This window comes from Sorex araneus, chromosome 4 (genome assembly GCF_027595985.1).
Source record: "Sorex araneus isolate mSorAra2 chromosome 4, mSorAra2.pri, whole genome shotgun sequence".
In the NCBI taxonomy this organism is placed as follows: Eukaryota; Metazoa; Chordata; class Mammalia; order Eulipotyphla; family Soricidae; genus Sorex; species Sorex araneus.
In genome coordinates, this window is record NC_073305.1 from 42085433 (window position 1) to 42369093 (window position 283661).

The window sequence follows — 283661 nt, forward strand, 5'->3', positions numbered from 1 at the left end:
ACTCAGGCCAGATTAATTATTTCTAACCCTAGCAGGGTCCAAATCTAGTTATCACTATTTGGATCATGACAGCATTTGTCCATGACCAAGCTCTTAACTTATAGTTAAGCATTAGGCACTTTGGCCAGGCCCATCTCGATGCCAAAGTAGCACACAACTCACCGCTTGCCCTGGGTCCGTCCCGTCCCTCATCAGGACCCTGCTTTTGGGGGTGCTAGGAAGTAGGGGCAGCTGAGGCTTAGTCGAGAGAACAGATGCCCAGGAGGAAATTATCATGTGGAGTCAAATGACTCCTAGATTACAAAAACATAGCATTTCCTAAGTCTTCCTGTGTCATACAAAAATGACATGGCTCTGGATAAACTATGCAAAGGACTCAAGGAGAAGAGAAAAACAATATTTACAAGTCAACAGAACACTAAGAAAGAAGCTACAAATAAAGAGGAATGGGAGCACTGTAATGGGAGTAACCCAATAACCTAAACTACCTGAGGCTATGTTATCCTACACTATACCATGAGACATGATTTGGGAAGCCTTTAGTTGTAGCTCATATCTTATTCAGCATCAAAGGAATTATACTGGAGTGAAACCATATGAATGTGAACCATGGGAAAACATTTTGGTGTCAGTCTTATTCAGCATCAGAGGATCCACTTGGAGAGAAATATTATATATCTGACAAATGTGGGAATTCCTTCTGCAGCAATTCCCATCTCATTGAACATCAAAGAATTCACAATGGACCAAAAACCTTATGAATGTAATAGGTGTGGGAAGGCATTAAAACACCCATCTCATTCATCAGAGAATTCACACTGGTGACAAACCTTATTTATGCAATAAGTGTGGCTCTTTCACAAACACTCAAATCTTTCATAACAATAGAGAATCCATAATTGGGGAAAACCCTTTAAGTGTGATCACTGTGGGAAAACTTTCCACATTAAAGCAAGCCTCTCTCAGCACCTGAGAATTCATACTGGAGAGAAAAATCTATGAATGTAAGGAATGTAGCAAAACCTATTGTCAGAGCCTATCCCTTATAAAATACCAGTAAACTCGTTATGTAGAAAAATCTTATAAATGTAAGGAATGTGGCAAAGCTTTTACTCAGAGTACCCCTCTTACTACACACCATAGAATCCATACAGAACCTACAGAAGCAGTGACTGTGGTAATGCTTTCTTCAGAGCATTTGTCTTATTTGCCATACGAGTTCTTATTCTGGAGAGAAACCTGTCAGTGTAATGAAATGTGGGGTGGGCTTTACTCCTAGTGACTGCCTTACTTGGCATATGAGAATTCATACTGGAGAGAAGCCCTATTTAATTATAGAATTTGAAAAAGCCTACACTCAAAGCTCATCTCTTACTGAGCATTGTAGAACTCATTGAGAGGCTGTAAATGTAGTGAATGTGTAAAAACTTTACAAAGTGTGCACAACTTAGTGAGCATTATAGAATTCCTATTGAATAGAAGCTGTATAAATGTGGGAAATTCTTCAGGCGTATTTTTGTCCTTTCAGACTTGAAACTTCACAGTGGTGAATAAGCTTGCCATCTAGATTATGACAGTGTCTCAAGAAGTAGTAACTAGGGGCTGGAGCAATAGCACAGCGGGTAGGGTGTTTGCCTTGCATGCGGCTGACCCGGGTTTGATTCTCAGCATCCTATATTGTCCCCTGAGCACCGCCAGGAGTAATTCCTGAGTCCATGAGCCAGAAGTAACCCCTGTGCAATGCTGGGTGTGGCCCAAAAAGCAAAAAACAACAAAACAGTAGTGATTCGACATATGGTTGAGGAAAATTTCAGCTAGAGTTCCTGGAAGGATGATGGTAGTCCTGGTAATATTTCTTTGAAGGTTATTTGTCTGAATAGAGGCAGAGATTTAGAGAAAAGACAACCTGTATCAGGGTATCAAACTATGTATGTGAAAGAAAGTTTTTGTTCTTCAGATAAATTCTTGCTGCTTGCCAATCTTTTTTCCCCTTTTAACTTTCATATCTTAGCTTTCACTTGCTAGTACTTCTGTTTTTATTACTACATCCCAGGCCCGCCTTCACACTGGCCAGTAAACTTCCATGCTATTCCAAGTATGGACTTCCTTATGGAAGTAGTGGCAATTCTGGTAGTTGTCAATAGTCCCCAGGGTTCTGAGGCAGCTCTGACTTGCTACTGTGGTGAAAGCTGCCTGACCTATGGAAGTGATCTTATGAAGTGGCAGAAACAAGTGAAAAGCAATCGGACTTTATTTAACAGAGGTGATAAGAGCTGGGTTGATTTCCAGAGCTAAGCATCTTTTAGGATGGGGGAGAAATTTCTGATTTTTTTGAGCTGCCATGCGATTTGGAATTAAGAAGGAAATTTGTCTTATCACTTGCTGGCCAGAGAATACAGCAGGGAGACCATTTGCCTTCCATGCCACCAACCCAAGTTCGATCATTGGCACCCGATATGGTCCCTTGAGCATCACCAGGTGTGATTAATTTTTTTTTTTTGCTTTTTGGGTTACACCTGGCGATGCACAGGGGTTATTCCTGGCTCTGCACTCAGGAATTACTCTTATCAGTGCTCAGGGGACCATATGGGATGCTGGGATTTGAACCCGGGTTGGCCGCATGCAAGGCAAACGCCCTACCTGCTGTGCTATCACTCCAGCCCCAACCAGGTATGATTTTTTTTTTTTGCTTTTTGGGTCATACCCGGCGATGCACAGGGGTTACTTCTGGCTTTGCACTCAGGAATTACCCCTGGCGGTGCTCAGGGGACCATATGGGATGCTGGGATTCGAACCCGGGTTGGCCGCGTGCAAGGCAAATGCCCTACCCGCTATGCTATCGCTCCAGCCCCACAACCAGGTATGATTTTTGAGAACAGATCCAGAAGTAAGCTCTGAGAATTATTAGGTATGCCTCAAAAGCTAAGATGTATATTTTTTAAAACTTACTTTTCATAAAATGTAAGTTTTAGGTGTGAGTCATTATCAATAAAATTAATGCTAGTGTCAGTGATGCTAGCTGGGGAATAGGAGTTCTAATTCAGGAAAAGGAAGGCCAGTTTTTTATACAAGAGGAATACTGGTTTACATAGAAGACATAGTCTGCTTGGCTTCTGGTGATGATGTCTTAGAAGCATGAAACCATCAAGAGAAAAATACATGAAACTATTGAAGCACAGCTGTGTCTTCTAGAATGTCAATGAGATAAGCAGACATGGTACTCAGGATGTAGGGTGCTTGCCTTGCACATGGCTAACCTGGGTTCGATCTCTGGCACCCCAAATGCCCCCCAAGTCTGCCAGAATTTGTCCCTTAGTACTGCTGCATTTAGCCCCAAAACAACAAAAGGTAGTTGGACAGTGATGTTGGCCTGACAGATCAGTTGAGTTGGAAGTACGTTTCGAGCTCATGAGTTTCCTTGCCTCTTGAGATGATAAGCTCTAGAATGTATTTCTTATTCTCTGTGTGCTAAAAAGTTGAGAAGCACTGATGTATTGAATTCTAGGACTTAAGCAAGTATCTTGGTTCTTGAGCTTGCAGGTCAGGAAAACCTGGAAGTGCCTATACCTATTTCTTCATCACTGGAACCACCTGTGGGATGAGTTGTAGTTTCCTGGATGAGGACGCATGAGCTGCATTGTTATATACACTTTGTGTGAGAGATAGCACAAAAATGTGTGTGCCCAAACACCAGAGCAAAACTGTGTGTGTATGTCCAAGTGTCTAAGCCTATATAGCTGGTGCTCTACCACTGAGCCACATCCAGAAGTTTTAAGTAATTTAGAATCATTGATCTTATTGAGCACACATGATAACCTCAGGATCAAAGATTCCAAAGCAGGGTGATCTTTGGGATTCCTGAGAGCACAACTTTCTTTTTCCAGAAGATTGGTGCTGGGGATTAAACCCAGTTTCTATTATTGAGCTACCTCACTATGTCCAAAAGGCCAGTTTTCTAGCTGATGAAAATGTGTGCTAGGAAGGTTGAACCCAGGTTTGTGAAAGCCTTAAGAATCTTTAAAAAGAATCTTTAAGAGTACAATGATGTGGGAAAGTCTCTAGGAATATGCATGTGGCTGCTTGCAACCCCCAGTCTCCTTTCTATTCAGTCTCCACACAGAGGGAGGGACAAACTGGGATAAATTCTTGGACTTATTTTTTGGATGCCCATAACCCTCGCCTGAGCGTCTATGCTCTGGGAGAGGGAAAGAGCCACCAAGGGAAGCCATTCCTGCAACCTAGAAAGAATATTCAGCCGTCTAGGCACACACCAATGACGTTGAAGAATCCTGGATTCCCTAGCACTTGGTCCTCAGCCCTTGGAGCTGCACAGGCCATTGTCTTTAAGAGGGCAAAGTGTATGGCCAAGTGCTTAGACCCACCGTGGTTCTTCCAGCGCTCCCATGCCCTGCAACCTGTACCGCCTCAGTGACTCTTTCTTTGAGTTAGCAGGGATGTCTGAAGTGGAGGTTTGGGACTGGCCCAGCCTTTCAGCAGCGGGAAGGAAGATGATTATGAGAGCCCTGGGCTGTGAGTCAGGCAGATTAGGCTTGAACAAATCAGCCCAATTTTTTTTTTGCCATTTCAGGAAAGAAATGCTGTTTTTTGCTTTTTACCACTTAGTATCTCTTTTTTTTTTTTTTTTTGCTTTTTGGGTCACACCCAGCGATGCTCAGGGGTTACTCCTGGCTTTGCACTCAGGAATTGCTCCTGGCAGTGCTTGGGGGACCATATGGGATGCCGGGGATCGAACCCAGGTCGGCCGCGTGCAAGGCAAACGCCCTACCCGCTGTGCTATCGCTCCGGCCCCCAGTATCTCTTAATATTGTAGATATTGAATGAGTATAGTTGTGCATCTTGCCTTACTAGGTTTTTAAACTTTAACAACAACAAAAAGGTCTTGTATGAAAGCATATAGAAGTGATAGTAATTTATCAACAATTATATTTTATTTGAATGCTTAGCAGGTGGAAAGCATTTCTAATGACGTCCCCATATATTAACTCACTTAAACCACTACCTTGAAAAGTATATATATTTATTTTATACTTAAAGTGAAGAAGATTAAGTAATTTACCCACGATTATCTAGCTAGTAAAGAGTGGAACAGGGATTCAAAGCCAGAGTGATAATCCTAGAGTCAGGCTGTAGCTGTCTCCACATTTAGTGTATGAAGACAGACTGAAATGAGTACTGAGTAGAAAGTGCTAGGGTTGAGAGGTGTGTGAAATTCAGAATGTTAAAAAGGAGCACCCTGGAAACAAAAACTCCACAAGGGAGAATTGTGTTGGCTGATATTTGAGGTGGACTAGGATTACAGGATTTTTTGTTGTGCTGCAAAAAGCAGGGACTGAGACATTTATCAGGGGCTGGAGAGATAGCTCAGCAGGTAAGGCACTTGCTTTGCACAAGGCAAACCTGAATTTGATCCCCAGTATCCCATAAGGTCCCCTGAGCATCACTGGGTGTGGCCCCCAAAAACCAAAATAACTATAAAGTGTTAGATTATCTTCCTGTAATGGGAGATATCAAAATACAAACGAGTACAGACATACATCATAAAACCTATTTCTTCAGATCCCTTTCTCTTTCTTGGATTAATGTGAATTTTTTTCAAAGACAAACTGATCCTACATTGTGTTCTTGTTATTAGTTAATGCATCCATTCACTTTTGTCAGGGATTGAACCCAGAGTCTCATACATGCAAATTTGTGCTCGACCACTGAGTTCCATCACTGATCCTTGTATTTTCCTTTTTATTTTCTACTGGGTGTGTATGGGGGGAAGGCTTCGGAGTATTCTCCTTTTAAAAATACAAATACCAACACTGCTGAGAGGTCTGCAACTACTACTATTATTGCCCCCTTCTCGCAACAGAAACTGTGAGACTAAACCTGAGTGCAGTAGGGCCAGCACTGGACTGTCAAGGAATCAGGGGAAAGGAGTCATGTAACACCCAGATGGTCTGGTCTCATGAGGACCACAGCCTTCGCGCTGCTGAGCTCCCAGGGCCCTCACAGACATTGATCTGGCCACCTTCTTCCTCCATGGTAGTGTTCATTGGAAGGTAACTCGTGTGCCTTCTACTCCTTCTGGCACAGTGTTCTCAGCAGTCTCTGCCCGACACAGACCTGCTGTACACAGGGGAGTCACCTTCCCTGTCGTGGGCAACTCACCAATTGTGTCAGATACCAGCAGAGCCTTTCTCACATGGAAAAGTTCATGCTTGGTGGCCATAGATCTCTTCTGCATCCAGGTATGTCCACCTTTCAATGCCAAATACAATTTTTGTGCCAAAGGTGTATTTATAGGCTCCTGAAAACTTAGACTTAATGGGTTTCTGGAATAATTATGTTAATACAGAATCTTACTTTGTTACTTTAAGGACTTTTGCTATTTTTAAACGTATTTTATGATATGGACTTGTCATTTTGTTGTTTTGTTTGTGGGGGAGCAACTCCTAGCAGGATTGGGGGTGTGAGGGCACATAAGGTGCCAGGGATGGAATCTAAGTCATTGCATACAAGACAAGCATCCTACCAAATGTACTATCTCTCCAGCCCCTTAGGTTATTTTCTTAAAAATACAAATACTTCACATAATCACCGAAAACAATAAAAGTCTGGATTATAATTTCTTAATTATAAGAAATTAAGGTTTTGTGGGGTTTATTTTTGGGCCTCACTCAGCTGTCCTCAGGGCCTACTCCTGGTTCTGCACTCAGGGGTCACACCTGGAGGACTGGGTGTGCTGGGGAAACACTACGTAAAGTGCAAACCCTGGTCGTTTACAGCGAAAAGGTTGGGGGAATGAAACAGTTGTCACTGTGAAATATTCTATAGATAGAGCTGGCCATGAGGTTTGGCTTTCAAAGCAATGAAAAAAAAAATTGAGGAGAGGTTGGTATAGAACTATCTTTTAATGATTTTTTAAACTTTTTGTGGTAAGAACACTCAAGATTATTATTATTTTTTTTTGAGCCACATCAGCGGTGCTCAGGGCTGGAGTGTGGAGTATCCACACACACATGGAGTATCAAACTCAGGCTGCATGCAAGACAAGTCACCTACCGGATGCACTAGCTATAGGCCCTGAGATCTATTCTCTTCAGAAAACTAAGGGTAATGGTTTTTTTTTTTTCGGCTTTTTGGGTCACACCCAGCGATGCGTAGGGGTTACTCCTGGCTTTGCACTCAGGAATTACTCCTGGCAGTGCTTGGGGGACCATATGGGATGCCAGGGATTGAACCTGGGTCGGCTGCATGCAAGGCAAACGCCCTACCCACTGTGCTATCGCTCCGGCCCCCTCTAAGGGTAATGTTATTGTTGATTTAAAGTAATAATGTAAAACCAGATCTCGAGTATGTTCATCTTGTTTCGCTGAAGTTTTATGTCCAGTGATAACTCCCAATTTACACATCCCTAACTCTTTTTCAGCTTCTATTCTAGTCTTTGATTCTGAATCCATTTTAGATATCTCATATAAGTAACACCATTTTGTGACTTATTTCAGTTATCAAATTTAATCCATGTCACTGTATAGCTATGTTATCACATGTCATAAAAAAATTTCTTTAGGGCGGAAACACTAAGTTTTTGATTTAGCACAGAAGTCCTGAAAATCTGCATTTTAAAGTTCCCAGGTACTGGATCCACACCTGGGGAAAACACTGCTCAATTACAGTTCAATCTAGGTCACTCTGTCAATACTGGCACATCCCATCTCTAGGAACTAAAACCTTAAAATTTACAGTGATTTTGATGATGAAAGTGTAGTCATTTTTTAAATATTAAAACCATAAACATTAACACTTGTAACCACAGAATTTAAAATAAAAAAAAATTCTGTTGTCATAAGGTTTTTTATAATAACTAAAACATATTGATATAAGAATATATGAACAATAAAGGATAGGGAAAAACTTGACTTTTTAGAACACTTTTTAATGTGTTCTATAGAATACATTAAAAACAACATGAAGTGGGGCTGGAGTGATAGTACAGCGGGTAGGGCGTTTGTCTTGCACGCGGCTGACCTGGGTTCGATTCCCAGCATCCCATATGGTCCCTGAGCACCACCAGGAGTAATTCCTGAGTACATGAGCCAGGAGAAACCCCTGTGCATTGCCGGGTGTGACCCAAAAAGCCAAAAAAAAAAAAACAACATAAAGATGAAGAACAAGGAGAGGTAAGTGACTCTGTATTGGACACAGATTTGAAACAAAAATATGAAATTAAAAGTTAGCAAGGAAAATATAGAAAATGAATAAAAAGTTAATTCAAGAAATGGCACTAACATTTGAAAGTTTAGCCTCTTTGGTATATAAAGCAAAACAATTACGTTTTACTGTTAAACACCAGATTAAATTAGCAAGATGAAAAAAAAATGTAAAGGCTGGTGTCATTCCAAGGCTGGTACTGTTATCCGGGAAGAAGTGAAGGAGAGTCTTGTACCAAGTAAATGAATATGTGTGTGTGTGTGTGTGTGTGTGTGTGTGTGTGTGTGTGTGTGTGTGTGTGCGCACACAGCAGACTCTAGAAAGCATTTTGAATGTAGACTGATATCAAAGTTTAAAAAAATATTCAAATGTCTTTACCCAGTAATTCTGATTCCAACAATTCATTCTAAAGAAATAATCAGAACCATCTGGACTAGTGGTTGCCTTCTTTTGACCTAAACATAGCTCCACTATTCCTAGGTTTCAACTCTATGCTCTAGACAAGAGAAAAGCCGTGTTTGCTAAACTACCTGTTTTTGTATAGAAAAACCCAGTAGGTCCTTAATTTAGCAAAATTAAACCAATTACCTGATAGTTGCTCTGTTACACATTAAAATAGAGCCTCACTTCTATCTGGATCCTTCATATTGGATCCTTACTCATACAGGAGCCACTTGTCTCTTGTGGCAGTTCTGCTAATTAGGATGATACAGAGGGGGTCTGTTTAGTTACAAAATCTCTGCAGTTCTGAATTTTACTGACCCAGGAAAATGCCCACAACGTAATGTCAAATGAGAAGCAGGGCAGAAAACAAAAGCTCAGTTTTGTTAAAAAGATGTACAAATTTACTTACATAATTACACCAGGCAGTATCAAAATACAATGTTGGGGCTAGAGCTATAGTACAGGTAGGGCGCTTGTCCTGGCACCACATATGGTTCCCTGGGCCCCATCAGAGGCGATCCCTGAGTGGGGCAGAGCCAGAGCACTGCTGCATGTGGCCCCACCCAGAGAACAAAAAAATCAGTACTTAACATCAACGGTTTGTTACTGTTACTTCAGGTGTGGGGGGGTATTGTAGGTAACTTTTTTACTAATTTTTTCCTGTATTTTCTATAATGTCTTTTCTTTACAGTAAGAAGAAATGTTATTTTAAAAAAGTTCCCAATATATTCTAAAGATGATTTAAGTCCAAAACACTTAAAATTATTCATTTTCATCTTCATTGCCAAAAGAAAGGAGACTACTGTTTTTGACTTGTTTTTGTGAGTTCTTTTTCACAGAGTCCTGCTTATTGACTTCATCTTCGTTAGTCTTCTTCTTTTTTGAGCTTGCTGTTAAACCACAGTTCTTTCCATCTGAAGAACGCTTCGTTGGCTTTCGGTACATGATTCTCCCATCAGCTGAAGCTGGTTCTTCATCTGCAGGAAAAACAAGAGTTAAAGAACTTTCTTCTCATTATTTTGCCTTTATCAAAGTGTTCAATGGCAAGAAAATCTCATACTATAGCCAAGGATATCCTTGCATCAAGTCAGTTTGGCCTTCTCCAAAGACATGCAGTCACTGACTGCAGCATTAAGGAACTAATAACCCCAACTACTGTGTTTTGGGGTGGGGTGGGGGGTGGTGTGTGTGTGTGTGTGTGTGTGTGTGACATGCGGTTGACCCATTTTCAATTCCCCAACATCCCATATGGTTCCCCAAAGCACTGCCAGGAGTCATTCCTGAGTGCAGACTCAGGAGTAACCCCTGAGCATCAATGGGTGTGGCCCCCAAACAAAAAACAAAAAAGTTCACTTTTAATCTTCATAATAACCCAGTAAAGTTGGTACAATTATTGCCACCAGTTTTTGTAACAAAGGCCAAGAGGTAAAATGATTTGATCATGGTCCCATACCTGGTTAAATGTTAGAGCCCAAGTATCAATCTAGGACTAGTTTCTTCAAAGACAAAACAAAATGAATCCTTTTTTTTAATGGGGGGGGAGGGTTCAGGTGTGGTTTTGGGCCACACCCAGCAATGCTCAGGGGTTACTCCTGGCTATACACTCAGAAATTACTCTTGGTGGTGCACTGTGGACTATATGGGATGCCAGAGATTGAACCTGGGTCTGCTACATCCAAGGCAAGCTCCCTACCCACTGTACTATCTATCCAGCCCTAAATACCTGCATTGGCAGCCTTTATTTCTGCTTTAATTTTCATGACTTCTTCAGCTGACAAGTCTCCCTTTTTTAAAACCACCACTTGGGGTTGTTCATCTTCTTTGTCACTTTGATCACCATCTTCATCTGGGAGCTGAGGCTGGATTCTCTAGGGGAAAACACAATACAATATATTTGTTGACTTCAAATAAACATAACTACTGTCGCTGTGAGAAACTGTCATTATTAAAATGAGAAGGTGGGGGCTGGGCTGAAAGGTATACACACTAAACTGGCCAAGTCTATCCAATAACTGAACACAAGTAGGTAATTAGCAAGTACTTTGGGGGAACAACAGTACAGGGATAGGGCACTTGCCTTACACGTGACTGACCAGATTTAATCACTAGCACCTCATATGGTCTCCCAGGCCTGCCAGGAATAGGCCCTGAGTACTGCAGTACTTTTAACAAAGGATATAGGAAAGTGATCTGGTTAATTCCACTACCAACTAGAAAACAATCCCAGGACAGACATGAGGGCAGTTCAAAGCCACTTCTGAAATAACTCTCAAGGCAAATAAGATGATTCTACATATATAATGCTTCACATGAAACTTCTTTTAACAGATCACTAGGAATGATGATTTTACTGATAAATTTGCTAAGTATAGTTTCTCAAACACAACAACACAAGGTATCTCTGTATGGAAAAGTTTGACTGAATGTCGCGCGCCGCTTCGACCAGCGAAGAAACACACAACTCAGAGATCCTTCTGGCTGCGATTTATTCAGGAACTTTCTCATGCATTAGGGAAGAAACGGGAACGAGGGGGAAACGAGGAGGAGGAAAAAGGGACGCATGAGGGGGAACCGACTAGCTAGGTGACTTCCCTCCTTATCTACCTCTCCCTGCTTGTTTGCCCTCAAGTGTCTGTAGCTGATAAACTAGCCAAAACTTGTGAGCATGACAAGACATCCTGATTCCCCATCAGGTGTTGTTCACAAAGCACGGTGCAACCAACAAGAAACAGGTGTTCACGAAGCACGGTCCCATGGAGGCTCTCCACAACTGAATAAACCCAAATCATTGATTTTAACTGGAAACCCTCCTCACCAAAGGATATTACTTATTTCTACAGTATAATCTTCAAGGTGCTTAACTGTGCACATATACTCATGACTAGGTCCTAACCTCAAGCAGACTTTAAAATATAGGCCCCATATTCTCCTCAATGCTGTATTCATGTCCTTCTTCTCAAACTTCATTCTTTTGGCCATTACTGATTTTTAGTTCTGGGGAAGTCACTCAATTTCTTAATATCATGAACCAATTTTGGCTTTCTGTTGCCTAGAAAACAGTCCATATGGCTCCACCTCCATCAGTTCATCAGTCACCTCTACAGAAAGGCCACGACTCACTATTTCCCCATCTTCCCTAAGGATGTTCCTTCAGCTCTGCCTACTAATTTATCCATGCTCAAGATTAAGTGTATACTGTTGCTCTGTGGAGACTTGCCTGATGGTAAGCACGGTCATATAACTCATATACATGCCCACAGCTCATGTATCATTTGGTACCAGCCACTGTGCTACATGCTAAGAAAATACAGTATTATGAAATGAACTCAGTTCAATTTGGCAGTGAAGAGACACAACAGCATATAATTGCAATACAAAACAATGGATTTTTCAGATACAATATGGGAAAAGTGAAGAAAATAACAAAGACAACTATTTTGGATATGATATGGGAAAAACAAAGAAAAGAACAAAGCATTAACTTTCGGATGAGTGTTTTCAAAGGTCTTAAAATATGAGGTGGCCTGTTGAAGGCAGATATGAGGCAGGGCAAGAAGTGTCAAAGAATATGACGTCTCAGGGACCAGAGAGATTGTACAGTGCATATGGTATGTTGCATAGCAGCACTTAATGGTCTCCTGAGCACTGCTGGGTAGAACCCAAAAACGAAACAAAAGAATTCAACATTTTTGGGGGAGGTATGGTGCCACCTGTACAGGTCAACCTGTACCTGTGGGGTGAATGCATCAGCAGCCTAATGATGCCTTCAGGCTTCATGATACCCCCAAATTGCCACTGTGCCTCTGGCTGGACCCTAACAACTTGGGACCAAGTTTACCAAGAAATTAAATGGCCAAAAGTTAGGTGTTTGGGTACCACACCCACAAACCACCTACGACTCAGCTATACAAGCTCATTTATTGGCTTTACTTCAGAAACCCATGAATAAATATTGAAAGAGATCAAAAGCCACAATTAATCTGAGACCTGTGCACAGTTGAACAGACCAGAGTAAATCAGAGGAGGGTGGGTTGGCCTGGTGCTGGCCCAAACAGAGCCCCCGACAGATGCTTGCTTCCACAGTCCAAAATCACTGCCGTATCCCTGGCCTGAGTCCATGAATCCACTGTCTCAGGACAGACCTCATCAAGATATAATCTGCTAAAAATTTGGGTATGCACATTTTATGACTAAAATCTCCAGGCTTTCTCGGAGTTGGGATGGGCTACCTCCCTATACTTCCCAATAATCTTGGGTTTAATACCTACTTAGCAGATTGAGTAAATGCACAAAAAATCAATTGTTTCTTCTACTAAACCTTATGTGACTTGAGCCTTGGATCTTGTTTTTGGGCCACATCCTGCATTGCTCCCAGTGGGTGGGAGACTGGGGGATACTCTGTTGGGTTCTGAGCCCCGGGTCTGCTCAGCGCCTTGAGCTGTCTCTCCCGTCCAAGGTTTGGCCCAGGGTGCAGATGCCATCTCCCAAACACAACAGCCTTCTTATTGAGTGATCTCTCTCTCTTCCTGGGTGCTCTTGCACATACTCTTTCTCTCTCTAACATCTCCCAACTCGGGTCCTCGGACTGTTTGACCTAGTGGACTCCAGTGATCTGGAAAACTGCACGACGCGACCACCACGCTAGTAAACAACAGCGTCGAAGCGAAGAGACGAGAGGCAGGAAAGTGAATTAAGTATCTACCAAGGACCAGACGCTCCACCGGAGTCACCTCATTTTCCGGGACAATGGCAAAGAGCTTCACTGGCCCAGAGGCTGCAGCCGAGGCTGACCAGCCTGAGGTCCCAATGTTACCCCCAAGGGGGCGGCGAGCCGGCGCGCGGCGGGTCCTGTCCATCCACACCTGGGCTTCCGGTGCTGGCGGAAGCCGGGAAACGCGACGGGCCCAGGCTCACCTTGGTTTCTACGGTGGGTCCTTCCCTGTAGCCGACCCGCTCTTTGAAGCGGGCCAGGAAAGTCGGCTCGGCGGGCCGCACGTACGACACTTGGTTCCGCTTGCTCATGGCCGCTGCGGGCATCCAGAGGCTCGGGAGAGTCGCCTGCAGACGGCGCCGGGAGTGACGTCACGCCGCCCCGCCCCGCGCCGGGCAACATGGCGGCCCCCGTCCCGGCGTCAACGTTCCGCCGGGCGCCAAATTTAAATACGCGGCCATCTTGCTTGGGGCTGGAGCTCGGCGTCCGGCGCGATCGGGCGGGGGAGTGGAGGCTCGGCTGCGCTGGACCCGGAGTCAGGCTGCTGGGGCCGCCATGGCGCCGGGCTGCAAGAGTAAGTCAAGCGCCGCCGCCTCGTGAGGCCACGGGCTCCCCGCGAGTCGCAGGGGGCGTTCGGTTGCCCCGCGCCGCCCCTCACGGACCTGCCGATCGGGCCTTGTAGTGCGTGGGGGCGGGGGGCAGGGGAGTGGGGGGACGGGGCGGCCGGCGGGGAACACCCGGGGCTCTGGGTTTTAGGCGCTGGGGCTGCGCGGCGAACCCAGAGCCGGAGCCTCGGGCTGCAGCGCCGTCCGGCCCCTCTGCAGGAGCGCGCTCCGGGTGCGCGCGGCCACTGCGCCGCGTCCGCACGTTCTCCCGGGGCCGGGCGGCCTCCCCTCCTCCCCTCCTTCCTCCCTTCCTTTCTTCCTCCCTCCTTCCCTCCCTCCCTCCTTTTTTCCTTCCTTCCTTCCCTCCTTCCTATCCTCCTTCCCCCCGTCCCTTTCTCCTTCCCTTCTTTCCCCCCTCCTTCTTTTCCTCCCCCCTCCCTCCCCCCTTCCTTCCCGTGGTCTCGTGGCCCGCTCCCTCCGGGCACACCTTCGCGTTTTCCCCTGGGTGGCCCGGTCCTGGGTGGGCCACTCGCTCTCCGAGCCCCGCACTGTGCGCGCCGGCCGCCCCTTAGCCGGCGCCTTTGCCCTCCGCGACGGGCTTTCCGGGAATGATGAGCGGACCGAACCGTCCCGGGCTGGGGTGTCTGCTGTGCTCCGCGCACCGCCGCTCTGTGGGTCGGGCAGGTTTGGGGCTGAAGGCGAAGGAACTGGGATCCGGGCTGGGGTCAGAGCGTCTGTTTACATCGCCAGGCAGGCAGCCGCCCCCTTTGAAGCTCCTGTGGGCTGGGCTTCCTCCGAGCCGGGGTCGCTCCCAGGGTGGGGTTGGGCCATAGCCTGCGATGTTCGGGGGTTTCCTGGCTCTGCCTCTATGCTATGCGGCTCTGCGCTTTTTTCTCTCTCTCTCTCTTTCTTTCTTTCTTTCTTTCTTTCTTTCTTTCTTTCTTTCTTTCTTTCTTTCTTTCTTTCTTTCTTTCTTTCTTTCTTTCTTTCTTTCTTTCTTTCTTTCTTTCTTTCTTTCTTTCTCTTTCTTTCTTTCTCTCTTTCTCTCTCTTTCTTTTCTTTCTTTCTTTCTTTCTCTCTTTCTCTCTCTTTCTTTTCTTTCTTTCTTTCTCTCTTTCTTTCTCTCTCTTTCTCTCTCTTTCTTTCTTTCTTTCTTTCTTTCTTTCTTTCTTTCTTTCTTTCTTTCTTTCTTTCTTTCCTTTCTCTCTTTCTCTCTCTTTCTTTTCTTTCTTTCTTTCTCTCTTTCTCTCTCTTTCTTTTCTTTCTTTCTTTCTCTCTTTCTTTCTCTCTCTTTCTCTCTTTCTTTCTTTCTTTCTTTCTTTCTTTCTTTCTTTCTTTCTTTCTTTTTCTCTCTTTCTCTCTCTTTCTTTTCTTTCTTTCTTTCTTTCTCTCTTTCTCTCTCTTTCTTTTCTTTCTTTCTTTCTCTCTTTCTTTCTCTCTCTTTCTCTCTTTCTCTCTTCTTTCTTTCTTTCTTTCTTTCTTTCTTTCTTTCTTTCTTTCTTTCTTTCTTTCTTTCTTTCTTTCTTTCTTTCTTTCTTTCTTTCCTCTCTCTCTTTCTTTTCTTTCTTTCTTTCTTTCTCTCTTTCTCTCTCTTTCTTTTCTTTCTTTCTTTCTCTCTTTCTTTCTCTCTCTTTCTCTCTCTTTCTTTCTTTCTTTCTTTCTTTCTTTCTTTCTTTCTTTCTTTCTTTCTTTCTTTCTTTCTTTCTTTCTTTCTTTCTTTCTTTCTTTGTTTTCTTTCTTTCTTTCTTCTTTCCTTTTCTTTCCTGTGGTGGGTGAGGGTTGGGGTTGGGCCATAGCCTGCGATGTTCAGGGGTTTCCTGGCTCTGCCTCTATGCTATGCTGCTGTGCGCTTTTTCTCTTTCTTTCTTTCTTTCTTTCTTTCTTTCTTTCTTTCTTTCTTTCTTTCTTTCTTTCTTTCTTTCTTTCTTTCTTTCTTTCTTTCTTTTCTTTCTCTTTTTCTTTCCTTCTCTCTTTCTCTTTCCCTCTCTCCCTCTCTTTCTTTCTTTCTTTCTTTCTTTCTTTCTTTCTTTCTTTCTTTCTTTCTTTCTTTCTTTCTTTCTTTCTTTTTCTTTCCTTCTCTTTTTCTCTTTCCCTCTCTCCCTCTCTCTTTCTCTTTCTTTCTTTCTTTCTTTCTTTCTTTCTTTCTTTCTTTCTTTCTTTCTTTTTCTTTCCTTCTCTCTTTCTCTTTCCCTCCCTCTCTTTCTTTCTTTCTTTCTTTCTTTCTTTCTTTCTTTCTTTCTTTCTTTCTTTCTTTCTTTCTTTCTTTCTTTCTTTCTTTCTTTCTTTCTCTCTTTCTCTCTCTCTTTCTCTCTCTTTCTTTCTTTCTTTCTTTCTTTCTTTCTTTCTTTCTTTCTTTCTTTCTTTCTTTCTTTCTTTCTTTCTTTCTTTCTTTCTTTCTTTCTTTCTTTCTTTCTTTCTTCTTTTCTGTGGTGGGTGAGGGTTGGGGTTGGGCCACAGCCTGTGATGTCAGGGGCTTCCTGGCTCTGCCTCAGGAATGACTCCTCTCGTCTTGGGGGATTGTATAGGATGCCAGGAATTGAACCCTAGTTGGCCGCCAAGGCAAGAGCCTTACCATTGCTTTGGCCCCAAGAAAACTTGCTATGTAAGCCACAGTCTCACCTGAGCCCTCACAGCCAGGGAGGAAATCCTGCAGGAAGGAACAGAGGGCGGGGGACTGTTCTGTGTCCTTAGCTGATGGGTCCAACTCCTGGCACAGAGAGCAGGCTCCCAGGGGAGCACCAACTCCTGGTGCTGGGAGCAGGGAGTGATCTTGGTTCAGATGCAACCGACTTCTCTTCTGAAAATTCCTAGATTTCTGTTGAAGAGATCTTTCTTCTTGGCTGTTTGCCTATAGGAGCACCTAAAGTTGTTAAAATTTCACCAGTTTCAGTTCCTGGGGGTGGGTGGCAGCCTCCGGAGTCAAGACTTATGAGTCTGTCTTGCCGAAAGGTTGGAATGGTAACGCTGTCTTTATTTGAGATGGAGAAGCACATTTGCGGTGGAGATGGGATCAGAAATTGGGTTTTGGGTGCCTTCAAGTAGAAGCATTGCTTATTGGACATCTAATTTACAGAGGACAAGTAGGCAATTTTTAAGGGGCTAGGGCTCACTTAGGAGAATTCTAGAGGGCAAAGGTATCAATTTGGGTATCCTCAGTGCATAAAAAGTATTTAAAGCTTTGTATTAAATGCTTTGTAATTACAGAGTACTTAATTACAAAGCATTAGAGGGGACATCATCCCCATAGAGCATGTAAGGATGGAAGAGAGGGGCAGATCCAGGCGTGGATCATACAGTGCTCAACTGAGAAGACGAGAGGATTGTTGGGAAACTGAGGAGCTGGCCACATGGCATGGGGTTTATAGACTGCACTTTTTAGCACGTTAAATGACTTCTTGTCTTTCTCCCCCCCCCCCACCTCCAGCTGAATTACGCAGTGCTGCAAATTGCCAATTGAACCAAGCAAGGTAAGTAAATACCTGTTGGTGACATAATGGATCAGGATAGCAATATTTCTAAATTATTAGCCATCATTAGCAAGTGGTAATTGTATTAAAGCTTGGCTTTTCGCTACTTGGTAGTCTGTGGAGGGTGGGTGGGGGTATTGCATCATTCTCCCACATTCCCCAAGCACTATCATCTCCCATTTCTTATTAAAAGACAGAATCATTAACATAAGTCAGCCTTGGGATGATTTACTGCTAATTAAGAAGCAAGTCTTGGGGGCTGGAGCAATAGCACAGCGGGTAGGGCGTTTGCCTTGCACGTGGCCAAACTGAGTTCGATTCCCAGCATCCCATATGGTCCCCTGAGCACCGCCAGGGGTGATTCCTGAGTGCAGAACCAGGAGTAACCCTTGTGCACTGCCAGGTGTGACCCAAAAAGAAAAAAAAGAAAAGAAGTCATCTGTGATAATTCTCAAAGCAGGACTTAAAGCACTATCATCGAGTGCATTTCAGATGGCTCTTGTGAAACAAAGCAATAAAGGCTTTGTTTCACAAGAGCCATCTGAAATGCACTCGATGATAGTGCTTTAAGTCCTGCTTTGAGAATTATCACAGATGACTTCTTTATTTTTTTTTTCTTTTTGGGTCACACCTGGTGATTCACAGGGGTTACTCCTGGCTCTGCACTCAGGAATTACTCCTGGCGGTGCTCAGGGGACCATATGGACCATAATTTTTTTTTTCAGAGCAAGAAAGTTTTTATTGAAACTAGAAAGATGCGAAGGAAAAGAAAGAGAGAAGTATTTGTTCTATAGAGAACATAGGCTTCTCATGGGTGGAAATGAGCAAAGAAGCTTAGAGACAAGCAACAGAGATACGTGTTCAACAGAGACCAGGTTTGAAGAGCGAGCCCATGTCAAATTCATTCAAAGAGGGAAATGTTAGGGCTGGGGGTGTGGCTCAGAGTAGAGCACTTGTCTTGCAGGTGTGAGACCCCCTGGGTTTGATCGGCAGCATGACTCACACAAACAAAAACTGTAAAAGAGGTACATGTTAATGCGTAGATCTTGGGTTTTATTGAGGGAAACCTGAGTACGAAAAAAGACCTCTGAGGGCTGGAGAGACAGTACAGTGGTAAGGTTCTTGCCTTGCTTACAACAGACTGGGAGTTTCATCCCCTGCATCACATAGGGTACCCTGAGCACCACTACGGGTGATCTCTCAGTACAGAAATCAGAAGTAAGCCCTGAGCACTGCCAGATGGGGCCCTAAATCCTCAACACTCCCCCGCCATGCCCATCCCACCCTCCCTAAAGAGAAATATACAAGTTTTCTCTAGTGAACTTAATTGCATCTTTTTTATATATTTATCTATCTTTAGCAATGAAGGTGATGATGCCATCAAAGTTTTTGTACGGATTCGTCCACCCAAAGAGAGCTCTGGACTCGCTGATGGAGAGCAAAATTTATGCTTATCCGTGCTCTCATCTACGACTCTCCGGCTGCACTCTAACCCTGAGCCCAAGGTCTTCACCTTTGATCATGTTGCAGACATCGGCACTACTCAGGTATGATCATTTAGAAACTTGAACTTCCTACTTGAGACATGGAAGATTCTCTTGGGGGGGGGGGGTGGAAGGGTGGGGCCATACCTGGCGATGCTTGGATTACTCCTGGCTCTACACTCCAGGGATCGCTCCATCTGATGGTCTTGGTGGACCGTATGTGGTGCCGGGGATCGAACCCAGATTGGCCATGTGTAAGGCAAGTGCCCCTCCCTGCTATGCTGTTGCTCTGGCCCTGAATATTTCCTTTCTGATCTCTCATTTGAATTAGGAAGTTCAAACATTTCCCAAATACTTTAAATTTAGTTGTTAATATTTTTCTTCATCAAATTATCTAGCAGAATGACATAAGCCTGCTTTGTGTATTTTCTCTGTTTAGTGATAAAGGTTCTTGAAGGTCAGCTTTTCAGAGCCACTTCACTATTTGATAAGTACATCATTTGAATGACCTGGTCTAAGAACTGTGTTTTAGGGGCCGGAGCTTTAGAACAGGGAGCCCGTTTCCCTTGCATGCAGTTGACCCAGGCTCCATCCCCAGCATCTTATACGGTCAGAGTAATTCCTTAGCACTGCCGCCAGGTGTGGACCCTTCCCCACACCCCGTCCCCCTAAAAAAAGAAAAAAGAAATGTCTCTTAGTTTTGGCTGCTATAAAAAAATATCATAGACTTAAGCAACACTGATCTATTGTAAATGAGCTTGTAGATGGTTCATTTGGAGTCTTTGACAGTCCAAGATCAAGTCAGTAGGTTGGGTCCATGAGAGTATGTTTCCTGGCTTGTAAAAATCTATCTTCTTGCTGTGTCCTCACGTGGATAAGAGAGAAAGCAAGTTCTCTTACATTCCCCTGTTTGTAAGTGTACTGCTCCCACCTTGAGGCCTCCACACTCAGCACTTAATAACCTTGGCCATCTCCATCTTCAGATAACTTCACTTTGGGAATGAGTCTTTCAGCATGTGAATTTGGGGGGAGAATGGTCCCTTTATAGCAGAGAGATACATAACTCTGGTTTCAATAACTGCTCCTCTATTTAAGGACAGTTTAGTTAAGATCTAATACTAGCCAATAGGATTTGACTGTGAGTGGGGCTGGAGCGATAGCACAGTGGGTAGGGTGTTTGCCTTGCACTCGGCCAACCCAGGTTTGATTCCCCGCATCCCATATGGTGCACCGCCAGGAGTAATTCCTGAGTGCATGAGCCAGGAGTAACCCCTGTGCATCACTGGGTGTGACCCAAAAAAGCAAAAAAAAAAAAAAAAAAAAAATTGGCAGTGAGAAAATTTCCTTTATCCACATTGCCCGCAACAATAGCTCCTAGCCTCATGTGATTATTTAATAGTAAATCAAATTTAGAACTTAGTTTTCTCAAATGCATGAACTGTATGTAGCTGTTGAGCGCTGGAATTGTGGCTGAATACATGACGTAAGTTTTAGTTGTTTTTCTTGTTTTTGTTTGGGGACACACCAGACTGTGCAGGCTCACTCCTTGGTGGGCCTCAACATGGGTTGGACCCAGGCGTCTTACTGCTGCTATACTATCGCTTTGGCCCTTACAATTTTTTTTTGTTATATTGCAGAATGTGGCTTAGGAAAATATTTTTATTTTTTAAAATGTTAAATAACAGGTTTATTGCCAAGCATGTATTTTTTATTGTTACTCGGTAGAATAATTAAGGAATATTCGTTTTGTCTTTGTGACTAGTTAACATGTGTGGTGCTTTTCTAGGAGTCAGTCTTCTCAACTGTGGCCAAAGGCATTGTGGAGTCCTGCATGAGCGGTTACAATGGCACCATCTTCGCCTAGTAAGTTGCCTCTTCCCACAAGGGGTGCTTCTCTTTCTTTTCTGTGGCTGATGTAACAAATTAGATTTAGTGTTTTGAAGTGATATGCATTTATTATAGTTTTAAGTCAAGCGTGACACCGACTTCACTAAGCAGAAAATCGGCATCTGCAGATCCATGTTCCTCTCTGAAAACTCTAGGGAAGAATGTGTTTCCTTGGCTTTCCACGTTCTAGAGATCACCCAGACTTCTTGCCTTGTACCCCATCACCTCTCTGCAAACCAACAACACTTAGCTCTGATTCTTCTCCCCTAGTCACAACTCCTCTAATTGTTAGCAAGGACAGATACTCTGTTTTAAGGATTTACTCAGGGTTCCATTGTTTAGCCTGATGCCACACGACTGATTAAAGTGCAGATGGTTGAGTTCGATTTTGTGGACAATATCTGCTTCGTTATAAGGATTTGTCTCTTATTCCGGATTTATTCATTTTTATGTCGTGGACTTACATTTTATACTTTGGGCTATATAATCTAATACTGTATAATTAGTAATTTCTCTTCCTCAGATTGATCTGGTTTGATCATTGGGAGCTATTCAGCGTTGGTTTCTGTGTCCCTTTGACATGTTAAATCTTATAGTTTGAGCACTTACTTTATCATGCTACAAGGTGCTTTATTATTTATTTATTTATTTAGACTCACCTTGTATTTTCCCCATTTCAGATCTAGAATTAAATGTATTCCCAGTGAACTCTTACTCTTTTTATTGGAGAATGACATTTAGAAAGGAAGATTAGGGCACTGTATATGCTTGTTGCTTCTGAAGTGTTAATCACCTCTAGAGATTTCTCCACAGAAAGAACTAGGTAATAAAAACAATCATGTTCACAGCCATGGTTGTGTGTATGTGTGTAGGTATATATCCGCATTCAGTTATATAATTTTTATATTTATTCATTTGTATATAATGCTAAACATGAGTTCATAATAGGGTCTTTGAATATGATGGAGAGTTGGAATCCACACATTTCATTCTATCATTTTTGGTGGTAGTGGTGCTGGGGATCATACCAAGGGTCTCACATGGACCCTCGACCTGCTGCCCTCCCTTCTCTTGGTGTAACTCTCTTGCTGAGAGTGAGAAATCTGGTTCCTGCCTTCTGTCATTCACTGTTTATTTGTTCTACTTTATATAAAAGCATTTCAGAATTGAATTGTTAAACTGTATACCTCTGTGAAACCAATGTAGTATATAGTATTTTGTACATTTCTCTCTTTTTCCTGTCTTACAATTTTCTGTCAAAAGCTCATTTTCAAAAGTTGTATCAGATCCTTTTCTAAGTTCCCATACTCTTATGTCATGCTTTTTCTTTTCTTTTTTTTTCTTTTTTGTCGTGTGTGTGTGTGTGTGTGTGTGTGTGTGTGTGTGTGTGTGTGTGTGTGTGTGTGTGGTGGGGGTGGGGGCGCTGCTGTGTTCAGGTCTTACTCCTGACTCTTCTCAGGGATCATTCCTGGTAGTGCTCAGGGGACCATATAGGATGCCAGGGATCAAATACAGGTTGGCTGCTTGCAAGTACTTGATTTACTATCTCTCCAGCCCTCATGGGATCATATGTGGTCCTGGGAATCAAACCTGAGTCGGCTACATACAACGCACATGCCTTAACATGTACAGTTTCACCATCCCTTTTTTGTTTGGGGGTCACTCCTGGTAGTGCTCAGGGGACTGTATTAGGGTGCTGGGGTTTTAGTGGGTTGAGTATGTGCAAGCGTCCTACCCCCTCACTGTACTCCACTAGCCCTGTTTTTGAGTAATTTTTGAGGGGGAGCATGCAGTGCTATGTATTGAACCCAGAGTCTCCCACATACAGAAAATACACTGCAGCCCTTTGAGCCATCTCCCTGACAAACTGAGGGTTTCACACACAGGATATGGGTTCCATCGCTGAGCTTCATTCTTGGCTTTAATTTTTCTTTACTTTGGGCCACACCCAGAGGTTCTGCACTCATCTGCACTCAGGAATACTCTCGAGAGGTTTGGGGGACCATACAAGATGCCGGGGATTGAATGTGGGTTGGCTGTGTGAAAGGCAAGTGATTTACCCACTTTTCTCTCTCTCTCTAGCCCCTATTCTTGGCCCTGATTTTTTTTTAATAGCTTGAAAATATATTTCTTTAATATTTGTTTTAAGAGACAAAGTGAGTAAGATGTTAGAAAAGAATACAGAAAATACCAGCAAACCTTTTGGCATATGCTATTTATGTGATATATGTAGCATGTTTGGTGGTACTTTTTTTATTAGTGAATCACCGTAGGGTACAGTTACAAACTTATGAACTTTTGTGTTTGCATTATAGTCCTAACAACGATGGTTTACCCATTCCTCCACCAGTGCATATTCTCCCCCGCCAATGTTCCCAGCATCCCCTCCCACTACCCCTACCCCATCCCCAACCACCCCACTCTTTTTATTCTCTCCTTTTGGGTGTTGTGGTTTGCAGTAGAGGTATTGAGCAATTGGCCCTGATTTTTAAACAGAAAACAAGGCTTTAGTGCAGAAGTTTATATATTAGGTCATTCATGTTTACATTGGATAGTAGTTTTCTAAACTTATGTATAAAAACGAGATAAAACTTTTTTTTTTTTAAACAGTGGACAGACTGGTTCAGGAAAAACATTTACTATGATGGGTAAGTAAACGATTGCTGACCTAATATACCTTTTCTATAATGATAGCATGTGGTACTCTTTTGGGGAGGGCTTAATTACTGTGTAAGATGAGTGATATTTCCTAGCCCTCTGTGAGACTGTGAGTTCCCTTATTGGAAGGTCCCTATTTGCAGCCGTGTTCCCAGCTCAATGCTTAGCCCAAAGAAATTGTGCAGTAAAACAGTTTTGAGTTGAGCTAAATGAATTTTTATATATAATGTAAACTCTTAATGGCCACAACACAAACCAGAATTTCTTGTCAGTAGATACCCACCACCACCATCTTCTGAAGTCTTTAGTACCCTGCTTCTGTCATTGATTTCTGATCTACTCTCTGGAATGTTTGTTAACATTATCAGTTGAGAAGTCTGAGAGGTTATGTGATTAGCCTTTGGCCACACAGTCAGTGTCTACAGTTCAGCCTCAGAACAAATGTTGTAATGTGAGAAGTTAAATTAGTTGGTATTTGTGCTAATTTTGGTGCTGGGCAGATGGAAAGGTTTCAAGTTTATTTTATTTTATTGGCTTTTTGGGTTATACCCAGCGATGCACAGGGGTTACTTCTGGTGGTGCTCGGGGGACCATGAGTTGCTGGGGATCAAACCTGGGTCAGCCGCGTGCAAGGCAAACGCCTTACCCACTGTACTATCACTCCAGCCCATCAAGTTTGGTTTTTAACTTATAAAATAACTTTAAAAATTGGCTTATGGTGGCTGTTCTCATTTTCTTTAGTAGATTCTATTATGCGGTCTTTAAAGACAAAAACTAAATTCATTTGGGGCACAGAGAGGAAACTGATTTTACGGTGTGTTATCTTATTGCAGTATAAAGTAGTCTTGTATTAACATTTTGCAGTACTCCTGTAATAGTATAAAAATGAATTTATATGTAATTTTTTTATCATTTCTTTTAGGACCATCTGAGTCTGATAATTTTTCTCATAACCTGAGAGGGGTAATTCCACGAAGTTTTGAGTATTTATTTTCCTTGATTGGCCGTGAAAAAGAAAAGGTAAAACTTGAAGTAGCAATAAAATGTCTTAGGCAGATGGGCAGTAAAAGTGGTAGGGGCCGTGGTCCTCTAGCACTTTGGTGATGTATGAATATGTCGGGTTCTGTTCTCAGCATCCCGTATGATTCTTTGAGCCCCTAGGAGTGATTCCTGAGTGCAAAGCTGGGAGCACTCAGCACTGCCACTGTTTCCCTTCCCCGTCTTTCAAAAAAATGTCTGTTAAAGAGGAGTGGAAGAGAACCAGACAGTCAGTGGAGGGAGGTTCGCCCTGGTGGTGGGGTTGGTGGAGGAATGCTATATGCCCGAAACCCTATAATGAGCAGCTTTCTAGAAATAACAGTGCTTTAAACTAAAAAAGAAAATAAACATTAAAAGAGTTTTAAATGTTTTATGAAATAACCTATTTTTGAGTGGTTAACTTTTGATACACAGGTGCATAAGTGTTACTTAATAGTATGGATTGGTTAGTATATAAAAAGAAATCTTTGAAATCATAAGATAAAATTAAGCATTATTAGTTTTTAGTTTTTAATAAAAATTTTAAACCATGTCATGCTTGAACCCAGATTGTTGGTTTTTAAAAAAAGAAGACTGGAGAAAAATTTCAGCGGGTAGAGCGCTTGCCTTGCACTTGACAGACCTGGGATTGATCCCCAGTACTACATGTACTCAAGAATCAGTCCTGGCATGGCTCAGGGGTGATTATTTTTTTTTTTTTTTTGCTTTTTGGGTCACACCCGGCTATGCACAGGGGTTACTCCTGGTTCTACACTCAGGAATCACTCCTGGCGGTGCTCAGGGGACCATATGGGATGCTGGGATTCGAACCCGGGTTAGCCGCGTGCAAGTCAAACGCCCTACCTGCTGTGCTATCGCTCCAGCCCCTCAAGGGTGATTCTTAAGCGCAGAACCAGGAGTAAGTGCTGAGTATCACCGGATGTGGCCTAAAAACAAAGATTAAAATAAAAAAGAAGTATTGGGTCTGTAGTGGTAGTACAGCGAATAGGGCATTTGCCTTGCATGTGGTCGACCCAGCATTGATCACCATTATCCCATATGAACCCCTGTGCATTGCTGGGAGTGGCCCAAGAAAAGGAAAAGAAAACAGTGGTAAAGAAAATCTTAACTGAGGAAAAGAGTCACCAAATCCTATCACATGCCTGTGCCTGGGCTCTGAGTGATTGTGGGTGCTCCTAGATCCTCGGCATGTCCCATAGTTCCGGGCTTCTTACCTCCTTGGCTGCACCTGATTATAATTTTACTTCACCGTGGCGTGCCAGCCTTTCCTTCTTAGGGTCATTTTCCTTCTTAGGGTCACTTTCCTTCTTAGGGTCATTTTCAGACTTATGCTTCTGTAAAACCACTAGTGTTATTTGTATTATTGCATGTGCACCAAAAAAGCATGTAGTTTTGAGTGACTGTTTACTTTTTTTGGCAGAAACTCCCTCGGATTAATCAGCTAGGCATTCTGAACATGAGGCTGGAGAGATAGTTCAGGCTTAAAGTACTTACCTTTCATTCAGCCAGCCCTAGTTGGAGTCCTTGGCACTACGTATGGTCCCTTGACTGCTGCAGGAGGTCACTCTTTAGCGCAGAGCCAGGAAGAGCCTCTGAATAGTGCTGGGTGCGCGCCCCCCCCCCAAAAAAAAAGGCATAAAAATAATCACTTGGAGGAAAAAGACAAGCACAACATGGACCACAAGTAATTATATACTATACACTTTCTGTGGCTCAAACTCTTACAGAGAGCCTCTCAAAATCTTCAGTCTTTCAAAGCGGATAGCACTTTCTTCAAATATAGCTTTATGAGGGTTCCTAAACGGATAAGGCAGACAAAAATGGGATTGCTCATCTGAACTGCCCGATTTCTGTCTTCCTGTTTTGGCCCTGAATACCTCTGCAAACCATTGGTGGTCCTAGGATTAAACTGATACTGCTTTTTTTTGATGGTACCAACAAAGATCTTTATTGGTTGCAATGATCTGCAGTGAGGAGACACGACAGCTTTAGCTCTTGGGTCCAGGTAGCACCTGAAAAGCAGACTGATACTGTTTTAAATGTAATGTTATTGGGGCCAGAGAGTTAGTATAGCAGGTAAGGCATCTTGCCTTCCATGTGACCAAGCTGGGTTCAAAATCTGGCACCATATATGGCCCCAAAGTCCCTCCAGGAATGATCCAGGTAGCCAGGATTAAGACCTGGGCACTGTTGGATGGGGCTCATTTCCCTCCGACCTGCACTGGATGGGGCTCATTTCCCTCCGACCTGCACAACAAAAAGCTGTGTTACCAATTACATAGCTTCATTTTATTATTTATTTATTTATTTATTTATTTATTTTGCTTTTTGGGTCACATCTGGCGATGCAAAGGGTTTACTCCTGGCTCTGCACTCAGGAATCACTCCTGGCGGTGCTCAGGGGACCGACCATATGGGATGCTGGGAATAGAACCCGGGTCGGCCGCGTGCAAGGCAAACGCCCTACCCGCTGTGCTATTGCTCCAGCCCCTAGATAGCTTCATTTTAATATTTCTTTAGTTATCTTTAGGTTTTTAAACTTTCAGATGTTGCATATTGTGTAAAGGCTAACGTATGATGACATTTTCACCTTGTAGAACAAATCAGATATTAATTCTCATGAAAGATAATGAAGAATACATGAAAATCATTTATCTAAAGGAGACTTTTATTTTTGCAGGCTGGGGCTGGAAAGAGTTTCCTTTGCAAGTGTTCTTTTATTGAAATCTACAACGAGCAAATCTATGACCTCCTGGACTCTGCGTCAGCTGGACTGTACTTACGAGAACATATCAAGAAGGGAGTGTTTGTTGTTGGCGCAGTGGAGCAGGTGGTGACCTCAGCTGCCGAAGCCTATCAGGTGCTCTAGCTTGAGTTATCTGGTCTTTAGGCAACTAGCATAGCATCTGTGAAAAACATCTTAATAAAAGCAGTCATTGAGGTACTAAAAATATTCTGTAAAGGCATGATATGCTCTCTCCTTCCCCAGTTTTTCATTACTTATGAATTTACATATGAAAAAATGCCACATACATTTAAGTTGCTAATCAAAATATTGAAATGAACTTGCTGGAGTCCATTAGACAGTTATAAGACCCAGATATCACCAATATTACACTAATGAATGTACTTTTTTTTTTTTTTAATATGGAACGCTTCACGAATTTACGTATCATCCTTGCGCAGGGACCATGCTAATCTTCTCTGTATCGTTCCAATTTTAGTATATGTGCTGCCGAAGCGAGCACTGAATGTACTTCTTGCTCATATCCCTGGTTCCTGAACAGAAGCATGCTGGTTGTCATTACTACTTTTGAATTTTATGTATATTTTTAGCATGTTGGTTTTACTTGCTTTGGAATTTTATTTGTATCAATAGATAGTTTTAGCTTTCTATAATGAGGTTGTAAAACAGAATAATTTAGGAAAAGTATGTATGTTGTGATCTTTATCACTGTTGTGACCCTTTTCACTGCTATATAATATTCTGTTAGCTGAACATATGTGAAAATTTTTTCTCAGTTTATTCTTCCATCAAGAAGTCTCATTAAAAATTTTAGATTGTGACTATCACAATAGATTCACATATGAGCCTATGTATTTTTTTATACATACTTAAAAAATCAGTTTCGGGGACCAGAAGTTAGGGTACTTGTTTAGCACACAAGTAACTGGTTTTGATCTAAATGCTTCCCAGCTCCCCATTCCTTTGGTCCTCTGAGCTTGCTGGGAGTGATCCCGGAGTATAGATCCAGGAGTAAACCTTGATCACTGCCAGCTGTGGCCCCCAAACCAACAACAACAGACAATAGTTTTGGGATTTTGATTGAAAATGTATCACACTGATAAGCAGTGATTGACCTCTTAATAATATTGAGTCTATACAGAAAAGTTGTATCTATATCTATGTTTTTGTTTTGGTGTCACACGTGGCAGTGCTCAGAGCTTACTCCTGGCTCTCTGCTCAGCGTTTATTCATGATGGGGCTTAGAAGGCCATATGGAGTGCAAGGGATTGAACCCAGGTTGGTCACACGCAAGGCAAATACCTTACTCTCTGCTATTGCTCTAGCCCTGTCTTTGGTCAATGATTATCAACATAAGGTTGTTTTGTTTTGCTTTTGGTAAGTTTTTTTCCAGAAAACTTATTCTTTAATTCTTATTGTTAATTTGCTTGGTTTTACAGAAATGCAGTTGAACCGGAGATCCAGCTCAAAAAGGCTGGACTCATGTCTGCCATATGTAGCTCCCAGCTTCAATTCCAGGCACTGAATGGTCCCCCAAAATACCACTGGGCATGACTCTCAGTACCCCTGAGTCTGAGAATATCTTACATTGCCTGGGAGGCCAAATAAGAAATTCCATAGTGGGGCTGGAGCAATAGTACAGCGGGTAAGGCGTTTGCCTTGCACGCGCCCGACCTGGATTCGATTCCCAGCATCCCATATGGTCCTCTGAGCACCGCCAGGGGTAATTCCTGAGTGCAGAGCCAGAAGTAACCCCTGTGCATTGCCCTGTGTGACCCATAAAGCAAAAAAAAAAAAAAAAAAATTCCATAGCATTGTTAAAAACCATTGTTTAAGCACTGGAGATGTAGTGCAGTTGTAAAGTGCTTGCCTTACATGCATGAGATCTGGGTTTGCCCCCTAGTGCTGCTGGAAAAAAGATAGTGGCTAAAAATCGTTATTTAAAAAAAAATACATTTGATTTTTATAGTATAGTTTCCCTGTTCAGATTTTATTTTCCTTGGGGCCAGAGAATAGTACCCACAGTACTATTCTCTGGCCCGCACACAGCGACCAGGGTTTGATCCCCTGAGCCTGCCAGGAGTGAGCCCTGAGCACAGAGCCAAGAGTAAACCCTGAGCAGTCAGGTGTGTTCCCTCTCCTGTCAAAAATATTTTTATTTTTTTATTTTTCTTGGGGAGGAGCCCTGTGCAGCAGTGCTCCGGTGACCATGTGGTGGTGGGCTCCTGCATGCACATCATGAACCCTGCCCCGTGAGCCATCTCCCCAGCCTGTGTCTCCATTGGATCCTATACATATGGTGTCTTTGGTGCTCAAAAATGTAGTTCTTGGATGATTGGAATCACATGGGGCCTGTTGTAATGCAGAGTCTTAGATCCTGCATGGCACTCTCAGAATTATCTGAATTGTAAGATTCATGGGTCACTAGTATACTTGTCAAGGTTTGAGATGTTCTGTTCTATTGGGCGACACCCATGTTTCCAGGCTTCAAATTTAGGACTGAGTCTTTAGGTTCAAATGGTGCTGAAGAGCTTTTATACAACTAAAGAGCTGCAGATCGTTGAACTTCAAGGTAGTTTCCAGGTTTATTTTTTGTCTAATATATTATCTGGATAAAGAACAGTTCTGAGGGTTGTATGGTTAACCCAAGCAGACAGTGATAAAACCAGTTCTAGGTCCTGTGTTTCTGATTTTACATTTGTTCTCCTTTCATAATATGGGAAGGTCCATAAAAAGAAAGGGGAAAGAAAATGCGTATACAGTATTCATTCTCCCCGGTCTTGGACTACTTACAGATTCCCTTCTCATACTCTCGGCTACTGTGTACCACTTGAAAGTCATGGTGGTAAATGTTCCTGTTTCCTAGGTGCTGTCTGGAGGATGGAGAAACAGGCGCGTGGCCTCGACGTCCATGAATCGGGAGTCGTCTAGGTCTCACGCCGTCTTCACCATCATAGTGGAGTCCATGGAGAAGAGCAGTGACGTTGTGAACATCCGGACCTCTCTGCTCAATCTGGTGGATTTAGCAGGGTCCGAGAGGCAGAAAGATACTCATGCAGAGGGGATGAGGTTGAAGGTAAGAGCGACGTGATGCTCTTGTGCTCGGTGCATAAGGAATCTCATGAGGTGTCAGTGCCGACCTGAGTGCAGCAAGGGCCAGAGAGTGCTCAGATCGCCCCCAGGAGGGTCTGCTTTGTGCACTGAGGGGAGGATTTGAGCCTCCAAGGGCTCAGGCTCTACAGCTTGCGCTCTTAACTGTGGCTGACTTTGTGGACTTGTTGCCTCTCTGTACTTCCTCCACACGGACCCACATACTAAAATACGTTACCGACAGCAAAGGTCCACTCTAACTGTTGGAATAATGAAGTGCCACTGACTTCTAAACTTTTTTTCCCTTTTTCTTGTTTTTCATATTGGATTGCAATGTGTGGCAAATTGGAAAACGTTAGGAAATAGTAGAGGGTGTATTTTTGATGAAATGGTCATAATTTTTAAGTCGTATTGTTCCTTACTTGCCTTTTTGTTCAAATTGTTACCAAACTTAAATACCAAAAAGAATAGTGGTGTTGCTGAATTGTATTCTTTTTCCCCCCAACATTTTAGGAAGCAGGTAACATAAACAGATCACTGAGTTGCCTGGGTCAGGTGATCACAGCACTTGTTGATGTGGGTAATGGAAAGCAAAGACATATTTGCTACAGAGACTCCAAACTTACCTTCTTACTTAGGGTAAGTTGATTTCTTAGATTCCTGGGCTGTTATTTGGTTGTGCTTGCCATGCCATGATTGATAGTTGACAGTCTCGGCTCTGGAGACAGAAGATTTTATTTTCTTAAAATAGTTCTTTGCTTTCTCACCTGAAAATCTACCTTACATATCATTAAACAGGACTCCCTTGGAGGTAATGCCAAAACAGCCATAATTGCAAATGTTCATCCAGGATCCAGGTGTTTTGGGGAAACCCTGTCAACGCTTAACTTTGCTCAGAGAGCTAAGCTAATTAAAAATAAGGTAAAAATAAAGTAACACTTTATTAAGTAAAATATAAAAGTACTTGAGCTTACTAACCTATCTCACTTTTGTAATTGTCCTAATGCTTTTATTTATTTTTCTAAAAGCCTAAGTATAAATGAGATTTTAATTCCTTCTTTTCCAGTCTTCTGTATCACTAACGTAATTTGATACGTAGTCTTTTTTTTTTTTTTGGAAGTTTACATCGTTTATTTAGAAGTGAAAACGAGGAAGATTCACCCGAGACATCGGGTATTGCAGAGAATTACCGGGTACTTTAGGGGCAGGAAGCAGCTTTCCTGCTACCGCAGGCCTGGCTTTGACGGCAGGGGGTGTGGGTGACCAAGCAACTGGAATCGCAGGGCCGCGCGGATGGACGTCTCGCACGGAGTTGATATGTAGTCTTAATGGTTGTTATTTTTATAAGTGAAGTCAAAGTTTATTATTTTGTAATTGGATTGGAGAGAAGGTAACAGGTTATGGTGAGTTGATAGTGTAGGGGACAGGAATTTTCTAGGAAATAATCTGATAGTATTGACAAACAGTCTTTCAAGTTGCCTACACAGTTCCCATGATTCTCCTTTTTTTCTTTATATAAGAATTTTTCTTGACATTAGTGCTTTCCAGGGTCAGAAAACCTTTGGTTTGAAGGACCAGATGGTAAATATTTCAAGCTTCTGATATGGACTTTGCCTCACCCACTCAGTTCTGATTTTATAGTAAGAAAGCACCACAGAGAGATAGCTCAGTGAACTTCCTGCGTGCTTTGTGTGTAGAAGTGTGGGTTTGATCCGAGGCACTCTGTGACTCTCCAGGCACAGATCTGGAAATACTCTGAGCCCTGCCAACTGTGTCATCCCCACAGCCCTACTGGCTATGAAAGCATCAGTGTATTAACAGGCACGGCTCTACGGTGTGGCTTGATTTGTGACAGCAGGCCGAAGACTACATTGCCCAGGCTGTCAACTCACCAAGGAGTCCCCACTTGTTTTGGTGGGGTGTAAGTCCCTCTAATTCTAGATTGAGGAATCATAGTTCCATAAAGTGGCAAATTGATACTCATAAGTTTTTTCTTTTGGGTCACCCGTGGCAGTGCTAAAGAACTGTTCCCAGCTTGCTGTTCCAGGATTGCTCACGGCCATGGTGCCTGGGCGCTTACCCTGGCTTACTGCATGCAGAGCAGGTGCCCCAGCTCTTTGAGATACCTTCTTAGCCTAATTTCCTCTCTTGAAAGAGAAGAAGTTTCAAAGAAGAAATTGGTCATTCATTATCTAAGGGAAGCTCTTGATTCCCAGGTCATCGTATGGTAAGAATTAAAGAGTACATATTTCTTCTTGCGTAGACTGAGATCAGTATAGATCTAGTTACTCGCATTAATGGATTATGACCGTATAGTGTGGTTAATAATAGGAGGAAACAAACCTTAGAGCTTCCTGATCCTATTTCTTGGAACCTATTGTAGTCTTTGGAGAGTGGAAAGTTACAGGAATAATTAGAAGTATGGTATCACTGATGTAACAATAACATCAGGAAGTATAGGTTGGCCATAAGAATCAGAAGCTACTAGAAATGACTTATTAACACGCAAAAAATTTTTTGCAAGAAATAGGAGAACTCGGGAACTTATAGTATTTTTACTAATGGTAAGTTTGCCCCAGCCTACCAGTTGAAACAGGTGAAGTTCTCTTGTACTTTTTTAAAGGATACATTGTTCAGATCTTCCCCTGTGGAACACTGTTGGTGAGATAGAAGTACAGCTCTGGCTGAAGATAACATGGGAGGGGTGGGAGATGCATGCCTCTATCCTCTGCACCACATATGGTCCCTTGGGCACAGAGCCTGGAGTAAACCTCGAGTGCTGCCAAGGTGTAGCCCCAAAACAAAACATTAAAAGATAAAAACACAGAGACCTTGAGGCTGTCAGATGGTATTTTTCTCTTCTGTGGAGCATTGGGTATTTAGTAATGAGCTCCCTTTGACCTGGTTGGTATGCAGATTTTGGTGGTGGTTTGTATGATGTGTACTTTAATGGCTGATGAATATCCCCATGCCCTGAGGGTAAGCCATTTGACTGGGCTGTGATTCTTTAGCTCAGCTGAGAGGGGAGGGCAGTGTAGGACAGCAGCGGTTTTAGATAGAAAGTCCAGGGAAGGAGCTGCCTCCTCCCTCGAGACCCTGGGATCCTGGTGGCCTTCCTTGACTATTGGTGAGATAGGAATGCTCTAAGTCATAGAAATAAACGTAAACAAGGAATATATATCTCAAAAATGAATGCTTAAAGCAATTTTCTTGAACAGGCTGTGGTAAATGAAGACACCCAAGGCAACGTGAACCAGCTGCAGGCCGAAGTGAAGAGGCTCAAGGAGCAAGTGGTCCAGCTTATGTCAGGGCAGGGTGTGTCAGAGAGCCTTCAGACCAGGGGTACGTGGGACATCATGGCCTTGCTCCGAAGAAAGGTTCCTATGAGGGCTCTTCAGTGAAAAGGCTGCCTTTAAAATAACACTACTCCTTTTGCCCATGGAGAACATAGTACTTCTTAAAAAAATATTTTTATCTCATCACTGTGAACTGCAAAGTTAATTCATGATTGCATTTCAGAAACAGTACTTTGTAATTTGAAATAAGTACTTTAGATACTGAGTTTGTAATATATGGTGGGAAGGGGAGAGTAGAAATTATGGAGTAATTCATCCGTGAGTGCTGAAAAGAGGGGCTGGAGAGATAGTATAGCTGGTAGGGCCCAAGCCTTGCAGAGAGTTGACTGGTTTGATCCTTGGAACCCGGTATGGTCACCACCTTTCCCACCCTACCTTCACCCCAGCCTTCCAGAAGTGATCCCTGCGCAGTGTCAAAGTAAGCCCTAGACACTGCCAGGTGTGGCCCCTGACCCCCAAGGGGAAAAAAAGATAACTGATGAATTTGATTTAGAATTACATCTAAGATTACATGTCATATCTTTACATTAGTAAATCTTTACATTTGCTAAATAGGATAAGCCAGATTTATTTTTATTCAGAGATAAGTCAGAATATTCTAATAAGTAGAACAGGTTAATTTTAAATTGATGATCTGGCCTGATTCGCTTAGGTCAAGCTGCAGGGATAGTACAGCATGTAGGGCGCTTCCCTTGCATCTGACTGACACAGGTTTGACCCCCAGCATTCCATACGGTACCCCAAGCCTGCCAGGGGAGATCCCTGAGTGCAGAGCTGGGAGTAAGTAAGCTCTGAGAACCACCAGGTGTGGCAAAAAAAAAAGAAAAAAGAAAATGTAGAACAATGGCAAAAAAAAAAAAATAAAGCCTGTTATAAAATTTAAAACGTAAACTTTTTTTTTCTTCCCTTCACCTTTCTTTCTCCTGGATCAATTACAGATAAAGATGAGACAAATTACATGAAGTACTTCCAAGAGGCAATGCTATTCTTTAAGAAATCAGAGCAAGAAAAGAAGGTAGGAAACTGAGAGTTTCAAGATTTCTAGTCTGTCAGTCTGTGGTGCCTCCTGAGTGAAATCAGTGACGCCTGTATATATAAAATGGAGGTGGGAAAATCTGTTTTTGCCACTGAGATTAAATATGATATTAATGTATTGCTTATTGGGGTATTAAAAGTATTTTTTGAGTGTAAACAAGTTATTTCTTCAGACTCTTATAGAAAAAATTACCCAGTTAGAAGACCTGACCCTCAAAAAGGAAAAATTTATTCAGTCAAATAAAATGATTGTGAAATTCCGAGAGGACCAAATAATGCGCCTAGAGAAGCTTCACAAAGAATCCCGGGGGAGCTTTCTGCCTGAGGAGCAGGATTGCTTGCTGTCGGAGTTGAGGGATGAGATTCAGACCCTGAGAGAACAGGTGAGTACATGCCATTTGCAGGATTTCTTTTGTTTTGGTTGGTTTTAGTTTTGGGATTTTTTTTTTCTGTGGTGGGGGCGGGGGCGGTAATACACACCTGGCAATGCTTAGGGGGGTACTCCTGGCTCTGCACTCAGGAATCATCACTCCTGGTAGTGCTCAGGGGACCATATGGGATGCTGGAGATCATACCCAGGTCAGCTGCACGCAAGGCAAATGCCCACCTCTTTGTACTATCGCTCTAGCCCCATATTTCTGAAAATAAGTCAGTGACTTGTACTAGGTGTTCCCCTTGTCCTTCTCAGCATGCTGATCTGAGCATTGCCTTTGCATGAAGAATCTGCCTCAGTTTCCAGTGAGCCTGAGTGAGGATTGCAAGGGTGCAGACCCAGACACAGGTGACAGGAAGACACGCAGATTTTTCATCTGAGCACAATGGCAGTTGCTTTCATGGAGTTGGCAGCAGTCCACCACCAGGCGCGGGGAGCATGCGTGAAGTTTTCCAATGGCTTGTTAGGAGTTGTTCACTTGGAAGCTATTTGTCAGTATGTAAGTGTTATTCTTTTCTGTTGCAGGTAGAGCACCACCCCAGAGTTGCAAAATATGCAATGGAAAACCATTCCCTCAGGGAAGAGAATAGAAGGTTGAGGTTATTAGAGCATGTGAAAAGAGCTGAAGAAATAGATGCCCAAACCATTGCAATACTGGAGAAAGCTTTTTCTGAAATGTCTGACAAAGAGAAAAACGAAAAAAGTAAGAAATGATTGTTGTTTGTGTGTCACAGGGGTACAGGTCTGGTTTATATTTATTTAACTTTGCAAGAACAGTACTTTAGCATTTAGACCTGGCATGCTAATTTGTGGTATACATTATGTTATCTAAAAGGTATCTAAAATTTTTTCTGAAAAAGAGTTGATTGAGCTAACGGAGCAAGGAAATCCTATTCTGTTTCAATGTTGTCGATTCAGTCATTTTAATTCTTGGTACATAAGATTTTTCTGTTTCACTGTTGATGATAAATGCTTAAATAACCACAGTTTGCGTAGAGGTGAAATAATTTCAATCACCCAATTAAGGGTTGTAGAGTGTCAGTGAGATCATGATGGGATTCATGGTCCATCTGCCACAGTATGTGCCTGTTCCTATCACGATGCATGATCTGGTCCCTGTGTCATGGTTGCTTAGCCTGTGTGTGTTCTGTTAGCTGTATCTAACTCCTGTCAGTTTACTTCTGTGCTCCATGAAGTTTTCTTGTTTTTTTTTTTTTTTTTTTTTTTTTTGCTTTTTTTTGGGTCACACCTGGCGATGCACAGGGGTTACTCCTGGCTCTGCACTCAGGAATTACTCCTGGCGGTGCTCAGGGGACCACATGGGATGCTGGGAATTGAACCTGGGTCAGCCTGGGTCGGCCGCGTGCAAGGCATGCGCCCTACCCGCTGTGCTATTGCTCCAGCCCCCCATGAAGTTTTCTTAATACTGAATAGAACTTTAGTCCTGACTTTTTTTTTGGGGGGGTCACACCAAACAATGCTCAGGGGTTACTCCTGGCAGTGCTCGGGGGACTGATCAGATGGGATGCTGGGGGTTGAACTTGGGTCAGCCGCGTGCAAGGCAAACACCCTACCTGCTGTACTATCTTTCCAGCCCCATAGTCCTGACTTTTTGTTAATGCTCTATTATTTGTTACACAATCAGTCTCCTTTTGCTCTATGGACTGAAATTTCTGCAGCCTTTCTCAGCTGTTTCCCCCCCGCCTTTTAGGGTGAAATTAGGAAAACCTGAGTTGTTTTTGGTTTATATTGGAAAGGGAGGGGCATAGGAATCCAGAACCTCATATATTGAACATTTTATCACTGAACTGCATTCCAAGAAAAGGTGCTAATATTTTTATCCTATACTCATAAAGAAGCCTGTTTTTGTCTCTGATTTGGGGTCATTTTTAAAAGTTTGTGTTTTGGGGGCCATGTCAGGGGTGCTAGGGTAGTGGGGGGTGATCATGTGGTGCTAGGGATTGAACCTTAGGTTCCATCATGCTTCAAGGCATGTGCTTCAGCCCTTTGAGCTGCCTTCCCAAATTTCACTTTCCAGAACTTTCTATCTTTCTGTTATTACTTAATAAGAAAATAGTTCACAGTTTTGGGTTTTGGAGAGTCAAGATTTTTGATGCGAAGACCAGATTTCTGTACTAAAGTCTTTTCCAGTCTTTATTTGTAGAATGTTCTATTTTGTTGGCCTCAGTAGTACCTTGACTTAGCTTAATTGCAAAAGATACTTGCAGTCCTGGGGAAGTGGCTTAGAGGGACAGCATATTGCCTATGTGCATGAGGTCCTCAGTTTGAGCCTCAGCTTTCCACACTAGAAGAGAAAAGATGCCAAGGGAAATTTCTAGATCCCGCCATTTTATAAACACACCTTAGTTTTCCCATTAGATTTTTGGTCCTAACCCTTGGGCATGCAATCTCTAAACAACTTTTATATGTTACTTTCCCAGAGTAAAATTAAGTGGAACTCTCCTTAACATATTTAAGTTAAGAATCCCCCCAAATTGTTCTCTACCAAGTTCTTTAAATCTATTGCCTTTGTTAATTCTTCTTTTCTAAGTAATTCACCAATCATTTGGACCAGCAAGATGGCCCAGTAAGTTGAATGCATGCTTTGCATGCAGGAGGCCTGGGTTTGAGCCACAGACCTGCATGGTCTCCCTGAGCATTGCCCGGATTAGCCCCTGAGTACAGAGCTGGAGGGGCCCCTGAGCATCGCCTGGCTCATCCCAATCCCACCGCTTCAAAACTGTGTCTAAGTTAGCTGCTAGCACTAATACCCACAAAATGTAATTGTTGTTTTTTCTCCATTCAGCATCATGTGCATGATGCTTTAGTCGTTGCTCTTTCAGCGTTGCCTTAAATGTGCTCCATTCATCCTGTGACTTCTCAGCATCTCAAAATCAACCTCTATTCTCTTGACACACTGTCTGGCTTCTTGTTGCATTATAAAATACTCTTGGGTTTTAAATTTCACCTTCCAGTGCATTTCTTGTTCTTTCTCCTTGTGCTCCAAAGTGAAACCTGGCAGATAACGTTAAAAAACATATTCTATTATTTTTTTTGGGGGGGGGGCGGGGGGGTTGTGGTTGTTTAGTTTTGATGTGGGAGCACACCTGGTGGTGCTCAGGGCTTATTCCTGGCTCTATGCTCAGGAATGACCTGGTGGAGTTCAGGAGACCATAGGGGTATTAGGAATTGAACTCAGACCAGGTGCATGTAAGGCAAGTGCCCAGCCTGCAGTACTGTCTCTCTGGTCCCAGTGTTAAGGTTTTTAATGTGTAAACATTCTAGCACCACACCCTCCCAAATAGGTTCTGCTTTCCTCTGCTGTTGTCCCAGATTCCTCCCCGACCTCCTATTTACCCCCGATTCCCCTCTCCCCCATGGTAAGCTTCCTTCTGAAGGTCAATTTTTCAGTTTCTATTTTAGTTTTGTCTTTTAAAGATCAGTTTCTTTCCCTCTCAGGTCAGCAGGGATTCTCTCCTAAACCTCTGAAGGAATCAAGTTCATTAGCGAACACTGAGAAGTTAAAAGCACAGCTTTTGCAAACTCAGAAAGAGCTGAATAATTCAAATCAAGAATATGAAGAATTCAAAGAACTATCTAGGTAAACATATTCATGCTTACATATTTCTAATACATTTAACTGTTGATTTTAGTGTTTTAATAAAGACAATTGAATGTTTTAATATTAGCAATTTAGTAGTAATTAAATCTAATTGTTTATATTCTCATAGCAGGCAACAACAAAATGCTTCTGATTTTTTTCAATAACATTTAATTAACTGAATGTGGTTATTTTAAGCAATACACTTATAAAGGTCTCTATTGAATTTCTGAAGTAAATTCTTCATATGACCACTTTATCAATACTTAACATGAGTCATGAGTTCTCAAAAATTACCGGTTAATGTTCCTTTGGAAAAGAAAGATAAACCACATTTGTAGCTAAGATCAATTCTGTCCTTTGATATAAAGAAGTGACCTTGGGATTATATCCAAAAGTTATTTGGGAATGCGTGCAGGTCACAAGATCAGGCTTATAGTAGTAGATTGTACACTTTGCACATAAGAGGCCTGGTTTGATCTTGGGTATCATAAAATAAGAGCAGTAACTCATTTCCCATCACATTAGTTAGCCCACATGAATCGGAACCCAGCATTTACTAGTTAACTGCCTTGAATAGTTCTCAGTCTCTGAGTTGTATTTTACCCCACTAGAAAATGAGAATCTTTCAGGAGTATAATCAGAGTTCTCTGATTTTTATTTATTTTATTTTATTTGCTTTTTGGGTCACACCCAGCATTGCACAGCAGTTACTCCTGGCTCATGTACTCAGGAATTATTCCTGGTGATGCTCGGGGGACCATACGGGATGCTGGGAATCGAAGCCCAGTTGGCCGAGTGCAAGGCAAATGCCGCTGTGCTATCACTCCAGCCCTGGCTCTCTGATTTTCAAATAGTCACTGGAAAATAAGTTGTAAAGAACTCCAAGATGTATAACATTACTCATTACCTGAAATATTCAACTTTCTTGTCTCTAGGAAACGGCAGCTAGAATTAGAATCAGAACTTCAGTCTTTGCAGAAAGCCAACCTCAATCTCGAAAAGCTTTTGGAAGCAACGAAAGTCTGTAAGCGGCAGGAAGTTTCTCAGCTTAATAAAATTCATGCTGAAACAATCAAGGTAAGAACTTGAAGCGGTGTTTCAGCCTTCAGTGCGTACTGTCTCATTTTGTTAGGATTGGAGAGAAAACATAGACAGTTTCCCAGTACAGATAATCTCCCTTGCAGACCACTGCAGACCATTAGCCCCAGGTTGAGCCTGGTCATGAAGTTCTGATGTATACAACCCACAAAGACTGTGTGGTGTAAGAAAGTGTGTGTGTGGAGGGGAGAGATAAAAATGGAGCTAAAGTGCTTGCCTTGTTTGTGGCCAACTTGTATTTGGTCCCATCATTACATGCGGTTCCTGAGCACTCAAGGAGTGATCCTTGAGTACAGAGCCAGGAATAAGCCTTAAAGATAGCCAATTGTAGCCCAGGTCCCCATAAGTATAGAAGTAATGCATTTCAAGTTGAGCTGTGGGGAAACTCCAGAGTGAGTGACCAGGGCTGTGGGTGACTGCAGAATGGAGTGTGCTGTGCTCCCCAGGAGACTGGTTCTAGGGACCATTCCAAGCTGCCTAAGGTCAGAACTTAGCACAGCTGGCCATCTTCTGTAGACTGCTGGCTTTGTTCTGGCTCCCTTGAGGGTCCTGTCTTGTGTGGAGCCTGGGGTTGGCAACAGTAGATCTCATTTTAGGTTGTATCTTGGTTTTATAGCTTTGTGAAATTCCTTGCTACGGGACCCTTTTACCTACCGGCCTACTCTAAGCTGCCTTTTTATGCACTGGCTTCTGGTTGCACCAGGAGGCACAGTTGGCAGGAGGCATTAGAGCCAGGGAGGTAGTGCCCACAGCGGGGAGTGCTGCTACCCTCCTGCTCGGCCAACCTCGGTCTACCCAGAAGTGCTTCAGAGTTAGGACTGATAAAGTATGCCTGGAGTGCCCCTAGGTGTGGGCCCTAGAGTCCCACTAGCCCCCCAAGGCGGTCATGAGAGGTCGTGGGCCCTTGAGGCCCTTTAGATTGTGCAGCACAGGAACTGGTCCTGCCCATCCAGAATGACCTGGGAGCCGCGGCCCCATGCAGGGGTGAGGGATTGCTCTTTGCTGGGAAAGAAGAGTCAGTCCTGACCTTAATTATTAAGGGGAGAGAGAAAAGGTAAACTAGCCAAGGGCGACCGCAGGCTGCTTTAGAGGGTGGAGGGCCCCGTGGAATAAAAGAAGTCAAAGGAAGGGATGGCACACCAATGGATGCCAGCAGTTCCTCTCCACGTTGTAAAACTTAGCTTCCGCTGTGGGACCACTGTGCCTTATGGGGGTGGTTTCCACTGCAAGCTATCTATTGAGCAGATTTTTTTTTTGAAGTGGTAAGAACATTTCTTATGAGCTTAGGTTTCCATTCTGCTCAGGTCCCGAAGGTGGTGACATAGTCTGTCAGACTCCTGTAATTGATAGTTTCTGTCATCCCGTTGCTCATCGATTGGCTCGAGCAGGCACCAGTAATGTCTCCATTGTGAGACTTGTTACTGTTTTTGGCATATCGAATACGTCACAGATAGCTTGCCAGGCTTTGCCTTGTGGGCAGGATACTCTCGGTAGCTTGCCAGGCTCTCCGAGAGGGATGGAGGAATCGAACCCAGATCAGCCACGTGCAAGGCAAAAAAAAAACCTACCAGCTGTGCTATTGCTCCAGACCGACAGTTTCTAATTGGTGAAAAATAAGATCTTGTTAGGGGTTTGATTCTCATTATCCTTATTGCTAGTGAACTATTTTTCGTATGTTATTTGTTCATATATTCTTGTCTACAAAGAATAATTTAATTTTCTATTTACCTCTATCTTTTGACTTAACCTTTGATTTTTGTTTTGGGGCCACACCTGGTAATCCTCAGGAGATAACTCCTGGCTCAGCACTCAGGCATCAATCACTCCTGACAGTGCTCAGGTGACCTTACGGGGAACTGGGTATTGATTCCCAGGTGGGCCAGGTGCCAGGCAAACGCCTTATCTGTTGTACTTTCTCTAGCCCTGTAATTTATACTGGTTGTTCGTTTTTTTTCTTTTTTCTTTTTTTTTTTGGGATGGGTGGGCAGGGTTGAGCCACATCTGCCAATGTTCAGTTTACTCCTGGTTCTGCACTTAGGAATCACTCCTAGAGGGGCTCAGGAGACCATTCGGGGTGCTGGGGGTTGAACTCGGGCCAGTTGTGTGCAAGACAAGCGCCCTACCAACTGTACGGTTGTTTATAGTTTTAAAAGTTACAGATATGACTAATAAATTCTGTCATACTGCTTGTCTTACCCATTTGTATTTGATGCTTTTCCTTTATAGAAGTTTTAAGATTTTGAGCAGGCCAAGTTGATTGACATTTTTATCTTTGTGATTTTTTTATGTCCATTTGAAGGTCCAGAAATCTCAAGGTAATCAGTTTACTTTTCTTTTTGCTACTTTTGTAATTTTGTTGAGGTATTTAATGCATCTAATTTATTTTTTAATGAAATCACATGGAAATTTTTATCAAAACAATCCATGTTAAAAAAAATAATCCAGGGGCCAGACAGTGTAGCCAGTAGGGTACTTGTGTTGCATGTGGCTGATCCTGGTTTGATCCCCGACATCCCATTATGGTCCTCTGCGCCTGCCAGTAGTCACCCCTGGGTGTGACCCAAAATTAAACAAAAAAATTAATATATAAAAATGGATTTGTTAGCACAGTGGGTAGGGCGTTTGCCTTGCACGCGGCCGACCCGGGTTCGATCCCCGGCATCCCATATGGTCCCCCAAGCACTGCCAGGAGTAATTCCTGAGTGCAAAGCCAGGAGTAACCCCTGAGCATCGCTGGGTGTGACCCAAAAAGCAAAAAAAAAAAAATGGAATTGTTACATATAATGTAAAACTGTATGTGTGTGTGTGGTGGGGGAGGAGTCCAGAGGTCAGAGCCTCTCGCATGCAAGGCAGGTGCTCTACCACTGAGCCTTAACACTACCCTAGAATTTTCTTTATCATCTTTTCTGTTCACAAAATGGCATGATGCTATTTTGTTTTCTTGTGTATTAATGTTTTCTCTGCTCTTTTGTTATTGCAGACTATAACAACACCTACAAAGGCTTACTCGCTTCGGTCTCACCTGCCCCTTGAGTTAAGCCCTGGCTCCGTACACCCTGGTGATTCCAGCAGAGGAGAGAATGACATCATGAATGAACCTGTCCCGCCCGAGATGAACGAACAAGCTGTGGAGGCACTTTCCGAAGAACTGAGAGTGGTGCAGGTAGTGTTTCTTTAAGGAAAATCTTTGCGTGTTCATTTACAATTTTTTTGTTTGATCATCTTGGTCATGATTTGCTATTTTCAAGATTGTTTGGTATTAAAATTATATGTGTATGTAAAGGTTCCCTGACTTGGATTAGCTTTCTTGGATTGGCCATTGCAGTCTTTCAGCAGTCACCTTTATCTTAGAGGGCTTTGGCTTTCTTGAATTTCAGATGACCGGTTTGCTGCCAGCTTCATGTGCGAGAAGAATTGGTTTATCTGGCACAGTGTTGTGCTGCTAAGGAAAGTCAGGTCAGGGTGGGGAGAAGAGGCTGAAGTGCTGGAATGTGAGGCTAGTGCTAGTTTGATTCCCGGCATCATGCCCTGGGCACCTGCAGGGCTCACCCTGGTGGCTCCTGGGCACAGCTAGGCCTGTATAGTGCGGAAAGGCACAACAAATGGGGAATAAAATTAAAAGAAGTGAAAGAATTGAATTACCTGATTGAAATTAGACAGGTCTTGTTATTATGCCAGTAATATTAAAATTGTTTATTTTGGGGCAAGTGTTCCTTCCTTGCACAAACTTGATCCCCAACATCCCGTATAATCCCCTGAGTTTATTTGGAGTGATCCCTGAGCACCGCCAGAGTAAGCCCTGAGCACCACTGGGTATGGTATCCCTCTCCCATTTTTTTTAAATTTATCTTGATTTTAGTGAGTTAATAAATAATTTACCTCACTACTGTACATAAAATTTGACTATACAAAATCCTTTAAACTCTCCTTTTCCAGAGAATAGGAACCTTTCTGGGAAGTAAGTCCATGGAATTTGTAGAGCTTCTGAGCAGTTTCAGGATGGTTGTTGAATGTACCAGGAGTTAAAGTTTGACACTTTCTTTCCTTAAAATTTTCTACTTTGCTAGTCTACAAGTATAATATTAAAGCTGAGAAGTCGTAAAATAGTCTTTGACATTGGCTTCTGGTCTCACTCTCACCTGTGATACCTTTATTCATAGATTTTTTAATTTTCTTTTTATGTGCAGATGAAATAGGGTTTTGTAAAGAGTTCTAAAATAATTTTGACATGTTTTTGTGTTCCAGGAAAAAATGAGTACCCTTCAAGTCAAGTTGGATGAAGAAGAGCATAAAAACCTAAAGCTTCAGCAGCACATTGACAAACTGGAACATCATTCTTCACAAATGCAAGAGGTGAGTGAGCTCATGGACTCAGAAAAAGCAAGAACGTTTCCCTACCGTGAGAGAATCACAGGAAGAAATGATGTCCCAAAGCCTTCGTCAAGACTACTTCTGTTTCCTTCTTTCTTTGGGGATTGCTCTTATGATAATGAGAGACAGACAGACCTACCTCATCTGAGTACTGGCCCACTTAAAATTCACTGGCTCTGTTGCTGTTTGTTGAGAAGTGAGACTCTGGCCTGGTGCCTGCAGCGGCCCCTCTCCTTTCTTTAGCATGGTCTGGGGTCATTCAGTTTTCCTCTACTTGGCAAGATTTTGTTTTTAAATTAATTTTTCTGTTTTGGGGAGCAAGATAGTTTTTATTGGAACTTATTTAGGAAGGTGTGATTGGAGAGAAAAGCAGAAATATTTCTGTTCTCAAGAGAAAATACGGGTTTCTCCACAGTAGAAGGAAACAAGCAAAAGTACATAGAGACAAGCAAGTGAGATGCGTGTGTAAGAGATAACAAGGGTTGAGGAGTGAGCCACTACATTTTACTGTTTAAATTGCAAACAGAAACAAGTAATTAAGTGTGTTTCTCAGCATGCCAGCCTTCTTTTTCCAGTAAAAATGTTTCCTTCCCAAAGCTTTTCTCATCAGAAAGAACTGAGTGGACCAGGCAGCAGCAAGAACATCTCTCAAAATTGAATCTTCTTGAGAAGCAGCTTCAGGACACTCAAATCAAGAATGACTGTAAGTTGGAACAACTGAAACCCCGAAACCCTTGTCATCTTAGTGAGTTTGTCACCCGTTGTCTTATCCACATAGAATTCACGGTGCGCCATAGGTTTTGATTGGGTATTTTTAAAATTTCATTATTAGAGGTTCATCCTTTTAAGTTTGCTATCAGTGGCAATGGTGATATAAAGGAAGATTTTTTTCTCTTGGACTGGTCATAAACACAGACGCAAGTATGTTGAATGTGCTAATGCTACTTTGATAATGAAGTGTATGTGTTCATAGATGAGAGAGTATCATTTCTAATACTTCTCTTCTCCTTGAAAGTAGCACTGTAGCACTGTAGCACTGTCGTCCTGTTGTTCATCGATTTGCTCGAGCGGGCACCAGTAACATCTCCATTGTGAGACTTGTTACTGTTTTTGGTATATTGAATATGCCACGGGTAGCTTGCCAGGCTCTGCTGTGCGGGCAGGATACTCCTTGAAAGTTTGTGCAGTAATTTGTAAAGTGATAACAAAGCAAACTAAACAGAACAACCCAGCTGTTCCCTGGTTTTAATTTAAAAAGTTGCTGGGAACCAAAGCGTTGAGCCTAGTTCAGGGCTGCTTCCCTGTTCTGGTAATAAGACTTTGGGACATTAAGACAAGGTCTGGGAGAGATGATTGGATAGAAGGTATGTCTCTATTCATTTCCCTCCCAACCTACAAAAATGAAAAAAGATGTTACTGGGGAAGAGAGACAGTAGAATGGGAGAGGCACTTGCCCTGCATGTGTCTGAGCTCCGGATTCGATCCGTGGCACAGCATATGGTCCCTTTGGTACTGCCAAGAGTGATCACTGAGCATCGCCAGGTGTGGCTTCAAAAAATGAAACCAAAGAGAAAAGTTACTAATTTCTTATTCTAATTGGTGTTTGCACAGTTTCCACAGTGTCTAACTTGTAGGAGAGGCTGGGGAAGGTGCGTAAAGGACTGGGCTCATGTCTCTCTGCAGGGCGTGTTGGCTCCCTCTCTGGCACTGCCTTTTCCTCCAAGAGCACCACAAGGAGCAAGCCCACTTCCTATCCCCAAACAGACAAAGTTGTAATGATATCATATTCCTAAGGGATCATATCACAATTCTAAGGGATTTTTCAACATGAAATGTTAGGTCATTAAAAACAAACACTTTATTTTTGTGTTGTTTTGGGCCCACATCTTGGCAGTGCTCAAGGCTTACTCCTGGCTCTGGGGTCAGGGGTCACTTATGGTGGGGGCTCAGGGGATCAAACATGGGTGGCTGTGTGCGAGTGAAGTGCCCCACGTCCTGTACTCTCCGCAGCCCTTCTTTTCCCTCTTATATTGAGATTTTGATGCATTGTGATGAAGTATAGAAAAGCCCAGTAAGCTACAGTTCAGAAACATACAACATTTATTTGGTAGACATAAGCCAGAAACCCATGAGCAAGAGTTTCCGGTATGTGTTCCTCAATACCTGTTAGTCGTTTAACTTAAAATTATCTCATTAACTTTTTCTACCAATTATGTCAAAAAGACTTGTCAAAATGATTAACTCACTTTGTAGAATAATCTATTAAGACTTTATTTTTTATTTTTATTTTTATAGTTTTGGAAAGTGAGGTGCATGATCTGCGAGTTGTTCTTCATTCTGCAGACAAGGAGCTGTCTTCAACGAAACTGGAATACAGTGCATTCCGAGACAGTCAGGAGAAGGAGCTCAACAGCCTCTCTGAGAGACACATGCAGGCTCAGCTTCAACTAGATAATGTCAGGTAGAGCTGTTTTATGACGGTCTCAAGTTGACTGATTCGTTTTCAATCCAGAACTTCTTGAAGTACAAGCGTTAGAAACCCAATTGAGACAAGTTAAATTAACAGAAGGAAAGTTTATTGGCTCCCAACACCAGAAGCATCAAGGGCTAATTTTGGTTCCAAGGACAGACTGGATTGAGTCTCAGTGTTGTCAAGTGCACATCCTCTCCCTCTTCTTTCCCCTGCCCCCACCACTTTCTGCTCTATAGTTTTAGTTGGTATTATAAGATTATGTGTTATGCTGTGCTGTCTAAGTCTGTCAGTCTAACTTTAGCCACTGATTGATATCACCTGGAAATTTTCCCCTTCTACTCTTGCTTCGAGATAGATCCGTGTCTTACAACCTTCTTACACATGCTGTCACATCTCTTTTGGAGCCTCAGAGGCCAAGTGATTGAAGAAGAGTTCTTGGCTGAGCTCTGGTCGTTTGGGCATGGCCTTGTACGTCAGTGAAGGGACCAAGAGGATAAAAATGTAGAAAGTAGTAAAGAATACTTATGTGAATGAAATGATCTGCCTATGGTAGAGAGATTTTTCTCTCCTGTTGAGATCAATCTACACGTGTAATTTAATAAAATAAAACCGCTCTCTCAGGAAGGAAGAGCATGTGCTGAATGCTTAGATTGAGCTGTCACCAGTACTAACTAACTGGGGCCCGAGAGAAGAGCTCAACGAACTGGGCTCCTGCTCTGCATACAGGAGGCCTGAGTTTGAGCCCTCAAACCACCTGGTTCCCTGAGCACTGCTGGAAGTAGTTCCTGAGCACAGAACTGGGAGTTGCCCCCAAGCATTGCTGAGTGTGACCCCTAAACCACAAGACCAACAAAATAGTATGTAATTGCCAGTCCCTAACATGACAGTCTAGAACCCTCCCAGTGGGTCTCAGTGCTAATCTACTGCAGAGGATTAAGTACGTGATGGGCGAGAGAATGAGGAAGCTTATGGCACCAGACTGCTATGCCCACCCTGTCTTCCCACTGTCTTGTGGTCTAGGGCTGCCATGTTGAGCACCATGGACAGTTCCCAGTACCACTAGGAATTTAGTACTTCTCTCGGTTGGAAGTAGTCTACTGATGGGAACTACATTCAGATAAATTGAATAGTAGAACTACACTTAATGTTTGTAATTACCCTTGTAAAAATGTTTTCCTGATAAAGATTGGAAAATGAAAAGCTTCTTGAGAGCAAAGCCTGCCTGCAGGATTCCTATGAGAACTTACAAGAAGTAATGAAGTTTGAAATTGACCAACTGTCAAAAAACCTCCAAAACTGCAAAAAGGAAAATGAAAATCTAAAATCTGATCTGAATGTAAGTTAAGAAGGTTGCGGGGATTGGAATATAAATCAGTGCAGAATGGTTTCTTTGCAAGTGTGACACCCTGGGCTTGATTGCTGCCACCTCAGAAGATTGCTTATCAGTGGATTTGTCCCAGAAGTGTGACTGGCACTGGGAAGCAGGGCCAGTGGTGTCACTTTCTGTGTCAGTCACATAGAGTGTGTTTGTTTCTTGGCTATGTTGCTGTTAATAATCACTTGAAATTTAATGTGTTTTTTAGAATTTGATGGAACTTTTTGAGGCAGAAAAAGAACGCAATAACAAATTATTATTGCAATTTGAAGAAGATAAAGAAAACAATTCTAAGTGAGTACTAGTTATATTTTCTATTAACTGATTAATATCATTACTAGCTTATTGTGTTTTTTTTCCCTATTTCCTAAAGTTTTCTAATGCAGCCCAAATTGAGTATTAGATTATTTTGTGTAAATAGTTATGTAGTTTGGCTAAAACTGTGTGGGAGAGCATTTGCCTTACACACGGCCGACCCAGGTTTGATTCCTCTGTCCCTCGAGGAGAGCCTGGCAAGCTACCCGTGGCATATTCAATATGCCAAAAACAGTAACAAGTCTCGCAATGGAGACGTTACTGGTGCCCGTTCGAGCAAATCGATTAGCAATGGGATGACAGTGCTACAGTGCCATTATGTAGTGAATTAAATTTTTTTCCTATGGATTTTTTTCCCCCCTGTGGAATTTTTAAAATGAGTAACAATTATTGGTGCTCAACTTAAGGCTACCTATAAACAAATCACAGTATGTCTACTAAGATGCTTTATAATGATTTGTTGAAAGTATGGACTGATTTGTAGCTCTGTTGTTGATCTCTACTTATTTTCCCTTTGTCCCTTAATAGAAATGCCATTGTCCTTATTCCCTCTCTCTCCACATTTCTTTCCTTGGCCACCCCGTCCTCTTTTGGCTTTGACCAACAGGATGATTATTCAGAATCTGTTTATTCAGTGAACACATACAGAGTTTTTACTATGAGAGCACGTTTCCTCTCAGTCTTAGCAGTTATTACTACATGATCTAGTGAATGCACAAATCTCATTGGGAAGTGGATAGTGGACATTTAATCATCTATTCAAACATTTTGTGATAATCTACAAACCAGGCACTGTTTTGTAAATTATGCCATAACATTTGGAGGAAAGAGTGAACAAGAATCCCCCGTTTTGTCCTAGCATAAAGCTAGGTAATACACAAATTCTGTATGGCATTTGGCATGTGTTATGTTAGGGAGTCCTGAGTTCTCTGAAGAGAAACTTGTGCCACAAAATACTTTCTTAAAAAATTGTGAAGCAAGCAGGTTCAAATTTTCTGACAAGAACATAATACCTCACTTGCCAAATAAAGCCCAGTTGCATAGCCTTGAATCTCCTCTGTACAAATTGACTCAGTTCATTGAATAAACTCAGGAATGAAAATTCTTCTCTTCCAGAGAGATCTTAGAAGTTCTTGAGATCGTCCGTCAGGAGAAACAGAAAGAGATGACCAAGTGTGAGCAGCAGGTACTGAATGCTCTCTCTAAAACTGGGAGAGTCTCACAAGGTTTAGTTTAAAATTTTTTCCAGTGTTTGTAGGCTTAAAATTGATACTACAAAGGTGAACTTCTAATTGGGTATATTGTTTATCAGCTTCTGCTGTTCTAACGCTCAGATGTGTATAACCATAATTTATTGCTGGTCTCCTGTTAGGACCTCAAAGTCTGTCTTTTAACCCAGCCTGTCATTTATAAAGTATAGAAGTATACTTCTAGTGTATACTGTATAATTTGAAGATCAGATAGCAGTTGCTTCTTTAAAAATATGCATATGTGTTGTTTAATTTTGTAATTTAATTATTTTTTGAACATATTTTTCACAGACGGCTAAAGTACAGAAACTAGAAGAGAGTTTGCGAGCCTCAGAAAATGTAATCAGTTCTCTGGAGAAGTCTAGAGACGCTGACAAGGTAAGTGGAGGTGAAAGCTGCCTTTTCTCTCTAAATGCAGCTTCAGTGTTCCAGTCCCTGTTTCGGGGCAGTGGGTGGTTACCATTTCCATAGTGCGCTCAGCTGTTCATCTTCCATGGATGCTTGAGAATGCCTCTTTATTTTATCCCACCACACATTGGTCTGTCATTGTTTCCAGGACACACCCTGCCCTAATGGTTAGTGTGACCCTTTCTTACTGCCTGAGTCCCATGGTTCAAATTCTCAAGTCCCAGGGGTTGACTTTACTTAGAATACTGAAAATAATCTTTATGTGCAAGAATAAAATTAGGTATAAATTCCTCATGTCTAGTATTAGTAATAAGTTAAGCAAATGACTACAAGTACAGAATTATTAAAATATAAGTTGAGGAACAGGAGAGCTATTAATTGGGGAACCTTGCAAGAGGCTGACCTGGGTTTGATTCCATGGCACCCCACACTGTCCTCCAAGCCCCACCAGTAGTGATCTCTGAGCACGGAATCAAGAGTAATCTCTGAGCACTGCTTTGTGGTGCCTCTCTGCACTCCCTACTCCTAACAGTGATCCTTTTGGAAGCTAGAGAGCTAGCTCAAGAGGCTCGAGCACGTCCTTTGTATGTAGGAGGCCCAGTTTTAACCCCCAGCACTACGGTTCCTTGAACACAGACAGGAGTGGTTCACAGGCTCAAAAAAAACCAGCAAAAAGGTTTCCTCCCTGGGGCTGGAGCAATAGCACAGCGGGTAGGGTGTTTGCCTTGCACGCGGCCAACCCGAGTTCGATTCCCAGCATCCCATATGGTCCCCCAAGCACCACCAGGAGTAAATCCTGAGTGCAGAGCCAGGAGTAACCCCTGAGCATCGCCGGGTGTGACCCAAAAAGCAAAAAAAAAAAAGTTTCCTCCCATTCGCTTTCCATTTATTCCTCTTTTTGTTGTTACTCAGTGCCCAGGAGTCCCACGTTTGGTTTCATTGCTCACATTCAGCTGCTTGGGATACAACAGAGAGGTCTCTTCACATGTTTTTGTGTGGGGCAGTGATCAAACGCCATGTTTTTTGTGTGGGGCCGTGCCAGGGGTCTAACTTGCCCCCCACATGCCAGGCAGACACTTTATCCCTCAGCCGTAACCCCAAGCCCTGGCCTAAAAGTCACTGGGAGTAATCGCTTCCTTCACTCATCAGGAAGCTTTAGCTGACCTCATGAGCCAGATTCAGGAGCTGCGAGCATCCGCCTGTGAGAAAGCGGAAACGACAGATGCCCTGAAGCAAGAACTGAAGGACATTAATGTAAGTACTGCTTCCGACAAGATGAAACATTGGAGGGTGAAGTACATGTCACAGGCTCTGTCAGAAAAACGAGTCTGTGTTTAAAAGGTTTGGAAATACTAGTGCAAGCGCACCAGATTTCTGCATCTATGGGATTTTTTAGTCTTGCCTTGCCCGCCTTCTGGGTGCATCTCCAGAGGAAGCACTAGCTGCTGTGTTTCCAGATTTTACTCACTTGGGCCCAGTACTGGCTCCATCATGTGGGAGTGGTTGGTCCAAACTGAAGCCAAAACAGCAATTGCACCTGTGACAGCTAAGTTTATCTGGTGTTTCCTTCAATATTAAAAAAAAATTATTTAGGTTCCTTTAGAAATGACAATACAGGGGCTGAAGCAATAGCACAGTGGATAGGGCATTTGCCTTGCACTCGGCCGACCCGGGTTAGAATCCCAGCATCCCATATGGTCCCCCGAGCACCGCCAGGAGTGATTCCTGAGTGCATGAGCCAGGAGTAACCCCTGTGCATCGCCGGGTGTGACCCAAAAATAAAAAAAAAAAAACAACAAAAAAAAACAAATGATAATACAGAATTTTTCTTTCATTGGACATTTTAGTTTCCTAAAGTACTTGTTTCTCTTGCGTATAGCTAAACGATAATGCTTCTACCTTCCCTTGGGTCACAATGAAGGTTTCTGTCACTGCCCTTCATTCCTCAGCCTTGGAACTCGTGGCACCCCATAGGTATTCTGACGGGGGCTTTGTCACTGGTACCTGTGTGAGTTGCACACTCCCTCCCCCCTTCAGACTCACCATCATTTCAGTCTGTGAACAGTCATCAAGCCAAAACAGCTTTTGTTTCATGACTTGTTCTCTGCAGTGCAAATACAACTTGGCTTTGGCGGACAAAGAAGAGAGCAAAGAGTTGGTTAAGAAACAGGAAACAGAGATCCTGGAACTGAAAGAAACCCTAAGACTGAGAATATTCTCTGAGGATATAGAGGTAGATGTTAACATATCATGACTCTTGTTTCACTTTGTAAATTATCCCTGTGTCTAAGTATATATGGAAGTTATTACTAAAGAAATCAGAGCCCTTTTCCTGAGAGTAATTGGAAAATGATAAAAAGAAAATTTGAGCGTTTATGGATTTCATATATTTTTATTCTGTTCCTGCAGCATGCTAAGTTCCTTTGAAGGATCCTCTTTCCAAAAGGAGCTCAGTAGAAAGTGCATTGACTCAGATGCAGTCTTGGCAGTGTGGAATGGCTGGTTATCAAATATCTCAAGCTTGCTTCTTGTATGTAGGGGTTTTTTTGTCTTGTTTTGTTTGAGCAACATGCCCTCATGAATTTGGGCTTTGCAGAATAGGCCCTCCCAGAGATTAGTAGGTTTTAAGGTTTTTTTAATGGTTATAAATTTATCATTTTAAAATTTTAAAAATTAATCAGTACTGTTAAATGATGGAAGGAGCGTAAAGCTATATATAATATATATATATTTATATATTATGTATTCCCTTTTGTGAATTCTCTCTAGGTATTTTCAACAGACTAAATACTTTTATGTTGCTTTCTTTTTTTTTTAATTTTTAAATTTTTATTTTCATAAGATTGTTCACAGGCTGGAGCGATAGCACAGCGGGTAGGGCATTTGGGTTCGACCTGGGTTCTATTCCTCCGCTCCTCTCAGAGAGCCCGGCAAGCTACTGAGAGTATCTCGCCCACACGGCAGAGCCTGGCAAGCTACCCGTGGTGTATTCGATATGCCCAAAAAAAAAAAAAAAAAACAGTAACAAGAAGTTTCACAATGGAGACGTTACTGGTTCCCGCTCGAGCAAATCGATGAGCAATGGGATAACAGTGATACAGTAATGTTGCTCACCATTAATTGATTACATTCAATATTCCAGCACCAATCCCACTACCATTACACCTTCCCATCACCATTATTTTGAATTGTTTCACCACCATTCAATCCTGCCTACCACAGGCAGATGCTAGATAATATATTTTCTATTGCTTATTATGAATATCATGAGAGGTCATGCAGCCACTTTCGTGGCCATGCGCTCCTGGAAAATTCTAAAATTGTAAATGATTTGGATCTGGAGACATCTTTGTAGGGAGCTGATGCATTTTGTGATTTATCTGTGAATCTCTGGATCAAGGCCAGTGACGTTCTTAAGTCATGCCCTAAGGCAGTTCATGGGCATGACAGCCAAGACCCCAAGGGGGCGGGGAGACGGGAAATGTTGGTCCATCACTGCCTCCAGCAGCCTTTTTTCTTAGTGGTGACCCAATAGATTTCCTAATGGCAAATCTTTATTGAATTCAAATACTCTAAGACCTATACTTAGATTGGCATTTGGGAGTCAGAGAAAAATTGAAAATCTTTGCCTCAAATCACACCATGCAATTTAAGAAATAACTATTATGGTGATGTGAGAATACGAAAGTGTAGGAGGGAGATGATTGTCAGACCTGGGGGATTCCAAGCGCTTCTCTGAGGAGAGTACTTGAACAGAACTTGGCAGCTCGGGGTGTTCGTGGAGTATGCGGCCAGGGGCACAGTCGGGAGTGGCCAGTCTGGTGCCACTGTTGAGGTGGAGACACTGGTTTCTGTGTGTTGGGAAGGTTCTCGAGGATCAGCTGTCTCTTAGAAACCACACAGTGGTACAGTGTTACTGTCCTCCTCATAGTCTGGTCGAGGCAGGAGAGAAGATGAGCCTCAGGTTCTTCTTGTGGATGACAGAGCCGAGCAATGTGGCAGGCCCACATTTGACAGAGGTGATCTTTCATGTGCGGTCGAGTCAAAACTGCCTATGAGCCCAGTCAGGTATCACCCCCTAAAAAACTTTACTGCAATAAGAGCAATATTTAAAGATCATACCAGTGATAACTATTTCAACGAGCAGATACACAGAGAAGATCAAAGTACTTAAACCTCTACTGAAGTTTACATTCATTCTTTGGGGAGGTTCTTTGGAAACACAGCCTTCAGTCTTCCATTTAGGCTTCCCCTTTTAGAAATTTAGCCTGAAGAAATAATTTAGACTGGGAAGGCCGAGGGGAATAGCACAGGGCCGCAGATCCCTGCTGGACAAGACCAAGTGCCCAGCGGCCTCCCATGCTGAGCAGCTCCAACGTCTGCTGTCCTGGGTAGGAACAGCAGCCCGAAGTGTGAGTGCCACACAGGGTGCCACAACTGAAGAGCCAGTGGGCGCCATGACCAGCGCCTGTGAGCACTTTGTGAGCACATGTGGACACCACAGCCTCTGCTCATTGTGATAGTGACAGCAGCAACAGTGGGCGGGGGCGGAGTTAGGAAAGAATAGAGCTGAGAATTAAGTGCCCGTGGTAGGAAATTCCTCATCAGCCAACGTGCCAGGACATTTAATGATGGCTCAAGTTCCGGGACAGCTGTGCTGTGAAGTCGAGTTGCTGCTGAAGTAAAGATGAGGCTGATGTGCTAAGCCTGAGTGTGCAGTGCTGCACTGGGCTGTATCAAGTGATGGGTATTTAGACACTTGAGTGTATGTTTGCAGATGTGTGTGCACCTTTTAAATAGTCAAAGCAAATAGGTTGTGCTCTGATTTGGTAGATTATATATGCTGCAGACATAACGGGAATTGTGTGTACAGCCTACCAGAATTGAGTCCTTCGCAATTTTCCATTGGTTAGTCCCCCTGAAATTTGAATGCCTGATGACAGTGTATCATAGTCTGGTAGTTCACAGCTGACTGAGGCACTCATCAAAGGTAGAGACCTATGCATTGATTTCCTGAAGGAAAGACATATAAGCTTTTAGATTCTGGGAAAGGGGAGGGGAGAATGCAGTTAAACAGAATGGGCTACATAGACTATTTACTGTAATATTAATCTCTAAAAGTTTTTACCTAAAAATTAACTTTTCAGGTGGCTAGAGAGATAGTACATCAGCTAAGGCACTTGGCTTGCACGCAGCTGACCTGGGTTCTATCCCCAGCATCCCATATGGTCCCCTGAGCCTGCCAAGTGTGGCCCCAAAACAAAATAATATTCAGGGGGCTGGAACTGTACTACAGGGGTTAAAAAGTGCTTGCTTTGCACAAAGCTGAACTTGATTGGATCCTGGCTGGCACTGTGTATGGTCCCCTGAGCCCCACCAGGAATGATTCTTGAGTACCTCCAGGTTTGCTCCCCACTAAAAAAGTAAATTAGCTTTTGAAAATCATACCTAATATTTTTTGTGAATCTTTATTAGAGGACCCTAGTTAAATTGTTTTGTGGATCTTGTCACCTTTCAGAGGGATATGCTTTGTGAGGACCTGGCTCATGCCACTGAACAACTGAACCTGCTCACCGAGGCCTCCAAAAAGCACTCGGGGCTAATGCAGGCGGCTCAGGAGGAGCTGAGCAAGAAAGAAACTCTGATTCAGGAACTGCAGCAGGAGGTGAGGTGCACGGACGCGTGGTCAGGACTGGAGTCGGGAGGGGCAGGAGAAACTAGATATGTATAATTGTTAAGCATGTACTTTTTACCTCTGTCCTAAGGTAGATGATATGAAAGGCAACTCCAGTTTTTATAACTTACTACTTTAAAAATCGACACAGCGGGGCTGGAGCAATAGCACAGCGGGGAGGGCGTTTGCCTTGCATGCAGTCAACCCAGGTTCGATTCCCAGCATCCCATATGGTCCCCCCTGCACCACCAGGAGATTCCTGAGAGCATGAGCCAGGAGTAACCCCTGTGCATTGCCGGGTGTGACCTAAAAAGAAAAAAAAATTGACACAGTGCCCAGAGAGATAGTGCAGCGGGTAAGGCGCTTGCCTTGCACATGCCTGGCCCAGCTTTGATCCCCAGTACCCCATATGGACACAGAGCCAGGAGTAAGCCCTGAATATCTCTGGTGTGGCCCCGAAACCAAAATAAACAAACTTAAATTTGCCATGGTTGGGCCAGAGACAGAGCCCCAGATCGGAAAGCATGCTTTTCACACAGGAAAATCCCAAGTCCATCCCCAGGATACACTGCCAGGAGCGACTCCAGAGCACAGAGCAAGTAGCTTCTGAGTAGTGGGTGTGACCCCCAAATCCACAAAACAAAAATTGCACGGTTTTGTTTTAATATCTTGGTCCTTTTTAAGTTAATAGTCTGTTTCTGGAAAGTAAATATCTCATGGGAGCTTGCTTGTTCTGATTGAGTCATGTGCTGCATTTCCTTTTCTAACTTGCTTCCGTGTCTCTGTTCAATTTTCCCAGCTAAGCCAAAAAGACAAGGAAGTAGAACAGAAAAAGAATGAATATAACTCCAAAATGAGGCAACTAGAATATGTAATGGATTCTGCTGAGTATCCCCAGGTATTTTCCACTCTTTTAGGTAAAGCACATTTCAGAGAAATGGTTTTGTGAGTGACAAACATTTGAAAATTACTGAAGTCTACTGAAAAATGCTTTTCACGAATATCTTTTCTGCTTTTCACTTGATAAAAGATGTATCTACCATCCTCCGTTTGACTTGGTCAAGAATTAGAATAATAAGCTAAGTACCCTGAGTAATTTCTATGTGCTTAGCATAACTATTAAAAGTGAAATGTTTATGACATGACTTAATGGATATTTGGAGAAAATTTGATTTTTATTTTAGAGCCCTAAAACACCACCTCATTTTCAAGCACATTTGGCAAAACTGCTTGAAACACAAGAACAAGAGATAGAAGATGGAAGAGCTTCTATGATTTCATTGCAACACCTCGTAACAAAGCTAAATGAAGAGAGAGAAGTGAAAAATGCTGAAATCCTCAGAATAAAGGTAATTTTTCCATAAATAAAATGGGGCAGGCAGTGGGTGGGGCTTCCAGCAGTGGTGGGGGCCACGCCAGATGAGTGTGGGCCTGGCGGTGCAGCTGGACTGTTGGGCCATCCCAGCAATGCAGTGCTGAGGCCCACCAAGGCCAGGCCTGGCAGATGTTGGAGCCATGCAGGGCTGGGTCTCAAACCTGGGACCTGCGCCTGCGAAGTTTCTTGCCTCCCCTGGGAGCCACCTCCCTGGCCCTAGACTGAAATTTCTGAATAAGCAGTATTTTCATGTTTATTGAGAATACAGAATTGAAAAAGCACAAAATCCCATAGGTAAGGTGGGAAAAGCCTTCCCCTTGCTGCTGGTTTCAGTTCCCTCATTTGCTAGCCCGGAGTCCATGTCTGCCATGATCTCCAGAGCATTTCGGTGCATGTGGATCCAAGTCTATAAGCGTTTGCTCCCTGTACCATTTGTTTTTCACACACAGGAGTCAGGTCATGCAGGCAGGACCAGTTTCCACTTCATCAGCAGAGGGCTGAGCCCACCTCCTTGGCCTCACCTCACAGTGCTGCCCTGCAGTTCTAAAGCATGTTAGGCCATTGTACTTTTTAGTTTGTATTTCTCATGTTAGGCGTGGAAATCTTGGTTTTCTAAAAAAAATTTCTATGAATTCTTCACCCATTTTTCTATTTACTAAATGGATGACCTTTTTTTAAAAAGAAAAAAATTGATTAGTAGGCACTCTATATGTAAAAGACTTGATTTTATCTGTTAGTGAAAAATACTTCTCCAATGGCTAGAGAGACAGTATTGGGCGTCAGGCTCTTGCCTTACCTTGATTCGATCCCTGGCACTGCATCTGATCTCCTGAGCAGTGCAGACTGGCAGCCTGGTTGGGTGGAATGATCCTCCTTAACCTGTTTCCCACATGTGTGCATGCACGCGCGCGCGCGCACACACACACACACAAAACAAACCTTTCTCAAACCAAGGTCTTTGGGATGGGTGTAGTGGGAAGTTTTTGGATTAACCCATAGTGGCGGGAGGTGGGTGAAGTTGTCCCTGAGGAGTTGGGGGGGCAGGGGGCATGGCAGGGAGGATGTGGTGTCTCACAGAGGAGTGCAGTGAGCTTGTGTGGTCATTGTTGTGCAGTTTCTGTTCCAGAACATAATTATTCATCAAAGCACAGTGACACCAGGTATTGGGCCGCAGTGGGAAAGCCATGTGTGCCAGGGATTGAATTGGGGTTGGGTACCCTAATCCCCTTACCTTCCCGCCCCTGCTCTTGGCCTTTCAATTTAAGGCAGCTCCCAGTGTGCTGCTACCTTCGGAATGTGGCTGTTATCCAAACCAGCATAACTTAGGAGAAGTTGGGTCAGGTTAAAATAAATTAATAGTAGACAAGAAGATTGTTGTGGGGGCTGGGGGGAGCAGGGAGGACACTCATTGTGGACAAACATTTTTTTCTAGACGAATTTACCCTTGGTTTTCAAGTTCAGTTAAGTATTCTGAAGAATGAGCTGTAGTATATTGTTTTGTTTTTAGTTTTTTAATGAAAATATACTAAGAATCAAATTACCAAAGTGAGACTTTGTCATTTCCCATACAGAAGAAATTGTGCAATACTGAAAAGAGACTATTAATACACTGTGGATATAAAAATGAATTAAAATTTCCTCACACAGGCACAGATCAGGCCCTCACACAGGCCAAGACTTCACACAGGCAGGCCCTCACACAGCAAGACGTCCACTTCTCTTGGAGCCACACCTCTGGTCCCTGGGTCTATGTGCAGTGTAGTGTTCTGTGCCAGGGACAAATGAACACAGACATATTTGCTTCAGTCACCTTCCTGGACTAAATGTCATTTTCTGAAAGGATGTGATTTGCTGTATCACTAGGAACAGTTGTGTGAAATGGAAAACCTCCGCCTAGAAGCTGAACAGTTGAGAGAGAAGAACTGGCTTCTGCAGGGCCAGCTGGATGATATTGAAAAGAAAGAGGACAGCAGGTGAGGGTGAGCTGGACTCTCGGCTGCCTGGAGAGGGCGTCAGTGAGGGAGGTGGAATGGGGTGACAGTTTGTATGTCCTGTGTTTCCCACTTCCCCAGGAGACTCTTTCCATGGCTTGTGAGGCCAGTCTAATGCAGTCATTGGTTTCTCCAGAATGGGAGCTTTTACAGAATAGGAGAGATCTGGGGCTGGAGAGACAGTACAGTGGACAGGCCTTGCAGTAGGCCAGCCCAGGTTTTATCCCGGGCAATCCCGTATGGTCCCCTGCTCCCTTCCCCTGCACCCATTGGGGTGTGGCCCAGGTACAAAACACAAATGGAAAAGGGATGATTTTCTATAATCCTTGGACTCCTGGGCAGGGGGTTTCCAAAGGAACATTTGTCTCTGTGTGTGTTGGGTTCAGCGAGGGCAGTTTCCTAGTGGCAGGGACAAACACATCAGACTATCTCCTCTGTCTGACATTTAAAAGTCTGATGACTGTGGGCACATAGTTTTGAATGGTTAGTGTCTCAGTTTTCTCAGAATAAAGCAAGGGGAATGGTCTCTCCTGCAGGTGCTTTATAGACTGAACCTCCTTATAACGTGCTCCTGACAGCGAGTCAGTGGAGAGTCACTCCAAGGGCAGTTGTAAATGTAGTGGGTAGAATAGGTTGGTCTGTTTTCGGTTTTTCATTTGATTGGGGGCCACACCTGGCAGTGCTCAGGGCTTCTGTTTTCAGAGATCACTCCCCGTGAGGTTTGGGGGTTTAAGAGGAACCAGAGATCAAACCTGGGTTAGTTGCATGCAAGGCAAGTACCATATCTGCTCTTACTGTTGCTCCAGCCCCTGGAATACTGGGTCTTTTTTTTTTTTTTTAATGTGGTAGAAGAGTTTATTGGAAAGGAGAAGAGAAAGGGGAAAAAAACCTTTCCCTGTGGGGAGGAACTTGGTATAGGACTAAGTTGACAGGTGGGTCTGATTCACTTTCTGAATGAGGGGTCGGAGTTATGAATTCTGTAACATGCAGCTGCTCAGAGTGACTCCAAGGGTGTCAGTATTCGCTCGAGGCCTTCCTCAGTTCCGCTTGCCAGACCAGAGATGCTGCTGTTCTGCTGTTTCCAGGTCTTAGAGAACAGCCCTCCATTTCTGCCCTCCCCATCTCTGTCTGGAAGCATTCTGTGACACACAGTCCAGTGGCCTTCCGAGGGCGGTCATTTGTGACCTGCTAGTAGTCTGCTCCTCAGCACTTCTCCCGGGGTGGGAAGCAGACATGCTGGAGTAGCTCCACCGTCTGGCGATGCCACTTCCTTTTCTAGGTTGTTTCGGTGCGGGCAGCTCAAGTCAAGGTACAGCCTATCCAGACTTGTTAAAGAAAGGCATTTGACTGGGACTGTATTTTATCAAGAACTAGAGCATGGGATAGAATCTGCTACCAGCTCATTTATAGAACCATAAATATTTTTATACTCTGATGTTCCTCATGTGAGAAGCAATGCATGACCTTTTTCATGAAAGATTACATTAATGGAAAACTACAGTCCAGAGGTTAAGTGGAGCCCACGGCCTGTTTAGTAATAATAAAATTCTATTGGACCATTGTACATCCTTCAAATAACTGGGACGAAGACTGGTGAGCTTCCAGTAGTCTATTGTGCTTCTATTTCTGTTGGGTCTTGACAGAGTTTGTTCAGCTCTGAATTAGAACACAGAAAACATTTACCCCCTTATGAGTTTAAGTGTTTTTCCCATTGAGGTCTCATTACTGTTTTTGTTAGGTTGCCAGCTTCATTAAAGGAAAGAAACTGTTCTATTTTCCTTCAGGAATTGATCTTTCCTTACTGGTGAGAGAGATTTCCTCAAGAAGCGTATAATAGGGCTGGAGTGATAGCACAGCGGGTAGTGCGTTTGCCTTGCACTCGGCCAACCCGGGTTCGATTCCCAGCATCCCATGTGGTCCCCTGAGCATCGCCAGGTGTGACCCAAAAAGCAAAAAAAAGGGAAGTGTATAATAGGTTCTCTATGGGATGTAGGGGTTAGCTGCCCACATAAATTTTTGATCTATTATTCTGTGGTGCTGAGGATTGAACCCTGGACCTCATGTGTGCAGGGCAAGTGCTCTCGCTGAGCTACATCTGTGGCCCAGAAAGTTGGTTCATTTTCCTCACCTGGTCAGTATCACTTTAATCTAGTTCACATAAAACGGCCAGAGAAATAATGCAGGGTTAAGGCGCTTGCCTTACATGTGGCCAACCTCAATTTGATGTCCCCAGCACTGTATGGTCCCCTGAGCACTGCTAGGTGTCGCCCACCCCCAAATAAAACTAATTCACACGAGACTGATTTATTACCCAGAATATAATTTTCTTAGTTGTGGGACAGGTGAGGAGGACTCCCAGTTAGTGGCCAAGAGGAATAGGGACCAGTTCCAGTAATACTTGGCTGGGGTGCTTGTTCGTGACACAGTGACATATGGGCCCAGCTAATGGTGGTGCTCTGGGAGGCCTAGTGGAGCTAGAGATAAACTAGGGGTTTTTCTCATACCCAACATGAACTCCAGTCCCTGTGAGCTATCTCTCTGACATCCAGAATATAATTTTCTTTGTACAAAGGAATGTTTATTTTTCATGAAGAGATTTTTGTCTGTTGCTTGGGAACCATCCTTCCTGGTGTCACTTGAGAAGCTGCTCATCATTAGAAAATTACCAACTATGAAACTCCGGCAGGTGCAAGGGGTATTCAGGGACTCGGGGCCGGACCAGGCTGAGGGACCCTCCTATCTCCAGAGATGACCACTGTTATCTTCACACCAGACTTCTTCTTTTTTTTTTTTTTTTTGGCTTTTTGGGTCACACCCGGTGATGCACAGGAGTTACTCCTGGTTCTGCACTCAGGAAATACTCCTGGTGGTACTCAGAGGATTATATGGTATGCTGGGAATTGAACCTGGGTCAGCAGCGTGCAAGGCAAACGCCCTCCCCGCTGTGCTATTGCTGGCCCCTATACACCAGACTTGCTTTCCTTTCCAGAAGCCCAACTTTGCTCCCATTGATCTTAGCTGGCGTTGCTCTTAACACAGTTTCTACTTATTTTCAACCAATCCTTGTTTTAAGATTCTCCAGCTTTGCTCATCTCACTTTTGTATGGGAAGAATCCTGAATTCTGGACATTTTATTTATCTTTCTGTATCAATTCACATCAACTGTGCTGATTTGATGGAATGAGTTAGCTTTTTCTTTTCCACAACTTGGCATCGCTGTGTATACTAGGTATGATATTGATACTTGAACACAGTTGATAGTACTTCTCATCTTTCCTTCCTGATCTGCAGTGAACAGAATCATCCAGCTTATCATCAGCTGAAGAATGAACTAGAAGAAGTTATGAAAGAAAAACTTGCTAAAGTATGATGTTTTTAAGTATAACTTTATTCTTCATCCAAGTATGTAGATTATATTTAACATTTATGGCTATGTATTTTTAAAATTTTATTTGTTTTTTGCTTTTTGTGTCACACCCAATACTCGTGTTATTCCTGGCTGTGCACTCAGGAGTTACTTCTGTGGTGCTCAGGGGACCATATGGGATGCTTGGGATCGAACCCAGGTCGGCTGTGTGCAAGACAAACATCTTCCCCACTGTACTATCACTCTGACCCTGGCTATGTATTTTAGAAGTTATTTAGACATCTTTTTTCGGTATTTCCATTTGGCAAGCCACGTGTATTTTGACATAGTGGACAGTGACACTCATAACTGATAAACAGCTTATGCTCAGCATCTCCACACAAAACTGCCTATTTGGAAGCAAGTGTGAAATGACTTGAAGCCATTCACATTGACTTGGGGCTGGGGGGCTGAGGAGATGGGGTAGGGTACACCTGGGATTGTAGAAAGGATATTGGTTTAATTGATTTTATTACCATGAGGGCTGAAGCGATAGCACAGCGGGTAGGGCATTTGCCTTGCACGCGGCTGACCTGGTTTCGATTCTTCTGTCCCTCTCAGAGAGCCTGGCAACCTACTGAGAGTATCCTGCCCACTGGCAGACCCTGGCAAGCTACCCGTGGCATATTCGATATGCCAAAAACAGTAACAAGTCTCACAATGGAGACATTACTGGTGCCCACTCGAGCAAATCGATGAGTAATGGGACGACAGTGCTACCATGAGGAAGAATAGTTATTTTCAATCTTTTAAAAAAATCTTTTTAAACTAATATTTAAGAACTAAAATCAACCTTAATTTTTTTATTATTATTATAGGATAAGTTGATTGAAGAAATGCTGAAAGTGAAAGCAGAGTAAGTATCCTGTTTTGTAATTAAAGTTCTCGATGATCTTTATTTAATTCTCCTCTAAGGAAAGTTAAATCCACATGGTAAGCAACTTCTATAGTACTATGTGCATATAATACATGCTGACAAAATTATTTTCCTAAATACCATATTAAATTTGGGGGTTATTGCTTAAAGGGTTTTGTACTTAAAATGATGCTCAGGGTTACTCCTGGCTCTGCACTCAGGAATTACTCCCAGTGGTGCTCGGGCAACCATATGGTATGCTGGGGATCAAACTTGGGTCGGCCACATGCAAAGCAAACGCCCTCCTTGCTGTACTATAATGCTGGCCCCTTGGGCTCAACCTTGGGTCTCCTTATGCCTATACTTTTTGTTTGTTTGTTTTGGGGGCCACACTGGCAGTGCTCAGCGCTTATTCCTGGCTCTGTGCTCAAGGATCACCCCTGGCAGGGTTTGGGGGATTGTGTGTGATACCAGGGATTAAAGCCAGGTTGCCAGCACTACATGGTCCCCTGAACAGTGAGTTGGGAGTAACATCTGAGCATCACTGGGTGTGGCATAGAAACAAGAAGTTTGAGAATTTTGTCAAGATGGAAGTCTTAAATGAAGCAACTCAAATGGGCATTATTATTTGTTCTTTCTATTTTCCCATGCAGTCAGTAGCAGAAGATACTTTCAAATCACGATTCTGGTGGAAAATGTCTTGAGTACTGATTTATAATTATGTTAATGTGGATTTCCATAACGCCATGTATACTTTTTTAGCCTAGAAGAAGTCCAGCGTGCCCTTCTGAACAAAAATATGGACTGCTTTAGAATGAGTGAGGAAGTAGAACGAACCAGGAGTTTAGAATCTAAAACATTCCAGGAAAAGGAACAGCTGAGATCAAAGTTGGAAGAACTGTATGAAGAAAAGGAGAGAATTGTCCAGGTGCTTTTATGTGTTGTTTTTGTCCATGAGTTAACAGAACCAGACAGTTTAAGACTTTTGTGACTGGGTTTCTATGTATTGGAGACGTTCTAGCACACCTGGAGATGTGTGATCGTAAGGGCTTGAAGGTAGATTCTGTTTCTTGCGTTCTGTGCTCTTGGAAGACAGGAAATTACGTTACCGTAAGTGAAAACTAAAAGTTTTCTTATTCCCTGGGCTGATTTACCTGCAGGAGCTGGAAATGTCAAGGAAGCAGGTGGAATTTCTTGCTGAGGAAAATGGCAAGTTAGTTGGTCACCAAAACCTACAGCAGAAGATTCAGTATGTGGTACGGCTGAAGAAGGAAAATACCAGACTGACTGAGGTAAAGCAGGAGCATTAGTCTGAATAAATTCTTTCAGATTTTTTTTTTTTTGCTTTTTGGGTCACACCCAGTGATGCTCAGGGGTCACTCCTGGCTTTGCACTCAGGAACCACTCCTGGCGGTGCTTGGGGGACCATATGGGATGCCGGGGATCGAACCCAGTTCGGCCGCGTGCAAGGCAAACACCCTACCCACTGTGCTATCGCTCCGGCCCCTAAATTCTTTCAGGTTTTAAAATGATCCATTAAAATTTGATTTGATGAGAGCCTTGCTGTCATCAAGGAACTTAACTGGATTTTAAAAAATCCCAAATTTGAGGGGCCGGAGCGGTAGCACAGCGGGTAGGGCGTTTGCCTTGCACGCGGCCGACCCGGATTCTAATTCCAGCATCCCATATGGTCCCCTGAGCACCGCCAGGGGTAATTCCTGAGTGAAGAGCCAAGAGTAACCCCTGTGCATCGCCGGTTTGACCCAAAAACCAAAAAAAAAAAAAAAAAAAGTAAAAATCCCAAATTTGAGTCAGAGATACACGTCAAATTCTTGTTTAATGTTAAATAGTTTAGAAATTAAAAGCTGCTGTGACTTTGAAAGATAAGCTTAATGAATGCTACAAGTAACTCTTTGTCTCTTCCTGTAAGAATCAGACTTAATTTTTCTTTCTTTTCCTTTTTCTAAAAATCACTTATCAGGAGACAGAAAAGTTGCGTGCTGAAAATGTAATTTTAAAAGAAAAGAAAAGAAATGAGCCATAGGATCTTTATCAGCTACCTAGGTATCAGCCTGTTTGGAGAGTTTCTTTCCTTGTCAAAGGAACACTTTCTAACGCACTTACCAGCGCTGAACTGTGGGCGGTGATCCGGCTGCACAGAGGGGCCTCCTGGATGGATGTCCTGCACGCCTATACCTGCACTCCTGCCGTAGCCAGCAGTGTGTTGGATGGATGTCCTGCACGCCTATACCTGCACTCCTGCCGTAGCCAGCAGTGTGTTGGATGGATGTCCTGCACGCCTATATCTGCACTCCTGCCGTAGTCAGCAGTGTGTTGAGAGGCAGCTGCTCTATTTCAAGGCTGGAATCTGCTGTAAATTTGGGGAAAACGCTTTGCCTTTCGGATTAAAAGCCTCTATGTAGCTAAGGTTTAGAGTGGATGTTGGCCAGGAATTTTATCCTTAGATAGCATTGTGATCACCTTTGAGCCTTAGATTAAAAGCTCTAATTATGCTTCCTTCCAGAACTTGCAGTGAGGTTAACTAATTGATTGTGTAGCTTATAGGAAAATTATAGGAAAAGCAGACTTATTACTATAGCATGTTTTTGTGTTCCTACTTAGTGTTTCTACTTTGTGTTCATAAAAGTATTCTTTTTTTTTTTTTCTCTTCAAGTATGACTGAAGTTCTATCTTCCTATTTAAGTTTATTTTCTGATTAAAATAGAAAAAGGGGACAGGGTAAGGAGAAATAGAAATTACACTATTGATACAAAGACTTTAAATTCTAGTAGAAATTAAGACCCATACTAAAGGTCAACTCTGAAGGGACGCAGGATGTGGTCCTGCGTTCATTAGGTTGAAAACATGCAATGGTCCCTGAGCACAAAGCTGGGAGTCACCCTCGGAGACTCATCCGTTGTGGCAGAAGAGGAAAAAAATAATAATAAAATAAAGGTCAACTGATGGTTCAAAGCAAATAACGATGTGAGGTCTGATCAAAACAAACTAAGCAGAGTCTCGTTCACCTCAATAACGTGAGCAAACAACTCTCTAAAACTCGAGTCCAGAGTTGTCAGTAATGCTCCACTGGTCATGCAGGTAAGTGTAGAAATGAGCTCTTCACGCCCGGGGAACCTTGAAAGAAAGCTCCAGATCTGATGTGAAGAGCAGCTCCTGTTTCCAGATGGTGCCTGCAGCTCACAGCGGGTTTAGCACTGGAATCGAGTAGAGAACTTGGGAGACACAGGCACAGTCAGAGGCTGGTCGCTTGACTTTATCTCCACACCCTGGTACTTGCGTATTGGATTAGCTTTGTGCACCGGTGCTTTCCGTATCCTAGCCAGCTCTTCCTTCTCTTGCTCTTCCTCTTGTTGTCTGGCCTCCTCCAACTGCTGGGCTTTTTTGGCTTCGACTTCTGCCATTTTCTTCTCCAGTTCCTGCCATTCCTTAGCTCTCCTTTCAGTGGCCAGCTGAAATGGTTCCTGAACAGAAAGGTTTTTTCTCTCTTTCTTGGGAACAAAGGGCTCCTGGGAGGTGACGTTGTTTGGCCGAGCCTTGAAGCAAGTTGCTTCTTTCTGCTGTTTCTGTTCTTCTTCCAGCTGATGTTTCCAAGTCTGTGCCTTCAGAGCACCTCTTTTGTCCGTCTCCAGGGAGAAAGGCTTAATCTGGGTTGTGTTCTTCACCTTCTTCTCTGGTAGGTTAACAGTGTCAAAATGAGGTACAGGAAGTGCCTTGAACTTGGGCATCTCCTCCCCTTTTTGCAGTTCTTTAATTTTCTTCTCCTTCTGTAACTGACGTTCCTTGTCTCGAGAATCAAAAGAGAAAGGGCACATTTCCACAGTTCTTGCCTCTGTAATCTGGGGCTTAAAAGGCACCCCATAATGTGGCCCAGGTTGAGCTCTTCTTCTTCAACTTCTTTCATGGGCATTCGGATTCTGTTCTTCAATGCAAAGGCTGGTGACTTGGGAACTGTGATCGGAAGGACTTTCTTTTCAGGAACACCCACAACATCTTCCAAGATCTTGGACATGGTCTGGAATGAAACTCAAAATGTTCATCCTCTGATTTCTTCTTTGACTCTCGTTCCTGGATTCTTTTCTCAATTTCTAAATCAAAGCCAATAGGCTGGGTGGGTGGTTTCACAGGTGGTTTTTTAGGCAAGATGGGCCCACTTTCAAGAATCCTGGGATCAAGTTCTCGTGCTTTGAATTTATATTGTTGTAGTTTCTCAAGTTCCTCAGCCTCTTGATCCGCTGCACTTTTGTAGGTCACAGGCCGTGCACGATGCTTGGTTTGCAGTACGGGGGTCTGTGGGTCTCTGGAGATCTTCGCCACAGCAGGTTTAGAAGGCAACAGAACAAACCAAGAATCTATGTTTTCTGCATCTTCTTCATCATCCAAAGATGTAAAATTAATGAAGTCCGAGGGAGCATCATAGGAATAAGAGGTTTTTAGTTGCGACATTGTCTCCCACTGTCCCACAGAACAAGTTTTTGCCAGTTTTCGTTGTCACTCTTTCAAACAAGTCGACTTCGCCTCAGAACCCGGGCCCAAGGCGGCCGGGACGGCGCTGGGAGTCCGGAAGAGACGTCCAGCCGCTCGCAGGGACGTGGGGGAAGGCAGCTCCGCGCCCGCCGGGGCTCTGCGGCTCGGCCCGCAGCTCACCTCGCCTCTGACAACGAAGCGCCAGCCCGACCCCACTCCCCATAAAAGTATTCTTGTGAGCATTTTTTGTTTGTGAATATGATCATTTTTCTAAATGTAAACTTTTTTAAAAAAAACAATAAAGTGAATTACTTTGTTCATTCATCTGATTGTCATTTACATACTGATTAGCTACAGCAAGCCAGGAGCTGATCATCAGTGAACAAAGCAAACTAACCCTCTGCCCTCCAGGAACTTTGAGCTCTTCCTGCCTTTTCTGGTGAATGACATACCATAGCATGCATGTGCCACACATCACATTCCATCAGTCTTTCTGTGGGCATTGGAACTCAGCTCTTAAGTATTGGTGTGTAGCATATGGTGTGAAATATTTCCTATCCCCAAGTAGCCAGTGCAATCTTGTGTTTGGCTTCTTTTACTTAGCTCGTATCAGTTTGTCATTTTGTTGAATGATATTTCTTTAAAATGCAGAAATACTCAGTTACCATTGATCATTAGGAAAAAAAGTGACATGTGCTAATTATAGCTAGAAATGAAATCTTTGGTTGTTTGATAAGGATAAAAAAAATGACAATATAGCACAAGGGAACTTTCAACAGATGGATAGAAATATTTTATTTTTTGTTGTTTTTTTGGCCACACCTGGCTCAGGGGTTACTCCTGCCTCTGCACTGAGCAATACTCCTGGCGGTGCTCAGGAAACCATATGAGATCCTGTCAGCTGCGTGCAAGGCAAGCACCCTACCCTATGTATTATTTGTCTGGTCCCAAGTGGAAATGTTTTAAATCCAGTTTATGGTGATACTTATACAACTATAAATAGTAAAAAATAATTAAATTTTAATCGGGTTGATTTTATGACTTAAAAAATCAAAGAACATTTTGTTTTGTCTTTTGGGCAGTGTTCAGGACTTACTCCTGACTCTCTACACGCAGGGCACTCCTGGTGGGGATAGGGGACCATAAGTAGTGCCAGGAATCCAGCCTTACCCACAGGACAATCGCTCTGCCTAATGAAATCTATTTTCGTATTATATTTCCCCCAGTGAATTTTGTGGCAGCACTAACCAGATCTTCCCACGGAATCCGGAGGTGTCCAGCGCCCTCTTGTCAAGGCACTTCCCTACTGAAAGGTGCTTCTCAGGCTACTATTTTGGTCATTTTAAATTTTGGTGCGATGGGCGCAGGGCCTGGGAATCGGCATTTTTAACAAGTTCCGGGTGTGGGGGGAGGAACTAATGCCACCAGGCGGTAAGGACTGAAAGCCCTGGCCACGCATGGTTGACACCTGACAACAGCAACAATACCTTGTCGCTAACCTCAGCCCTTGCCCATGCCCCTTGGAGCTCCAGGGTGTCCAGCGCAAGCCTGACCCTGGAGGCTTGGCTCTTACAGCCCCGCCTTCGCCCCGCCCTGGCGGTGTCTGATTGGCCGCGTGGGTCACGTGCACGCAGTGTCACGTGAGGGTGCCATCCACTCGCGTTGCGCGCTCGGCTCGGGCCTTGGCGGCGGCGGCGTCCCGGGTCTGCGCTCTCAGTATGGCCGAGCCGGCTAGTGTCCCAGGCCGTGCGGTGGCCGCGCGCTGCTACCCCGAAGCTCACGCCGACTTCCCCGCACACCTGCAGGCCGGCGCGATGCGGCGCCGCTTCTGGGGCGTGTTCAACTGCATGTGCGCCGGCGCTTTCGGGGCCCTGGCCGCCGCCGCCGCCAAGCTGGCCTTCAGCCGCGAGGTGGAGCCCGGGGCGCGGCTGCGGCGGGAGGCCGGTGGGCCGGGAGGGCAAGGGGCGCTGCGGGCCTGCAGGAGAGGGGGGCTGGGGGTGCTCGCGTCGGCTCACACCCCCGCCGCCACTGTCAGCAGGGGCGGGAGAGCTTCCGTCCACCCCAAGTCACCTCATACCCTCATCCGCTGCTGGAGGCGGTAAGAGACTCCTGGGACTGAGGCCGCTTCTCTTGCCCGGGACCCCAAAGATGTGCTCTGATTGGGCTCTCGGGGGAGACGCAGACACCCTCCACACCAGCTCGTTTCTCGCCACGTGTCTCCAAGGCATTAAGGGGTGTGTTGACCGGCCTACCTTCTTGCCGGAAAACACGGAACTTCGGGAGACCCTGAAGACAAAGAGAGATAGTATAAAGTTTCCAACGTGCCCCTTGCCCTGGGAACATTTAGCTGTCTCCCCCCAGATCTGCTTAGGTGTACCTCTTTGTTGCTTCCATCCCGAGCCGTGGGTTCCCTTTGGCTTGCTGAAGTGGCTTTCTTGCATGCGCAATCTAGGGTGGAATCCTGATCGGACAGCCTGATTATTTAGGTGTAATTAAGTGTCCTTAGCCCAGTGCAGCGGAAGCTCCCACGCTGGAGGTTAATGTGTTGGGGATGTCAAATAATCCATGACAGACTGTGAGCCAGGAGATTTTCAAGTATGTGCAGTTGTGCACCAGGCTCGCAGAATTCCCCAGGCAGCTACTGGTGCAGTGATGCTCGTGTGTACGTCATTCGGCTGCTGGAAAACACCAGGATTAGGAGTTGGATGTTTAGATAGTTTCCTCCTCCCTCCACCCGTCACCACCTGCATGTGCTGCCCAGAGTTAGGCAGCCCTGTCTCAAGGGGATTTCTCTCCTTTTTTGTGGGGGGCCAAACCCGGTGGTGCTCATGGCTTCCTCCTGGCTTTGAGCTTAGGGGTCATGTGTGGAGGATCATAGGAGATGCCCAGGATTGATCCCGGGTGGGGCTTGTGCAGGACAAGCACCCTCCCTACGGCCACTGCACTGTCACGCCGACCCCTCAAGCAGATTTCTAACTGGAAACCAAATAAGGGTTTGTTGCATTTGTTTCATGTGGGAGACTTTAAAGATGCTCTCGTCGGCTGGAGCATAGTATAGCAAGAAGAGCCTCTGCCTTGCACGCAACAGACCTGGGTTCAATCCCCTGAGTGCCACCTGGAATGATCCCTGGTGGTTGAGCCAGTAGTAAACCTGAGCACCAGCAGGTGGGTCCCTCACCCTTCTGGGCCTGAGAGGTAGTACAGGGGTTAAGGTGCATGCTTTGCCTGTGGCAGATCCTGATTCTATTGCTGGCACCACATGGGAGGCCCCTGAACACCACTGTGGTGGACTGGTTAGTCTCTGATGTCGCAGAACCTCAGCAGTACCGCGTCTTCAGGTCCTTGTATTGAACTGCAGTCCCAATTGGCTGAGAATAGCAGGTAGAGCCCTGGGCCACCTGCGCACCATGTGGGAGTACCAACCCCTCTCACCATGCACCCCAAATCTCTTACATTTAGAAAAGGAGGCAAAGTGCATGTTCTCAGGCAGTGCCTGGGACCACCAGCAAATATTCTCAGATGGTGAGTTCCCAGGGCAGAGCCTTCCCTAGGTAGCAGCTGGTGCCACACTCCCTGCATTCCTGCCGTGGTAGCTCCCACCAGCAGTGCCACACCGTAGGCAAGTGTCTTAATGCTAGGGCTGCTGTATCTGTATAGTGAACCTAAGGAATAATCAAGAAATCTCCTAGAACACGGCGTAGGCCAGAGAGCGCTCAGCAGGCTGGAACGTACACACGCTGTGCATGCAGGAGGCTGGGTGTCCATCTCTGGCACTGCATGCTCTCCTGAGCACCCCTGGGATCAACCTCCAAACGCAGCTGGGTATGATCCTCCTTCCCTTTACCCCAGAAAAGAGAGCACCAAGCCTGAGTCAGAGCAAAAGCTCAAGAATGCCCAGCACAGCTGTTTGCTGCCTGGAAGGGGGCCAGGGCTGGGTCGGGCTCTCATGCCCCTGGAAGGCAGGGCTCTGCCCCACTGTACCTAAACCTTAGACCCAGGACAGATTTGCTCTGGTGGGACCCAAACACGACAGGGCTTCAACTACAGTGACTGGCTGGGGGTTTAACGTTCCATTTCTGGCCCTGCCCCCTGCCAGCCTGATGGCAGAGCCCGGCTTCCCTTCCTTCACTCCTGCTAGACTTGTTGTGCTGCCCGAAGAGCTTGGGCAGTCCTTTGCCAGGTGAAGCTGTGGGGTACCACTAGCCTGCAGCAGGGCCTCAGTGGGATTGGCAGAGGGATCGGGATGCTGTCAGCCAGGTGTGGCTGCAGTGACCTTTCTCCTGCAGGCGAGCCTGGCCTTCTCCGTCTTTGCCATCATCATGATGGGGGCCACCAACACGCTGATGTGGACGTTCTTTAACCGTGGTCTCACCTTCTCCATGTCTTCGGCCGTGGCATCTGTCACTGTGACCTTTTCCAACACCCTCAGCTCGGTGAGTGACCAGAGAGCCCAGTCCTAAGACTTGAGTTCGGGTGGGGCGGGAGCCTGAGCAAGATGAAGGCCAGGCTCTGACCCCTGCAGGCACAAACAAGGGAGGCCTTGTCATAGGGAGTGCGGAGGTCCGAGGATAGGACCCCTCCAGCTCACCGCCACTCTCTCCAAGGGGTGTCAGGACTCCAGATTAGAGAGGTGAGGGTCTTCCCTGAGGCAGCCTGAAGTCTCCAGGCCAGTCGGGGCGGGAGTAGTTGGTGGTGAACGGTGAATGCCAACCCCCGCTGCTTTGGGGTGAGGAAGGGATGCTCCTGTTTCTGGAGGTGAGACAGAGTGACGTGCCAAAGGTGGCAGCTGGGATTCACATCTGGGACTTCTGGTCTCCCTTGAGGGGGAGTCTGCGGCTGGGGGTGTGAGGGGGTGTGCACCCCCAACTTACAGCCTCTCTGTCCCACAGGCCTTCCTGGGCTACATGTTGTACGGAGAGTGCCAGAAGGTGCTGTGGTGGGGGGGCGTGTTCCTCATTCTCTGTGGACTCACCCTGATCCACCGGATTCTCCCACCCACCCCTGAGGACTCGACATACAAGAAGAAGTAGCAGCTGGCGGCTGGCGGGCCCGTTGGAGGGACCCCAGTGCTGACTCTGGCCAGGACAGGCTTCCTGGGGGTACTGCCTGCGGCTGTCAGCAGACGGAGATGCTATCAGCTCCTGGGAAAATAGCCCCAGGAATGGACCACACTGTCACCACCCTGTCACCAGCCAAGTCAGCCTCAGTGTCCTGCCAGAACCTCCCAGAGACACCTGGACAGTGCTCCTGGTCCTCCTGTTCCCAGGCTGCAGGGCGCTGGGAGTCTGTGGGGTCACGTTGCTTCGCCTGTGGTGCTGATCCTAATGGCTGGCAGAGGAGGTTTCCCAGGACGCGACGCGCTCGGTGCTGTGCTCCCCAGCCGCCTGCTCATGTGCTCCTCACGCACATGCATGCTCAGGCCAGAGCAGGAAAACTGGACGAGTAAAAGCCTTTTTTTTTTTTTGTTTTTTTTAAGTTAAAGCTACCGGGTGTGGAGTCTTAGTTCTTTCCTTTTGGGAGCAGAGCCTGGGGGGCTTCCCTCAGCTCTCCTGGGGGTAGGGGGAAGCAGAGGGTCACATCCAGGCCACCCTCCCGTCTGCCTCTCTGTCTTCTGCTCCTGGTGGCACAGTGGGCAGACAAGTGCTGCTCCATTGCCCTTGGCCTCCTGGCACCTCGTCAGTCTCTACACCCCCAGCCACATCGGAGTCAACCCCAGCAGCCTCATCTCCCAGTTCTGCTTCCCGCTTTTGCCTGGGGTTTCGGTGAAGCAATTAAACACAGTCTTCTAAGGTGAAATATTCCCTGAAGTCTGCTAACCGTGATGGGGTCAGAGGGATATACAGAGGGCAGGCGCTTGCCTTGCACGTGGCCGATCTGGGTTCGATCTCTGGCATTCCTTATGGTTTCCTGAGCCCACCAGAAGTGATCCCTGAGCTCAGAGCTAAGAGTCAGGGCTGGGAAACCGTGAGGGCCCTGGGATGGGCAGGAAGTCACGCTGAGGCTGTCATTTCTGTTTGAGGGCCACACCTGGCAGTGCTCAGAGCTCACTCCTGGCCCTGTGCTCAGGAATGTGCTGTTTCTTACCAGGCTTGAGTAGCTCATGGAAAACCTAGTGGGTTACTGTTTCCTCAGACAGAGCTAGTGTGCGCGCATGTCAACTCTCTAGGTTGGGAAGAGGCAGATTCAGAAGCATCAGGTCTGGGTGGAGGGAACAGGGAGAGCAGGAGCGGGCGCTGCCATGTCCCGATCCACAGCCCATTGGAAGGTGGGTCCAGCGGGACCTTCTGATTCTTCAGGGGAAGCCAGAGGAGCATGTGGTGGTCTTCAGCTCCTGGTGCTGACAAGGTTCACTCAAGTGACGCCCACCACTTAGAAACAATGCCCCTGCTGTCATGCCACTCACCATTGTCTCCCCAACTGGCTGTACCTCCCAACCCTCACCCGGTCTGCCTCCCTGGCCTGGGGCCCAGTTGTCCACATCTGTCAGGTCCCCCAGTGCATCTCAGGGCACCGCCACGCTCTCCAGTGTCAGGGTCCTGCCAGGGAGGCCGAGTTTAGACTGGGGGCTCCCAGCCCCCCACCCAGCTTACCTCCCCACAGCACTTTTGGGGTAGGCACATCTGTGCCTCCCTCCCCCACACACACCCAGTATGGTGCCATCTGGTGAAACCAGATCCAGAAAGTGCCCAAATTCATTTCTGATGGAGAGAGAACAGTCTTGAGGATTCTCATCTCCAAAGAGCCTCCGCCAAGGCTGCAGAGTCAACAGTTCTTACGTGGGGATTCGCTCTCGGCTGATGAAATGTCATTACCCCTTTGATCGAAGATGATTGGGTCTGACAGAGAGGAGAGGCCAGAGCCTGCTGAGTGAGGGAGAAGGCACTGGGGGCTGCCAGCCACGGCAATTGGACAGTCAGAACTGCCTCTTTCACAGTTAGGAACACCCATCCTAGGATGGACACACTGACACACCGACATGCACGCACTTGCATGCGAACGCACGTACACTCACATACACATGCGTACACACACATGCACACACAGTGCCTCCTAACTGGTCCTCAGTTAACACAAGCCATTCCAGGTCTGCCTTCCAGGAACTTGTCCAAATGATCAATATGCTTTCAATTACACCATTCCAGATGACTGTGTGGTCCCCCTGAGTCACTTCCTTTGCGTAGGTGGGGGGAATTGGGCCACACCCAGCTATGCTCAGGGCTTACTGTGGGCTCTGGACTCAGGAATCACCCCTGGAGATGCTCAGGGATCATATGAGGTGCAAATGCCCTACCCTCTATTTCACCCCCCCACCCCACCCCCGTTCCAGACTCATTTTTCTTTGATGGACACACCTGAAAGTGCTCCAGGTGACCATAAGGTGCTGGGGTGAACTTGGGCTTCCCTTGAAAGCCTGTGTTCCATCCTGTTGAGCTGCCTCTTGGCCCTTCGTCCCTGACCAAGCTTCAAGTATTTTGTGCTTACTCACATGGGCCCTTGGGAGCCAGCTACCCTCTCCCATGAGGGGTGGACCCACTCCACTGGGGACTATTTGGGAGGCCCAGCCCTGTCCCTCAGGCAGAGGCTAAGATGGTTCTGCTGGAGCTGCAATTGGAGACGGCCCAGAAAGGAGATTCAGTTGGTGAACCCCCCACACCAGAAATGGGAGAAGAGGGCTTTCCCGGGAAGTGCTGTAAAGAAAGCGCTGTTGTCTGAGGTCCAGTCAAGAACCATTTATTCAGAAAAAGAGGCCATAATTCTCTTGGCCCCTGAAGGCACCTGCTGGCTTGACATCAGGGCAGAGCTGAGACTGAGGCTGCCACTGGAGGTCACGAGGCCATCCATGTATGGCCTCCAGGGTCAGGTGGATGGTCACTACCCAGTGCCACACCCTAGTGGGGCCCAGTGTAGTCCCTCGTGGACTGGAGAGGTGTTGGTGTCTGGCCCGGGGCAGCATGGAGTGGCCCGAGGGGTTAGGACACTCCCACCAGCCGCACTAAGGACAGAACCGGCTTTAGGTTGTGTTGGGGCGGGGGACGCCTCTGCCTTCAGCCCTTCCACTGTGCAGACATTTCTCTGGGCCACGTGGCTTCATTCGCACCTGTGACATCAGACATGGTCAGGCCACGGGCACTGGGGACCCCCTTCCCTTACTCAAATGGCAGCTGTCTCAGGGTCTTCTGCTCCCTCCTGCATTGAGCCCCCACAGAGCCCCCAGGTTAGGGCACGGGAGAGGGGCACTGTGCCCAGAACTCCATCCCAGCATGGGGAACAGCAACTCCTGGGCAGACGGAGCCCTGGCCTTTCAGCTGACCAGCTCCTACCTGTTAATAAACGCCGGGTGCTGAGGACCAAGGCCCCGGGCCTCCCCCCGCCCAAATGTGGGCTGTGCTTTTCGGATGCTGTGGATGCTGGGGGGCTGCTGTCCATCTCTCCTGGGAGGGTCCGAGCCCTGTGCAGGGCTCCCATAGGGGTTTTGTGAATGTGGTGGTCCCTTGATCCCGGGGGACCAGGGGGCCACCAGGGGAGATAGGTCTCCTGACAATCATGGCCCTTCAGAGAAGGCCCAAGATGTGAGCGAGTCCTGTACCTCTACCCAGACCTCCTGCTTCCCCAAGTGTCCAGGCGGCCCTGCAAGCACTGAGCTTTCCCAGCGAACCAGAGACATGGACCCCTTGGGCAAACCAGGGACCTGGGCCCCTGGGAACAAGACCCCGATCATCCTGAAGGGACCTAAAACAGAGCTTGCACACCGGGCTGAGCCTTGGTGCTGAGCCCCAACTCCCAGGTAAACTGTGGGCCAGGAGCTGAAAGACGGGGCTGGGGACCTGTTCCTCCTCCCTGGAATGTGGACGCTCCTGCTGGACTCTGGCTGTTGCAGCCATTGGAACAGGGTTTGGGACTCTGAGATCCTCTGCTCAGGCCTCAGTCACAGCCCTAGATACCCCCAGCTTTAAGCTTGAAGAGGGTGACTGGGCCTAGGCTGCTCCTGGAGGGTGTGACTGTGCATGGATGTAAGTACGAGAGTGCATGTATGTACATGCACCTTCCTGATGCAGTCCCTGGGGCGTGTGTGTGTTTATGTGTGTGCGCATATGTGCACATATATATTATATATATATATGTATATATATTATCTTCCTTGTGCAAGCCCTGGTATGTGTGTGTGAGACTGTGTGTGCTTTCATGGTGCAGATTCTACTGTGTGTATGTATGGATGTAAGATTAAGAGTGTAAATGTGTGCATGCATCTTCCTGATGCAAACCCTGGGTATGCGTGCGTGCGTGCATGTGTATCTTTGTGGTACAAGTCCTGCTGTGTGTGTATATGTGTGAGAGTGCTTGTATGTACATGCACCTTCCTGATGTAGGCCCTAGGGTGTGTTTGTGTGTGCATGTAAGTGCATATCTTCCTAGTGCAGGCCCTGGTAAGTGTGTGACTTGTGAGTGCCTTAATGGTGCAGACCCTACTGTATGTGTCTGTGAGTGCGCACACGCAGGGGTGTGTGTGTGTGTGTGCTTGCAGGCCCTGGCCAACCTGGTCCTTTCTGAGGCAAGGAGCAGGATTTCCAGTGAGTTCTGCTCTGTGGGTTTCCAGACTCTCTCCTGGAGGGAGAGCTAAGCTCCATGGTGGAGGTGGGAGCGGTCAGAGTCGGAGCAGCAGAAGAGTCCCCAAGGCCCCATCAGGGCAGGGCAGCTCCACCACGTGTGGCTTGGGGAAGACCGAGAATGGAACGGGAGCAGAAGCTTTGTGCAAAAAGTCTCCTGGCCAACTGCGAGTTTGGGGGTGTCTGGGCCAGAGCTGGGGTTCTCTCTCAAGTCTGATCTGAACCAAATAGTCAGGGGGAGGTGAGGGGTGAGTGGGAGCCTCTCCTGGGGCACGCCAGATGCTCATTCTGCTTGCAGGGTGCTTGGTGTCTGCTGATGTCCCACCCCAGGTCCCTAAGGCCAGCCGGCCCTGTCCTTCCGGCAGGATGTCACAGTTTTGGGTCCCCAGCCTCCCAAGAGCAGACAGACACCCCAAAAAAGGCCAGTTCGGCTGAGGCTGTGCAGGTGGAGAAGGGGCCCGGTGGGGACAAGCCCCTGAGCTGGGAGACCCATCTGGTCTCTTCCAGAACTGCAGATGAGTCCCCTGTCTGGCTCTGTCGTCCCCGGTACCCCTGGTCCCGCCCAGCCTAGTATGTACGTGTGTAGTGGGGGAGGGGTGCCGAGGGAAGTGGCGGGTGAGGAACACGTCCTGGCTGGTGGTGGCGGTGGCGGCTCCGCGTCCCGCGTCAGTCTGAGGCCACCTCCACAGAGTCCTCCTTGGTGTCCCCTGTCTCCTCAGTGTCCTCCTCGGTGTCTGGCAGTGGGTGCACATGCCGCACCCAGTCCTGCTCCCGGACGGGCCTCGGCTCGCAGGGTCCGGAGAAGGGGTTGCACCAGTTGGGGGAAAAGTCCTCTCCGAAGGTCTCCTTGACCGTCTGCCAGCTGCCCGTGCGCACCCGGGGCTGATCCTTCCGCTGGAGACGCTCAATGCCCTGCACGGACAAGGAGAGGGTCAGCCGGCAGCTCCCACCTGCTTCTCCAGCCCTGGCATGGCAGAGCCCGAGGCTGGGGACTCAGGGGCTGGTGGGGAGCAGGGGGGCTGGGGTGGGGAGCGGCGTGCAGTGAAAGCAGCGATCCTGACGGGACACGTTTGTGTTCCCTCCTACCACCCAGCCCTCCGCCTGCAGCCTGCGGGTCCGGGGCTTGCCCGGCTTGCTCAGTAAGGCCAGATGCTGTGCAAGGGGCAGGCCGGTGAATGGCCCTGGGACCAGGAGAAACATCCCCCCTGGCCTCTGTGGGTGTGAGCTGGGTCACCATCTGGAGACCCTACAATGAGAAAAGCTCTGGGACCCCAGAGAGCTCAGAGGGCTGAGTCAGGCTCTGCAGGCAGGAGATGTGGGGGTGAGGATGGGACTCCCCCCGAGCACTAAGCTGGGAGTAACCCCTGAGCACTGCCAGGGAGTTCCCCCCTCCATCAGGTTCTACAGTGGGCTCGGTGAAAGTGGCAGGAGGGACAGCACAGGCAACACACGCCACGTGAGGGGAGGGAGCAGGTGTGCCCATGCAGCTGGGAGCAGGGCGGGCGCGTGCAGGGCACTCAGGGTGCAGAGGCGGATCATGCAGTGGACACACCCTGTGGCCTCTTGCGAGCTGTCCACTCACCTGCGACACCGTGGCCAGGCCTCGGAGAGGAGGTGCCAGGTCGGAGAAGAGCCCGCAGGAGAGAAAAGCCCAGCTGGGCCGGCTCTCAGGGCCCATCACACCCTCCAGATGGGCTCTGCCCCCCTGCCAGGGCCTCTGCCTTCTCTAGTGCTCCCAGGAGCTGCTGTGGACTGGCCAGGCATGGTGGCTGTACCTGCCCCAGACCCTGTGTGCTACAAGGCCCTCTCTGCTGGGCCCACTTCTAGCTCTGTTCTTTCTTATCTACACCAGCTCCTGGCATGACCGGTGGAACCCTTTCTAGCATCAAGGAAAATAATCAGAGGTACACACAGTTGACTATCTCCTTGGCTAGCATCGTTTCCTTAACCACATTTAAGCTGCAGGGCTCTCGCAAAAACTGTAGGTTAATGAACATGATCCCAGGGCCAGAGATCACACAGGGCTAAGGCACTTGTCCTACACGTGGCCGACCGCAGTTCGATCCCCGCCCGGCACTGCATAGTTCCTGGAGCACTGATGGGGATGGACCCCCAGGCATGGACATGGGAATAGCCCCCATGCGCTGCTGGTTGTGGCTTTTACTTCCCTCACCCCCCACCCCAAGTGAATATGATCTCAAAGTATCTTTCTCTCTTTTTTTTTGGGGGGGGGCGCATACGCAGTGCTGCTCAGAGCTTGCTCCTGGTGGTGTTTGGGGGACCATATAGGACACAAGGGATTGAACCTGGTTTGGCTGCGAGTAAGACAAACACCCACCCACTGTACTATGGCTTTGGCCCCTCAGAATATCTCCTACAATGAGTAAAACAATAATGTTACAATAGGCAAATGTCGAAGCCAGCATCTTAGCCAAATCAAAGTTCACATCATTAATAACGAATCATATTACTGATCAGACACCCTGGATACAGAAGACCAAGGCCAGCACCTCAGTTCAGGAGCGGACCTGCCCCCAACCTATAGCTCACTCAAACCAAGAAAACGTCAAATGGACCCCAAAGCCTATTCCATGGGGTATAGGGCCTATCCTCTCCGAAAGAGTCATTATCTGATGTAAATGTTTTGCAACGAGATAGCAGTGGCTGTACGATGTTAGGAACGAGTTGAAGAAAGCTGACTCATGCTTTAAGAGAGTTAATGTTTGGTTATGTGACTTTCACCTCAAATGAAAACCCAGCTTCAATTTCATTGCAGAACTAGAAAGAAGAAAGCCCCATTAGGGTCAGAGACGAAGACGCCGCGAGAAGCTGCTGAGTGGCATCCTGGAGCAGAAAGGGATGTTAGAATGAGAGGAGGATGCAAGGGAGTCACAGTGAACAGCATCGTCTCACTGCATTCCTAGGTCTTTGTATTTGCTTGATGGTCATGTCCAGTGTTTACACCAGGAAGACAGAAGGGCATTTGGAAGCTCTATTTTAACCACTTGATGTTGTTGTTTTATTTTTTGGCTACACTTTTTTTTTTAATTTTTGGTTTGTTTTTGAGCCATACCCAGCAATGCTCAGGGGTTACTCCTGGCTCTGTGCTCAGGAATTACTCCTGGTGGTGCTCAGGGAAGCATATAGGATGCTGGAGATTGAAGCCAGGCTGGCTACACGCAGGGCAAGTGCCCTCCCCACTGTGCTCTCTCTCCATCCCCTTTTTGGGCCACACTTAGCTGTGCTCAGGGCTCACTCCGAGCTTTATGCTCAGGGGTCACTCCTGGAGATACTCATGGGACAATATGCGGTGCCAGGGAATGAACCAGAGTCATCTGCATGCAAGGCAAATGCCTTAAGCCCTGGCTCTAGCTCTTTTTCTAAGCCTGACATTATTTCAAAATAAAACGCTACCAAAAAATTAATTAGAGACACAAAATTAGTGGTATTACCCCTTTAAACAATGAACAAGAAGCTGAAAAAAACCAGAAAACTTTAATGACGCCCGTCTAAATCACCCTCTAAAGCAGCCAACTGTACAAGTATTAAAGATGGTGAGTGCCATTAAATGTGGCATCAGAACATATCCATGTGGCATTCAGGAAGAAGCAAAGTCACACAGGACACCACCATGGAAGCTGGGTACCTTCACCCAATTTCCAGGCTTTCCCGAGGCAGTTGCTGTTTCCTTCCTAATCGGCACCAGACGAGGCTGTACCTGAAAACAGGCCTTGCTGACACCTGTCTCTGGGCGCCGCCTGCGGGTCAGGAGGGCAGCTTGCCATCTGAAGTGACCTGCTTTGGGGTGCCCTCATTTCTTCCTGGGTCATCATCTGTAGTCAGAGGTTTCCGTTTGCTTTGTCTTTGGGCCACAGGTGCTCAGGGCTGACTCCTCCTCTGCTCAGAGATTACTCCTGGCGGGCTTGGGGGAGTGTACGAGGCACCTGGGATGGAGCCCGCACTGGCTGCATGCCAGACAAGCGCCCTACCACTACACTAGCTCCAGCCCAGGAGGGGGTTTTAACCAGGTATCACAAGGTAAGTAAGATGGGCTGCATCCATATGGTCTGGGGCTCCCATAGCCACGAGCCTGGACCCGCACAGCAACCCCAAGAAGAGGGACGGCAGGTGGACCCCTCCGGATGGAAGGAAGGCAGAGGTGCCGAGGATCGTGCTAGTGGCCAACGCACATCTTCTGGAACCCAGACCCGAGCTAGTGTCGGCTTCTGCTTGCTGCATTGTTAGCCCCACTACACATCCCTACTCTGCCAGTGCTGGTCTCAAGGACAAAGATGGACCTGCCAGGAGGGGCCCGGAAGTGCAGGAAGAGGCCCCAGGGTTCCTAATTTTCATGCTGGTGACATGAGGCCAGGTGAACGCTCTGGGATCTACTTAACTGCCTCAACAAGCTTGTTAGCGAGCCCAGACAGCACCTGGCCTGCCCACCAGATGAAGTCCTTTGGGGGAGAAGTGGACAAATATCTCAGGAGTGTTGAATTTGAGTCTGGAAAGAAGAAACTGTTGCAGATGAACCGGGAGCACATGAAAAGCCTGACCTGAGGGAGGAAGCCAAGGGAGTGGTACTTTCCTGCTTAAATTTGGCCTAGATTTAAAGGTGTCCTGAAAGCCACATTTCCCGGCTGGAGATATGTTTAGAGGTGGCAGGAAGGCCCACCACTGAGGGACATGCACTTGTGATACTCGGAGGGAGGGAGAAGGGGGGGGGGAGAGAGAGAGACAGACAGACAGACAGACAGAGACAAAGGGGGGGGAGAGAGAGAGAGAGAGAGAGAGAGAGAGAGAGAGACTTGGCCGTTCTGGGCCTCCTGGGCCACTCATGAGCTGATTTGGAAACAGATTCCAACACCCTGGCATGACGGACAAGTAGCAGGATCCACCCTCCTGGAGGAGCTGGGGTGCACGCCTGTGTTTCAAGGTCTTGCAGAGATGGCAGTGAGTGAAGTGGGGCGCTCGCCCTGGGCCCCGGTTCAGGTCGACTAGATACCACAGCGCCCTGCAGTGGTCCTGCCGTATCTTTTAACTGCCAACATCACAGATAATTTTTTTGTTGTTGTTCTGGGGCCACACCCAGTGGTGCTCAGGGATCACTCAGGGCTCTGGACTTAGGAAATCACTGCTGGCGGCACTCAGGGGAACGGAGGGGATGCCGGGATAGAACCCAGGTTGGCTGCATGCAAGGCAAGTGCCTACCCACTGTAACATCACTGTCCCTAGCTAATACATATTCTTGCAACTAGACACATGGTGCAGAGGAGCCCGCCCGCATACAGATCTCCCTACGCCTCATGAGACAGTGCTGCTCTGACAATACGCAATGCGTTATTTTTTATTTTTAAAAAGCTGCTATTAAAAACACCATCACCCAGCATAAACATCCCGCAGCCTGCATAGACGTGGCTGGCCCGGGGTCTGCAAAGCGTGGTTCTCACACAGCTCACCCTGCCGCATGCCAGCTCGCATCCTGACACTGTGCTGGATGATGTTCACTGCTTCATTTGATCTCCATCGTTGAGAGGGTCATCTGGATATCGGAGAAGTAACTTCAGGGCCCGAGTGACACAGGAGGGAATCCGCACCAGACAGAAGCCAGGGGTCCCACGCCCCATGACCAGAAACCCTTGCTCAATCTCTGAAGTTCAGGGCTTCCTTGAGGCCCACGTCAGAGCCTGTGCTCCACACCCCATGCTTTTCTTCATGCCTTAGGCCAGCTCTGGCAACTCCGGTGGCTGTGTGTTGGGAGGGATCCCGAGGGCCACTCCACCTTGTCGGGGGGAACACAGTGCTCCGGCGCGTGGGGTTTTCTTGTGGAAGAGGGTGGCTGTTTCTCACTCGGAATCGCCTTTCATAAGGAGAGTAGCAGGCGTAGCCAAAGGCCAGCCGTGTGTGTGCATGAGCCCAGCGTCTGCCCCTCCTGCCCTCTCGGGTGGATCTTTGCCCTGAGTGCCCCTAGGTCCAAACACTTGGCTGTAACTTGAGCAGATGTCGGAACAGCTGGCCAGACAGGTCTGTCGGCTCCCGTCCAGGCAGCATTTGGTTTTCTGAGAGTCGATTTGCCGGGGAGGCAAGGGGTGAAGGGGGGAGCACCACTGGACTCAGCCACCAGCACAGAGCTTCAGGGACTGCCCTTGGGAACCTCGGCATGCCAAAGTTTGGGGAGTGTTGGGATGCCCTGGGGGGAGGGGGAGGCTGGGCCTCATCCTTGGGACACTGGACTCCGGCAGTAGGGATGCTCGGCAAAGTCTGTTTCTAACACGGTTCCTGTTAGATTGCTGCTGGAGCTGTTTGGGGGAACACACTTGAGGGGCACCGTGGCAGGGAGATCCCTGAGATTCTAGCATGCACGATCTTCCTCTCTTTCTTTGATACTTAAGGGTCTCTTGAAGGTTGAGATCCCTCATTTTGCTCTCCTGGCTAGTTCGCCCTTCAGGTTGAAGTGTAGTCTTGATTTCTTATTCAATTAAAAAAAATATTGTAGGGGAGGGGCGGAGAGCTAGTACAGAGGGTAAGACACTTGACTTGCACACAGCCGACCTGGATTCGATTCCTGGCATCTCATATGGTGCCCCAAGCCCACTGGGAGTAATTCCTGAGTGCAGAACCAGGGGTAACCCCTGAGCACCACTGGGTATGGCCCAATAAATTAAAAAAAAAAATGGAGGCATGGGGAGTGGTCATAGCTGGCAATGCTTGAGGGCTTCTCCCACCTAGGTGCTGGGGGGTGATGTGGTAGCAGGGTCTGAACCCAAAGTCCTGCATGCAAAGCCTGCAGCCTCGCCCAGTAAGCCAGATCCTCAGTCCAGCATGCAAAACAGTCCTTAAAAAAAAGAAAAATGTGAAGGTCGCCTGAGCCTGGCTGGGAGAGATCACTGAGGCATCCTGGGGCTGCTGTGTGGCACCAGGTGGTCGTAAATGCTGGCTGATTCGTCTCAGCTGAAAGGTTTTTGCATCAGGTGAATTTAGAAAGCTTGGTTATTAGAGTTCGGGTCACAGGGGGCCCCAGTGCAATGAGCATGAGTTCATTCCCAGGCTTTCACTTGGGGAAAATGTTCAGGAAATGAAGTGGCTTGACTCACAGGAGGCCCAGCACACAGTCGCACCCAGATCCCACTCTGGCCCTGCCAACAGGCCTGGTCTTGGCTGGGACAGGCAGGAAAAAGTCACTGAGTCCAGCTCCTCATCCTCGAGGTCCACCTTGCCTCTCGCTCACGGTCCCTGCTTTGAGACTCTGGGTCATCTCCGAGGCTCCCTGCGCCGGCCAGAACTTGTGAGCCACAGCAAACAGCCACCCTGACGTGGTCCTTTCACCAGACGTCCTGACATGCTGGGAACCTGGGGGAGGCAGGGGGCTTCTTCCTTCGACTCCAGACCCTCGGCCTCGGTGTTCTCAGTGATGATGACGGGATGCGGCAACTCGGGGAGTCAGGGCGGGCTCGATCTTGTGAGTGCACCTGTCCTCACCTTCTCGGCCCAAGACTCCAGGAAGCTCAGGCAGAATGACGGTGGCCTTTGCGGGACCCTCTCTGGCAAGGAGCCGAGGAGGGTCTGCTCAAGTTGAAACAGTGAGCTTCTGTTTTCACCTTTTGGGGTCTTGATTTTGAGTTTTGGGGGGTCACACCAGGCAGTGCTTCAGGAGACCCCATGGGGTGCCCAGGGATCACACCTGGGCCAGCCGTGTGCAAGACCAGGGTCCGACCTGCTCAATGATTGCTCGGGCCCTGAGCTTCTGTTTTGGGGGGCTAAAACAAATTTAATTATATTTCAGCACTATCTAGTACAAGCCTTTGAAATTCCCTGAGGGAAATAACCAACTTGGGCCTATTAAAAAAATGCCCTTGAGGATGGGGTGTTTTGAGGAAAACCAAAATAGTTTAAGAAATTACTGGGAAGCACAATCTCCCTCCCCCCGGAGGCAGAGGAGGGCAGGAGGCCTGACTCCTGAGGCACGGGAAGCCAGAAGGCACAGCAGGGCCATCTCACTCTGGGCTCATCAGACACGGCCTTCGTGCTCATTAGCTGTTCACCCCCAGAAACAGACCAGGAGCCTGTGGGAAACAAGTGCCACAAGCATTCTAAAAGCAGCATTGTAAAGGGTCAAAGGGCAAGTGCAGCGTTGCCTTGCCCTCGGCCAACCCTGGTTCCATCCCTGGCACCAGGCAGAGGATGGTCCTCTGAGCCCCACACCAGGCATGTTCCCTGAGCACAAAGCCAGGAGTAAGTCCTGAGCACCGTGGGGTTTGCGCCCTACCCTAGCCCCCCCAAAAAAAAGAGGGAAGAAAAAGCATTATAAAAACCCACCCGTCACTCTGGAGCCTCTCGGGCCGCATGACTGGCAGGCTGGAGTGAAAGGGCGCAGGCAGGTACAGCCGCAGAGTCCTCTGGCTATGCATCGAGAGGGTGGGCAGCTCCCCAGAGCCGTGGCGGGCACTGTGCCTCGTGCTTCCCAGCCCTTTCCTCCGCCTGACTCTTCGGGCAGAACATGGGGGTCCCCCCGAATTGCAGGGGAGCCAACGGCACAGACGGACCCTGCCGGGAGCACAGGGTGGCCCGCAGCACGGACAGAGGCAGAAAGCCGGCGGACGGGGGCCTGATCCATGTTCCGTGGAAACCACGCCCGAAAATCCAGTGAGGGGCGGGGGGGGGCAGGGCTGCACAAGAGCCATCAAGGGCCCCCCCCTGGAAAGAACGACATGAGTAAGCAGAGCGCCATCACAACAGGTTTCCGAAAAGTTTTATTGCATTTTTGTTTCCATGTGGAAGCACTGACAGAATTGAAAAGAGGCGGCAGGTCCCACTTTCCTGGAAGGTCACAGGGACACGCACTTTCCTCTCTGTCCTGGATGAGATTCCAACCACCTCCCCACCCCCGCCCCCCTGCAAAAGCTAAAATAGGTTGTTTGTGGAATCATGTAAAAAAAAAAAAATCAAAACAAAACAAAAAACCCCAAAGTCTGAGAATTCACAGAGGGCCATTATTCAGATCGGATCTTTGTGCAGGAGGCCGCCCGTCTCCACCTGTCGGTCCCAGACCCTCTGTATCTGAGGGTCGGGTCCGGTGAGCATGATGCCATGGGCAACCTCGAGGAGTCTGTGCCCCTCGCTCCACCCCCACTCACATCAGGGCTGACTCCACCCAGGTCAGGACCACCGTTACCCGGCGTCAGAATCCAGGCGAGGTGGGTCTGTTCACACGCCTGGGTCAAAAATCCAGAGGGAACCTGGCTCTGCAGCTGGACGCAAGGAGGGAGGCCCGGAAGCGTGGGGGACAGCGCTGACCACTGCTCGGCTGACACCCATGAGGAGAGGGGAGGTGAGGCGGAGAGGGTGGAAACAGCCGGAACAGAGGAAGATGGGGTAGGGCCCGAACCGGTGTGCTTTCTCCCTTCTTTTGATTGTGTAAGGCATTTTGAATCAGAAAAGCTTCTTTCCTTCACATCTTCTAAATAAGCACAGGACATACAACTGGTGACCTGGAGTACGAGTCAGACCTCTTTCCTCTCCCACCCCCACAAACCACCACCAACGCCCCCCACCCAACCCGTCCCCAAAGTCGTTCTACAGCACCCCCAGCCCAGACAGCGAGCACGGGGCAGACAATCAATGTCACGAGGCGGCAAACTGTGTCCATGTAGGGACAGGAGGCGGCTGTGTCGAGGGCCCGTGTGCAGGATGCAGCCCAGCTCCTGCCCCCTCCGGTCTCAAGCAGGGGGGGAAGCATCCATCTTCGGTGAGGCTCTCCGCGCCGCCCGCCCGCCTTCAGGGAAGGGGAGGCCCCCACCAGGCACCATGTCTTATGTCTTGCTCAGTTAGTAGCCGTGGGCGAGACCCGGGGGACAGGCCCCTCCACGTTAGTCATGCTGGACAGAGAGCAGAGAGGAAACCAGAGGCCAGAGGGGGGACTTGTAAAAAGGAGGGAAAAAAAAGAAGAGCAGCTTCGGTCACCAATAAAATAAAATAAAATAAAATAATAGGCAGGAGAATCTTTAAAAAATAAAACATGGGGCCCATGTTTGTTTGTTTTTCTCCGCAATGCTCAGCCATGTTGAGACATAAAAAAGTTTTTGAGAGCAGTTCAGTTTTGTTTGTTTGTTTGTTTGTTTGCGGTGGGCGGGAGCGCCGCGGTGTGGTCTGTCTGAATGGCGAGGCCGGCCGGGCTCCTTCAGACCACGTACTGGTACGGGTCTGCCTTCCCTTGGTCTGGCGTGGCAAAGGGGCTGGCCCAGCCTAGAGAGAAGGGGTGGCCGAAAACGGCTTTCATGTTCATCCATTTTGTTTTTTTAGCCCATCTTCTCTCTTCCTTTTTCAACTGTTCTATTCCCTGAAAACAAGAACAATCACACTTTGAGTCACGCACTGTACCGGTGGTGAGTCTGGGGGAGGGACGTCCGTTAGCCTGAGGTGGAGGCCAGCCTTCCTGTTTCGAGGCCAGAGAGCTACTACAGACACACTTTTCTTCTCTTTCTTGGAGAAAGAAGTCATGACTCCAATCGAGAGCCCCTGCACGGGGAGGGCGAGGGGACCGGCAGAGGGTGGGCCCGTGGGGGCCTGCCCGCGTGGCTCTGGCCGACCACCTGGGACGCTGAAGCCACTCCGACCACGTTGCAGATTTTTCAAAAAAGGAACAAAGCAAAAGAACTGCTCTGGCTCGGTCCGCCTGGCCAGCCTGGGGGTCGGGCAGGCAGCGCCGCGCTGGGTGGGCCTGACCGAGAGGGTGGACAGAGCCGCAGGGAGGGCAAAAGTCGCCCCAGAGAGGGAGAGGAGGAATTAGTAGAGTTAGAGGGAGGCGAGGACAGAGCGGGAGGCCGCGGGAGGCCTCGGTGACGGCAGGTGTGTCCCCAGGTCCCCTAGGAGTGGCTGATAGCAGCCGCTTCCTGTCGCACACGGTGGGGGGGGGGGAGTGAGGAGGCAGGGATGAGGCCTGAGGGACTCCTGCCCGGGCTCGCCCCACCACGCCCTGCGTAACAGCCAAGGTCACAGGGTGGGGGACCCCAGCCCTGAGCTGCCCAGTCTCCCCTCCGCCCTTCAGCACCACCTGGGGGATCGGCGCTGGGGAAGGGGGTGCACCCCGAGCTCACGGGGCAGGCGCGGCAGCTGCCTCTGGCTCCCTGCGGCCTTTCCCATAAGTTTGTCCCACTGGGTCTCAGGACACACCCGAGAGTGACCACGTCACTGACTGTTGCACAGAAACTCAGAAACTCCATCATCCCTGAAGACTCGCCGAGAGCCACTGGCCTGCTTCAATATCGGGGCCCCGGGACACAGCCGGGGCCAGTGGCTTAGTGCCCGTGTTGTTCTTCCCTCTTCCTGCACACTCATCCTCCCACACCAGGGGACCGGGACCCCCCAGGAGAGGGGCCTGCTGCCTGGGAGTTCTCTGTAAGGCCCCTGGGACTCTCACGTCAGAGCCTCCTGCCAGGTCCCCAGGCCACACCCCCATAGTGGCCGTGGATCAACCACACAGAGGTTTTGGCTACTTGAGGGGGTTCCCCAGCAGGCAGGGGAGAGGCGTGGGGAGGGGGTAAGCAAAGAGGAGGAATCAGGTGAGCATGGCCACCAGGTTCACGACGAAGCTGGAGAAGAACTGGGTCCACCGCTCTGTGGGGGTCGCAATCCCACCTTGAGGCCAAGTGCTAGACTTGCCTCTAGGGATCCTGGGCTGCCTGTTTCCACCCTGGGTCTGGGACGGTGCTCGACTGGCCGGCTGAGTGCCCAGAAAGCAGCCTCCCGGGGAGGGTGGAGGACCTGGGGCCGGGGGAGCCCTTTATAAGGCTGCTGGACTTGATGGGGGCCAGCGGGCTGCAGGGATGAGGATGTCCGGGGTCGGGGCCAAGGGAGAGCTGTGTCCTGCCAGTCTGGCGCCTTCCCTGCCCGCCCCTCGCCCCGCTTACCGTCTCATCCGTGCAGATGGAGTGCACCTGGGTTCCGAACATCACCGACGTGAAGATGAGGAATAGCAGCCCCTCGAAGCACAGCAGGATGAGGAGGATGACGGTGGTGGGGGGAGAGAAGGAGCTGCACTCTGCAAGGGAAGAGGCACACCTGGCACTCAGGGCTGCCGCCCCCTGCAACCCACCCAAGTCTCAGGGGGACCTTCCTGTCCCTCAGCCAGGCCCTGCCTGGCTCCCCGCCCACCACTGGGGGCTCAGGGTACTGGAGCACTGCTTTCTGTGCAGGGCCCCTTGGTTCGATCGCTGGCCCTGCACTGCCAGGAATGACCTGTGAGCACTGCCAGGTGTGGCCTCCAAACAAAAATCATAAAAAAAAAAAAAATCAACAAAATCCAAGTAAATAAAAACACTTGAAATAACCAAAATAGAAAACTCTGCGTCACTGTGCCCACTTGACCAGCAGGTGGCACTGGTGTCAAGAACTCAGAGCACAAGGCATTGCCCTGGGAAGGTGCCTCTCCATCTCCCAAAGGTGGGTGTAGTGGTGGGTGGGGTGTGTCGGCTCTGGGCTGAGGGACTTGCTTCTCTGGGTGCGGGGTCAGAGGTGCATCTGAGATTAAGGCACTTCTACCGTCCAGTGGCCAGGCCTCTCCTCCCTCCACGGCGAAGCCTGAACTGACTGGACCCTCTGATGAAGGGAGTGGAGACCCAACCCACTGATGGGATAAGCCAAGACCCCCTTCTCAGCTTCTCTGCCGCTGGAGCAGCTTGTCAGGTACTGCCATGGGCTGCAGGCACACCAGGAGTCGGGTCCCTGAGCTGGCAGCCCCCAGTCTGTGGCTTTGGGCAGCAGGGGAGGGCACACTTGGCAGTGCTCAGGCCTCAGCCCTCGTGCTGCACCCAGAGATCACACCTGGTGGGCTACATGCTGACAAGGGTCAGATCCCCGTCGGCTGTGTGCAAGGCAAGCACCCTACACACTGTACTATCACTCTAGCCCCCGAGAGATGTGGTTCTTGATAGTCTGGTGACACCAGAGAGCTCTGGGGGGAAGTAAAGGAAGAGAATGCTAAGTCAGCAGGTGCAGGAGGAGCAAAAGTTCTAAGTGATGAGCCGGGTAAAGGGACCTATGGGAAGAAAGTCGGTGGGGGGAACAGAAGGTTTCTGCTCTGACTGTCTCACAGGTTTGCGTGGAAGTAGTTGCCCAGCAGGTGGCTCTCACTTTCTCTAGCACCTATTTAACAGGTTTTTCTCAAAAAAAAAACAAAAGTTTTTTTTAGGGGGCCAGGCACACTGGGTGATGCTTAGGGCTTACTCCTGGCCCAACACTCAGGGGTCATACCTGGGCACACTATGGGATGCTGGGGATTGAACCCAGGTCAGCCACATGCAAGGCAAGTGCCCTACCTACTTTATTATCTCTCCAGCCTCTCAATTACTTTTATTTAAAATTTTTTAAAAAGGGGGGCCACATCCGGCTGTGCTGAGGGCTGACTCCTGGTGGGGTTCAGGGAACCACACAGTCATATGATCTGCTTGGGATCGAACCCGGTTGGCGGCATATAAGGAGAGCGCTCTCTCTGCTGTACAATATCTCTGGCCCTCCCAATTATTTTTATTTTTTATTTTTTGCTTTTTGGGTCACACCCGGCAATGCACAGGGGATACTCCTGGCTCATGCACTCAGGAATTACTCCTGGCGGTTGCTCAGGGGACCATACGGGATGCTGGGAATCGAACCGGGGTCGGCCGCGTACAAGGCAAATGCCCTACCCGCTATTGCTCCAGCCCCAGCCTCCCAATTATTTTTATTCTTTTTTTTTTTTTAAAGTACTTTTTCTGCAACCAATTTTACCCCCCTCCTTGGGATTACATGCAACCTGCTAGCTGAACTTCCTTCTGTGCGCCTGGACACTAAATGGAGGATTTCTAAAGCAGGAGAATCTTTAGATTAACCTCCAATATTAATTAACTTCCAATATTAATATGAATTGGTTAGTCAGCAGTCTGTAGTCCAACCCGACACAAGGATCCTAGGCAGAAAAATCACGATGCTATTCTATAATGCTGGAATCCTTTGACCTCTGATGAGAACGTACCCCCGAGGCTGTAGGAAAGAGACGTGCTTTCCAGGAGGCATCACCCCGGGCAACCCTCCCTGGCAGGGTCTGTCTGACTCACGGCTGTACTCGAAGCACTGACTTTAGGGTCATGTGTGTTATTTCAAGGAGGAAGTTTCAGGCTTCCCCTATTCTGTCCCCGTGGGGCTGCTGCACATGTACTGAAGCGAGGTAGGACCTGGGCTCCAGGACCCACACACAGTGCCCCTCCCGGCCCCCAGGAGGGAGGGAGGGAGGGAGGGAGACCCGGCCCATACTCACTTGTCCAATCTTCTTCAAAGCAATGCAGGAAGTGGAATCCCACCATGATGAGGGCGTGCAGGGAAATGAGAGCTATGTACATCTGTGGGGAGAGAAGGGGGCAGACGCTGCAGTGATGACCGTCTGCGCAGACCGCCTCCTGGGGCGGCTGCTCGGAGCTTCCCGCATACACAGTAAGGGCACACAGAGCTGGGGCCGGGCAGGAAGGGGTCAGGGAGGTACTGGGCCACCCTGCATCCACGGTGAGCGGCCAGTCACCGGGAGGAGGGGCAGCAGACACAGTGCCCCACGGAGGGCGGGGCCGGGGCTGCCCGGGGTCTCTCTGCTCCTTCTCCTAGCTTCAGGTCAGGGTGCGGGCTGCAGCCCCTGCTGTGTCATCACTGGGCACTGAGGACGGGAGCCCAGAACACAGCCCCCGCTCAGGACTAGCGCCTAAGGCCAAGGGCTCCAGGGAAGGGTCCGGGAACAGGCACTTTTTGAGCCGAGGAGCACTGGACTAGGAGGCCAGTATGGACCAGCACCCAAGACCATGACGAGAGCTGAGAAGGTCAAGGGCTCCCCAGGGGCCGGGCCGGGACCCAGAAGCGGCGGGACTTACTGTAAACAGGACGAAGTACTTCTGGTTGTTCTCCCCGACGCAGTTGTTGACCCAGGGACAGTGGTGGTCCATCTTCCGGATGCAGCGCTTACAGACACTGAAAGAGTCCACAGGGCAGAGCGCTAGGGGGTCCGTCCTCGCCGCAGCAGCCCCGCTCAGTGCAGGTTGGGGGCAGGACCCCCTCGATCATGCTCACCCACTCCCAAATATCTTATCTTCCCAGGCGGTTTTTGAGCCCACACCCAGTGGTGCTCGGGGTCGCTCACTGGCGATGTGGGGTTTGAGCCTGGCACACGTGCTCAGCCTGTTGGGGGGGAGGATCTCTCTGAGCCCCCCCCCCCCACTGAGCTTTTCTTTTCTTTTTTTTTTTTTTTAATTTATTTTTGCCTTTTGGGTCACACCCGGCGATGCATAGGGGTTACTCCTGGCTCTGCACTCAGGAATTAGCCCTGGCCGTGCTCAGGGGACCATATGGGATGCTGGGATTCGAACCTGTGTCGGCCGAGTGCAAGGCAAATGCCCTACCCGCTGTGCTATGGCTCCAGCCCCCCCCCTTTTCTTATGGAGGGGACATATGAAGTAGCTTCAGAAACCTGAAAAGATGAGGCAAAACCACTATGCCTCGTTTCCCCTCAAAGACCAGAATTCCAGGGTCAGGAGAAACTTCCTGCCAAAGCAAGAGCCTCTGCCTCATGCCACCAGGGAAGGCGGGGCTTCTCTCTAGAAGAGAGTTCTAGAAGAGTTCAAGCAAGGTCAAGCGCAGGGTCTCAGAGAAGTAGAGGCACCACTGCTCCCAGACCTTTTCAGCCCTAAGATAACACAGCCCAAAAAAAGCAGAAAAGTTTAAGTGTAAAAATTGACCAGATGACCTCACTAATTTGTAAGTCATTATCACTCTTTAGTCATATTTGGACTGAGATGATTTTTTATTTTGCGGTGGTTTGAGGACAACACCAGCAATGCTCAGGGCTTAACTCCTGACTCTGGGCTCAGGGGTCACTTCTGGAGGAGTTTGGGGGCCCTAGGTGATGCCGGGGACCAAACCAGGGTCAGGGGCATGCAAATGCCTTTACCCCTGTGCTAGTTCTCCAGCCTCTCAAGTTTATTTTGATAGCAAATACCATCCTTACCCTCTTCTGGGCAATATAGAACAGTTAATATGAAACAAGAACGAAAGGCTCAATGAGGATCTTGAGAGCAACTACTTTCACCAATTCAAGCTCAGAAGATCTGCTCACTAATAGGCTCATCAGAACTGTTTTTTCTTTTTTTAATTTTATTTTAAATACATTAGAATAGGTTCCCTAACACTTAGCTTGGGGACACAATTTGTTTAAAGGTTTGAAATACTATATATACAAGGCTAGAAATAATGCAATTTAATTTCTAAGATTCCTTAAGATTCCTTCCTTCCTCCCTCCCTCTTTCCTTTCTTTTTGTTTTTTGGTTACACTTACCCACTGCACTATTTCGCCAGCCCCACCGCCATCTTTCCTTTTTACTGATTCCCTTGACATTACATCACATCCGCCACTCCCCCGCCCCAACTACTGTGGGGGCTACACCCAGCCTTGTTGGGGGAGGCGCAGGTGGTGCTGGGAGTGGGACATTCAGGAGCCACTTGCACCTGGGCGGCCCCAGCCCCCAACTCACGGGGCAGGGGAAGTTCAGGCGGGGCTGCTCTGGGAGAGGACCCGGGCCCAGGATTCCAAGAAGGAAGCACTGAGCCTGATGGAGGAGGGCACAAGGCAGGGCTTTGGCGGGTGGGGAAACTTCAGAGTGGCCTCAGCCTTGGGGCTCAGCCCTGGAGTGCAGAGCTTCCAGGCCCAGTGTCTAGCCTCTGAGCCCCAAGTTCACTGCCCACGGGAAGTCCTGCTCTACAGGTGGAGATGGAGCACAGGGCCTGTTTTGGTGGACTATGGAGGTGAGGGGAGATAGGGAGACACAGGGGGGACCCTCTCATGGGTGCCGGCCCAGCTCAAGAATTTTCCTGGAGGGGCTGGAGCGATAGCACAGCAGGTAGGGCATTTGCCTTGCACACGGCCGACCTGGGTTTGAGTCCCAGCATCCCATATGGTCCCCGAGCACCGCCAGGAGTAATTCCTGAGTGCATGAGCCAGGAGTAACCCCTGTATAATGCTGGGTCTGACCCAAAAAGCAAAAAAAAGAAAAATAATTTCCCTGTAGCGCTGGAGACTTAATACAGAAGGGTAGGGCATTTGCCTTGCAACAGTTGACCTGAGTTCCCTCCCCTGAGCACTGCCATGAGTGACCCTGAGTGCAGAGACATGAGTAAGTCCTGAGCACCACTGCGCACACCCCAGAAAACAGAAAAAAAAAAAACCCAAACAAAACAAAGAATTTCCCTGGAGCCCTAAGGTTCAGGTGAGAAAGGAAGGCCCTAATGGGCTAAGAACAAAGGCAGGCAACAAAGCCAGGTGCTTATAGCTTGGTCTAGTGGTGTGCTAACAATTCATTTTTTTATTTTAGGTTTTTGGGTCACACCCAAACACCCTTCTCTCTGGCCCCAGTGAGTGCTGACAATTTAAAATACACACATGCCTATGTACACATTTCTAACAGGGCCACATCCAGCAATATCACTGTAGCACTGTCACTGTCATCCCATTGTTCATCCAATTACTTGAGCGGGCGCCAGTAATGTCTCCATTCGTCCCAGCCCTAAGATTTTAGCAGCCTCTCCTTATAGTCCCATCAGGACTATATAGCAATATAGTCCTAGAAATATCAGCCCAGGGGTGTGGGCTGAATCTTGAGTGCTTGGATCTGGGCCAAAGTATCTGGGGCCACCAGTGCTACCCCACTGATGGTGACTGCATGTGGTGCCTGGGACAGAGCTCAGGGCTTGCCATGCCAGGCGTGTGCTCCACCCTTTTGAGCCATACATATCCCATCCCCTCTACATGTATTTCTTGGGGAAAAAACTGGTGACACATCCCAGTACAGAACTTTCAAAGTCTAGACCAATAGGGCCAGAGTGATCATACAGAGAACAGGGTGTCAGGCTTGCACGGGGCTGACCCGGGGACAATCCCTGGCATCCCACATGGTACTCCCAGCACTGCCAGGACTAATTCTTGAGTGCGGAGCCGGGAATAACCCCGTGAGCGTCGCCAGGTGTGGCCAAAAAACAAACAAACAGGGGCTGGAGCAATAGCACAGCGGGTAGGGCATTTGCCTTGCATGTGGCCAACCCGGGTTCGATTCCCAGCATTCCATATGGTCCCCTGGGCACCGCCAGGGGTGATTCCTGAGCGCAGAGCCAGGAGTAACCCCTATGCATCGCCAGGTGTGACCCAAAAAGCAAAATAAATAAATAAATAAATAAAAAACAAACAAACAAACAAACAAACAAAAAGCAAATACAAAGCTACAGAACTACATATCTGGGGCCAAAGTAATAATACAGCTAGTAATGTCTGCCATGTAGGTGGCCAAACCAGGTTTGATCCCCCATACCCCGTATCATCTCCTGAGCCTGCCAGGAGTGATCCCTGAGCTCAGAGCCAGGAGTAAACCCTGAGCACCTCCAGGTGTGGCCCCCCCAAAACAAAATAAAACAAACAAGAAAAAGCCCCAAAACTTCACTACTATAGACCAGTAGTGAAGCGTAGCAGCTCCCTACATGTTGGGCCCATGTTCCCAGGCAGCGGCTGTGCAGCACCAGAGGCCTCGTGGGCCCCAGCCTAAACACTCTCCTGCTCTCCAGAGGCCGGGGTGTGACCCTGGGAGTCGGGTTCACAGTCGGGGAGCCTCCCAAAGCAGCCAGACCCGGCGCTGCCACCCCACAGGGTGAGACACAGGCCGGGGCGGCAGCGCCTCCTTCTGATTGATTGTTTTGTTCAAGGCTGTTCTGCTGTGATGTCCCTGGGGAAAAAGCGACACCCCGTGATCCTAGAACCTGCTTTCCTGATCTGCCACGGCAATTCCCAAGACCCTGCGGCTACAGCCAAGGCCTTACAGCCCGCTGAGCCTGCCAGGGTTAGTCCAGTGCACCGGGCTCTGAGTCTTCTGTTTGCAAAGACACGAAGTGCCAAGATGGCAGACCTGGGGCCAGGCGCTGGCACACAGGGGCTGGGCGGGGCCTCTAAGTGTGTGCTGGACTCACTGCCCAGCCTAGCTCGAACAGCTCTATGGCTGGCACTGGGAGAAAGCAGGCCTGGAAGAGACGCAGGGTGTCAGGCTCTGGGCTCTGGGGGTCACTGCCCACAGCCCACCTGGTCACTTCACCTCAAACAGCATCCACTGTGAAGAACAAGCTGAAAATGTGGGCATCCACTGCACACCCCGACCCATAAGGGCACCCACACAGGCAGCCATGGCCAGCTCCCAGGCCCCTTTCTCCAGGCTTGCTATGGGCAAAGTCCACCTCATCACGGAGGCTGCTCCAAGCTTGCTCTCTCCCTAACAACGCCAACAGGCCCACTTATGTTCTTCTCTGGCATCACGCCATGGTCTTGTGTACAGGACACGGAGACGCAGTGAGCCCCGGGAGCACGCCGAGGGTGTAGTAAAAGCCACTGCACACATTGGGTGTGTTGGTCTTTAGCTTATGCAGTGTTGGGAATAATAGAACCCTGGCCCTCACCCACGCAAGGCATGTCTCTCCCACTGAATCACATCCTAGCCCCCGACACCAACTTTTTCTAACCAGATGGCTGGGCTCTCAGCTCGACTGGCCACCGGAGAGCTGTGTGGTGTCCTGCAGAATTTCCTTGTCCAATGTGTGTGTCCCCGGGGCCAGAGTGACGGTACGGTGGGTTGGGTGCTTGTCCTGCACATAGCCAACCCAGGTTCCATCCCTGGCACCACATATGGTCTCCAGGAGCCTGCCTGATCCCTGAGTCCAGAGCCAGGAGTAGGCCCTGTGCACAATCGGATGTGGCCCCCAAATGAAACAAATCAAAAAACCCAAAACCAAAAAATAAAATAAAACCCCAAACAAAGTGCTTTGGCCCCAGATGGCCCGGGCCACCGTGAGCCACCGCCAAGCAGCAGTTGTCAGCACATGTTTTTGGAAGCAGGAACAGGCACCCTCCCTCCAACTCATCTGAGTCAGCAGCTCTTGTTTTGCTCCAACTAATTTGTTTACTAGCACCCAAGAGTCCCGCCCTCGGAGGGTGGGAGAGAGGCGAGGAAGAGGCAGCGCGGAAGATGCCGGGCAGTGGAGGCTGCGGAGAGCTTGGGGCCATACTCCATGCGGTGCTCAGGGAGTACCAGGAGTATACAGGATGCCGGGGATTGAACCTGGGTCAGCCGTGTGCAAGGCAAGTGCCCTACCCACTGAGCAATCTCTCCTGTCCTCATCACTTAGCATTTAAAGCCCTTCAATGATGAGGTGTGGTTTTTCGTAGATTCTCTGGTGGAGAAGGCTCAAAACAATGAAAAAATCTGAAACCTGAGATGGAAAAGTTGGCAGAGGAAGGGAAATGGCCTACGGGGGTGAAATTTATGCCTGCTTTAACCTCTAGGTCTCTTCCAAGGAAAATTTTCATTCAGCCCCCCAACCCCTTCATTTCTCTAGAAATGTCCATGACTAGAGTCCACTTCTGAAATGAGGCAGCACTAGTCACAGAGAGACTTTCTCAAGCCCCGTCTCATGTATCCTTAACTAGGAACACAGCTGTGAGGGAGGAAGAGCAGAAATCTCCTCACGCTCAAGGACACTCTGATAGAGGCTGAGACAGTGCGGGGTCACATGGGCTGAGGTCAGGGGCTGCAGAGCTCAGTGTTGGCACAGGGATCCTGAGCTCAAGCCACATACTCGTGCCAACCGAGAGGAACACTAGGTAGTCACTGGGCTCAGACAAGGGGACAGCCACCAGTTTTGTTCCTGATGGCATTCATGGTGGAAGTGGGTACTGGTTTAGTGTGTGTGTGTGTGTGTGTGTGTGTTTGTGTGTGTGTGTGTGTGTGTGTGAGCGAGACAGAGTGTACAGTGTCCGTGAAAGCATGTGGCTGTATTACAGAGTTAGAGTGCATGTGTACAGAAGAGTGTGTTGTGTCTGTGAGTATGTGACTGTGTGAGACCATGTGCATTGTATGCCTGAGAGTATGTGAGTGTATGGGAAAGAGTGACTATCTAGGAAAATGAGAATGAATGTTTCACTGTGTGTGGGTGTTTTAGAGTATGACAGTGTGTGTTATATGTGTGACAGCTGACGGTATGTGAGTGTGTATAAGTGTGTATAAGAATGTGAATGATAGCACAGCGGGGAGGGCATTTGCCTGGCAAGTGGCTGACCCAGGTTCGATTCCCAGCATCACATAGGGTCCCCCGAGCACCGCCAGGAGTAATTCCTGAGTGCAGAGCCAGGAGTATCCCCTGTGCATCACCGGGTGTGACCCAAAAAGCAAAAATAAATAAATAAATCAGCATTAAAAAAAAAAAAAGAAAAAACGAATGTGAATGAGAGTACATGGGAATGTGTACAAGTGTGAATGTTTCGAGTGTGACTGTGTGTGTGAATGTGACTGTGAGACAGTGTGTTGTGTGTGAGAGTGTGTATGAGTGTGAAAGTTTGAGTGTGACTGTGTATGACTGTGAGAGTATGCAGATGAGTGTTGACTGTGACAGCATGGATGAGACTGAATGAGTGTGTGACTGTAAAATGGTGTATTGTGTGAGTGTATGAAGTGTGAATGTGACTGTGTGTGAGGGAGTGTGTATGAGACTGAAAGTGGAATGTTTGAGAATGTGACTGTGTGAGAGAGAGAGAAAGTATATGAGTATGTGTGTGACTGTATGTGTGAGCGAGAGTGCTTGAGTATGAGAGTGTGAATGTTTGAGTGTGTGACTGTGTGTGTGTGAATGTGTTGGGCGCACAGGTACCTGCAGTGGTGGGCTCGGTCGGGCTTGATACTGCAGCATTTGGGACACTTGTACACCACCTGCCCGGGCTTCAGCTGTAAACTCTCGATGAATTCTTTCGTGGCATTTCCTTTGGGCACAGCTCCCTGTAAGAGAGAGAAAGGGTGTCAGGACTGGACTGCGCGTTCTCTCAGTCCTGACATTCCACATGGAGATGGTCATTTGGAAGCAACAACTACTCACACAGACAGGACATTCCCACGCTAACACCACGTGGACGCTGCGTTCAGACCTACACCAACACTGATGAATATTCACTGACAAAGCGTCTTTCTGAGAAGCCACAAGAATCCCTTGGTGGGTGTCCTATGACGAGCAGTTACACTGTCCCTGAGGATTCTGCTTTCGTCTCGCTGACCTTGTTTCCCTGAACCATCCTTTTCTACGTACAATGAGGATGTGGTGCACCTACTTTGGGGACCTACATTAAGTTTCCCACGAACAGAACTGGGGAGATGGCTCGAAAGGCTCATGCACATGCTTTGCGTGTGGGAGGCCTGGGTTTGAGACCTGATATTGCACACTCCCTGAGCATCACTGGGACCCACCACTCCTGAGGGCCCCTGCAGGGCCCCTGAGTACCACCAAGTACGCACCCCCATCCCCCACTCCCTACTGTTTCAGCCTTTGCAAGTTTTTGTTGGTGGACACTGTCTAGTCTTCTCGGATCAAAATCTGCAGCCCGAAATTTTCATGAGTTGTTTCAACTGGAATGAGGGTTTGTTTTGTTCTGTTTTAATCAGAAGCACTGCTACACAGGATTGGATTTTGTTCTTAGTGAGCCATGAGCCACTGTCCTGAGTTCTTCCACTGGTTCCTGGACCACACCTGCCCCGGGATGTACTCTCCTTCCTTCTGGGATGCCTGGAGTCCGGCAGCCCCGCGGAGCTGGCCACGTGCTCTGTGGCGGTGGGCTAGAGGCAGGCTGGTTGAGCGCCCGAGCCAAAGGAAGGAAGCCAGGCCGAGCCGGGGCCGAGCCGGGCCTCTAACTTGGCCTCACTCTCCTACTTGGTGCTCAGTGGACTTGTGGGTTCACTCCTGTCACTCGAACTCTAATGAAGTGCCCCCTGCAGCAGGTGCCCTGGCTTGTGGAAGCTGACAGCAGTTCTAAAAGATGGCAGAGCAGCAGCAAACTGCTCAGGAAGTTCAAGCAGCACAGCGGAAGGGCTGTCCCCGGGCGGGGCGGATGGCCGGGGCAGGGGCTGCTCTTCAGGAGAGCCCAGAGCTATTGGGCACGCAGGGCTCCAGAAGGTGGCCCAGGAAGGAATGAAGACGAGAGTAAGGAGAAGGGGAGCGGGGACACAGAGACCCAAACACGGGGTGCGGGAGTGAAGGGACCATGGTGGGTGGGGCAGGGAGAGCAGCCAGGGCCCAGGCCTTCCCTTGCTGGCAGTCAACCTGGTCTGATGCTAGATAGCGCATGACTGTTTTTCCAACAGCAGAAACCTGTCTACCTCTCCACTCACAGCTCTTGCAGCCGCAGCTCAGACCAAGGTGTGGGAATGGCGCCTTCCTGGCCATATTCCAGGGGGTGGGGCTGGACCACGCCAGCTACCACCCCCTGCCCCACAGGCCCTTGGGTCACCATCTCTGCTTCAGGCATCTGCATTTTAATTTTTTGCTTTTGTTTGGGGCCACACGTAGGGACGCTTAGGGATCACTCCTGGCAGACTTGGGGGACCACATGTGGCACAAGGGGAACAAATACGGGTTGGCCACGTGCACGGCAAGCACCCTACCCTCTGGACTACTGGTTCGGTCCTGAGACACCTACATTTTTAAAAGGTTTTGGGGCAGGGCTGACAGTATGAAACCAGAAACCCCGTGACTGTGTCTGCCTTATTCCGGGCTAGAGTTCAGGGACAGGAGATCAAGCAGTTTTTCCAGCAAAGAGGTGACAGGAGTGAAAACAAGCAGTGCTCAAGAAGGGAACGCAGGAGGCCAGCATGGGGCACGGCTTCCACACAAGAACCAGGCCTGCTAACGGGCCCGCTCACAGCGACGGGAGGGACCCTGTCCCCAGCACCCCGAGGCCTCTGTGGCAGGTTTACATGACACCATCAGTGCCACTACTGGAGCTGAGTGGGCCCTGGGTACTGCCTGGGGCCCCTACCCCGAGCAAGAGCGCTAATGTGACATTTGAACCACACCCAGACTGCAGTGGCAGTGAGCACTGGTGGGGATTACAAACTGGGAGTGTCGGAGCCAAGAGAGCACCCCTGGTCTCCTGTAGAGGAGCCCTGAAATTTTTATTTTTTGGTGGGGGGGGCACACTACAGTGCTCAAGGCTTAGTCTTGGCTCTGTGCTCAGGGTTCACCCCTGGCGGTGCTCAGGGGGACCCAGTGGAAAGCTGGGGACTGAATTTGGGTCAGTTGTGTGAAAGGTGAGCACATGACCCTCTGCACTGTCACTCTGGCCTGGTGTGTGGCACCATCAGACGCCCGTCACATGCCCATAACCACAGTCTGGGAACAAAGCAGCGTGGCATGTAATTAACGAGACACGGGCATCTGGGAGGCCACAAATTCTCAATTCCAAAAGGACAAAGGAGCACGGGACCTGTTAATGGGGTTTGGGCGGCAGGACCCCACCTTTACCTTGACACCCCCCCCCCGCCACACACACACACACACACACACACACACACACACACACACACACACACACACACACACACACACACACACACACACCCGTACTGTGCATCAGATACTAAACCGAGATGAGCCTTTGGGAGGTCTGGGAGGCTCTGGGTCGTCTTTCTGGCCCAGACAGGCTTTCCCATCACCTTAAGTCCCGTGTGCGTGTCTGTGTGTTACCCTCACACAATCTACCTGAGTCTCCCAACACTCCTGCTCCCGTTGTCACCCTCCAGCCACCCGCCCTCCGTGAAGGGGACATGCTGGCTCTCCCATCGGGGCCTCCAGAGAGGCCTGGCAGGCAGGAACAGACCGAGCACAAAAGTTCACTGGACCGACCAGGATCTTTCCTATAAAAGAGTAATTCTGGGAGGGGAAAGTGACTGAAGAAAAAAGAGGGATCAGGGACGCACGTGCCAGGGAGCTGCGGTTTTGTCTTTTGCTGAGAAGATGACTCATGGGGGGCAGAGATTCCAGCTATGGAGCCCACAAAGGCAGCCAGTGAACTCTCTCCTTGAAGTTGTTGCTGCGCCAAGCGCCGTGTGGAGCTTGGAGAGGCGCGGGGGGCGCAGACCTCCAAAAGCTGGGGGAAAGATGAAGGCATGAGAACCACGGAGGGCTCACAAAGGCTGGGTGAGGTGGGCTCAGACGGAGGGCGAGGCTGGCAGGAAGAGTGCCTGGAGGGGCAGTGGCCTGGCTCAGGGTTTGTGGGTGAACTGAGAGATGTGGGCGGAGCTGGAGAGCAAATCCAAGCCCCAACAACTCTGGAAACAACTCTCGCAGTGCCAGCAAGGCCGTGGGCTTCCTTTCCTCCCGGCCCGCTATCTACCCCCAGCCTCTCCCTTCTGGCCTGCTCGCTCTCGGCCCTCTCCTCGGCCTTGGTGAGGACTGACCGGCTCTGGAAATGGGCAGTACGGGGTGGGCTGTCCACAGGCATGGGGCAACACCATGCTTCCCTGCGGGTGTGTCTGGGGTGATGGGCCGAGGGCTCAGGAGGAGCCAGGAACCTCCGTGAACTCACTAAGCTCTGTGCTCACTCATGTGAGTGAGATATGGGAGGCCAGAAAGACAATTCTTTTCTTATCCTTGCTTTTGGGCCATACCCAGAGGTGCTCAGGGCTGACTCTTGGCTTTGTGCTCAGGAATTTACTCCAGGTGGGGTTTGGAGACCATATGGGGTGCTGGGGATTGAAACTGGGTCAGCCACGTGCAAGGCAAGTGTTCACCCCCCTGTACAATTTCTCTAGCTCTCAAGAAGACAATTCTTTTTTTTTTTTTTTTTGAGTGCCACCCAAGGATGCTCAGGGGTTATCCTGGCTCTGCATTCAGGAGTTGCTCCTAGCAGTGCTTGGGGGATCATACGGGCTGCTGGGAACTGAACCTGGGTTGGCTGCATGGAAGGCAAACACCCTATCCACTGTACTATCATTCTGGCCAAGAAGACAAGTCTTTTTTTTTTTTTTTCCTTTTTGGGTCACGCCCAGCCATGCTTAGGAGTTACTCCTGGCTCTGGAGTCAGGAATTACTCCTGGCAGTGCTTGGGGGACCAAATTGGATGCTGGGAATCAAACCAGGGTCGGCCGCGTGCAAGGCAAATGCCCTACCTGCTGCACTACGGCTCCAGTCCCAAGAAGAAAATTCTTAAAGCACGGATCTACCCGGCACACAGGCATGTGGGCACCAAGAAGCTGAAGACCATAATACCTGACTCCGGAAACACTATCCCTGCGGTGGTAAGTGGCCACATCCAGGGCCTGAGAGGGGAAGGAGTTGAGAGTGGCTTGGAGAGTACAAAACCAGATTTGGAACATTCCTTGTGGAGCTGAGGGGTGCACAGGGTACCCTTCATGCTCCTTCAGTCGCCTGAAGTGGGGCCGGAGAGAATGCCCACCACAGGGCAGGGGCATGTGATTCAGCTGGGGAAGGCCTGGGTTTGATGCCTAGAACCACACTACACCAATGGGTGTAGCTCCCAAACCAACGTTAAGTACACACATACGTAAAATTGCCCAGAGTCTTTGTTTTCCTAAAGGTTATAGAAATAAAGAAAAACACTCAGGTCTGCAAAATTCAGATGCCATGAGAGAAAATTTAAAAGCAAACAATCATTGGTAGGCGGACCATAGGGCAAACCATGAAAAGTGCCCAGCTGACGTGGGGAACAGCAACAAAGGACTCTTATCACAGGAAAGCAGAATTCCCATCAGTGTGGACTCTGCTTTGGAAAGGTCTGGCACACAGACGGAGAGGCGAAGTACCCTCTTTCTTGAGTCAAAACCACTAACATTCACATGACTGTAACCATGTTACAGAAACTACAATTAAAGGTAAAAGGAAAAAAGGGGGGCAGGAGGAAAGAGAGTGTAGGGGCAGGGTTTCTGCCTTGTATTTGCATATGGCCAGTCCCAGTCAACCCCCCGGCCCTGGTACCATGTGGTCCTCCAGGATCTGTGCACATCCCTGAGCACAGAACCAGGAGTAAGCACAGAACCAGGAGTAAGCCCTGAGCACTGCCAGGCATGGCCCCAAAACAACCCAAAGAAATGTTCACACTGAAATATACCTTTCCCCCTGGAGTAAATTCTATTCCAGAGTGGGGAGGTTCCACCGACAGTTCCCCTTGGTGACTGGCCTCAGGGTCGGCATTCTCCTTCACTCCTACTTCAAGCCTGCTGCAGAGGAAATAGGCTGCTGGGGTATCTCCTTTGCAATTCCACATCCCCTTGGGAGCTTGGGGACCTGCCACCTGGCAGGGGTCCTAGTAAATTCTGGCCCCTGGGAGCCCAACTATTTTCAATTTTTTTGCTTTTTTGGGGTCACATCTGGTGATGCTCAGGGGTTACTCCTGACTCTGCACTCAGGAGTTACTCCTGGTGGTGCTTGGGGGACCATATGGGATGCTGGGGATTGAACCTGGGTCTGCTGCGTGCCAGGCAAACGTCCTATCCGCTGTACTAACGCTCCGGCCAGGAGCCCATCCTATTCCCTAAGAGCATTTCCAAGATCTAGCTCAGCCCTACCTTCACATGAAGCCTCTAGCAGTCACATGCATTTGCCTTCTCTGCTCACCCCTCTGCTCTGCATTCTCTGGCACCCAGCCCCTCCACACCTGGAAACTAACTGCTCTCACAAAGGCAAGGGCCAAACTCGAAGGTGGACTGCAAGAATCCAAGAAACTTCTGGAAACACAGATCCTGGGACGAGGACCCCACGGGCCCCACATGTCTTCTCCCTGTCCTTGGGGAGCTACTTCAGATCCCAGGGATGCCTGCTGTGGCCCCTGCCTCTGGCCCTCTCCTGTTCTGGAAACTGGGGCTCCTCAGACTTCCTCCCTCCTCACTACTCTCTTCCCCTGGACACCCTCAACCCCAAGTGCCAATGCATGCAGACCTCTTTTGGAGTTGGGCAGGGTTTTTACTGAGTTGGTCAAAAGTCAGTAAAATAGGAGCTGGAGCGATAGCACAGTGGGTAGGGCATTTGTCTTGCACGTGGCCGACCCGGGTTCCATCCCCGGCATCCCAAATGGTACCCCGAGCACCGCCAGAAGTAATTCCTGAGTGCACGAGCCGGGAGTAACCCCTCTGTGCATCGCTGGGTGTGACCCAAAAAGAAAAAAGAAGTCAGTGAAACAAAAATCAAACTTAGCTTCCAAAAGTCAACACACACACACACACACACACACACACACACACACACACACACACACACACACACACACACACACACACACACCCCTCACTGCATTTTCCCCAAATGATTTCTCCTCCTCTTCTTCCTCTTCTGGGATTAAAAACCCAAGAGTCACCCCCTAGCTCTTCTTTCTCCCTACCACCTCACCTACTCTACCAATGAGTTTAGCCCCCAATTGTGCCACCCACTCCACAGTCTACTTTTGACCCGCATTCTACTTCTGGGTTACTGTACCCAAATCAGAGATCGCCTTCCCTGTCTTCTTCCTAAGGCCGCAGGCCACACCAAAGACAGAGCCCTTCACAGCTATTTGTCCTAGAACACCTATTATCTAATTACACATGGATCTCTCCTCTAAAATTCCCGGGGCCAGTCTTTCAACTTGTAGCACCTTGAACTGCCCAGGGTTTGGCAAGGTGCATGCAGTCAATAAACCCAGGCTGAATAATGATGATGCAACAGACATTTATTAAGTGCTTACATCCAGGCACAGCTCCAAGTGCTTTGCTGGGCTGTCAGTTGACTCTGACAATAGGCCTATGCAGCAGAGACAATACTCCTCACTTTACAGATGAGGTAACGGAAGCAGAGAGATAATTTCCCAAGGTCAGGTGCCTAATGAGTTCCAGACACGGGATTCAGACCCAATCAAATTATAGGACTTGCGACCCTGTCTGGAGAACACTTACATATTTATCAGATAAGTGATGTGAGGAGCCTTAAAAAAATGGAACAAACCAAAAATCACTGAAAACGCTTTGGGGGGCAGGGAGACAGCTCAAAGAGCTGGGGCACATGTTGTACATGTGGGAACCCTGGGCTGGACTCCTGGTACTGCTGTGATGTGCCCCCATCCTCAGCCCCCCACACCCAGAATCAGTATCTGCAAACAAAATTGCTTTGATGCTGTAGAGTTGGACTGGAGCAACAGCACAGTGGGTAGGGCATTTGCCTTGCACGCAGCCGACCTGGGTTCGATTCCTCCATCCCTCTCAGAGAGACCAGCAAGCTACCAAGAATATCCCACCTGCACGGCAGAGCCTGGCAAGCTACCCGTGGCGTATTCGATATGCCAAAAACAGTAATAACAAGTCTCACAATAGAGACATTACTGGTGCCTGCTCGAAAAAAAAAATTCATGAACACAGTACTACAGTGCTACAGTGCCATAAAGTTATTCTCCTGTTCAAGCCAACCCCGATACTAACATTAAGACTGAGACAGGGGCTGGAGCGATAGCACAGTGGGTAGGGCGTTTGCCTTGCACACGGCTGACCTGGGTTCAATCCTTGGCATCCCATATGGTCCTCCAAACACCGCCAGGAGTAATTCCTGAATGCAAAGCCAGGAGTAACCCCTGAGCATCGCTGGGTGTGACCCAAAAAGCAAAAAAAAAAAAGACTGAGATAGCTGCAGGTATGTGGGTAAGTACCGAGGACAATACAACACGTACAAGCATCACTGCAGGGTGAAGCCCTGGAGGCACCCCAATCCTTTCCCTGAGCTACCCAAGAGCCTGAGCAGCACCGTCTGCTTGGGTCATCGGGTCCTATCACTGAGCGCTGGCCTAGTTGGCTACGTGTTGCCAGAGTGGCCTCGGGGACCCCCAGAACACCATCTGGGGACCCCACCTTCCCACAAAAGACAAGGTGGTGAAACCAGAAGGGAGAAGGGAGGAGGATGCATCAGCAAGTAAGGGTCCTGAGCCCAGACCATCTTCAAGAGGTGGCTTCGGACCCTGGAACTCCCCTGATCTGGAGTGTTTTGGGGACTCAAGGCTCCCTGGAGGAGATTCTCCCCACCCCACAGGGGCACTGGGAGGCAAAGCCGGGAAGCAGGCCGGGCCCCTCCCTCCCTTTCTCTCTCCTGCAGGAAGGACTCCACCGGAGGTCCACTGACCATTCGCTGCAGAGCTGGGAGTCCAGGGCTGAGAAAGGCCAGAAAGCTGTGCTGGTTACAATGGTTCTGATCATATATTTGGATACAAGATTTCAAAGCTAAGCAGTAAAGTAACTGAAAAAAGACTTCTTTTTTTTGTTTTCTTAACTAGCAGTACTAACAAATAGAGAAAGAATACACATTGTATAACTGTTACACACTGTTTATAAACCTATGATGCAAGTGTTTTTGAAAAAAAAAAAAATGGTAGGCGATACAAATGTTATAATCTTACCGGGAAACTCCTTGGAACCCTGCAGAGATGCTTTCTAAAAACAGTCTCCCCCCTGTAGTGCTAATGAAGCTCCCACACAGATGGGCTGGCACTCCGAGGGGGGGCTCCTACCTCTGCCCCCCAGAAATCCCTGGTGCCCCAGGGGTTCCCGCCTTTGCAGCTGCGCCTCACCCCAGGGTGAACTCCCACGCGAATGCCAAGGCTGAGCCTTTCTTCCCTGTGGGGCACCCACTTCCCTGCATCCTTCCCTGCATCACTTTGGATTTCTCCTAAAATCCAAAGACCACCACTCTCTGCTCTAATAGGGATGTGCCCCTCCCTGGTTCTCTGCCGCCCCCCAGGCATCTCTGCTCAAGTGTATTAAAAAGTGTATTAAAAAAAAAAAAAAAGTGTAGCCAGAATAGAAGTGCTGGCTTCTCCAAAACCGTCCTTCCCGGGTTTGTCCCTTCAATCAAGAGCACCGGCAAGGGGACTGGAGTGATAGCACAGCAGGTAGGGTGTTTGCCTTGCACATGGCCAACCTGGTTCGATTCCCAGCATCCCATGTGATCCTCCCAGCACCGAGCACCACCTGAAGTGATTCCTGAGTGTAGAGCCAGGAGTGACCCCTGTGCATCGCCGGATGTGACCCAGAAAGCAAATTCTCTCTCTCTCTCTCTCTCTCTCTCTCTCTCTCTCTCTCTCTCTCTCTCTCTCTCTCTCTCTCTGTGCATCGCCGGATGTGACCCAGATGTGACCCAGAAAGCAAATTCTCTCTCTCTCTCTCTCTCTCTCTCTCTGTGCATCGCCGGATGTGACCCAGAAAGCAAATTCTCTCTCTCTCTCTCTCTCTCTCTCTCTCTCTCTCTCTCTAGCACTCCAGGGCTGGAGAGACGGCTCAATGTGTAAGGGCAGTTCACTTTGCATGTGGCAGGCCTATGTTCAGTCCCTGGCTCCCCATGACCTCCTGAACAATGCTGGGACTGATTCCTGAGCCTTGGAATAAGCTGTGGTGTGGCCCAAATAACCAGGGAAGGGGAGGGGTGGGGGAACAAAACCCAAAACTCAGATGCAAAACATACACTGCAAATAGTTTTTTGGGGGGCGGGACACAGCCGGGCCCCAGCCTGACGGCAGCTGCAGCAGCTCTCATCTCTGGTTGGGCTCACCCACCTCACCCCCCAGTCACAGCAAGCATGAAGCCTTTCTGCAAATCAGGCCTTTCTGCAAATCAGGCCTCTCCAATGGCTTCTCACTGCACTTGATGTAGGCAGGTAGGCAGGGAAAGGCCCTGGCAATGAAACTTAGGTCAACAAAACTTCTGGGAGGAAAATTCTAAGGATGATCCACCCCGTGGATACAGGAAACAGAGACCTGATAAGACCTTCAGCAGCAGACCCTGAGGAGATTGGACCCTTTCCCATGAAGTTCCTCAAACCCTTCAACCTCTCCCTTAATTACCAATTAATTTTTGTGATTCAGTCCATAGAAGACTCCAGAACATTCTAGACCAAGAGACTCCAGAACATTCTAGACCAAGACATCCCGAGAAGATACTCTATAAAAGCCACCTTGAACAAAGGAGGGGCACGCTTATGCTGCCCGAACTCTCTCTCTCTCTCTCTCTCTCTCTCTCTCTCTCTCTCTCTCTCTCTCTCTCTCTCTCTCTCTCTCTCTCTCCCCACACACACCTTCAAAAGCATTCCAAATAAAATCTATTTACTTCAGTGCTGTTCTACTCCTGAAATTCCTTTCTTCGAGGTGAGACAAGAACCCAATAACCCTGGGGGCCGGAGCGATGGTACAGCGGGTAGGGCGTTTGCCTTGTACGCGGCCGACCCGGGTTCGATCCCCGGCATCCCATATGGTCCCCCAAGCACTGCTAGGAGTAATTCCTGAGTGCAAAGCCAGGAGTAACCCCTGAGCATCGCTGGGTGTGACCCAAAAAGCAAAAAAAAAACAAAAAACAAAACAACCCAGTAACCCTGGGTCCCGGATGGCAGAAGTGGATATGAGAAAGTGACCGTCTTTCTCCTCCCCCCTCCACATGAGCCCCCCTCCCCCCCTGTGGGGCCCACCGACACCACACTGAGAATAAAGACCAAAGTTCCCACTAGGTTCTGCCAGTTCCGGCTTTGCAGCCGCCTCCTCCCATGCTGTGCAGTGCCTCTGTCCCGGCTCAGTCCTCCTGGCCTTCCCCCTGTTCCTCCAACATGCCAAGCAAGTAGCTGGAGGGCTCCGTGCACGCCACTCGGCTGGGGCCTCAGTGGCCCAAGCCCCTCCACCTCGCCAGCCCACATAGGCTGCACTGACAGCCGGCTTAGGCCTCACCTCCTCCATGCAGCCACCCTCCCTGGGCTGCCTTGGCCACTAGCCTCTATCACAAGGGCCAGTCTTCCTCATTGGCTCCGTCTGCTCCGGCAGGTGCCTGGAGCTGAGCAGGCTCTAAAATGTAAGTGGAGCAAAGTAATGTGCTATTCTTGCATCCATCACAGCAAGGGTGTAGTGAAGACGTCTGAGCGGGCCCTTGTCTGCCATGCACCTAGCCGCAGGGAAGCTCTCCTGTCCCCTGTGCTTTAGGGTGCCGGGGTTCTACCCATCTCCAGCCTTTCCTTCGGGTGATGAGGCTCAGGGTCCCACAGGGACTCAAAGGCAGGGCTGAGTGGCCTCTGTCCACTGGGGGGAGGGGGTGCGCTCTCCCTGGGTTCCTGCAGGGGGAGGGGTGCTGGCTGGACAGGCGTGGGCTCAGAGCTGCGTTGGGTAGCGCTGCGGAAGCTGCATCCCCCGGGATGGATGAACCATCCACCATCTGCACATACAGGAAGCGGCTGGCCCTGAGAGAAGGGAGGAGAAAGGCCCTCGGAGACGCCTTCCCTGGGGCTCACAACAGTGAGCCCTGTGGCCAGGATGCCAGCAGCATTGTTTTCCCTTTTCATTTAAATACACTCGGCCCACATACGGAGACAATTAAGCAGGGTGGGGTGGGGGGGTCTTCATCAAGTAACACACGCTCTCGTTTGGCCCCCATACGAGATAATGAACAGGCACGGAGGATTTAATGCCGGGGTACACGACATTCAATAGTCACTTGCACAGCTTGGTGGATTTCGCTAAGTCACCGGGCGGGATGCCACCGCTTTTCCCCAGAGTCACCGAGAGGGGCCTGCCGCGGCCTGAAACAGGCTTGTCCAGCTTTTCAGGAAAACGTGAGCCCAAACAAAGCGAAGGCCATTCCGTGCAGGTTCCTGGAATTGGATATGGCTTTAATTTCAGATCCACCTAGCTCTAGTCCTGGCCTCGCCAGGGCACCCCATCTGGACAGCCCCCTTGCCACCCTGGCCCGGCCCCAGCATGCTCTCTGCGTGGACCATCTGGACCCCGGCTCCGTAGCTGGGCAGGCTCCTCCCGGAGCCTCAGTCAAACACACTTGGTCCACGTATGGAGACAATTAAGCAACGGGCTCCTCTCTGAGCCTTCTCAGCAAGAGGCCAGGTCTCCCCAACCCCAGGCCCCGCCAGCAGCAGGACCAATAAATGCCAATGGACACAGTATTATTTCCCCCAAACTGATGGGCTGTGGCTCTGATGGGGTCCCCGGAGTGGGTCCTGAAGCCACTTGCCCTCCAGCTCTGACCCTCAGTTCTTCATACTCCCAAGGTCCTGGCCCCTCATGCAGGCTGCGGTCGAGCCAGGGCCAGAGGAGGAGTGTGGGCCGGTGAAAGCCAGCCCAGACATACTCACGGGGTCCGTCAGCATGGCCCGGCAGTGAGAGGCCAGAGCCAGGAAGGCCAGCAGGTTGAACACAATCCCATTGATGATGCTGTAGGCGTAGTCTCGGGATGGAATCAGCATGACAAAGAGGACCACAAACTCCGCATAGAGGACCAGAAACCAGGTGACAATGGCACAGGCGATGCCGCAGCCATCGCGGATGAACCACATGGTTCCCACGGGGCTGGGCGGGGGAGGTGGGACGCACTTCTCCGGCTGGAGGTATTCCGGCTTCCGCTCAATGTCTCGAAAGTGGTGGGCGGGGATAAGCATCATAAGCTACTCTGTCCATCCTGGCATCTGGAAGAGAGAAGAAGGAACCCACACATTTGGTGCTGCCGTGTCCTCCAGGAGACAGGACAGAATTACACTTCCCACGTGAGCGAGGCGTGGCAACGCGGGACTCTCTTGCAAAAGAGGCCATCTAACCTTCTCTCCACTAAACAAACGTGGCTTCTCTCCTCTGGAGAGTTAACTGAGCTCCTAGGAGACAGGGTCGTCTTGCCCAAAGCCTTTACGGGACCGATGATGAAAGGAAAAGGAAGCCTTCACAGGGCAAGGCCTGGCCCAGGGTCAGTGAGAGCAGGAGCAGAAGCAGCAGCAGCACAGAGCAACCAACGAGAGGCAGACACAGAAGCCAGGACACCTGGTTCCTCAGGCATCTGCTGTTGGATAGGTTGGGGTGTGGGGGGGGTGCGAAGGGGGCAGGGGGGACCTTTCCAGCTTTCACACCACTGCCTCTATCCCAAGACGGATGCTGAAGTTGTCTGGCTTAACAGACTGAAAGGGAGGCACATCATCACCTCTGAGCCGAGGGGCTCCGGGGGCCTGTGGCGCTTCACCTGTGAGAGCCCCCACAGTCCAGGCCTGGAGGCGAGGGTGAGGGAAGCTGGCGGGATATGCCGAGGATGCTGTTCTCAGGAATATCTTGGACGACTCATAGACTGTGCACATATATTCTCTCTAGGCAAGACACTCATTCCCCGAGGACGAGGATGATGTACTAGGCATTGCAACCTGCTCTTCACCACAGCTGCAGAGGGGTCCCTGGGGACAGCACCAACGGGAGCAGAGCAGGAATCAATAGCTGAAGTCCATCAGTCCCTGTGCACGTGCTGCGGGACCTGGGAGGGACCGGGTCCCCGCATCTACTGTTTTCCTGGTTGTGCCGGAGCTCCAACCCAGATCTCATGACAGCAAGACATGCATACCCCCCCTCCACCGCCCCCACCCAGGTTCTTATTCTAAAGGGTGGCTTTCTGGATTTGCACCTGCCATAGCTTAAGGTCGCTGCGAGCTAAAGCAGTGCCAGCAGTGAACACGTGGTGTTCAAGTCTCTGGAGAACTCGGGATTCCACGGCAATCCGTGAGCAGTATCGCCAACCCGGGTTGCTCTGACCCTGCTGATCCCATTTACCTTCTGCCTCCACTGCCCTCAACAAGAGCCTCTGGATGGAACACGGCACAGTCAGGAAAGGGAAGGTATGCGGGGAGCAGACAGCACGGGGTAGTGATGCTAACCCGAAATGAGACGCTCCGGAGTCTAAAGCCGCACAGACTCAGGATGAAGGACCAGAGGTGTCCCCCCCGCCCCTGCCCGCCCCTCCGCCCCCTCTCCCATGGCAGCAGAGAGTTGGTGGCTGGAAGGTGGGGAAATGTATCTGAATCCATGTCCAAAGAGATGCCAACTCCACCAATATGCCAAGATACCCTGACGTGCAGACAGCCAACCCTGTGCCAGGAATGGTGTGACTTGTCCTGTAGACAGGGAATAGGGGCTCCCAATGGTGATTCCACCCCTGCCCGCCCGCCCGAATTTCTAGTAAACCAGCTGTGCTCCTGATCTCGGTGGTATCTGGGGCAACCTGTGACAACTGAGAGGCATTAAAAGCTGCAGTGACACCTCCAAAGCCCCAAATGGGGCGGGGGGGGGGGGAATAGCAGAGCACGGAGTGGGGGGGGTCTAGGGCTGGACTGTGCCCTGCACATTCTGAAATCCTAAACTTTCAACCCAAAGCAAGTCAAAGGAAAAGCTGAAACCCCATAAGGCTTCGAAGCCCTGATGAACGCTCGATGTCCAGACAATATTCAGATGTAAATTCCCAGGTTCGCTTATTGCCACAGAGCTACACAAACGTGCACCCTGATGGTCCCATGGGCACTATTTAAGCTCCACTCCAATAAAGCTTTGTGAGTGGGGGAAGTCTGGGGATGGGGGGGACTCCCAGGCAGGACTCAGGGGCAGCAGGGGCCACTCTTGGCGATACTCAGCCCAAGATGCAGTTAGTATTAAGGCTCAGAGTTTCAGAGTTGCTGAGCTACTACTCTAAGGACTGAGGACCACGCAAGGCTGAGCTGAACTTGGAGTCTTCACGTGCCCTGCCCTTATGTCCTTGCCCACCCCTCCACCACCCTCATAAAGCTTTTAATTTAAAAACATTGCTTTATAGGAGCCTCCTCGAGCAGTGCTTGGAGGGCAAGGGTCCCCTTGGTGACACTTGGCCAGCGGTACATATATGACAGTTTGGTGCTCAGGTCTGGTGGGATTCAGAGTCCCCAGGGCCAAACCCAGCAATGCTGAGGGTTTGGGAGGACTGTGGTGCTCGGTATCAAATTCAGGGCCTCGCACATGCTTGGCACGTGTTTCTCTGAGTGATCTGCCTGGCCCCAATAACCCAGGAAATTTTCCCTGGCTCACAGCCACACCATTCAGCTACACATCACAGCATCACCTTCTGCATCTGCACCGTGACAACAGAATCCAGCAGATGCCATGGCTGAGGTGACCAGTAAGCCTAAGACATCTACTCCCTGGATCTTCACAGAGTTGCCGAGAACTGTGAGTCAAGAGTTGCTACGTACCAAACAACTAGATGTGCGCCCCTCCCCTCAACTCTGGTTTCCCCTGGAGGAGTGTTGATGGGACAGAGACGGGCAGTTACCACTCACCCCTGTGTTGACAGCAACATGATGAGTTCCTGGCCCTTGCAGTGTGGGGGTCCTCTCACCATAACTGGTGCACCTTTCTGCCCCCCAATGGTCAGAAAGGTGCAGTGTTGGAAATGGACGGTCACCGAAAATACATTTCAGAGCTCCGCTAATCAGATTCTCCCAGTGATTAAATGATGCTCATGGGATACCCAAAGCAGTTGGCTGTATTCTGTCCCCTCTCTGATAATTAATAAGCTCTGTCAAGTGCCCCTTCTCATGTAACTGTGGTCTGTTCCTGGGGGGAAAAAGACACATTAACCACTCCCATCCCCCAGGATTTTGTGCCACACGCAATGGTGCTCAGGTCTTACTCCTAGTTCTGTGCAGCAATCATTACTGACAGGACTCAGGGGACCATATAGGGTGCCAGGGATTGATCCTAGATTGGCTCTCTGCAAGGCAAGCACCCTACCTACTGTATCACCACTCTGGCCCGGTATGTCAGCCAGTGGGATGACTGGCTAAGATGGAAATCTTAAAAATGAAAGTAAAACCAATGGGAAGAAAGAGAACTGCTCTCTAGTCCTAAGTACAAAAGGCGCCTATTTCTTTGGGATGATAAAGAGTTGTTACCAGGCATATCAGTTCCTGAGTATGCTGGGTAATTACGTCCTCAGGGCACACAGAGCTGTGGGCTCAGGGTCCCACCTGACACGCCCTGTTCAATGACTCTAATTGTCATCACATGTCTCCTTGGTACAGCTGGCTTCCCGGCTAGAGTCACTTTGATTCTGCAGTCACCAGTCCCTCCAATATATCCTCTATTTATTACACTAATTGGCTGGGACCTGGAAAAGCAAATAAAACTGAATCTTGTTAGACCTGTTTGAAAAAAGAAGGGTGCTCATTTTAGGTAATTGGCCTTTAGGAAACGCTTGCTAAGCTCTGGAACCTTACCTGGGGCCTTTCTTGAGATCAGGATATGGTATGGAGTGGTCACTTATTCATTAGGTGAATGAATGGAGAAAAATGCATGGATTGGGACAAGGACATAGTACAGTGGACATGGGGCTTGCCTTTGCACACAGCTGGCCTGGATTCAATCACAGGAGCACTATATGGTTTTCCTGTGCACCACCAGGAGTGATCCCTGAGTACAGAGCCAGGAGTAAGGAGCACTGCTAGATGTGATCCTTCCTGCACCACGCCTCCCACCCCCGCTGCCCCAACCCTGAAAAAAGACACAGACTTTGTGATCCTAGTTCCATCTCCTGGAGATCTTGATTATTATTATTTTGGGGATTGGGGACATACCTAGTGGTACTCAGGAGCTATTCCTGGCTCTTCGCTTAAAGGGCACCCTCAGCAATACTCAGGGAACCATATGTGATGCTGGGGATTGAATTTGTGTCGGCCACATGTAAGGCAAGTGCCTTAACCCCTGTGGTATCTCTCTGGTTCCTTGTCTGATGACTTTTAGGACTAAGGCCACAGTCTAGATGAGAGGTTCCAAACTCATCTGGTCTGCTTCCTAGGAAAGAGCCTCACTCAGCACCCCACACCACCCCTGGAAACTGACCTTCTTCAAGTGAACAAACAGAAAGTGCCCCTGACTGCACAGAGGCTCTTACTGCTCCCCCATCATCCCAGGGCACTTTGGGAAACACGACTGTAGACCGCAGAGGGTGTATTAAGTATCAAAGTGATGGGCTATGACTCTCACTCAAGTGACCAGAATGTTCCATGCTTGAAAAATGCGGAAGGCAGACAGAGGAGCCCATACGAGTCTGTTATCTGGAAAAGGGTCCGGCCAAGGGAGAGACACCAAAGATCGACCAGAAGGGCGTATTCTCCTCACAGTTGAGTTTCACAATATCCGAGGCAAAACCAAATAAGGCATCCTTGTTATCTGACACACAGCTTCCAAAGCTATGGAACTAACTTTTCTTCTTTGTTGCCCTGAAAATGGACTTCTCAATAAAGATCAGTACCCACGGGTGGAGCAATAGCACAGTGTATAGGGCATTTGCTTTGCACGAGGCTGACCCGGGTTCGATTTCCAGCATCCCATATGGTCCCCTGAGCACCGCCAGGGGTGATTCCTGAGTGCAGAGCCAGGAATGACCCCTGTGCATCTCCAGGTGTGACCCCCCCCCCCAAAAAAAAAAAAAGATCAGTTCGTTACATCAGACAACCAAAAAGCTGAGACATATTAGGGAAACCACTTTGAGACAAATCACACACATTTCCTTCATGCTGCCCTTAACAAGTCAAAAGGGCAAATATTAATTTCTTTTTCTTTTCTATTTTGGAGTAGGGAAATTCCAGTCTTTGGGTCTGCGTAGTGATTCTCTGCTCAGTGAGTCCTAGCTTGCCAGGATTTGTCCAAAACTCAGGGCATGATGCTGAGGGCACCCAGAACACTCAAGACTATGCCTCTCTGTCAGCTCATAGCCTAAGAAGCAACAATTCCCCACAATTTCCCTTCCCTCTGCCATTCAGTTGCCTTGTTTGCACTTGAGTATCTCTTCGCTTTAATTCAACCACAGAGTGGCCTAAAGTAACCACTCAGAGCAAGGAGCTGTGTTCACATTTATGGGAAGAGGAGGACAAAGATGTGTGTGTGTGTGTATGTGTGTGTGTGTGTTTCTGCTGGGCGCTGGGTCAGCCTTGCAGTATGTCAGGAAGGGCTCAGCTGCCACGATACCCATCAACAGTTGGGCAACTCAAAGGATTTTAAGGTGGAAACCCTGAAGGCCAAACTCCAAACTCACAGGCCCCATCCCTTGTGGCCCATCAGCAGTTTGATCAGGCTGGAGCCCAGACTGCCTTGGTGATGACCATTTGTGACAGGCAGAATCTGGTAAGAATGCCTATAGTTAATCACTTTTCACTAGGAGATGGACAAATCCTTCTAGCTCCATCATATCCTAAAACGACTTAGCAACCAGGGCAGAAGCCTAATGGCCCCCACGTTTCATAAAATTTCTGAACCTATCAGAGCCACCACACCTCCCTGTTCTTGGGCTCGCGAGGGTACCAGAATCTTGGGTCCTCTCTGACTGTGAATGAGGATTCTACAGGGAGGCCAGGAATTAGTTTAACTAGATTGATTTGATTCGGGGGCCTCTAAAACAGTACTCAGGAGACCTGGGGGACATTCTCTGCATTTCTGGGCCAACCAGGCTGGATGTTCAAGCAAGGGCCTGAAGGTGCAGTGCTGCTTTGCTTGGGTCCTGCTATGCTGGGGAGTCCTCAAGGGGCCTCCAGGGCCACAACTCAATACCTGGGGGATCAGTGGGGGGGCGGGGGCTTGGGGAGGCCTGAACTGGGGCCCACTGTGGGCAACTCATGTGCGTCACTCCTGCACTACCTCTCAACCTGGGTTTTGGTTTTTGTTTGGGGGCCAGACCCAGTGGTGCTCAGGGTTTACTCCTGGCTCTGCTTTCAGGGACCACTTCTGAAGGCTTGAACCACATGGGGTGCCAGGGCCCCGGGTAGGCCACAGGCAAGGTAAGTGCCTGACCTGCTATACTATCAGTATGGAATCTAGTTAAGTCTGGGTCTGTTCACTAGACTTAAAACCAAGTCCTTTGAAGCCTCTCCTACCCAGCACTATGAAGAGTACTTTAAACCGCCACATCCAGACAGTCTCACAGTCACACAGGAAGCAAAGATTAAAGTACATTAATAAATAAAAGGACAATGAACTCAGTGATTAAGGCCTATGTGAAGCCTCTGTTTATAGACCTGTTTAACAAACTCAAAATTAGAGTAATTATTTTCTCCATGGCCAGAGATAATGATCATCCAAACAAATAAAAAACAAACAAAAGGACTGAATTTTCTCAGCCCCTAGTACAAAGTACCATAGAGGAGAATTTAAATTTTGCTGGCTTTTTTTTTTTTTTCCCAGAATGCAAGGTATTTAGAACCTTAAGCAGGAGGCTTGTAACAGGCCAAAGTAAGTTGCAGGGGATTAAAATTTTAACCAAGCTAGTATGTTAGGTTAACATTGGGGGACTGGCCTGATATTGCCAATTCACCCTAAAAATCCTGAATTTTCCTAGTAGACTGATACTTAGCCAAAATTTTAAAAATTCAGTCTACCCTTAAGCAATCACTTACAAGGGCCAAGGGAAGGAGGAAGCATCTCCTCTGATAATAAATATAGTGATGACCTTCTGTGGTTTAAATCCTACTGTCGTGCTATTTGTCACTATTTGAAAGCCTCACAGGGTGAAAGATAGAGAGCAAAAAGTGGTCACAAGCCAGTCTTGTTATTTCAGAGATGAATAAATGGTCCCTGCCTCGAAACTTCAGAAATGAATCTAACCATGTACAAGATTAATTTATCCAAGCTATAATTCTGTTAATTTGTGTAAGGATCTAAAAACCAACTGCATTTTTGTGTGGAGGTGGGGGAGAGGGGACCCAGGCCTAGCATTGCTCTCTGCTCTGTGCTCAGGGATCACTCCAGGCAGTGCTCAGGGGGACCATATGCGAAGTCAGGGGACAAAACCAGGTCCTCTGTGCACAAGGCAAGGACCTTAAACTCCTGGACCAGCCCAGGATTTATAAATTTTATACTTTTAGAAGTCTGTCTTAGACAAGATAAAGGCAGAACCATGAATCACTGCATTTTAAAGGTTTCAGGGGAAAAAAAAAATATCACAAAACACCAAAACCAACTGCCAAACAAATCAGAATGAGTCACTAAAACTTTTCCAGAGAGAAAGGGTGTGGTCCAGAGGCAAGAAGCCTTATCTCAGGGCACCACCCACCAGCCAAGGTGCTCAGACAGGCAGAGCCTGTTGGCCTCCTCTGAGGGCCCCTCCACAAGCCTGCTGGCCCTGATCTCTAGCACACTCACTAGCAGACTCAAACTAAAAAACAAACAAACAAATTCCCCAAATATCACAACCCCCCCCAGCAAAAAAAACAAAACAAAAAACCCACCAAGTCCTATATCCATTTTGAGTTTACTTAAGAGACCAGGAAATGGCCAGGCCACTAAATAAGCTTCCTTTATTACTGGAGACCTTCTTATAAAATCCACTCATGTACACACTCAGACTCCCAACAATGGGTCTTTATTTCGGAAACAAAGTTTGCGATTTGGACAGCTCATGGAGGCCAACACAGTTACTCCGCTCACTGCAACTCCCATTGTATGACACACAACAGGCTAGTTCACCAGTGCCTGGATTTCTAGATCTATTTAAAAAAACATACCACTTACAGAGTGACCTAATACATGTCACATATGCTGGGAACTGGCAAAACAAACAGTTTGTTTGGGCTAACATATGCTACTTTCTCCCTTTATACTTCCTGAGCTGGTGCAGTAAAGAATGGGTGAGGCAACTTTGCAACATTACCACATGTTTTCACTGGTAGGAAAAAATTACTGTCTTCTCCCTATACTGCACAGCAAGGGCTCCACAACAGCCCTGAGAGTGAGCCCCATCACCAAGCACCACTTAGTGTGCTCCCCTTTCCCCAAACCAACACAATCTTTTTTTTTTTTCTTTTTGGGTCACACCCAGCGAGGCTCAGGGGTTACTCCTGGCTTTGCACTCAGGAATTACTCCTGGCGGTGCTTGGGGGACCATATGGGATGCCGGGGATCGAACCCGGGTCGGCCGTGTGCAAGGCAAACACCCTACCCGCTGTGCTATCGCTCCGGCCCCAACAACACAATCTTTAAGTCAGAATTTTAGAGCTGGTAGGAACTTTAAGACCACTATACAGATTTCTGTCATACTCCTCTGTTTCACAGAGGAGGGAGTTGAAGTCCACTGACGATTATTTTATTTTATTTTTTGCTTTTTGCTTTTTGGGTCACACCCAGTGATGCTCAGGGGTTTCTCCTCAGGAATTATTTCTGGCGGTGCTCGGGAGACTTGTGGCCTCAGACCCTCTTGGTGCTTTGCTCTGGCATTGCCTCGTACAACGTCTGGGAGAAATGAGATGAGATCGGGGGACCATGTGGGATGCCGGGGATTGAAGCCTGGTTGGCCACTTGCAAGGCAAACACCCTAGCTACTGTACTATCGCTCTGGCCCTCCACTGGAGATATTCTGTAAAACTCAAGTTCTAGACAAAATAAGCAGTGCCACTGCCTGCGGGCATGGGACAAGAAGCCCGTCAGGCCCATCTTCTCTACATCCTGAAGGCACCCAACATGGAGGCTTTCCTTACCCGTACCTCCAAGGAGGAAGGAGACCGAGGTTGGGGATCTGGGGCAGAATTCCTTGGATCATGCAAAAGGAGGCAGAGGTGAAGTCAAAACTCTCAACCTGCCCCGTGCCATGGATACTTTCAAGCTGGGCAGGAGGATGGATCTGAGAAGTTGCTTAACTAAAGCTCAAGTCTCACTGGGTGAGGGGTAGGGGGGTTAGGTGGATAATCCTCTAGGCTGTGACTTTGTAAAACCCAGAAATGAATCAAAGCAGACTTTCTTTCCTCTAGGCTCCTGGGAGCTCGCAGCACCCATTCTTTGTTCTAGAGCCACACCCAGTGGTGCTCAGGGCAGTGCTGGGGGCAAGCACCTTACCCCTCCCCCCTCTCACTCTCTCAGGCACTACAATAGTCATTCTTTAAAGAATGAAAAAAAGGCCTTTCTTCCAGGAGCTGTTCTGCTTCAGCAATCCTCTCCTTAAAGGAGCAGGACAGCCACATAAAGGAGCAGTCCTACTACTTCACAACTCTGTGCCTACAAGAGCACAGGGAAAGACCAGGAGGGACAAGCCGTTCCCATTCCTGTCCCTTGTCCCTGGCACTGCTCTATCGAAGTGGTCAGAGGTCAGTGTGAAGAAAACAAGTTCAAGGAGTCTGCGGATCTTCCATGAAGTGTTCAGAGGTGGTGACTCCTGGGGCTTAGGGCTGTCACCCTGCATAAATGCTTTGTTCTAAGAAGGCTTCTATCCAGCGGAAAAATCTTTACAGAGGCAACGTTACCAGTCTCATTACCCAATGCATAACTGATCTCATTTCCCAATTCATAGCTGCTCAGGCGTGAGTCTCCTCTGTGGAAACCACCGGATGGGAGTGCCTGAACTTTGGGGGAGTGGGGGGAGCGGAGGGGAGACACACAGCAAGGACAACACAAACCTGGTGGTCCTCAGGGATTGTATAAGGTGACAGGGATTGAGCCAGGGCCAGTCACATGCAAAGGAAGTGCCTCAACCCCTGTACTGTCTCTCTTGTTTGCTGTGATTTGGGGTGGGGGGCACGAACGGGTCTCTGGTCCGCTGGGATGGGGCATGCTGACAACAGAGAGCTCCTGACTTCTCCAACTCCAACTGGAATCACTGCATGCCAGGTGCTGTCCCTGACACAGGTCCCATCCTTACTGGGGTCTCAACACTGCCTGGTCTTACCAGCCGAGAACTTGGCTCTCTCTGCTTCTTTTAGGAAACTGAGGCATGCCGAGACTTGCCTACATTCACCCCGCTGGGAAGCAGCAGACGGGATACACTCTGAAGCTCCCTCTCTACCTCAACGTGCACTTTCACTGTTCATTTCACTTCTGCTGTGAGTGAATCAGGTCATATTTACCACAATCATTACACTTGCCTTTTAACGAGAAAACCTAATTTCCATCCATGACTATGGGTCACTTACGGTTTCTCTCTTGCTCACACATGGTTCTGCTGAGATGGGCCTATCATGTAGGTCCCATGCAGCGGGGGTTTACAGGAGGAAACTGCTGCATTTTGCAATGAGAGGTGCCCTGATCGAATGGCAGCGGGCATTCAGTAGACAGATCCTGCCTTAAACGAGGGAGCAGGAGAGCTGTAAGTGTCAGCCAGGAGTGGCACCCTAAGACGGGAGCCCTAAAATCTGCTTCTTCTGGGGAACACTTCTTATGGGGCCAACTTCCAGCTCTGCTCTTCCTGAGGAAAAGTCCCTCCATCCTAGGCCGAGCATAAACCCCAGAGAAGGCTCCCGCCCCGGGAGGGCTGACGTGGTTTCCGGCCCCGCATCGTGCCATGTGCAGACATGCAGCCACTGTGACATCATCCAGGCAAGAGCCTGGCTAATCTGTAGGGACTAAAAGCAAAATGCTTGGAGGGACCTGAAAGGGCTAGGGGAGAGTTACTACAAAACCGCACCAGGTTCCGAAAAAGGAACCAGGTCTCTGCCCATCTCATTTCTCCCAGACGTTGTACGAGGCAATGCCAGAGCAAAGCACCAAGAGGGACTGAGGCCACAAGTCTCCAGCCCTGTGTCCAGGGAGTGGCCCTCTGACATTTGCTGGAGGGCTCGAGCTGTGGGTGAGGGCCGGGGGCGGGGTGGCCGGCTCATACCCAGTGGAGGCCCTGGAGTCAGGAGGTCAGGATTCTAGTCCTGTCCGGCTCATCACAGTGGTGATGACTATGCACAGCAGACCTTCCCTGGACCTCCCCTTCCTCATCTCTACAGCAAGAGCAAGGACGGAGCTCACTGCTAGGGTCTCTCACAGGGCTGAGATTATGGCTGGTCTGTTCTTGGGAACAAATTCATTATTTTCCTTGTTAATTTCTTGGATTGCATATATACATATATGCTTTTTTTTTTTTAACTAGAAGAAGCCCTTAATATTCTTCGCCTTTTCTTTGTTAATGTTCAAAAAGAAATCCATCAATAACTGATAGCAATTTTTCTGAGCTTTTTTTTTTCCAATCAAGTATGGCATATGATTACCATTTCCCTTTGAAATAAACACAATCAAAATACATAAAATATTACAAAGGGAAATATTACAAAAGGAAAAAAAGTTTTTAAATTTCAAGTTAAACGTATCATTCTTTTTTGTTTTGGGGCCACACAGAGCTATGCTCAGGGGGCCATCTGGGAGGTCAGGGATCAAACTGGGACATGCAAATGCAAGACAAATACCCTACCCACTGTACTATCTCTGGCCCCAAACAAGCAACTCTTCTTCTTTTTCAAAACAAGCCATTCTTAATGCCTAAAAACCTGTGTACTGGGTGGGGCCGGAGAGAAAGTACAGAGGGCAGAGTGATTTCCTTATATGCACAGGCCCCAGTTCGATCCCTGGAACCCATCTGGTCCCCCAAATCTCACCAGGAGTGACCCCTGAGCACTAAGCAAGGCAAAAAAGCCGGAGCACTGCTGGATGTGACTCCCCTTAGCCCCCACTATAGCACTATAGCACTGTTGTCCCATTGTTCACCGATTTGCTCAAGTGGGCACCAGTAACGTCTCCATTGTGAGACTTGTTGTTACGGTTTTTGGCATATCGAATATGCCACAGGTAGCTTGCCAGGCTCTGCCATGTAGGCAGGATACTCTCAGTAGCTTGCTGGGCTCTCTGAGGGATGGGGGAATTGAACCCGGGTTGGCTGAGTGCAAGGCAAACGCCCTACCTGCTGTACTATCGCTCCACTAAATACATACATACATACATACATACATACAAAAAGACGCTTGGAGAGAGGTTTTGTTCCAAGTCACAAAGCAAGTTAGTGGCAAAGCTGAACTCTTTGGAATAGAATCCCTAGAGTCTTTCCATCACAAATCATAAATTTTCCTAGCAACCCGTCTTTCAAGATTTCCTGCCACTATTTCTTGGTTTAGAAACACACATATCCAGTCAAAATTTTGAACAGTGGCCAGAGCTATACGTGTCCCACCAGATTGAAGTTTCTTCCTTTTTTGCTTTGTGTTTTGGAACCATACCAGCAATACTCAAGGACTCATCCTGGCTCAAGGCTTAGGGTTGCCCCTGGTGGAGCTCAGGGAACCCTGTAGCATGAATGGCCGAGGCAGAGGGGAGGGCTAGAATTCAGGCCTCTTGCATGCAAAGCATGTGATTCAGCTCATTAAGTCACCTTTCTATTGCCAGACTCATTTCCCCAAGGCAAGAAATGGGTCCCTCTCAACAGCATTCCTTTCCCCATCCCCAAGGGCCCTGACCAGGAGATAATCGTGAGGCCCAGAAAATCCAGAGTCACACTTGCTAAGTCCTCCAAGCATCCGCAGGTCACAGTCAGAGACCCTAACAGTTCCTGGTGGAGGACTCTGTTGAGTGGTCCGACATCCACAAGCTTCTCACTTCACAGATGAGAACCAGGTGTGACCTATCCATGGGCCTCTATAAATCTGCTTTCGAGGAGGAGGAAGACAGAAAAATGCAAAAAACGGCAAGAACCAAGAAGTGGCAGGGCATGGGCCTCTTTCCAGACCCCACTCCTCCCATCCTCCTTGGGATCAGTTCCTTTCCACTGCTACTGAAGGAGTGGGCTTAAATACTCCTGGATTGGCTAATCAGGACACATGACCTCATTCTGTCACAAAGGCCAAATGAGAAGCACAGGAAGAATCCTGCCCCATGCTCAGAATGCAACACACATGAAGCTTTACCTGGCTATTCCCAACACGTTTTCAACACCGTGATCTGGGTTAGGGCTTTTAGAACAGGCAGAGAGGGCTGGTCAGACTGACAGCTTATTTATTCATTCCTTTAAATTACTTTTTACGAGGGAGGGGGGGCGGGGCACCCCAGCAGTGAGAGGGTTGGGGTGGTGGTGGTCACCCCTTGGCTATATTAAGCTGATGGACTGGGCCTGACAGTTCAGTGCTTGGGCCTGGAGGCGTTGGGACCTCCAGGGCCATACCCTCTGAGGCTCAGGAGCTGCCAGGGTCACACCTGGTGATTCTCAGGAGACCAGGTGTTGCTAGGGATCAAACCTGGGATCTCACATATGCCAAACATGGGCTCCACCCCTTGGTGGAATAATTTTTAGGACAAAGTACAGCCAAGACAAATGCACAGTCATAAAGGAACCATATCTATTGAGAACACACAGCTCACTTTTGCTTTTCTTGGGTGCTGGGAAAGGACAAAAGAAAAGACCTATAATTGCGCCTCCATAACTGAGACTGGGAATAAAGTCTCCCTGCTGGGCTTCTTAGCGGTCCCAGCACCTTCAGCACCCAACACTGCCTGCAGCTCTTCCTAAGCAGTTTTTACTGCCGTAATTAACCAAGGCAAGGTGGGACAGCTTGATGCAGCCCTAACTCCATTGTTGCTGCTCTTGGCAAGCTGCTGCTTTTTTGCCTCTTGCCCTTGATGTCTGGCCTGCACAATTAGTACCTTGATAGGCAGCCCTTTGGTTAATCACCACACGCCTTAATTGAGTAGTTTATTTTATATCTTGTTCAGGCACTAGTTCAAGTTCCCCGGGCATCCCAACGGTCATAAATCCTTAATTCCTTTCAGGCAGGCCTGAGTTTTGTCTCTTACCTCTTTGAGCCCACCAGAAGGGTCCAGAACAGACCCACTAGTTCAGGCCCACCAGAACGCAGAGGCACACAAGTGCGCGGACAGTTCGAAGAGCTTCTAGATGTTTACTCTGGGTGTAAGGCTGGAATCTGGGTTTCTGCGCCATAACCACTGGCTTCCTCTGCTGTTGAAAGCTTTTCTCAGCTACTGTGTTAAGCTCTACTTGGCCTGTAGGCAGCCATTTTCCCTGATCTGAAAAGATGGGCAGAAACAGATGTGGGAACTTCTCAGCAGGCCATGCTCCCCGTCGCTACAGATCCGAGCTTCTTCTACTACGGGTAGCAACCCCATATGGGCCACACATCCAAATGTGCGGGTGGTGAAGGATTTGGCAGTGGTAAAAGGTTTCTGAAGGTGCACAGACCAAAAATAAATTCAAAAATCAAACACGTCACGAATGCCAGGTGTTTCTGGCCGGCTCTAGGCCCGGTTGCATTTCTCAAGCAAAAAGCGGTCATGATTGGAAAGCTGAAGCAGCCTCGAAAAAGGACTCAAGGGATGTTCAAGCACAGGCTTGAATAAACTCCTTGTTTTGTGGTGTAAACCACTATAGCAGTCAACAATGAAATGGAGGTGTGCGTGTGCGTCTCTTCCACTTCCTCCACAAATACTCCAGTTAACGAAAGGGTGCTGGGGTGTGTGTGTGTGTGTGTGTGTGTGTGTGTGTGTGTACACACGCACACTGAAGGGGAAGCTTAGGATTGCAGGGCAGGGGGAACTTGGCCTGGTCTCAAGTCCTAGCTCTGTCAATGATAAGACATATGACCTATGACCCAGCTTGATGGCAATTAGCACCTTTGTACCTCAGTTTCCCAATGTGTAAAAGGCCTCATAGGGTTGTTGAGAAGACAGACCCAGTTACTGTGTGCAGGACCGGGTTTACAACAGAACTTGGAACATAAACATGACATCACTGAGAGCTAAATAAAATAAATGGAATGCAGAGATTTAGAATAGACAGACCTATGAAACAGAATGCCCCCAGTGAAAACTAAGAGTGAAAGAAAAGAAGTTGGCCTTAACAGAAATAATCACCATTGAGCTCTCCACTTTCTGGCTATTATAACTCTTCAAAATGCTCCAAAAGACTCAAAAAACACTGAATTTATGGGTTTCAATGGTGTCCAAGGTATAGCCAAAGAAATGTGATAAAGATATTCTAGCAGCACTGAAGAGTAAAGAAAAACAACTAGTAAAGGTGTCATTATTTTAGGAGAATTTTAAATAAACTGTGTACAACTCTCAGACCTACTTGGTCAAAAAGGCACATATTGTTCACATTATTATTTAGCAAATACCACCAACTCTACTCCAGCAAGGCAGAGGAATGGCTTGAATATGTGCCCTACATTTTAAAGACCATATATACAAAGATAATTCCATATAGTATCTTTCTTGTCTTTTGTTTCTTTTTGGGCCACACTCAGTAGTACTTGGAACTTACTCCTGGCTCTGTGCTCTTGGGTCACTCCAGGTGGGGTTGGGAAACCATATGGGGTGCTGAGGATTGAACCTCGGTCTGCTGTGTGAAAGGCAGGTGCTCTACCTCCTCTACTATCGTTCTGGCCATTCCTGTATTTTTTTTTTTTTAAATCAGTCCACTTGCTACCATGTTTAAAAGCCCTTATAAATCCTAGTCTCTAACATTCCATGTCTAGGATTACTCCTTTCAGAGCAATCGCTAACACAAATGCCATTTCTAATGCCAGCAAACCCTTGTTATCGCAACAGAGGCTCCTACAGAGAATCCAGGTGCCTAACCACACACAAAGGCATTTATGTGCTGCAACTGGCCAGGCACCTCCGCTTTTTCAAGAGGGAGGAACTCCTTCCGGCTTCCTCTCCTAGTTTCCCTGGAGGGCGAAGTTCAAGCCTGCAAGTATCTTCCCTGTAGGAACAACCCTAGAAGGGACACAAGAAACAAAGTCCCATCTACTAAGAAGTGGGCATCTATTCTGGAGCAGAGAAGTTTAGTGGTTAAAAATTCAGGCTGGGGGCCTGAGACACAGAACAATGGGCAACACGGCCAGACCAAGCACCATCCCTAGCACCAGAGTCTACGGCCCCTCTCCCTGGGTGCAGAGCCAGGAGTAAGCCCTGAGCACCAAACAAACAAAGACAACAGGGGCTGGTATACTTTCTTTACCCATCTCTGATGCATTTCCCATCCCGCTGTGCCCACCGGTGCAACCCCATAAATGGTGGGCACCATTCTTATCCACCATGCTTTGGGGCTAACAGTCCAGGGAGTTTCTTTGGACAGAGTTAGGTGTGACTTGTCCTACTGTTCTCAAGTTAGTACAATTCAGAGCAGGAACCCAGTAGTTAAGAGTATTCACTTCAGTCTGTCGACGCTATTATCCGAGAAGCTGTGAGCAGTCAAGGGTTACTTTCATTTTCGAGAACCGGAAGGTAGCTCAACAACCCGGTGTTCGCAAAAGCGAGCTGACCCCCAACCTCCTGGCTTCGCCAGCTTAGGGTTCACTTTTCTCTATTTCTCCACGTGGCCCCTTTAAAACCTCTACCACACCCCGAGTGCCCCGCCTTACCGGGCTCCTCCGGTGACCCCTTGTTCACCTTGCAGGTATTCTCTCTGGGTAGCCAAGGTCCATACTCTGACTCGGCCACTAAGCATCTGGGGCGGGTGCCCCCTTCCGCGACCCCGCACCACGCAGCTGTCCACACTCCCCAGCAGGTCCCTCCCCCCATAAAACCGGGGCTTCTGGCCACCCGGGGAAGCGCCGGGCTACTGAGCCTGCCCTCCCTTACTATCTTCGGGACAATGTTCCAAAGGCCACTCGGGCTCTCAGGCACCCGGCGTCGGCGATCGGCCGGTCCACAGGGAGCACGGAGTGGACCGAGGAAATCTATTGGGTGGGAGCGCAGTGGGGGGTGGGGGGCACGAGGACGCCAGGGGACGAGACGCCCCTGACTCCCGGCCCGGACACTGCCCACCGAGAACGACCGGCCGACTGCTCCATTGCCGCCTCCCTGCAACCATCCCTGAGAGAAGAGAGACAAGGAAGGGGGGCGGGCGGTGGAGCCGGGACCAGCACCCCCACCTCCTCCCCACCCCGAGGCCAATCACGACGTCCGCCTCCCCTCACAGAGGGTCGCTTCTCTCTCTTTGACACATGCACACGCACACGATCGGCTACCAGCAACTCCCGGCAAAGTGCGCCGTGCACCTCCAGCGGCCGCCGGGCGGCCGGGCGGGCGCCTCCCACTTGCCCCCGCCTCGCCCACCCGACCTCAGTTCCCCCTTCTTCCAACTGACCATGAAGCCGGAGGCAGTTCCCCAGTCCCAGGCCCCCGGTGGGGCTCCTGCGGCCGCTGCCCTGGCCTGGCCCTGCAGCCCCCGACCTGGCACGGGCACTCGGGTTGCAGCGATGGCTCCCGGGCACGAGGCGCCGCGGCTCCCTGGACTCGGCCAGACACGCGGCGGCGCCCAGGAGAAGCCCATGGAGCTCGCGGCACTGGCAGCGGCCGCGGCTGCAGGAGCGGCAGCGGCGCGGCCCGATGACGCGCGCGCGCGGGGCCGGCGCGCGCGGATGACGTGGCGCGCGCGCGGGGCCGCCCGGGCAGCATGGCGTCGGTGGCGCTGAGCGAGGCGGAGAAGGTGTACATCGTGCACGGCGTCCAGGTAGCTGGCTCGGGCGGTGGGGTCGGCGGGCCTGGCTGGACGCCGGCCTGGAGCCGCTCTGGGAGCCCGGAGCCGGCCGACGACGCGCGGGCGTTTGGAGGACCGCGCGGCGGACCTCCGTGGCGGACCCTCTCGGCACCTGCCGTCTTTTGGGGCCTACGAGCCCGGGGGGAGAGAGGGGTGGGCAGGCCCCGGGGGTCTCCGCGTGGGCCTTGTGGTTGGGGAGGCACCCGAAGAGAAAGTGCTTTGGGAATAAGGACTCGTGCGGGCGAAGGGGATCGGTGTTTTCAGAGCGGCCCCGCCGCCGGGACGGAGGGCCCCTGCTGTCGTCCCCTTTTGCCCCTGCAGAACCAAGGTTCTAAGGGGGCAGCTCCCGCGTCTGCGTGTCGCTTTCTGTACCTGCGCGCAGCTTGCAGTCTCAGCTGTTTGGGACGCGCCAGCGGAGTGGGAGAACGTTGGTCTTCGGTAACGAGCTCCCAGGGAAAGCCAGTGGGGCCGCTTTGTCTGTTTAAACTTCCCCGGGGTGAGGCCTGACCAAAACGTCTGTCTCTCCAAAGCCTGCCCAAGAACCTCGTTTTTACCTTTGTAAGGCTAACTAATAACTTATTTTATTATTATTATTATTTTTTTACTTTCCATCTTTGGTCTCGTCCGTTCCAGCTTCTGGCGTCCCTCTCTTTTCCGTGCTGCATTGTTTTAAAGATGAATGAAATGAAGGAATAGCAGATTAGTTTGTAGAGGTGGAAGGAGCTCAGACCACTCCTCTCTATTGCGCCCTGGTGCGAATTCTGAAAGTCGCCAGGACATAACGTTTATTCGTTCAACCTGAATCTGAGCTAGAAGCCAGGGCTAGGGAGGAGCCTTTCCTTACACAGCTCCCATGCTTGAAAGAGGCAGAAATTACAGCACTGTTCCTGTGTTTATAAATAAAGTGGAATTGAATGCTGTGACAGAAGAATAGAGAGCTTACCTAGTTAGACTGGGGAGGGCAGGGAAGCTTCCCAAAGGAAATGGCATTAAATTGATTTCACAGCATGACCAGGAATTAAGTAGGTTTGAACTTTTCCAATAAGTAAGAAGGGCTGGTAAGTTCTCAAGCCCTCGGGGAGTGGAACTACAGAGCCAGCCACAGGGATGCTAGGTCAGACTGCCTTGGTGACCAGAAACTTGGTTCTAGGGATCTTAGAGGCTCGGTCATTCCCTCATTCAAGGTCTTGGAGAATAATAATCTGATGAGTTGTTTCTGTGGTCCACTTAAACCCTTGCAGGTGTACAGCTCTTGAGAGATACTCAGTAACTTTAAGGTATAACCTTAAAGGGGAGACAGTTTGGGTAACCAAGATCTTAGGGACAGCTCCAATATTTGCATTTAGCTTTCAGTCCCTGCGGATCTTTTTTGGGAGGTACATTTGGGCTCTACCTGGGGGTGCTCAGGGATCATTCTTGGCAGTACAGGGGGAGGATGGGGGGTACATATGAAGGATTGAACTGGGGTGGCTGCATGTAAAGGCAAGTGCCTTAAACCCTGTACTAACCAGCCCTTCATTTTTATTTTTTTAATTTAACCTCCTCCTCATTACTACGATGGAGATACTTATGGACACAGTTGTTAGTTCTGTGTATCATAGAGTCATACAGAGTTACTGGCTTTAAGTCCTATGAATCTCTTCATAGGACTTTCAATGTTGACCACATATATACTGTATTTAAGAAGTGGAACAATAGCCAGAGTGAAGTTTCAAAGGGCTGGAGTGTGTGCTTTGTGTTTGGGAGGGAAGGGCTTAATTCTTGGCACTGCATGGTCCTCTGGGAGTGATCTCCAGCGCTGCCAAGTAGGGACTTCCATCCCCAACAGAATAGATATCATCAGAATAAAGCTTAGAATGCAAGTAAATGAACCCACCATGGGATCTCTTTGATCTCAAGTGCCAGCAGCACATCTTTTAAGCACTACTGTGATAAATCCTATATTTGTTTCTCACCTTTGTTCCAGTATGGTCAGTTTCAACTTCCAGTATGGTCAATTTCAGTTTCTGGTATCTCTTTTCTTTCAGCTGTGGATTTCTTTTCTTTTTCTTTTTTTTTGCTTTTTGGGTCATACCCGGCAAATGCACAGGGGTCACTCTTGGCTCTACACTCAGGTATTACCCCTGGCGGTGCTCAGGGGACCATATGGGATGCTGGGAATCGAACCTGGGTTGGCCGCGTGCAAGGCAAATGCCCTCCGCACTGTGCTGTCACTCCAGCCCCAGGGATTTCTTTTCTATTTCAGGATATTTCATCTTTTTTTCACTGGTAGAGGCATTTAAATTTACTCATATCATGTGTGTTGAGGATTCACTTTAACCAACCAGTAATTGGCAACCATGCAAACTGACTCAAGCAGAAAGTACGTGTTAGAAAACTCCATGCATTTCTCCAGGAAAGCAAAGACACAAGAATCTTCAGACTCTCCATTGCTTGGTTTCTCTTGCCTTCCTATGCCTTTGTTGTATCTTCATAATCACTTTCTGTGTCTGCCTTCTAGTCCAGTTCCAGATTCATACTCCTTGTGGCAAAACCCTGGTCTAGATTTGTTTGGGAGAAAGAAGGGGCAGAATCATTAGGTTCCAACACGACCACTGTGAGGGTAGGCCCACATGCAAAAGGCAGTTTGCGAGGAAGCAGAATGGATTGTTGTAGAACAGGGTGGAAAATGGTAAATCAGAGGCTTCTGATTTAAAAGCCTTCAGAGGCTTTTACAGTGTCTTGAGCAGTGGGGTAGGGTGCATGTTGGGGAACTAACAAAGATGTTGAGGAGCCAAAAAACCAGCAATCATAGTAAGTAGCTATTGCTCCTGGGCCAAGTGGGGCTGCAGAGTTAGAGCAGTGTGGAGGAAGAGCAGCCCCGCAGACACTGTGTTCTTGGGTAGACAGACGCCCTGTCAGAAATGGCCCTGCAGTGTATGTGGAGGAGAGTACTGCCTGATCTGGCACCTCCTGCTGGCCAAACCAACTCAAAAGGGAGCCAAGTAAGGTCCAGGGGCATGCAGTTTGACAGCTGTCCACCCCACCTCTGGTACACATTCATCAGGGCAAGAAAGGAGGTAAATGGGTCTGAGTCGGGGGTGGCCTGAGCACACGGGGAGAGTGATGAGTTAGTGCTGCATTGTGTGGTCTGCTTGGCTTCTAGTGGGTGACCTCAGCTTCTGCAGACTGAGATGTTGCGTTTGTATTGGATAAGTGTCATGTCTCAGTCGTCTCAGTGACTCTTGAGTGCAGCCCCGAGAGTGTCGTCTGTGATCTCTGTAGAGGAGGAACCGAGGTCAGTCAGGGTCTTGTTCCATAGTGCAGTTTCAGTGCTGGGGAGCTGCGATTTGACTCCAGATTTCACTGCACAGCCTGGGCATGATGTGGCTGGTGAAAGTCATCCTGTTTGAATCCTTGAGTGAGGTCCAGAGGCTGAGGCTGGAGCTTCTCATTTTCCTTTCTCCTCTGACTGCTTGTGGGGAAACAGGAAGGATGTATGGAAGTCCTGACTCCCCCTCCCCGTTTTTGCTTTTAGATAGTGTACAACATAGAGTGCTGTATTATCGTTATAGCTAGTACTTTTCCCACTTTGGTTGTAGGTTCCTTTAGAAATAGAAAATGTTGCTCACTCCTCAAGCCCGTATTCTCCCTTGAAATACACATCTCCCTTGCTTGTCTCTACCTCTGTTTCTTTACCTCTTTCCTCTGGAGAAACATGTGTTCTCTCTTGAACATGGACTTTTCCCTTTCTCTCCTCTCACATCTTTCTAAATAAGTGTCAGCAAAAAGAAAAAAAAATGTTTTTGCATTTCTTTGTATGGCTTTTATTTTACTTACTTGTATTTTACACTTTTCCTCTCTGTTTACAGTATTCCAAAATTTGCAGGCAGGTTTCAGGATTTGGGGAATCTAGAGTTTTATATCCTTTTTTGCTGACTAGATGTGTGTGTTCTTTATCCACGAGGAGATATTCCTAACCTGCACCATAGCTTGGGGACTGTGAAGCCTTGGCGTGCTTGCTTTTCACCACAAAGCCCAGATTCCCAGCTTTGGACCTTCAAGTTGTCTGGGCCTGGAGCCTGGAAGTGGGAATCTTCAGAGTCTTGGCACGTCCGCAGAGGTCACAAGAGACTGGCCCTGGGCCCCACCTCAGTCTCTTGCAGGGATATGTGGCTGTGGATTTTACGCTCTGGTGAGGAGGCTAGAGATTGTTCAGTCACCCCAAGAGAAAGGGAGTTTGTGGTAAGGGCGAGCAAGGTGGTCCTGGGGCTCTACATCTCCGAACCGTGACCACATGGTCTGTGTGACCATGTGCCTGTCTTTGGGTCCCTGCTGACACCTCAGTTCTCTCTGCTATGGTGTTTCCGTTCACCTTAGCCATCTCTGTCCAGCTTCCTTCTGCCAGGGTAAAATCCTCGCCACCCCTCCACTCTCACCTTTCCTCCCGAGTGGCCTCTCCAACCCCCTCCACATCCTGACCTGTCAGCTTCCCTTCAGCTCCTTTCTTCTCTCAAGTGTTCTCCAGCTCACACATGAGGTCCTAAAGGAGAGACTCCATCTCATGCCCCAAGAGCTGGTGACTCTGGATTGTTTGCTGGGGGGCTTGAAGGGGGTGGGGAATGCAGCACGGAAAAGGAAGACTCAGGCCCTGCCTAGCCCAGCTGTGATTGAGCTGGGAATCTGCGGCTCTGCTTGGCTGTCTCAGATCTTAATTCCTCTCAGAGCCACTCAAATCTGGCCATTTCAGCCCCTCTCACAGCTGGAGCAGCCCCTGGGATCTTGATTTTGAGCAGAGTCACCTTTCTGAGGAATGTGGGGCATCCAGCAATCTTGGCAGGTGAAATTAGGAATATCGATGACTTTAGCCTGCAGAGCCTGTCTTCATGGTTCCCTTACTGAGGGGTTTGCTCTCTGGTGATTAGGCAGTCTGTCTCGGTCTCCTGGACAAGTCAAAGTCACGCAGTGGGACTCACGTAACCATGAGGCCACTCGGAGCCTGGAAACCTCTTGTGTTGGATTAATCGAGCCACCGTGTCTGTTTCTAGTATGTGCCCCAGCACAGGGGGCAGAAACTGCAGTGGGGGACCCCTGTGGACTGCAGTGTGCTCAGGGCTTCCATTCAGTCACTATGGCTTGGCGATTCTCCCGTGTCTCTGCAAGGGTGAGGGGGTTCCCACTCTCCCAGCGGAAAGGGCCACTGAGGAACTGTTTTCCTTCACAAAGCTGATGTGTGAGAGCCAGTGTTTAAGCCTGAGTGACGGGTGATTCCAGCAAGGCGTGGCACGGCTCACCCCTACCCACCCGCCCCACCATGCCTCCCGAACCCCTCAGCAGACGTGGGTAACAAGGGGAAAGTTTCCTGGAGCCTTCCTGGCAGCCAGAGCCCTTCACCTAGAGAGATGCTTCACTCGCTTCCCTCTGCCGAGGGCAGGGCTTCTCGCCAAGTCCTTGTCTGTCTATTGTTGACTCGATTGATTTTTCTAGTGGAACTTGCAGTTCAGACAATCCCTTCTGAAGTGTTTACACATGGACTAATTCCTTTGCTCCTGAGTCCTGCATTCAAGTTGAAAGTGTGGCAGACTCCAGGCCCTGAGCCAGGCTAAATAGGTTAGGGCAACATTTCCTCAGCCTTTTATGAGGAAAACTGGATTTAAAAAGAACAGCCCCCCAACCCCTTTTCCCCAGTACAGTGATCCCATGGACTCACTTTGGGTTTTTTGGTTTGTTTTTTATTCTTTTAGCTATTTTTTTCTATGAAAAGAAACATATAAAGTAAATAGTAAAATGTAATAAAGTATCTAATGCATAATTTAGCCAGGGATATGACTCAGTTGTAAGCATTGGTCTTACATGTGTAATGTGCCAGGGTTGATCCCTGGAACTTTTTTTTTTTAAACATACCACATCTTGGGAAGGGAAATCTGTAATTTTTAATCTTGTGTCACCTGATCCCTGAGATCCCAGTTTTCTTCAACCCCACCTGAGAACAAATGAGTTGTCTCCAAAGAGTCTGTGGTGAGAGATCTTCCAGGGTGAGGGATATTTGAACCTAGTAGGTGGAGGCCCTGCAGCCTCTGTGGTGTTAAAAGTTGTTCTTGCCATCAGTGGAGCCCTCTGGGAGAGCCTGGCCAGTTCCTTCTTCAGGGAGGCCTTTGTGAGCTTCACTGTGCACTGAAGGACATTGGCACAAGGAGAGTTCTGACTTGGAATCCGAAATCGGGCAGTGTGACAAGCACCAGTCACTTCAGCATCTTTCAACATCTGTCTTACGAGGTAACTGTGAGGATTAGATGTGATAATCAGTCATGTTCCCAGCAGAGTTTTGGTATGTAGGAAATGCACATTAAGTAGTTCTCTTTAATTTTCAAGAATGGCTGTGGCTATGTTCATTTATAAGTCTATACTAGTAGAGAAGCACCTTTGAGATAATGTATAATGATGTCACCAGTTCTGTTGTGTGGGTTTTCCTCACTGCTGTAAATACTCCATACCAGCTGGATGTGGTACCACTCAGCTCAGTTTTGTCACGGTCTACCTAGCGTTAGGGCTAAATCCAGAGACTGCTCCTGCTTCAGATGCCAGTATCAAGTTCCAGGTTGTTCCTCTGCTTTTGGCTTTTTGTTTTGGTTCGGGGTGGGGGCAATACACTGGCAATGCTTGGGGGCTACTCCTGGCTCAGTACTTGGGGAACCATGTGTGCTGGTGATCAAACCCAGGCTTCCCACATCAAAAGCATACTCCCCAGTCCACTATGGTCCCAGAGTGTTGCTTCTGACTGGTGACATATCAAAAGTTCAGGGGACCAGAATAATAGTACAGTGGGTAGGGCATTTGCCTTGCAAGCAGCTGACCCAGGTTCGATCTCTGGCATCCTGTATTGTCCCCTGAGCAACTGCCCGGTTTGGTACAAAAGGAGAAAAAGAAGTTCTTTAACTGCCTCCTCCAATTAATTTACTCAAGTTTCTCACATGCTCTGAAAGCCAGTTACAACTAGGTTGTCAGTTTCAAAGGATATTAAAGGCTGTAAATCAACAGTTGGATGAAGAAATACATAAGAGGGGGTCCTCCTGAAAAGAACTTTTGTCCTCGTAGAGTTTTGGGCTTAGCTTGGTTGGCCTGTGCAAGCTTTCTGGTTCTCCCATGGGAGGCCTGGATTCCCTTCTTTGAGGCTCTAGTGCAGCCTTCGTTGGCCAGTGAATGATTACACTGCAGCCCTTTTCTCTTCTTAGAAATTGTAGGGTGTGTGTGTGGGGGGGGGGAATAGAATGTTCCAGCCCTGTGGTCAAGGTTGGCTTTCCAGGAGCCCTTCCCCTCCTTCACCTCCAGGACTTTCTGGAAGTCATCTTCAACCAAAAAATGTCCTAAGTTTTCTGGAGTGGATGAAAGGGGCTTGTTACGAGAAACAAGGCACCATTCGCCTTCTAGGCTTCACGTTGATTTCAGAAACTGAAGACCGAGGCCGGCTGTCACGGGGAAGATGCTCCCATCGCGCTGAGCACCCAAGACATTCTAAGCTGTGAGCCAGGAACTCTGGACGGCACAGATACTCTGATGACGGCGTGACAGGGCACACCATTTCATGCACTCTCCCTCTCATACCAGTGAGGCAGGAACTTGGCCTCGGGCAGGAAGCCAGGCAGTGACCCGGAGCTGAGGAAGGGATCCAAGCCGTGACGTTCTGTGCAGGGCACGCCTGGGGAACAGGGCAGACAAGGGCATCTCTGAGTTGCAGTGTAGGAATCCTTCAGTGAAGAGGGGCCGCACTGTGGGGTTCAGCTTGGAGGTGCTTCCATTGCTTGTTGACCGCCGGTCTCCTAGGCTGGAGAGGAGATGGTTGCTGAGGAGGGAATGGGCTGGGGGCGGACGGGCAGCACAGGGCCTTCAGCCCCACTACCGTGAATATCCCCACCCCCGAGTTTTTAACTGACTGTGATGTTTATTTTCTCACCTTTAACAGTTGAGCGTGTGAAGGCGCTGAAACAAACACGACAGATGGTAGTAGTTAGTGCTGTGTAGTGGAAACATGCAGTGTTTTGCTTTCCTGCATTTAATTTCTTTTAAAAAAAAAAAAGTCAGTCACATATGCAGTTAACGTGGCAGTTTAAAGACAAGGTTTTGACAGTGACATACTCCAAAACAGTGTTGTTCTTTTTTGTGTGTTTGTTTAAAAAAAAAACATGTTGAGGAACATTGACCCTTTTGAGAATCTCATAAAATGAATGCTTTCTTTTTCTGAGAAACTACTCTCTAAAAATGTTTCTAAAGAATGAGAAGGGTCTCTGGGTGCTGTTGTGGATGGGGTTGATTTCCTGCATGTGCCTTGTCAAATGTTTTAAGTGTCGATAGGGGGGTATCTAAAGCAGTCATGTCTGCTCACTTGTGCAAGGGAAACGCAAGGAAGACAAACCAGAGACCAAAGAGCTTGGTTCGCTGCATGGGTGTCTGGGAGACGGTGGAAAGTAGGTGCAGGGGGATGGGGCGAGGAGAGAGGGGCCTACATCATTTCTGGAAGCCTTGACCGTTCCACATACCCACAAAGGAAGGAATGATAAATCGCCAGAATGACAGTTCTCCAGATTGGAACCCGGGTGAACCTAACAAGAACAGAACAATGGGATTGAAGGATTTGGGGGGGTGAGGGGGACAAGTAGGGAAAGACTTAGAAAATGGTATTTGACTGGGGAGTAGACAAAGAACATCTTACAAATACTGTGTTCGTATGTTTTTTTATAGGGGTAAACATTAGTAATTTGAAATGACTTTATACAAAAAATTAACACAAATATATTAAAACATAGTAGATAATCGAAAGTCAGGTTTCTGGCTGAGATGTTACATATCGACAGAGGAAGATTGTAGTATGAAATTGGAATCTTAGCAATGTGAACACCTGACTTCTTATGTATTAATTTTTTTTGTTTGGGGGCCACTCCTAGCTGCACTAAGAGTTAATTCCTGGCTCTGCTCTTATGGATCACTCCTGGCAGCCTCAGGGAACCATATGGGGTGCCAGCGATCAAGCCCAGGCTGGCTGCATGCAAGGCAAGCACCCTCTCTGCTATACCAGCTCTCTGGCCCCAACAGCTAACTTTTTTAATTTCTTCTTTTTCTTTTTTTTTTTTTTTGTTTTCTTTTTGTCTTTTTGGGTCACACCAGCAGTGCTCGAGGAGTTACTCCTGGCTCTGCAGTCAGGAATTACTCCTGGCAGTGCTCGGGGGACCATATGGGATGCCGGGGACCAAACCCAGGTGGGCTGCGTGCAAGGCAAGCGCCCTCCCCAAGGTACTGTTGCCCCAGCCCCAATGGCTGGCTTTTTCATAGGTAAGAGGATAGATACAGAAATAAACAGAGATGTGTCTATTTAGGGTTAGTATGCAAGTGTAGGTTTTCTAGCTGGATTTGCCACATTCTGGTAGCTGTGAATAGCAATGCACCTTCTTAGTGCTCAGACTCTGTAGGTATTTGGGAGCAGGGGATGGGGCGTGGGTTGGAGCCGCATCTGGTGGTGCTCAGTGGGTCATGTGTCAAGGATCAAACCCAGGGTTCCAGCATGGATAGCACAGCCTCAGCTTTTTGAGCTATCTCTCTGGCCCTGGAGCAGAATTTTTAAATGTCATTCTCCAGTCAAAGGAACTAGGACTCCATAGAGGAAGGGCTGAAGCCAGAGCCTGGGGTGGCAGGCATGGGTGGCCGTGGTGGTGAGAACTGTTGGTGCATCAAAGTAGAAGCCGACATGCCCAGCACCAGTGGGCAGGGAAAATGTGACTGCTCAGGGCATCTTGTCATGGAATAAAGAAGTGCTCGGGAAAGGTGGGAGGCCATCGGGAGAAGGCAGGTACTACCCCTAGAGTCCCCTCTGGGCTGCAGGGTGAAGAGCAGTAGTAGTGGAGGAGGCACAGCGATCCCTGTGAGTTACGGCTGTTCGGGTCTCAACTTCAAGAAGACAGGAAATGGGGAAAGAGACGGGCCCTTTACAGCCTTCCTGCAAAGGGCCCGAGAGTGGAGATTTGGAGCTGCTCACAGCTCGGCACTCTGCGCCAACTGGACACGGCGTGGACAGAAAAACAGGTCACAAAACAGTTTACAAATCCCAGTACACCTCAGTGTGTCGAACTGTTCTTGATCGTCCCTTTTTTAGAAGATACTAGTTGTTATTTCAGGAGCTTGTTGGGTGGGGCGGGGGTGTTATGCAGCTATAGCTACAGCTGAGACCATGACTCCCCCAGCTCCGACAGTGCATGCTTCTCAGGGTGAGTTCAGAGTCTCATGCTGCAGCTTTCCTTCAGTGCTGGGGCCGTGTCCCAGTTCTGTCTCATGGTCTGTAGTCTTGGCCCTGGGCCGAGCTGCAAAGGAAACGCAGCTTCATCACCCTCACTGTGGGACCTCGACAAGTTGCTTTCCTTCCCTTGGTCTCCGTTTCCTCATGGTGAATGGTGCTGTTGTTATTAGCTCTTGAGGACAGAATTTTGGATGATGCACTAAAGAAAAGGAAGTTCTGTCCAGAGGAACATGCGGTGAAGTGGTTTAGTAGTCTGTGGTTGGTGTGGGCCCAGCGCCTCAGATTGTGCTGTCGCACTTAGGAAGACCTCCGCGTGGATGGCCGTGGCTGTGAGGACTACCGGTGCATCGAGGTGGAAACTGATGTGGTGTCCAACACCAGTGGGTCTGCCAGGGTCAAGCTGGTGAGTACACTGGGCCAGAGTCCAGGCCTGGGAGAGGGCTGGGTAGGTCCTAGAGGGCCATGTGCTGACCTCTCCACCTCTTCAAGTATAGAGTGTTCCGGGGATGTGGAAGAGATCCAAGCTAAGCTGAAGTGTGTGTATGTGGCGGGGGGGAGGGGGGACACAAGGGGAGGTTCCTCTAGCACTAAACCAGTGTTTTTCATAGTGGGAGGAGGGGGCTTAGGATATTCCAGGGGGGGGCCACAGGTAAAAATCTTGTACGTGGCAGGATGCCCACTGCAAGACATAAGGGACCAACTGGCAAGGCAGGGCCCCCAGGACGGAAACAAGGTCAGAAGCTAGCCATGATTGGAACAGGATTGAGAAACGGTCATCTCAATGCTCACCTCCCCTTCTCAGAGGGCTGCTTCCAACTTCCGCCCCTCCTGGTCCTCAGGGAGGGAGGTGGCTCGGCTCCTGGTGGCCTGCCTGAGTCAAGATCCTTGTTGCTTGTTTCTACAGGGTCACACAGACATCTTGGTGGGCGTGAAAGCAGAAATGGGGACCCCCAAGCTGGAGAAACCAAACGAAGGCTACCTGGAGTTCTTTGTCGACTGGTCAGTATCAAGCAGATGTTTTGATTGTTTGGGGGCCACACCTGCAGGGGCTCAGGGGACCAGGATGGCAGTGTCAGGGATTGAACCAGGGTTGATGCCTACAAAGCAAGCACCCTGTCTGCTGTACTGTCTCTTCAGCCCCTCGGGCATATTTTTGAGAAGAAAAAATTAAAAGATGAGGATTTAACCTCCGCTTTCCTATTGGGCTCACTTCATTTTGTATTTACTTGTCACAGGTTCAGCTAGCAGGCATGTGCTTCGTTTCTCCTGTGGTGGAAAGAGTCCCACCCTTAGTCACCTGGCCCTTGCCGGGCTGCGTTGTCCCCCGTGGGAAAGGCAGCTGCCTGCCTGGATCCCTGTGCTGGGCTGGCCTGAGAGCCAGTGGACCAGTCTAGGTGTCGTGGCACTGTCAGAAATAGAGCAGACATTCCCGAGGATCATTCGGAGTGATGCTCTGAGTTCCCTCTTCTGCTCTAGCTGGATGGAGAGAGTTTTCAGGACTTGCTCGGCAAAGCAGTGATGGGGCCAGCACTGCATCCTGGCAGGCCCAGGGAGGGGCAGCAAGGCAGGCAGTGTGGGCACTGGGAGCGGCAAAGCCTCAGTCGTCTCATCCTTCCCGCCTACCGTGCGGCCCCAGACTCGGCTCTTTTCTCTCCGTGCCTTCATTCCCTTATCCAAAGGGACCCCGTCACAGCTGTGGTGAAGTGCAGTAAGTGAGAAGCTCAAGACAGTGAGCACGAAGCGCAGTGACTACTCCCATAAACGTTCTTCTCCCTCTTGTTATGCCTCCTGCTCAGGGCAGGGACTTTTTTACTAGGTTGCTGGCACAGTCTCATCTTCTTTTTATAACTTGTACTTCTAGACAGGTGGCAACAACAGCCCCCTGCCCCCACCCCGCCCCCCTTTTATAATAGAGTTTTTGGGTCACACCCAGCGCTGCTCTGGGCTGACTGCTAGCTCTGTTCAGGTTTCATTCCTGGTGCTGCTGGGGGGATTGAATTGGGTGCAGTGCGAGGGATTGAATTGGGACAGCCCTGTGCACGGCACGCGTCTTAACCCCTGCACTCTCTCTAACTGCCTTTTTTAAGAAAGGAAATTATTGCTATCTAGGCAACGTGATTTGCCATCCTATTCATGGTATGGGTCACGCATAAAACATTCCAGTACCACACCCTCCACCGGTGTTCGTTCCCTTCGCCATAATCCCAGTGGCCTCTCTTAGCCTATGTACCCCACCACCATCCCTTCCCAACCCACCCCACATCCCCTGTCCCTGTGAAAAGCTTCCTGCTGAAGACCAGGTCTGTTTCTGTTGCCTTTGAGCATTTGTTATTGCTTTACTATGTTTCTTTCTATCCACATACTAGAGAGATCACTCTGTCTGTCCCTCTCCTTCTAACTTCACTAGTCAGATGCTCTAGACCCATCCAGATAGCAGCAGATTGCATGATTCTGTCTTTTCTTTTAGCCAGGTAGTACTCCATTGTGTGTATATCATATTTTTCTTTCTGTTTTTCTATACTCGGACTGTTCCATCAATGTGCTTTTTAGTTTTTATGTTTAAGTCACACCTGGCAGTGCTCAGGGCTTACTCCTGACTCTGTGCTCAGGGATCACTCCTGGGGCTTGGGGGAACAATAAAGGGTGCCAGGGATCAAACCTGGGTTGGCTCTGTGCATGGCACACTCCTTAACTCCTGTATTGTCTCTCCAGCCCCAGAACTGAACAACATTTGAACCATCTCCTCCTCTTCTCTTCTCTGTTGATCTTGCAATGCCCTGGGTCCTACACACCCCCTCGCAGATGGAACCTCACGGATGGTACTCACACATTTTTCAGTTGAGTGCCGAGTGGGGCTCCCACCCCTTCACTTGTGCTCACACACCTGGCTGCGATGTGGCTGGCCACCACTTTGTGGCTGCTTGAGGTGGAGCATCAAGCTCATCAGCTCACACCTCATGCCGGTGTGTGATTTTGGTACTGTGTTGGGAACACCCCCATGTGAGATTTATTTGCTGGAAGGACTCACAAGACTGAGCACGTAGTTGGCTCCCAGCAAAAAAGTCACAGCAATAAAAGTGCAATCTGTTGGTGATCCTTCTGTCTGAGAAGGATCTATTTGCTACTCAGCACCCAAGTGAGATCAGTTTTGGGGAGGCACCACCGACTTTCAGCATGTACCAAAATTCCAAACTCCCAGAAAGGAAGCTTCGAGCATAAAGCATGTTATCTGTGCATCAAGGCACACCAGAGCTGTGTAGGGGTGCTGAGAGCACGTTCCCAGGCGTGCTAAGGACCACTGTTGGGGACAGGACAGACCAGCCCTTCCCTGCAGACACTTGCCCACACCTGTAGGGGGAGCTACGGTCTTTCAGCCACACTTCTCAGTGCTGGAATTGATCCTCCCAGCTTGCAAGCAAGAGCCCGCACGCCGCCTGCAGAGACCAGCTCTGGAAGGCTGTTGTTCTTCGAGACCCTGAGCCTGTTGCTTTCATGTCTCTGACCAGTTTTCCTCTGGCCCCTCCCTTCCACCCTCCCCGGCCCGCATGTGTGTCCTGGCTCCACCCAGCCGCTCTTGCCAGTCTTTGTCCGGTTGAATCAGCTTGTCCTTTGCCTAATTGGATGAGTGTGATCTTACGCCTTGCTTTGCCTTTGGAGGAAGGAAACTGCCTCTCCTGCTCGTGGTCTATCTCACTCGGTGTGTACACAGTCCCCGGGCCGCCACGGACACTGGGTGTCCTCAGGGAGCTGACATTTGTTCTCCCTGTCTGTCTCTCATCATCTTTGTCATTCTCTTGGTTAGACCAGCCGCACCTGGGGCCCTTGGTCTAGGAGACACGTTCATTGTAGCTCCATGTCTGAACAGGCTCCGGGTTGGCTGTGCTCTTGGCCTCCCGCCCCTGCGGTCCAAGGGGTGGCTCCAGGGCGAGTTGCTGCTCTAGCAGGAGAGCCTCTAGCTGAGACACAATCCTGCCTTGCGGGCCCTTTATCCTCCTTGTAAGGTTCCCCCCCCCTCCTGCTGCCCCCTTGTAAATCTTAGGAGAGCCAAAGAAGTCCTAAATGCTGGTCTGCAGTAGTTCCTCTGAGTCCCTTCCAAAAAAAGTTTGTTTCCCCCACATCCCCTGTTCACAGATTGAGAGAATTAACATTGTCAAAATGGCAATACTCCCCAAAGCATTATACAGATTCAACGTGATCCCTATAAGGGTGCCCATGACATTCTCCTAATGCAACTTTTATCTGTTCATTCGCTTCACCCTAACATAGATTATTGCATTTTCAAAAGATATTTTATGAAACATTGATTGTAGATCTATAAGTGATTTGGGGGAATAGATCTGCATTTGTATTGCTTAAATAAACTACATGTGAATATAGTACAGGGGGTGGGGTGTTCGCCTTGCATAAACCGATCCAGGTTCGATTCCGAATATCCCATATTATCCCCGCCAGGAGTAATTCCTGAGTGCAAAGCCAGGAGTAACCCCTGAGCATTGCTGGTTGTAATCCAAAAAGCAAATAAATAAATTAAAAAAAAAAAAAAGTTTGTTTCCCCCTCTTTTTAAAAATTGACTTCTCATTAAATTATAGTATCATGGAACTTCAGGGGTGATGACCATCAGTCTTACTATTTTTTAAGTTTTTGTGCTTCAGGACATGTGATTTACCTCTGAACTGCGTCTCTGGCCCCTCAACTGCTTTCTGTGCATGATGGTTTTAGAGTGGCCACTGCTGCCAGTTTGGGGTGGCTCCGTGAGTGTGACTAGCCCAGCAGGGGTGGGTCACCAGGACAGGGTCAGGAAACTCTGTGTTCCTACCGAGTACTGTGGCTGCCCCTTTATTAGAACCTCACTCAAGTCTTTAAGAAGCAACTCTTTTTTTTTTGCTTTTTGGGTCACACCCAGCGATGCACAGGGGTTATTCCTGGCTCTGCACTCAGGAATTACCCCTGGCAGTGCTCAGGGGACCATATGGGATGCTGGGAATCGAACCCGGGTCGGCCGCATGCAAGGCAAACGCCCTACCCGCTGTGCTATCACTCCAGCCCCCAAGAAGCAACTCTTAAGAGTGCGAACAAACACTTCCTTTTCTTCTGATCCCAAGAATAGAGGGTGGCCGCCGGGTGCCTCTGATTATGCTGGGCAGTGCCAGCGCTGAGAAACCCAATTGCTTTCCTGCTAACTCGCTCTGCTGTGGTTTTGCCTGCTTGACTAATGGATGGACCCGAGGTCGACCTGCCTTCCCACCCTCACGGTTCTCCCTGTGTCTTGGGACTGCTGCCTGGCAGGGGGAGACTCGGGGCTCCTGGGTGCTGCTGCAGAGCTTCCTGGCAGCCTCTCAGTCAGTGGCAGACTTGCACCTTCTGACTCCAGTCTCATGGTTCTGCTTTCTTTGTTTTGTTGGTTGAAGCCTGAAAGTAAGCCTTAAAAAAAAAAAAAACTTTGACTTTGGTTTTGGTATTTGTTGTTTTGCTCGGGACTTACTCCTGACTCTGTGCTCAGGGATCATCCCTGGTGGACTTGGGGACCCTATGGGGGCACTGGGGTTTGAACCTGGGGCTGCCACATGCAAGCAAGTGCCCTACCTGCTGTACATTTCAGAGAGCCTGGTTTCCACCTGAAGCCCAGAGGACAGTAAGTGGCCCTCAAGTGCCCCTGAGGACTGGCCATCATTTGCCAGCTCTCAGAACCCCTCACCCCCTGCGGTTTATCTCAGCGTTCCTCAGCCTCTTTTCCAGTTTTGGCCCTGTTCCAACCTCGTTTGCTTTCTGGGGCCATCCTGTTGTATGGTTGATCCCTTCTTCTTGTGCTGTGGGACCCAAATTTACTGAATTTTCACTTGTGGCCCTCTTGGAGTATCCCGAGAGCTCTCAGGGGGCCATCTGGGGCAACTTGACAAACGCTGGTTTAGCCTCTCAAAACCCTGCGTGTTGCTTTAACCGGAAGGTTGAAGGGAACTTGTTCAGTCATGAATGTTTTAGTTGTGAAACACTTGTCCTTTTCCTTTGGGATTGTCGTATTTTCAGATGTAATCACTTGTATTTTTCAATAGTGTTGAACCAGAAACTCAAGGTAATATTGAACCATAATCTGAATTGGCGGGTGGAGCCCTTTGGTCTCTGTTCCTCACCTGTCTAGTGCTGCTTGAAGGGGCTCCCTGTTTGCCTAAAGCCCTGGGGGGGGTGGGGGGGCTTCGAAGCAAAGAGGCAACCAGCAGGAGCCTTTTGGGGCTCTTTGTACTCTGGAAGGCTCCAGAGCTGATACGAAAAACTCACCCAGAAACGTCAAACTAGGGCCTACAGAGGAAAGTTCAGAGTAGACTGCTGTGTCCCCGTGCTTCTGGCTCCTAGGAGGGAGCACGCACACAGGGAGGATGCAGGCCTTAGGACCTGGCAGGGCTCCTGACCAAGGCTGGGGAAGGCCCTGTGCTAGGCCGGCTCCAGGGACCCACTAAAACATTTTCTGCTCAGGGCCCGGCCTGGCCGGACAGATTTTCAAACTACAGTGATTGCAAGGGCAACAAGGAGCCTGGTGTCTGAAATCCCTCCCCAGGTGGATAAAGACTCATCGTCCCCTCCCAGTTAAACCAAGGCTGTGCCAAGAAGGTAGATTGAGGTGGTGAGTCAGGAGAGGCAGGGAACTGGGAGGGGCGGCATTCCCAGGACTCTCATTAGTTTATCTGGCTCAGGCCATGATCTCCCCAACCCCCTCCCTGCAGCCCAGGATGAGGGACTAGGTCAAACTTCATGATGGATCAGAATTGGTTTTGGTAGCTATAAGTACAGAAAGCACTTGGTATTTTCCCCAAGGGAACGGTGGAGTCCCTGGTGGAAAGGATCTAATTCTGGGGCCCTCACTTACCAGCCTGTGTTCTTGTTCTTAAAAAAAATTAATAATTCCGGGGCTGGAGCAATAGCACAGTGGGTAGGGTGTTTGCTTTGCACGCGGCCAACCTGGGTTCGATTCCCAGCATACCATATGGTCCCCTGAGCACCGCCAGAGGTAATTCCTGAGTGAAAAGCCAGGAGTAGCCCCTGTGCATCGCCAGGTGTGACCCAAAAAGAAAAAAAAATTCCTTGTGCTTAATAGAGAAGCTCCTTATTGAGGACCCCTTTGGCGTGCATTCCTTGATACCAACATCTGTAGGCTAGAAGTCAGTCTGACCCCCCCAGAGTGCCCGTGTGTTACCTTGAGGTGTAAGACAGGGCAGAGGAAAGCTGGCCTAGCTGAGGTTGGGCTACAGCCTGCGACGGGCAGGTGGAGTTACAATCCAGCCAGAGTTCAGCAAGTAGAGCAAGAGAAGAGGGCCTGGCCGCCTAATCACTGTGTGATGTTGAATAAATCACATAACCTTTCTGTGTCTGTTTCCTTGTCTCTCAAATAGGATCATAATAGTCCTTGGCTTGTGAGAATATTATATGAGTTATTACATCCAAAGTACTGAGTGATGCCTGGCGTACAGTAAGTATTCAAAGAGGTGCTTGAGGTTTTCCTCCTAGTAAAATGGGAGCTGGGCCACATGTGCCTGTATGTTATACGGCCCGTGGGAGGATCCCTGGCTTGTTTTTAATTGGTTTATTTGGCTTTGGGAACACACCCAGCAGTCTCAGGGCTTACCTCTGCCTCTGTGCTCAGGATTCACTCCTGGTGGTACCCAGAGAACAGGGTCAGCTGCTTGCAAGGCAAGTGCCCTACCCACTCTACTATATCCCCGCCCCTTCAACTTTGATAAATTCAGTCAAGCAGATCACACGCAGCAGACCCAGGTTTGATCCTTGGAATCTCCTACGGTCCCCTAAGTAACTTCAGGAATAATTTCTGTGTGCAGAGCCAGGAGTAACCCCTGAGCATCACTGGTTTTGGTCCAAAAAACTGGGGGGGGGTGCATATATTATTGCTTTATGAGATTATTCTGTTTATAAGATTATTTCTTAGTTGCAAAAAATTCTATGTAATTCTCCTGTGCTCTGCCATTTAGGCTCAGCTGTCAGTCAGGCGGCAGTGGGGAGGAGTCTGCATGGGTCTGGCGGGGAAACTTGGCAGCACAGAGTTACTGGTTTTGTGTTCAAGGGGGTCTGAAAACGCCTTAGATACTGAGTCCAAGAGTTTGGTGCAGTTTTCATCATTGCGTATTCATTTCATGAGGCCATTTGTTCAGATGCCTTTGTCTTGGGCGGGGGGTTGTGGGCGTGCATGCATGTATGCGTGTGTGCGTGCGTGCGTGTGAGGGGTGGTGGGGGGGCTTGGGGTGTGTTTCGGAGTCACACCCAGAGCTGCTAATGGCTACTTTGCTCAGGGACCATATGTGGTGTCAAGGATTGAACCAAGTACCTCCCCCTGGGCCCTCCTAGATCCCTTTCTGCCCAACTTTCTGAAAAATACGTTTTACTATTACACTAGTGCCTTGTGCTCCGTGTCTTTTGCTTCACTCTCTGGCAGAATCACATAACAGGGTCTCTGGGTTTTTTTCTGGTACTCACAGCACTGCCCATCCTGAACAATTTCTGTTTCCCAGCCCCATCCCGGTCAGTTCATGTCCAGGACACTGTCCAGACAAAGGCGCTTTCAACAAGCTTTAGAGTCTCATGAGCTCCTCGACTTCCTCTCTGGTTGGCTCTCCGCTGCACTAAAACAATCATGTCCTTTAACGACTTTAAAAATGAGTAATGTTTCCACCTTTAAATTAGCCCACTGTTCAAAATAAGAGAGGCATCGTTTTTCAGGTAGATTGATTTAGCCAGCTGAACCTGAAAAGTTCTGTGAACCGTCCCCTAGGGCTGTGGAAGAGTCAATACTCACTTCCTAGTGATTAGTCACACCCGAGGGCGGGGTTCACTTTAATCAGGGAGAAACATTTTAGGCATAAATCTCTGCCTGGATTTGTCTGCACAGATCTGTAGAAATGGGTTTTGAAATGCTATAAAGATGGAACTTAATATTGATTGCTTAGTGTTTAAATTAGAAACAGGTTGTGTTCTGCTGTCTGTGCAAAATAAACTTGGTCCCTGGTGACTTGATTATTTCACCATAAATGAGTTGCTTTTTCATGGCTCGGTGCCTGGGTCCAGCAGAGGCAGTGAGGGAACAGTGAGGTTGCTATGGCAGTAATGAAGGGTCTCCTGGGAATTTAAGTTTCTGCTGGATCACGGCTTTAAAGGGAGGGTATATGAATGAAGAAGCAGAGTTAGCATACAGGGTACACTAAAATTAGAACAGGCAAATGGGACATTTAATTCTATTAAGTGAGATTTCTTTTAGCATTACATCAATGGACTTGGGCACTGTGTTGGGCCTGTGAGCAGATTTTGCTTTTGAAGAGTCCCCTTGCTTGTCAGTGGCCCGACCCCACCCCCCTTCCTCCTCCTCAACCAGGTTTGAGATCTAGAGCCCTCAACCCTGAAACATCCTTCCCCTCTTCTGTTCCTAAGAAAAAAACCCTTAGGAAACCCCCCCCCCCCATGGGAAGCTTGGGAAGCGCTTAGGGTCTGCCTTGGGCTGACCACCTTCTGGGTGAATGCGTGGTCTGGGACTGAAAGTTGTAATACATGACGAATATCCCAGACAGGCTATGTCCAGAAAGTGTTAATATGTCACTCTGTGGAGACTGTGCTGAAACAATTTGTTTCTTATCTTTCTGGACCATATTCATTATGGTGGAAATATTACTGGGATGTTGACTTATAGACTATGAAGAGTTTGCATGAAACAGAAACTCTCAAAGTTTCCTGTTAAACACTATTAAATGGTGCTTTGGGTTGACAGCTGTTTGTTCCTAAGGTAGTTGGGAGTGTCAGTATCAAAAAACCATACAGGAAGAATTTTTCTCTTGCAACACAGCAAATAGAGTGAAAAGGAGAACCTAATATCTAATGACCCTTTTCATTTCACTTTCTAACTTTTCAAGACTGATCATCTAAAAACATTGTGCCGTAAGCCCTAGTATACTTTCATACTTACCTTGTAAATGGTTCCAGTCTGGTGCGCACACCTGCATAGAGCTCTTTGTTCCCAGAGTATGGCGGGGTATTGTCAGGCCGAGCAAACAAAGATGTGTACCTAATGTGACCCCTCTCTAAGCCAGACTGTTGGCTTTACTTGATCTCCTGGATTCCAGGCCTGCTGGAGAAGTGTTTGCTCTCAAGACAAGAGCACTAATTATCGGCCAGTGCCCCCTTACCATTGCTCTTGTCTTTCTCAGATAAGGATAACTTCTGTTGCAAGTCAGTGGAACTTGTCACCTTGCCAAATTCAGGCCGTGGGCCCATCTGCTGTGGTGTGTGTCAGAGGGCTGGAGAAAGGGCAGCTGCCTCCTTCCCTCATTTTAGCGACTTTGCTCAAGATGGTCATTTACTCTTCTGCTCTTGCACAAGAAAACCCACAATACCCTTTGCTCTTGGTATTAGTAAAGACTCACCCCACTTTTCTATTTTGTTTAGTTCTGCCAACGCCACTCCTGAATTTGAAGGCCGAGGAGGTGACGACCTTGGCACAGAGATTGCTAACACCCTCTACCGGATATTCAACAGCAAGAACAGTGTTGACCGGAAATCCCTCTGCATCAGTCCTCGGGAGCACTGCTGGGTTCTCTATGTGGACGTGCTAGTGAGTGCTGTGTTGGCGGCTGTGCTGGGCACCATTTGACCTGCTCTTCCTCCTGCTGCCTTTCTTCTTTTGTTGCTTCCAGCTCCCAGGGTGGGAGGAGTGGGGGCAAGATGTCTCCTTTAACCATTTCTGTGTGCGTATGTATAATCATATGTACATACAGGACATATACATACATGTTTTGTACAAAGATATATACAATGTCATCTTATATATAAAAAAAAAAGTAGCACTTAAGATTATCCATAGAAATTGTCAAGGGGACACACCCAGTAAACAAGAGTTGCTTTCTTGGTGGGGTGGTGCCAGGTGTAGCTGATGGGCAGGGTTTCTGCAGGTCGGCACACACTTCTATATGAATAAGTGCTGCTGAGCTCTAACTTTGCATTTTCACTTAGTCCTTCTCAACATTCTGTAACTGGGCACTTTGATTTTCCCCTGTTGTTAGTGGGAAAATGAAGACAGAGGAGTGCAGGAACTACTTCACGAGGTCTCAGTGGCAGGCTGGCTTGGTGCCAGTGCCTGCTTGCCCTCGAGTGGCTGCCCTCCCTTGAAAACACCCCGTAGCCCACCTGTTCTCGTCCGCGTTTCCCAGGGCTGGACCCTGAGGCGCTGCCCCCTCCCTCAGACAGTCTGCGGCTCTTCCTGGAGTCTCCCCCGGCCAGCCTTCCGTTTCCTGCTCACCACAGACTCCTCTGCTCTGGTTCCCACACCGGAAGGCAAGTGAGGAGTTGGTTTTCATTGTAAGCAGTGACCTGAAGAACTGGGGCTTCCCAGCTGCACAGAAATAACGGCCTCTTGGGGAAAGCTGAAATGGTGTCTCGGGCCCAGGAGCCTGGGTGGCAGGCTGTCTGCCTGTCGAGCAGAGTTGTTCGAGAACAGACTCTGGCGGAGAGTGCCGGGGACAGGGCTTGACCCAGTAGACTGGTCCCTGCCTGCAGACCTGCCTCGGGCGCCTGCTCCCGCCTGCAGCTTCTTCCTCCTGTGGGCCTGTGTGCTGCTGCCGGCTGCTTGTGGGTACCATGACCTGAGGACAGGTCCTCTCTTTGCCCGTTACCTGGCAGGCCACTTCAGCAACAGCCTCCGCTTGGGGCGGGGTCTGGGGGCAGGCTGGAGGGGGCTGGGGGGCGGGGAATGAGCTACCTGTTCCAGAAAAATAAACCACCCCTGCCCCTGCCAGCATAGCCGACACATTGACCCCCCTCCCTCCTGCCTTTTCCTTTTTCTTCTCATACAAACCAAATTCCCTCCAGCCGCCCCTCACAAAAAGGGGAATAAACAAAAACTGGGCCGGAGTAATAATACAGTGGTCAGGGCGCCTGCCTTGCCTTTGACTGACCTGGGTTCAATCTCCAGCACCCCTTAGGGTCCCCGGGGCCCTGCTGAAAGGCATATCCCTGAGCATAGCTGGGGGTGGTCCCAAAACAGAAAACCCAGCAGTGAGCCTGGTAGTAGAGGCCGTGCTGTTGCCGCCACCATTTCCACACACAGTGCCAACGATGATAAAGCACGATGTGGTGCAATCGGGAGCTCTTTCCTCCGGGCAAAGTAATCACGCCCAGTTTCTCCTCCAGCGCAGCCGTCATGGCAGGAGGGTCTGCGAGGAGATGCACGCGTGCGAGGAGCATGGCGCTGAGAGGCGGTTGTGGAGTGGGCCAGGAGACAGCCACAGTCTTTGTTTGATAAACACTCGGCCGCTGGTTTCCTAGGAACCAGTGTTCTTTAATTGGGACAATACTTGAAGCAACTGCTTGCTTTTTATTCCCTCCTTGTTCTTTCTCAGCTGCTGGAATGTGGTGGGAATCTGTTTGACGCCATCTCCATCGCGGTCAAGGCTGCTCTCTTCAATACAAGGTAAGTCTTCCTGGAGACAGACCTCTCCGGGGGGCTGGCAGGACCCAGCGGGTGTTGGTATGGAACACTTGCCGGTAGGTGAAGGTAGCCGGGGATTTTTGCATTGAAAATAGTGGCATTTTAATTGAAACTCCAGAAAACTCAGGTGCTATAGCTATTTATGGATCCTTTCCTATATTGTCATTTCCATAAAGAGGTACCGAGTAGAAAGCTCCTGGAGAGCCACAAAGAAGCCAGAGTAGAGACTCGCTGCGGTCGGCTCTCCAAATACTGAGTCTGCTAAAGCTCAGCTCCACATTCGGCCTCTTCTCCTCTGCTGCCTCAGCATTCCAGGCATAAGACGTAGCAGGTGCTCACACTCTCCTTACGGGTCACAGGCGTGTTCTAAGAGGATAGCAGCCTGCTGTTTGGTACCGCTGGTTTCAGATTCACAGAGCGCGTCGCCGGGACATGGCGCTAAGCTTGGAGGTCGAGATACCTGGTGACTGCTTGATGGATACACAGCGGGTCTCCCTCTTTGCAGCAGGTTTTTTGCGGAAATGTCAGCATTTTGGAGTGAGCCTGAGTGGGGGTGTTCACTCCTTGGGGGAGAGTACACACTGTGGTAATGAGGGGCCCTGGGGTATTGGAGAATGAGGAGTGGAAAGTTCTAGAAGACCCTAAGGAATTAACTGGATAAGGAAGATAATTCCAGGATGGTCATCATAGCGCCTTCGTCGTGGTGAAAAATTGGAAACAGCTTGGATATGTCAGTGTCAGAACTAACCTCTGGCACACAAGTGTGGTTAGAAGTTAGTTCCTATAGAAAATCAGCAACAAAATGCCGTCCTCACATGTAGATTGTTGGGAGGGCGTTTGCCTTGCAGTGACCTAACCTTCATTCAATCCCTAGCCCCCTTTGTGGTTTCCTGAGCCCCACCAAAAGTGATCCCTGAGCACCACCAGGTGTGACCCAAAAACAGACAAAAAAGAAATGCAGTCCTCTCTTCTGTTTCTTGTTTGCTTTATTGTATTTCACTTCTGGTTATGTCTGGAAGGTCATTGGGAATATTTTCCTGTTTATATCACGTTATAGCACATGGTTTAGTGTTTATCTTTAATTCAGAATTTTTTTCTGCAGTTGATGTAGGCTGCCCATGTAATTTTAAAACAGAACAGCCAAAAGGTTAAAGTCCCATGTAGGTTGGAAGCTGCAGGACGCAGTGTCTGCTGAGAATGAACGAACGCTGTCGAGTTTCCCACACCCAGATTCCTAGCTGAGACCAGTCGGGGGACAGGCTTGGCGTGTGTGACCAAGTGGCGGCTTGAGCAGCAGCCTGTGCTTAGGCACTAATGGAGGGGAAAGGAAGCTGCCATCTGCCATACTCGCGCCTCCGAATGCTTGCTGGCTGCCAGCTGGTTTCCATGGGCACCAAGGCAGAACAAGAGCGGAGCCAGGCGAGGCTGTTGGGCCGTGGCGGGGTGTTGGGGCAACTGTCCTTGAGGATGGTGGAACCCCGCTGCCCCGATCAAGGGGCTCTCCTGCCTCAGCCCCGAAACAGAACAGCTCCTAGGCAGTGGGGACTTGGTGCCGGGCACCCGGTGCCAGAGACACTTGTATGGTCAGAACCCTTGGCAGGGCGGAGGCCGTGCTGGAGGGCTTGTTCTCCAGTCCAGTGTTCTTCCGCCAGGTCAGTGGTGTCCACGGCCCTGTCCACAGGTGGTTGGAGAGCCCTGAGCTGGTCCTGCCTCACGGAGTTGTAGTCAAAGGGCTAGGAATGTATGTGTTTGTGCATGTTTGTTTGTATTTTTTTAAAGAAATGCCTATCAGGATTCAAGCAGTTTACTTGATTTGTTCAAATAGGAGTTAGTACTCCAGTGCCAGGGGCCCCGTGTGGGCTACCTCACAGGCCTTCCTCATCTCTGGGGCCACTCTCTAACTGCTCTGGCTGTTACCATGTGGAGGAGGGATGGCCAGCAGGGCAGAGCTGTGGGGTCTTTTGTTTAAGGACGGGGGAAAGGACCAGCACTAGTGTCAGTCTGGAAGGAACGCCTCTTCCCGCCTGTCTCCTGGAATGAATGGGCTTTATGGCTGTGTGCATTTCTTTCTCTTTTTTTTTTTTTGCGGTGCATTTCTGGCACACAGCTCCAGAAGCAAGGTGTGACAGCCCTCAAGACCTCTCCTAGGGGCTGGAGTGATGGTACACCGGGTAGGGCATTTGTCTTGCACGCGGCCGACCTGGGCTCGATGCCCAGCATCCCATATGGTCCCCTGAGCACCTCCAGGAGTAATTCCTGAGTGCAGAGACAGGAGTGACCCCTGTGCAAAAAAGACTCTCCTAACCCATACCCGCTGTGGTCACTACACCTGCTGACGTTTCCCGCTGTCCTGAGACAATACTTTGATTTTATCTTATTCATTCAAATGGAATCATTTAGTATGTTCTTGTGTTTGCTTCCTTCACTGATTGCTGTGGTTTAAGAACCCTCCATGAGTGATCCATGAATGCAGAGCTAGGGGTAAGGCCTGAGCACCACCAAGTATAGCCCCAAAACAAAACAAAACTATTCCCTGGCCTTCTGGGGTCATTGTTCTGCTCTGTGGTGTGCCGGTGTGTGCCTGTGCTGTAGTTTACTTCTGTGTGCTATTGATGGTCATCCGAAGAGTTTCCAGGTTGGGGATATTGCAAATAGTAATGGACAAGGGATTTTTTGTTGTTGGGGTGGGGGGGCACCTGGTGGTGATCAATCAAGGGCTCAGGGGACCCTATGGGGTGCCAGGGATTGAACCCAGGTTGGCCGTGTGCAAGGCAAGAGCCTTACCTGCTGTACTGTCGCTCCGGCCTCTGGTGGAATTTTTGTATGTTTTTGGGACCCACTCCCAAGCAGTGCCCAGAGGGCCTGAGGGTCCCTCCTGGGGAGTCTTGGCCAGCTGAGTCCTCGGGAACAGGGTGTTACTTCGAGGGCCCAGGAATAGGGTGTTACTCAAGTCTTGTGGTGCCAAGGCTTACCTGGCTTTTAGTGTATTTTTGTGTACAAAGGCCACTTGATTGAATGGCCTTTTGTTTGTTTGCAGATAACAAATCTGCAGTGTTCAAGGGCTGCTCTGAGCGTGGGTGTGGCTCCTGGTTGAGTGCTCAGGGACCATGAGGTGCCAGGTAGGGTCTCCGGCTTGTCATGTATACAGAGCCGGGCCTTTGCGCTGTCTCTCTGGCTGGTAATGAGACTCTTAGGAGAAATCCCTGCTCAAGGTTATTGTCCATTTCTGTTACTTCATTCTGTTGGTTTGTCTCACTCACGTTTATATAAGGATAATTTATATATGGATACAAACGCATATTGGCAAATCTTTTCCCCCACTCTATTATCTTTTTAGTTTTTCAATGACGTCTTTTGAAAAAAGTTCGGTTTTAATATTATTGAATCTTTATTTAATTTAATCTTTGTTTTGGAGGCCACACGTGGCAGTACTCAGGCCTTAACTCCTGACTCTGCTCTCAGGGATCACTCCTGGCAGACTTGGGAGACCACGTGGAATGCTGGGGTCACAGCTGCATGTACTCTCTCTTGAGCCCTGAATGTATATATTTTTTTAAATTAAAAAAATTCGTTTTTGTTTTGTTTTTATTTTTGGACCAAACCTGGCAGCAGTGTACAGGGCTTACTCCTGGCTCTGCACTCAGTGATGTCTCTTGGCAGGCTTGGGGGACCTACCTGGGATGCTGGGGATTGAACTTAGGTCAGCCTTGTGCAAGGCAAATACCCTATCTGCTTTACTGCCGATCTGGCCCCACCTTTGTTTATCTTAAACCTTTGCTTTTAATTGTGTGCAGTACCTGTGGCTGGGTGGGTATGGCTGGGCACACAGTTGCATTGCTCACTACTTAGCTTAGACAGCCCACGTGCTGTCATCATTGTTCCGGGGATCCCAAATAGCAGTGCCGCCAGGGTCATACTAGCGTGTGGGGAGCAGTGCTGGGCACTGAGCTCACTGTCCCACATCTGCAAGGCAGGTGCTTCGCCAATGATCATGTTGTATTTTTCATTTCCTTTATGGTGAGCACTCCTGGCCAAAAAATCTTTGCTCTGGGCCAGAGCGATAGTACAGAGGGTAGAGATTTGCCTGCACACAGCTGACACGGGTCCAATCTCCAGCATCTCATATGGTCCTCCAAGCACCACCAGGGGTGCTTCCTAAGAATGCAGAGCCAGGAACAAGCCCCAAGCTTCCCTGGGTGTGACCCCAGAACCAGGAAGAAAAGATAGAAATCTGTGCCCTAAGGTTTTCTACTGAAAGCTCTGTTGTTTTCTCCACACCTATGATTCTTCTGGTGTGTGTGGTATGAGGTGGGGGTTACAGTTCATTTTATTTTCCATGTATGGAACTGATTGGCTTTGTGTTTGACTTGTTTTTTGGACAATCTTGGAGGCTACTCCTGATTCAGTGGGTCATTCGTGGTGGTGTTCTAGGTTGTTCACAGCTTGATGCTGGACAGGGGTTGGGGGGGGTGGGGCATACGGCACTGAGGTCTGCACCTGGGGCTCCAGTATACGAAGCTTATGCTCCAGCCCTTTGAGCTCTCTCCAGCCCACAATTAACAATTTTCCAGAAATCCTCCTCTCCTTACTGCACTGAAGTTTCAGCCGTGCCGTGCTGTGATGGGGTGGTTGGGGTGAGGTTAGTAAAGTACAGGAACTGCTTCTCTTCCTTCCTCTCAGTAAGTGAGCATATGGCGTTTCTCTTCCAGGATACCAAGAGTACGTGTTCTGGAAGATGAAGAGGGGTCAAAAGACATTGAATTGTCAGATGACCCTTATGATTGCATCCGACTGAGTGTGGAGAATGTCCCCTGCATTGTCACCCTGTGCAAGGTACAGTCTAGCATCTGATGACTTTCTTCTTCCCTGTTGCTCTCCTCCAGCTCCAACTTGTAAAGTTATTTTGTTCCTTTCGTGACATAGAAGTTGCTTTAGCTCAGATCTAGTTCTGGTTCTATTAGGAACCACAGTCCGAGAGGCCCGGGGTATGTCTTCTTGGGGAGCACACAGCTTGTATAGGCGAGGCCCTGGATTTGATCTCTGGCACCACGGGGAAAAGTCAGGGAAGGAAAGGAAAACCTTTATTGTGAGCAACTCTTCCTCCTCTGTAATCTGGAAGACGATGGTGTCTGGGAGCACTTGGTAGGTCACTGTGACAGGAGGCAGTTAAGTCCCTTCTGTACGCCATGCATTTCACAGAAGCAGTTCCTTTCGTTTCCTCGACCCTGTGGAGTCGAGACCGATTGTGTAGTAATAGGATGGTTGGAAGGGTAACACTGTCCCCTCTGTGGGTCCCGATGACCTCATCTGTGAAATGAGGGTGTAGGAGCAGGTCCTGGGTCTGATGGATCAGATATAGTTCCTTCAGGAGCATGTCCAGCTGAGGCTATATGGCTGGCACTGCCCACTACTGTGCCAAGGGCCTGCAGTGGCTGTGACAGTCACAGTGCCATAATTCCCTGGAGAGTTTACAGATAGAATAAGGTCGGGAGAGTTTGACTTAATTCCCCCGAAATCATTTTTTGGCAAGAAAGTTAGCACTCAGATGGAAGGTTGCTTCTGGGGGCTGACCACTGAGCAGCTGCGAGTGTGCCTCTTAGCTAGGACACTTTTGGGACTGGAGGACTTGAGCCATACCCAGTGGTGCTCAGGACTTAACTCCTGGCTCTCCGCTCTGGAATCTCCTGGCGCTGCTCAGGGCCCTCTATGTGGTGCCGCGATCGAGCCGCAGAGTCGACCACATGCGGGGCAACCAACCTGACCCCTGTAATTTCTCTCACGGCCCAAACACGGACCCTTTTGATTCATCTTTGTCATCAGTGAAATATCCATGTGGTCTCTCCTGTGTTGGTGGCCTCTGAATTATAAGTCTTGACGTTCCACACCCCTCACCCCCATATTACGCTATGGGCTTCTGTTCCCCTGCTCAAAGGGCCTACAGCAGGACTGTTGACCATCACTCCAAATACTTGACATCTGAGCAGAACCAAAAACGGGATCGCAGATGATGGACAGTGCAGATACGATCTTGGCCCGTGTGATTGTGTCCTCCATGAAGCAACAAGACGTGTAGCTGGGGGGAGGGGGGTGACCCCCACGTAAGCAGTGCTCCCTGGCCTTGCAGATCGGCTATCGGCACGTGGTGGACGCTACGCTGCAGGAGGAGGCCTGCTCCTTGGCCAGCCTGTTGGTGTCCGTGACCAGCAAGGGAGTCGTGACGTGCATGAGGAAAGTGGGGAAGGGCAGTCTGGACCCAGAGAGCATCTTCGAGATGATGGAGGTGAGGCTCTGGGCCTGAGGCAGGGGCGGAACCTGCTCCTTCCTCAGGCACATGCCAGAAGCGTCCTGCAAGTCTCTTGGGCCCTCAACTTGAATAGTGTGGTGGACAGCTGGTGTGAGCTGCTTGTCTGCTGCCCCGGCCACAGGGGTGGGGGGTTGCTGGGCTGGGGAGTGGAGGTGGGCGCACTGCTTGGAGCTGGGAGGTAAGACCCTTGCCCTCCAACTACCAGGTTTCAGTGTTTCTACATGAGTGCATTAGTCACATTGAAAAAAAAAAATCCCCAACTCTGATTTGATGAGGGAATTGAATTCCTGATGGAAGGTTTCATGTTGAATGGAGTGAGCGAAGCTGGAGCCAGGGTCTAAGGGTGGTGCCCTGTTCTTCAAGGACCGAGACGTGTTGCAGTGGCCTGAGGAAGGGTGCCGGGAGAGCCGCCCCACTGCCTCAGGTCCCTGCAGCTCGCGACAGGACAGCGGGTAGGGCGCCTGCCTTGCACGGCATCCTATATGGTCCCCTGTACACCACCAGGTGTGGTCCAAACACTAAAATAACTAAAACTAAACCTAAAACTGAGCCAAGGAAAAAGTCACTGCATCAGCTGTACCCCTAAGATCGGGCTGGCCACTGTTACAGGAACATCCCCCAGGCAGGCCTGGTGTGGATCAGGGCGTCCGTTGCTGGTCAGCATCTAGTTGTCTACCTGACCACACTCAGGCTGTGCCCCGACGGGGCGTGCTGAGTCGCAGGCAGATACAGGTCTGCTCAGAATAGAACTACTCACGTGGCTGGAGTTTGCAGTTTGGTTTTGTTCCCATTATTTCCCTGAACCAGAGCCCGATGCTGCAACTGGGGTGTGCAGTTTGGGAGTGATTAGGTGGGAGCAAGGGCAGCCTTTTCCTGGTGGAGGTGTGGCCTCACCAGCAGATGTTCTTTTCCGCCCTCCCTCACCCTTCGCAGACCGGCAAGCGAGTGGGCAAGGTGCTGCACGTGTCCCTGCAGAGCCTGCTGCACAAAGAAGAGAGCCTGGGCGCCCAGAGACAGAAAGTGGGGTTCCTGGGGTGACCGGCGTGTGCCCCCACAACAGCTGTGTCGTTGGACTTTTCCTTGCAGATTCGTGTTTGTATATATTTTTCTTAATTGCTGTGAGGTTAAGGCAGCGTTTATCCATGTAAAATAAAGTCTATTTTCTGGTCTGGCTTTGGTGTGGCTGCAGTTCTTCAGCTCTAAGTGATATGGCCTCCAGTGACACCCCACTCCCCCCGCCCTCGGTGGTCCTGGCCTGTGTCTAATGAACGATGACCACGTCCAGAGATGGGCTTGAAGGGACCCGGCCTCGCTGTGGGAGTCTGGCCCCTCTGCAGGAGCTCAGCACGATAGCAAGCACACCCAAGACCGTGGAGAAGAAGAATACAGCAAGAGGCCTGGTAGAAAACTTGTCGAATGGAATTGCTTAAACTGTGTACATTGTGCATTTTGCTTTTTTTTTTTAAAAAAAAAAAATGATGGTTGACCCTTAAAAATAAGAATTGCCCAAAAAAGATTAGTTTGCCTTGGGTGCTTCTCACGGAGCAAGAAATGCTCTGCCCTCGGAAGCGACCTGGCTGGCTGTGGAACACCCCGTTCTTGCCGTTTCCCCTTCCAAGAGCACCAGGCAAAGCTCCCTCGGTTTAGGGGTTCAGTGGCCTCTTCAGTGCTCGGGTTGAACTTGCTTTATGCTTTAGGACTGCCCCTTGTGTTCTCTAAGGTTCCCGTGTTTTGTCAGCATTACGGAGACTGCCTTAGACATGGTGTGATTACCCAGCCTGTCCTCAGGCTCTGAGGACACAGGCCTTTCTTGATGGCCCCAGGTGGCTTTTCCTGTGAGCCCGTGTTCCACTCGTCACCGCGTGTTGGAATTGAGTCTAGGGGACGAGCAGTCTCTGTTTTCTTCTCCAGGGGAACAGAAACTTCCCAGTCAGTGTTACAGTGCCCCAGGGAAGAAGCTGATTCACGAAGGAGACTATTTCCAGCCACACCGTTTGTATTCTGCATTTCAGTTGGACAAATAGGGTAAGGAGTTAGGAATTTATTGCCTGCTGGAAAGAACAATGTGAGCTGCGGCCCTCGCCCGGGCACCTCCTGTCACTGCCAGCCTTGGACCTGGAGCTGCTGCCCTGGGGGAGCTGGGCTCAGGTTTCCTTTTTCCTGTCTTGCTGGTGATGACTCCTACAGAAAGTCGTCCTGAAGAGCAGTGACCCGCCTGCCTCCCCGACCCTGTTTGGGTTAGGAGTCATGATGAGGCATTGCCCATGGGGGGTTCAGAGAGTAACTGGAGTCTGGTTGGTTTAGAAGCCTTTGGTCTTCATGATTAAAGACATCAGACAGACAGGTGGGTCTGTGGCAGCTAGAGTATGACCGCTAGCCAGTAGGGCTGGCTGGCTAAGCAGTTAGTGAAAATAAAGAAGTATATTAGCATCTCTCTGTATCCAGAGCTGTCCTGGAAGATTCCTGCAACCTGTAAAAAATGCATCACAAATGAAGCCACACCCTATGAATAAGACCTTGCCCAGAGAGGTGGTTGAAAATGAATATGTCAGCTCCAGAATTAGGGAAGAGAATATTCAGACTGGCCTAGACTTAGGAAAACTACTGTCATTTAGAGACTCCTAGCTCCTTCCCAAAGACCCTAAGCTGTGGCCCACTCAGTGGAGAGCATGAAGGATGGCCAAAAGGAAGGCAGGCCTTGGGGGTGAGGAGAAAGTATTAGCAGTGGGGACCTAACACCTCCAAGGGCCACTGGGGGACAGGACCTGGGGGAGAAGTGCTCCTCCTTGTGGTCCTTGGGTGGACCAGGCTGAGAAGTGTCTTGCTCATCTGAACCCGTGCTGGGACCACACTGCAGAGTCTCGTGACTAATTGGCTCTTCCTTCCCTCCGGCCCTCTCCTCTTCCCTGTGGGACCAGTGCCTGGGGACCCAAAACCTGAATCTGTCTCAGGCTCTGATCCTGGGAGAGATGCAGGCTACAGTTGGTCCAGGAATGGCCTGAGAAAGACCCACCACAGGGCACTGGGGAACAGAGTGGTCAGTGGCCAGTGGCCGCAGAATTGGTCACAAGGTTTGGTCCTTGGGTGGACCAGGCAGAGAAGCCCTAATGTCCTATCACGTCATTATGAAGCTCTGCCACAGGGACTATGGTGTCAGTGAGAATTAGAAAAATTGTTCTGGTGTCTAGAGTGAGGAGGAAAGGGCGTTTGCCTTGCACGTGACTGACCAGGGTTTGATCCCTGGCATCCCATATGGCCTCCCAAGTACCGCCAGGAATAATTGCTGACTGCAGAGCCAGGAGTAACCCCTGAGCATCATCGGGATGTGACCCAAAAAGAAAAAAAAAAGAAAAGAAAAATTGTTTTGCCGAACAAATTTTATTAAGTGCTTGGAAAAACTCTGTGTGTGTGTGTGTGTGGTTGTGTGTGTATGTGGTGTGTGTGTGGGGTGTGTGTGTGTGTGTGTGTGTGTGTGTGTGTGTGTGTGTGTGTGTGTGTGTGTGTGTGTGTGTGTGTGTATGTGTGTTGTTTGGGGAGGGCATACCTAATGGTGCTCAGGGCTTACTACTCAGGGCTCTGTCCTCAGAGAGCACGCCTGCCAAGCCGGGGATTGAACTTGCCTTGCGTGCAGCTAAGTGCCCCTGCCCAGTGTCCTAGGCTCCAGCCCTGAAACCCTTTTTATTTTTTATTTTATTTTATTTTTTAATTTTATTTGTTTTTTTGTAATGGATCCCGTGAGGTGCAGTTACAAGCTTACAAACTTTTGTGGTTATGTTTCAGTCATACAATGCTTGAGTACCCATCCCTCCACCAGTGCCCATTCTCCACCACCAATGGTCCCAGTGTGTCCTCCCAACCCCCACCTCATCCCCCCACCCTGCCCCGCTTCTGTGGCAGGGTATATCCTTTTGCTCTCTCTCTCATTTTGGGTGTTGTGGTTTGCAATAGAGGTATTGAGTGCTCGGTCTATAGTGTATCTGAAACCGTTTTTTTTTTTTTCTTTTTGGGTCACACCTGGCAATGCACAGGGCTTACTCCTGGCTCTACACTCAGGAATTATCCCTGGCGGTGCTCAGGGGACCATATGAGGTGCTGAGAATCGAACCCAGGTTGGTCGAGTGCAAGGCAAACACCCTACCCGCTGTGCTATCGCTCCAGCCCCCTATCTGAAACCCGTTTTGAAGCTGGCAGACTCATCTACTGATGCCTTTGTAGCACTGTGTTAAGATCACTGTCCTGGGGACCATTCAGAGTGGCCAGATAAATATGCCTTTAAAAAGATCAGTGTCTTCAGAGATGCCACCAGACCCGGTGCCAAGCTGAACCTCATATCCCAGGCACCCTGGTGTGGGGGATAGGTGAGCGCCGCCCCCCCCCAACAGAGCCCCTACAGCCGAAAACCTCCAGAACCCAATTGCTACCATGCTCACAGCTGATCTCCACAGGCTTGAATGAGCATCATCCATCAGGGAATCTGCTGAAAAAACTCAGGTCTCAGGTACGCAGATGCAGGTTTTGTGATTGAAATCTCCAGACTCTCACGGAGTAGGGAGTGGGTGACCTCCCCCACCCCCATTCTTCCAGGAGCCTGGCAGACACAAGCTGCCTCTCACACCATGTAAGCTCATTAACGGCCATGATCCAGAGACTCACAAATCTCAGAAGATATCACCAAGCTGCAGAGATGCCTCAGACCCCAAAGTCACCTTCCAGTTAAAAATTTAACTACAGGTGTATCACCTTATTTAAAATTTTAGAATTCTCAGAGTGCACTGCATTCGTGGCTGCGGGACATTTCACACTCTATACCACTGATATACCAGGAGTAGCACACATTGGATAGGATATAATGTAGAAGGGAACCAATCTCACTTAAAAAAAAAAATTAGCACACAGGGTTCAACCTGTAACAACATGTTAGTAATCCCTCATACTAGGGCTGGGCAGCTCCAGGGTGAGATATAACAATCTTCACACACTTTCTTCTAAGGAAACCTTTTCTGATCACTTTTAGAGAATTATTCATAACAAGCAATACAAAATAAATTGCTTAGGGCCTGCTGTAGCTATAACACAGCGGTTGGTCTTTCGCCTTTCATGCGGCCAACCCGTGTTTGATTCCTCCGCCCCTCTCGGAGAGCCCGGCAAGCTACCGAGAGTATCGAGCCTGCGCGGCAGAGCCTGGCAAGCTACCCGTGCATATTGGATATGCCAAAAACAGTAACAATAAGTTTCCCAATGAGAGACGTTACTGGTGCCCGCTCTAACAAATCAATGAGCAACGGGATGACAGGGCCTGCTGTTGAGGTATAGGTGGTTGGGAAAATTTGAAATAATGGTGGTGGGTAAGGTGTAATGGTGGTGGGATTGGTGTTGGAGTACTGAATGTAATTATTGTGAGCGACCTTTAAAAAATAACAATAAAATAAGAAAAAGAAGAGTTTCTATTGGAGAAAATAGAAAATGTTCTGGAGCTAGATGGTAGTATTGGTTGTATAGTCAAGTGAATGAACTTAAGGCCATAAAACTGAGCAATATAAATAATTAAAATGGCAAAGTTTATGAATTATATATTCTTGTAGCACGGAGAGACTGTTTAGGAGTAAGGCGCTTGCCTCCCATGCAGCAGCCAACTTTTGTTCAATCCCTGGCACCAAACAGTAAACTCTGAGCACCCCCAAGTGTGGCTCATACAGCTTGTTCACTCTCCCACCCCCCAAAAAAGGGCCTGAAACCATAAAATCTACAAGGAATTGATAGAAATAGAATAAAGCTCCTTGATTTGGGTCCGTGAAAAGCTTTTTTTATATGATACATAAGGCACAAAAGCAAAAAAATGAAAAACCAGTGGAAGTACATCAGACTAAAAATCTGTAGAACAAAAGAAGCCATCCACAAAGTGAAAAGATAGCCAATGGAATGGGGAGAGGAGGGGAGCAGGATTTGCAAATCTTGGGGATGGAGAGATAGTACAGGGTCCCCCAGCACTGCCAGGAGTGATTCCTGAGTCAAGCGAAGAGTAACCCCAATGAGAATCTCCAGAGAGCACTGTAGCACTGTCCTTCCGTTGTTCATTGATTTGCTCGAGCGGGCACCAATAACGTCTCATTGTGAGACTTGTTATTACTGTTTTTGGCATATCAAATATGCCACGGGTAGCTTGCCAGGCTCTGCTGTGCGGGTGGGATACTCTCGGTAGCTCGCCGGGCTCTCCGAGAGGGACGGAGGAATCGAACCCAGATTGGCCGTGTGCAAGGCAAACACCCTACACGCTGTGCTATCGCTCCAGCCCCATTAAACTGTACCCAACCACAATCTTTTCCAGACTTGATTGGAATGGTTCCTTCTATGGTGACTCGTGGGGTTTGTGGTGAGATTCTGTTCCTCAGGCTGTTGACCTGAGGACCTCAGTTTGCCTGTGGCTGGTGGCTGGAGATCACCCTCAACCTCTTGTCATAGGTCCCCCGCAGGGGTGCATCTGCAGCTTGCTTCAACAAAGTGAGAAAGAGGAGACACAGACAGAGGAGGGGGAGGGAAAGGAGAGAGGAGTCAGGAAGGGAGAGGGGAAGAGAGAAAGAAGGTGTGTGTATTCAAAAAATAAATTACAAAAGGGGTGTGGCGGCTCTCTCTTGCTGCTTTCGTTGGGTGGTCTCCATTGGGTGGTCTCCGTCGCTTCTCCCACCCTGGGGAGGTCGCTGGCGATGGGCAGATGAAAGAGGGAACAAAGGCCATGCTGGTTGGTGTTAGTTGCAGTTTATTCCAATCTCCTCTCCAGTCTCTGATTTTCCTTCTGCTTCTCTCACCCTCCGGATCCCACGGTACAGGCAGTCTGGATGATCGTCCCTTTTTTTTTTTTTTGCTTTTTCGGTCACACCCAGCAATACTCGGGGTTACTCCTGGCTTTGCACTCAGGAATTACTCCTGGCAGTGCTTGGGGGACCATATGGGATGCTGGGGATCAAACCCGGGTCGGCCGCGTGCAAGGCAAATGCCCTACCCGCTGTGCTATCGCTCCGGCCCCATGATCGTCCCATTTTATGTGAGAGGAATCTGTGTCTTGGAGGATTTCTCCCAGAGGACAGCACTGCGCAGGCATCTGAGCCAGATTTGGAATCTAGGCCCTGGTTCTTTTTCCATTCGGACACTGCCGGCCTTTTGGGGCAAAGCAAGGAGCGAGGGCCTTGGGGGAGCCCCGCCCTTGGCTGTGTGGTGCCTAGCCCCTCTCCCCACGTGCTGTCGCAGGGCCGTGCACACGGGGCCGAGGCAGCCCTTGGTAAAGGACTGACAGCAACAGCACAGTACGGTCTGAAGAGGAGCACAGGCCGCTCGCAAGCCATTGTCTTGGATTTTGACTGGGGCCTGGACCCGCCCTTCTGATATTCTTTTTTGGGAAGCAGGGGAGTGCACCGGATGCTCGGCCCTTTCAGGAGCTCGTGGGAAATTCTCTGCCTCCACACTTGGCCGGCCATGGTTCTGTTGACATGGGGCCAGTCACGCTAAAAGAAAACATCTGTGCAGGGCGGGGATCAGGCTAGGGGGTTTTGGCCCACTCGGGCCAAAGTTCTTCAACATTGTTTGGGCCAACATGGGCGGGGTGGCCAGAGCTTGTTTTGTCTGGCCCAAACCTCTCCAGCTCCGGAGAGGCAAAGAAGGGAGAAAAAAGACTTGAAAACAGGTCTACCCCTTTGGGGGACAAAGCAGTCGTACAGCACATGGGGCTTTGGGCCTTGCATGTGGCCAACCTATTGGTTCAACCCCCCACACCCCATAGGGTCTCCTGAGCACAGAGCCAAGAGTAAGCCCTGAGACACCTCTCGTTGTGGCCCCCCAACAAAACCCAAACAGATCTTACTCTTTCAGAGCTCTCCTGGTTTTTCTTTCCTTCTTATTATTATTATTATTTTGGTTTGTTTCGGTTTTGGAGCTGGTGGAGATCAAGGCGTTCTCCTGGCTCTACACTCAGGGATCAGTCCTGCCCAGGCTTGGGTGACCATAGCGGGGTGCCAGGGATATGTGCAAGGCAAGCACCTTGCTGTTGTACTATCATTTAGGCCCCTCTGCTGGCTTTTCAGCTTCTGGGCTTTGTAATCAGGGATATGGCTCTGAAAAGGCTGGACTCCCAGGGGTGCTGTCCGTGGACATATCCCGGAAGGCTGGTCATCGTGGGAACACCGACCTCACATCACTTCCTGGGCTACAAACTCCCCCACCAGCTGGAAGCCCATCCATGGAAGGGAAAGGAAGATCTTCCTGCCAGTGGATGAAACCCAGGTACACCCAAGTTGTGGGGAGTCCCCGGCAGGTGGCCACAGGGCAGCGAAAGCCAGGGTTGGCCTGGGCAGCCATGCGGCAGGGTCACTCTGCAGAGCCGTCTGGTTTTCTTTTTCTTTTTTTTTTTTTTTTGGTTTTTGGTCACACCTGGCGATGCACAGGGGTTACCCCTGGCTTTGCACTCAGGAATTAACCCTGGCGGCGCTCAGGGGACCATATGGGGTGCTGGGAATCGAACCCGGGTCGGCCGAGTGCAAGGCAAATGCCCTACCTGCTGTGCTATTGCTCCAGCCCCCGTCTGGTTTTCTGAGAAGCTTCTAGTCTGAGACCAGCACGCGCATACACACACACACACACACACACACACACACACACACACACACACACACACACACACACACACACACACATACATACATACTGCTCACAAGCAGGCTTCTTGGGAACTCTTTTTTTAAAAGAAAAAAATTGGAGGTCACACCCAGTGGTGTTCAGGCTCACTCCTGGTAGGGCTTGGGGGACCGTATGTGGTGCCGGGGATTGAACCTGATTCTGCTGTGTGCAAGGCAAATGCCCTGCCTACTCTACTGCTGGGCCCTCTCTCCATCCCGAGAACTGCTTTGTTTCTAGAACGGGGACAGTGACCAGCAGAATTCTCCCCTGGTGAAAATTTTGGGAATGCTATCAAAAAGTTCAGTAGCAAAGAGGAAGAGGGAGAAAGGTACAGGGTGGAGGGAAGGGACATGGAAAAGGTCCATCAAAGAAGACACAGCATCCAGGTTGAAGTAGTTGCTGCCAAAAAAAAAAAAAAGAAGAAGGGCCAAAAAGTTGGCACAGTGGGTAGCACGGCCGACCCAGATTCGATCCCCGACATCCCATATGGTTCTTGTGCATTGCCAGGAGTAATTTCTGAGCACAGAGCCAGGGGTAACCCCTGAGCATCTCCCAGTGTCACCAAAAAAAATTTTTTTTAATTCATTTGGGAGGTCTGGCGAAGGGGTTAGGACTCTACCTGGCAGTGCTCAGGGGCTATTTCTGGTTCTGTGCTTAGGAGAGACTCCTTGGGGTACTCAGGGACCACAAGTGGTGCTGGGGTTGGCCACATGCAAGGCAAGTGCCTTAACTCCTGTGTTATCTCCCTGGCCCCTTGCCTTCTTGCCAGCACCAGGGGCCCCTGGGGGATGCTTGAGAGGCCAGCCTGCCCCACCATTGTCCAAGCAGGGCTCCTGGTGATGGACCTGCTTTGTGGAGATGCCCAACAGGGACTCGGGAAGGGGACATGCCCCCTGAGTGCTGGGTAGACTCTGTGGCCCCTCCCAACTCATTCTTACTATTTTGGGGGGCCACACCTGATAATGCTCAGGGGTTACTCCTGGCTCCATACTCAGGGATCATTCCTGGTGGAGTCGGGACCATATTGGTTACTGGGGATTGAACCCAATTCTGCTGTTTGCAAGGCCTTACCCTCTGTACTATCGTTTCACCCCTCCCCTACAACTGCTTTCTGTCTGAGGTTGAACCACAACTTTCCAGGTCCACAGACCACTAGAAAGTGACGGGATGCAAAAATGGGTAACACCTTCCCCTCAAATAGTGACACATATGAGAGGTTGACATGGATCAAAGTAGCCCTTATCGGGGCTGGAGTGATAGTGCAGCGGTTACAGCGTTTGCCTTGCACGTGGCCTACCTGGGTTCGATTCCTCCGTCCCTCTCAGAGCCCGGCAAGCTACCAAGAGTATCCTGCCTGCATGGCAGAGCCTGGCAAGTTACCCGTGGAGTACTCAATATGCCAAAAAAATAACAATTCTCACAATGGAGACATTACTGGTGCCCGCTTGAGCAAATTGATGAGCAACAGGATGACAGTACTACAGTGCTGACAGGTTTACATGGATCAAAGTAGTCCTTATCGGGGCTGGAGTGATAGCACAGCCGGTAAGGCATTTGCCTTGCACACAGCAGACCTCGATTTGATTCCCAGTATCCCATATGGTTCCCCTGAGCACCGCCAGGGGTAATGCCTGAGTGCAGAGCCAGGACCCCTGTGCATCACTAGGTGTGACCCAAAAAGAAAAAAAAAAAGTCCTTATCAAACCTACAAATACAGACCAGGGCTCTGCACTGCTGACCAGACAGGCCTACCATGAATCATGAGTCTGAGCTGCTAACGGTGCTGATGAGGGCACGTGGGAAGGGTCCACTGGGAGACCTACGCCCCCATGGCACCCATGCCTGGCCCAGGCTCTACGGTGATTCTGCATGAGCGATGGGGCCCCGGATGCTTGTGGAAGGGGTCTGGGCCAGGCAGACATGCAGTGGGTGACGGACAGAGAAGGTTCCAGACAAGCCTTCCTGATGTGCAGAGTATCCGTGGGGGTGGAGGAGGAAAAGGTCACACTCCCCTAGGGAGGGAGGGCTCTCTGGCCAGCGGCTAATGTCATACTTGCTCTGTGTCTCCTCCCTGCTGCCTCCTGGGCCCCTCCAGCCACGCCCCCGTTGTTCCACAGTTGTGCTCTCCTCAGAGGGTCCCAAACACCCCCTTAGCTCTTTATGGGCCTGCTGCCGCCTCCAGGCGTGGAGCGAGTTCACTCCCTTCTCCATCTCCAGCTTACCTCCCCCTAGCTCTGCTCAGCTCTAAAACGTCTCGTTCTTTCCACTCCGAACCTGGCCGGTCCCTCTGCGTCCCACCCTCAGCTTGGAGAGGACTGCCTTCCCGCACCCCTGCCCCCATGCCCTGTGTTAGGTGCCAAATGGGGGGTTTGATCACAGGATTGCTGCCTGCCAACTTTTTTGGGGTTTTGTTTCTTTGGGGGGCCCGTGGCTGGCTGTGCCCAGGGATGACTTCTGGCTCTGCTCTCAGGGATCACTCTCCTGGCGGGGCATGAGGGACTGTTTGGGGTGCTGGCGGTTGAGCCTGTGTGGGCACATGCAAAGCAAGCAGCCTCCCCGCTGTTCTCTCCCCCTGACTGCCACCTCTAGATGGACAGGTCTCGCCCACCACCCTGGCTGCTGATGGTGGGGTTTTGGTCAGGGGAGTCCTGACCAAACAGCGCATGTACAAACGTGCAGCCGAATGAGCTGGGGGGCGTGGGGGCAGAGTCCCAACCTGCGTTTCGGACAGTGTAGCTGACGCATGTCAGTGAAGGCCCGAGAGCTTCTCAGTCGCCTGTGCAGGGAGGGAGGCATCTGCCCTCCTGGCTGAAGGGCCAGGAAGCTGCTGAAACCTGGCCCAGTTCCGTGCCCAAATCAATGCCATCTTTTTTTTTTTTTTTTTTTTTTTTTTGCTTTTTGGGTCACACCTGGCTATGCACAGGGGTTACTCCTGGCTTTGCACTCAGGAATTAACCCTGGCGGTGCTCAGGGGACCATATGGGGTGCTGGGAATCAAACCTGGGTCAGCTGAGTGCAAGGCAAACGCCCTCCCCACTGTGCTATGGCTCCAGCCCCAAATCAATGCCATCTTTTCAGAGGTGCGTTACCTATTAATCTTTGCTTAGGCGCGGTCTCTCACATCACTGAGTCTTGGCTTTTGTCCACCGGCTTATACACTAATGCTCAGCTGCCCCCACCTTTTCACCCTCAGGGTGCTTCTCCATGGCAAAGCCCCCCACCTTTTCCTCGGGTCACTCCAGTGCCCTTAACAATGGCACTGTTATATATTATGACAGGGCTGTCATAATGTCTACATGTCACAGTGCCCGGGAGACCCACTGTGAGCCTCTCACTGGGCACCTCCCGGGCCTCCCCCAGACCCAGGGGGTGAATGAGGGATGGCTGGGTGCGAGTGGGCCAGGTTGGGTCCTGACGCAGTGCAGCTTAGGGGCACACAGAGGGTGCCCAGAAGGCCCTGGTGTCACAACTGCCCTGGCAGAGCTTTGGAGAACCCCCTACGCCACACCTCCTGACACAGATCTCCGCAAGGCCTCAACCGTCAGGCCCCTCCTGGAAAATGGGAGCTTCTCATTGTCTCTGACTGGAGAAGCAAGCACCTTCCCTCTCTCTCCTACTGCATAGCCAAGGGGGGGGGGGAGAGAGAGAGAGAGAGAGAGAGAGAGAGAGAGAGAGAGAGAGAGAGAGAGAGAGAAAGGGAGAGAGAGAGAGAGAAAGGGAGGGAGAGAGAGAGAAAGGGAGGGAGAGAGAGAGAGAGAGAGAGAGAAAGGGAGGGAGGGAGAGAGAGAGAGAGAGAGAGAGAGAGAGAGAGAGAGAGAGATCCTGTTCTCCTGCCATGCGCTACTCAGCCAGACTCCCAGGGCAAGGCTTCCCGTTGGCTTGTGCAAACGCAGGTCCCAACGGGGTTCTCTGAGGCTCAACTGTGAACAGAGACCTTCTCCGTGTGTGCCAAGGGTGAGCCTGAGCGGTGGGTTCTGGGGCCTTCTGGACCATCCGGCTGTAGCACAGACTCTCACAGTCACCTGGGGGTAGGGAGACAGCTCATCAGGCTAAGCACATGCCTGGGTTCTGTCCCAGCCCCTCATGGTCCCTGCGAGCATCACGCAGGGAGAGCACTGCTGGGTGTGGCCCCAGGAAGAGGAGGAAGCACTTGGGGCCAGGCCTGGGCCCTGGAAGCCTAGCCAACACAGTGCTGTGTTTCCTTCTGTTTGGGAAGCGGAGTGTGGGGGGGTGGGGGCTAGTGGTGGTGGTATGATTTGGGCCACACCTGGTGGTGGTCAGGGCTGACTCCTGTGAGTGACCGGGGCACCTGATGTGGTGCCAGGGATTGAACTCTGGTCAGTGCCTTGCCCTAGTGTTATCTCTGGCCCCAGCACTGCCATGCTCACAGGAAACATGCCTCCGTGTAGCCCTGGGGAGGAAGTGATGAGGCCCCATCCTGTGTCTTGCTGGAGCGGGCGCTTCCCAGAGTCTGAGCCCTGCCCCACGGTATCTGCCATCAACACAAGACTCCCCGGGACAGCCCTGCTTCGTGCTCGCTCCACTCACGTTTCTCCACGCCTCCAGGGGATGTTCTGAGATGGAGCCCAAGATTCACCACACACACACACACACACACACACACACACACACACACACACACACACACACACACGCTGGCTTCTGCCTCTGCCACTGCAGCCACCTCTGTTTCAGAACAGGACAGTTGAGAAGTGGAAGGGGAAGGAAGGAGAGACCTTGCTCTTTTCAGCAAAGGCGTATCAAGTGCATGGAGACACTCAGATTCGCTGCCTGGCTGCTTCAGATCCTGGCGCTGCTCCTAACATCCGGGTCTCTCAGGCCAATCCCTTCCCACCACTGAGCTGTATTCCCACATCCGTGGCCTGGGGGCTTGATAGGGAGGAGCCCACATTTCTGGCTTGAGACCAGCTAAGAACCATGATGGCTGTGAGCTGGAGCCGTGGGTGCTGAGAGCGGTGACAATGGTGACAGCTATTAGGTACCATGTACTTTTCAGAATCCTAAAAAAAAGTGCTTCTAAAAAGAATTTCTGAAGCACAACAGCCATTAAATGCACAACCTGATTATAAAGGGGGTTAGACGATCTCAACAGACACTTGTCCAGTGAGGGTGGACAGAAGGCCAACAGGCTTGTGAAAATCCACCACTATTATTATTTTAGGAATGTAACCAAGCAAGCTGTCCCCTGTGCCGCCACCCCCAAATCTATGAGAATGGCTCAGATCAAAACAATACTAAACCATGTTAGCTCAACAATACGAAGATGGAATTGAATGATCAAAAACACCCGCCCATCTAAAGAGGAACCAGTGTTGGTAGGGCGTGGAGACAGGAATCCTCACATGCTGTTAGTGGGAATGTAAATTGGTGCGAGCATTCTGGAAAAGAGGAGTTTCCTCAAAAAGCTGAAAACAGATCTGGAGTGATTGTGCAGAGGATAGGGCACTGGCCTTGCACATAGCCAAGAAATGGAAGAGGAAGCAAGAGCTTCCCCTGAGCACTGTTGGGTGTGCCCCCTGGGTACAGAGCCAGGAGTAAGCTCTAAGCACTGCTGGGTGTGACCCCAGATTTTGTTTTTTAATTTAATTTAATTTTTTTTGGGGGGGGCTTTTTGGGTCACACCCAACGATGCTCAGGGGTTACTCCTGGCTCTGCACTCAGGAATCACTCCTGGCAGTGCTTGGGGGACCATCTGGGGTGCTGGGCACCTAACCCAGGTTGGCTGCATGCAGGGCAAATGCCCTACCTGATGTACTGTCGCTCCAGCCCCGACCCCAGCTTTGATCCCTGGTATCACAGGAGAGCCTGCCAGGTGTGGCCACCCCCAAGGAAAAAGAAAAAGAAGAAGCTGAAAATAGGGGTTATGGAGGAGATGTCTCAGGGGATGGAGCAACATGCCCAACGCCCTGTATTTGACCCCCTGAACCCCACCTGTCACTGTTGCTGGGTGTGACCTTGGTGGCCTACAAGCATAAGTGCATCACTGAGACCAGTAGACCAGTGGCTCCTATTAAAAAATAAATAAAAATTTTTTTTAAAAAAGGAAAGAAGAACCAAAAACATTAAAACTGAAAATAGGGAGCTGGAGCGATAGCACAGCGGGTAGGGCGTTTGCCTTGCACGCGGCCGACCCGGGTTAGAATCCCAGCATCCCATATGGTCCCCTGAGCACCACCAGGGGTAATTCCTGAGTGCAGAGCCAGGAGTGACCCCTGTGCATCACCAGGTGTGACCCAAAAAGCAAAAAAAAAAAAAAAAACAAACAAACAAACTGAAAATAGAGTGACTATATGACCCAGTCACCCACTTCTGGGTATTTATCTAAAGAACACAAAAATATTAACACAAACATCCACGCAATGTGTATTGCAGCCTTATGGATACAGAGATATGTCATGGATACCGCTAGAATATAGAAATAGCCAAAGTGCTCGTCCATGGTGCAGTGACTGAAGATGTGGTGGAGACACACAACAGAATATTCTTTAGCGAGCAATACAGAGTTTTGCCATTTGCAGCAATGGAGGATTGTGCAGCCCAAATCCCATCTGAAGGACAAAAACAGACTTGATTCCACATGTGTGTGCAATGTAAGGGAATCAAATGGAGAAATAGACAAAATGAGAAGCCAGTGGGGCTGGAGTGATAGTACAGCGGGTAGCGCCCTGCCTTGCATGGAGCCAACCCTGGTTCGATCTTTGGTTCCCCCTGTGATACCTTGGGCCCTCTCAGGAGTGATCCCTGGGTGCAGAGCCAGGAGTAAGCCCTGAGCACTGCTGGGTGTGGCCCCCCAAACAAAAGCCAAATGAAAAAATGGACACTGGCCACAACTGAGGTTATGGAGAGGAAGAGGGTGGGAGGGACGTGTCGAAAGGCCCAAGGGGGCTTCCAGGAGGCTGAGGAAAGTTAGTTTATTCTTATTTTTTAGAAACAAACAAAAACTCTCTGCTAGGCTCTGCTCTGGAAGGCAGACCGGGCTGGGCGGTGTTCCCGGGGAGGGTGAGGTGGTGTGGCCCACGGCCCTCCCCTTGGCAGGCTGGGGTGCTGCACGCCCTCGGTGAGTCTGGGCTGGTTCCTGGACACTGGTCCCAGGGCTGCCGCTTGTCACTGCTGCAGCCCTCCGCAAGGACATGGAGCTGTGTGGAGCCTCCCTGCTCCTCTGCCTCTTCTCCCTCCTCACCCAGGTCAGCGCCGAGCCCCCAACCCCCAAGGCCAAGAAGGCAGGTAATGCCAAGAAAGGTAAGGACGGGGTGGGGGCACTCCCTGCCCGAGGGTTTGTCCCCTCCTTCGCTGTGCTTCAGCCCCCGCGGTGAATCCAGGGGACTTTAGTAGAGACCCGGGAGCTCTGGGGGTGGGGGTCAATATCGGGCAGGGCTGCTCGTCAGAACTGTAGGGATCAGAATCAGATGAACCTGAGCATCCCTCCACTCCTCCCACACCCCAATATTATGAAGAAAGAAACCTTTTTTTTGGGGGGGGTGGGGTGCAGGGCGCACACAACAGTGCTCAGGGCTTACTCCGGGTTCTGCACTCGGGGATCATTCCTGGAGGCTCAGGAGACCATATAGGATGCTGGGGTCGAACCTGGGTCTGCTGTGTGCCAGGCAAATGCACTACCCACTGTTTGACCGGGGTTGAGGGAGCACGCCTGGCTCTGCTCAGGAGTCGATAGCTGGTGCCAGGATTTGAAACGTGCGAGGCAAGTGCCTTAACTTCTCTGCTTTCTCTATCCAGCCTCAAGAAAATCTCTCTCTTTCTCCCCCTCTCCCTCTCCCTCTGCCCTCTCCCTCTGCCCTCTCCCTCCTCCCCCTCCCTCTCCCCCTCCCCCTCCCTCTCCCTCCCTCCCTCTCTGTCTGTCTCTGTCTCTCTCTATCTCTCTCTCCCTCTCCATCTCCCTCTCTCTCCCTCCCTCTCTCTCTCTCTCCCTCCCTCTCTGTCTCTGTCTCTGTCTCTCTCCCTCTCTGTATGTGAGGGGTAGGTGGTGTCATACCCAACTTACTCCCTCCTGGCTCAGGGATCCACTCCTGGTGGGCTCGGGGGACCATATGGGATGCTGGGTATCGAACCTGGGTCAGATGCCTGCAAGACCAGTGCCCTCCCTGCTGTACTATCTCTGTAGCCCCAAGAAAGGGAATCTCTTGCCTGTAATTTGGAAATGCTCAGCTCTCATCAACGCTGATGGGTTCGACCCTATAGTCTCTGGGCAATCTCACTCCTCTAAAATGAGGACAGTGGCATTTACTCAAAGAAAAGGCTGGTGAGGATTTCGTGTTACAAAAATAATCGTGTTCCAGTCTCTGTGCCTGCCCCTGGGGTCTGGTCCATGGGCAGGAAAGAAAACGTAAGGAAGGAGGCTGCTTCTATGGTGCCTTAGAGCTCTGCGGAAAGAAAAAATTCTAAACCAAACCAGGACCCTGCTGAGAGCCTTGCTCTCTGCACAACCAATTCCCTCACCCCCTCCTTCCCCACCATGGCCTTGGCTGCAGGAAGAACTGCCCTGGACCCCTGCCTTCAGTGAGGTCACTCCAGGCTCTGTTGAGACAACATCAGCGAAATGTCATGGTAATGAGCTGCACTGCCCCTCCACCCCCACCCCACCCTGTGGGCTCGCTCAGGCCAGCAGAGAGTTCCAGGGATGACAGAATGTCACCTCAAGCAGAGAACCCGGGCAGCCAAGGCAGGGCATGCTCTCAGACCCCCTCCCTGTGGAAAGGGCCAATTGACCAAATTGGCCACAGACTAGAACCAGCGAAGATCACGGAGCTACATCGGCGCTCTGAAACCCCCTGGGTGTGACTGGTAGGGGAGGGGGGGTGAGAAGGTGGGGTACGGGGTGGGGGTGGCTGCTGAGAGGAAGAATCTCTGAGCGCAGTTTGTGAACTGTGAAAGGACTGTGGTTCAGGCATTTGTTCTAGAAACATCCTCAGTGTGTACCAGTGTGCACTGTCCCTGAGCCTGAGCCCTGTGGCCCTGGCTGGCACTCGCTCTGCCATTTTAGGGGAGTAGCTTCTCCTTCAGTTTCCTGTCTGTGACACAGTAAAGGAAGAGAGAAAAAAAATCATTATCCAGTATCTCACCACACAGCAAAGCCTGGCAAGCTCCCCGTGGCATATTCCATGTGCCAAAAACAGTAACAAGTCTCACAATGGAGACGTTACTGGTGCCCGCTCGAGCAAATTGATGAGCAATGGGATGATGGTGACAGTGACAGTAACAGGTCATATTAGATCCGAGTGCTGGTCACATGTGTGACTTCTTTGGGGGGGGGGTGTCCTGCTCTGTGCTCAGGGGTAACTCCTAGTGGCCTCTCAGGGACAGAACCCAGGCCAGCTGCATGCACGGCAAAGGCGTCATTCCCTGTTCTGTCTCTCTGGTCCCGGACTCTCTTAATCTTCTCTTGAGTTCTCTGAGAGGGTTGTCACTCCATTTGGTGGGTGAGGGCATAGAGCCAGAAAGGCTGAGCCACTTGCCCCAGATTACCCATGTGAGCTCAGAGACAAGAGGTGGCTGAATTTGGGGGTCACTGCACCCCCCCCCAGTCCAACTGCCCTACCAACCTCACCCCACCTGATCTCCTGCAGTAGTCCCAAACCAAGGCAGTTAAGGTAAGGTCTCCCATAGGAAGGCACAAGTGAGACATGTGCCCCTCACTGCCCCCTCCCCCCAAGGGAATTGGGGAGTGGCACAAACCTCTAGCCCGAGGGGAGACCTGCTTCCTGTCCCTACATCCCCTGACCATCTCCTGCCTCTGCCTGGGATACAGATAATGCAGAAGCGGCTGAGTTGGGTTCTTTAGCAACCACCAGATTCCCCAATATTTTCAAGAATGGAAGTATTGAGTAATAAAGATGCTCAGACTCAAGTAGAAACACTTATTGGAAAGCAGAAGGGAATGGAAGCAGAGCTCCCGAGTGGGGAGGAACTTAGTATAGAACCGAGTTAACTACGGCTCTTGGCTCTTGGTTCTGTGTGTGTGTGTGTGTGTGTGTGTGTGTGTGTGTGTGATAGGAAAACTGGGTTTTTGTGCTACAAGGAATGCAGGGAAGTTAAAGATAAGGGATTTGGGGGTTGGAGTGATGGCACAGCAGGTAGGGCGTTTGCCTTGCATGTGGCCAACCTGGGTTCGATTCCCAGCATCCCATATGATCCCTGGAGCACCGCCGGGGTAATTCCTGAGTGCAGAGCCAGGAGTAACCCCTGTGCATCGCTGGGTGTGAACCAAAAAGGAAAAAAAAAAAAACCAAGGGTTTTCCAAAAGACCCTTTTAAATAAAAATTGGGTTCTTGGCAAGTGTTACAGAGGATGCCAGGATCTACTGATCCTGGTCAGGCTATTTGCCTCAGGTGATTCCCATTATCTTCGCCTCCGTGAGCCTAAACTCTGGGGCAGAATTTTATGATGGACAATTGTCAACTCCCTAGTTGCCAGAAAGATCCCAGGAATTTGCAGGAACGTAGGGATGGTCAGCCCAAGCCCAAACAAAAAGCCAGGCCTGCTCACAGCAGCTGGCCAGGGTCCGTTGAGGCTTCCTCTTTCACCTGCACCCCAGACCTCGTGAACCCCAAGATGCTGGAGGAGCTCCGGAGCCGGCTGGATGGCCTCGCAGAGGACGTGGCGCTGCTGAAGGAGCAGCAGGCCCTGCAGACGGGTGAGCACATGTGGCTGGGCCGGGTGGTGAGTGCCCGAGGGCTGGACGGGGCTGGCAGCCAGCTGTGTCTGTGCCTGGACTCCCAGAGACCAGCCCCCACCCCACCAGCTTGGCCTGGAAACGCAAAGCTCCTCCCACTGTCCCCTGTCAGCTGGACCCCTGGAGCAGCCCCCAGGACCCTCCTCAGTCAGCACCCACGGCCTGTGGGGGCATCCTGCCTGCGCCAGCTGCTTGGCTGACACCATCTTCTAGTTGCCCTGTTTGGCTGGGGCAGGTTTTATCCACACTTTTTGGGTTTTTTTTTTGTTTGGGGGCCACCCCTGGCGGTGCTCAGGGCTTACTCCTGACTCTGCATTCAGGAATCACTCCTGGTGGGCTCAGTATAGGGGATCGGATTTGGCTTGGCCATAGGTAAGGGAAGTGCCCTACCTGGGTACTCTCTCTCTCTCTCTCTCTGGCCCTTTGGGTGGAATTTATGTCTTCAAGGACCCTCCAACTCAGTGGTGAAGGAGGGCCAGGGAGCAGAAGGGAGTGTAGGAGGAGCAGTATGCTGAGCCCAGAGCTCAAAGTCACCTCTAGAATCCAACTACCTTGGCTCCCTTCCCCCCCACCACCGCAGGGTGCCCAGAGAAGGGGGCGTGCCCTTGAGCGAGGAGCCCTCTGCTTCTGGGGTGGGAGGTGACCCAGTGCCGGTTGCAAGAACACCTCCCGGGTGGGGATATGGGCTCTCGCCAGCATCCGCAATCTGGCGGGGGTGGCGGTGATGGCCCTGGCCTGGCAGGGACTGCACAGGGCATGGGCACCCAGCGACCTATGCTCATGGCCGTTGTCCCCCTTTCCGTCTCCCCCAGTCTGCTTGAAGGGCACCAAGGTGCACCGGAAGTGCTTCCTGGCCTTCCCGTCGCCCAAGACCTTCCACGAGGCCAGCGAGGACTGCATCTCGCGCGGGGGCACCCTGAGCGCCCCGCACTCGGGCGCGGAGAACGACGCGCTGTACGACTACGTGCGCCAGAGCGTGGGCACCGAGGCCGAGGTCTGGCTGGGCCTCAACGACCTGGCGGCCGAGGGCGCCTGGGTGGACATGACCGGTGCGCCCCTGGCCTTCAAGAACTGGGAGACGGAGATCACGGCGCAGCCCGATGGCGGCAAGGCCGAGAACTGCGCGGCGCTGGCGGCCGGGGCCAGCGGCAGGTGGTTCGACCGGCGCTGCCGCGACAAGCTGCCCTACGTGTGCCAGTTCGCCATCGTGTAGCCGGGGGGCGCGTGGGGCTTTGGGCGACCCCCGAGGGAGCCGCGGGAGGGTGGAGAGCGCGGCTGGGCACGCACCCCAGAGCCTCCGTTATTTTGCAAATAAAGTCGGTGCAGTGTGGCCCAGGAGGGTGCGGGTACCTTGCTTGGAGCGCACAGGGGGGCCCTGCCGGGCACATACCACGGAGGAGGGTCCTCGGTGTGGGCGACTGGGGACAGGAGGGAAAGAATGTGGGGAGACAAGAACCCCTGCCCAGCTGCTCCCCTACCCCCTCTCTCTTTCTTTCCAACTAAGTTCTAACAGCCAAGTTGCAAGAATGTCTGCTCCTTCCCTCCCCCGACACCAACATTTTCCGGGCACCTGCTTTATCCTTCCACTATTCTGCTGCGAACGGTTGATAGTAAATTGCAGACTTCAATGGCCTTTACCCCCCAAGTCCTTGCTACCTGTCCTCAAGCAGGTAAGGGACATCAGTGAACTCAGCGCTGTCCCTGGGATCCAGAAACCCACAGGAGCACGCCCAGTGTCTGCGACAGGCCTTACTCCCACCTCTGGGTGTCTCTGTCAATGCCACCTCTACTGGGAGCCACCTCCTCTCGGTTCTTGAGGGGGACAACTCCACTTTTTAAAAAATAGTTATTATTTGGGGGCCACAGTCGGTGGTGCTCAGGGCTTACTCCTGGGAATAGCTTGGGGGACCATATGGGGTGCCGGGGCTAGAACCCGCTGTGTGCAAAGCAAGTGCCCTCCCTGCTGTGCTATCAGTCCCCTCCTATTGCAGCTCCGTGTCTGGGCTGCTGAGAGACTTCTGGAGCTGGGGATCAGGCCTGAGGGGTGAGGGCTGCCCCTAGGGGAGCTCTTCATTCTCCTTCCCCCAACATGCTCCGTGACAGTGGTGGACAATGGTGGGGTGTTGCCCTCTGTCCCCCTAGGTCTACCTGCCTGCCAGTGAAGACAGATGCCAGCTGCTGACTTCTTCCTTCTCTGTCGCTCAGGATGAGATGGGCCATTCCCATCTCTTATGATGAGATATTCCCATCTCATAGCAGAGAAGGTCCAGGTTCAGGACAGTCAGTGGCTTCCCATGGGCACCGCCAGAGTTCATCAGATCTGACTTGTGCTGTTTGCTGCATGGTTCTTGAAGCCAAACATCAGAGAAATGCCCTCCTGCCCCCCCCTCCCGCCCCATTCAGGCCCAGTGACCCCTCCCTGGGAAGTCTCCCTTACCAGGCGTGGTGAGGTGCCACCCTCTGGGTTTCAGCAGCTCCTTTTCTCCCTGTCTGTTGATTGATGAGTTTAATGTGGTTGAGGGGGTTGATGTGGGCGGGAGGAGGCGGCTTGCAGTGGACACTGTGCCCACTTCCTGCTAGACTGTCTGCTCAGTTTGTCCACAGAAAGCATCTTATAGAATTCAACAATTATGGGAAGAGGTAATGAGATTCACTACAAGTGCACAAACGAAGGCTCAGAAGGATGATATGATTTGTTCAGGGTGGCCCTGCAAGCAGAAGGCAAAACTTTTGTGCTAATCTAGGTGTTGCAACCCTGAATTTTTGGAGTCTTTGCTCTCCATTTAGCAATCCCGCAGGGTGTAAAAGTGATCAGGCCTTTTTGCTATGTTCCTGTAGTTAGGGAAGATTTACACAAGAGGGCGCCACACCCCTGCCTTTGTGTGGGCTCTGGTCTACAAGGGAACCTTGTCTGCTTCTAGCAGGAGGGTGCAGTTTGGTTAAGAGAATTATACATCACTCATCCCTGGAAACTTTCCTTTAGGCGTTTAAACTGGGGAACTGGTGCTAGAATCCTGTGTTTTAAATATGTTCATCAGAAAAGAAAAAAATCTTTTTGCATTAACTGATCTTTAAAAATGTTTCTGTTTACGGGGCCAGAGAAATAGTACAGGGTACTTCCTTGTACTTCCCAAGCACCGTGAGCAGTATCCCTGAGCACAGAAGCCCCTGAACAACACGGGGGGGGGGGGTGACTCAAACCCTCTCTACCCCCCAAATGTTCATGTCCAAGTATTTATTACAAATACAGAGTGGGGCACACTTTCTTAAACTTTGTACCTCAGGTGGGTGCTTTATTTAAAACTTCGTAATTCAGTCCTGTGTCAGGTACAAAATTGAGAGAATTTGGGTCGAAGAGATAGTACAGGAGGTAAGGTACTTGACTTGCATGCAGCCAACTATCAGAGACACCTTTTCTGGTGGTCCTTTGAGCTCCGCCCAGGGCCACTCTTGAGCAGTAGCCTCTGCATACGATGGGATATGCAAAAGCCCCCCAAACACAAACAAAATGGGGAGAATTTGGGGCTGGGGAGATAACTCATGGGGGTAGAGCACATGTCTAGCGTGTGCGAGGTCCTGAGTTCCATCCCTAACACCACCTGGCCCCTGCACGCTGTCCTCGAGCATCATCTGAGAGATCCCAAGGCCCCTGAGTCACTGCAGAGGACATCCTCCCTGGTCCCTCATTTCCCGTCTTCCCCACCCTCCTCAATCATGGCCTCCAATGGGCCGATAGCCCAGGAAGCTGTTCAACCCTGGGCAGCCACATACACAGTGTCTTTGCTTCAGCTGGAAACACACTTGTGCTCAGTGCTTACTCCTGGCTCTGCATTCAGGGACCATTTTGGGCAGGGCCTGAGGAACGACATGGGGTGCTGGGAATCAAACCTAGCTCAAGTGTTCCCTACCTGCCACATTATCTCTCTGGCCCGGAAGTGAACCCCTTTAATGGTCATGGTATCCAAAGAGAGAGGTGTTGTTATCCCCTTCTGACGTGGAGGAAAATGAGGCCAAGAGGGTCTCACCCAGTACCCACTGATGGGGCTGGAAGGTCAGTGCCTGCCTGGTGCATCCCGAAGCCCACGTTCTGCCTGGTGCAGACACAAAGTCCTTCCTGACTGTTGGAGATGGTTCTCAGCTGCCTCGGGATGTGTTTGTGAAAGGCTTGTCACGAGGGAGTTGGCTATGACTCGCACTGGTGAGTGTTTGTGATAGGTGGTAGGTGGTAGGTGATAGGTGATAGGTGGTAGGGAATCCTGTGAAAACACGTGATTTCCCCCTGGATGTTCTAGTGTGATTTCTGAGCTCTCCTGTTAAGTTCTACTTCATTTGTGTCTCCTGAGAAAACTTATTCAAGAGTCTGGTTGATGTCTTTTTTTTTTTAACTTTTATTGGATCACTGTGAGATAGACCCTTACAAAGCTGTTCATGATTAGATTTCAGTCATACCGTGTTCCAACGCCCATCCCTCCTCCAGTGTACTTTTCCCAGCACCAGTGTCTCCAGGTTCCCTCTATCACCTCCCCACCCGACCCCAGCCTGCCTCTATTGCTCTATTGGCAGATGTCTGTCTGTCTGTCTGTCTGTCTGTCTCTCTCTCTCTCCTTTTGGGCATTGCAGTTTGCAATATCATGATACTACTCAAAATCATGATACTACCTTTACGAAATGGCTATTTTCTCCACCAGAGCACATGCCATTTCATGCATTGTGAGACCCTGGCTAAGGTTGGGGAGTGGGTGAGCAGGAGATAGAACTCAACAACCAAAGGCACCCAGAGAGGCAGTGACTTGCCAAGGTGACACAGCTGACTGGAGAAGACCCCATGAGTTTGTGTTGGAAGAAAACAGCTGTATGCAAGCCAGACAGCCAGCTAGTAGGGACCGAGCACCTTCCGGGTACCAGACACTCTGCCAGGCCTGGGCAGGAGGCTGGAGCCTGTGTTTGGGGGTGTTTACCTGCCTGAAAGGGACTTGGCATCTTATTTATTTAAATTTTTAAAATTTTTTAAAATTGAATCAGAGTGAAATACACAGTTACAAAGTTATTCATGATTTGCTTTCAGTCATATAATGTGCCCAAATCTGTCCCTTCACCAGTGTATATTTCCTACCACCAATGTCCCCAGTTTCCCTCTCCGCCATCCCCCCGCACCACACACACACACACACACACACACACACACACACACACACACCTACCTCTGTGGCAGACACTGTTCTCCCTCTCTCTCTCTCTCCCTTGTGGATATTATGGTTTGCAATGCAGATACTGGAAGGTTATCTGTGTATATCCCTTTACCTACTTTCAACACTGGGTTCTTGTCCAGAGCGGTCATCTCCAACAATTATTGGGACTTGGCATTTTTTTTCTTTTTGGGTCACACCTGGTGATGCACAGGGGCTACTCCTGGCTCTGCACTCAGGAATTACTCCTGGCTGTGCTCAGGGAACCATATGGGATGCTGGGAATCGAACCCAGGTCAGCCGCGTGCAAGGCAAATGCCCTACCCGCTGTGCTATTGCTCCAGCCCAGGGACTTGGCATTTTAAGCATCAGGAAGAGGCAAGAAGGTTGGGACTGGGTTTACCCCAGAGGGAAGTTCCTCTTTTGCATTGTTGAGACAAGAGCTGGTTGGGATTTCCTATGGGTAGGGACGTGGGGGAGGGTTCTATTCTCTCCTGTTTGAGGACATACAAGGCAAATAGGTCGAAAGCAAGTCAGTAGATGAGGACATCCCCGCACTGCCCCCCAAGGTGTTCTAGGGAAAACCTTGATCCAGGTCAGAGTCAGGCTCAGAGTCTGGGTCCAGCTCAGCCACCCTGTGGTCCTGTGGCCAGGGGGAGCAGTGCTCTGAACTGTGGGTCTTCAGGGGCAGAAGCTGAAGAGGACGGGAAGAGCCCCCAGCTCATAGACGTGGTTGGAGCTCATTTCTCAGCTCACTGTGAGTTTGGATCCGTTTCTCTGTGCTCTTGTCTCTTCAGTTTCCCTCTTAGGGTGGATATTACATCCGTCAGGTGCCTGCATTGCATGTGACCATCCTGGCACCACATTAGTACCTGAGCACTCCTGGGTGTGCCTCCCCCCAACCCCGCACCGCCCCTTTTACCCCCAGTTCTGCAAAAAAGCAAAACAAAAATAAATCTGAATGAGTCTCCCTGGAGCCTGGGTAAACGCAGTGGGGGCCAGAGCTGAACTGTCTGCTCTGCTCTGCTCTCAGTCTCGCTGCATCCACAAGCTTCCAGAAGCCAATTTACTAGGTGCATGAAGTCTGCAGGGGGATGGACTGGGGGAGAGCAGAGCAACCTTAGGGGCTCCTGTTCCGGGCCCCACCTGGTGCTCACTCCCTGAGTGGGGACGGCTGGGCAGAGCTCACAGTGGGACAGTCTCGGGGCAGTGTGGCAGCGTGGGAAAGGAGGGGTTTTACTGGGGAAGCAAAAACCATGGTGAGGTCAGCTGGGTACCTGAATCCCTGCCTTAGATAGACAGGCAATGTGGTGTCCAACGCACTGGAGACCAGGTGAGTGGGAAGGCATGCCCAGTGGTCCTCAGCCCTGGACAGATGGTAGAATCACCTGGTGTATCCCCAAATAAACTTCACTCAAGTAAATCAGATTTCCTGGGGGTGGGATCTCACCCCAAGGAGTATTTAGAGGCCCTGTGTGGTCCCAAAGGATGGTGGTTACAGTGGCCCACAAATCATACACACAAAACTCCAAAATGAGAATTTGACTTTTTTTTTGTGGGGGTTTGCACCTGACAATGCCCAGGGCTTACTCCTGCTCTGTGTTCAGAGATTACTCCTGTGAGGGTTCAGGGGACCATATAGGGTACTGGGGATCAAACCCAGGTTGGCCCTGGGGATCAAACCCAGGTTGGCCACGTGCAAGGTTAAGCGCCCTATCTGCTGTGCTATCACGCTGGCTCCTGAACCGCATCATAGTTGGTGGCTGTCCCTCCAGCCCCAGCCCTTACACCATGCCTCTTGAAGAATTTATGGATTAGAGAAGGGGTCACTAGGAAAATGATGGTTGGAGGAATCAGTCAGGATGGGACATGTGTGCTGAAATTAGAGAAAGGACCAAACATGATAACCTTTCAGTATCTGCATTGCAACACATAATGCCCAAAAGTAGAGAGAGAGAGAGAGAGAGAGAGTATGGGGAATATTGTCTGCCATGGAGGCAGTGGGAAGGTGGGAAAGGTGGGGGTATACTAGGGATATGGGTGGTAGGGAATGCACACTGTGGAGGAATGGTAATTGAGCATTGTGTGATTGTAACTCAAACATGAAGGCTTGTAACCATATCTCACGGTGAATCAATAAAATTTTAAAAAAATGTTATGCCAAGCTGCATAAAGAAAGAAAGAAAGGAAGGAAGGAAGGAAGGAAGGAAGGAAGGAAGGAAGGAAGGAAGGAAGGAAGGAAGGAAGGAAGAAAGAAAGAAAGAAAGAAAGAAAGAAAGAAAGAAAGAAAGAAAGAAAGAAAGAAAGAAAGAAAGAAAGAAAGAAAGAAAGAAAGAAAGAAAGAAGGAAGGAAGGAAGGAAGGAAGGAAGGAAGGAAGGAAGGAAAGAAAGAAAGAAAGAAAGAAAGAAAGAAAGAAAGAAAGAAAGAAAGAAAGAAAGAAAGAAAGAAAGAAAGAAAGAAAAAAAGAAAGAAAGAAAGAAAAAAGAAGGTGCTAATGGCAGGAAGAAAGCTTTGCATGGCAGAAGACAGCCAACGGAAGCTAATCGAATGTTCATGCTAATCGAATGAACAAGTGACGGCTTTCCTCCAAGGGTCTTCATGTCCTCCTCTCCTTGCCCACCTCCAGTCTGAACCTCCCTCCTGGCCCTCTACTGGGCAGCGGCTTCTCTATAGTCTCAGCTGCTGCACATGGTCATATTCAGTGATTGTAAACTTGAACTTGAAATGACAGAATTGACCTGGATCACCAGCAGAATAACTTCCAAATGGTTTTGGGCTACCTGCGTTAAAATTCTTTGCGCAGACCAAAACAGATGTGGGTGCCATGTTCAATAATGCTCAGCCCTTGGCAAGGAGCCAGAGACAAACACAACATCTTCATCTTCCGGAGCAGGAAGGCACCTTGCCTCATCTGCAGCACCAGCAAGTGTTCATCTTCAACACCAGTGTCCCTGGCCCAGACAGAATAAATGAGATTGATTTTTTTTAAAACACCAAAGACAGAGCCTTTATTATCTCAAGAGGAGTTTGTTATCTGTGTAATATAAGAAAAACGTTATTGAAAATACAACTTTGTCTTGGCTATATTAGGGTGCTTTGACACTAGACATCTTTTACAAAGTATAAGGTAGCTTTATCTCCGTTATTGGGAACATCTGCTGCCAGTGTTTCTCAAAGAGACTATTTGCCGAAATGTCACTGTGTTGCCTTCCAGGCGGCAGCCAGGAGAGAGACTGCAGGGGGGGCGGAATTTAACTGCTGTCTGGAAAGTCTCCCCTCTGAGAAACTGAGATCCTCCCTTCACCAGGCCTCAACGGGCACTTCCCTGGATGTGCTCCGGGAACCATATTGGGTTCTGGGGAGCAAACCCCAGTCAGCTGCATGCAAGACAAACATCTTACCCTCTGTACTATTTTTCTGGCCAACCTTTAGCTTTATTTATAATCATATTTTTTTCTCCAATATTATTATTATTATTTTTTTGCTTTTTGGGTCACACCTGGTGAAGCACAGGGGTTACTCCTGGCTCATGCACTCAGGAATTACTCCTGGCGGTGCTTGGGGGACCATATGGGATGCTGGGGATTGAACCCAGGTCAGCCAGCCGCGTGCAAGGCAAATGCCCGCCCTGCTGTGCTATCACTCCAGCCCCAATTCTTTGGTCTTTGACAACTGAAAGGAAGGGCAACAGATCAGCAGATAGTAGCCATGAATCTGTCTTGGATTTATGTTCTTAAAGATGACTTGTCTATTGGTGGTGGAATATGAGCACTGGTGAAGGGATGGGTATTCGAGCATTGTATAACTGAGATTTAAACCTGAAAACTTTGTAACTTTGTAACTTTCCACAATAAAAAATTTAAAAAAAAAAAAAAGATGACTTGTCTAAGGAAAGACTTCTGTCTCCTTTGGGCCTCCCAGAGTATCTGTGTTTGTAAGTATTTGCATTTCAAATAGAAACTCTGTAAAATGGCAGAAGAAGGAACTTTGGGATTTCAACATGGTCTTGTTTAGAATGAGGAACCTTAAAAATAAAAAGTAACCAGGATAGTGAGGATGAGGTGGAGGGCAGAGTCATAGGAAAAATAAATACAGGCAACCCTGGTGAATAATTCACATTAGCAAAGTAATGCACCATTTTTTTTTCTTTTTGGGTCACACCTGGCGATGCACAGGGGTCACTCCTGTATCATGCACTCAGGAATCACCCCTGGCGGTGCTCAGGGGACCATATGGGATGCTGGGATTCGAACCCAGGTCGGCCGCGTGCAAGACAAACGCCTACCTGCTGTGCTATTGCTCCAGCCCAATGCACCATTTTTTAAAATAAAATTTTTAATGCACCTTTTTTTTTTTTTTTTGCTTTTTGGGTCACACCAAGCAATGCACACACAGGGTTTACTACTGGCTCTGCACTCAGGAATCATTCCTGGCTGTGCTCAGGGGACCATATGGGATGCTGGGAATTGAACCCAGGTCAGCAGCGTGCAAGGCAAACGCCCTACCCACTGTGCTATCACTCCAGCCCCATAATGCACCATTTTCTTTTTTTTTTTAATTTTATGCTTTTTAATTGAGACACCATGAGAACAGTTAGAGAACTTTCAGGATCAAGTCTCAGCATACAATGATCAAACACCCATCCCTTCACCAGTGCACATGACCAACCACCAAGAACCCCAGACACCCTCCCTCCCTCTCCCCCTCTGCCTGTGTGGCAGATGATTTTCAATTAGCTCTCTCATTGCTATGATAATATTCAATTTTTGACCGAAAACTCACTATCATTATTTGGAGTTTTCCCCCCAACAGTCAGACCTGTCAGAATGGCATCATTAGATCGTATGTTTTCTATACCGCCCAGTTTTGGGATTCTGGTATTAAGACCAGAGGTATTTCTGACAGCAGCCGCTGCATTCCGAGATTGGTTTGTGTGCCTCTGGGATCATGGCTGTTCAGGAGCGGGAAAACTGTTCGTGGGAAGCCGCTGGGGTCTCATTAGGGCAGGAAGCAGGGCCGGTTCTGCCCCCGCACCCCCCATTGCGAGATTCCCCATGTATCCCATCATTGCAAGCTCCTACCTCTCTGTCCAATTGGCACTCAACGGTGGTGGTCGACATGCTGCCGAGAGGGGAAAAGGATGAGGACAAAAACCCTTTCCCTCCCAGGGCTGCAAGGGACTATAGTTTAGTTCAAAGTTCACGAGTGGAGCTGCCAGCAGCCTCTGGGTTTCTGTGCATCTGGTATAATGGCCGCTCAGGGGTGGTGGAGCCGTTCCTGAGTGTTTTCTTTGGAAATCAGGAAAGGTTGTGTGGCCGCATAAGCAGCCGCGCGGTTTGGAGAGATATCCCAGTCCTACAACCCGGAGCTGTGTTAGTAGAAGCTCAGTGTCACCGGGACTCCACCTGGAGAAGGCGGGGACTCTGCACCTTCTCTGTCTGGCGTCCTGGTGTTTTGGCCTGGTCTGAGGTCTGGAGCATTCTCTGGCTTGCCATGCCGCCGGCCCGGCTTCTTGCTCCCGTAATACACCATTTTGCAAGGTACAATGGATGGATTTTGAGAAATATCTGTCCCCATAGCACCCACTAGAACATTTCTATCAACCCAAAAAATTCCATCATGTTCTTTTGTGGCTGGTCCTCATCCAACTGGGTCTGTAGGGAAGGAACATCTTCCCCCTTTTCTGACTTTCCTGCAGAGACAGGGGCAGAGAAGGGCGATGTTCCTGCATGCCAGAGGGTAAACAATTCCTCAGCGAACATACACCCCAGTTCACGGACCCAGTCCACAAGTGCCGCTCACCCGGTCCAGTGGCAGGTGGCAGGTCTGCTCATCCCGGCCGCGGAACCTAGCAGAGTTCTTGGCAATGAGTCGGCGAGCTAACCCAGGCATTCTGAGCGGGTGACAGTGGAGAGCAAAATTGCGGGTGCTTCGGATGCTTTCTGTCCTCCCAATCTGGGAGGTGCTAGCTTACTTTGGAAACACACTCAGTTGACAGGAATTATTTTTTCCTGAAGAATCAGGATATATAGTAAGTGTTTAGTCAGTGGGCAAAAATATGTAGAACAAGAAGGTCAAATTAGACACAAATTTGGTTAATGTCCTATGAAGCAATAAAACCCTAATTTTTTTCTTTTCTTTTTTGAGACTAAACCCAGTGCTCAGGGCTTAGTCCTGGCTCTGTACGAGAGATCATGCCTGGTGGGGCTCGGGGGACCTAATGTGTTGCTAGGGATTGAACCAGGGTAAACCATGTGCAAGGCAAGTACCCAACTTCCTGTACGATCTCTCTTGCCTGGATTTTTCCCCTTTAATTTAATTTAATTATTATTTTGGTTTTTGGCCATACCTGGGGATTCTCAGTGGTTACTGCTGGCGGTGCTTGGAGGACCATTTGGAATGCCAGGGATAAAACCCAGGTTGGCCGCGTGCAAGGCAAGGGTCCTACTCACTCTACTATCTTTTTGGCCCCTCTTTAGACTACAATTTAGATAATATGATTGCAGCAGTGTTTTCACTTTATTGTACTTATGTACAAAGTTACCGTGACCCAAACCCTCTACCACTGTTCTCATAAGACCATAACTTTTCAATTTTGCTTTTTTTTTTTTTTTTTGGCCATACCCAGCAGTGCTCAGAGCCTACCCATGGCTCTGTGCTCAGATATTTCTCTTGGTGGGGCTCAGGGGACCATATAGGGTGCCAGGAGTTAGGTACTCATACTGTGTCTTGGTCCCAGTCAAAACTGAGCCAGTTGTAAGTTTTATTTCCTAGAGCACTAAATAAATTAGGAAGTGGATTGACATGGAGAGTATCATGCTAAGTGGAAAGAGTCAGAGAGAGAGATGCAGATATAGATTGACTGCACGCATTTGTGGAATATAAAGTAATATAATGGGAAGGTAAGACCCAAGGATAGTAGATATAAGGGCTAGCAGGATTCCTCCATGGCTTGGAAGCCAGCCTCACATGCTAGGGAAAAAGGCAGCTCAGATAGAGAAGGAATCACTAAGTAAATGATGCTTTGAGGGTTTGCTCAGGATGAGAGATGTGTGCTGAAAGTAGACTATGAACTAAACATGACGGCCTCTTAGTACCTGTATTGCAAACCATAACACCCAAAAGGAGAGAGAGAGCAAGAGAGTATATGTCTGTCACAGAGACAAGGGGTGGGAGTGGGTGGGGTGGCGGGGGGGATATTTGGAACATTCGTGGTAGAGAATGGACACAGGTGGAGGGATGGGTGCCGATCATTGTATGGCTGAAACGTAATCATGAAAGTTTGTGAATCTATAACTGTATCTCACGGTAAGTTCATTAAAAAAAAAAACTTCATAAAAATGACCATTAGGTGAACTTGATGGGCTACATTCTGGGAGACTGAAAGGACACGTCGCCCATCATTTGCCTAACTTTCAAGGTCAAAATAATCCTTTTTGAAAGAGTTCAAAGCCTGGAACTCACAAAAGCAAAGTATGTATCCTGAGCCACCTCAGTGGTCCCTGGATAATTACTGCTTTTCTTGTGGGGGTGTGGAGGGGTTGGGGACACACCTGGTAGTGCTCACGGCTAACTCCTGGTTCTATGCTGTGGGGTCGCTCTGGTGATGCTCTTGGGACTTCATGCAGCATCAGAGATGGAACCTGGGTTGGCTACATGCAAAGCAAGCACTTGACCTGACTATAATCTCTCCAGCCCTTAGATAATGTTTCTTTGTCTCCTTTTGTGTGTGTTGGAGACTTTAAGCACCATGATTTACAAAGTTGTTCATAATATAGTTGTTTCAGGTATTAATATTCCAACACCAATCCTGCCACCAGTGTGACCTTCCCTTCACCAATGTCCCCAGTTTCCTACTGACCCCTCAAGCTTCCCCCCTTAGTAGGCACAAGATAATTTACTTCATGTTGTTTGTTACAATGTGTATCTGACAATGGAGTTATTAAAGTCATTGTCCAAGGATTTACTGAGCTCTTTATTGCTAGCTGGGCCTTTTATGCAACTTTCCCACCTAATTTGCTGGGCCCCTAAAGGGTTGTCAGTGCTGTGACATTTGAAGGTGACAGCATACATTGCCATTTGTGCTTCAGAAGCTATGGGACTGGACGATCCAGCAACTTGGCATGTCTTCAAGGTTACTTGTGGAACTGTGAAGCAGGGCTCTTTATAAACAGGAGTATGTCTGGTGTGTATGTGTGTGTGTGTGTGTGTGTGTGTGTGTGTGTATGGGGGGGTGCTGGGCCTTCCAGCAGCGTGGGATTAGCCCTACCCCCATCACGAGAAATTTCCAGAGATTTCAGCCCAAAGACCAGGCCACCTGGGATCACTCAGCGTTATGCCTGTGTCTCTTCTAGATTCTGGCTAATGTTTCTTTCTCTTTTGAGGGTTGAGGGGGAAGGGGACACATCCAGCTATACTCTGGGTTTATTCCTAGCTCAACACTCAGGAATTGTGGAGTTCATGCCCAATTTAACCAGCTTAATCAATGGCTGAATAAATAGCAGTAATCCTACATTAGGACTGGAGTGACAGCACAGCGGGTAAGGCGTTTGCCTTGCATGTGGCCGATCCGGGTTTGATTCCTCTGTCTCTCTCGGAGAGCCCGGCAAGCTACTGAGAGTATTCTGCTCGCATGGCAGAGCCTGGCAAGCTACCCATGGTGTATTCAATATGCAAAACAGTAACAACAAGTCTCACAATGGAGACGTTACTGGTTCCCGTTCGAACAAATTGATAAACAACGGGACGACAGTGCTACAACAACAGTGCTATGACTCTTACATTAAAAAAAAACACTCAGGAATTACTCCTGGCAATGCTCAGGGGATCATATGGATGTTTGGGATTGATCCCAGGTCACCTGTGTACAAAGCAAATGCTCAGTACCATGGATAATGTTTCTGAACATGATTTACTTCTTCAGAGTGGTAACCAAGCCTGGTTCCACCAAAGCCTCTTCTGCAGCCAGCCAAGCTGTCGCAGAGGATGGTGCCCTGCCACACTAACTCCGCGCCCCTGATTTCTCCTCCACAGCCCGGGGAGAAGAGAGTTTGGGTGTTTCCAACACTCTGAGGCGTGAAGTGTTTGGTGTTGCCAGATGATCCAAACAATAGTTTGGTAATGAGTTTGATGTCTTGTAGTCAAGGGAGAACAGTCCATGGAGCCAGGAAGTAGAGTGTATACAAGCTGTGAAGGTGACCATCCATGGCCTCTGAGTTTGTGATGGGACTTTGAGGCAAGAAGTGCCCTGTGAAGATCACCACCTTTAGGTCCCAATCCAGGTGCTAGGTTTGTTTGACCAGCACAGGAAAGCATTCAGAGTCGGAGGAATAAAGACTAGACAGAATTTATTAAGGAGTATTAAAAGTCATAGTCCACACTCGAAGCATCAGAGTTCAGGCATCCTCCAGAGAGAGGGACACTGACTCCCACAAATGTCAAATTAATTAGGTCTGGGATATTCAAAGATGTTCAGGGAAGAAAGAGGACTGTGTGGAGATGTCCTGGCATCAAGGTGTCCTGGCACTCAGATCCTGACTATACATCATCACTTCCAGGTGTTACCATGGCAGTTGTAAATGGTTACAGTGAAGGTGAGTGTGACTTTTATCATGCTAATATATTACAATATATTGGTCACATGGTCCTTTATCCCAGATTCTTTCTCTCTCTCTCTCTCTTTTTGCTTTTTGGGTCACACCCGGCGATGCACAGGGGTTACTCCTGGCTCATGCACTCAGGAATTGCTCCTGGTGGTGGTTGGGGGACCACATGGGATGTTGGGAATCAAACCTAGGTCAATCGCATGCAAGGCAAATGCCCTACCCACTGTGCTCCAGCCCTTATCTCAGATTCTCTTGTCTCCAACAGTGTACCACAAGTCTTGGTCTTTATTGTTCTTGTTTCTTGGGTATTGCAAGTATATTAACTCATTTAACAAGGCAGGTTTCCATTCAGAATAAGAATAAGTGTCCTTTCAAACAAATGGTTGAATTGGTGATCTCTGAGTAACAACTTAAAAAAAATCAGAAGGCAATTAACTTTTTATATAACTTTATAACATCACACACTGTATACATATCACACTGGCAATTTTCCTGTCTGAACTTGATCCTCCCTCTCTTTGTCCTGAGAGCCCCTTCCTCTCTTCATCTTCTTGGCTTCTTGAGACCCTGTGTCACTGTCTCAATCATTAGCTCAAGAATGAAAATCTGGAGCTGGAGAGATAGTATGATGGGTAGGGCCTTGCATGCAGCTGACTAAGTCTAGTACCCAACACCTCATATGGTCTCCTGAGCCCACTAGGAGTGATCCCAAAGCACAGAACCAAGAGTAAGCCCTGAGCACAGCTGGATGTGGCTCAAAACCAGAAACAAATAAATAAGAGAATAAAAAACCTTGCATGACTTCCTGTAGAAAGAAAAACCATGTAAATTCTCTAGACAAAGACTATCACTATCACTATCACTATTGTCCCATTGATTGTCAATTTTCTTGAGCAGGCCCAGTAATGTCTCCATTTGTACTAGCCCTGAGATTTTAGCAGCTTCTCTTTATTCATCCTTCCCAATGGTGCTGCATTAGAGGCTCAGGGTCAGGAGAATAAGACCCATCATTGTTACTGTATTTGGCATAGGACTATGCCACGGGGACCTTACCAGGCTCTCCCACGCAGGCAGGAAACTTTCAGTAGCTTGCCAGGTTCTCCGAGAACTAGGATACAAGATGTCGTGTGGCCGCTTTGTGGCTGTGCACTTCCAGAAGCTTGGTTTTATAGTCTCTGGATGTTGGTTGTTGATGGGATTATATGGCGTCGGGGGCGGTTTGTGGGTGTGACTGCCTAGCTCCTGGAAAATGGGGAATCTGGGTGGAAGAGGCCCAGTCCCAATCCGAGCAGGCTTGGAGATCTCAGCCCCGGCTCCTACACACCTGGGTTCCTCTGACGGTTCCTTCATGTGTGAGGCTCATCCGAACATGTGGAGAGTGGCCTTGAGCTGGGTTCCAGAGGTCTTCGGCTGCCGGGGCTCTGCTCGGGGCGGGGAGGGAGACTCAACTCACCCCCTCCATGGGGACCTGGTGAAGACAGCCAGGCATGGGGGCAAGAGACTCTTGAATAGTCTTGACAAAGACTATTAAACAGAATTTGTTCTTTTTTCTCCTGTTTATTTGATGTTTGAAGAACCTCAGAGATGTAGGTTCTTAACTGCCCCACCCAATGAGAGACCCCCATCTCAGGAGAAAAGCACTCCCCCCCCCTTTTTTTTCTAGCTATATAGATAGCTCAGTGGGCTGGAGCATATACAGTGCTCTGTATATAGAAAGCCAAGATTCCATTCCCTGCATCACATGGTCCCCTGAGCATCACTGGGAGCACCCCACCCTCCAATAAAACAGCACACCTGAAGCCAGCCCTGAGTATTCACGGGTGTGGTCCAAAGTAAGCAAACGATAAGAAATAAATGTTGTCTGCTCCAGCGACTGACTCCATGGCACAGATCTAAACCCAGATGCACCTGCGGTTTAGAAAACGAGGCCCTGGTCAGCTTCACCTCTCTCACTGTACCAGGCACCATGCAGCTAGGGGTGTTGTTGCTCCCCTGAAGAAGGCAGACTTCCAGGAGAGTGGTTTATATTATTTTATTTTATTTCTTGAAAAGAGGGTTAGGCCAAATAAGTTTGGGAACTTTTGCAGACTTTTGGTCTTTGAGCCTGGTTTTTTTTCCTTGCGCTATCTCCCCAGCCCCCAGCCCAGATTTTTTTGAGAAACGATTTAAATACTGTGGTTTACAGAGTTTTTTTTTTTTTTTTATAATACATTTGCTTCTAGACATTCAATGTTCCAATACCAGTTCTAGTGTGACCTTCCCTCCACTAATGTCCCTAGTTCCCGGCCTGCGCCTTTAGCGGGCACAAAATGGTTTGCTTTCTATTGGTTGTTACAGCACACACACTAAAACATAAAATTACTCTTGCCTTAACAATTCCCTTTGTAGTGGGGGTTGTCGCTGGGGTGAGGTGGTACACATGCGCACTGGCTCTGAGGGTGCACATGCATGCTGGCAGCCTAGAGTTTTATGGGTCCACAGATTCAAAAGGCCTTTCTTGGTGTCTTTCAAGACTAGAAAGGACAGTAGCTCAGGAATGTCCAACTTTGCAGTTCTCAGAGGGAAAGGGTCGATTCCTTCTTGGCAACTCTTTGTGTTTTGCTTTATTTTTTTGGCCGCACCTGGCAGTGCTCAGGATTAATTTCTGGCTCTGCACTCAGTGATTCTTCCTGGCAGGCTCTGGACCATATGGGGTGTCAGGGATCGAACCTAGGTTAGCTGAGTGCAAGGTAAGCACCTTATCCAATGTCCAATCTCTGTGGTCCTCTTAGCAGCTTTATATATTATTATTATTACTATTATTATTAATAATAATAATAGCACTGTAGCACTATCATCCCATTGTTCATCAACTTGCTCAAGTGGGCACCAGTAACGTCTCCATTGTGAGACTTGTTGTTACTGTTTTTGGCATATTAAATACACCACAGGGAGTTTGCCAGACTCTGCCGTGTGGGCGGGATACTCTCAGTAGCTTGCTGGGCTCTCTGAAAGGGATGGGGGGATCGAATCTGGATAGGGCGTGCAAGGCAACGCCCTACCCGCTATGCTATCGCTCCAGTCTAATAATAATAATAATAATTATTATTATTATTATTTGTTTTTTGGGTCACACTCAGTGATGCTCAGGGCTTACTCCTGGCTCTGCACTCAGGAATTATTCCTGGCGGTGCTCAGGGGACCATATGGGATGCTGGGGATCGAATCCGGGTCAGCCGCAAGCAAGGCAATATCCTACCCACTGTGCTATCGCTCTGGCCCCCCTTTTAGCAGCTTTAAATTGAGCTTTTGACCTGCCAGCTTTTGACTTCTATAAGAACATCAAGCAGAGGAAAGGAAACTCCTCACCTGACTCCAGAGGCCTGTGCCTTAGGGCCACAGAAATGCTGACACCATCAAATGCTGGTCCTGAAGTGACCCACAGCTCTCTGGGCCTGGGGCTGGGAGGGGGATTGGGTGGAGTCTGCCCTTCCTCCTGCCTCTTTGTTGCAGAGTGGCTTTTAGCAAAACTCACACAAGGTGTTTGGATTGCTTCCTCTAACTCAAACAAACCAAAGAGGAGGAAGGAGATGATTACCTCCACCCTTCTCACCTCACAGGGTTAGGGCTGATTCTGTTGGGAGCCGGTAAGTGCCAGGTTTAGGGGATCAAAGGGAATCCTGTTTGTGAAAGTGCTTTGCAAATCAAAACAGAAGGTGTAATTAGTTGACTGTCATCTGATCAAAGGCGGAGGAAATTAGCCTGCCGGCTGGGCTCCTGGGTGGGGTGGAGTGTGTGAGAGAAGGCGGCCTTGAGAGAGTGTGCGGGCAGTCAGCTGCTGCTGCTGGCTTTGGGCCACACCCGGCTGTGCTCAGGATTTACTCCTGGCTTTGTGCTCCGAGATGACTCCTGGAGGAGCTGGGGGGAGCACATGTAGTGAGGGGATCCGGACTAGGTCAGTGGTGTGTGAAGGGAGCACCTTCATCCTTACTCTATCTCTCTGGACCCTGGACGGCAGTCTGGAAGGGGACAGAGAGGGAAAGGAGACAGATCCCGATACCCGACTCTCCTGCAGGTGCTCATCCTACAAACCAGGTTAGAGAATGCAGTGCTGACAGTTCTGCCGAGCAATTGGTGTCCTGGGGGTAGAGAATGGAACTGGCCTCCCTGGGCACCCGGAGACTCAGGGAGCTGCCCATGGTCCAGAGGGCCCGTCTCAGGCACAGGGCCTCCATCACTCCCTCCTCTTAAGACCGTGGGCTTGTATTTTGTCCTAAATACATGACAGTTATTTTTTTTTTCTTTTTGAGGCACACCGGCGATGCTCAGGGGTTACTCCTGGCTCTGCACTTAGGAATTACCCCTGGCAGTATTCAAGGAACCATAAGGGATGCTGGGAATCGAACCTAGGTCGACTGCGTGCAAGGCAAATGCCCTACCTGCTATACTATCGCTCCAGCCCCAACATATGACAGTTTCTGCAGGGAAAAGAGCCTCGGACTCTTGATGGTCTTTTCGTATTCTTATCATGACCTCTAGATTATTTTGTAGTTTCTCCTTTTTTGAGGGGTCCACCCCTCTCTGGATGCTGCCTTTCTTCCTGCAGCTGAGTATCTTCTCGTGTCTCCATTTTCTAAACAGCTCAGGATTTCTGAGAAATGTGGTCCTTATGGCTTTGGGCGACATTAGGATTAGGCTTTTTTTTTTTATCCTTTTATTATTTCCCCCAAACTCATCACACTACCTGCCTGCAGTACTGGGAAGCCTATCCCCGTCCGAATCTCCAATGGGATCCAGCCCCACCCAGAGTCATGTCTGATTGGGGTGTTCTGATAAGACAGAACCAGAAACCTATAACTTCCTTGAACACCGGCAGTCACATACTCCACAACAATCATCTTGAGCTCCCATGCTTGAGTTCCTGTGATGCTTATCTCGAATATCTTTCTTTCTTTCTTCATCTTCTTCTTTTTTTCTTTTTGGGACAAACCCAGTGATGCTCAGGGGTTACTCCTGGCTCTGCATGCAGGAATTACTCCTGGCGGTGCTCAGGGGACCATATGGAATGCCAGGGATGGAACCTGGTTTGGCCAATTGCAAAGCAAGCACCCTATCTGCTCTACAGCTGCAGAAATGCTTACACTCTGAAGCAGTTTTGTGGTATCTGACAGCTAAATGAGTTTGGAGAGGACCAGGAGAACAGAGAACATTTGACATAATTAGCTCAAGAACTATCTGCTCTCAGGAAAGACAGCAGCTGGCTGAAGATTAAAAAAAACAACAACCAAAGAACCAAAAAAACAGGCAGACTATGTTTTCCTCCTCAATGCAGATTGAACGCAGAGGGGTCACTCAACCAAGGCCTGCCCTGCACCACATCTTTCTTCACATTTCACAGTAGAGGAAATATTTTTGTTTTGGGGCCACACACTCTGGTGCTCAGGGGTCATTCCTAGTGGAGCAGAGGGTGTGGTGGGAAACCTTGTAATGGTGAGCTTGTGTTAAGCACAGGCAAGGCAGCGCTTTCCCCGTACTATTTCCTTAGCCCTGTGCCCAGGAGTGTTAGATTGCTGACCACTCGAGCCTCCCTGCTGTTTCTCAGTAATCCTGAGGTCTTCTTTGGTCTGGACAAAAAAAATTTCTTAAAAGCAAGGACATTTACCCAGGCTCAGAAATGAGTAGACCCACACTATATTCTCAATACAGGCTTGGTGTGTGACCCCTGACCTTCTCTGGAGATTGGCTCTAGGAACTAAAATTAATCTAAAACTTCCCCCCATATTTATGTGATTAGGATGATCTTTAGAAAATAAAGATTGGTTGGTTCGGATTAACCACAAATGTGTGTGGGAGGCTGAGGGTAGGTAAGATGGAGAAGAGACTAGTATGACAATGACCACGCTGGACAGATCAACTTTAACCCTCAAGATCTGAGGGTTAAAAGTAGGTAAGGGATATTCTTGACCCAGGTTTGATTCCCAGCATCCCATATGGTCCCCTGAGCAATGCTAGAAGTAATTCCTGAGTTCAGAGCCAGGAGTAACACTTGTGCATCACCAGACATGACCCAAAAAGCAAGATGATAATCATCATCATCATCATCATCATCACCATCATCATCACTGTCACCCCGTTGCTCATTGATTTGTTCGAGCAGGCACCAGTAACATCTCTCATTGAGAGACTTATTGTTACTGTTTTTGGCATATCCAATACGCCACGGGTAGCTTGCCAGGCTCTGCCATGCGGGCAGGATACTCTCAGTAGCTTGGCGGGCTCCCCAAGAGGGGTAGAGGAATCGAACTCGGGGTCGGCTGTGTGAAAGGCAAATGCCCAACCGCTGTGCTATCGCTCCAGCCCAATAATAATAATAATAATAATAATAATAATAATAATAATAATAATAATACGGGTATGCCTTTAGAGTTAGCAACATTAAGTATGTAGCAGACCTACAATTTCATCCTACTTTTGGTTGCTACTCAAATGAGCCTATGTTGACTATATAATACATTTTAGAATTATAAAATTATAAATTTATTCTAAGAACAAAGTCGACAATAAAAAAATTGATACATGTCCAACAAGGCAGTGAAAAACAATCAAACGAAGGCCTGTATGTTTAACTTTTAGGTTCTTTTCTTCTATGATTATTTTTTGACTCTTGCCTGATTTAACAATAAGAAGAAAATAACGAGATAATGGCTGGCTTTTTAATGGCTCATAAAATTTTCATGAACAATTGAAGTATAATTATTAGGAACAAGTAAGTTAAATGGATGTACATGGGATAAAAGTTCACAAATGAAATTTTCAACAAATGATTATGTTTCATAATGTCTGCCTAAAATATTTTAAAAATTATTTTAGGTCTTTTTTTTTTCTTTGTGTTCAAAGGACCTAAGCAGTGTTCAGAGGTCTGGGGCGCATCCAGGCAATAATAGGTGAATAGGAGCATCAGTTCAGTGATCGGGCCTGGTGTAGCTCAGGTCTCTCAGTGCTGAGGCCACGAGAGTTGCACCCATTGGTACTCAGAAGTGCGGGGACTGGGGGGGTAGAATCTGAGTCTCTGTGCATACAAGGTATTGCTGTGTCTGTGGCACCACAAAATCATTCTGGAAAGTTGAAACCTCAGAGCAATACAAAGTTTTCACTCATGACTCTTCATTAAGTTTCTAGCTCATTTCCAACTATGAGAAAAATGCCGCAACATTAATTGCTAAGCATAATTTTATTACTTTTGGTTTCTTAATTTTAATGGAGATATTAAAGACCTCCTGGTCTGTTAATAAACACATTCTTTCTTTGCCAACCCCCCAAAATTATCCAAAAATAATACTAAACGCCTGCCTTTAAGAGCTCCAGCAGTTGCCATTTTCTAGAAGCCAGCAAGAAGCACCAGGTACAAGTCTCAGTGACGGCAAATCCCAAGTCTCGAAGGACAGGGGTGGAGTGGGCCCTCCTTCCCCCCACACCGTATGGGACACTGAGATGACACCACATCCACCCACTGTCTGCCGAAGTTCCCACATGGCCATCATCCAGAGACACACAAATGAATTTTGGACCCAAGCAACTTGCTGCAGTGATTTCTTCAGACCCTAATTATTAAAATCTTAAAATTCCTAGAGCGCGGTGCTCTTGTGGCCATGCAACATTATATTATATCCATAACAAGCAATACAAAACACATTGTCTAGCATTGCATTTTCAGCAGGTATGAGGGGTGGTAGGACTGGTCTTGAAATATTGAAAGTAACTAAAGTAGAGAAAGAATATTTTGCAAATTGTCTGCCACAGAGGCAGGGGCAGGTGTGGAATGGGTGGGGGGGATACTGGAGATTTTGGTGGTGTAAAACTTGCACTGGTGAAGGGATGGGTGTTTGATGACCATATGATTGAAGTTCAAACATTAAATTTTTGTTGTTGTACCTCACAGTGAATTAATAAAAAAATAAAAATAAAAAACCCCCAAAACCCCCCAAAAATTATACTATAAGGAAACATATCCCTAGGCAATTATAAAAACGGTATCTCTCTCTCTCTCTCTTTTGCTTTTTGGGTCACACTCAGCAATACTCCGGGATTACTCCTGGCTTTGCATTCAAGAATTACTCCCAGTGGTGCCCAGGGGGCCATATAGGATGCCAGCGATTGAACCTGGGTTTGCTGCATGCAGGGAAAATGCCCTACCTGTTGTACTATCTCTCTGGGCCCATGAAATGTTATCTTAACAAGTTTATGAATCTGCTAGGGAATGCAGATATATGATAGTTCACAGTGGCCTGATTTTTAGTTTTCACTGGAAATTGAAATGAATTAAGGGCTAACCATTCTAATAATAATATATGTAAACTAAACTCAGAATAATAAAGGTTTTTTTTAAAAACCCTCAGTATAGACTAAATCCTGACAGAACTGAATTCAAAATGGATCATAGACATAAATGTAAAGTGTGAAACTCTAAATCTCATGAAAGATAACGGAAGAGAAACTTGGGTGTCTCTGGGAACAGTAAGACTTTTTAGGTACAGCATCTTAGGCACAATTCGTGAATGACATAGGTAACTGGTGAACTGGCGTTCAGTTTGCTGGAGCAGCTGGGATGAAGGAACACAGCGCCCTTTCTGTAGCAAAGGCTCAGCCAGTTGGCCACATACAGGGAATGCTGTTGAGGCCGGCTATACTGCAACCCCAGAGATTCTGACTCGGGAGTTGTGTATGGGGTCCATGAATTTGCATTTGATACAAGTGCTCAGGCAATTTGGAGACAGGTTTGAGAAATCCCATTCAAGAGACTGTGGGCCCTGGACCGGGCTCCAGTGAGAGCAGGCAGGAAAAACTGAGGGCTCCTTTTTCCCTCATTGAGGCCAGAGGACAGAAAATGCATACAGGGAAGGCTTAAAGAGACCTCAGTTTCAACAAATTCAGACCTTGCTGGAAATGAGGAAAACAAAGATGCCCTCTGTAATCTGATGAAAGCTCCCAGAGGAACAAGCAGTTCCAATTAGCTTGTTCATTGTCCAGATGAGTTCACTTGGGCCTCCTGTGACTGCTGCATTTCTGTCGCATCCACAGGCTTTCAGTGGCAAATTGTTCTTTGAGGTTAATCAATGCCCATTATGTAAACAACACAGACCAGAATCATGAGTCTAGTTACAGACTTGAGATCTTATTATAATGTTATAATGGGCTGCATTTGCTTTACACAATGGTTCTCATTGGAAGCCTGCTCAAAAAAAAAAAGAAAAAAAGGTTATTTTCATTCTGTTGGGGGAGAGGGGGTTTTGGCCACACCAGGCTGGACTTGGGGGTCGTTCCCGGTGGTGATGGGATGCTGCATGCAAAGCGAGCACTCCAGCCCTCTGAGTCTTTCCTCTACCTCCCCGCCCCACACCCCTGCTGCTGGGCTTGTCCCGAACTAGATGGATGGTGATAGTGGCTCTGTGGTTTGGGGCATTATGAGAGGGGATGCAGGCGTGGGGGAGGGGAAAAAAGGAAGGGCAAGGTCAGAGGTGGGGGAACCTGCTCCCCATTACACAGGACTGACCTGGGCCCTCCTCCCTCCCTTCTTCTGCTACCACTTTAACTGTTCACACATACACACACACACACACACACACACACACACACACACACACACACACACTTCTCTGGAGACATTTTTCTAGTGCATAATGACAGGATAAAACTGATTAAAACACAGTGTTGGGCTACACCTGGCAGTGCTCAGGGCATACTCCTGGTTCTATGCTCAGGGATGACAGTGGAAGTGCAGGGATTCCAACTGAGAGAGGCCACATGCAAGGCAAGGGACTAAACCTTTGTATTATCTATCTCTCTGACTCTAACACAGTGACTTTTGTTCATTTTTTGTTCCTTTTGTGTGTGGGGGGGGGCATACTTGATGGTGCTCAGGTTCTCAGGGCTTACTCCTGGCTCAGGGATGATTCCTGGTGGTCTTGAGAAACTATATGTGATGCCGGGCACCAAACTGGAGCAAGCTTTGTGAAAGGCACTTAAAGGGGTTAACTGCCTTAACCCTTTTACTATCATCTGCTCCCCAATACCATGATTTTCATGATGATTTCTCACTAGCTAAAGAAATAATGGTATGAGGATTTTTTAAATTAAAATTTATTTTAGGCGCAATGGTTTACAATATTGTTAATGGTAATTTTTTTGTTTTTTGCTTTTTACATAAATCATTCCTGCCCCACACTCTCCACCAGTCTGCTTTTTCACTGTCTCTGTGTACAAACTCCATCCTCCAATATCTCCCTGGGGTAAGCTTCCTATTGAAGATAAGTTCTCAGTTTTTGTTGCCTTTGGGCATTTGTTATTCCCATATTTTGCTTCTTTATATCCCTTCATATGAGAGAGAGAAAGAGAGAGAGAGAGTGAGAGAGAGAAAGATCGTATCTGTCCCTCTCTTCCTAACTTCACTCAGCATGAGACTCTCCAGATTCATCCATATAGCAGCAAATTGCATGATTTTATCTTTTCTTATGGCCGAGTAGTACTCCATTGTGTACATGCACCATAGTCTCTTTTCCTAGTCATCTTTTCTTGAATCCTTGCATTGTTTCCAGGTTTTGGCTATTGTAGAAAATACTGCAATGAACATGGGAGCACAAATGTCTTTTCTGAATAGAGCTTTTGAGCCCTTGGGGTAGATGCCAAGAAGTGGAATTCCTAGGTCTATTGGAAGTTCAATTCCTAGTTTTTTTTTTTTTTAGAAGTGTTTATATTGATTTTTGTAAAGGCTGTACTAGTTAACATTCCCACCAACAGCGAATGAGGGCCCTTTTCCTCTATTTTCTTCTTCCTTCCTTCCTTCCTTCCTTCCTTCCTTCCTTCCTTCCTTCCTTCCTTCCTTCCTTCCTTCCTTCCTTCCTTCCTTCCTTCCTTCCTTCCTTCCTTCCTTCTATCCTTTCTCCCACACCCAGAGGTACTTGGGGCTTAGTTTTGGCTCTGTGCTGAAGGATCACTCCTGGCATGGCTCAGGAGACCATACGTGATGCCAGGGCCTGAACCTGGGTCAGCCTGGTGCAAGGCGAAGTTTTCCCGTGCTTCTCCCCAACTTAGTCCAATGGGTCTCAGTCTGTGGTTTTTGGTCTGGTGCTGGCCTGCAGCTGTAGAATGGACAGGAACCACTATTATAGGCTTCTGACCATGCACCTTTCTCAGGCCTCTTTGTGGTCCGGGTCTCACAGAAGCACAGCCCAGGACTTTGCCAGGACGTTCATGCAGGGCAAGGCATGAGCCACCAGCTCCTGCCCATGGACGCCCAGACACCAGGAGAGAATCAGCAGGGCTGAGACTGAGTACCACACGTTCCTCTCCCCTCAGATGCATCTTTAACAGCAACGAGCGGCCCTGCAGATCCCCCACACCATTCTGGGGGCTCAGTGAACCCCAGGAAGGGAAGTATTTGCTTGTCCTTGGAGTGGAACGTTGGTTGAGGGTGCCCCTGGAGTCCCAGTATCAAACATGCACCCCCTCCCTCAGGGGCAGGAGTGAGGGTGGGGATGAATTTGGAAGCAGCCAGGAGGGTCTGTGGGTGCTTTGCTCAGTGGCTCTGCCACCAGATTCTTGGGGATCTCTGACCTGCAAGAGGAGTTGCCAAGCCTGAGAGGGCATAGAGATGGGGACAGGAGTCCTTCACGAGGCTTCTCTCCTTGAAGTTTCCAGAGGAAGGAAAGAGGACAGGCAGACAGGGCTTGCACAAGGGCTCAGGCATGAGCTGATCTGGGATTTCAGAAGTGGGGGCTTCCGGCGAGCAGAGCAGCAGAGGCCCCAAAAGTCTCTGCAGTCAACACCTCATCTCTCACGGGCCTGTGGCCTGGGGCAAGTGACCTAGCTCCTAGTGGGGCCTCCCTCTCTCCCCAGTAAATTGAAGTTAAAATAAAGCTGCTGGGCTGACCAGGAGCTCCCAGCTCAGGATATTTGCCTGGCTTCTAATTCCTTCCTTCCTCTGCAGTTTCAAGGATAACGATATTTAGGAGTAATTGCTGGGAAAAACCAACCAACCAACCAACCAACCAACCAACCAACCAACCAACCAACCAACCAACCAACCAACCAATGGGTCTCTAATGTAAGAGATGCAGTTTCTAGGGTACCTGCTGGGTTGGGACAGATGAACCAAGTACAAAACCAGGGGCTTCACTTCTGAGTAGAGTACCCGCGTGAAGGCAAAAGACGTGCAAGTACAAACGTCAAAGAAATTGAAGGAAAGAAGTCAAGTTTAGAGGGTTTTGGATCCTGAGTGGGACTGGAGGGCCTTTCTGGAGGAAGTTGGCTCCAGGACTAGAAGCATTGGTGGGATTTTCACAAGGAGGGAGGGAGAGCTACCTTTGACTGGGAACTGTACAGGTTCAGTGGCACGAAGGTTTATAAGCACCCATTTGGGCCCTGCTAGGCAGCGGCACTGTGGTCAGGAGCTGTGTCCTGGGTGAGGGACGTGGAGGAGAGGACAGCCAGGCAGTGACCTGGAGAGGAGGGTTTTGTTCTCAGGGACAAAACTGAAGGCAGGTTTCAGAGTGAGGGAGACAAGATGAAAAGGAATGACAGAAAGAATGGGGTGGGGTTGCCAGAGAAGAGTCTTTAAGAACTGGGGTGAGTGCCGGGGATGAACCAAAACCAGGCCCAAGATTCTGGGTCTGGGTGAGGGGAAGAATTCAAGCATCTCAGAGCAAGACGTGACCTCAGAGGCTGGATGTCTGAGGGTGCAAAAAAACAAGTAGAAATGACATCTGTACCTATATGTTCATTGCAGCACTGTTCACAATAGCCAGAATCTGGAAACAACCCGAGTGCCTGAGAACAGATGACTGGCTAAAGAAACTTTGGTACGTCTACACAGTGGAATACTATGTAGCTGTTAGGAAAGATGAAGTTATAAAATTTGCTTATAGGTGGATGGTCATGGAGAGTATCATGCTAAGTGAAATGAGTCAAAAAGAGAGGGACAGACAGGGAATGACTGCACTCATTTGTGGAATATAAAAAACATAATGTGAGACTGACACCCAAGGACAGTAGATACAAGGGCCAGGTATATTGCCCCATAGTTGGAAGCTTGTCTCATGAGCTGGGGGAGAAGGCAGCTGGAATAGATAGGGGACCACTAAGTCAATGATAGCTGGAGGAATCCTTTGGGTTAGGAGATGTGTGCTGAAGGCAGATAAAGGACCAAACGTGATAGCCTCTCAGTATCTGTATTGAAAACCATAATGCCCAAAAGTAGAGAGAGAGTATGGGGAAAATTGTCTGCCATGGAGGCAGGGGGAGGGTTGGAAAGTGGGGGCCTATACTGGGGACATTGATGGTGTAGAATATGCACTGGTGGAGGGATGGGTGTTCCATCATTGTATGAATGAAACTCAAACATGAAAGTTTTATAACTGTATCTCACAGTGATTCAATTAAAAAAAAAAAGGCTGAATGGGGCTCAGCTGTCATCCTAGGTGTCTCACACGGTTGAGGCCTGCATTTGGTCCTCAGGACCAAAACCAAAATAACCACACAAATTCCCACTGTGTGGGCATGTGAAGAAATGAATCCAATTCCAAGCCCCCAGCTAGAAGGGGCAGTAGGGAAATGCACTCACATTGAAATGGACAGGGGTAAGAGGGGATGGATTGCCTTCTGGAGTAATCAAATGTCGGGTATCAGTAGTAATGAGGAACTGATCACTTTTAACTGAAAATATGGGCCTGGCACCAATGTTGGACACAGAGCAGGGCAGGAGCGACTTCGTCATACCCAGTTCCTGCTTGACGTCCTGTTTTACTTAAACCATTTTTTTTCTTTTCTTTTTTTGCTTTTTTTGGGTCACACCCGGCGATGCACAGGGATTACTCCTGGCTCTGCACTCAGGAATCACCCCTGGCAGTGCTCAGGGGACCATATGGGATGCTGGGATTCGAACCTGGGTCGGCCGCGTGCAAGGCAAACACCCTACCCGCTGTGCTATTCCTCCAGCCCCAAACAGTTTTGGTTTTTTTTAAGCCCTCCAGCTTCTCCCCCCGGCCATCTGTGAGGGAAGGTCATTTGGGCTGAAAACTCGGCCTTGGCAAACAGTCTCATAATGGCTGTTCACTGCCTATAGAAGCCACCCAGACACAAGCAGGGTGGGTAGCTGCCAGGATGTTCTGAAAACATGTCTACATCACCTATCTGTAACTGCTTGTTTGTACTATTTGAAAGTATGTTTCCTTCTGAATCATGAAGCTTGCATTTTCACTTACATTTTTTGTTAAAATTCATATATGCGGGTTAGGATGTAAGCAGATGTAAACATCAAACTATAAAACTTGCAGCTTTTCCCTTGTTCGGGGTCTTGCTTGGGCCCGCGTGCCTAGAAGCTTGACCCCAGCTAGCTGGCTTAATAAACTCCGCTTGTGTGTTACATTACTGGTTGAACTCTTTGTGCGGGTTCAGAGAGGGGGAAATTATCGATACTGGACCCTAACACCAGGGAGTATCCACTAAGATTTGGGGCATTTTATTCATAGAATAGAGGACACGTGGAATGCATGGGCTGTGTGCAAGAAAGAGGAGGCCAGAAGCTGAAGACTGGAGCTGGCAGCCCGAGAGGGGGCCGTGGGAAAAGCAGGACATGGCCTAAATGTGGACAAGGGGATGAAGGACAAAGGCATGAGGGAAGAGCAGAGAGGTAGTACAGTGAGTGGGGTGCTTTTCTTGCTTGTGGCTGACCCAGTTCAGTTTCCAGAACTACATATGTTCCCCTGAGCCCTGCCAGGAGTGATCCCTGGGTGTTGAGCCAGGACTGAGCCCTGAGCACTGTTGGATAAGGCCAAACCAAACCAAACCAAACCAAACCAAACCAAACCAAACCAAACCAAAAAGATGCGAGAGAGAGCTGTCAAGGGCACAGACACTTGGCTTTCATCCCTGCAGCCTTGGCTCCAACTCTGACATCTCTCGAGGTGAGGCAGGAGTACTTTTTGCTTCTTGGAACCTAGCTACCATGTTGTAAGAAGCCCTAAGCACTGTGTGATATATATGTAATATGTAATATATGTATATATGTAATATATATTATATAGATATAATATATATGTATATATGTAATATATAGATATTATATAGATATAATATATATCTATATATCTCTATATAGAGATATATATATATAGAGAGAGGGGGGGGAGGTTGTGTGTGACTATGTGCATCATGTGAATGTATGTGCATGTGTGTAGAGTCTTACAGGATTCCACTGATGTTGGTGGGCCTCACGGGTGACTTATGTGAAGTGGGAGGAGGACGGTCACCTTCTCCCAATCCACCTCTGGGTTTACTGGGATTACTGGGTTCTTGTCTCGCTTGCAGAAAGGAATTCTAAGAGTAGACAAGCAGTGAAGTAAATAGATTTTCTTTGGAGGGTTTTTTGAAAGTGTGGAGAAGGAGGGAATGAGAGAGAGAGAGAGAGAGAGAGAGAGAGAGAAACATGCTCAAGAGAGAATGTGGACTTCTCCAAGGGCGGAGAGAAACCACTAGACACATTCCAGCATTAGCATGCAAGCATGAAAGTACACATCTCAAGAGGGGAGATGAGGGTGACACATGTGCTCAGGCACCACATGTGCTCGGCTACGTGGGCGCAAGCAGCACATGGGCTTGGGCAGCATATGCGCATCTTTCCTTTGTTCAAGGCAGCTTTATAGGTTCTTCTCAGGTTGTCTTGATCCGGAAGTTCTGAAATCTTCAGGTTTGAGGAACTTCATGGGGAGGGGTCCAACCTCCTCAGAGTCGCTGTTGATGGTCTTATCAGGTCTGTTTTCCTATCCACAGGGTGGATCAATCTTAGGATTTTCCTCCCAGAAGTTCTGTTGACCTAAGTTTTATTGCCGAGGGCCTTTCCCTGTCTACCTGCCTACATCACCATCATCCTGAAAATGGATTTTGGTAGGACATTCCCACCTGGGACCATGTAAAGCCATTCTGGCCGAGTCCTGCTCAAATGACAGATTTGAGAGAAAATGTTCTCAAGTCACTGAAAATACTTCTTTCATGAAGAAGCATCTGTCCCAAGATGTTTCTTTGGACACCAGCATCTGGTTTCTGCAGTACACTGGGGTCTCCTCGCCAAGTGCTTGGTGGCTGGCAGGGGTCCGTTGGCTCTTCCCTCCCATCTTTTGTTCTGGTGGTGGGGGCACCTGCACTGGGCTCAGAGCTTGGCTGCGGTCAGTAGTGAGGGAGACCCCAGGTCTCTCCAAGGGGCAAGAATTGGAAGGCAGCACACGAAACCTCACAGCACCTCAACAAGAATCAAACTGAACCTCCCTGGCCTCCTCGCGACCCGGTGCCAGTGCAGAGCTGTTTCCAGGTGAAGAGGGCAGCTCCTTAGGCTGCTAGTTCTTCAGGGCAAAGCGGGGCTTGAGCCAAAGCAGAGGCAAGCGGCCAAATCAGTTCAACAACCGGAAGTCCATTTTGGGGTGCATTTGTTTATTTATTTATTTTTTTAAAAAAGTGTAGGAAATGAACAAAACATTATCTCAAATGTATCTACAACAAATAAATTACTTCCAGGGCAGCACAGAGATGCAGACAGACCAGTCTTCTGACCTCGACCAAGCAGTTGTTGCACAAACCCACTCTTTCGGCCACCCCTCCTCCGCTCCCAGGCTGAGCGTCCCAGCGCTAGAGCTGGGTGTCGCCTCGCCAGCGAGAGCAGGCAGGAAGTACAACGCGTGGGTGTAGGCTGGCTGGAAGAGGGCCACACCTGGTCCCCAGGCGGCTTCCACATGCACCCTTGCCTGGTTTCAGAACTGGTTTAAAGAAAATAGCGGGGGATGTCGTGGGGGGGTGGCAGGCTCACGGAGGCGTAGGTGTGAGACTAGGAAATCCGTTTGAGGTTTCTGGAAGAAAAGGCGAAGGATGGGTGGCCACCAGCTTGCTGGAGAGCAGAAACCAGAGCCTCACAGGAAGCGGGTCGGGGAGGGAGGGAGGGAGGGCCCAGGTTCTTCATGAGGATGCAATTCCAGCAGAGGGCAGGTGCCCCCATGGCCTCCGGTCCTTCACAGAGGGGGGCAACAGGGCAGGGCCAGCCTATCAGAAAGGAAAAGTGCCAAAGGCAGCATGGTGGGGGATAGAACAAACAAAACTCACTTGCTTCTGGAGAGAATTCAAGAGGTCTTGGAGGACACCAAGTCAGGAGACTGGGAGAGGCCGTTTCCACAGCCAGTATTCAAAGCTGTGTGCTGACCAGCTGGAACGCAGTCCATCTCCTCCTAGACCTCAGGGCTGCAAAGGGCATGCCCAAGGGGGCTGGGCGGGGAACACGAGGCGGGGCTGGGCTGTGTGTGAGTAAAACCCTTCCTGAAACACACGCCGGCCTGGGAGACTCCCTCTTCTCAGTTGGTAAGGGTCCTTGGGTCCCAAACATCCCCACCTTAGTACAAGACTAGCAGCCTGGCAGGCACTGATCAACCGCAACACTCGGCCTCTGTGTGGGCGTGGCAGGGACTGTGGCTAACTGGTGAACCCCATCACAGGCGGCCCTGCAGGGCCTGGAATATGGCTCAGCTGTGGAGCACTTTTGCCTTGCAAGTGTCAAGCCCTCAGTTTAGTGCTGTCACCAGTAAACAAACAAAACCAAAAGGTAAAGAGATGTTTCTGCTTGGCACCATGTGGTGGTTGTGAGGGGTGTGTCCCAATATCTGATCCTTCCTTCCTTCCTTCCTTCCTTCCTTCCTTCCTTCCTTCCTTCCTTCCTTCCTTCCTTCCTTCCTTCCTTCCTTCCTTCCTTCCTTCCTTCCTTCCTTCCTTCCTCCTTCCTTCCTTCCTTCCTTCCTTCCTTCCTTCCTTCCTTCCTTCCTTCCTTCCTTCCTTCCTTCCTTCCTTCCTTCCTTCCTTCCTTCCTCTCTTTATTATTTTTTGGGTTTCTGGACCACACCTGGCCGTATCAGGGCTTAGTTCTGGTTCTGCACTCAGAGACCACTCCTGGCAGCACTGGGGGACCATATGGGGTGCTGGGATGGAACCTAGGTCAGCTGTGTGCAAGGCATGTGCTCTACGTGCTGTATTACCGCTCCTGCACATATCAGAACTTCTGATCTGATTTTTTAAATGTACTTAAAAAAAATTCTCTCTCCCTTTCTTTGCCCCTACCCCCAGCAAAGTACGTGAGGTCCACAGGGTGCCAGAGATTGAACCTGGTTAGACACATGCAAGGCATATGCTGTAACTGCTGTGCTAGTTCCTTGCTCCTAGAAACTCATTCTTAAAAACGTCTCGGTAAGCTAAATGAAACCCCCAGAACCCATGGGGGTTCTTCCCTGGCAAAAGGGATCAGGATCCTGAGTTGGGGAGATTAGATTGGGTTCCTAGCGGGGCTTCTTAAGTAGAAACCCTGAAGAATGAGGGAAGGGGGAAAACCAGTGCTGCATCATGACCAGACACTGGGAACACTCGGAAACCAAGGAAACCAGGCAGCCTGGAGCAGCGGAAGAGGCGAGCACATGGCTCTCCCCTGAGCTTCAGAAGGAACCCAGGTGGGCTGACACCTTGGTTTGAACTCAGGGAAACCCACTTTGCACTTTTAATCACCAGAACTACAATACAAGAAACCTGTGTTGTTGCAAGCCACCAGGAGTGCAGCTATCCTTATAGGGCAAGATAAACCAATACAGTGGCCACTCCTGGGGGCATTGGGAAAAAAAAAAAAGCATTATTAAGGGATGAAAACATCCTCCAAATTTTGGGTTAAATGCCCAAATGTGGATGCAGCCGGAAAAGTCGACCCAGAAATTCAAAGAAATTGCTCTCATTTCAGGGATTAAAGGATAAGGGGGCCCCAGAGGACCCTCTGCAGTGGATGAGTGATGCAGAACACTCAGAATTCTCCTAGGAAAGCAGCTCTGTGTCAAGGGTGCTTACATAGACCCCCCTCTCCCGACTGGGCATGCTGCAGACTGGTCCCACCTCTAGGGCACCGGCCCTGGCTTTTCTGGGGTTCAGAAGAAGTCAAAAGCCACCAGCAATAAATTAGCAATAGATGTCACTGTGCCAGGTAAGAAAGAGCTGTGTGGTTATCCATTCGACTTCTTCAACAGGACCAGCAAATAAATAATAACAGCAATAACAGAAAGGCACCTTGTCACTGTATCCCGGGCAACCCCCACCACGAGGGCTCCTAGGAGTAAGGATTAGCATCCGGTATTGGTCCACGTTCGACTCCAAACCCAAAATCTGTGGCACGCTATGTGTGGGGTTACTCACACCCTCCCCTCCATGATGGCCTGAGTTCAGAAGGACACGAACTGTGATGATTGTAGCCAGCTCACAAGTCATGGTTTCTGACTCATCAGTCTCATCACGGGGTGAATCCTCCTGGCCTGGGCAGTGGTTGGTGAAGTCCAGGAGAACCAGCTGCTCCTTCCGGCCGATCCTCCTCTTTAGCTCCGGCGAGGCGGCTCTCAGGGCTTCCCTGGGACCTGATCTCTGCAAAGTCTCTGGCACGCGGCCACATTATCGTGCAGGCTCCTCGGGCTCCTGGGTATCCAGCAAGGGAATGTTTGTGGTCCCCGTGTTCGCCTCCACATTGTTGGGGTGAGAGAAGGTGTAAGGTTCGCTCTCAGAGTCCGGGGATAGCTCATCTGAGGTCAACTTTTTAGTCGGGGCCCTGGAGACTGAGGGGGGTGGGGAGGGGGGGCAGCTCCCCATGGGGCCCTGGAAGGGCCGGTAGGTGTCCACCTCTGCCTGGTGGAAGGAGCCGTTGGACTCCTGGAGCAGGTGCCCGTACACCATGGTGTCCTCGATGACCGCGTACACGTGGGAGTCGTTGTCCTTCCGCCCTTTCGGAAACTTTTTGGGCTGCATTGGCATCTGGGTATTGACATGGCCGTTGTAGACCCCGATAGCTGGGCCCTTGTGTATCTTCTTCTTCCTACCATGAGAAAGGGAACGAGGGAGAAGTCAAGGCATGGGCTGATTTGTCCCTGCAGGCTTTTGATAGGACTGTCCCAAGCCGTCCCCTTAACCAGTGAAGGCTCAGAGGGGACCAGCGTCTGTCTCCCACCCTCAAGGTGCAGACACAGTGTTACAGAGGGCACCTCTCACGCTCGAGTGAGGAGTGAGTGTGTTTCAGAGCTGCTACGTGCAATCCCAGGGGAGATATATGATAGCCCTTCTTTTCTACTGGAAGCACGTACCCCAGCTTCCCGAGACAGGAAGAGGCCTGCTGAAGGCCAAGGTCTACATCTCTCTTGATACTTCCCCAGAGCTAATGCTCTGTCCCTTCCTGAAGTGGAGGTAAGCTCTGAGTGCCTAGATTTTATAGACTTTTTAAAAATTTTTTGCTTTTTGGGTTACTCCTGGCCCTGCACTCAGGAATTACCCTGGTGGTGCTCAGGAGACCATATGGGATGCTGGGAATCGAACCCGGGCCAGCTATGTGCACGGCAAGTGCCCTACCTGCTGTGCTATTGCTCCAGCCCCATGAATGCCTAGATTTTATGTGGTAATAACATGAGACTCAGGATGGAAAGTCGAGTCTTAGCTTACTCAGGGGTCTAGGGACAGAACTGAGCATCAGTGTAGACTGTGGCTCCTTCAGCAGTGACCGGCTACAGGGGCAAACATCTCAAAAGAAGACAGAGTTCATGCGTGTATGCAGAGCTCCTCAACACCACCACTGTCACGTAACTTGCAGTGCTCACTGAAACTGGGACAAGGATGGGCATTCCTGCTCCCTGACCCGGAAAAACAAAGCTTTGGGTGGGAAAGACCACCTTGTGAGCAGACCAGAGATTCAGATGGAGACTAATATGATAGGCCCACAGCATGCCGGCTGGAGGCTCAGTAATCATGGGACCAACTCTATATTTTTCTGAGCAATAAAAATAAATTCAGAACTTTCAGCTTGTAACACTGATTCTCTGGCCAGTGAAATGGGGTTCTAAACTCCTGTTTGAGACTTCCCCAATGCTTCTACTATCCAGAAAGGTGTTTTTTGTTTGTTTTTTTTTTTTCTCCTTTTGGGTCATAATCAGCGATGCTCAGGGCTTACTTCTGGCTCTGCAGTCAGTAATCATTCCTGGTGGTGCTTGGGGAACAATATGGGATGCTGGGGATCGAACATGGGTTGGCTGCGTACAAGGCAAATGCCTAACCCACTGTACTATCACTCTGGCCCCTCTAGGAGCTTTTTTAGTTAATTTGGGCCCCAAAGGCAGAGGAAGAAGAAACCATGTCTTGATCATTGTTGGATTCCCAGTGCCCTGCCTGGTTCGTGGTGCCTAACAGACTCTCCAACAGAAATACTGGTGGAGCAAACAAGTTCAAAAGGCCTTGTTCCCTCTGCAGACCCTACCCGGGGCAAACCAAAGCTGGCGGCCCTCGCCAGGCAAGGCTGGGGGCTGCTGAGCTTAGGCTGGATTGGGGGGTTAGAGAGAGAGAGATGTGAGGGCTGGACCCAGCTCCCTCCTGATGAGGAAGCTAATGCCAGCCTTCCCGTTCAGCTGCCCACCGGCTGCCCACTCCGGACTAAGAGAACTAGAGACTTCTCAAGAAAGCGGATGCTCTGCTCCCCACCACTCTGCACTCCCGTTTCACACAGAAAGGGCTCGTGGCACGCCAGCCCTCCCTCCCCCACGAAGACGTGCCGAGACACTCTCATCACTGATCAACTTCACTTGCTTGCTCATGGCTTGGTCAGTTAAAACAATGTGTGCGCGTGTCTTTTCAGGAGATTCCCGTCATCCAAAGAAACAAAGATTCTCTCTCCAGGGCTTCCAGCAGGAAAAGAGCACAACTGATAAAATCTGGAGGCAGCGTGTACTGTCTCAAAGAGGTTAGCACCTTGTTTTCATAAAACAGATGCTGTCAGCCTGAGGGGGTGGCATCAAGGGCTGAGTCAGGCAGCGAGGCCTTCCTCTTGCCCACAGGGCTGCCTTTCTGATGCTTGTCTGCAGGCCTCTGAGCGCGCGCGCGTGCGCGCGCGCGCGCACACACACACACACACACACACACACACACACACACCACGAACAGCTTAAGAAATGGGAGAAGCAGCTGGACCACGTATGCAAGTTTCCCTTAGGAAAAGGGCTGGCGCGGTGGGAGAGGCCTGGCCTGGTGGGGCCCACAGACGATTCTCCTGCCCAGGATCCCCTTTGTGGCCCACAGCCGGACTGTTCCCCCAGACTCTGGTGGGAAGGCGGGGGACAGTTCCTCAAACCGTGCTGGGGAACCACCCGGCCCCACACAGGTCTCCTGGTTTGTGGCGTTTTCTTTTCCCACCCCAGTAAGGGATTCCCCTTTCTCTAAGTGTAACTAGCTCCTGGCAATGTTATCCAGGACTGAGCTTCCGGAAGTGGGATAAAGCCATTTCCAGAATGACTCGGAGTCATTCTGGAGTGTCAGATGGGCTGGAGGCATCCAGGAGTGTCCACCTACTTCTTTTTCACACAGCAAATGATGAGTCCGAGGGTAAACAGCAGCAAGGCGCCACCTCCCACCACAGCGATGATGATGACCGTCAGGTCTGTGAGGGAGAGAGAAGACAGTGGGGAGAGGGTGCTAGTGACCTCGAGAGTCATGGCTGCAGGAGGCTCTCCTTCCCGCCCTTCCCCTCACTTTGGGAGAGCCGAATTTCCTTCCTCTGGAGTCCGGCCAGCCTGTTCCAGACCTAACCTCTGAGAGGACTGGTGGCCGGAGAAGCCGGCCAGCGTGATGGTCTGACCGTGCTGAGAGCATGCTGGGTGGAAGCCCAAGTTGGCCTGGGGGAGAGTCGGGGAAAACAAGCCAAGCACTGGCAGCAGGGCTCCAGACCCCCGTCTCCAGATGAGCCATCCCAGTCACCCTCCAGGTACCTTAGAGCAGAGATGAGCCACCAGCTGTGCCCTGCTGGGATTCCGGACCCGTGGGATTGTGAGCAAACAAAACGGCCATTGTGTCCTACTGCTCCAGCCCCCAACCCTGTATTTGATGTGACCCTGGAGCTCCTCCCACCAGGAGGTGGCTCGTGTCTGTCTAGCTCACACAGCTGAGCTCAGAAGAACTCGTGTCTCTTCTCCAGTCTCTCGTGGCTCTTTCTGCCCCTCCCAAGGGGCTCAGCAGCCAGCCTGCTGCTTTCAAGGTGTCAGGGAGCGTAAGCCCCAAAGAGCTCTGCGCTGAACAGAACTGCCTGGTTCATCTGCGTGCAGTGGCACACGGCTATTCTGGAGCTACTGAGCTCTGGCATGGCCAGCCATGCAGCATTATGCATGCCCAGACAGCCAGGACCCAAAGCCTGTATTCGGATTCACTTCCTCATCCTGCTCCGATTTGTGGCCCACCGCCGTCTTTCCGGGACCGCGGAAGGCTCTTACCCATGGTTCTCGGGGTGAGTGTCACCCAGAAGTGCAGGTCCAGCTGTTTGCCGCTCACGGGGCTGCAGTTGGAGATGTTGACCCAGAAGCTGTGATGGTAGAAGCTGGGCTTGGGAAGCACGTCCTCCTCTAGGCTGAAGATCTCCTCGACGTGGGTCTGCTGCTCCTGGATGATCATGAAGGCGCGCCCCGTGTGGCACACCACCCCGGTCCGCTCCTTGAGGAAAGTCAGGCGCGCCACCTGGTCCCTGGGCACGCTGATGTTCCAGGACACCGAGGTCAGGGGTGGCATGCCCCGGTCCCAGTTAGGGGTCCTCAGGTAGACCTTGCTTTTCGTGTCCGGGGTCACCGTGATGACACCCTCCTCTGCGGGAGAGAGAAGAGAAGTCACATGGCTGGGGTTTCACCGTGTCTCTACGGAGGACAAAGGCGAGGGGGGGAAGGACCCAAATGCACTGTGCAGTCTCTGTGATGAAGGAAAGGGGTTCAGCACCTATACGGCATCGGGGAGCAGCCACCACCACAGCTATCAGTCGAAGCCCGGCAATGTGTGTGGTGTGATGAGAAATGGAATTTCCCACTCTCCTTATTAATAACTGAATGAAATTTAAATCACCACATGTGGCCGGTGGCTGCTGCACTGGTCAGCATGGAAGCAGACTCTTAGTCAGAAGAGACACTTGGGTCTTTCGAAAACAAAAACCCCCAACAACAACAACAACAAAAGCAATAAGACAACGAGTAAAACCCAGCACAGCTGGCTACACTGATGGTCATCACAGTAACCTTTCGGAGGTTCCCGACTCATGGACGCTCACTGGCTCGTGACTTCCTGGAGGGACTGGGACACAATCAACTTTGGTTCTAAAGGCTACCACCACTATAAATGCTGTAACTGAGAGGCTGAGAGTGCTTCTGATACACCAGTGAACCCTTCTTGACCTGATAAAGGCCATCATCTCACAGTGATGAGCATGGGTCTTAGTTATTTCCAAAGACTCCCCAGAAGGAGGTTCTCTGGCAAACCCTGGCAACATTAGTCAGCCTGGCCTGACCATAATTCATCTGAGGGCTGGATGATGGCCTTCCTGTCCCCAACAAAGGACCTAGATGGCCTCAAATCAAGATCTTGGTCAACTTTACAATGGTCTCTAATGCAATGGAATTGTTCTCTGAACACTCTGTGTGTGTGTGTGTGTGTGTGTGTGTCTTTGGGCCACACCCAGCAGTGCCATATGGAATGCCAGCGATCGAACCTGGGTTGACTGCACGCTAGGCAAACACCCTAGCCCACTTTACTATTTCTCCACCTCCTCTGCAATCTGAATTGTGCATAACATGTCTTCGGTCACCAACTTAAAGATCCAGGACTTGGGAAATGAGGCACATTCTCATTTGTATCTTATCTGCTTCCAAAAATAACTTGGAACTTGTTTACTTGTTTGACCACCTCCCAACCAGGGCTTCCTGTTGCCAGAATCATTTCTCTCTTTTTTGGGGGGCACAGGGGGGGAAGAGGTGTTTCAGATCACACCCAGCAGTGCTCAGGGGTTACTCCTGGAGATCAGGGATCACTCCTGTGGGCTTGAGGGACCATATGGGATTCTGGGGACCAAACTCACATCAGCCACATGCAAGGCAAGAGCTCTACCCACTGTACTATTTCTCCAGTCCCACTATACCATCTCTGGAAACTAACAATGAATACAACAATACGAGGGGGTAAACCCCAGAGCCTCTTACCTTTGAGGTATGGGATAAAGGACACAGTCAGGCTCTGCCCAAGCGCCTCTTGCTGGAAGGTGGGGGCAAAGGTGCGGAAGGTCACGGAGATGTTCTGCTTCACCTGGATCTGCTCGATGGAGCCTCCGGAGCAGAAGGAGCCAAAATGCAGGTTCTGGCCAGGGACAGTGCTAGCCACGAAGTAGCTGAAGCTGGTGTTGCAGGGCCGCTCGTGCGTGTACTGCTGCAGCTTCTGGGCCGGTGCCAGCGCCAAGCTGAGCCTGTCCTCGGGCACCTGCAGCTTCCAGGAGAAGTCGTGCAGCTGCACAGGCAGCTGGAGGAGGTCCCCAGGCACCTGGAGTGAGTAGGACCTCCTGAGGCAGTACCGGTGGTCCAGGCAACCTGGAAAAGAGGAGGTGGTGGTGGTGGTGGTGGTGGTGGTGGTGGTGGCCGTGTAAGTGCTTGGGTGGGTCAGGGGCTTCCTACTTGCTTTCTGGTCTCCCCCACCCTCTCTGCCCTATTCCTGGCCCCCAGAGACCCTGTTCTAGCCTGTCTGCTCACTCAGGTTCTTACTGTTTTTAGGCTAGCCAACTGACTTGTATGAGTACTTAGAGTCTAAATGTTCTCTTCTCTCTTCTGGGAATCTGCTTCTGGGATGCTAAGTGCCTTGTGAGCAGAGCTGTTTTTCCTCCTGGGGGCTCTGCTGTCCTGTGTCCATGGGGAGCCAGTCCTGGGCAGGGGTGGACCTCAAGACTGGCAAGATGCAACTATGGCAGAGATCCTGGTGGCCCAGCAGGGAGGTGAACACTGGTCTATTTGTTACACAATCAGCACCTGTCTCTCATAGATAAGGGATTAAGGGAGAAAAAAATAGAGGAAGCCAAAGTTTGCCATGGCAAGCTCTAGTCCACGGAGAGAAGGATGAGTGGGCAGTGGAAAGGCAGGGGGCATGTTAGGTAGGGAGTGACCAGGCGAGGCTTTGGGAGGCAATCCGAGGACAGGATTATCCCAGAGGGCGGGTGTGGGGCCTGGGCCGCACTGCTGCCTGTGCTAAGCTGGCTTTGCAAAGCACATTTCTCATCCTGAGAGCTACAACCTTTCCGGGCCCCCCACCGAGAAGACCCCACAAACACTAACTTAGCGTCTTCTCGGCATTCATCCACAGGCGGGTCAGGTCATCGCACAGGAAGGAGATCTTGTGCTTGGAGCCCGGGGTCAGGGTGATGTTGGTGCCACAGGTCCGGGACTCCAGACACACGAAGCAGCCGGGCACAAACTTGCGACTCAGTCTGACGGGCCGCGGCTCGATGGTGACTGACATGGTTCGCTCATTGCTCAGGTCGACCAGGTAGGTCTTATCTGGAAGCACAGAGAGAAAGCAGGCGTCATGAACAGCGTAGCGGGTGCCCTGTGGGATGGCAAAGCGTCACACCAGGCCTCCGAATGGGGAATGCTGGGGAAATCTCATTATAGAGACAATGTTACAATAACTTTATTTTAATTTAATTTAATTTTTTTTTTTTTTTGCTTTTTGGGTCACACCCGGCCATGCACAGGGGTGACTCCTGGCTCATGCACTCAGGAACTACTCCTGGCCGTGCTCAGGGGACCATACGGGATGCTGGGAATCGAATCCGGGTCGGCAGCATGCAAAGCAAACGCCCTATCCGCTGTGCTATCACTCCAGCCCCTCAATAACTTTATTTTAAAAAAATGTTTATTTTGCTTTTTTTGGATCACACCTGGTGATGCTCAGGGGTTACTCCTGGCTCTGCACTCAGGAATTACTCCTGGAATTACCCCCCAGTCCATGGGGATGTGCAAGGCAAACACCCTACCTGCTGTAGTATCACTTGAGCCTCTGTTAAAATAACTTTAAACAGAAAGATACAGATGGATTCAGAAGATAGTGCAAAGGACCAACATGCATACTGTGCAAGAAGGAGGTCAAAGTTCAATCTTGGTACCACATGTGGTCCTCAGAGCACCACCGGGAGTGACCCCTGAGCACAGAGCCAGGAGTAGTCCCTGAGTACTGCTGGGTGTGCCTCCTGCCAAAAGAAGTAAAAAAGAAACACATGAATTGCATTAACAATCCTATTAAACTTTTATCCTTCTAGTTCATTTTAGTCCTTGCTCCTACTTAAAGTCTAAGTAAAATTTTATATTCATCTTTTTACTTCATTATTTTATGTTTTTTACTTATTTTGTTACCTGGTTTTCACATTCCCAAATCTTTTACAATATTCATTCTACATCTTTTATAATATTCATTACCTCCAGTTGCTGCATAAGAAGTCAATCACATGAGATTTGCCAGCATTTATCTAAATACCATGAGCAGTGGAGTTACTGCAGAGATAGAGGATTTAGAGACAGGAGAGAATCACAGGCATTATCGTACCATGTCAGCTAAGTGAGAAAGAGAGGAACTATTCCATAGGCCAAGCCAGAAGTCAGTCTCTCCCAGTAGCAAAAGAATAAAATTAGACTGCTCCGTCAAAGCAGTGAACTAAACAGAAACCAAGAAGGATATTCATACAGATGTGGGATAAATACAAATTATAAAATCTAAAAAGAAAGATGAATATATCTGTCTGATCACAGGCGCAATAAATCATTGCTAGGAAAAATAGAATTGCATAAAGAATGATGGACCAATGTGCGGAAAAGGAAATATCCAAATTACCACATATGTAGAGTTCTTAGGTGGCACCAGAGACAGCAACAAGTGCACCCGTGCTTCCTGCCAGCCAGAGGGCGACACTGAGTCTGATCAGATCAGGTCCTGGAGGTTATGGGGAAGCAGGTGCTCTCCACAGTCCTGGCAGGAGTCCGGGATACTTGTGCCTCAGGGAATTGGGAATTAGTGTGAAAAGGGAACCCCGGCAACATGACATGGGGATAGAGAGTCACCCTGTACTTCTGGTAAACAAACAAGCACCCAGGGCTGCAACAGTCAGATACACCATGGAACAATCATGAATGAAATAATACACAGCAGTTAACAAGACAGGAGAAATCTAAGCAGTCATGTACTGCTGAGTAATGCAGATAGGGCAGGGAAAGTATCCTTAGGGATTCTGTTGTGTGAATGTCACACCTAACCACACAAACCTAGAAGGCATAGCCCACTATGCACCTAAGTGGTCTAGCCTATTAGGATCACCATCATAAATGTGGCCAACCACGGGCCAAACGCTATTCAGTGGTGTAAGACCAAGCTGCAGGAAGAGCAGCTAAGCAATGGGATAGTCCCAGTGAGATAGTACAGTGGTAAGGGTGCTTGCATGCACCTGATGTGGGTCCAATCCTTGGTACCACATGTGTCCCAAACCAAAAGAGTTACACAATGTTATACAGAATATGAAACCACTTGCTTACAGAATCTCCAAAATAAAATAGCTCCTTCTATATAGAACATACTTATGTAAGTAAATGGAGAGATGAAGAGCAAGTATAATAAAAAACCAGAATCAAATACCATAAATTCATAACTTTGGTTATGAGAGAGAGAGAAAAAAAAAGAAAGAGAAAGCGAAAGAGGGAGGGAAGGAGAGAGGGAGAGAGAGTGCTGGAAATGGGGCCAGCATAGTTGGTCAGAAGGAATTTTTTGTGTGTTTTTATTTGTGTGCCTTGGGGCCATACCTGGCGATGCTCAGGGCTTATTCCTGACTCTGAACTCAGAAATTATTCCTGGAAGTGCTCAGGGAACCGTAAGGGCTACCTGGGATCCAACTTGGACCAACTATGTGCAAGGCATGTGCCCTGCCCACTGTAAGTATATCTCTCCAGCCCTCTAGAAATAGTTTTCAACTCTTTTTGTTGCTGATGCTGTTGTTTTGGGGGCCATGCCTGGCAATGTGTAGGGCTTACTCCTGGCTCTGTGCTCAGGGGTCACTCCTGGAGGAACTTAGGAAACCAGATGGGGTGCTGGGGATCAGACCCAGGTTGGCTGCATGCAAGGTCAGTGCCCTACCCGCTGTACTACTGCTCCAGACCCTCAACTCTTCAGAAGACAGGGTTGCTTTACAAAAAGCATTGTTTCACCTGATGATGCCACTGCCTGCAGGCCAGTCATTTTTTGGCTTCGTTCATTCTGCTCTTATAAAAAGCCACCAGATTGGGAAGGTGGCTAGAGGAAGTGGTGCTGCTTCTGCAGCTCAAGGGTGCTGCTGGTTTGCTCATCAGATCCCTCAGCCTCCCTGCACACAGCACAGCAAGTAAGTAACATCCACCTGTGGGTCTGCTAAGAGTCTTCCTTCCCGGTCACCAGCCCTACATCAAGGATGGAATTGCTCTTTTTGAACAGGGTGCTAGGGGGTTCAATCAGAAATACGCTAGGGAAAGGGGCAAAGTGGTGATACCTGCCAGCTATTTTCTTTAGTTCTTATTGCCTGTTTCTACGTAGGTTTCCCCATAAGTCTAATAATCATAGCACTTGAAAAAGATAAGCTCTATCAGAGCTGGAGCTAGGATTCCACTCTTGGGCACTCAAATGTGACTTGGTAGAGAAAATGGTTAGCTTTTCAAACGCTTTCCCCCACATTAAGCTCATTCCCTACTGGCCCTACTGGGCTTTAAAATTTGTCTTCACAATTACCTGCAGGAACCACCCTCATTCCCAAACGTCCTCCAAAGCTTAGAAAGGTAAAGTAACTAGTCCCGAGTCACAACAGCTGGCAAATCAAGGGTACCCCATTCAGCCTGACTCCTGAACATTCTCTCTTCACTATTTCACAGATCTTCCTTTGATTTTATATATACATATATAAAATGCACTGGTAAAACAATGCACTGGTTTAAAACGTTCAGTGTGATGAACTTTTGACAATTTTATATCTCCATTGTGCTTACCATTTTTAACAAAATCTAGAATATTTATATTATCCTGGCAAATTCTTTGGTGCTCCTTGCCAAGTTCTCCTGACTTCCCATTCACTAAAAATAACAATCTGATTTCTGTCATTGTAGATTTTTACCTATCTGGAACCTCAAATGAATAAATCATATGAATAATGAATGAATAAATGAATAAATCATATTGGATGTACTCTTCTGGCTCAGTCTTCTGGCTGTTTGTCTATATCTGTTGCTTTATTTTTGTTTGTTTTTGCTTATAAAGGTAAAGTAACTAGTCCAGAGTCACAAGAGCTGGCTAGTCAGGGGTACCCCATTCAGTTGTGCTAAGAGGATACTCCTGGCTAAGTGTTGGTGTGTGGGGGGGGTGGTCACTCCCAGTGGTGCTCAAGTGACCATACTGGGGAGACTGAACCAGGCTTCCCTCATGCAAAGCAAGCTCTCCAGCCCTTTGAGTTAGGGCAGTGGTTAGGCGTGGGAGAACTCAAAGGTCACCATGGCTACACCTGGCGGTACTGGGGATCTTGTGCATGCAAGGCTTCTACTCTATCACTTGAGACATATCCCCAGCCCTTCAGTAAATAGTTTCAATACTCATTCCTGTGGACTGGAGTGATAGTACAGCAGGTAGGGCGTTTGTCTTGCACACAGCCGACCCGGGTTCAATTCCTCCATCCTTCTTGGAGAGCCTGGCAAGCTACCGAGAGTATTCTCTCCGCACGGCAGAGCCTGGCAAGCTCCCCATGGTGTATTTGATGTGCCAAAAACAGTAACAACAAGTCTCACAATGGAGACGTTACTGGTGCCCGTTCGAGCAAATCAATGAACAATGGGATGACAGTGCTACAGTGTTACTCATTCCTGTTGCTGTGGATATCATTCACATTTCCCCTAATTATTGCTGAGCAATATCCCATCCGTTGAGAAGACCACATCTGCCTATCTGTTTTTCTATTCACAAAGACTTGGGTTGATTTCGGTCTTTGACTTAGTCTGCTGTGCATGGTCTTCTATATATTTTGGAAAAACCAAGAGGTTTCATTTCTCTTGGGTATGAAACTTCTGGACCTCAGTTAGATGTAAGCTTAACTTTAAAAGAAGCTGCCTCTGGGGCTGAAGCAATAGCACAGTGGGTAGAGCATTTGCCTTGCACGTGGTCAACCCCGGTTCGATTCCCAGCATCCCATATGTTCCCCTGAGCACAGCCAGGAATTAATTCCTGAGTGAATGAGCCAGGGGTAAAACCTGTGCACCTGTGCACTGCATCACTGGGTGTGACCCAAAAAGCCAAAAAAAAAAAAAAAGCTGCCACAGGGTCCTCCAAGAGGAGCTGAGCCACTGGACACTCCTGGAGACCCTCATTCTCTCCAGCAGTGAGAATGAGAATGAGCAGTGAGAATGAGCAGAGAGAAGTCCAAGCCTTCGCCGTCCTGGTCGTCCTAGAAGGTATGGAATGGCACTGGGGCCTGGCGGTGTGTCTCTCCTGTGAAAGTGACTGTGTAATAATTACACTGGGTGGGCTGAGACACCCTGAAGGGGAACCCAAACCCACTGTGTATCATTAACTGAGAAAAACACTCCTGATTCCAGATCAAGACATCTCTCATGGTGGAACCCGTCAGGAGGGCCCTGGACCCCCTGAAAAAACAAACTGGTGCACAACTCAAACATTCTAGGAGTGTGCTTTCTGTACTCTGCGTTCTCTATTGGAAGGCTGGCCTGCTGGACCTGTACACAGAGCACCAACATGCTGCCTAGGGCTGTTTGCATTGGTGACTTTAGCAGGTGAGACTGGACGGCGAGGAGAAGCGGGCCTTCCCCTCTCTCGGGGGTGGGGCGTTCAATGTGAATCCTCCCCCGTCACGTTCCTGAATCTTAGAACCATGAGAGCGACCACCATGGGCTAGTTGCCCTGTCCATCCCTCCACTCCGAGAGGGGAAACATGGCTGACCCAGAGGCCACGGGGGAGGTCACATGAACTGCCAAGGTCACTGTGCTAAGGGGCAGAGCTGTGACTTGAAAACGTTTCTGCCACTAAAGAGTCCCAATTTCTCTTACAACACTTTGCTGTTTTCTTCATGTGAACAAGACGAAACATTGGAGCTTGAGGTGCACAGACCACCTCTTCCCCTGACAGGAAAAAAGGCCATCTCTGTTTGATGTCACAGATGCCCGGAATCAGTATCTGAGACAGAAATATCTTTTCTTTTTTTCTTAATTGAATCACTGCGAGATGCAGTTACAAAGCTTTCATGTTTGAGTTTCAGTCATAAAATGATCAAACACCCATCCCTCCACCAGTGAGAAATATCTTTTCTTTTCCTTTTCTGGCCGCACCCAGTGGTGCTGAGGGATGACTCCTGGCACGGGCCCATGTGGTGCTAGGGACTGAACCAGGCCTCAAAGCACACACTCAGCCCTTTGAATTATATTCTCAGACAGAGATATCTCGGTATAAACTGAAAATGTGTCTGTGGGAATATGTCGGAGGCCACAAGATGTGGAAAGTCCATCAGAACACCATCACTAAACAAAAACCCATCAACACTTAGCTAAGATCTCCAGATGCCTTCTGGGGATTTATGAAAGTCTGAGAGGCAGTGGACTGGCAAAACCAGCTATACCCCAGAATAGGTAATGGAAGTACCCAGAGCAACATGTCGGAGAGTCGTATCCACTCACCCTATTTGAGTCACGATAACCCGGAAACCCATAGCTCTGAAAATATAGTTTGGTATTTTGAGGGTAAGTAAATATAGCTACCAGGAGCTGGAGGGAGTAATAGAGATGATTCCTTGATCGGTATCATAAAATATAGTAGAATATTCTAGAAACAGTCTGCTCGTGACAACAGAGCAGCTTTTTTGCAACTGTGACCATTAGATGAAACTCATGTGGCCAAAATTATTTGCTTCATCTCCTGGAAACAAAAGTGTCAACATACCAGGCATGACTGGGTAGTACAGTGCTATCTCAGGAAGGGAGAAGAAGGGGCTGGAGAGATAGTACAGTGGGAAGGACATTTGCTTTGCATGTATCCAATGCAGGTTTAATTCCCAGCACCACATATGGTCCCCTGAGTCCTGCCAGGAGTGATACCTGAGTACAGAGTTGAAAGTAAGGCCTACTCACTTAATACCTCTACTGCAAACCACAACACCCAAAAGGAAAGAGAGAGCGACAGGGAATGCCTTGCCACAGAGGCGGGGTGGGGTGGAGGGGACAGGGTGGGGGTTGTGGGAGGGATGCTGGGACCATTGGTGGTGGAAAACGGGCACCGGTGGAGGGATGGGTGGTTGACCACTGTATGACTGAAACACAAGCATGAAAGGTTGTAAGTCTGTAACTGTACCTCACAGTGGTTCACTAGTAAAAAATAAAAAAAAGTAAAAAAAGTAAAAAGACAATCAGGCCTAAGCACAGCCAGGTGTGGCCCCCAAACAAAACAAAATGAAGAATAAGGGAAGAGAGGGCATCACGGAGCACTTGTTTGTTTCGTGGAGACAAACGCTCCATCGTGGAGCTCTCAACCCCACTGAGCAGCAGGCTTGGGGCGGTGTTAACCATCGGCGCTCACACACTAGTCAGTACGTCCTGGTCCTGGGCAACTGGCACATGACTCGCCCTGCAAGCTAGGATGTGTGTGGGCATGTGCCACGGGAAGACATTCCCTGCCAGAGTTCTCTGGGTCTAGTTTGAGCCTATCTGATACTTGTCTGCAGAGACAGGTTGATAGCAGGGTTCTCAAGCCTGACAGTTAAATTCTAGTCAACGCCCGTCTACACAGATGTTGCTGTCTACACACGGAAACCACTCCCCCCATCCTGCACTTTACACTGTGGTCTGGTTCTGCTGTGGATGATGAACGGGGGGGTCTGGGTGGCGGGTGTCCCCGATGGCTCCCTTTGTTCTTGCCGAGGCTCTGACTCTCCACAGTTACTCTGCCCCGTGGAAAGTCTGTCCACTCTGCCCTCGTTTCTGATGCTCCGCCCTCCCAGAGCAGCCACTCTCTTGGGTGCCCCCATTCTACCCTGCTCCCCGGCCCCTTCTCCTAGACTGTGCCTGGGATGGGACTCTTGGTTTTCAAGCCACGTTAGACAAGACGATGCCTCCTGAGAGCAGGGCAGCGGACTTACTCTGGGCCTTGAATGTGCTGGAAACGCTGGTGTCAGAGGGAGCTAGAGGAACGCTATGGGGAGAGGCCTGGCGGGGAAGAATTTCGCAAGAGGCGAGCTATGCAGATGCATAACTAGAACCTGGCGCCCAACCCCTGCAGAGCACTCACACGTGGGCTCTTGGCTTCCAGCTGGGCAGTTATTTCCTACTGTTGGGGGCAAAGGATGGTGGATTTACGGGCAAGAGATGCTGACCTGGCTCAGGGAGGAGCCAACAAGGGATGAGTTCAAACCCAGGAAGGGGTCTCTGGAAACTTCCCAGCTTCCTTAGCTTCTCTGCTCTTATCTCCAGGGATGAGATGGGGCAGACAATACAGAGCTCCTCCCTAGGGCAGTGAGGGGCAGTGTGAGAAGGTTCTTCTTTTTGCCTCTGGCCGCCAGAGCATGCTGCCCACTGCTGCCCCACCACAGGCCACTGGAATCCTGTTAGGATGGGACTGCTCGTCCTGAAAGACAAGCTCTGGATCTTTCTCACCTCCTCTCCCGTCCTGGAACTGGCACACTGCAGGGTCATTTCAAGAGTGTGTGTGCTGATGACCTGCTAGGCACTGGTGACCTCTTCACCCTCCAGGCAGGCCTGTCATCCCTGGTTTAAGGTGAGGAATTGAGTCACCCCGAGGTGAAGTGACCTGTCTGAGGTTATCCAGTCAGTACAGAACCTGGGGTTTGGATCTACACAGGCCAGCTCCAGGAAGGGCTCTGCCAGCCAGCAAGCTGCCCACACAGCTTCAGGGGCCAGACATGCATGTGGGCACAGGCAACTGGCTGCTCAGGCAACCCCTCCAAGGTCAGGGTCAACGTGGGGGTCAAAGGACCAGGACTGAGCTGTCTGGAGATGTGAGTGCTCGGGGAGTCTGGTCCACTCTAACTTTATCCCCAATAACATTCCTGCTTGCCAAGCTGCAACCCTGGAAAATGAAACACCCCTCCTGCCCCCCACCCAAGGTCATGGCAACGGGAGACACTTCCACACCAGGGGTTCCAAACGTTCCACGTCCATGCAAAAGTAGCGGTCGAAAACCACGACACTAAACCACAGAGCACACCTCTGCTAATCTCAGATAGAGGCCCTACGTGCCTGGCGCCTGTCGGAGCATGTTTAGAATTTGATCAGTTTCAGAAATCAACCAAGCTGATGTTCCAGGAAATGGAGTTAGTCACAGAGCAGGGCTCCACCAGGAAGGAGAGGAGAAGCCACTCCCGCCCTCCCCTCTCCTCTTTCCCTTTCTTCTCCCCTCCCCTCCCTCCTTCTCTTCCTTCCCTTCCCTTTCCTCTCCCCTCCCCACCCTCCCTCCTCCCACCTCCTCTCCTCCTTTTCTTCTTTCCCTTTACTCTCTCCTCCCCCGCTACCCCCCTCCCCTCCCTCTTTCTCCTCCTTCCCTTTCCTCTCCTCTCCCCTCACTCCTTCCTCCTCCCCCCTCTCCTCACCTCCTCTCCAAATCCCTCACCCACCCTCAAGTCATCTCCATTTCCAAACCCTTTCCTGGAGGTTTTCAACACTCTGACTACACAACCGTGGGTGGAATCGCGAGAATGTGTGGATGGGCACAGAGTCAGGCCTTCTCCCTAAGGAGCTGTGAGTCAAAATGGATCTTGGGGTCACCACGGGTTGCTTCCCGAGGAGCTGGGTTCCCCATGGCTAAGGCACCCCAAGGCAGCAGCTGGGGAGCACTTCCCCTTTCCTATGGCTGTCAGTCCCACACAAAGAAGCCTTCTGCATGCGCCCTTCCACTCTGTTCCTCAGCCTGGCTCAGCCTGCTTCTGGGAAGGGAGGGCTCTTAACCACAAGGACAGACCCACCCTCAGCGCAGGTGTCAGTCACGTCCTGGATCACAGCCACTTGTGTCTCAGTTCCCAGTTCAGAGAGAAGACCTAGGAACAGCCTCCTGGGACTCATCCCTGTCCCTTCTGACCCACATGACCACCCCCCCTCAGAGCCTGGGGAGGTCAGCAAGGCCACCAAGGCACAAAGTTTAAGGGGGTCCTGGCACCTACACCCCTGAGAGGGAGCCCCTGAGAGTCGGTGCCCCTTTCACTGTTAGCCTCACCTCAGCCAACTCTCTTCTGCAGCTCATGGACTTGCACAAACGTGGGGGAGAAACAGGCAACCTGATTCCCACCAACTTCCACGGGGCTCAGGGCAATGGGGATGCTCGCTCTGGGATCCCAGACGGCTCCACTCCTGGACCGTGTGCATCAGGGACAGTGTGACATCTGCTCTGAATCTTCTGGTCTCTCAGGGATTGAAATGGATTCCTGTTTTCTAACCCCTTCTTCGCCGGTAATAAAGATTCATTGAGCCCATGGGTGCTTGGCACAGGGATGAGCATAGAGTGGGCACTCAGCCGATAGAACTGTGTCAGTCATTATCACGGCTGTCAGTACTGCCAACATCTGGGCTTACCCTGTAGGGAGAAGACGTGAGCCCTAGAAGGACCGTTTCCAGGGTTTTCGTTAAAAAAACAAACAAACTCAGCTCCTGGGATGCAAATTTCTATTGATTTTTGGCTCTGAAACGGAATGGCCTGCCGGAAACTTGCCTAACCAACAAGTCTGCCTCAGTGCCTAGCAACGCACTTGCTGAAACTACAGGGTTCAGAGTCCAGGTGCTCCTTCGAGAAGCAACAGGTGAGAAAGAGGAAGCTGGCCTCAGTCTAAGTCAACTCCCCCAGGAAGGAGAGACGTTGCCGAGGGGGGAGAAAGCGAATCGGGGGGCACTTACTGCTTTCAGTTTGTGGGTGTTGGACCAAAACCTGGAACTCCAGCCGGAGGATCCCCGGGTTCTGGGCATCCTGGTCACAGCCCTGCAGAGAGAGGTTGAAATTCCCTGCCATGTTCCCGGGCTGTTTGTCCTGCAGCTTGAACACTTCCGGGTTGGTGGTGGAGCCAGGGATGTAGTATTCCACCCGCTCCTCCTTCTTCTCGCAGTTGGAGACATTGAACTTGAGGAAGGAGACGCTGGCTCGGAGGTGGGCAGGGATGATGAACTGCCAGGTCATGAGCTCGTCTTCCGGGAAGCCGTCTGGGTAGTTGGCGGACATCAGCGTTGCTGAGCCTTCACCCTCAAACACGGATTCGATGATGCAAAGTCCTGTCGGGTGTGGAAGCCAAACAGAAAAGAACAGATTATACCCTGCCCGAAGGCTGGGGGTGAGAGAGATGCTCTTGGGAGCCAGGACCTCGGTGGTGGATCTAGAGCAGGGAGAAGGGGACATCAGTGGTGTGTGAATAAATACTTAATAATAGACTCATCAGGGAAAGGGAAAAAAACGCCCTAAATTGTTCCCACTTTTTCTTTTCTTTTTTTTTTTTTTGCGTTTTGGGTCATACCCGGTGGTGCTCAGGGGTTACTCCTGGCTCTGCACTCAGAAATTATTTCTGGTGGTGCTCGGGGGGGCCACATGGGATGCTGGTGATTAAGCCTGGGTCGGCTACGTGCAAGGCAAATGCCCTCCCCATTCCCCACTGTACTGTCGCTCCGGCTCCCTGTGCCCACTTTCTTGACCATCACTGAGTTCAAGCTGCCAACACGTGCAGACTGACTGTGGGGTTGCCGAGGCTGGCAGGAGCTCAACCCCCTTAGACTTCCCCAGATAGAGACAGTTCACGTAGCTCTAAGCAAGATGATGGGGAAATGCTGTCAGAGTCAGGAGGTTCCGGTATATATTACCGTTTGTACCCAAACTAATTTATTTAGTTGCAAGCTCATGAAATCGAAACACATTTTAGTAGTTCTATTTCACCACAGCTCCCTCAATCTCTTGGTGTTTTAAGGAAGGTCTGTTTTGGTGAGCCCGTGTGAGCTGAACCCAGCACATACTACAACGTAAGAAAATGTGAAGGAGAGAAGCCAGGACTAAAGGGGCAGAAATGGAGAAATCAAAGTCATTTTGTGGAGCCAATTCTATGTCATTTCTTGAAAGCACACCTCAGAGTCACAAAGGACAAAGAAAACAGGGCTGCTGACCTATCTGGTGATTTTCCTCTCTTCCTGCCCCCCTGCCCCTGACCACCAATTAAACTCAGGATGAGGAACAGGCTCCCCCATTAGGGCCACCTTCCCCTTCCCCGGCCAGCCTGATTAATCGACCACAGTGGGTTCACATTAGGGGTCAGTGACCCCATGGTTGCCAGGAGAGGGGCCTATTCATCTTGGGGATTCAGACTGAATCAGACAAAATCAGACTGAGTCAGACAAATAAAAAAAAAATCAATCAAACGAACAACAACAAAAAAAATCAGACAAAACTCAAGACATCTCTTCTGCCTGCTTCAGTCTCAGCCAGGTCTGGGAGGGAGGAGGAAGCTCACGTTTTATCGACGACCGGTTGGCGATGCTGAAGCCAGAGACGTTTCTGTCGACGAACCAGGGCAGGTGTAGCGCCATCTTCACCCCCTCTTGCATCTTGATCCGGGACACGGTGCCGTTGCTGCAGAAGGTCCCGATCCTGACGGCGGTGGCGTCGATGCGGCCGCTGATGGAGTGGGTGACTCCGTCGGGGCACCTTTCCCCGGGGCCGATCTGCCGCAGGCGGGGGAGGGAGAACTGCAGCTCCAGGCCGATCCTCTTGTGAGCCTTCACGTCCCAGATGAACGTTCTGTTGAGGGTGGGCAGGGCCGAGGTGGAGGGCTGAAGCTGCACTTCCCCGAAAGGACACGGGCCTGACATGCAATCTGCAACACAGTCACATACGACATGCAGTCTGGGTCAGAGACACGCCAAGGCCCCCTTGCCGCTCCGCCTTGCCACCCACAGTGCCATCTCTAGGGACTCTACCAGGGCACTCCATTCCCCGGCTACATGAGGGTGGTGACCCACGGCTCTCAAAGGATCCTCCTCACCTGAGGAGTTTAACTGCCTCCATTCCCCTCCCATCACGCCCAGTGCAGGCTCTGAGGTCTGTCCTCCCGCTTTAGGAGATGTAGGTCTCAGTTGTCTCCCCAAACCCTGACCACTCGATGGGTATCTCCAAGTGGTTCCAGGACTCACGGGAGCCCTAGGGAGCCCCTTTGCAACAGAACAGTGCTTTGACATCACCGACTTCTCCAATTCTTTTTTTGTTTTGGTTTTGGGGCCATGCCCAGCAGTGCTCAGGGCTCATTCCTGGCACTGTACTCAGGGATCACTCTTGGCCATGCTCGGGAGACCATCTGGGGTGCCGGAGATCCAACACAGGGTCAGCTATGTGCAAGGCAAGCGCCCTACCCACTACTATCTCTCCAGGTCCACTTTTCCCTAGTCCAAAGGATCATTTCACAATTTCTAGGGCCTGGTGCCAAGTTCCACCTTTTAAGCTATATTTTTCCCTATCAACGCGTTCAACAGCATTCCAAGGGCATGCTGAACCTACCACCCCCTTTTATGGCTGAAACCTGAGACACAGTGATCTCCTGGCTTTAATGCTGGTATTTCATTACCATGGGAGCTTCATTGATTATTATTATTATTATTATTTTTGGTTTTTGGGTCACACCCGGCGATGCATAGGGGTTACTCCTGGCTCTTCACCCAGGAATTACCCCTGGCGGTGCTCAGGGGACCATATGGGATGCTGGGATTAGAACCCGGGTCAGCTGCGTGCAAGGCAAACACCCTACCCGCTGTGCTATCGCTCCAGCCCCTGATTATTATTTTTAAGGTCAACAGTTCACGACACATTTTGGTGTACCTTGTTTTGAAGCCTTTCAAAACAAAGTAAGAAGTGCTACCTTAAAAGAGGAAGCCAAAAAAAAAAAAAAAAAAAGAGGAAGCCAGCAGGAGGAAGAGGGAATGGCAGGCAATGTATCAGAAAGAGGAGTTTTATGGTTGAGAAGGTTTTTAAAGGGAATTTAAAAAGCAGTGGGGGACTCAGCCCATGGTGTGAATCATCTGTGAATCTTGATGGCTACTCTGATGGGGTATCTGAAAGCACTGTCCTATCACAGTGGGACGAAGAATTTCAAGGGTTGAAGCAATAGTATAGGGGGTAGGGTGCTTGCCTTGCATGCAGCAGACCCTGCTTCAATATGGTTTGATATGGCTTTTTGATATGGCATCCCATATGGCAATGCCTGAGTGAAGAGTCAGGAGGATAACTGGGTGTGACTCAAAGACCCCTCCCAAACACCCCCCCACCAAAAAAGAAACTGTGAGATAATAAAGTTGTATGTGTGTGTTTAAAGAGTTAAAAAAAAAAAACAAACAGAATTTTAAAGAGGTCTAGGACTTCTCGGCTCATTCACCCCAACCTTCTCATTTTTGTAATGCAGCCCAGAGCAGAGACCCCTTCCCCCTCTCCCCATCCCTGTCTAAAAGCCTCACCTAGCAACAGAGATCTTATTCACAAAACAAGAGCTAGTCAACAAGGCGACAAATGTGACTAAGAGGAGATGATGTGTGTCAATAAAGAGAGTATCTATTTTTAGGAGTTATGGAAACTTCATTGCTTATATCCATACGCCCACACCTCCCACCTAGCTACGTCACCTAGCTCTAGTTGGGCAGTGGTGTCAGTCCTAGGTCACATTTGATTAAGTTGGAACACAGGTAAAGATACAAGCCCCAGCTACCTGAGTGAGTGTGATTTAATTCTGGAAAAGGTACCTGGAGTTCAACAGCCCTAGCCACTGGTCAAATGAGCTTGAGAAAGTACTTTTTGAGTTTGCTGCTGAGTTTTGGTTTCTAGGGTGGACCCACAGGTAAGGGAAGTAAGAATGACCACATGCTTCCAAATGTTCTAGTCCCAGCTCAGTGCAAAAATGGCACATGAGGGGGTGGAGCGATAGTACAGTGATAGGGCATCTGCCTTGCACGCGACCAACTCGGGTTCAATTCCCAGCATCCCATATGGTCCCCCAAGTACCGTCAAAAGTAATTCCTGAGTGCAAAGCCAGGAGTAACCCCTGTGCATCACTGAGTGTGACCCAAAAAGCAAAAAGCAAAAAAAAAAAAAAAGCACATAATAAAGTGGTTCCTGTGTAAAGGGTGGAGACGTGATCTCTGTTGTGATTCAAAGATCATTTTCCCTAGCCTCACTTTTGACTTTCATTGCCCTAGATTGACAACTTAGGTGGTAAGCCATAAGCTGAGCCTTTCAAATGCTTATACACATAAGTTTTTTTTTTTCTAAATCAGGGGCAGACAGAACACTGGATTTGGGTCAAGCATCTACAGTTTAAAATGCCTATTTTAAAATATCTTATTTTCAGATCAATTTTATAAACATTATTTGAAAACATTTTTTTTTTTACTGCCTGAGGAAACTGTGTGGCATCCTAGCACAGAGATTTGCCTGGTGAAAGGATCATTTGTTCCCTTCCTCCTTTTCCAAAATGGTAGAGTGACTTTATTGATCGAACTGACCAAGAATGCATGTGTTTGTAAAAAAAACATGGCAGTCAAAAAAGAGAAAAAGAAAATAAAAAAATGTTGCCTGTGTACCCTCCCCAACCAACTCGAGAAATAATCAGATAATTAGCATTTTGATGTTTACACCACCATATGTGGGGTTGTGATGGATTATGTGTTCATGTGTAAATTTTTTAACAAAGTAGGTCTGAACCACATGAACTCTTCTACTATATCCTGCCCCGTGTTCAGTGACACAAAACCACTGGGGGCATCTTTTCACATCAAAGACACAGACCAAACTCATTCTTTAACAGCAGCCCACAGTCCATTTTATTCTATCAATGTTCTACTCAGCTCTAAAAGTTCCATTGCAATTTTGATTGTGACCATCATAAGTGGATAAATTAATCTGGAAGAGAGTTGACACTTGAAATTTTTTTCTCAAGAAACGGGATATCTCTCTCCTTGTTTTCATCTTCTCTTTTTTCCTTAGTAAAATTTTGTATTTTGTGTTACATACACTCTTTGCTTTCATTAAGATTATCCTTAAATATTTTGGTTGAACCTCTGGAGGGAATAGCATGAAGAATAGGATCTTTATGTTGTTCCCTGTTTTACTGGCAATGCTTCTATATCCGACTATTGAAAATATTATTTGCGGAGTAGGTAGAGAATTACTGAAGAATAGCAGCCTGTGGAGAGGACTTTATGTCTTTCCCTGTTTTACTGGCAACACTTCCTTGACCAACTTCTTTGTTGAAAATTGTATTTGCTGAGCTGGCAGATGGCTCAAAGGGTTGGAGCACATGCTTTGCATTTAGGAGTCCTGTGTATCAATCTGGTACCATATGTTTATCGGTACCTCTGAGCATGGAGCCAGGAGGCGTACTCAACCACTGCTGGGTGTGGTCCAGTTAAAAATTATATCTGCTATCAGAGTATTCTTCATGGATATACTTTATTGGATTAAAAAAACATTCCTGGGGCTGGAGCAATAGTACAGTGGGCAGGGAGTTTGCCTTGCCGACCTGGTTTCGATCCTTGGCACCCTATATGGTCCTCTGAGCACCACCAGGAGTCATTCCTGAGGGTAGAGACAGGAGTAACCCCTGAGCATTGCTGGCTATGACCCAAAAAGACAAAAAAAAAAAAAAGAAAAGAAAACATTCTTTCTCAGGTTGGAGAGATAGTTCAGGGGGTAGGGTGCCTGCCTGGCATGTGGCTGACCTGATTAGATCCCTGACATTCCATGGGTTCCCCAGGTCCCGCCAGGAGTAATTCCTGAGTGCAGGGCCAGAAGAAAGCCGTGAGCACCATCAGGTGTGGCCCCAAAACAAAGCCAAAAAAACAAAAAGTAAAAAACATTCCTTTCAGAGCTCATGCTTTGCACGCCAGAGGCCTGGGTTTGATTCCTGGCACTGTATGGAGAAAGCCTGCAATGGTTTATTGTAGATAGCTGCAAGCCCCATAAATAAAAGGAAAAAAAAGCCCCCAAAAGAAAAGATCCGTTGATTTCTAGAGTGGAGTACTTTATTTTTTAAAAAATTTATGTTTATTTAAAATCTATGATGATCATGTCTGGTTTTCTTCTTTCTCACCTAATAATATAAACATTAGATGAACTGATTTACTAATGAGTTAACAATCTGTACACTCTTGGGGCTGGAGTGATAGCACAGCGGGTAGGGCGTTTGCCTTGCACGCGACGGACCCGGGTAGGATTCCCAGCATCCCATATGGTCCCCCAGCACCGCCAGGAGTAATTCCTGAATGCAGTGCCAGGAGTAACCCCAGGGCATCGCTGGGTGTGACCTGAAAAGCAAAAAACCAAAAACCGAAAAACAAAAAACAATCTGTACATTCTTACAGCAAACTCGCCCCTGCCTTATTGTTTTATACTTTTAATGCTTTTTTCAGGACAAATGGGTTTGATGTATTTGACAGATAGTTAGGATTTTCTTTTTGGCATGGATATTCCTAAGAGATTAGTCCATTGAGGGGCACGCCTGGCAGTGCTCAAGGCTTACTCCTGGCTTTGCATGCAGGGGAAGTCATTTCCCTGTTGTACTATTGTTCCAGGGCTGGAGTGATAGCACAGCGGCAGGGCTTGCCTTTCACGCGGCCGACCCGTGTTCGATTCTTCCGCCCCTCTCGGAGAGCCTGGCAAGTTAGCAGGAGTACCTCGCCCTCACGACAGAGCCTGGCAAGCTACCTGTGGTGTATTGGATATGCCAAAAACAGTAACAATAAGTCTCACATTGAGAGACGTTACTGGTGCCCGCTCGAACAAATCGATGAGCAACGGGATGACAGTGACAGTGAATTTGAAAAAAGGATAGCCATCTTACACAGCTGTATAATGTATGTAGATTGAGTTGCTTAAACAATGAAAGGTGATGTTTTTTTAATTCTAGGATCTGACAAAAATAATATCATGGGGCTGAAACAACTGAACTCTGTCTAGAGCACTGTTTCTGCTTTGGGAATGATTACCTTCTTGCTGTGTTGTTACACAGTCAAAAGAGTGAAATATCTCTGGAGTCCCACCACATAAGGGAAATTTTGATTATAATTTCTTATGTTAACCTCCTATCCACGCCTCCTATTCATAATCTCAAAGTATGAATAATAGTAACACTAAGTATCTATTGTGTTTTGAAACCACTATCTTATTTTATCCTCAAAATGAATGGAAAATAAGAGCAAAACAGCTCTATTGTTTGGTGCAATAACTTGTTTTACAGACCGGAAAACTTAAGTCACAAAGCAGTTGCGTAATACCTGTGCAATCACTTGATCAGCTTACATGAGTTACTTAAGGAGCCTTGGAGTTTGGAACCAAACCAAGCTTCCTCAGTCTCTGAAGCTGCTGTTTTCACCATGGGGTCTCATGGACACATTCCCCCATTCCTTTAACTATTCAACCTTCAACTTTCCAATTCTTTGTCTTCCAACTCTTTCACTCTAGACTTTCACTCTTCATCAGCCCAATGCCATGAGTACACAGAACAATTCTTACCTGAGATCTGTAGCAATTTTTTTTTAAAGATGCTTCTTTGTTTTGCATTGGGGTTACACCTGAGGGTGCTCAGGGGCTATATCTGGCTGCACTGCTGGGGGTATCCAGCCTGGATTTCCTACATGCAATGAACGTGTTCCAGCCCTTCCAGCCATCTCTCTGGTCTGCCAGCATTCTTCAAAAATACTGCTGCCTCACGGGCAGAAACAGACCCTAAAGCTTGGGGACCAGGACTTCTGTCCTGCTAGTAGAGCCATTTTTAGTAAGTTACTCTTCTGTGACTTCGAGGGCTGTTTGGGGATTCAATAAGTTAACCTATAGAAAACCTCCAAACCGTGACCGGCATGTTCTGTGAAATGGAGTTTGGTTTCAGAACCTATCTTTCCCCTACAGCACTTCAGGGTGGCTTAGCATGAGGAAGAAGGCAGGGAGGTCAACAGCCCCAGAGGGGGCCTTACCGATATTCTTCTGGATGTCGATGACAAAGTAATTCTTGGGGTCAGGGCAGCTAAAGGAAAAGACAGCTTTCTCGCCGGGTTTGATGGTCAACATGTTGATTCGTCTTCCGGACATCATGATGTAACAGGATTTCAGTGGCAGCAGTGTGGTCCCGGGCTTGATGAAAACCGTGATGCCGCTTCCATATGGCAGGACAATCTCAGCAGCTTCTGAAGGAAGGGAGGAAGGGAAGAAAGGGAAATGAGCTGGGTGATTCGGGTCTACCCACTAGCAGCTGCCCCACACCACCCCGCAGCCGCTCCAGGCTGGCCCCAGGATAGCTTAGCAACCTTCCACAGACCCTGCCCTGGGCCCTTCAGTCCAGGACCTATGGATGAATAAGCCAGAATAGGAGAAAACCTCCTCAGAAACGACATAGATGCTTATTGTGTCAACCAGTGAACCTCAGAAGTAAGAGCAGAAGAAAAGGCTAGCAATAGCTCAGCAGGGGCTCAGCAAAATCACCAGAACAAACAAATGGGTCCCAGCATGGAGAGGGGCTGGTCATTAAGGAAAGGTGTGGGCAAGGGTCAGGATGAATGAAGCTCTGATGCAAGAGCAAGCTGGCTGCTTCCTGTTCCCTTAGCCTCAGCCAGGTTTTAAGTCTTCTCAGATGCAAAGGGAAGGGCTGCGTTCTTATAGTCACCGACCTGGATCCTGATCACAGGGGTTGAGGGCACAGTCACCTGTATGTGACAGAAGAAGTGGACCTGCTCCACTGCCTGGCTATAGAAGTGGTGATGAAGAAGAGTGACCTAATCAATGTTTTCTTCCTTCTTCCTCTTAAAAATCAATACATTGAGTCGTAGAGATAGGACAGGGGTAAAGTGCTTGCTCCACACGATTACAATACCACACCCATCACCAGTGTCCCCACCTCTCCCACCCATAGACCCCAATGCCTCTCACTTCCAGTGCACGCCTGCCCCCCCTCAATTGTGCGGATCAATTCACCAGCTATATTGCCTTTGCCCTTTTGTTGCCACCTTGCTGTATATTTTTAAGTCCACATCTGTGTGATATTCTTCTTATCTGTCCCTTCCTTTCTGACTTCACTCCGCATGATATCCTTTAATTAGTTGCATCCATGTTGTACAATTTCATTATCCTGTTCTTTCTTAGAGCTGCATACCATTCCATTGTCTCCATATGCCACAATATAGATTTGATCCATTCATCTGTTGTTGTGTATTTGGATTTCCATATCTTGCTTATTTACTAAGTGCAGCCATGAACATATGCGTGTATATGTCTTTTCAAATGAATATTTTTTGTTTGGGGGATAGACACCAAGAATTGGATTCACTGGTAGTTTTATTTCGACTTTTTTGAACAGATCTCCATATTGCTTTCCACGAAAGCTGAACCAGACAATAATCTCACCAACAGTGGATGAGTGTTCCTTTCTCACCACAATCCTGCCAACACTGGCTGCTTCTAGACTTTCTGTTTTATTTTTGGGTCACACCCAGCAGCGCTCAGGATTTACTTCTGGCTCTGCACTCAGAGATCACTCCTGGCAGGCTTGGGGAAACCAGGACAGAACCTGGGTTGTTTGCATGCAAGGAAAGCATGCTACCTCTGGTGCTATCTCTTCAGCTGTCTCTAGACTTATTTGTGCTATTGTCACTGGCATGAGTAACATCATTGTTTTGATTTGCATTTCCTTAATCCTGAGTGATGGTGAGTACTTTTTTTTTTTACATGCCTGTTGGCCATTTGTATGTCTTCTTTGGGAAAGGGTCTGTTATCCCCATTTGTAGACTGGATCACTAGATTTTTTGTTGTTGAATTTTGTGAGTGTCTTATAGATCTCGAATATCAACCTAAGAGGACATTCAATTGAAGGTTTGGAGAAATGCATTTACACACATGTGACCTCCACCACAATCAAGAGATAAAACATTTTCATTACCACTCCCCCTACTCCCCCCCACCAAAGCTCCCTGGGTGTCCCTTTGCAGTCAACCTCTGCTCCTGCTCCTGGAAGTCAATTCTTTTTTTTTTTTTTCCTTTGAGTCACATCTGGAGATGCTCAAGGGTTACCCCTGGCTCTACACTCAATACTTACTCCTAGCAGTGTTGGGGGCACCATAAGGGATGCTGGGAATCGAACCCAGGTTGGGCGTGTGCAAGGGAAATGCCCTCCCTGTTGTACTATGGCTCCGGTCCCTCAATTGATTAATTTTGCCTGACCTGGTGCTCCCTACAAATAGGACCTCCTAATCTATTCTTTGCAAAGCCTGACTTCTTCGTTTGGCACGTTTGGGAGAATGAGCCACAGGGCCGCAAGGGGGAGGGCTGGTGCCTGTCGACTGGGAAGTCATCTTCCCCGGAGGGTCAGGCCATGGCTTATTTATCCACACGCCTGTTGTATGTCATCTCAGTTCTGTCCAGTATTGCCAGCTGCATGTCCAGATGGCAAGAGAGCACAGAGGGCAGTACGAGCGCCCTGTGCCCTGTGGCCCAGAAGCTGTGTGGGAACCAACTTTTGGGCTTCCCCTGCCTCTGGCACCTCTCCCCAGCCTTCACTTCCCAGCATCTCTTCCTACAGTGTGGAAAGAGATCCCTCAGCCCGTGAGAATTAACAGCCATCATTCCTCTGGGTTTCTCAAGAAGAACTTTGCCCTCTTGAGAGTTCTGCTCTCTCAATTCGAAGTGAGAGGTTGGGTTAGAGTAACTCTCCCTTTTCTGCCAGCTGGGAGCCTCTGACCAGTTTCAGTGAGAGGTGGCCAGCCAGGGGAAGCCGCCAGCAGGCACCCCTGGGCACCCCACACTGGACACAGCTGCCCTGACTTTCAGTAAGGCTTATATCTGTGTTTCTGATGCAGAACTTTTCATCTCTAAAAGAAAGAGAATAAAACAAAAAAACTTCTCATCTCTTCAACCCCAGCTTGTCCTCTCTGCCATCTTGGCTTTCTTTCTCCTACTCTTTTTGACACCCCTGAGTCCTGACTCCTGAAGACTCCTTCTCTAGCTAGAGGTGGTTCCTGATGTCATTCCCGGCTCAGTGCAAAGGTCACCTCTTCAGAATGGCTGTCCCTGTCCAATCTCCTCCAGGGCTCCTCCCACCCCACCCTGCCTGTCGCATCTGCTTTGCCGAATCTGCTGGGCTGGAGTTATGATAAGGTGGATCTGCTCCACTTCCTGCGTGCCCCGGTGCCCCTGCAGGAAGCAGAAGGGTGGTGCTGTCTTCTATGGGGTGCCTCAGGACCTTGGCATGGGTAGGAGAACCCCTCTCCCACATATATGGGCCCTGCTGTGGCGCTACCACGTTCCTGTTCTTGTCTTTGCTACCCCAGGAGCTCCAGCATTCCTGCATTCCAGTGTGGGCGAGTCAGCAGTCTCCGTGGGAGCAGGGACACTGAGCTGTTTAATGACTAGACTGAGAGACAGCGGGAGAACGACTCAGAGGTGCAAATGATGAGACGTGAATGTTCCCATTTTAAGAGATGGAATCCTTTAGAGTCTTCTTGGACCCGAAGGCCGGGGCTTTTGAAAACATCACTGAAAACAGCCTAGATTCATGTTCAGAGATCCAGCTGTTGGGCTGGAGCCATAGGATAGCAGATAAGGTGTCTGCCTTGCATGTGGCCAATCTGGGCTTGACCCCTGGCAATATAGAGGGTTCTCCCGAGCACCTGCAAAAGAGACCCCCGAGCACAGAGTCAGGAGCAGACCCTGAGCACAGGTGGGCACGCCTCCCAAACAAAGAAAATGAAGACCCAAATGTCAGATTTATTCTCATGCTATATATGTCCACTTGTGTACTCTATTTCTAGAATCTCAGAAATGTCTGGCCACACTAGTCATTAAAAGTTCCAGGAGCCCTTCAAATCTGACTTCTGAGAACTCTGGGGGTCCCAGTTTCCAGTGGGGCCATCAGACAACTCAAGTTGTATCTAGAGGGCTAGGGGACCAATTTCTTCCTCATTTTTCACATCTCCGCTTTGCCAGCCTTTGACCAAAGCATTATTTCAGAACTCCTGATTCTATAATTATGATTATTAGTATCTTCATTACGTTGGGCAGGAAGCACATCAGCGGTTGCTGGAGGGTGAGGGTGGTGCAGGGTGGAGGATGAAGGGCGGAGGAGACTCTCACTAGGGCGAGAACCATTGAGCATTCGGCACGTTGACTGTGGTGATGATCATAACATGGCAGTACAAAATACAAACACTCGCATCAAACTGTGTACTTAAAACAAGTGAAGTTTTTTACACGTAAGCATGAATTAGTAAACAAAGGATGAAACTTGCATTACAACGTGTTTCTATTCTAGAAACTAAAATCATAAAAAAAATCATGACCAAAATTAAAATATGGCTTAATAATATTTTGAGGTGGGCCAAGTTTCTCTCAAGGCATATGTACTATTTTCAAGTAGGTTTACATTTTAAGATGAAAAAAGGCTGATCTCATTAAGATAAGACCTTTTTCTGTTTCCATTGGGTTTGGGTCTCTGACAATGAAGCCTATTATTAATGATAAAAACGTAGATTCTCTCCCAGAAGTTCATTTTTTTTCTCTCAGAATCTCTGACTTGATGTATTCCTCTAATTGTATTCTGGGTTCATAAGATGATCCAGGAACCATTCTTGGTGCCAAATTTTTAATGACAAGAACAGTGGGTGTCCTGCTGCCCAAATTTTGACTGAAATAAGGGTTTCCACATGACCTGCAAAGACATGCTTTAAACTCTGACACTCCAAGCCCCTGCAGGCCCATGGTGGGCTTCTGGCTTCTGTACTGGAAACATTTCATGTCTATGGGTGTGGTGAGGGAATTCCTTTTCATTTTTTCCATATGGAAAGCCAAATGTCCTAACTCTAATGACCAAAGGCATCAGTGTGTCCTTCAAGAGCCACCAAGGCTGTCCCAACTGTTCACATATTTTGACTTGGGCTGTAAATTTTTCATCCAAACTCACTTTGCAAACCAAGACAAAGAAGCCTTACAAAGGATTAAATGACTCACACTGGGTGGACTGCTAACATTTTGTGTGGCTTTTGTTCTGACTTTGAGATGATCAATCCAGCCTGCTGTAGAGCCCAGTCATGGTTTGTATCTCCCCTTCAGTGCCTGGCTTCCAGCTCACAACCCAGGAGAACTGCTAAAGATCACATGCTACAAAGCCACAACTTAATCACCTTTGAACACAAGAGACACTTAAGGTACTAGGCTTTCTCCTAGTGTCACAGGCAAGGATTGTCATCCATGAGCTGTCATTTCCCTCTGCCCCCACTCATCCTAAGCGATAGTACTGTACAGCAGCTGGAGAGGAGGAGGGGAGGGAAAAGACCCTGACTCAACCCTGGACATGGGACATCTGGACTCTTCTAACCTACCCTCCACCACCTCTATCACTCCAGGCACTTCTTTCATGCAAGCATAGCAGCAGAGGCACAGGGGAGAGCACATGGGGAGGATGCTTGTCTTGTACGTGGCAAACCTGGGTTAGATCCCCTGTACCTCCTATGGTCCCCTAGCACCACCATGAGTGACTCTGAGCACAGAGCTAGTAGGAAGCCCTGAGCACGGCTATGTGTGGGCCCCCAAACAAAGCAAAAAACCAAAACCACAAACCAATAAAACCCAAAACCAAAAACCAGAGTGGCAGAGAGAGGTCCTTCTGAGGACAAAACCTGCCAATCAATTTTCACACATGTGCTCTGAGTTTGAGAACGTCATCTTCCTTGGACACTCTCCCACATTCACCACCACTAACCACACCTTGAAATGGAGAATTCCAGCAAGGTGGAATAAACCCTCAGTCCCCCAGCACTGGCCTTCCTCCACCTGCCTTCCCCATTGGGCTGCACATTTGAGTGCTTCGTGACGGGGTCCTGGAGCTGAAAGCAAACGGATGCTTTTCCTTCCGTTTGGTCTCCCCAGGAACTTGGTACTTGGTCTAATATTTCAGAAGATCTATTACCCAGGTTCACAGAAAACCCAGGCAAAATGGGAGATTAGGGGAGGCTCTTAGAGGAAAGGAATCCAATCCCACCCGCTTAGTCAGTCACCGGGCTCCGAGCTGGGAACACTCAGGGAAGCTCACACCCCACACAGGGGCTCGTGATTCATGCTCTCTCCCTCATTCTCCTCTCCATATTAGGGCACCTTTGGTACTTTCTGTCTCACCTGCTGCTTCTAGGGTGGGAATTTCCAATTATTTTCATTAACACTCATTATTCACCATTCATGAATCATGGCAACACAGGATATTATATGAACACCTCTATTACTTCTCCTTCCCGCTATCCTACTTCTTTGCAAGGGAAGCAAATACAAGAAAAAGCATTCCACCCGACAGCCACCGGCATGCTGATTTTTCTCCAATACAGTTTGAAGCACTAGTGACTATAATTAAATAATTTCCAAGATGGGCCAGAAGCTGGTGTCTCAAAGTCTGCGTGGTTTCTCTGGAGAAAGCAGCCCTCCTGCAAGTTCTCTGTCCATTGAAGATAAGTTGGAGGGCCGAAGAGACAGTACACTAGTTAGGACACTTAACCTTGCACTAGGCCAACCGGGTTTGAGTCCCAGCACCCCATATAGTGCCCCAAGCCCCACCAGGAGAGATTCCTGAGTGCAGAGCCAGGAGTAAGCCCTGAACACTGCGGGGTGTGGCCCCCAAACAAAACAAACAAAAAAAATAAATTGGACCAACACATTAAGATGTATGGAGCCTTGGGCCATGGAGATTATATAGCAGGTATGGCACTTGCCTTGCATGTGACTGACCCAGGGTTGAGCCCTGTTACCACATACATACACCACAACGCCAGGAGGGATCTCTGAGCACAGGACCAGGAGTAAGCTCTGAGCACTGCTAGGTGTGATTTCCCCCCCATGCCACCTTTTCCCAAATATCATGTACGGTGCCTGGAGGAAATGCCCCAAGGGTTGAGGGAGAAGATGCAGAAACCAAGCAATATAATCCTGCAACAGAGAGGCTGTGGGAGTCAGACTGCAAGGCAAGCCCATAAAAACACGTCTGGTGCCCACAGCCCTGTCCTCCCGGGATGATGCCACAGTGCCAAGGCCAGTCTCTGCAGCGGATCCCACTTCTCGAGAAGAGGAATGGAGGATGCGGTGACTGGTTTCATTGGCTTTCTGGGGCCAGGTTTGTAAACCACTGAGCGAGCACTCATCTCCCAGGGCGGACTGAGAGAGCCACTCTGGCCAGACAGCGGGAGTTAGTCTCCCAGCTCACTTCCTCTTGGGGGAGCACTCATACCCTTTGGTCAGGGCTGAACTCTGGTATGCAGAAGGTGCCTGTATGTCTGCCTCATCACACCCCAATCCCGGGCACCAAAGAAGTCCATAGTACTTAGGAGACACACAAGGTCACTGAGAAGGCGTGGAGATGGGGGTCGGGAAGGCTTCCCCGGAGAGATGTGACTTGAGATGTGGGGAAATAAAGAGCAGTTTGTGGCCAGGGTGAAGGAGCAGGAGTGTAATGTGGACTCCTCAGAGCCACTCAGGGCTCAGGTTTGGCTGGGGGAGGTGAAGGATGTGTGGGTGGAAGGATGTGTGGGTGGAAGGTCATGAATTTAGCTTTACTAGCAGGACCAGCATATTTTAGCAGCGTGATGCAGTGGCTCAGACTGAACCTTCTGGAACTAGGTGGCTAGCAGTGGACTCCTGGCTTTCCTCTTTAGGCACTGTGCCCCTCTGGGGCAAACACCTTCACTTCTCAGGGGAGGAAAGTTCCCCCCACCTTTTCCTCATCTTCAGAGAGAACTGAGTTGCTCGGGATACCTGTGTTGGCATGAGAGGTGTGTAGAAGGATGCTGAGCTGTCCCTTCTCACCAGCTGTGGTTACCAGTGAGTGTTCGTGACCGCCCAAGGCAACTCCTGCTGCCCGGAGCCCAAGTGGGGCAACCTGGAAGGGTGTGAGGCCAGAAAACCGCTGTCGTGGCAACTCGGCTCTCCGTGCACAGCCCAGAGTTGAGGTTAGCCAGCTGGCTGGGGAGGAGGGAGAGCCAGGGAAGGGGCCCGAGACACCCCCTCCACATGTGCCAGTGTGACAGCCCCAAACTCAGAGGGCTGCCTGCCTCCCGGGCCCTGCCCCCTGGCTTCTCTGTGTGGACTCTTGTGACTTTGGCCTCTCTAGGAGGCTAGAGCTGAGTCCCAGCCTCACATTTGTTGGACACAGGAGACAGCTAGGACAGTCAAGTGTGACCTCAGCAACCACTCAGTCAGGGTGACCGTGGCTCTTGGGGCAGTTGAAAACACAGGAGTCCCGGCCCCATGGCCTGGGTGAGTGACCATTCACATGGCCCATTGTGATGGGACCTGTTGGGGGCTGGGAGTGTCACGTCACGCTTTCACCCCTCTGTGACACATCAGAGGAGAGGTGAGGGGGTGAGTCCAGTGGGCAGGGAAGGGATGATTGCTTTACACACCCTAAATCTAGTTAACAAGGGCCAGATCCATTCACAGTCTGGTGAACTGAGGTAAAAGTCTGCCCCTTCTTGGTCCAACTTGATACAGTTTGTCTCCCAAATTCACATCAGAAAAATCATGACACAAGAGGCTGTTCCAGGGAAGACTGTTTCAGGTGAGAAGCCTTTGGAGTCCCAACCCCTACGTGAATGAACTAGGCTGAGTGCCGAGGGTGGACAGATTCCACGCTTACCGGTGAAAGGAATGACAGAACCCCCCAGATCCACAGAGCAGGCTCTAATGTGAGAAACTGAAGGTGAGAGGCTGAGGGGTGAGTCTAGGCAGACAGGAGAGGCGGGGCCAAGGTTGGGCCAGGGGAGTCTGACATGGAGACCTTCTTTCTCCACAGAGCTAGCCCTGCCTCAGGAATGCCACACACAGCCAAGAAAAAAATTTGTTTTTGGGCAACACCCAGCGGTGCTCAGGGCTTACTCCTTGCTCAGAGCTTAATGATTACTCCTGGCAGGATGTGGAGGGACCAAATGTGATGCCAGGGATTGAATCTGGGACAGCCGCATGCAAGCAAGGGCCCTATCCATTATTGCTCTGGCCCCAGCTGAGAAATTATATATATATATATATATTTACACGTGGCCGACCAAAATTTGATTGTCAGGACCCCTGAGCTCTGTCAGGAGTGATGCTTACATGCAGAGCTTACAGGAGCACCCCTGGCTGTGCCTCCCCACATTTTAAAAACTAAGTGGGGGCTGGCGAGACAGTAGCATGGGTAAGATGTCTGCTTTGCACACATCCAACCCAGAGAGAGTTTGATCTCTGGCATCCTATATGGTCCCCTGAGCACCTCCAGGAGTAATATCTGAGTGCAGAGCCAGTAATAACCCCTGGGCATTGCTGGGTGTGAGCCAAAAGCCAAAACAATAATACATAAATTAAATAATCGATTTTTAAAATTATAGGTTAGATAATATGATAGTGTTAACGATCATGTTAACTAAAATTACGGGTTAGGTGACATGGTAGTGTTACAATAGTGTTAACCTTCTGGTATGGAGGTGCGTAACTACTGCTTTCCCACCTCCTGAGTGCCAAGACCTGCCCCCGCTGTCCTTCTGTTACACCCAGTACCTCACTTCCTCCCTCTTCCCACTCCTCCTCCTCCTCCTCCTCCTCCTCCTCCTCCTCCTCCTCCTCCTCCTCCTCCTCCTCCTCCACCTCCTCCTCCTCCTCCTCCTCCTCCTCCTCCTCCTCCTCCTCCTCCTCCTCCTCCTCCTCCCTTTGGTAGTCTCATTACTGTAATCCAGGGCAAAGGGTCTGTTATCACTTGGTACTGCTAGCCAGGGGCTTTTTGATGGGAAATGGTTTGGTCTCACCAATGGAATCACTGGAGGTGGAATAAAAAAACACTTGCCAGCTGCCGGCTCCGCAGGGCATGTCCAGGTTCTCAAAAGAGACGTGTGTGTTTGAACTGGTTAAACAGGTACACACAGTCATGCAAATCCTCCATTCCTGAGTGAGCACAAAGTGCAGTCTGAATTTATTTATTTTTGAAATGTATTTATTTACTTTTAGCCCCTGTGAAGTGACAAAGTTATTTATGGTTAGGTTTCAGGCATATGATTTTACAACACTGGTCCCTTCACCAGTGTCCACTTCCTTTTGCCAAGGCCACCTACCCTACCCCATTTGCTTCCCTCGCACCAGCCTGCTGCGACATACGAGTGTAGTTCGAATTTAAACTTCAGAGTTGAAGTTCCCTGAGACCTGAACCGTTTGGGGTGTGGTTCTCCTTTTGCCTGTTTTTTGGCTGCTGGTATGTGAGAACGGGCATCAGGCTGCTCGCAGTTCTGCATTCTGGAAGGCTCGCCTGATGGGTGTGGCAGGGAACACTCAGAGGAAGTAAAGCAGCCACCCACTCTGGAGCAAAGCTCCGGGTGCAGAGGCCGAGTGCCATGGGCCGGCGTGTGGCTCAAATGGTCATGCGCGTTGATCACATGTGCAAGGCCCTGAACTGGCATCTCAGTACTGGCTGGGGCCCAGAGCACTGCCCTGGTAGCTCCTGAGCTCTGCCAGCGGAGGCCCCCTGTCCACATAATAAAATAAAATCAACAGAAGACCTAGTGTCACATGTTGAAAGAGAAGATCCTAGAGGAGCCTCCGCAGAAGCCCCAACACAGAGACTGACCCCCAAGGCCACTGTCAGTGAGTAACATGGACAAAAATCAGACCTAAATTTAGGAGAGTCCCCCAAGGCCCACATAGAACCTACTCACGGAACTTGAGCAAAAGACTCTCAAGCCAAGCCTCTGGTTTGGCTCTTTAGCTTTCTTTATTTTTTTAAACTAAATTTTATTAATCTTCCCCTGCCCAGGGTCACATACACACACACGTTTGGTTGTGGTTGCCGGGGTTGCACACTCACGCCCCTTTAGTAACCATGCCAGTGCACTCTGCAGCGCTCACGGGAAGTCACCGCCCTGCTCCCCTGTGGGCCTGGGGCAGGGGTCCCCCTCATGGCTGCAGCACTTGCACATCTTCTTGGTGGCAGTGTGTGGTGTATGTACCACATCGTGCCACTGGAGACCACACTTTCATGTGCAAGGCAGGCACTTTCGCCACTGAGCATTTCCCAGAGCTCCCCTTTCTTGCCTGTCCCAACCCTACCTGGGCTGCGGCCCCACTTTGCCACCAATGATTCAATAGGTTCTGCTCAGAAAGCGAGCAGGGGCCTGAGGAAGAGTGCAAGGATGAGAGCATCTGTCTTAACATGTAGGGTCACGGCAGCCGTGACGGTGCCTCAGCTAAGCCTGCTCACCCGAAGAGCACTCTGCAAACACTATAACTGGAGGAGTGCCACCCCAGTGAAGGCGCGGCCGGGTGTGTGAGCATCACAGCCAGGTTTGTGTGCAGCCACCAAGACTGCAACATCAGCAGCAGTGAAGAGGGGAGGGAAGAGATAGCAGGGAAAGGGCCAAAGAGAGAGTACAGCGGGTAGGACGCTTGCCTTGTGTGTGGCTGCCCAGATTCCATCCCTTGAGCCCCATAGGACCCCCTGATCCCTGCCAGGAGTGATGCCTGAGGACAGAGCCAGGAATAAGCCCTGAGACAGCAGCTGTGGCAGCCCCAAACAAGCAAACAGAAAACATTAGCAGGGAGATGGTTAAACGTGAATCCACACACAAAGACTATAGCTTTGCACGGTACCTCCAGAGCCTTTTCCGCTCCCCCGATGGAGACCCTTCCACCCCAGCTGCAGGCAGCCACCTCTCTACTTTTTGTCTCAATGGTTTTGCAGCGCTAGAAACCTCGTGTAAGTGGAATCACGCTGTACTTGTCCTGTGTCTCATTGTTGTGACTAAGCACGACAGACGCATGATTTACATTTGTTTTGTTTTGTTTTGTTTTGGGGGCCATATTTAGCAGTGCTCAGGGCTTACTCCTGGCTCTGTGCTCAGGGATCACTCATGGTAAGGATGGTGAAGCTCAGGGGACCACACTGATGCTAGGGACTAGACCGGGATTGGCCACATGCAGGGCAATTTACCCGATGTACTATAGCTCCAGTTTGTGATTTACTTTTAAACTGGAGAATTCCCGACTAACCACTGATTTGAATAACAGCCCAACATTGAGCATAACCCCTGAGGCTAAAATTCATACACCTAGGTATGTAGTTTATGTAGTTTTCGTTGTTGTTGTCGTTGTTGTCTTATTTGTGGTACCTGGGATTAAACCAGGGCCTCAAACATGCCAGGCAAGTACTGTGCCAGGAGCCACAATGCCGACTTTATATCTTTTATTTTTAAAATAAAAATGTCAATAAGTCAAAAACTCAAAACAAGGTAAGGTTATGACATATAAGTGGGAGTATTTCTCTGAGAAGAGGGAAAACAGGTCCGATCACTCTGCCTGCTAGTATTAACACCGAAATTGCTGTCCTTTTTCCGGTCTGTAGCAGACTTAACTGTGGCTTCTTCTTGCTCTGGGACAGGTGAACGCAGCTGCCCAGGGGTGTTCTGACAGGACTGCATTCTTGGGTGATTAGGAGCAACAAGAAAGAAACCTTGCTTGTCTGAACACAAGCTATGAGCTGGTTAAGCTAAAAACAAATTTTGTTTAAAATGAGCAACAGTGTGGAGTCTGCTAAAAAAATAAATTCATAATAGAGCTCTCACATGACCCAGAATTACCACTCCTTGGCCTCTAGGCTCAGAACACAAAAACTGTTGTTTGGAAAGATACTTCTACTCTTTTCTTTTTTCTTTCTAGGTCATACCTGGCCGTGCTCAGTACTTTCTTCTGGCTCTGCACTCAGGAATCACTCCTGGAGGTGGTCGGAGAACCACAGGGGATACGGGGATTGAATCCAGGTTGGCCAGGTGCAAGGCAAATACCCTACTCACTGTACTATCATTTCAACTTTTAAGCTTGCTGCAGAACTAATTACAATAGTCAAGATATGGAAACAACCCAAGTACCCAACAATAGATGAGTGGATAAAGAAATTACAGTACCTATACACAATGGAATACTACTCGGCTATAAAGAAAGATGGAATTAGGCACATCATCACTAGGTGGATGAAACTTGAAGCTAGCAAGCTGAGCAAAGCAAGTTAATGGGAGGACATAAACTGAACAATTTCACTCATACATGGAATACAGAGAAAACATAGCAAGGGGTTAAGAAATGGTCTGTGATGACTGGATAATGAGACTGATACATTTACACAATGGAATACTATGCAGCTGTTAGGAAAATTGAAGTTATGAAATTTGTTTATAAATTATGGTGAAATGAATGAGTGAATGCTGAATGAAATGAATCAGAAGGAGAGGGACTCATTTGTGGGATTTTTAGAAAATAGTATGAGACTGATATCCAAGGCCAGGAAAAGCAAAGGACAGGAGGACTGGTCAATGAAAGAGAAAAAGAAGAAGAGTGCCTGTCACAGAAGGAGGTGGAGTGGGGAGGGGGCAGGAGGCAAACTGGGGACACGGGTGGTGGGAAATGTGCACTGGCGAAGGAATGGATATTGGAACACTGTATGACTGAGATCCAATCATGAATAACCTTGTAACTGTGTATCTCACTGTGAGTCAATAAAAAAGAAAAGAAAAGAAAAGAAAATGAGAAAAGAAAATGAGAATCAGCCTCTAGAGCTGAGTTTAAGTGGGCAAAAGTGGGAATGTGAAGGGCTGGAGCAATAGCACAGCGGGTAAGGTATTTGCCTTGCACACTGCCGACCCGGGTTCTGTTCCCAGAATCCCATATGGTCCCCTGAGCACCGCCAGGAGTGATTCCTGAGTGCAGAGCCAGGAGCAACCCCTGTGCATGGCCGGGTGTGACCCAAAAAGCAAAAAAAAAAAAAAAAAAGGAATGTGAGAGGGGTGTGGTGTAGTACCATAATATTCCTGAAACATCAACATTAATATTTTTGTAAGTCATGATGCCTAAAAATTAAATAAATCACTGTCATTATCATCCCGTTGCTCATCAATTTGCTCGAGCGGGCACCAGTAATGTCTCCATTGTGAGACTTGTTGTTACTGTTTTTGGCATATCAAATATGCCATGGGTAGCTTGCCAGGCTCCCAGAAAACTCTACAAGCTGGTTTCTACATTATTATTTATTGTCCCTCAAAGATAATGTTAAGAGTCAGAGGTGGGGGGAAGACTGTTTCATTATAAACCATCCACTTTTTCTTCTGGGGTACGGGTCTCCTGGGTGATTCTTGGCCAACCAGGCCAGTAGTTTACCCAAATGGCTTGAGAATATGGTGCTGTGTGGACCCTTTGGTGCCAGAACTACATGGGCCACCATGGGGGTGCTGGGGAACTATGTGATACAGAAAACTCTAACTGGGGTTGACTGTATGCCAGACACAGGCTTTAGCCCCTGTTTAACCAAATGTTTATCTCTGTGGCCCGCAAACATCTCTGGCAAATTGCATGACTCCATCTAACCTTAGAGGCTTTGATTGAGATCAGATTGTAGTTTTGAAAATATACTTGCTTATGAAGAATAGGGAGCAGAAGAGAAGGTTCTAGTCAGACAGAGGTGGGTGTAGGGTGGGAGGACACAGAAAGAAGCTCCCCTCTTGCTAGGAATGACATTCTCTGCCCCGTGAATCCATCCCTTCAGTCAGGTTTTGGTAAGAAGTTCCCTCTAACTCTGGATCTCTGGTTTTTATTGATAGCATTTGGTTTAACCTAATCTGGACTCTATGGGACTTGTACAATTATTGGAACAGACCACAATGTGCAGAGGATGCATAAGGGCAGGCCACCTTTTAATACAACAACTAGCTTTTATTAATCAATTGTGTGTGAATCACACTTTTTGTTCTAATTTTTGTTTTTAAAATATATTTTTTTATTATTTTGTTAGCAATTTTATTTTTTATAACTATTACAGTTTAGGTGGGGCTGGAGTGATAGCGCAGCGGGTAGGGAGTTTGCCTTGCACACGGCTGACCCCGAGTTCGATTCCTCCGCCCCCTCAAAGAGCCCGCCAAGCCCAAGAGTATCTCGCTCACACAGCAAACCCTGGCAAGCTACTCATGGCATATTGGATATGCCAAAACCAGTAACAACAAGTCTCACAATGGACACGTTACTGGTGCCCGCTCAAGCAAATCGATGAGCAATGGGATGACAGTGACAGTGATACAGTGATTACAGTTTAGGTGACATTCACAGTAATGTTAATGTTTGTAGTTTTGGTATGCAGCTACTGTATCCCACTACCACCAAATTATCCAAGACCCTCCACCACCACTATTATTTCTTCCTTCCCCATTACCCTTCCGCGCCTGCTTGGTGATCTCAGTTTTCTGACCAAAGCCAATAGTTTTTAATCACTCAATACACTGTTCAAGAGGGGGTGGTAGTTGTAGGACCTGCTGAGTTGCTCAAAGAAAAGGGCCTGAACAGGTACACTTGACACTTAGACAACATGAGTTGAAATGCTTAAGTCCAATTTCCCTGCCAATTTAATTTAATTTAATTTAATTTGTTTCCCTTTTGGGCCATACCCAGCAGTGCTCAGGACTTTCTCCTGACTTTGTGCTCAGGGAGTGATCCTAGAGGGGCTTGATGGACCATATAGGGTCCCAGGGATCAAGCCCAGGTCAGCTGCGTGCAAGCCAAACACCCTACTCATTGTACTATTACTCTGGCCCCTCTCTGTTGATTTTAGAGTCACATGTGTGGATCACCTGGCTGCAGAAGTCAGTGGTTTGAAGCCTAGGGTTGGGGAGACTTGACTCTAAGCCACATGTGGAGTTTGGACTTTGCAGTGATGGGAGCCCCTCACCCTTGTGTTGTCCGAAGATTAACTGCCTAAGCTATTGCTTGGACATGAATCCTCCCTTTCAGAGCAGAATTAGCATTTGCTCAGAACACTGTAGGTCTGGCTGCTGGGAGGTGACACTGAGGAGGGTAGAGGAGATGGTCAGAGAGAAGATGCTCGACCCCCACACTTCCTTGGGAACAAGTTCTGGGTAACCATGGATAGCGTCTGCTCCTCCTCTTGCCACTGACATCTTTATTTTCTTCCCTGCCTTCACTCCAGACACAGCACTCTGCCTTCTGTGCTGATCACTCCCTGGAGGGTGACTATTAGCTGACATATCTTCTGCACCATTATTGCTGCTTCAGGACAAACTGCAGTCTCAGTTCACTGAAGCCAGGCCTGACAGAGGCAGTAGCCATCTGAGATGTCAGCTGTACAAAATGGCAACTGGGGGAGTCGGGGGTTCAAGTGATTTTTGAGGACTTTTAGATAGGCCTACCTGTTCCTTAATCCTTAACAAAGATGCAATCCCTTTAATCACTTAAGGGGACTTGATTGGGGGGTATAGGCTTATCACCATGCTGTTGTAGAGACTATGAATTTGTAGTCTGTTTTGCGTCCGTTACTTTAGTTTCGGTCATCTTAAATGGAGAGGGAGGGTGATGGAGGGCGTTGACTTGCACAGCCTGGCTTGGAGAAGTCTTTGGATGAAGCTCTCTACTATAACCACCAGCCAGGCAAACAAAGTGATTCCTCCAGAAACCCAAGAAACAGAGGGCAAAACAGGTCAGCCAAGGGAGTTGCTCACTCCGGGAAAATGGTGGGGTCTGAACTGTGCCCAGGACTTGGAATGTCAATGAAGAGGGCCATTAATTTGAAAGGGCTCTTCACCAAGGATGGCTGTTATAAATGGCTGCCATGTCCACAAGGACAGTGGTCATGGAAAGGACTGACATGGAAGATGTTAGTTCAATAAGGATGACCATGATAGAAGTAGTTCAGTCCATGTGGGTTAAATTCTATCAACAAGGAGAGTCATTCTAAGATGTTATGTCAACTGAGATGGCCATTTTGACACCTGGACTATGGCACTGTTGGAACAGGCTGTCAAAGTCTCAGGAAGTTAAAATGAAATTAAGGACCAAGAATGTTGAGGTGGGGCTTGGAGAAGCCTGACTCCAAAGCACATTTTCAGAGAGTGGAAGAAAAAAGCAGATGTGTATTCCTGAAAGGGAGAGAGCTCTGTTCACAGTGTTTTCCATTCCACGAACCATATCTCTTTCTCATGAGAACTGGTCCTTGTTAAGTGCTTTTGCCAAGGATGGGAGAGGCGGGTGGGAACTAAACTGAAGTCAGAAAAATCTCAGAGTTAACAAGGCATTTAACATTCACTCATTTATATTCTACTTTGTTGCTATAACTGTTTTCTAGTTATGAACCACACATCGAAGGGTATGCTCTAATTGTGATTTTTCAAAATGTGGATCACTTGGCAAGTTTTCTTTTCAGAAATGGGGTGGGAGGGTAATGGTTCAAAATGATCAGATAGTGCTGGAGGACGGTTGGGAATGAACAAGTGAGTCCCAGGCATAATCTTGGGGTTCTTTCGCAAATGTCCCCCAGACTTCAGACACCAGAACACACTGCTCCCCTCCCTCCACTTACCTGCTTACAGACCCATTCTCCATTCCCAACCTTTATTACTTTTTTTTTCTGCTTTTTGGGTCACACCCAGCAATGCTCAGAGGTCACTCCTGGCTCTGCATTCAGGAATTACCCCTGGCGGTGCTCAGGAGACCATATGGGATGCTGGAAATTGAACCCAGGTTGGCTGTGTGCGAGGCAAATGCCCTGTACTATTGCTCCAACCCTTTATTACAATTCTTAGTCATACAACATTTTGCTGTACTTATCACACTGGATTGTGTCTCAAGCTTAAATGCTTTCTTTCAGTGAGAGAAATTCAATATTGTGAGGAGGGTCTTTGCTGAATCAGAGGGTGCCTGATCAATGAAATATTTTCTCAAACATCCTATTGAATAGGGCACAGGTTCCCAAGCAAAAACTTTGTAACCCCTAGCTTTAGCTTATGTTTAAATGCCTTCTCGGAGGTGAGCCAAGAATGAGAGTTTTCTACTTCTGTTAGTATCCAGCAGAGGAATTTCCAAAGTCTATAGAAAAATAAAATTTGTCACCAAAATAACTCCAGTTGGCTAGATATTTTCAAGGTCTTCTAGGCAAAACCCAACATACTTGGTACTAAAAGTGATTAGGGGAAGGAAAAAAAACCCATTAAGTTGCTCTTCAAAAAAAGTTATTCAAAAGGGTTAACAGCTTTGGGCACTAGTTTCTAGATTCTTGTGCAGTCCTTCCCTTCGCGCAACCAGTCTTTTTATTTTTTGTTTTGTTTTTGGACCACACCCAGGAGTACTTAGGGCTTACTCCTGGAAGACTTGAAGGATGATATGGGGCCCTTGGGACTGAACCCGGGTCAATCATGTGCAAAGCAGATGCCCCACCTGCTGTACTATCACTCCAGCTGTGACACAACAGAAATCTTACAGGAAGCAACTGTAGAGTGTTTTGAAGATAGAGTGAATTTTTGTTGTGGTTATTGGATTTTTTGAGCCATACCTGGTGTTGCTCAGGGGCTATTATTTATGGCTCTGTCCTTTGGCAGTTGTTCCCTGCAGTACTCAAGAAACAGTGCGATGCCTGGGATCAAACCTGGGTATCTCATATGCAAAGCATGCTTGGCTCCTTGAATTATCTCTCTAGTCCATAAAATCTGTTTTCTGTTTTTAGCAGTGTTCAGGGTTTACTCCTGGCTCTGCACTCAGGGCTCACTCCTGGGAGGGTTCTGGGACTTATATGGAGGGTGTCAATAATCAAATCCAGGTCAGTCATATGCAAAGCAAGTATCCTAGTTGCTGCACTAAGGAGGGTTTGTTCTTCAGCACAACAAAATTATTGGTTGCAATGTCCGTATATGAACATTACCATGCATTGAAAGGATATACACAAAGGAACAAGTGTAACTGGTGACTTTTATACGCTTATTTATGGCACCATAATAAATAAACATTTATACATTATGATAAATAACATGGAGTGTGTGTGAGAGAGAGAAATAAAGACACACAGAGAAAAAGACAGAGAGAAAGAGAGAGAGAGAGAAAGAGAGAGAGAGAGGCTTGAATAATAAAACATTTCAAAGAGTCCTCCTGAGACAGTTTCTGCCTCACCTATTCCTAGAGTGAGGATCTTAGACAGACCAGAGAACTTGGGTCCCATCTGGCAATCCTCATCTTTTTCCTGTTTTCCAGTGGTACCAGTCCATACTTGCTGCCAAGTGGAACTGAACTCTCTCCCACGTTATGACTTACAACCAAACCTGGACTTGAGAACTATCTATTCCCATCCATCCCAACAGGGTGACCTGAAGGAGCCATCTCACTTCTCTGGACGTGCCCTTCTCTACACAGACTTGTCATGACTGCTGACCTGGAATACTCTTCGGTTCAGCCCACAAGTATTTATGAAGTGCCCACTGTGTGTCAAGCACATCCAAATCCAGATGGAAATGTTGGAGAAGAATTACCCGAGTTGTTCCTCTAGTTCAGGGCCTCCAGGAGGCCCACAAGGCAGCTTTGACTTAAGCAATCTCATCAAACATTGCCGGTGGTGGGTCCTCTGCAGGGTCCAAGCTCCTCCATTAAAGATCAGCAAAATAACGTGCTGAGAGATGAGGCCCCGTCTCCCAAGTCATAACACTAAGAGCAAGATTGGAAGTTAGAACCAGGTGCCCTTGGCACTGTGCCACTCCTTTGCCAACTGGACATGCCAGTTTCTTCCTGCGCTCACATCTGAACTACATGTTGGTCTTCCTTCCAGTTGGAAGGTCCCATATGCTGTTTTTGAGTTGTCGGAAGTGTAGTGGAAGCTATGGGAACAATGTCCATCTGAGACATCAAGCCTCCTCTGGGACACGTTTGTCCTCTTTTTCCCTTTCTCACTTCCAAATGAGAGAAAGCTCACTTCCAAAAGCGAGCACAGGAACCACGAGCTGAAAATGGCCGTGTCAGAAAGTGGAAGGAGGTAGTCATCATTATTGGTTTTCTTTGTGTGTTTTTAATAATTAAAAAAAATCTTCATCGCTTCTTGGCCTTTTGGTTAAGATCAAGTGAGGAAATCTTCACTTTTATTTATTCATTAAAAAAAAAAACTTCTGGGGCTGGAGCGATAGCACAGCGGGTAGGGCGTTTGCCTTGCACGCGGCCGACCCGGGTTCGAATCCCAGCATCCCATATGGTCGCCTGAGCACTGCCAGACTGCCAGGAGTAATTCCTGAGTGTAGAACCAGGAGAAACCCCTGTGCATCGCCGGTTGTGACCCAAAAAGCAAAAAAAAAAAAAAAAAAAAAAAAAAAAAACTTCTCTTGGAGTCTCACAAATGCTTGATTGTGGTGCTTGCACCCTCTAGTTGCAACGCTCCCTTACACCTGGCAATGGTGCCGCCAGAAGTCACTCATAGTGCAGGGTGGTCACAGACAACAGAGCTGCCAGGCTCATACCACAAAGCTGCTGGGACAGTACTCAGTGAGTGCAGGGGCACCAGAACGGAACTCTCCCTCACACTTCCCAGACAGACACTAACTCTCTGAGCTCTCCACTGGGCCCCTTTTTAGGATACTATGCAAACAAGAAATAGGCATCAACTTTCTGGCTGGACCCCATGACCACAGGACTAAGCTCCATAGAGAACCTAATCTGCCCAAAACTTTAGGTACTTGGTTCTTTGTGGCTGAAAACTCCAGGTGTTCTTGGAGTCAGGAGGGGCGACCTCCCCATAATTCCGGAAGACATGGCAGACCCGCCCATGTCCCATTGCTGTCATATAAGCTCCTCTACTGACCTTGTTCCATAGACTCACAAATAAATCTTGAAAGTGATCAGCTAGCAGTAAAAATTTCTTGTGCACCCATCCCTGGCTGAGACCTCAGGGGTAATCTTGGAGGGAGGCAGGTCAGCTCCAGCCTTAACAAAGTCCCAGCAGCAGCTCCCACACCCCAAACCCGACACGATGCCTTTGGCCAGACTGCCCAGTTAAATATTCTGATTTTCTGTAGTGTTGCATTTGCTGCTGTGTGACGTCTCCAGACTTTGCAACACTGACATCTCAGTAGTAGCACACCAGATCGGATGGAATGGAATGCAGAAGCCAACCAATCTCAACAAAACCATTCACACAGAAGACTTAGCTTGCAACAAAAGTTTAAAAAACCCTTAGACGGTGACTTAAATGTCCTCCGGGTGAGATACAACAATTTCCACAAATTTTCTTCTACAGAAATATTTTTTGATCATCCCATTAGCCATTTGATGGTAAGAAGAAATATAAAATAAATTATTGTGGGCTTGCCATGGGAAAAGGCTTGAGGGACAATTGGGGAAAACAGACAATGGTGGAGGGAAGGTGACAGTGGTGGTGGGATTGATGTTGGAATACTGAGTGCCTGAAACAAATGATCATGAACAACTTTGTAAACCACGATGTTTAAATTAAGTGAGGGGAGGAGGGGGAGAAGAGAAGTAGGCATCAAAGTACTCCATGGGTTTGTGTGTTACAGCAACTTCAAGAATGTTCCACCCGAGGGGCTGGAGCGATAGTACAGCAGGTAGGATGTTTGCCTTGCACGTGACCATCCCGGGTTCGATTCCATATGGTCCCATAGCATCCCGTATGGTCCCCCAAGCACCGCCAGGAGTCATTCCTGAGTGCAAAACCAGAAGTAAGCTCTGTGCATCACCGGGTGTGACCCAAAAAAGAAAAAAAAAGCATTCCACCTGAACTATGATACTTATTGATGTAAAAATTCAGTAACACTAACAGTGGGAAGATAAGGTAGCACTGAACCCCGGCCGGTTTTCAGTCTTGATATAAAATGTTTAAGGCATTTTGGGTATGCAAACAAAATGAATATTTGAGAGGAAATGATCAAGCACTTCTCCTTCCCCCAATGCTTATGATTTGTCTCAACTGGGAAGAACAAAGGAAGGAACAAAGTACAGAATGGGGTATGAGCCTGTGTCCTGCAAGGCCAACCAGGTTTTCAGGGAGCTTTTCTACTGCCACTTATTAGTCATGATTCAAGGCAAATGGCCTCACCTCTCTCTGCTACTCAGTTTCCTCTAAGTGCTTTTTGAGACTTTCTGTGCAAACGTTTGACCCAGTACTTCCTCCTTCATGAACTATGCTTACAGGTAAAGTTTCCATGGACAAAGGCAGCTGAATGAAGTCAGCTACCAAGATGGACATGAAGGTTCTGTTTCTAGCAACAAATTTATACAGACCAGAAACGGCTCGTCATCAAGAGACTGGTTAAAGGTAATACATGTTTCTAGAAGGAAGAGTATCAAGCAGCTGTGGAAAAGATATGACAGCCCTTTCGACACACACTGGAATTTGTAGTGGGCGCTGAGAGGAATTGCTTTGTGAAGGACCAGGAAGCTTGCAGAGAATATCTGATCCTACCATCCTAGGTTCCTGTTTGTGTAAAGAAGGGACCTGCATCTATCCACAACTCAGACAGCACAGAAAAGCTCTGCATCTGTGCCCTAGAAACCAGGTCAGTGGTTGGGGTTGAGACCGGTGTTTGGATTCTGGGTTCCTTGGCCCAATTTCAACTTGTTGGCGGGAGGTTTCTTACAACATCAACAAGCAATTCTTGGACACCGGCAGGGTGGCTGATAGTTTGTCTCAATTCTGGGTACAAAATGAGGTTGAAAGTGAAGGGTTCACTCTATGCACTCTCCTGGTGCCACCCTACTGACACCTTCACTAGCATGGAAACTCTCCCAACACTCCTTTGGGCTTTTTAGAGAAGCTTCACCAGGTAGCCATAACGGATCTGGGACCAATCAACCTATATAACTGTCCCTGGAAATCAGGGCCAGTGAAAGCACCAACCTGTAATCACAGGGTCAGTGCCCCAAATACCAGCCCCTCCTGCTAAGGGACCCAGGTGCATTCCGAATGTTGCCTCATTAACATAATGAAAGGCACAGGGATCCTCTCCACCAGAGGAAGTTTCAAGGCCTTCAGAAGCTCAGAAAATGGGATAAAGACCCAATAGGTATAGATCTTATTCTAAATCACAGTCTGTAGGTATATCCAGGACTTATATATAATTTTATATATCCTATACATCATTTTATAGTACCGTTACCATGCATTGCTAATTCTTTCACCAAACAGTTTTTAAATTACTTTTATATTAAAAACACAGCCACACTTTTAGCACAAAGAAGAACACTGCAATCGATAAACGTTTGTTGATATATTCTGAATTTAAAAAATGTCTGTCATCCAGGCATGGTCTCAAACTTAGCCAATAAGCTTTACTCAACTCTTCAGAATCTTGTGATGTCCAGAACAGTATATGGGGGGCAGGAACTATGCTCTGGAATCAGCCTTCACAGGTTCCCATGCCAGCTCCACTATGCACCAGCTGGCTGGCCCTGGGGCCAGAGACTTCATTTCTTTGAGCAGCTCAACCCACAAAACTTCGTAGGAGCATGTGCTTGAATAGAGCTAAAACAAGCAAGTCTACTCAAGAATGCTTCCCTTACTTACACTTTTCACAGAGAAAACAGCTAAGTTTGTGTTATCCAAACACTGTATTACCTATTTTTCATCTGTTAAAGGGTTCTGAATTTTAATTTTTCATTGGCTTGTCACAGAACATTATGGATTGCAGAGGTGGAGCTTTTATGTGTGTGTTGTTCTTAGCACTCCCCCTACCAATGTTTCAATGCTGTTCAACAAACCAATAAGATCTTTCATTCCTCCCACCCTCACTCCTTTCCCTCTGGCATCCACTATAGTAGCCGCTGAGTCTAGGAATTAGTTTTGTCTTTCTTTTCTTTTTTTTTGGAGGGGGGTTCACCTGGCAGTGCTAAGGGGTCACACCTAGCAGTACCAGGATTCAAACCATTGTTAGGCAAGGTAAGTGCATGGGTCTATCTCTCAACTATTTCTTGGGTCCCTAGTTTTGTTGTTACTTGCCAGTTCACTTAGGCAATTTCACATATAAATTATGTGAAATAATAATTCTAACTCTTTCATATCCTCCCTTATTTCCTTTTATACTATGACCTCAAGTTCCATCCAACTCAAAGTTATTGTGGGCTGAAGTCTATCTAGGAAAAAGGTAAAGTTACAGCTTCAAAACTAATATAGCACTGTAAAGAAAAATGATGTGAGAAAGACTGAAAGGATAGTACAAGTACAAGAAATCAGAGTCAGGTCAAGTGGAGATGCAATGGAGTGGAACTGGAGGGAGAGTGAGTTACTGCATCTGGAGCACAGTGGGTGATGGTCTATACGTGTGGCTTGGCCACAATCTAGAAGTGCAGTTCAGAGTTCCATGGTCACATTTCACAAGATTGAGAGCTAATGACAGATGCCTAGCTTCCTACAGAAACTATAGTTTATCTACTAGTCCCCTCCCTTCTCTCAGAAATGTTGCTCTTTATCCTTTTGAAAACTGGTGGGTTTGGAGATTATGACAGTGATATCATTAATATTTTCCCACTGGAAATTCTAAAATGTAGGGCACTGGTTGTCATCTTTTTATTCAGAAAATTTGATTTTCAGGAATGGGTTATTTACTTTTATTTTCCAAAAGAAACTAAACTTCCTTCCACAAAGTTCTTCACGAGTGGATGAGCATGTTACACGCACACCTAGCACAGCATGGTAGCTTGTAATAGAGCCGGAGTTCTCTAGGGCAAGGGGGTGGAGCAGCGTGGATCCAGGCCAGCTGGGATTATATAGCTCTGAGTAGTGGAGAAAGTTGAGAAGCTAAAACTTTGTTGTACAAAAATCAAATAAAAGAAATTCAAAGCTAAATAGTTTTTTTTTCTTTTTTGCTTTTTGGGTCACACCCTGCAATGCACAGGGGCTACTCCTGGCTTTGCACTCAGGAATCACTCCTGGCAGTGCTCAGGGGGACCATATGGGATGCTGGGAATCGAACCTGGGTCGGCCACATGCAAGGCAAATGCCCTACCCCACTGCGCTATCGCTCTAGCCCTGTTTTCTTTCTTTCTTTCTTTCTTTCTTTCTTTCTTTCTTTCTTTCTTTCTTTCTTTCTTTCTTTCTTTCTTTCTTTCCTTCCTTCCTTCCTTCCTTCTTTCTTTCTTTCTTTCTTTCTTTCTTTCTTTCTTTCTTTCTTTCTTTCTTTCTTTCTTTCTTTCTTTCTTTCTTTCTTTCTTTCCTTAAAGAAAAGAACCAGGCCCCCCTTATTTCCTTGAAGGTACAGGGGGCACCCTCCCAATCCTGGGTTGAAATGTTACTAATCTCATCAGACATCCAACCCATTTATACACTACAAGATCCAGCAGAGGATGATCCAAGAAACTGGAAGGAAGGGACCACTGGTGTCAAACAGGTGCATGCATGTAAAAGTACTCACGGCTGGGAATGCATCAAGTGTCTTACATGTGCAAGGCTTTGGGTTCATTCCCTGGTACCCTCTCCTATCAGCAGTGTCAAGTCTGGCCCTAGTGGTCCCTGATTACCATCTGGTAGGGGACTTACACAAAAAAGGAGACTTAAAGTACCGAGTTCAAGATGTATTCACTGATATAAGCAGTTTCTGGAGAGTTAGAAACAGATGTACAGAAGGAAAAATGAGGTTACAATGAAGGAACTGTCTCTACTTGCCTGGTTGTTCAGAATGTAGTCCTGCAGAAGGTGATGGGCTAATTAGGAAGTGGTTTAAAATTAATTTGTTTGAAATAACCTTCTCAAGTCTGTACCTGGTAGAGAGCATCAGACAGGGTGAGGGAACATATTACGCTCACATTTCTGGCAGGAAATAATGGTGGCAGGAATGGGGTCAATGATCTAGACTCTTCGTGGCTGAGTGGTTCCTGGAAAACCACTAAGTTGAGGTTGTAACCCGACTGTGATTCTGATTTAAACAGCTTTTCACTCTTGGAAGGGTGGGGAGAGTCAACTCACAAAGACACGTCTCACCAAGCCACACACTTGGCTTTACTCTTCAGCACAAACGCCAGCTTCATCTCCATTCTGCCAGTCTTTCTAGGACACAGCAGGGATTTGTACACAAGTGCCCTGTTGCCCTTACTTGCCGGTCTTCTCCCTCCTTTCAGCAGATGCCAGAAGTTCCCCACGGCCCCACGGGACCCCAGACACCAGCCCCAAGGCTTGCGCTGGCAGCTGCTCCCAATAACAGGGCCCTCAGTGTGGCCGGTGAGGTGGCCTCGAGGAATACTTCCTGAGATCATGGGATCAATGAAAGTGGAACGAGGCCATTTCTAAGCGTTCTCTTAGGTAGACACCTAAAAGTGGCGCCTCCCTGACTTCCTGGAAGGAAGGAACTCCATCTGAGCTCCTGGAAGCCAGACTGACAAGCTCCTGAGGCCACAGGGAGAAACCAGACAGGGAGCAAGAAGCTGGGTCAGGACTGGCTACGGTTCTTTTTATCAGTAGCACTTTGATGTGCACCTTGTTCTTGCAGGGGGGGGGGGTTCTGTGGGGTCAGCACCACTACTGGGGACCCAAATGTTTCTCAGACTTTCAAAATGATCGCCAAGGGTGTGGGGTGGGGTGGACATACTTCACAACTATGCGTGGACATACTTCACAACTATGCGTGGACATACTTTACAACTATGCATGGACTGGTTATTTTTTCCTTGCAAGGATATCTTGAAAAATTAGTCCCAAATTACAGTAAAAGACACGTGCAATTTTTTTTCTTTTTCTCTCTAAAACAAGGTCCTGAATGGCATCTGCCTTCGCAGAAAGAACCCAAAAAGCTTTCCTGTGGACTTGGATGGACGGAAATGAGCCAAAACACCGAACTTGGAACCCTCTTCGTTTCATTCCTTGATTTAAAAGTCTGGCCCCACGCAAACGCTGTTTTAGGTGCAGCCAGTGGAAGCGGGCACCTGTAGGCATCAGTGACCCATCTCGCTCCCTGGAGAGCTCTTTTGTAAAACACACCACACACACACACACACACACACACACACACACACACACACACACACAACTCAGGTGGTCTCACCACAAGCCTTAAATCAAGAGGGGATCTGGGCTCAGTCTCACCACCCGCCGGCAGTGGGGCCCGGCTCGCTCTCCCGCAGGAGCAAAGTTTACCCTAAATTCCCCCAGGAATCCGGATGCGTCCCCCCAGCCTACCCCGCTGTCCCCGTGGCCCTGCCCGGCTCCCTCTCCCGCAGGAGCAGTTACTCCTAATCTGTCCCCGCCGTCGGGCCGTCCTCCCTGCGTGGCCCAGGCGCAGAGGCCGGCGGCCGCCTGCTCCCTGGCGCTTTTCAATTTCGAGTCACCATTCCTGGACTTGAGGAGGGCGACGTGGGAAGGAGCTTCCGGCGGGGCACGGTGAGCTGGGGTGGGGGGCATCAGGGCACCCGGCCCGGGTTTACGCGCTCCTCTCCTCCTCCCGGACCCGGGCGAGGAGGTAGAGGGCGGGCGCGGGGAGAAGGCTCCGTCGGGGCGCACCGTCGGGGCGCTTCCCGCAGAATCTATCCAGGTAGGTCCCCAGGTGCCCGGGCGCCCCCTCGGGAGGCTTGCCCAGGGCTCGGTTCCGGCTCCTGACTCAGTCCACACCGGGTTCCAGCTCCCGATCACGGTCCCAGGTGCGCGCGGACACTCCCCCGCAGGGCGAGGTGGACGGGAATCCGCGAGCTGGCGGCCCCCGCGCACCCCGCGGGGAGGTTCCGGGGACCCGGCGCCCCAGGTGCACGCGCGCACCTGTGCGCACCCCCATCCCGACGCCGCGCCCCGCGCGCTCCGTATCCCCGCGGCCCCGGACCCCGGGCCACTCACTCACCCGCTCCCTGTGGCAGTCGCGCGGCGCCCAGCAGCAGCCCCAGCAGCGCGGTGCGGACCCCGCAGTCCAGGCGGGCCATGGCTCCGGGGACACGGCGCTGCCCCGTAGCTCAGAGCGGCGGCCGCGGGGGCCAGAGCCTGGCACCGACGGCGCAGCGCTCCGCCCCGGCGCCCTCACCTGCGCACGGGCGGCCGCGCGGCTCCACCCAGCCTGGCCGGTCCCCTCCTCCCGCCTCCTCCCCTTCCTGCTCCGCACCCGCCTGTCCCGCCCCGGGTGCCGGGATGTGGGGCCCCTTCCGGGCTCCAGTGAGCCGAACCTTGGATCTCGGGACAAAGGTCGTCCTTCAGAGCGCTCAGCCCACCTGCCCGTCACTGTCCCCGAGACCCGAGCCCGCTGTGCGTCCCCTTTGGTTCGGGAATCCTGCGGGGATCCCCCCAGCCCCCCATTTTTTTTCCCTCTAAGATTCCGGCCAGAGGTTCTCAGCACTTAGTTCTCTGCACTAAGGCGGTGTGTCTTGGTGGTGGTGGCTGGCAGAACTGTGAGCTTGCAGCGGACCAGACAAGTCTCCCACTGCCTTTCTGATTCTTACAGCACCTCTGGCACGCTCCCCATGGAACGGACTTGCTGAGTTATAGTATCTGCTCACGGTGATCCTTTAGTTCCTCAGAGGCAGGATTGGACACAAAGGGAATATTTGACGTGTTTGAAGAATGAAAAAGTGAGTTAATGAATGAATCCATGGATGAGAATGAATAAGTGAGTGACTGCATGAGAATGAGCAAGTGGGTGAATGGATGAACGAGACTGAATGATAATGCAGAGAATGAATACACGAGGATGGGTGAATGGATAAGTGAGTGCATGCGAATAAATAAATGACTAATGGAATTAATGAATGCATGAGGGCAGAAAAGGTCAGGAAAGAAACCTAAACAGGTCCCTCAGGGAGTTGAGGGGATGGTGGGTGGCATGGGGGAGGGCGAGGTACGCGTGACCCCAAATAAAAAAGACAAAAACAAAACAAAACAACAGGTGTTCATTGTCATATCACTGCATACCTTTCCTGAGCACTGCCTGGCCTCCCATTAAACTGTCTCCTGGTTTGCTGAGTATCCTTGGGCCACCCAAACCTGAACACTTATTGATTGTCTGGTCCCTGCCCTCCCCACCAAAAGAAAAAAATATCAGAAACAACCGATGCGGGCAGGGGTGCAGTGAAAAGGGAACCCTCAGTAACTGTTGGTGGAATTGTAAACTGGTTCTGTCTCTATGGAAAACAGTATAGAGACATCTCAAGAAATTATAAAAATAAACATACGTGATGTGGTAACTTTGTGCCTTGGTACTCATACCAAGACCACAAAAGGATGCATGCAGACCCACATGCATTTCTATTGATGATAGACCCAGTTCTCTTTATGATAGCCAAGGTATGAGGACAATCCATGTGCCAACAACACATGCGTGGATAAAGAAGTGAGACAGATACATAGTGGAATACTACTTGGTTATAAGGAAGAAGTCTTGCATTTTGCTCTAACTGGGTGGCACAGAGGGAGTAGTATTATGATGTTCCTGGTAGCTTGGCTGTCTATCACCCCCAGGCCATTTCCAACCCGATGATGAAAAAGTGTGTGTGAGCCCCATAGCCAAAGCTGAAGCAGGGCAACCAGGAGTGCAAAATCAACCAGCCAGCACTACAACCAGAATGTGCATGAACTCTGCCACTCAAGAGTCTGCCTGTGACACGCATCACAAGAGTATCACCAAAAGCCACCAGCCAGCATGCATATGACCAGGTCACACCAACAACATCAGTAGAGGGAAGGGAAGAACTTTTTTCTTTTGGTGGAAAGCCTTATAAAATTCAGAACAATAGCACAACCTTACTCCTAACAGGCTAGTCTGGTGCTACGTCATTTACTTCTGGCCATTTTGCCTCATTGATGCTGTTACTATTTCTTCAGGAATGGCAGGGATTCATCAAGATAAGATGCCTCAGAGAAGGATAAATGCAATCTTGATCTGTTGGAATGCTGAAACATTAAAATTTATGTTATTCTCTTTATTCATCTTGCAGAAATTCCTATTAAAAGTTAGAGAAAAAACAAACAATGTATGTTGAGAGGTGGAAAAACACTGTTATGTTATGCTAGTGAACCAGCCGAGCTTGTGCTCCAGAACTGGGTGCAGAACAAAGGCAAAAGCTCTGTTTTACAGAATATCTGCTGGGGCCTTGAGGCATTTGCAGGCAGCTAGCAGGAAAGTACAGAAGTAGGAATTCCAAAGCATGTTATTTTGCAAAACAGGGTCTGGAGCACCTCAAGAACTTGAGCACATTTGGCATACATTTCCAGGTTACCAAGGTTACAAAGCAAGACTCTGAGCATCTCAAGGACATCTTAATTCACTCTATGGTTATGTCATGTCTCCTAGATGCAGCTGTCTCTTGGCAGGTGTGCATCCTGGCGTTAGCCTGCTTGAAGTTAGTCTGTTTGAAAAATATGCAAGGGTCTCTTTTCTCATCATTCATAGAACCACTATAGGACCATCCAGTTTTCCCAATGCCATTGGTTGAAGAAGCTTTCCTTGCTCCACTTTACTCACCCAGCTCCTTTGTCATAGATTAACTGTCCATAAATCTAAGGATTTATTTACCTCAGGGCTCTCAAATCTGTTCCGTTGGTCTGAGAATCTATATTTATTCCATACCACACAGTTTTGATTCCTAGAACTTCATAGTATAATTTGAAAGTCAGGAAATCCATCTTCTTTTGTTTCTCAAAGTTATTTTGTCTCTTCAGGGAGCATATGCACTAGGGGTATGTCTCACAGAAACAACGCCTAATAAATTCTACTAAAGATCAAAATAGTGTGCTGCATTTAAAATTGTGTAGACCCTTTGGTACATATATACAATGGAATACTATGCAGCTGTTAGAAAAAAGGAGGTCATGAATTTTGTATTTAAGTGGATCGGCATGAAAAGTTTCATGCTGAGTGAAATGAGTCAGAAAGAGAGAGACAGACATAGAAAGATTGCACTCATCTAGGGTATATAGAATATCAGAGTGGGAGACTAACACCCAAGAATTGTAGAAACAAGTACCAGGAGGTCGACTCCATGGCTTGGAAGCTGGCCTCACATTATGGGGAAAGGGCAACTCAGAGAAGGGATCACCAACTATAATGTAGTCGAAGGCCATTCAGGAGAAGGGAGTTGCCGGCTGAATGAGGGCTAGAGACTGAGCACAGTGGCCACTCAACACCTTTATTGCAAACCACAACAACTAATTTGAGGGAGAGAACAGAAGGGAATGCCCTGCCACAGTGACAGGGTGGGGTGGGGGGAGATGGGATTGGGGAGGGTGGGAGGGATACTGGGTTTACTGGTGGTGGAGTATGGGCACTGGTGAAGGGATGGGTTCCCGAACTTTGTATGAGGGAAGCATAAGCACAAAAGTGTATAAATCTGTAACTGTACCCTCACAGTGATTCACTAATTAAAAATAAATAAATTTTAAAAAAAAGAAAAAAAATAAAATTGTGTAGACCCCGTGAGACATTGATCTCTGACAGAAAAAAAGAAAAAGAACCCAATCTCACTTTTGACAAGGCAGAATGAGAATGGAATGCTCCACTTAAACAATTTTAGTTTTGATGCTTGGGAGAATTTCCGACAGACTAGCATGGGCTCCAGGTATGTCCTTCTTGGGTCCTTGCTCTTGTTCACTCTCCACATAGTGCTGGTGGCAGACACCACAGGTCAGGCTCAAACGGCGACACTTCCTGTGATTATCTTCCTTTTGGTTCCCTTCCTGGGTGAGGCAGCCAGGGGGTGGGGACAGAAGCCCTGGAAACCTCTACTATATGGGAGGAGACAAGAGTCCACAAGGGCATTTTCAGGAACATGTCCTTCTAGTCTGCTTAATTCTCCATGGTGTTTCTCTAATTTAGCCTCCCTTGAGCCAGATTCTCAAATGCCAACAGTCACAGATGCTGTGTGACAAAGCGCATAGCATGAAAGGGGGAAATTTTTCTTGCTTGCTTTACTTTTTCTTTTCTTTTCCTTTGCAGCGAGATCTTTGCAAATCTTCTTTGAAGTGTAGGACCAGCTTGTGCCGTTGGAAGGAGAAGTATAGTGATGTGTGAGCTTTCTTGTTGCATTTTGTGATGTTTTTGCCTCTGGAAACTGAAGCACAATATCCTACTCAGAGTCAGAATAAAAATTCCTGGCAGGATGCGCACATTCCTTAATAGGGGTGTAAATGTAAGGCCAAGGATGGGGGTACCCTTCCCGAGTGAACAGAGGGGCTGAGGAAAGTCAGACAGTACTGCTACTTTTAGTGTTGGTTCTCTCAAATTGCCACTGTGTGGGGCTGAAATGTTCCACCCTCCATACCTCACACGTGTGTTTGCTGGGTGCACCCTAGTCACACACAGCTGAGCAAGCAGAGACAAGCTGCCTGCACTGCCGGCTGGCACACCAGCCCTGGACCTCCCTGGATTTGATGGCAAAGAAAAATGAACTTCTTTTTCTACTTATTTATTTATTTGGTTTGAGGGCTATGCCTCACAGTTGTCATGGCTTATGTCTGGTTCTGTGCTCAGGGGTCATTCATGGTGGTGGAGAGACCATATGCCACGTTCAAGGTAAGTGCCTTAACCCCTGTATTATCTTTCAGCCCCAAACTTTGCACTTCTCTCTCTCTCTCTCTCTCTCTCTCTCTCTCTCTCTCTCTCTCTCTCCCCCGCCCTCTCTCTTGTTCTTGGGCCACAAAGAGAAGTGCTAAGGGATTACTTGTTGGATATTAACTCTAAGCGTTAGAGTTAATCAGTAAATTGACTGGCTTCATCAGTAAATTGACCCTTTTCCTCCCACTAGAGAACTTACAGTGCTCTTACGAGCACCCATTGTCCCCTGAGTTTATCTTTAAACTTTCCTTTAGGTTTTACCTCTCATTGTCACAATTTCTCTCAGGGTTGGTTATTTATAAGTCAAACCTTCTGGTAACTCTGGACTTTGTAGGTGAAGTGAATTGCCTGCTTTCCTATTCCCCCTATAGCCTTTTCATATTTTACTATAGATAAATAGTATAGATAAATAGCGATAGCACAGTGGGTAGGGTGTTTGCCTTGCATACAGCTGAGCCGGGTTCGATTCCTCCATCCCTCTTGGAGAGCCTGGCAAGCTACCGAGAGTATCCCGCCCTCACCGCAGAGCCTGGCAAGCTACCTGTGGTGTTTTCGATATGCCAGAAACAGAAACAAGAAGTCTCACAATGGAGATGTTACTGGTGCCTGCTCAAGCAAATCGGTGAACAACAGGACTATAGTGCTACAGTGCTACTATAGAGCAATGTTCTTTGCTTAAACACAGAAAGACTGTTAATACTATGCTCCTTCAGATAATACTATGCTCCTTCAGTTAATGCTTCAGAGTGCATTAACTCTGAAATATATATATATATATATATATATATATATATATATATATACTCCTGGGCATCTGTCATAATTACTTGACCCAGGCTTCTGTTTCTTTTCTTTTTTTTTCTTTTTGGGTCACACCTGGTGATGCTCATGGGTTACTCCTGGCTCTGCACTCAGGAATTACCCCTGGCCATGCTCAGGGGACCATATGGGATGCTGGAAATCGAACCCAGGTTGGCCGAGTGCAAGGCAAAAGCCATTCCCGCTGTGCTATTGCTCTAGCCCCTCAGGCTTCAGTTTCTAAGAGTAGTTTAGAACCGTAGTTTCTAACACTCCAAAAAGGAGGGTCCTCGCTGTGGGACTTGAATGGGCCTGGGGCTAGCGGCAAAGCTACATCGGAATCAAAATGGGACAGTCTAGAAAGCATAAAAGTACTGTCTTGATGCAAGCTGTTATGACTTAAGGGACAGGACCCCCATGGGGAAGAAAGAGTTAAATCGGCCTGAGGACCTAGTCTGGGAGTTACGGTAAAAGTCCAGCTGCCTTGCCCTCGGAGACCAGAGAATAAAGTTCTGGAACCCGTATCTCTTACCGTTTATCCAAATAACTGCAAGTATTAATAAGAAGTAAATTAAATTTTTTAATATGTACAATTAAAGGAGAAAAGCAATATATATGCCACTGGGAGACAGAGCACTTCCTTGAATTAATCTCCCCAAGAAAATTGCCTTCACATCAACACAGTTTAAAGTCCTATATTTTGAACCCCTCAGATGTTCAACAAGTATGCTAACAGCTTTGCATTGAACAGGCCATTTGGACCACAGTCTGTGGTCCTGTCTCTTTATTCCTCTGCTGAGGAGGCCGGGGAGGCAGTTCTCAGCCACCGAATGCATTGCGCACCCACTCTCGAACTCACAATTACTCCTGGCTCTGTGCTCAGGGGCCACTCCTGGCAGTGGTGCTTGGGGACCATATGCAGTGCCAGGGATCAAACTAGGATTGGCCATGTGGAAGGCAAGCATCTTAATCCTTACACCATCTCTCCACCTTCTCCAAATTTCTCCTTTTAAATCTTGTGTGATTTGGGGCTTCCAAGCCTTGTCACTGAACCTTAAAAATACTTTTTCTTTGTCCAGAGTGATAGTACAGTGGGTAGGGTGCTTGTTCTTGCACAAGACTGGCCAGGGCTTATTCTCCAGCACCCCATGGGGCCCCCTGAGTCTTGTCAGAAGAGATCCCTGAGCATAGAGCCAGGAGTAATCTCTGAGCACCACTGGATGTGGCACAAAAATTAAAATTAAAAAAAAAGTAGGCACTGTGATTTGCAATGCTGTAAATAATAGCGTTTCGGGTATAGATAATCCCAACACTACCCACCACCAGTGTCAGTATCCTTCCACCAAGGACCCAAACTCCACCTCTCCCACCCCTACTCTGTCTTTTTATCAAACTAAGTTTTGGGCTTAATTTTTATAGTTTGGGGCTCATGTATAGAGTATCATTGGTTCTTCTGTCACTGTCATCCCATTGCTCATCGATTTGTTTGAGCGGGCACCAGTAACGTCTCTCATTGAGAAACTTACAGTGGTTGTGCATTCGCTTTTCATGCGGCCGACCCAAGTTTGATTCCTCCGCGCCTCTCGGAGAGCCTGGCAAGCTACCGAGAGTATCGAGCCCACGCGACAGAGCCTGGCAAGCTACCCGTGTGTATTGGATATTGGATATGCCATTGGTTCTTAGGTTTTGATATTTACAATTACCTCACCCCTGCACTGCACTGTAGCACTGTCATCCCATTTTTCATCGATTTGCTTGAACGGGCGCCAATAACATCACCATTGTGAGACTTGTTGTTACTGTTTTTGGCATATTGAATATGCCACGGGTAGCTTGCCAGGCTCTGCTGTGTGGGCGGGATACTCTCAGTAGCTTGCCGGACTCTCCAAGAGGGAAGGAGGAATCAAACCCGGGTCAGCAGCATGCAAGGCAAATGCCCTATCTGTTGTGCTATCACTTCAGTCCCTCACCCATATACCACCCTCACCTCACCCCTATACCACCAAAATGTCCAAGACCCCTGATCAATGTCCCTATGTTATCACTAGTTTTCCCCCTCTTCTGCATCTTCCTCCATTCTCTGGTTTCATTGACATTTTTATTTCCATGATGAAGCCAAGGGTTTGCCCTTATTGATAGTTTCTCAGCAGAGATTTTTCTGGTGCTGGTGAGTGTTTAAGGGGAAGCAGATTCAAGCACTTTTCTGCTGAAAGGAACCGGACCAAAATGTCTCGGTAGAATAGCTTGACCACTAGTGTGTGTGAGTCCAGAGGCCCTACGCTCTAATATAGCCTCTGCAACTTATGATGGGCAAGTCCTTCCAGGTCTATGTACCTCAGTATCCTCATAAATCAGAATGAACAACACATCCTTGTAAAAGCAAATGAGGTGGCACATATAAGCTTCATTCAGCAGAGTGAGCAGCCCTGAGTAAACGTCCAGTTGAGTTGGTGGACATTGCCCGTGCCACAGGGTCAGCTGAAGGGAGGGAGTATCAGATTTGCAGAATTTGGGAGCCCAGGATGTAGGAGGAAGGGTTTCGGAAAGAAGTCTGAAGAGGCATTTCTGTACGATCTCATTCACGCATTTCTGTACGATCTCATAAAAGCATCAGCTCCTCAAGGCAGGAAGTTGCCTTTGCTTTATTCATGTGGATGTTCCTGGCGTGGAACACATCGCTAGGCAGATAGTCAGCCCTCAGCAACTAGTTGAGGAATGAGTGGATTCACCTAGCTCTGAATGCAGGAATTCCCTCCGTCAGCTCAGCCTACGAAGCTCCCTGAAACTCGGGACTAGAAAAATGCAATTTATTTTCAAAAGGGATGGAGATGCCTGGCTTTGGGAATGAGGCCTCCATGTTTCACACCAGGTCTGGCACCCCACGCCCCTTCCCTGTAGAATTGGTCCAGAGTCTGGGGGGCCAGACTCCCTCTGATTGAAACAGGAATGTCTCTGAATCAGACAGCTCCTTTAGGCACGACTTTCCAAGGAATGGATTTGTCAAGCAAGTTAACAAAGTGGAGATTCTTGCCATGCACAAATAGCCTTACTGTCACTGCCAACAACATCTCAGGGAGAATCAGCCCCTGACTGGACAGAGGGCCCTTTGTGAGCCTTGAATCAGAGGGCTTGCAGGGTCTTGATGAGGCCAGTGCTCCTGGGGAGGGAAGGCTCCTTTGGCACATGCTTTGCCCAGGGCAGCCACGAGGTACAGTGCCAGCATGGGGAGGAGTCTGATGGATTAGGGAAACCCTCAAGGAATAGTGAGACAGTCAAGCGACTGGGATGGGGCTGAGAGGAGGCAGGACCTGGGACTCAAGAACTCAGTGCTGATGGTGGGGCACAGTCTCTGCCCAGGGACCTATATTCTACCATTCCTCCCAATGGTGCCACCATAGAAGTCAAGGTAAAATACCAGGGCAGGAGGAAACGGGAGCTGGAGACCGTCTTCCTCTACTCTGGACTCCTGACCCATGCAACCAACTCTGTCACTTGCCTGTAGGGAGAGAGAAGTTGGGTCCTGCCCTTCCCAGGAGCACCCCACCCTCGGTTGTGACCCACATCTCTGATGCCCTGCCTGATGGCCTTGCTTCCTCCCTCAATACCTTTCCCTTGAGTTTGGGGAACAGCTTTCTCCAAGTCCAGTTAGAGCACCTGGAAATTTTCTCCTGCTGAGAGAGAATGGAGTCCCATAACCTCTGAATTAGGGGATGTGACATAGTTAAGTCGCGCCACAGGGGACCTTCAAATGACAGTCAGGTGTCCACTCAGAGCCCCTGCGCTCTCCTTGCTGAAAATCCCAGCCTTGGGTGGAAGAGACAGCTCAGTAGCTGAGGTCAAGCTCCAGGCTCTGTGTGTTGGAGATCTGGGTTCAATCCCCCTACATAAAATAGTCACGGGGTTTGGCTCAAAAAAAAAACACAACAAAAAACCCCGGAGGATGAAGAGATAGTAGAGGTGGTAAGGTGCTTGCCCTGTTTGTGGCTGACCCCAGTTTGGTCAGCACAATGTGTGGTCCCCCGAGCTCTTCCAGGAGGGATCCCTGAGCACTACCAGGTGTGCCCTCACCCCTACGCAGCTGGTCCCAACTCTGCTTGCTGGCCCCATTCAGGCTGGCCAGCATTTCAGGCCTTGCCTCCACTTACCACGCTGCCACAGGCTGCCACCATGCTGCCCTCAGCAGCTTTGCTCCCACCCCCACTGCTCTGTTGGTGTTTTCTCTCCAGAATGGCTCACCCTTTCTTTTGCCTTGGTAATAGCAGGTGTGGAGGCCAGAAGATGGCTTCAGAATAACGCGGAAAGAAGGTGGGGGAAAGGGCTACTGAGGAGCTGGTCAGGGCTGACACTGGCCTGATCAGGCCCCTCAGATATCTGGGGGTGGACGAACTGTCTAGTAAGGCAAAGAAAGGGTTAATCAGACATCCAGCCATTGGTCAGAGCCAGTCACACTGCAGGAAGTGACTCCCACTCAATTGTTACTTCATGGGCAGAGATGCCTTCCGTGCTGGAGGCAGAGATGCTCTCCTGCTCTGTCCCATGCACACAGGTTCTGGCCAGCCTTGCTCTTCCCTGGTACGTGTGCTCTGGGACAGGTGCCCTGCTTTTGCTGCAGTGGTCCATGTGTGATTGCTTGGTTTAGGAGCACTGCGGAGATGGAGACCAGACTAATCTCCTTTGTTGCTGATACTCTCACTTGTTTTTTAATTTCTTTTCTTCTTCTCCCCCCTCCCTTCTTCCCTCCCTTTCTCTTTTCCTTCCTCCCTCTCCCTTCCCTCCCTCCCTCCCTCCCTCCCTCTCTCCCTCATTCCCTCCCCCTCCCTCCCTCCCTCTCTCCCTCATTCCCTCCCCCTCCCTCCCTCCCTCTCTCCCTCATTCCCTCCCCCTCCCTCCCTCCCTCTCTCCCTCATTCCCTCCCCCTCCCTCCCTCCCTCTCTCCCTCATTCCCTCCCCCTCCCTCCTTCCCTTCTTCCCTTTCCCATTCTCCTCCCTCATTCCCTCCCTCGTTCCCTCCCCTCCCTCTCTTCCTCCCTCCCTTCTCTTCCTCCCTTCTTCCCTCCCTTTCCTTCCTTTTCTTCCTTCCTTCCTTCCTTCCTTCCTTCCTTCCTTCCTTCCTTCCTTCCTTCCTTCCTTCCTTCGTTCCTTCGTTCCTTCCTTCCTTCCTTCCTTCCTTCCTTCCTTCCTTCCTTCCTTCCTTCCTTCCCTCCATCCCTCCCTCCATCTCCTTCCTTCCTTCCTTCCTTCCTTCCTTCCTTCCTTCCTTCCTTCCTTCCTTCCTTCCTTCCTTCCTTCCTTCCTTCCTTCCTTCCTTCCTTCCTTCCTTCCCTCCTTCCTTCCTTCCTTGCTTCCTGCCACATCCTCGCTATGCTCAATGATTACACCTGGCTCTGTACTTTGGGATCACTCCTGGTAGGGCTCTGGGGATCATATGTGGTGCCATGGATTGAAACCAGATTGACTGGATATAAATGCCTTACCCACTTATCTCTCCAACTTCTATGATTGTTTTTTCTTTTGTAAAACTTCAACACACACACACACACACACACACACACACACACACACACACGGGGAAAGTAGCATTTCGATCTCTATGTATCCCCATTCAACTCTTGCCAGTCCCTTTTCATCGTCACCAGATCCACTTTCCCCACTTCCTGCTCTATTTTGAAAGAAACCTCAGCAATCTTATCATTTGGTCAGGAATGCACTTCAGGTTGTATATTCAACAGACCAGGGGTCTTTTCACCATGGTACAATGCACACGATCATTGTTCCCATGCTTCCGGACAAGGCTGCCTGCAGAGCCTACCTTCTCATTGCGCAGCCCACAGCATCGTCCACCTTCAACACTCTACTTCCTTAGGAGCCAAAAGATTGTCCAGCAGTCGGGGGCTATGCTGTGCAAATGCTGGGATCCAAATTCCAGCCAACACCACATGGTCCCTCAAGCACTGCAGGTAGCCCTGGGTACCACTGGTACTGCAATGCCTAATAGCTCCATCCTTAGACCTTAGTGCTGTGCCCTTCAGCCAGGTTGGCTGGTAGTCTCAGGGATAACCCTCAGACTCCCTGACCACGTCTCCCACCAAAGTAGGTGGAGGGGCTGGAGTGATAGTATAGGGGTAGGGCGTTTGCCTTGCATGTAGCAAAGCTGGGCTCAATCCCTGGCATTCCATATGGTCTCCCTGAGCATGCCAGGAGTAACTCCTGAGTGAAGAGCCAGGAGTAACCTCTGAGCATTGCCAGTGTGACTCAAAATAACAAAACAAACAAAAACCAAACTAGGTGGAGAAAAACCTCAATTCTTCTCTGTTTCCTAAACTGAGAATCTATACTCTCTAAACCACTTCTCGTTCTCTCTCCCAGTCCCCAGTAACTATGATTCTAGTTTATGTGTCTAATAATGTGCCTGGTTTAGGTATCTCATATAAAAGGCATTATGTGCTTATCTTTCTATATCTGCCTTATTCCCTTAGCATCATGTCTTCACAGTTCATCAGTGTTAGAATGTGTGCCAAGATTCCCTTCCTTTTTTTAATTTTTTTTTGCTTTGGGGGCTGGAGAGATAGCACAGCGGGTAGGGCGTTTGCCTTGCACGCGGCCGACCCGGGTTCAAATCCCAGCATCCCATATGGTCGTAACCCCTGTGCATCGCCAGGTGTGACCCAAAAAGCAAAAAAAAAAAAAAAAAGGAATTTTTTTGCTTTTGGGTCACACCCAGCGATGCTCAGGGGTTACTCCTGGCTTTGCACTCAGGAATTACTCTTGGTGGTGCTTGGAGGACCATATGGGATGCCGAGGATCAAACCCGGGTTGGCCGGGTGCAAGGCAAATGCCTACCCGCTGTGCTATTGCTCCGGCCCCTCCCTTCCTTTTTAAGACCTGAGTTAAATCCACTTGTATGGAGCCACCGTTTGTCAATCTGTTCATAGATCAGTGAACACTATAACTATCTTCACCTTTTAGCTACTGTAAGTAATACTTCTATGAACATTGATGTACAAATAATTGTTTGAGCCTTTGCTTCCAACTTCTTTTCTGTAGATGCCCAGAGGAGAATTGCTGAATCCTATTAGAACTGCAATACTATCATCAAACCCACAATTAAATGGATGACAACTCTTTAATAGCATTCAATCTGAAGTCAGTGTTCAAATGTTCAGTTAGGGGCAGGAGAGAAAGTATAATGAGTACAGTGCTTGCCTTACATGTGGCTAACCTGGGTTCAATCCACGGCATCCCATAGCTCTCCCAAGCCCCCTTGGAGTGTTCCCTAAATGCAGAGTCAAAAATAAGCCCTGAGCATCGTCAGGTGTGATACAAAAACTAAAACCAAACCCCCATAAAACAAAACAAATGCCTAATAACCTCACAATTTCATTTTAAAAATAAAATGGATAAATAAAATCAAATAATAATATAATAGCAGAGGTCATACAAAAGAGACTCTCTTGGGGCTGGAGCGATAGCACAGTGGGTAGGGTGTTTGCCTTGCATGCAGCCAACCTGGGTTCTATTTCCAGCATTCCATATGGTCCCCTGAACACTGCCAGGGGTAATTCCTGAGTGCATGAGCCAGGAGTAACCCCTGTGCATCGCCGGGTGTGACCCAAAAAGAAAAAAAAAAAGAGACTCTTTCACCTAAAAGAATAAAGATCTGTATATAATGATAATATGGTTAAATTCAACAGGAAGAATAATATTATTTCAATAGTGTTCAAATTAAAATCAAATGTATGACTGATGCATTAAAATTGGTTGGCACGTATTTTCATATAAAACCAGACTGTTTAATTTTGTATTTATAGAAAAGTTGCAAAGACAGTACAAAGAATCCCATGTACTATTCTCTCTCTTTGCTAGTAAGGGACAAACTAAGAAATTGTTGACTTTTTACCCTCCTTCTACCCACATTTTAGTTGTTGTTGTCATGACTGAGGATCAGAGCATTTGGTTCTGGGGCTTGCTGGGAATTGCACACCTCAGTTGCTGTGCTCTCACACATTTTGGTAGTGTGCTCAAAGGGGAAGCAACACTTGGCCTTGGGTCTCACACACCCTTGGTTACAGAGCACCCTAGATGGCATGCCGCATCCCTGGGGATCCCAAATAGCAGAGCTGCCAGGATTATGTCCAGGGCATGTGGGGTGATACCAGGAATTGAACTGGCACTTCAGGCTTAGAAGACATATACTCTACCACAGTCCCCCCTTGCCCCCCACCCCCATCTTTTGTACTCTTCACCCAGTCTCCTCTTATGTTATTTTTGTGGGGGAAGGCAGTGCTCAGGCCTAACCCCTGGCTCTGTGCTCAGGGATGTCTCCTGGCGAAGCACAGGGGCCCATATGGGTGTTGGGAATTAAACCAGGGTTAGCTACGTGCAAGGCAAGCGCCTTCCCCACTGAATTAATGCTAACATTTGACTTACCTGGATACATTTGTCAAAACTAAGACATTAGAATCAGTACTTTACTACAGATTTACAAGCTATAGGTTTCATTTGGCTCGTCAATTTTTTTAATTTTATTTTTTTATTGAATCACTGTGAGATACAGTTACAAAGTTTTCATATTTAATCCACCATCAAACCCCGCATACCCCCTCCCACTCCCCCACTGCCTGTGTGGCAGACATTTTTCACTTTATTCTTTCCTTACTTTGATTATGTTCCATTTTCAACAGGAATCTCACTATCGTTATTTGGAGGTTTTCCTCCAACAGTCAGACATGTTGGATGGCATCAATAGATTGTGTGTTTTCATTTTTCAGAAAAGGTCGCGGGGCTGCATTAGGTTTGGAGTTGTCCCAGTCCTGCACCCCGGAGCCATGTTAGTAGTTGCTCAGTGTTGTCGGGGCTCCATCTGGAGAAGGCGTACTGGCTGTGCCTCCTCTGTCTGGCTCCCTGGTGTTGCTGGCCCGGTCTGGGGTCCGGAGCAGTCTCCGGCCTGCGCTGCTTACCAGAATGCCTGAATTCTTCTCTGTTGAATGCGGCAAGATGGCCTGGCTCATCAATTTTTAATGAATGTTCTTTCTCTGTTCTATCTCATCTTACCTAGAGCACTTTGCCCCCAGCCTCCACGTCGCCTTAGGTCCTCTGATCTGTGAGCGTTCTCAGCCTCCCAGGCATATTAAGACTTTGACAGTCCTGAGGGGTATTGCTTAGGCTCCAGTAGGCTTTCCCCAACCTGGATTTGCCTTCTGATCAGACTGAAGTGGGGGGGGGGTGTTGGTGAGAACACCGTAGCGGTGGAGTGTCTTGAACATCATGAGTTGTCAGGGGGGGTGCCATGTCCACAGGATCATGCTGGTGAGGCTCAACTTCATCACCTGGTTAAATGATAACCCCAGGTTTCTTGACTGGAAGGTTACTACCTTCCTACTTTCTTATTCTATTTCTTGAAAGTGAATAACTGAATCTGTGATCTGTCTCTAAAATCAAGTTTATCAAGTGATCTGTCTCTAAAATCAAGTTTATCAAGATCCCCCCATCTTTCCTTTCTTGGATTAAGAGTATGTGTGGGAAAATAGGGTCATTTTCCCCTAAAGTGTTTCTCGGAGACTAGTGGCACTTTTCATGCTCCTATATAGTTCTCAGGGGCTTTTAGTTGGGTCTGCAGCCAGTAATGGTTTTGTTAGCAGGAAAGTGGTAGACTCCCACTAAAAGGCATCCCTAGTGTCCTTTCTCTGGCATTCACAGCTCTTGCTTGCTGCTCAGTGTTATATCTTTTCATGAAATATTTTTGGGTCGTATCCAGCAGCGCTCAGGCTTTATTCCTGGGTTCTGCGCTCAGGGATCACACCTGTTGGGGCTCAAGGCAACCTACGTAGTCCCAGGGATCATACCAGTGTTGGTATTGTGCATTACCCCTGTACTATTTCTTTCACCCTCAGCGTTTTATCTTTTTGGGGGGCAGAGGGCATACCTGGCAATGCTCAGGGATTACTCCTGGTTCTGTGCTCAGCGGTCACTTCTGGCCTGCTCTGGGGACTGTATGGGATGCCGGGGATTGAACTCAGATCAGCTGGGTAGCGCCCTACCTGCTGTTCTGTCTCTATGACCCATCATTGTTGTATTTTTATTTCTAACCTTTGAGATGCCTCAGAACTGAACTGGTCAAGGTCTTTTCTAAATAAAGACATGTCATCTTCCACACTCATTATTGAAAGTGGACTCAAGCAAGTCAAAGCTACACTAGTAGTAAGCCACAATGTTTTATGTAATATGCTGTATCTATTATTTTAAGTATTATTTTAAGAAATAGTTTATTGTACAATGCTTCCTTGCCCCCTGGAACTTGGCCAGTGTAAATGTGATGTAGGCTGAGGACATCAAAGCTGAGTTAGCTTTACTTTTTCTTCAGAGGACCATATTTGCTACAAGTTCTATCAGGCCCTCTGACAAATAGATGGTAGATGTGCTTCTGGAAGCATTTCGTCATGGGCATCAATCACCCCACATTTCTTACTTTGCTCTCTCTTCAAGAGTCAGCAGTTCCTCCTCTGAGTTGCTGTAGATCTATTTTCCCTTTCACACTTCTCAGTGACAAAACAGCTTAATTCTACTCTTTTATTGTCTTTATGTCCCCTTAAGCACTTGGTGATAACTTTGTAGAAAATGGGAGATTTTTTTGTCATTCCCCCTATGACAAATATTTCCTATCCTACTGTTATCTATATGCTCTACTACCCTATTTCCATAACATGCATGCCCATGCCAACTTTTTGCTTCCATGCTGAACTTTATCATAACCTTTGATGATGTTTTAGATGATAATTAGTCTATGTGTAGAACCAACCACACATGTGATTCATTTGGAGAGAATTTCAGAGGAACAGCCAGGGCCATGGGCAGCAGCACCGCATGGCAACTGTGCCAGGGTTGGTGCAGTCATCGTGAGACAGAACTGATTGAGAATGCCAAACGTATTAAAAATATGTGTCTTAGAATGAATAGTTTCAGGGCCAGGCTGTCTGTGCTCAAGACTCATCCTGGCTCCATGCTTGAGGACGATGTAGTGCTGGGAATTGAACCCCGGGAAACTGAACATATGTTAAGGCCAGTCCTCTACCACTGACTCACATTTCCAGTCCCAGGAAGTCAAAATTGTTTTGTTTTTGTTTTTGACCCACACCTGGTTGTGCTGGGGCTTACTTCTGGTTATGCACTCAGGGATCACTCCTGGTGGTGCTCAGAAGACCATCCGTGGTGCCTGGGATAAAATCTAGTTTGGCTGCAATCAGGATACTCTACCCACTATCCCACTATACTATTTCTCTGGTCCAAAGAGCCAAAGTGGTGTTTGTTTGTTTTTTTAGGGGAGGGGGGTCACATTCAGCCAAGCTCAGGGCTTATTCCTGGCTCTGTTCTCAGGAATTACTCCTGGTGGTGCTCAGGAGACCATATGGGATGCAGGGGATAGAACCTGGGTTGGGTTGACTGTGTGCAAGGCAAGTGCCCTGCACTATGTACTATCCATCGGGACCCCAAGGAGTCAACATTTAAAAAAAATCATAGCATGATGACAATAGTTGATCAATAAATATTGAGCATTTACTGGGAATAAGGTCAAGTTGAAATAAGTGTTTGATAATGCAAGCCAATTCCCTTTATTAAAAGACTAGACTGCTTTACCGCATACTCATTACATTCCTATGCCTGGCTTTGGCATAGTTAAAATCTCCTACTGTCATGCTCATGGCCTTTCATAAGTACACTTAACTGCATACCTTAGCTTTTCTTTCAGAGCCCTCCATTTGGAACTACTTGATTGGATTTCTGAATCAAAAATCCCGATCATGTAAGTGGCAAACTTCTGGTTCATTTTTCTGTGTAGATTCCTGCCAACTCAGCTACAGGATGTGCCTGAGCCACGAAAGATTCATGTCAGGGTGAATGAGTTTGAGGTGTCTCAAAGCTACACAATAATTTCTTCCCCACAGGGCAAATAATCATCTCCTGGATTCCTTCCTTCCTCCCTTCCTTCCCTTCCTTCCTTCCTCCCTTCCTTCTCTCCCTCCCTCCCTCCCTCCCTCCCATCCTCCCTTCCTTCCTTCCTTCCTTCCTTCCTTCCTTCCTTCCTTCCTTCCTTCCTTCCTTCCTTCCTTCCTTCCTTCCATTTTCATAAAAATTTTACAGAAGCAATTTATAGAAAATTGAGTAATAATACAGAGAGTCCCCGAGTACCCACCCCTCTCCTAACATTATTTATGATACTTATGTATTAGGGCCAGACCCTAATACATAAGAGTGCTCAGAGCTTACTCATGACTCTGAGTTCAGGGATCACTCCTAGTGGGAGCACAGGGGACCACTTGTGGTGCTAGAGATTGAACCTGGATCAGCCATCTGCAAGGTAAGTACCTTACCTGCTGTTCTCTCTCTCTCTCTCTCTCTCTCTCTCTCTCTCTCTCTCTCTCTCTCTCTCTCTTTCTGTGAAGCCAAGGATTGAACCAGATCTGATCCACGCAAGGTGTATCACACATTCTCCTAGTTAATAAAGTAATAATTAAGGCATATTATGAATTAAAGTCGAAATTCAAATTTTCTCACTTTCCACCTTAAGCCATTTTTCTGTTCCAGGAGCCCATCCTGGCTGCCATATTGCAAATAGTTAGTAGTGCCAGTTTCTCTCACTTCCTTGCTTCTTGTGTACTTTCCAGAATAGATTAGGTGTCTAATGAAACTATTCCTCCACTGAAATCCTTCTAATTAGACCGAGGTAATGACTCAGAGGTAAACGATATCTTCACCACATCTTATCAAGAGTACAGATTGTCTGAGTGGCTTAGTCTAAGCATATTCACCTCTCACACCTGACTGAGGCACTAGTTGCTGGGTTCGCCACTGCCCCCATCATGTCTGTATACAGATTTCTCCTCAGCAAAAGTAGAATGCTTTGATTTGGTAGATTATTTGGTGTGTGTGTGTGTGTGTGTGTGTGTGTGTGTGTGTGTGTGTGTAGAGAAATGCTGTTATCATTCATTGATCTGTGGAAATATGACCATTCCTAGAAACCACATAACCCACCAAAGAGGAAAGCTGTACTTTCAGAGAGCGTGGGA

The 283661-nt window shown here is 48.6% G+C and overlaps 7 protein-coding genes, 2 non-coding genes and 1 pseudogene across 11 annotated transcripts; 5 read left to right on the top strand and 5 right to left on the bottom strand.

The window, feature by feature from the left end:
* Positions 1–8492: 8492 nt before the first annotated feature.
* KIAA1143 (KIAA1143 ortholog) lies at positions 8493–13743 on the bottom strand. The gene is made up of 3 exons (XM_004614532.2): positions 13579–13743; positions 10388–10532; positions 8493–9641 (listed from the first exon to the last, which is right to left on the bottom strand). The coding sequence occupies exons 1-3, from the start codon at positions 13699–13701 to the stop codon at positions 9427–9429; spliced, it is 483 nt and encodes a 160-aa protein (XP_004614589.2). The 5' UTR covers positions 13702–13743; the 3' UTR covers positions 8493–9426.
* A 117-nt stretch (positions 13744–13860) lies between these two features.
* KIF15 (kinesin family member 15) lies at positions 13861–65488 on the top strand. Its single transcript, XM_055136561.1, has 35 exons — positions 13861–13949; positions 17405–17447; positions 18808–18994; positions 20718–20794; positions 23429–23466; positions 24399–24496; positions 27195–27374; positions 30127–30336; positions 30864–30989; positions 31149–31271; positions 33569–33692; positions 34645–34721; positions 34915–35124; positions 35700–35877; positions 38634–38775; positions 39714–39855; positions 42857–43039; positions 44122–44229; positions 44845–44950; positions 46543–46708; positions 47906–48056; positions 48304–48389; positions 49527–49596; positions 49952–50038; positions 51218–51322; positions 52179–52301; positions 55587–55733; positions 56542–56640; positions 56927–57091; positions 58981–59090; positions 62400–62472; positions 63333–63370; positions 64133–64298; positions 64531–64662; positions 65352–65488. Exons 1-35 carry the CDS (start codon positions 13931–13933, stop codon positions 65412–65414), a joined length of 4152 nt encoding a protein of 1383 aa, XP_054992536.1. The 5' UTR covers positions 13861–13930; the 3' UTR covers positions 65415–65488.
* LOC129404520 (U6 spliceosomal RNA) lies at positions 27656–27762 on the bottom strand. The gene has a single exon (XR_008629918.1). It is a non-coding gene; the product is annotated as a U6 spliceosomal RNA (small nuclear RNA).
* Positions 45514–45647, top strand: LOC129404668 (small nucleolar RNA SNORA36 family). The gene has a single exon (XR_008630038.1). It is a non-coding gene; the product is annotated as a small nucleolar RNA SNORA36 family (small nucleolar RNA).
* Positions 65489–66579: 1091 nt separating the features above from the next.
* Positions 66580–68220, bottom strand: LOC101551771 (targeting protein for Xklp2-like; annotated as a pseudogene).
* A 1064-nt stretch (positions 68221–69284) lies between these two features.
* Positions 69285–73639, top strand: TMEM42 (transmembrane protein 42). Its single transcript, XM_004614531.2, has 3 exons — positions 69285–69765; positions 72142–72288; positions 72745–73639. Exons 1-3 carry the CDS (start codon positions 69574–69576, stop codon positions 72883–72885), a joined length of 480 nt encoding a protein of 159 aa, XP_004614588.1. The 5' UTR covers positions 69285–69573; the 3' UTR covers positions 72886–73639.
* Positions 73640–75566: 1927 nt separating this feature from the next.
* ZDHHC3 (zinc finger DHHC-type palmitoyltransferase 3) lies at positions 75567–129227 on the bottom strand. 2 transcript variants are annotated; one of them, XM_055136316.1, is made up of 7 exons: positions 128994–129227; positions 111460–111789; positions 99199–99323; positions 92346–92442; positions 91748–91829; positions 89367–89497; positions 75567–78372 (listed from the first exon to the last, which is right to left on the bottom strand). In XM_055136316.1, exons 2-7 carry the CDS (start codon positions 111763–111765, stop codon positions 78127–78129), a joined length of 987 nt encoding a protein of 328 aa, XP_054992291.1. In that variant the 5' UTR covers positions 111766–111789; positions 128994–129227; the 3' UTR covers positions 75567–78126. The 2 variants fall into 2 exon arrangements, with proteins under 2 accessions (XP_054992291.1, XP_004614587.1); XM_004614530.2 differs by lacking the exon at positions 75567–78372 and adding an exon at positions 86179–87796.
* Positions 129228–129266: 39 nt separating this feature from the next.
* On the top strand, positions 129267–159597 carry EXOSC7 (exosome component 7). The gene is made up of 8 exons (XM_055137179.1): positions 129267–129359; positions 139949–140050; positions 140552–140646; positions 150083–150248; positions 152032–152102; positions 156830–156953; positions 158245–158400; positions 159358–159597. Exons 1-8 carry the CDS (start codon positions 129303–129305, stop codon positions 159460–159462), a joined length of 876 nt encoding a protein of 291 aa, XP_054993154.1. The 5' UTR covers positions 129267–129302; the 3' UTR covers positions 159463–159597.
* Positions 159598–166628: 7031 nt separating this feature from the next.
* Positions 166629–179070, top strand: CLEC3B (C-type lectin domain family 3 member B). 2 transcript variants are annotated; one of them, XM_055136963.1, is made up of 4 exons: positions 166629–166695; positions 174294–174333; positions 177659–177757; positions 178609–179070. In XM_055136963.1, the coding sequence occupies exons 3-4, from the start codon at positions 177676–177678 to the stop codon at positions 179007–179009; spliced, it is 483 nt and encodes a 160-aa protein (XP_054992938.1). In that variant the 5' UTR covers positions 166629–166695; positions 174294–174333; positions 177659–177675; the 3' UTR covers positions 179010–179070. The 2 variants fall into 2 exon arrangements, with proteins under 2 accessions (XP_054992938.1, XP_004614586.1); XM_004614529.2 differs by lacking the exon at positions 166629–166695 and having other exon boundaries at positions 174240–174348.
* Positions 179071–212067: 32997 nt separating this feature from the next.
* Positions 212068–265194, bottom strand: CDCP1 (CUB domain containing protein 1). Its single transcript, XM_004614597.2, has 9 exons — positions 265108–265194; positions 237475–237684; positions 230979–231341; positions 229390–229758; positions 218769–218990; positions 217653–218033; positions 215910–216275; positions 214996–215083; positions 212068–212485 (listed from the first exon to the last, which is right to left on the bottom strand). The coding sequence occupies exons 1-9, from the start codon at positions 265184–265186 to the stop codon at positions 212068–212070; spliced, it is 2496 nt and encodes an 831-aa protein (XP_004614654.2). The 5' UTR covers positions 265187–265194.
* Positions 265195–283661: the final 18467 nt, after the last annotated feature.

What these genes read in the sequence shown, in the direction of transcription:
- CLEC3B (XM_004614529.2), top strand. Translation starts at nt 174,240, where the DNA reads ATGGAGCTGTGTGGAGCCTCCCTGCTCCTCTGCCTCTTCTCCCTCCTC. An exon ending in GGCAGGTAATGCCAAGAAAG is followed by an intron (nt 174,349 to 177,658) that starts GTAAGGACGGGG and finishes CCTGCACCCCAG; the next exon opens with ACCTCGTGAACCCCAAGATG. An exon ending in GCAGCAGGCCCTGCAGACGG is followed by an intron (nt 177,758 to 178,608) that starts GTGAGCACATGT and finishes CGTCTCCCCCAG; the next exon opens with TCTGCTTGAAGGGCACCAAG.
- KIF15 (XM_055136561.1), top strand. An exon ending in CTAAGCTAATTAAAAATAAG is followed by an intron (nt 31,272 to 33,568) that starts GTAAAAATAAAG and finishes TTTCTTGAACAG; the next exon opens with GCTGTGGTAAATGAAGACAC. An exon ending in ATTCTTCACAAATGCAAGAG is followed by an intron (nt 44,230 to 44,844) that starts GTGAGTGAGCTC and finishes TCCTTCCCAAAG; the next exon opens with CTTTTCTCATCAGAAAGAAC.
- EXOSC7 (XM_055137179.1), top strand. Translation starts at nt 129,303, where the DNA reads ATGGCGTCGGTGGCGCTGAGCGAGGCGGAGAAGGTGTACATCGTGCAC. An exon ending in GGTCTGCCAGGGTCAAGCTG is followed by an intron (nt 140,051 to 140,551) that starts GTGAGTACACTG and finishes TTGTTTCTACAG; the next exon opens with GGTCACACAGACATCTTGGT. An exon ending in GCATTGTCACCCTGTGCAAG is followed by an intron (nt 156,954 to 158,244) that starts GTACAGTCTAGC and finishes CTGGCCTTGCAG; the next exon opens with ATCGGCTATCGGCACGTGGT.
- KIAA1143 (XM_004614532.2), bottom strand. Translation starts at nt 13,701, where the DNA reads ATGCCCGCAGCGGCCATGAGCAAGCGGAACCAAGTGTCGTACGTGCGG. An exon ending in GACCCACCGTAGAAACCAAG is followed by an intron (nt 10,533 to 13,578) that starts GTGAGCCTGGGC and finishes GTTTTCCCCTAG; the next exon opens with AGAATCCAGCCTCAGCTCCC. An exon ending in AATAAAGGCTGCCAATGCAG is followed by an intron (nt 9,642 to 10,387) that starts GTATTTAGGGCT and finishes TTTTTCCTGCAG; the next exon opens with ATGAAGAACCAGCTTCAGCT.
- ZDHHC3 (XM_055136316.1), bottom strand. Translation starts at nt 111,765, where the DNA reads ATGATGCTTATCCCCGCCCACCACTTTCGAGACATTGAGCGGAAGCCG. An exon ending in GGGCCATGCTGACGGACCCC is followed by an intron (nt 99,324 to 111,459) that starts GTGAGTATGTCT and finishes TCTCTCTTACAG; the next exon opens with GGAGCTGTGCCCAAAGGAAA. An exon ending in AGTACTTCGTCCTGTTTACA is followed by an intron (nt 91,830 to 92,345) that starts GTAAGTCCCGCC and finishes CTCTCCCCACAG; the next exon opens with ATGTACATAGCTCTCATTTC.
- CDCP1 (XM_004614597.2), bottom strand. Translation starts at nt 265,186, where the DNA reads ATGGCCCGCCTGGACTGCGGGGTCCGCACCGCGCTGCTGGGGCTGCTG. An exon ending in CTTTATCCCATACCTCAAAG is followed by an intron (nt 216,276 to 217,652) that starts GTAAGAGGCTCT and finishes TCTCTCCCGCAG; the next exon opens with AGGAGGGTGTCATCACGGTG. An exon ending in ATTTGCTGTGTGAAAAAGAA is followed by an intron (nt 212,486 to 214,995) that starts GTAGGTGGACAC and finishes TTCTCATGGTAG; the next exon opens with GAAGAAGAAGATACACAAGG.
- TMEM42 (XM_004614531.2), top strand. Translation starts at nt 69,574, where the DNA reads ATGGCCGAGCCGGCTAGTGTCCCAGGCCGTGCGGTGGCCGCGCGCTGC. An exon ending in AGCTGGCCTTCAGCCGCGAG is followed by an intron (nt 69,766 to 72,141) that starts GTGGAGCCCGGG and finishes TTTCTCCTGCAG; the next exon opens with GCGAGCCTGGCCTTCTCCGT. An exon ending in TTTCCAACACCCTCAGCTCG is followed by an intron (nt 72,289 to 72,744) that starts GTGAGTGACCAG and finishes TCTGTCCCACAG; the next exon opens with GCCTTCCTGGGCTACATGTT.